The sequence below is a fragment of the Culex quinquefasciatus genome, chromosome 1 (assembly GCF_015732765.1).
Source record: "Culex quinquefasciatus strain JHB chromosome 1, VPISU_Cqui_1.0_pri_paternal, whole genome shotgun sequence".
NCBI classification, from domain to species: domain Eukaryota; kingdom Metazoa; phylum Arthropoda; class Insecta; order Diptera; family Culicidae; genus Culex; species Culex quinquefasciatus.
In genome coordinates, this window is record NC_051861.1 from 26578644 (window position 1) to 26867001 (window position 288358).

Sequence of the window (288358 nt, forward strand, 5' to 3'; positions counted from 1 at the left end):
CAAGATGTGACGAGGGGGGGGAGGTTTGCAGGACTGTGACGTCACACTAGGTTTTTTTATGATTGCATAATATTTATTCGAAATGTACACAATTAAATTGAATCCTCTTTTCTAAAATTGTTTGCTTACTTTTATTCAGAAGTATCACATAATAATTTATTATATAGGAGCAGTTCTCTAGGATTTCGGTCATTCGATTTTTTTGTATTTTTTAATCCGACTGAAACTTTTTTGGTGCGTTCGGTATGCCTAAAGAAGCCATTTTGCATCATTAGTTTGTCCATAAAATTTTCCATACAAATTTGGCAGCTGTCCATACAAAAATGATGTATGAAAATTCAAAAATCTGTATCTTTTGAAGGAATTTTTTGATCGATTTGGTGTCTTCGGCAAAGTTGTAGGTGTGAATACAGACTACACTGAAAAAAAATGATACACTGTAAAAAAAAATTGGTGATTTTTTTATTTAACTTTTTATCAATAAAACTTGATTTGCAAAAAAACACTATTTTTATTTTTTTTATTTTTTGATATGTTTTAGAGGACATAAAATGCCAACTTTTCAGAAATTTCCAGGTTGTGCAAAAAATCTTTGACCGAGTTATGATTTTTTTAATAAATACTGATTTTTTCAAAAAATCAAAATATTGGTCGCAAAAAAATTTCAAATTCATTTTTCGATGTAAAATCAAATTTGCAATCAAAAAGTACTTTAGTGAAATTTTGATAAAGTGCACCGTTTTCAAGTTATAGCCATTTTTAGGTAACTTTTTTGAAAATAGTCGCAGTCTTTCATTTTTTTTAAATAGTGCACATGTTTGCACACTTTTGGAAAAAATATTTTTGAAAAGCTGAGAAAATTCTCTATATTTTGCTTCTTCGGACTTTGTTGATACGACCTTTAGTTGCTGAGATATTGCAATGCAAAGGTTTAAAAACAGGAAAATTGATGTTTTCTAAGTATCTCCCAAACAACCCACCATTTTTTACTGTCGATATCTCAGCAAGTAATGGTCCGATTTTCAATGTTAATATATGAAACATTTGTTAAATTTTCCGATCTTTTCGAAAACATTTTTTTTCAAATTTTCTAAACCGAGACTAACATTTTTAAAGGGCGTAATATTGAATGTTTGGCCCTTTTGAAATGTTAGTCTTGATTTGAAAATTTTGAAAATATTTTTTTTCAAAAAGATCGGAAAATTTCACAAATGGGTCATTCCATCTCAACTGTGCACGAAAAAGTGCAAATTTGAAAATTACCCTCTCCGATCCTGCTCAAATTTGGCAGAGCTGTTGATACTATCAAAACATGCAAGAATCCCGAATTTCATCCAAATCGGACCACCCCCTCCATTTTTGTACCTCCCCAAAAATCGACTTTTTGGCGATTTTTGGCCAAACCTCCTAGTTTCAAACGGCGATAGCTCAGGAACCACAAATCTCAGAAGGTCGGTCTTAGACACAATTTTGAAGGAAATTGGACGTAGAATCCATTTCCGTGATCAAAATGTTGATTTATTTATTTTTTCTACCTGTATTGCGCAATTGAAACCTTTAAACGGCCGTATCTCAAAACACCCCAACTTATTTTTTTTATTTGACCTCACCATCGTGTTCCCCGGCCAATTTTACATAAGAATCACCTATCGACAGAAATGAATATGTTTCGTTCCAGAGATATAGAATTTTAAATTTTTGTGTTTTCGAGATTACCTGCATCAGCTTCATTCGCCGCATCTGCTAGAAGCACACAGGCGGGCTGATCAATAACTGCTACCTGGTGTTCTGAGAGATGAATAATTTAATTTATATTTTTACAATTTTACGCAAATATTTGTTCAAATGGCTAATAGGGGAAATTCTCGTATGTTTGGCAGGTTAAGTCCTCGCTCCTAGTTTCGTCTAATTTGCTAATTTTCACTATTTAAAAAAACACATTTTTCAAAACTTTTGATAGAAACTTGATTGTTCACTTCTTATTGAGCTATTTATCACTCGATTTCAGTTGAAAACGCTTTTAATCAGCTGTAAGTGAATGCCAAATCGCTGATATGGCAACATTAGAGGAACGCTGGAATGAGATGCTGTTCCCCTACCTTGATCAATCTATTTTTGTGAAAGGAATATTTATTGGGTTAATTTGAATGCACCGTTTATTTATTCCTCAACAGGCACTTTTTGCCCAAATGAACCTAATACTAAAACTACCAACTAATACAATCGTCTCAACACTGATAAAAACTTAGACTTTAACACATCGCGGGACAAACTAACATCAAAAACAGTGGACACTTTATTGAAGGCTCGCTTCAGTCCGACTACAGCTCCATTGGCGCTGTAGTTTGTACGTCGAAAAGGGATCTGCACGATTGGCGTATGGCGTAGCTGGCGGGCAGGTGTTGTTACGTTGATCTTTTCGCGAAGAGAGGGCAGTCAATTCTATCAGTTAGTACATCTGAGGCAGTCAATGCACGGGCCAGGTCACGACGCAGCTGAAGTGAGTCGAGGTGCATGAGCTGACAGCGGTCTTCGTATGGCGGAAGCTGCTGGGGATTTCTCCAGGGCAGTGATCTCAGGGCGTAGCGGACGAACCTTCTCTGGATACTCTCGAGCCGGTAAACAGCGTTGTTGTAGTGCGGAGTCCAGACCGCGGAACAGTATTCCAGCGGGGAGCGAACTATGGAGCAAAAAAGAGTTTTAAGGCAGTGGATGTCTGTAAAGTGGCGTGTCATGCGGATCACCAAACCGAGCTGACGCGATGCTTTGGCGGTGATGAGAGAGATGTGTTGCTTGAATGTCAGTTTTGAGTCCAGGATGACACCAAGATCCTTAATGTGATCAACTCTTTGCACCAGTGTGTCACCCAGATGGTAGTCGAACGGAATCGGGATGTGTTTCCGGCTAAACGTAATCACTTGGCATTTCCCGGGGTTGAGAACCATGTGGTTCACCGCACACCAGTCAGCGAATTTATCGAGTTCACGTTGTAAGGCTTTGGCGTCGTCTAAACAGTCGACCTTGGCGAATTTTGAATGCACCGTTATTTACGTGTTGCTAACCGTTTTAGAGTACCTCCGAGGTCATGACTAGGGCCTTTATCATGGGCGGTAGCAAAATAGTGCCATTCAGCAAAAACAGCAGCCGTATTGTGTTCCAAGAATACAAGAATGAAAGAAGAAAAAAAAAACATTGTTGATCGGACGGTATCGAAATCATTGCAACTATATTTTGGGGAATTAGCCGCTTTGCAGCAGATCAAACTTTGCAATTTTCTTACATTTTCAGTTTTATACTTTCCAGAAATCCTTTTCCTTTGTGATCGTGCTTTACTAGAGTACAACGTATCAACAAATTTTATTCATTTTAATTCATATTTTTTACTAAATAATGCGCTGCTCGCTCCGTCGGAATCCAATTCTGCCCTTTACTGTGTGTCGTTATTGCTCTGTCCTGTGGGTTAGCACAGAAATTCACTTCATTCAGATAAACGGATAAAGCAGATAAACATTCGTGATTAAACTCCAGTTTCCTACAGTGTTATACAATTAATGTTTGCCCAATTTGATAAAGATTATTTATGATGAAATATTATTTCAATAAATGGCCAGGTAGCAGTTATTGATCAGCCCGCCTGTGTGCTTCTAGCAGATGCGGCGAATGAAGCTGATGTAGGTAATCTCGAAAACACAAAACTTTAAAATTCGATATCTCTGGAACGAAACATATTCATTTCTGTCGATAGGTGGCCGGGGAACACGATGGTGAGGTCAAATAAAAAAAATAAGTTGGGGTGTTTCGAGATACGGCCGTTTAAAGTTTTCAATTGCGCAATACAGGTAGAAAAAATAAATTAATCAACATTTTGATCACGGAAATGGATTCTACGTCCAATTTCCTTCAAAATTGAGCCTAAGACCGACCTTCTATGATTTGTGGTTCCAGAGCTATCGCCGTTTGAAACTAGGAGGTTTGGTCAAAAATTGCCAAAAAGTCGATTTTTGGGGAGGTACAAAAATGGAGGGAGTGGTCCGATTTGGATGAAATTCGGGATTCTTGCATGTTTTGATAGTATCAACAGCCCTGCCAAATTTGAGCAGGATCGGAGAGGGTAATTTTCAAATGCTGTTCCGCTTCAGATGGAATGACCCAAATGTTTCATATATTAACATTGAAAAACGGACCATTACTTGCTGAGATATCGACAATAAAAAATGGTGGGTTGTTTGGGTGAGACTTAGAAAACATCAATTTTCCTGTTTTTAAACCTTTGCATTAGCACTCTGTGGCGCGTTGCGAGGGCCATGCGTAGAGGTTCCGTTCCGAACGAGAGTGTGGAAAAATCGGACAAGTGGATATTGGATTTCGCCAAGAAGGTGTGCCCGGACTCGGTGCCGACACAACCATCATTCGACGTTGTTGATGGGAGTGATTCTAATCCTCCCTTCTCGATGGTAGAGCTCTCCATAGCACTATTGACGGGCAACAACACTGCTCCTGGTCCGGACAAGATCAAGTTCAGCTTGCTGAAGAATCTTCCGGACGTCGCCAAGCAGCGTCTGTTGAAACTGTTCAACACGTTGGTGGAGCAGAACGTAATTCCACACGAATGGCGACAGGTCCGGGTGGTTGCCATTCAAAAGCCCGGTAAGCCGGCGTCCGACCACAACTCGTATCGTCCAATCAGCTTGCTGTCGTGTCTACGCAAGTTGCTGGAGAAGATGATCCTCGACCGCCTCGAACCATGGATGGAACGAGAGCACTTGCTGTCTGACACGCAGTATGGCTTCCGGAGAGGCAAGGGAACAAGCGACTGTCTAGCCTTGCTGGCCACAGGGATCGACATAGCCCGTGGTAAGAAACAGCAAATGGCTTCTGTCTTTCTAGACATCAAGGGTGCATTCGATTCAGTCTCCATCGATGTGTTGGGAGTAAAGCTGCGGCGGAGCGGTCTCAATCCGACGATGTGCAACTTCCTCATCAACCTGTTGTCAGAAAAACACATGCACTTTGTGCAAGGTGATCTGGCAATCACCCGGATAAGTTACATGGGTTTGGCACAAGGCTCACGCCTTAGTCCATCCATGTATAACTTCTACGTCAGCGATATCGATGATTGCTTGACCGGAGACTGCTCCCTTATACAGTACGCAGATGACGCAGTGGTTTCAATCGCTGCCAAGAAGGAAGTCGATCTGCTAGAACCCTTGCAAGATACCCTGAACAACTTGGCCCATTGGGCAGTTGAAAAGGGTATTGAATTCTCTCCGGCGAAGACGGAACTGGTCGTTTTTACGGGGAAGCATGAACCGGCACAGCTCAATCTTTCTCTCTCGGGAAAGACTATCGAGCAGTCGGATCACTTCATGTACATGGGTACCAAAAGGGAACATGGGGGAAGCACATTAACTACCTGAAGCAAAAGTGCCTGCAAAGAACTAATTTTCTGCGCAGTGTCTCTGGCAACCGGTGGGGTGCTCATCCTTCTGACCTGCTCCGACTGTACAAGACAACGATACTCTCGGTGCTGGAATATGGCAGTTTCTGCTTCCAGTCAGCTGCGAAATCACGCTTGTTGGTTCTCCAGCGGATACAGTACCGAAGTCTTCGCATTGTCTTGGGATGCATGCACTCAACTCACAACATGACCCTCGAGGTCTTGGCGGGAGTGTTGCCTATGCGAACTCGTTACTACGAACTGTCTTACCGGTTCCTGATCCGGTGTGATTACAGGAATAAACTGGTAATTGACAACTTTGAAACGTTGCTGAACCTGCACGTTGAGTCTCGGCGCATGCTTCTATATTATGACTTTATGTCATCGTGGGAGTGGAGCCCGAGCACAACGGTACAGCGCACGCCTCCGTTAACCAGCAGCACCCTGATTGGTTTCGACACGTCCATGAAAGCCGATACTCGCGGTATCCCAAACCATCTTCTGCGGGGGGGTTGTACCGTCGATCTTCGCATCAAAGTACAACCATGTTCCTCCAAACAACAGATTCTTCACCGATGGCTCCAAGCTCGACGGCTGTACGGGCTTCGGTGTTTATCATGAATCTTATCAGCTGTTCTTTAAGCTGAAGGACCCGAGTTCGGTTTACGTCGCAGAGTTAGCCGCGGTTTACTGCGCACTGCGAATCATCGAGACCATGCCACCTGACCACTACTTCATCTTCACCGATAGCTTTAGCTCTGTTGAGGCTATCCGGTCTCTGAAGCCGACCAGGGGAGTCTGCGTTTTTCCTCACGGAAATACGCAAGACTTTAAACAACCTGGCGGCTCAGTCCTTCAGCATCACGGTGGTGTGGGTCCGCGCTCATTGCTCGATTCCGGGTAATGAGAAAGCGGACTTGCTCGCCAAGAAGGGTGCTGAGAGTGGAGACATTTTTGAAAGGCCAATTAGCCTACAAGAATGCTACGGTTTGCCGAGGCAGCGTGCGCTTCTGGATTGGCAAAAACAATGGGACGACGACACCAAGGGACGTTGGATGTATTCCATACGACCTAAGGTGCAAAGAAAAGCCTGGTTCAAGGGAATGGACTTGACGCGTGGATTCATCAGAACGATGTCCCGCCTTATGTCGAACCATTACTCATCCAAGGCTCATCTGTACCGTATCAACATGAGTGATACAAACTTATGCGACTGTGGGCAGGGTTATCAGGACATCGACCATCTCGTATGGGCGTGTCCAGATCACCAGGCTCACAGAATTAAGTTGAAAGATACCCTCAGGGCCCGAGGAAGACCACCAGAAATCCCGATGCGAGACGCGTTATCTCAACTAGACCTTGATGTTCTCTATCCGATCTATCAATTCCTCGTAGATTCCAAAATATCCATTTAGTTTTCTTCCAGTTATTTTTCCTTCAGTTAGTTTTCCTTTTGTCAGTATAACTCGCCTTCGCACAAAGCCGTCGTTTCTGGATTGCACCGGAAGCAAAGCAAGAACGCCCCAGCAGCTGGACACCGAGTTGCGGCTGAGGACACAAGCAAAGGCCAGCAGAGCCATCCAAGACCCCTACACAATCCCCCTTCCCATCCCACGCCTTGTCTTTAACATCAATCCCTTCCCTACTAACCCCGAGTAGGCCGCGGGTAATCGGCTCCCCTCCCACTAACATTTACACACAAGATCCTCTGTAATTATTAAGTTTTTTGTAATTACAAAAGCCGACTCGGTCCTAACCAGGTCCCAGTACCGAAAAGGACCTAATAAAAATAATTTTATGAAAAAAAAACCTTTGCATTGCAATATCTCAGCAACAGGTCAGGTCGTATCAACAAAGTCCGAAGAAGCAAAATATAGAGAATTTTCTCAGCTTTTCAAAAATATTTTTTCCAAAAGTGTGCAAACAAGTGCACAATTTTAAAAAAATGAAAAACTGCGACAATTTTCAAAAAAGTTACCTGAAAATTATACGGTGCACTTTATCAAAATTTCACTAAAGTACTTTTTGATTGCAAATTTGATTTTACATCGAAAAATGAAGTTGAAATTTTTTTGCGACCAATATTTCGGTTTTTTGAAAAAATCAGTATTGATTAAAAAATTCATAACTTGGTCAAAGATTTTTTGCACAACTTGGAAATTTCTGAAAAGTTGGCATTTTATGTCCTCTAAAACATATCAAAAAATAAAAAAAATTAAAAATAGTGTTTTTTTTTTGCAAATCAAGTTTTAGTGATAAAAAGTTAAATAAAAAAATCACCAAATTTATTTACAGTGTATCATTTTTTTTAGTGTAGTCTGTATTCATACCTACAACTTTGCCAAAGACACCAAATCGATCAAAAAATTCCTTCAAAAGATACAGATTTTTGAATTTTCATACATCATTTTTGTATGGACAGCTGCCAAATTTGTATGGAAAATTTTATGGACAAACTAATGATGCAAAATGGCTTCTTTAGGCATACCGAAGGCACCAAAAAAGTTTCAGTCGGATTAAAAAATACAAAAATCAAAATTGAAGAAAAAAAAACCGATTTCGTAGAGAACTGCTCATAGTCTATTTTTTTATTCAGCTGGAACTTCAATATTTTGCAAATTTTAGCTCGATAAAAATAAATGCTTTGAAAGCAGGGTGTTCATAAGAAAACTGCTATAAATGGTTTGAACTTATTCAAGATTTTTTAATACTTGAATTTATACCAGGTCTTCTAATTTTTAAAAGATACAAAACTGTTTTTATATCGCAATGTTTGTTGTTTATTTGAATTAGACAATTTTTTTTTTTCCTATTAAAATTGGCAAAAATACCAAAATTTTGAGAGTTTAAGGGGTTATATACATGTATATCACCAAAAAAGTCAGAGGTTAATATGAGCACACACATCAACTTATTTTTAATTCTTTTTTCATGGCATTAAAATATACCTTTTCACCTACTTTCAAAACAAATTTGAAGATATTTGGTTGCATCGATGCCGGGATATAACAATTTCAAGTGAGCAGTTTCAAAAAACGGGTGCCACGATATCTTAATATTGTCTTAACTAAATCGGCTCAAAATTTTGGTGAAGACTCGTTAAACCGACTCAGTATGCATGACGAAGCCCGATTTTCAAAAAGTTTATTTTAAAAAAAGATAAAAATATTTTTGTGTTTTTCATATAAAAAACCGTTAGTTTTTGATTTTTGTAATTTTTAAAAAAGCTAGTTTTAAAAATTGAGCTTCGTCATGCACACGGGATACATCTTGAGAGTCTTCCCCTCAAATTTCAGCCAATTTGGTTCATCCCATCTCGAGATATTGTGGCACCCGTAAATCAACTCGGGGTTTAGAGAAAAAACGCCAACAAAGTTTGACAGCCCGCTTTGCGCATGGCAAAATTTTGAACTTAAATCGTCTCTTACTCAGTTTAATCATGAAATATCTTCATAAAACTTTCAGGAGTGATTAATAATCATCTTCTGAGTGGATTTATCAAATATTCTGTAATATATAATTTTGTGATTTTCTACATGTATGTAACCCTTTAAAGAAATAAAAACTATAAAAACCCCATATAAAAGGAGAGGGGGGGGGGGGGTCTGGCATAATGTGACGTACTTTTGAGGGGGTTCAACTTTGTGTGACAAAGTGTGACATAGGGGGGAGGGGGGTTAGGGTTAATTTTGGCCGATTTTTGCGTGACATACTTTATGGATGACGCCTAATTAGACAACTTATAATTATTTTTCATCTTAAAATTGGCATACATACCAAAATTATGAGAGTTTAAAGAAATAAAAACTATAAAAAAAATCCCGTCGAAAACAAGGGAGGAGTATGGCAAAATGTGACGTACTTTTTTGGGGAGGGTTCAACCTTGCGTGACAAAGTGTCAGGGGGAGGGGGGGTTAATTTTGGCCGTTTTTTGCGTGACATACTTTATGGATGACGCCTAACCTAGAAACTTATTTTCCGTTTTGTGATTCGAACTGATTTTCCTTCAGAAAAATATGATTCTTAGAAAGTATTTAAATACCGTCATTTTGGGCGAATCGGGACACATGGGGCGAAATGGGACAGCAGTTTAAGCAATGTTGCAGTCTAATTTTTTGCTTTTTTGAAGTGGTTCTGGTTAGACCAGATTCAGAGTAACAAAATTTGTTCATTCATTCCCAAATTTCAGGTTTTTAAGTGCTCTAAAACACAGCCTATTCAAACTGTAGTCCCGATTTGCTCCAGGTGACGGTAATCCTATTTATAAATGTTTTAAAAAAATAGTCTAGTTGAAACTTTTGAAATATTTCATAATATGTGGGGTCGGAGTGAGAGTCGGAGCAAACCATTTGTTGAAAGCTTAAGTCGGAGTCGGAGTCGGAGTCGGCTAGAGTTGGAAGGCCGGAATTGCAGTCGGAGTCGGAGTTGGTTGGAGCAGAAAGCCGGAGCCGGAGTCGTAGTCGGAGTCGTTTGAAATATGACCCGACTCCACAGCCCTGGTTTAAACCTTCAAAGAAAAATTTATTTAAACCACCTAACGCGTTCTGACTAAAATCCTTTTGGCCAGTTGTCAAAATGCAACAATTTGCAGAGTGTGTCTAAATAGTACGATCAAATCAAAACTTCGTTCATATCAACAGTGACAACATTTCACGGAGTTTTTCTTGTATTTGTTAAATATCCAGGAATAAAATCGAATTTTGGTTTTCTGAGAAGATCAAGAGGAGACGTGATTCACAAAATGGCATTCTTAACTAAACTTGGCCTAAAATCGAACAGATAGCACGATCACGACAACTTTATAAAGGTTTATCACAACGCACCCGAACCGCCAGTTGACTCAAAAATGTGACTATTCGAAGGCACTTCACCGCACGGTTAAACATCCTAAATTTGTAATCCTCTAACGTTCGCTCAACACAAAACTCACCTTGTAGCGAAACCCATGTTCGGACGTCCGTTCCAAGATTCCCATCAGGACAGGCTCCACCCATCCAAAGCATCCATCGTCCTGCAGTGCGGTACGGCGATGGTCAGCCGAGCGGACTTTGTGTAGCCACGGCTTAAGCTACAAGTGACTTTGTCGATGTCCATCTAGGTGGCCGGATCCGGTCCATCGTGGTCACGTTCCCCTTTTGCGGACTGCCTTAGCGCGCCGGGAATGTTTGCGTTCGGTTTTACCCGACGCTGACTGGTTTGCATTAATGAGCACCATCATCTCAGCCGACCGTTCAGGACTCGTTTCGAGCGAGATGAGCCGCCAGGATGCAACTGGCAGTTAGTGTGGGAAGTGTGTGTGTGTGTGTGTGTGTACTTAGTTGTTAAATCTTGACTCACTCCTAGGACCACTGTTACCCCGAAAGTGGTTCCAGAAGAGTACATGCCGTCTTAGGAATCCGTTGAGTCCTATGCAAACAGTAAATCTGCTGCTCGTAGGAGAGTTTAATCACTTAGCATGTGAAGAGCATTAGTCTGGAGCTGCAGTGTTGCCAGCAAAATAGCAGTTTTACAAATTGATGGTTTGACAGCCATAATGCTAAATATACAGCTTGATAGATTGACATATTGACTGAATGATAGATGGACAGATGGACAGATTGAAAAAAATCCAGAGTATTTTTATTTATTCAGCTCGTAGATCGAGATGGCCTAACCACACAAAGTTAAACCGATTCTAATAATCTGCTAACACTGACCACCTCCCAAAAGATAGAGCATTGTCTTGTCAACGAGTGTATCGAGACTGTTTGCCAATGTTCTCAACATACTGGAAAACACATGTCTTTCCATCAAGTGCTTGCCCACCCACACACTTCAATGCTCAGAAACACACAGCCTGCCATGATCTGATTGCCAAACAGATTTCGTCGTCGTTCGAAGCAACAGTAGTCAGTCCGACGTTAGCGTGCTCTGTTTAAAAATGTACCCACCTTCGACTAGACCTAACCTCAACCGGCCTACTGCGTGATTGAGTTGTCTCCTTCTCTGATGAATGTTTCATTACAGTTCCGATACGGCATCGGTTGCTTCGTCATCGAGAACCGGGGCTGCCAAAATTGTCGAACGTCCCACGCTCGTTCGTTATTTAACGTTAATTAATGCAAAATTCTCGATGTTTCACAATCACTGCTCCGTGCACCAGGATGGCAGCACGACAACGAATGACAATTAGCTCGCAGGAGTCACTCGCCGCAAGGCGACCTCTTTCGGTTCACTTGCACAATATTGACGACCGACGCCGCGGCAAGATGATGTCCCCGGAACGCGCCATTATAATAATGATTGGTCACAGAACACTGGAGCGCGAACTCCTCGCTGCGCGACGCGCCACTAGTGGCACGTTTTCGCAACTACCAACTGTCACTCCGCTTGTCCGTGGCCTACTCGTTGTGGCGGGCCGGCCAGAGAAGATAACTTTGCCTCGGGAGGAATAAATATGCTCGCGTGATTCATTTGCCCGCACGTGGGCCAGCTCCCGGAACGATTTCGGGGCTTTTGGCAGAATTTTCGATGACACAAGCAAACACACGCAAGCGGTTGAGCTTCGCCGTCGTTGACGTTGTGGCTCTTGCTTGCGGCTTCTAGTCTGGGGCTTCGATTTGGTTATTGTTTCAAATTTCTCGCTAATTGATAGGAAAATATGTTTCGTCGTAGAGCGTTGATGGCAGCACGGTTCGTGGGAAAACGATGACGAGATAGAGTGGTTTCCCTTTTAAACCGTGTTTGGGCATTAAAAACTTCCGTTTCAGTTCAGTTCCGTACTTGGCGACTAACGGCATTTTGGCCTTGAGCAAAAGATAAAAATAAATCAATCTTATCAAAGTTATGAGGCCGCGGAAATTGGTAGCTCTTGAAGCAAATCCGACTACAGCTCCGAAAAAATTAATCCACTGACTCCAACTACAACAATAACTCCGACTTCAGCTACTGTGAATTCGCCGACACCGACTCCGGCATTTCAAAACTTTTGAACTTTAAAGTGCACTGGTTTTTGGGAACCTTAAACTTCATGCTTCCCCTAAAGTTGAGCCCGCGGAGAAATTTTGTTGGTCGCTGTTATCATACTGACAGGTTCACAAATTGACAGATTGGTATATTATTACATCACTCATTTGTATCATTCCCTAAATAGAACGTCAACAGACATTTTACGCTGAAACATTGACCTTACGTTTCCGTTCCCCGTTTTACTCGTCCCGGCAAACATTTCAAAAATAGACACAGATACATCAATCCAAGCCAGCATTTTTTCTCCCCCGGCCAGACTTCCGCCACGCCGGAAACGGAATCATATCCATTACTCACCATTTGTCGCACCGCAAGCCGTAGCTAGAACACTCCTTGCTCGCGGTGGCTTGACTGTCCCTCGATCGGGGGTCCGGAACCGAGACAAACCACCCGCTTTTTTGATGAATATTCATGCCGAAAACCGCACCACGGTGAGGCTCCTCACGGTGCGATTTTAGAGAAGCCGTCATGAGCGATAAGGGTTGCTTGCAGGGACCCGGTTTAGGGACAGTGTACCTAGTTTGGTCCTATTTCCGTCTCAACAAAACAAACCATTAACAACTGTCGATGCGACACGCCGTTCGGGTCGGTTTGAAACTTAGTAGGCCAAACATAACCTCACCGTCATTAGGTCGGAGTTTGTCAGAAAACAGCCTATCGTCGCCATCGTGCTAACTTGTCGTACGTGCATTTTGGGCCAAATTGAGTTAAGAACGCCATTTTGTGCAGCTCACAATGCCTCACCTTTTGACCTTCACGAATCCCCAAAATTCGATTTCAATCCTGAGATATTCAACAAAAACCGAAAAAACTCCGTGCATGTTTGTCACTTTACATATGAAAGTAGTTTCAATCTTGTCGTGCTATCTTGTCACTCTATGAAAATTGATGTAAGTGCGACAAAAGGCCAAAGGGATTTCAGGCCAGGAAAGTCAGGATGCGTTTGTCGCACGTACAAGCTAGACTACCGTAAACATTTGTAATTATAACTCGGAACTCCAGCAACCAACTTCAACCAAACTTTGGGACAATGCACAGAATGGTCAGCCAAACAAAACGTGTTTGTTATTGTTTACATTGCGTGCTCTCGTTTTTGTATATTCAAGGTCAAACATTAAAATGCGTTTTTCTCGGAACGTCAAAATGGCGGGTGCGACATGATAGCACGACGACGTCGCTATGTAGATTATGAAAAAAAACGGAAGAAAAATGGAATAACACTTTCCAGTACGTCAAAATTTGCTGCAGGGATGACATTCATCCCCTTCTTTCCCCCTAACCCTACTCCTCCCGTGGTCCTTTCATCTTGCTTTCTGACAGTTCTTTTTTTTTCATCTCCAGCGGTCGTTGCTACCGGGGATCCGTATTCCGTGTCCCTTCTTAAAACTCCTGATGGTAATCTGGGCTGGTTTGTTTGTTGTTTTTGATGTTTTTTTTTCTTCACCCTGCGAGTGTAGGTATCTATGTCAGCAAGCGTAAGGTGATTTTTTAACTTTTCTGCGGTGGAGGCGTGTGTGTGTGTCATTGTTTATTTTTTACGGTGTCGACGTCGTTGAAAATTAAAAACCCTTCTCACCGCAGAAAGGTGCGAAACTTTGCTGAGGATGGGAGATTTTCGTAAATCTTTTTCATAATATTTGATCAGACAAATAATTTATTTAAAATAAAAACATTTGTAAATACAATAACAGTATGTAAAAAAAGTATTTACACCCCTTGGGCACTATGCACATTTTGTGATGAAACATGTAAAAAAATTAAAGTTTGACAGGAACCTAGTACTACGTTTTGTTCAAAAACTCATGCCAAACATTTTGCTACAAAGCTCTTGAAAGATGATTTCTATAAAAGTTATATAACAAATACTATTACGAAAAAAAGGTGCAAAAAAGTTTGTACACTTTTCGAAAAATTAACATAAATAATGTTATTTGTTGACAAATCACCATAAATCCAGTCTCCCAACTCCAAATAGGCATCCTTGACTGATTGAAAAAAGAATTTGGATTGAATATAAAGTTTACTAACTACTTAGTATAAAAGTTTATATAACTCTGGAAATTCTATATAAAACTTATCTAAACTTAATTTTGCAAACTTTTAATTCAACTAAATGTCAATATATTACCATATAATTGCTAAATAAACATTTTGGAGTGGGTATAACACCGTTTTGGGGTATTTGTATCGATAGAATAGATTTTTCGTTGGAATTTCGTACCAACCCGGAATTACGTCGTAGGAAAATCCGCCGGCATCCGAACCGGTCCACGATTCATAAGTCAACCTATGTGGAATCGGAAAGGGCATAAAATTTCCGATCTTTTGATACCCAAACATCTAGGTTTTCTTTAAAACCTACGTTTTTAAATACCTAAGCAAAAACGTTGTTATGGTTTCGTCTGAGCAACCTGCCAAAAATGTATGGAATTTCGTAATTTTTGTTCTCGTGGATCAAACTTACTTTTGCCCAGGTATTTAAAAACGTAGGTTTTAAAGAAAACCTAGATGTTTGGGTATCAAAAGATCGGAAATTTTATGCCCTTTCCGATTCCACATAGGTTGACTTGTGAATCGTGGACCGGTTCGGATGCCGGCGGATTTTCCTACGACGTAATTCCGGGTTGGTACGAAATTCCAACAAAAAATCTATTCTATCGATACAAATACCCCCAAAACGGTGTTATACTCACTCCAAAATGTTTATTTAGCAATTATATGGTAATATATTGACAATTAGTTGAATTAAAAGTTTGCAAAATTAAGTTTAGCTAAGTTTTATATAGAATTTCCAGAGTTATATAAACTTTTATACTAAGTAGTTAGTAAACTTTATATTCAATCCAAATTCTTTTTTCAATCAGTCAAGGATGCCTATTTGGAGTTGGGAGACTGGATTTATGGTGATTTGTCAACAAATAACATTATTTATGTTAATTTTTCGAAAAGTGTACAAACTTTTTTTGCACCTTTTTTATTTTCGTAATAGTATTTGTTATATAACTTTTTATAGAAATCATCTTTTCAAGAGCTTTTTGTAGCAAAATGTTTGGCATGAGTTTCTGAACAAAACGTAGTATTAGGTTCCTGTCAAACTTTAATTTTTTTACATGTTTCATCACAAAATGTGCATAGTGCCCAAGGGGGGTAAATACTTTTTTTACATACTGTAACTATGAGTAAAATAACAACCATTTATGTTATTTTTTAAGCGAAAAAAAATACAATTTCAATCTTTTTAAAAAAAGTTAAGGTGAACCGAATGATACGCCCAAATTGGGTATTAAAGCCCTGTGTCAATTTTTATGTACAACGGTAAAAAATAGGATTAACAACCATTTCTGATCACTTTTTTTCATTTTAATGCAAAAAAATAAATAACAACACAACATTTTTTCAAAGGATAAACTATGGTCCCCTTGGAACGAGCTGTCAAGTTGGAGCATTTCTGTCAAAAAAGACCGCGAGGATAATTTTTCAAAATTGATTTAAAAATCCATTTCTTTTTTTAAATTTTGTGGTCATCGGGTCATTGTTCTCAGAAAAATAAGCTTTATTGCTGTAAACAATAACATCAGCAATCTAAGCTTCATTTTAGGACCCAGTTGATTTTTCTGATCATTGAGTTTTTTTGTTAATCCTCTACTGTTCAATTTTTTTTCGAACATTTTTATTGTTCCCGTGTTCAGGTGATCATTTTGAGCCCCTTTTAACCTACGAAAAACTTTGCTTTTCATGTTTTATATTTTTCTTGTTTCATTTTTAGTACCTAAGTTTGCATTTGCACTTTTTCATTTTTTTGCATGTTTTTTACATTTTTTACTCTAGAATAATGAAACCGTTATCATTTAAATTCTTAAAAATGCTTAGAAGCATAGTTTGGGATAATATTTAAAAAAACACAGCTAAAGATGACCCAAGAAAAATTGTCATTTTTTAAAACATAGGAAAAGTCACATACAACTAGTCACACTTCCAACTCTTTTTTGTGTTTAAAAAAAATCCTTTTTCCAATTCATTTTAGAGATCGAAAATTGATTTATGGCGAATTATTATTATACAGCAATTCCATTTGAAAAGAGCCTAAACCGAAAAAAAGTTGCCGATCGGGCTAAAAAAATTTCTGGGGGTTCCTTGGCCAAAATAATTAGACCCGTATTTTTGTTTGTTTGGCCATTAGGGTGACCTACATCGTGCTAGGGTGGTTCAAAAAATGGCAGTTTTCGTCATTTTTCGCAAAAACCTCTTTTTTCAAAAAAAAATCATATCTCCGCGCCATTTCATCCGATTTTAGCTGTCTTAGACGCATAAGAAAGGTGACGAGTTTGGCTATTTGGAAAAAAATAGTAAGAAGTTTCAAAAATCCAGCTCAACATTTGAAAAAGTCGCATGAAAACTTAAAATGGCGTTTTGACCGTGTCTGGACCAAAGAGCCTATGTCTAAACATATTTTTATCGGATTCCTCGGAAAATTTCACGAAAAAAACGAAACTATTGGCACTACGCCCCCCGGGGCATGGCCTTCCTCTAACGTGGGATTTCTGCTCCAGCGCCTCTGACGAGACAGGAGAAACCGGGACCGACGTTTTACTTCACCATCCGATAGAAGCTCAGTGGATAAAGCGGGAATCGAACCCGCGTCTCATAGCATCATCGGGATCGGCAGCCGAAGCCGCTACCCCTGCGCCACGAGACCGGAAAATTTCACTTACTTACTTTACTTTTACTGCTCGTACAACCTCCGGGTCATGAGCTGTCTCCAGATGCGCTGCCACTGGACTCGGTCCTGGGCTGCTACTCTCCAATTCCGCTGCGGAACTCCTACACTTTCCAGATCTTCCTCCACTTGGTTCAACCACCGTGCACGTTGCGCCCCCCTCCGCCGCGTTCCAGCCGGCTCCGAATTAAACACCAACTTCACCGGATTGATAGTCTGGTTCGGTTGGCGCGCATCCAGCGCGTCCGGCATTCTTGCGACGTGTCCGGCCCACCGGATTCGGCCAGCCTTGGCGACCTTCCGAATACTTGGCTTGCCGTAGAGTGGCGCCAGCTCGTGGTTCATCCTTCTCCTCCATACAGTGTTCTCACGCACGCCGCCAAAGATCGTCCTAAGCACTCTTCGCTCAAAAACTTCAAGCGCTTGCAGGTCCTCCTCGAGCATCGTCCACGTCTCGTGCCCGTAGAGGACGACGGGTCTTATCAGCGTTTCGTACATGGTACACTTTGTACGCCGGGAAAGGTGACCAGACCGTAAGGTCTTGTGGAGTCCGTAGTAGGCACGACTACCGGTGATGATGCGCCTCCGAATTTCTCGGGGTCGGGTCAATCGGCAGAAAACCGATCGGCAGAATGCCGAATGGCAGAATGCCAAATGGCAGAAAATCACATGGCAGAAAGGTCAAATAGCAGAATAGGTCAAATGGCAGAATATTAAATGGCAGAAAAGGTCAATCAGCAGAAAATTAAAAGGCAGAAAATTAATTGGCAGAATAAGTCAAAGAGCCGAATAATCAAAAGGCAGAAAAATTAAAAGGCAGAAAAATCAAAAAGCAGAAAAGTTAAATGGCAGAATGTTAATAAGCAGAAAAATTAATTAGCAGAAAATTAATTAGCAGAAAATTAAATGGCAGAAAGTTGATCAGCAGAAAAAATAAATAGCAGAAAATTAAACGGCAGAAAATTAAACGGCAGAATAGTTAGTTGGCAGAATAGTTAGTTGGCAGAATAGTCAAATGGCAGAATAGTCAAATGGCAGAATAGTCAAATGGCAGAATAATTAATTAGCAGAAGAGTTGAATGGCAGAATAGTTAAATGGCAGAATGTCAAATGGCAGAATAATTAATTAACAGGAGAGTTGAATGGCAGAATAATTAATTAGCAGCAGAACAGCAGAATAGTCAAACGGCAGAATAGTCAAATGACAGAAATCAGACCAAATAAAAACCATCAAAGGCAATGGTGAGGGGGACCGTAAAAAAAATCTCAGAAAATAACAAATAATTGTGCCTGCATTTCTTATAAGAGTTAAAACGTTTACAATTATAGTACTTAGAGTTCTCACTTATATATTATGTTATTTTCCACGGACTTGATTTAATATTAAGAGTAAATCTTGTAACTTCAGTGTTTTTTCAACATAAACAGTTTATCAAGTTTATCAAACAGTTCATGCAATAAAAGTAATCATTTTTAATAAATTGTACACCCAACCGGCGGTCGCATGATTGTGATGCTTGGCGGCATGAAAGTATATCAGAATCTGCATGAAATCTGTCCTCATGCATTTTTTTGCGATATAGGGGTATGACATTTTTGCCCGTTACCGACAATTATCGACATTACCGACGGCTGATTGATTGTATTGCAGAAAAAAATCTTAACAGAACGAGGATTGAACCATCAACTTCTAGGTTGCTGATCCGACACGCTACCACCGCGCCATGGACGCTTGATGAATTGTGAGGGACAGAGCGCGAACATATTGTTCTCTCTGGAGTGTTGCGCGGGGACGCGCCAGCATTCTATGTGTTGGTGAGAACTGCGTTGACATGTTTACAAGCGGGCAAAATTGAGCTATGAGCTTGCTGCAAAAACTGTTATAAAATGTAACATTTTCTGTAGCAAATCCCCTGCTGCAGATTTTAAGCTATATATTTTCTTTGGGTGTACTGTTTAACATTTAGTGTCTTTTTGAATAGGTTCTTTAAACATATGAAACACAATAGCTTATAGGACCTTTTTTTTAAAAAAATAAAAAAACAAAAAAAAGAGCACGCAATGTAAACAAATCTCCCATAAACATATGAAACACAATAGCTTAGAGGACCATTTAAAAAAACTGGAAATAACAAACATTTTAAATTTGTCTAATCGTTCTGTGCACTGAAGTTTGGTTACTGGAGTCCCGAGTTACCTACGGGACCATCCATAAACCACGTGGACACTTTGGGGGTATGGCGATTGTCCACGACCCATACAAAAAGTTTTTTTGTATGGACAATTGTCCACGAGGGGGTAACAGATTCCCAAAAAGTGTCCACGTGGTTTATGGATGGTCCCTACACGGAAAGAAGGTTTATCGTGAATCTTACTAAAATTTAGTTAAAAATCCTAAAAATTGTTTTTTCAACCACAATTTTTTTGAGTTAGAAATCATAAAAAAAATCCTGGTCCAAAATATAGTAAATCTAGCTAAATAAATTTTACTAATTTGTAAGCTGGAAAAATGCTGTCAGTCTCAAAAGCTGTTTGCTTTCAGAAAGTCTGTTAGCTATTTTAGCTAGATTTTAAGGTATTCTTGTGAGCTTCATGACTAGCCCAGCGAGTTTTAGACTATTTTAACGAGTTTTTTAGGAATAATTTTCAAAATTTTCCATTGATGGCTGCGAATCAACATATTTTCACAAATCTTTTAGCTAGTTTAGCTAACTTTGCCACTATTCTTGGTATAGGCTATGGTTAGAATAGCTACTTTTTATGCTATTTCTACAAGTTTTTATTTCATAAGCCTCCATTGCTGCCTGCAAAGCTTGCTCTATTCACCCAGCCTTTTGGCTGATTTAGTTCGTTTTTTTTATCTTGCCACGTTTCTCGGTACATTCAGCTAATTTTTCGACTGTTTTAACTAGTAATTTTGAAATCACGTTACAAAAAGTCCGTTGCTGCCTGCAAAGCTGTTTTTTTAACAAGAGTTTTTGCTGGTGTAGCATGATTTTCCGCTATTCTTGGTACGGTTTTGGTAGTCCAGAAAATTATTTGAATGTTTCAATAGATTCCAGGCTTTTTGAACTTTGTTATAATTGACCATCCTAATTGCACGGCTCTGTTGAGATATTCTATTGACAAAATAAAAAAATACAAAAAAACTTAATTTAGCTTAATTTAACTTAATTTATTTTAATTTACCTAATTTTAACTTAATTCAACTTAATTTAACTTAATTTTACTTAATTCAACTTAGTTTATCTTAATTTTACTTAATTTAATTCAATTTAACTAAATTCAACTTAATTTAACTGAATTTAACTGAATTAAACTTAATTTATCTTAAGTTAACTTAATTTAACTTAAGAGCGAGTCCACGAGCAAAGCATACCCATCTCGCATCGACCTCACCAATCTGCCTGAAATTTTCAGGGGTTGTTTGTACATATAAAACTAGCATCTGGCCAAAATATGAGCACTCTAGGTCAACGGGAAGTGGGGCAAATCGGGACACAAAGTTTGAAGGTTCAAAAACGTCAAAAATCGTAAAAAGGCTGTAACTTGGGCAAAATTCAATTTAATTTAAAAATTCAAAATGCATCTGAAAGAGCTTAAAAAATGCAACAAAATGCAGGATAGAGCACCCCAATTGGTTAAATCTAAAGGGAGTTATTGACATTTTAGTGAAAAAATAGCATAATTTTCAAACTCAAATAAAAAAGTGTTCCATCCAGATATCAACTCGGTTCGACCTGCAGCTTATAGGGGACATCTGGGACTACCATCTGAGACTGAGAACGCTTTGGGTAAGGCAGTTTAACATATTAAATAGACACTTTTACTTTTAGTGAATTTTTTGGTTGTAAATTTTTGCTCGGGGGACCCCTTAGATCCCATTTTCTGATGATAATTTTATCATATTCGTGTTCCTGAGACAATTTCACAATAGAAACATGCATAAAAATGTTTATTTTCATCCATTTCAACCCTTTGAAAAATGAAAGTTAAAAAAAATTGAGATGCTGCTTTTTTTCTGGTGTCATCTAGTATCCTTGGAAACGAACTTGAATTTCAATAAATGTGAATCGAAGATTTTTTTTAACTTTCATTTTTTAAAGGGTTAAAATGGATGAAAATAAACATTTTTATGCATGTTTCTATTGTGAAATTGTCTCAGGAACACGAATATGATAAAATTATCATCAGAAAATGGGATCTAAGGGGTCCCCCGAGCAAAAATTTACAACCAAAAAATTCACTAAAAGTAAAAGTGTCTATTTAATATGTTAAACTGCCTTACCCAAAGCGTTCTCAGTCTCAGATGGTAGTCCCAGATGTCCCCTATAAGCTGCAGGTCGAACCGAGTTGATATCTGGATGGAACACTTTTTTATTTAAGTTTGAAAATTATGCTATTTTTTCACTAAAATGTCATTAACTCCCTTTAGATTTAACCAATTGGGGTGCTCTATCCTGCATTTTGTTGCATTTTTTTAAGTTCTTTCAGATGCATTTTGAATTTTTAAATTAAATTGAATTTTGCCCAAGTTACAGCCTTTTTACGATTTTTGACGTTTTTGAACCTTCAAACTTTGTGTCCCGATTTGCCCCACTTCCCGTTGACCTAGAGTGCTCATATTTTGGCCAGATGCTAGTTTTATATGTACAAACAACCCCTGAAAATTTCAGGCAGATTGGCGAGGTCCAAACGACGTCCCATACAAAGGGGTATGCCCTGTTCGTGGACTCGCTCTTAATTTAACTTAACTTAACTTAATTTAACTTAATTTAACTCAATTTAACTTAATTTAACTTAACTTAATTTAACTTAATTTAATTTAACTTAATTTAACTTAATTTAACTTAATTTAACTTAACTTAAATTTAACTTATTTTAACTTAATTTAATTTATTTTAACTTAATTTAACTTAATTTAACTTAATTTAACTTAATTTAACTTAATTTAACTTAATTTAACTTAATTTAACTTAATTTAACTTAATTTAACTTAATTTAATTTAATTTAACTTAATTTAACTTAATTTAACTTAATTTAACTAAATCTAACTTAATTTAACTTAACACAACATAATTTAACCATATTACGTCAAATTCTATTAAATTATGGGTTTTCCACCTGAAGTGTGCAAGAAAAAATGCAAATTTGAGAATTACCATCTCCGATTCTGCTCAAATTTGGCAGAACTGTTGAGACTATCAAAACATGCAAAAAAAACCCGGATTTCATCCAAATAGGACCACCCCCTCCATTTTTGTACCCTCCCAAAAATCGACTTTTTGTCGAGTTATTGATCAGCACGACTAAGTGCTTCAGCATATGCGGCGAGTGTAGCTAATTTAGGTAATTTCAAATACTTAAAACTTTAAAATTCGATATCTCTGGATCGAAGCATATTCCTTTCTGTCGATAAGTGATTCTTATGTAAAATTGGACGGGGAATACGATGGTGAGGTCAAATTTAAAAAAATAAATAGGGCTGTTTTGAGATGCGGCCATTTAAAGTTTTCAATTGCGCAATACAAGTAGAAAAAATAATTTAATCCAAAATGTTATCACGGAAATGGATTCTACGTCCAATTTCCTTCAAAATTGAGTTTAAGACCGACTCTCTAAGATTTGTGGTTCCTGAGTTATCGTCGTTTGAAGATAGGGGTTTCGCTCAAAAATCGCCAAAAAGTCGATTTTTTGGGAGGGTACAAAAATTGAGGGGGTGGTCTGATTTGGATGAAATTCGGGATTTTTGCATGTTTTGATAGTCTCAACAGCTCTGCCAAATTTGAGCAGAATCGGAGATGGTAATTTTCAAATGCTGTTCCGCTTCAGATGGAATGATCCTTATACAAAAAGGAACTAATTTCAACTAAATTTATCTGAGTTTGACTAAATTTAACCAAGTTCAACTTATTTTAACTAAATTTTATCAATTTAACATAATTTAACTAAATTTAATCAATTTAACATAATTTAATTTTATTTTGCAATTTAACATCAATTTAACTCAATAATTTATAAATTTGATCAAATAATTTGATTTAATTTAACAATGTAACATCAATTTAACTTAATAATTTAACTAAATTTAATCAATTAAACTGAATTTTACTGAATTCTACTTTTTTCTAAATTCAATTTGACTCAAATTAACTTATTAAATTTAAATTAAACTTCAATTTACTTAATAAAACTTGATTAACTTTATTTTATTTATTAAAACTTGATTGAACTTAATTTCACTTAATTTAAATTAATTAAACATTATTTAACTCTATTTTTTTATGTGCTTCAAAGGCATAAGGGGCCCTGCTCGTTCGGATCTGTCAAACATTGGCCACGTAGACAATAAAGTGGAGTGTGGACAATCGCCAGCCTCCACCTCCTCGGCCAAAGGGTTCACGACAAAAGGATGCCCCCACTTTTTACCTACGCATCGTCCAAACAAAAATTAGAGGCTCAACTTCTAACTTCTTTCCCTAAACAAAAAAAAATTCTCACCTAATCAACTGAAGATCTCGGCCCGCAGAAAGTCTTCCTGCCTTTTAATTAATTCACTCACGCACTATCACCACCTTTTGCACTTGCACTTTCAACTTTCAAACTCCGCGAACTGAGCGGCTCAAACAGGATCAAACACGATACGAGACGTTCCCTTGCTTTGTTTTGGTCTCGATCTGTCAAAAATCCATGCTGTCGGTTCGAGCTAGTTTTTCGGTAAAAATACGCAAAATTGTGCTGAAACACCGTTATTTTTGGTGAAATCTCTCCTGTCATTTTGATTTGGGCTGTCAGTTTTGGATAGCAAATCAGCAATCAGGGTTATCTGTTTCACCAATCCCAAGTTGGTAAATTTACCTGTAATTTTAGCTAATTTAACCAAAAAAAATCACTGTTTCACCAATTTGAAGCCAGCTAATTTGAATTGTTAAATTTTCGATGGAACTCCTTTCCGTGAATAATTATAAATGTTTATAGAAGTTGGGAATGTACATTTCACAAAACGTCCAATAGAGTTATCTATGTGCGCATGTATTGCGTGTACGTACACGAAAAAGATTGTGGTTAAAAACAAAACAAATGGCGTGCTAGTGTGCGTGAGATCGGGCTTAGATAACTCGTTAGATAACGCGTTCGCACACTAGGGTACCTTTTCATTTTGCTGGCCTATCCCACTCTTACACAACGATAACTGTCACCAGAGCAAGTGGGCAAGAACAACGGAGCGATTTTTTGGGGGATTTTCTACACCATCTCTGGCTTGCTTTCACTGCTGTTGTTGTCCATTTGAAATTTTCCTTGACTGGTTTCTTACCAAGTGCATACACTGCTTCAAGTGGCAGAAATCTCCCAGTTACGACGATCTAGCACAGTTCTAACAAAGCTAGAAATTTTTACAGCATTCTAGCAGAAATGCTCTACCGTTCTTAGCAGGGTTCTAGCAGAACCAGCTCTGCTAGAATATTTCGTGACTGGGCTGAAGCAACATTTGAAAGGGGCGGTACTACATTGCGGTATTTCTCCCCATTTGAACACTCTTATAAGAAATGCAGGCACAATTATTTGTTATTTTCTGAGATTTTTTTACGGTCCCCCTCACCATTGCCTTTGGTGGTTTTTTTTTCGGTCTGATTTCTGCCATTTGACTATTCTGCCGTTTGACTATTCCGCTGTTCTGCTGCTAATTAATTATTCTGCCATTTGACTATTCTGCCATTCAACTCTCCTGTTAATTAATTATTCTGCCATTTGACATTCTGCCATTTAACTATTCTGCCATTCAACTCTTCTGCTAATTAATTATTCTGCCATTTGACTATTCTGCCATTTGACTGTTCTGCCATTTGACTATTCTGCCAACTATCTATTCTGCCAACTAACTATTCTGCCGTTTAATTTTCTGCCATTTAATTTTCTGCTATTAATTTTTTCTACTGATCAACTTTCTGCCATTTAATTTTCTGCTAATTAATTTTCTGCTAATTAATTTTTCTGCTTATTAACATTCTGCCATTTAACTTTTCTGCTTTTTAATTTTTCTGCCTTTTGATTTTTCTGCTTTTTGATTATTCGGCTTTTTAATTTTCTGCTCATTGACCCTTTCTGCCGATTGACCTTTTCTGCCATATTATATTCTGCCATTTGACCTTTTCTGCCATTTAACATTCGACCATTTTTTTTGCCGATTGAAATTTCTGCCATTTGGCATTCTGCCATTCGGCATTCTGCCATTCGGTTTTCTGCCGATTGATCCGACCCCGAATTTCTCTGCTGCAGTTGTTGTCCGACGTAACCAACGATCCGAGGTACACAAACTCCTCCACAACCTCGAACTCGTCACCGTCGATCGTCACGCTCGGTCCTATGCGAGTCCTAAGGGACTCGGTTCCTCCTGCCAGCAGATACTTCGTCTTCGCAACATTCACCTTCAATCCAACCTTCTCTGCTTCCCGCTTCAATTCGGTGTACCGCCTGGCCACCTCCTCGAACGTTCTGCCGACAATGTCCATGTCGTCGGCATAGCAGATGAACTGGCTGGATCGATTGATAATCGTGCCCCGCATGTTGAAGCCCACCCGCCTCATAACACCTTCAAGCCCAATGTTGAAACAGAAAATTTCACATGTCATATAAAAAAACAACTAGGGGAACTATACCCTTTCTCAGCCTATTTCTATTATCGGCCTATCAGCACTTTGATCATGAATTACAGCTTATATAAAGTGTTTTTGACTGTGCCAAAGTAATAAATAGCTCAAATAAAAGTGAGCAAGCAACTCTCCATTGTTGAAACATCTGAAAATGTTGATTTAATAGCAGAAACGGCAAAAGTGATGAGAATTGGTCGAACGGCTTAGTGTGATTAAAATGGGTAGATTTCCCCTAACTGCTCTAAAACAACAAATATTCTTTGTCATCCATGTGAAGAAAAAAGTCTTGAACACCCTCAAAATTCAATGCATTGAGGTTTTGCAGCGCGATTGTGTTTCAAATGTAGGTGGCGCCAAAATAAGGTTACTTGCCAAAAATCGCATTCGTTTCTGCTGGATTAAAGAACAAAATCTCTTATTTCTCATGATTCCCTGCATCAATCATAATAAAACTGGTTGCAAAAGACGAGAAAAATTTTTTGCTTTTAAATAATGGACATCAATTTTTGGGCGTGCAAAAAATTGTGACCTTTTTCTTTAAAAAACATGTTTTGGAACACGAAAAAATTAGTTACCCCATATATATCAATGAAATAAACAGTGATATAGTTGATAACAGATGTGTTAACGTATATTCAACCATTTTTAATGATTTTTGACAAATTTCTTGCCAAATAGTCCAAATTACTATCTTTTTATAAATTTACAGTTTTCTCATAGAAAAATCAAACAAATTTTGGAAAGTTGTACACCAAATTGTTGGAAAAAATTTTTCTCATCCGAATCCGGCATGAGTTTTTTTTTATATATGCGGGGAAACTCATTTTTCGTGTTCCAAAACATGTTTTTTGAAGAAAAAGTTAACAAATTTTTGAGCGCCCAAAAATTGATGTACATTATTTTAAAGCAAAAATTTTTTCTCGTCTTTTGCAACCAGTTTTATTAGGATTGATGCAGGGAATCATGAGAAATAAGCGATTTTGTTCTTCAATCCAGCAGAAAGGAATTCGATTTTTGACAGGTAACCTCATTTTGGCGCCACCTACATTTGAAACACAGGCGCGCTACAAAACCTCAATACTTTTTTAATGTTTTGGACGCATCTATCTATAGAATAATGAAAATTATGGCTTTTCATATGGTCCAAAAATCATATTGAAAGTGCAATGAATATTAAATCAAAACACAACATTTTGAAGTTTTGCAAATAACTTTGGCTGTTATTACCCTACGATGCGCAATTTTTTCCACCATGGTTTAGCAAAGTTTAGCTTCCAATTAGCGAGAAAAGTAGGGGGTGCTTTTTGCCCTGGGGGTGCATATTACCCCCTTTCCCCTTTTTTAAATAGATTTTTCTGCAATAAGCGTCATCAGCACCACTGTGAATCTCCTTTTTTAAAAATCCTTTGAAATCCGCTATTAAAAAAATGTTTTTTTTTTCAGGACTTTTTTTACGTGGGTGACGTAGAAGTAATTGTTTTAGAACATCTCACAAAATTTTTGACAAAAATACTGAAATGGTTGAGAAATTACAATTTTCACTGCATATTATCGCCTCTTCCCTGTATCAGGCAAAACGATGAAAATAAATAAAATGTTCTGAATAAAAAAATGACTCAACTGGGTTACTGCAGATTCAAATGAATGTTAAATTCACAAACCATCACCATTTCAGTAGGCAAATTATTGAAAAACAAGTCTTTTTTCGTATTTTCAAAAAAAGAAGGGGTCGTAACGAGATATCGAAAAAAGAATCCCCGAACCTGACTTGGTCACAGTACTTAAATGAATCTAAAAAATGAGAATTCTTATTCTAAACATTTGTTTGTTTTTTCTCTTATAGATATTTTTAGATTTTCTCTGAATCAACAATAAACTGAAACTCCTCTAAATGAACAAGCAAGATATCTTGTCATATTGAGCCCCAATAATGCAAACATATTGATATTAATATTCACAAAAAGGAAAGATTTTTTTGATTTATATCAACTTACTCATTATTTCAATCAATTTTCATAATGAAATTTGCTCGATGGTTAAACCACCATTGAGGATATTTTTTCATCTAATATCGTCACAACCTTTTAAAACCAATTTCCCGAATGACTCAGCTGCGACATAACGCGAGCGACTCATAAATATGCATGCATCAAACCATCAGTCAAAACAGCTACCACCCAGCTTCACCCTTATATTCGTCACACTCAAATCTTCCGCTCCAGGATGGCCGTGCAGTAATCCTGTTTCGCCTAAAAGTCTGCAATTTAGATAAATCCCTCCATAACACCCTCCCCTTTATCATATCAATCGCTAACGCGACATCATTTCAATTGCAAACCATTTGATTTTGTCCCCTCGTCTCTTATTTTTTTCGTGCTTGCAGTAAACCGAGGGGTCGAACAGGCCGGAAGTGTGTGACGTTGCATTTTGTCGATTAGTAACACTTGACGGAAATTCCGAGGCAGAGAGGAGGGTTGTTGATGGTTGGTCTGCGGTTGTCACCCACGATGCGACGGGACCGGCTGTTTCCGATTTGATTGTTTGATTTCTTTTGACGACGACGACGACGAGGGGTGACTCAACGGAGGGTGAATCCTTCCGAAGGATGATGAGGTGGAATGTTGGTAAGTGAGCCCGCTTGGAATTGAATTATTTCCGAGTCGTGACTCTAATCCACTTAGCAACGACTTGGGAGGGAGTCGCAGGGGAGAGGCAAACACAATCATGATACCAATCGCGACGAGGGGAGATTGACTAGCGAAAAAGAAGAAGAAGACTTCCGAGGGGTAAGCCACCAGTCGTTATTGTTATTGTGGTCGCCGCCGCTGCCCAGTAACCAATTATGGCAGCGATTTAATTTTGATCGAGATCTGCTGATGCATCGCAAACGACATTTATTGTATTGGCGCGCTCGGCGTAATGACGTTATGCCTTGAGTGGTGATTACAACATGAGGACAGGGGAGCAGATAAGACGCCACGTGGCCCCGGAAAGAAACTTGTTATGTTCGGAGGACCATGACGATGGCGATTTTATGACAGGTCGTTACAGCGCGGACAGTGTTCTTTGTGTTTTGTTACTTTAATTAATGCGAAAATTGATGCCTAATTGAAATGGTGCTGTGGTGTTGGAAAAATATAATGAGTCATTCCCTACAGAAATATATTAAAATACAAGGTGAAATTATGCGTTTAAATAATCTGTAGAATTCAGTATTAATTCATTTGCTTTTGCTTTTGCTTTTGCTTTTGCTTTTGCTTTTGCTTTTGCTTTTGCTTTTGCTTTTGCTTTTGCTTTTGCTTTTGCTTTTGCTTTTGCTTTTGCTTTTGCTTTTGCTTTTGCTTTTGCTTTTGCTTTTGCTTTGCTTTTGCTTTTGCTTTGCTTTTGCTTTGCTTTGCTTTTGCTTTTGCTTTTGCTTTTGCTTTGCTTTGCTTTGCTTTTGCTTTTGCTTTTGCTTTTGCTTTTGCTTTGCTTTGCTTTTGCTTTGCTTTGCTTTTGCTTTGCTTTGCTTTGCTTTTGCTTTGCTTTGCTTGCTTTTGCTTTTGCTTTTTGCTTTGCTTTTGCTTGCTTGCTTTGCTTTGCTTTGCTTTGCTTTTGCTTTGCTTTTGCTTTTGCTTTGCTTTGCTTTGCTTTTGCTTTGCTTTTGCTTTTGCTTGCTTTGCTTTTGCTTTGCTTTTGCTTTTGCTTTGCTTTGCTTTTGCTTTGCTTTTGCTTTTGCTTTGCTTTTGCTTTGCTTTTGCTTTTGCTTTTGCTTTGCTTTTGCTTTTGCTTTGCTTTTGCTTTTGCTTTGCTTTGCTTTTGCTTTGCTTTGCTTTGCTTTTGCTTTTTTGCTTTTGCTTTGCTTTGCTTTGCTTTTGCTTTTGCTTTTGCTTTGCTTTTGCTTTTGCTTTTTGCTTTTGCTTTTGCTTTTGCTTTTGCTTTTGCTTTTGCTTTTGCTTTTGCTTTTGCTTTTGCTTTTGCTTTGTTAGATATTATTTTTCTTAAAAATAGTTTCGATTTTTGTTATAAGATCATCCATAGTTCTGATTCGATGCCACCATCATGCAACAACGTGCTCCTTTATGGTCAACAAAGCTGCAGCTGGAGGGTGGGACGAAGGTAGAGGTGAGAGGTTTTGACATTTGCAATTCCGCATCTGGCCCGTCGCCTATTTCGACGGTTGTTGGGCTGACGGCCGTTTCCTTCGACCGAGTCCAGTAAGGAACTGACCGTACAATAGTAAAACAATAAGACTTCTTTTATTAAAAGTATCGTCAAGACAGTTAAGATCAGCGCTTGACGACTCATGTTTAAAAAATTGTCTTTCCATTCTGCAACACTCAATGAACAACATTCTTCAAAAGCTCTGTATAACTCCATCGCTCTTCTTTCCCCACCATCCACCCACCACCGCCCAAGCTTATTACGTAATTCCGTCACCCGATAAGGATCAAAACAAAAGAGGGAAAAACACCCCACGTGGTAAAAAAAGCTCCCCCATTCATACTCTCATTGACAAACTGCGAACAGAACTCAACCTGGGTGAGTTCCCCGCCTTTGTTACCGCGTGAACACCTCACAGTTTGACAGTTCGAGCAGTGTTCCCATGTGACACCACTTCAGGCGAGTGGGGCAGCTCCTGCGCACAAGGGCTCGCACTCGCGAGCGCGAGCATATTCGAGCAGTTGAGCTCGCTCTCTCACGGGAGAGCGCCAGGACCCGAGAGCGTGGCGCCGGAAGACGAGGTCGGGATTCCTAAAAAATCACGGCCAGCCACCGGACACATCTCAGTTCCGCGTTATCCTCGGTTCGTGTTCGGTGTGTACTGCCGGGCCAGCGCTGGAGAGGTAACACACTTTTGCACTCTGTGCTGCTGGTGGCCTACCTTCAAGGCGGAGTCGCGTTTGACGTTTGAAGAAGTTTTTTTTTCGACACGGGAAAAAAGTGAGGATTTTGTGTGCTTTAACGAGATTATTGTGAAAGATCCGATCACAGGATGTCACGAGTTGTGCTGGAGTGCTAGATCCGGCGTGTGAGTGTGCCAGTGGGTCACACTGCAGGAGCGAACAAGGTCACCGGAGCAATCTGACAGCAGCAGTCTACTATTGTGTGCGAGACGCCCGCTAGATCCATACTGTTTGTTTGTGTGCCGGAAGCTGTGACAGATTCGCCTCGTCCAACCTTGGTGGGGAACAGTGAATAAAGCAATTACACCCACCCCCGGACCGGTTCCAGGATCTGATGGGTTGAGTGAGTGATTGTACGTGTGTGTACGCCACACTCACACTGAGCGCATAAAAAATTAATGATGATGATGTGTGACGTGATTTAAAACACTGTTTTACGGCGACGACGGTCCAGTGGGTTGTTCTGACCGACCAACGAGAGAGTGTGGGGAAGGGTGGGGGTTTGTAATTGCATTTCCCGTCATTTAAATTCCACCGAGAGCCCACCACCGCAACAGCGCACCGGAAGTCTACATTTGGGCGAAAGCAGGGAAATATTTACATAATTGTGGCATGTGTGTTTGTGTGTAATTACGTGAAAAAAAAACCAACAAAAGAATTTCACAGAAAAGCGATTTACACGCCACACACACACTGACCGTGCAGCAGAGAACAAAAGAAGAGGAACGAGCGCGCAAACAATAGAAGCCCGAGATTGGCCGACCGATCGAAGCAGGCGAAAAACACACACAATCGAAATTCATTAGTGTGAGCGCGGGAGAAAGTGTGCGGGGTGTGTTCTATTGTGTTTGAAACGCGAAGAAGAGCCGGTTCGTGAAATTCACAATCGAAGCAGGCCAGCAAAGGAAGAGATAAAGAATAAAAGAGGCGAAAAGTTTCTCAACCGAAGAAATCGTGTTTGTAGCTCTGTGTGTGTTGGTGAATAGTGCATTGGAGTGCGGTAGAGTAGTTGGTGAAAAGAAGTAGAGAGAAGAGCAAAAAAGCAGCAACAATGAGCTTTTGTCGGGAGTCGCTGTTGGCGTCGTCGGGGGTAAGGTGGGCTGTGGGTGGCAGCAGTGGCGCTAATCTAGGATTCATTTTCTGTGGATTAATTTTCGTCCTGCTCGACGGTTACTCGGCGACGAGGATTTTCGGTAAGTGGGGGAGTAATGAGTTTTTTTTTTTTTGTTCTGGTTCTGATTCTGTTTCCGACTGGCTTTAGCCGTCTTTGAGTACTTGTATGGCGGAGTGGTTTTGCGATGGAGTAAAACACGAAAATTGGCTGAACTTAGGCTGTGTTTACTACAGCTTTAAGGAAATGTTGTTGTTGTTTTTTTTTTTAACTGTTATAACTTATTCCAGTAACGGTGAAACCGTCCAATATTTTCAACTAATTGAACATCACTTTAAAATGCTCTGTATTTTGTTCAATAATTAATACCCCTGACTCGAGGCGGTTTCAAAAACACCCATAAAGCAAAAACTGGAAATTTGGTTTATTGGACCTTTTCAAAAAAAAAACTCCAGAATTTAACAAATATTTCACAAAAACTAATAAAAATACACGGAAAAAATCAATTTTCGAAATCGTCAATTAAATTCACGAACCCGAGAACCACGAGGGAATATATTCACGTTCATAGTGCAAATGCACCATACTCATGAATAAATTCCTTCGCGGTTCTCACATTCGTGAACTTAAATCACGATTACGAGGATTGATTTTTTTCTGTGTATGCCGGTTAAACCCTTATTGAAGGCACTGAAGAAATTCTTGTTCAACAAAAACTAAATTTTCACTCGATTTTACTCCAAAAATAGACATTTTATTCATTTTCTTAGCTGTCAAAACTCAAAAAGGCCCCAAAAACTTTGAGCCAAATTAAAAAATAAAAATGCACAAAATCATTCATAAGCTTTTTTGTCTTGTATATACATACATTTTAGAGAAAATGTTTTTTTATTAACTAAGCATAAATTGCTTAAAGTGAAGGTCTTTGATCATTTTTGAAGAAAATTGATCATCACTCTAAAAATTTCTGAATTGAATTCAATTTAACGAATTTCTGCAACAAAATGAATCAGCATGTGCCGGTTGTTGCCTTTTTGAAGCCACTGAAGGAATTTTTGATCTAAATCAATTGCGTTTCAAAATTTATATAATTTTGTGGTACAATCATCGACGTCCTAGTTGGCAATCATTGTTTAATGACGTTTTCCATAACTTAACAAGGAATGGGATAATCGTTACCAAAAACTATCAGCATGTGTAAGGCGCTCTTCTAAACAATACGGAGAAAATTGCAAAAATGGGGAAAACATTGTATCAGTATTTTTCTGATAGGTGGCGCAAATCTCGCCTAAAATTGTCCAAGTGTGAACTGAGATTTTCCAAAAATTTCAATTTTTCTTGTCACTGAGCATTGGATGTTCGATGTTCAAGTTTGAATAAACCAATGCTTCTATAATGTTCTTATTCAGAAAATGAAAATTTTAACTTGTCAAAAATTCCAATATCTATATTTAAGAGTAGGAAAAAATGAAAAACTTGAGTTTTTTGTATTATTTTTATTTTTTATTTCTAAGAGGAAAAAGCCTTGGCTTGAAATTGTATGAAAAAATTTCAAAATTGACTAAATCAATCAGAACAGGCATTTTCCGGTCCCATTTGGGCCTCCGAACAACCCTCTAAAATTTGGGAGCGATTGGATTTGACCCGGCTTTCCGCAAAACGATTCAAATGTGTATGGGAAAACTCTCATTTTTACATTTTAATTTTTATCATTTTCATTTTTCACTCAATTTAAAAACTTAAACCATAGAATATACTTCTGAATGTCCTCTAAAACTTTCCCCAAGAAAGTATGGTCCTATCTTGCTTCTGGAAAAGATACAGAGTTTTTAAAAGAGGCATTTAAAAAAAGTGTTGAAAATTATATTTCTTGCCAACACTGCCAGTACTTCGGTAGATATTTCGAAATCTTATTTTTTAACGTAATAAGGAAGCAACCTAGCAAAATGGTGTCTTAAGAAAAGTTGTTGTATATGAATGTGGCTTTTATTTAAAATTTTTGACATGCAGAGTGACACACCTACAGGGTGTCAACCAAGCCCTAACTTCTACTGGTGACCTTTAAAAGCGTTGGTGTCTTAGGAAAAGTTGTTAAGCTACTTATTTCAAGAAATTTTGACATGGTTGGAAAACAGGGTGGCACATCTACAGGGTGTCAACCCATTTCTAGCTTCTATTTAAGACCTTTTTGATCACTGTAAAGTGGGCGAGAAAGAGTACAAATCGCAAATGGAGGCTGAACAACAATTTCCTGGGGAATCGATTGCACATGATTAAAAAAACGGTAAAAAAGTTAAGATGCTAGTTTAGCAACTTACCGATTAAGCATACAAGATAATCATAGCAAACCATAAAATTCATTTTTTTTTCCTATTTTCCTTTTTTATGTCAATAAGTCGTTTTCTGCCCATGTTCGCATAAATGTCCCATATGCAAAAACAGCAAGCTGAAAAAAACACATTTAAAGTTTGTCCCATACATAAGGCTACGTGTTAAGTTTTCGCGAAAAAAACTGGATTTCCTCCTGATTTCTAGAACAAAGTATTCGATGTTATAGGCTCTTTTGAAAGAGCACACGATTTTGAACCAAACTGGATCAATAACTCGAAATTGATGAAAATGCATATGGGACATTTATGCGATCAGGGGCAGTTTTGTGTTCCGCATTAACCTGAATTTTAATTAAGTATGAAAAAACTCTAGCATTCTTCGTAAAGCTATGGTGTGCCAATTGTGAACATTTGGGTTTTCCGGATAGCTTCAATAAACGGTTGACCTTAAGAAAATTACCAAATGCAAATAATTTTTTTAAACATTTTAAAAGTAAATATTTCCTCAAAATGATGAGGCTACTCAAATTAACATATCATTGAATAAGTAGAAATTAATTGTAACTGAATTCGTTGAAAAGAAACAAATTGATTACTTAGCATTTTATTTTTTTGGCACTATCAAAAAGTAAAAAAAAAAACTTTCGTGTCCCAAGAATTGTCAAGTTTTCTTTTACGGGTACTGTCGCACTTTGTTTTTATACAGGTTTTCCCAATCTTTTGAAAGCTGTAGCTCGTTTTTAAACTAGGCCAATCATTTGTTTTGTTTTTGATAGAACATAAAACAATTGATTAAATGTTTCAATATAAAATTTTAGCTTTAAGCTACAAAACAATATTCTCAAGCTAACTTTTCGTACTTAGACTGCCTAAAACGACCTTATTAATCACTCGCAATGGGTTGCTGAACAGTCCAAGTAGTTTTAGAAACCAATTATATTTGTTTTAATGTTTTTATCTCTTTAAAAAAGGTTTTGCCTTCCTCACCTTACTGAGGAAAGGCTATAAAATCACTCGAAAAATGAACTTCTCAATTCGACCTCGTAGACCCACCTTCACGTATACATATCGACTCAGAATCATGTTCTGAGCAAATGTCTGTGTGGATGTGTGTAGGTGGGTGGACAAAAACATTGTCATTCGATTATCTCCGGACTGGATGAACGGATTTTGACCGTATTAGTCTCATTCGATCCGTCTTGGGGTCCCATAGGTCTCTATTTAAAATCAGCAAGTTTAGTTAAGTACTTCAAAAGTTATGCTAAAAAAACGATTCTGGCGTATGTCCGGAAGATTGTAAAAAGGGTGGTTTTTGCAAGAAACCCTATCATGTTATACATTTTCAGAAAGGTATTAAAAAGACCTTTCCAATAAGCCCAAAACATTGAAGATCTGACAACCCTATCAAAATTTATTAGCACTAAAGTGTTATTTATACACTTTTTGGAGGCCGGATCTCAGATATTTCAGTAAAAATTAGGTCCGGGTCCATCATGCGACCCATCGTCAGTTAGATAATCGAAAGACCTTTCAAATGAGCCTAACATCAAGGATCTGACAACCCTCTCAAAAGTTATTGGCACTTAAGTGTTATTTATATACTTTCTGGAGGCCGGATCTGAGATATTGTGATAAAAATATTGTCTGAATCTTCCATGTGAACTTTCGTTGGATAGGTTTTTTTTTATCAGACCTTGCCGATGAGCCAGAAAAATTGAAGGTCTGCGAACCCTATCAAAAGAAATCAGTAATAAAATTGATTTGTACATGTTAAGGGAATGTTGCTATTTTTACTGAATGTATTGACTTTATGAATGTTAGGAAGGCACCAACCATCTAAAGGTGGATTATGTATCGTTTAAAAAAAAACACAAATTTAATGCATAAAACACAAAATCCATTAAATTCTCACAAGCCTGCTTCCCCCCTCAGCTTCCGGAGCCAATTAAACTGCGATTAGCTGTCTGTTACACACCGTTTAGGGCAAACCCGACAACCCTGTGCGCAGCTTTAATTAAATATTATCTCTAAAATTTAAACACTAATGATTCCTAAACCCTCAAACCCCACACGGAGAAAAAAGAGTTCCCAAAATCGTGAACAAGCGTTCATGAAATTCGGAACCACGAACAAAGTGTTCAAATTCCATGGTACGATTTTGAAAAACGTACCATGAAATTTGAACACTTTGTTCGTGGTTCCGAATTTCATGAACGCTTGTTCACGATTTTGAGAACTCTTTTTTCTCCGTGCAGTCCCCTCCAGCATCCCAGGAGAGCTTCGTTCGGCAGAAATTTATTAAACAAAAAGCGACCCCCCAAACGAAGCTCCGATTCCATTCTACCATGGCGATTATCATCGTGATGCAGTGTTGCCAGAGCACTGAGGGCAACCAATAGAAAAAAATGGAACGCTGCTGGCAACTTTGACCCCGAGCCTCATTAGTTTTCATTCAGAACCATTTTAGAAAACGCTCCGCTGACCGGGGCGAAATTCCACGACGAAACAACGACAAATGTTGATTTTTTTGAAAAACACTGAAATAATTTTTTTCATGGAATAATTTGGACTTTGCTACAAAAAATGCATTTTTGATTTTGTTTATTTTTTCACACTTTGAAATTTGGCATGGAATTCCTCAGCCGCCGAATCCGCAGAGCCCGAATTGACCAGTCCTGAACGCCGGAAACCAACGATATCCATTGTCAAAGCGTGATAAAAATTAATGAGAGCAATGAGTTTTGAGCTCTCATGCATGTATTTGAATGTGTGTTTGTGTACGTGTGCGGTGCACACTCTCGGGAGCGCCATTTTAAATTGGAGGATGGTCCAAACGTAGTATGGTGAGGAGGGAGGTACTGGAGAGAAGTGGGCCGAGCTCTTAATCGACTGTGCTTATGCTAGCAATTTCCACGTGCTTAAATTACGCTGAATGACACTGGCCAGAGTAATTCGCCAACCGGAGTGTGAATATTTTAGAGCGTCAACAACTAAACAACAACCAAGCTTTGGACGAACCATGTTACTGGAGTCCTGGAAGTGGACTCATTTGCATAAATTTCAGCAGAAACATTTTTTTAAAGAAAAAACTATAACGATAAAATTAGCAGTTTTTAAAGCTGACATCTCTTAAAAAGGTCAAACTTTTGTAAACAGCCATCAGGAACGAAAGTGACAAAGCAAATAAAAAAATAAATCATTTTGAACGGAGTGTCCACCGGAAGACAATCCGCGCAGATGGACCGCTGATTAATCTTAAAAGCTATCGTGCGACGTGTCAATCATCGTGGAATTAAAATTCCAGCTCAACCGTCGGGATGCCGAGCAGGGATAAATAACACGGGAATACCAAATTTCGGTATTACTTGGGCTAATAACAGGGACCAAAATGTGCCCTTGGTTGCCCAGTAATAGATGGTAAAATACCATGAAATCATACCCAATTCTTGTATGTGGAAGGGCACAATAATACCAAAACATGTTATTCCAAGGATAAAATAATTCCCTAAAAATAAAATCATTTTAATACCAAGTTGAGGTCTTCTGGATTTTTGAACATTGCTTGAATACCAAAACTTGGTATTACCATGGTTTTATTTTTAGGTATTCCCGCGCCCTTGGAAAATCAGGTTTTGGTATTCCTGTGGTTTTCCACATGCATGATTTCATGGTATTTTACCATCTATTATTGGGCAACCAAAAGCTCATTTTGGTCGCTGTTTTTTGCACAAGTAATACCAAAATTTGGTATTTTCTTAAATTTTTTATGTGCACCAGTTGAAGTTAGTGAAAAAACAGAAATGATCCATATGCAACAGCCAAATCTACTCACCTGCTGATTCCAAGTTGTTCTTAGTGATATTCATCACCACATCGAATGCATTTGTCATTGATGAACGGCCAGGATTGTGTCACGTTCCCCAGAAAACCATTCCCCCGAATACGATTCCCCAGAAATCAATTCCCCAGAATGAACCGTTCCCCAGAATGAACCGTTCCCCAGAAAAACATTCCCCAGAATGTACCGTTCCCCAGAAATATTTATCGTGGTGATTATAATTATTTCCAAAATTTCAAAAAAAAATCCAAAATTTTCAAAATTTCTGCATGTTTTCAAAATTTTCCAAATTTCCAATATTCCCAAAATTTTCAAAATTTCCAAAATTTCCAAAATTTTCAAAATTTCCAAAATCTCCAAAATTTCCAAATTTTTTTAAGTTTCCAAAATTTCCAAAAATTTAAAAAAAAATCAAAATTTCTAGAATTTAAATTTTTTAAAAAACTAAAAAAAATAAAATTCATAATCTTTGATTTATTTTAAATTTTAAAATTTCTTTTCTCTTTAATTTTGATTTTTGAATTTCAAACTTTTTGATTTTTTTTTTGAGAATTTTGAATATGTTTTTAATTTATGACATTTTTGAAGCTTTGGTTTTTTTGACTTACCATTAACAAATTATGATCGTAATATTTAGATCGAAAAATCTCGATCGTGATGCGAGAAATAAAGATTGAAATATTACGCTCGAGTGCAATAATCACCACGTTAACTTGTGTCAGCAGTTATTACAAGGCTAGAAAGTTAACTGCGACACGGGTTTAATTTTCCCTTTTTAAGTAAGAGAAAAAATACTTGACCACTTACACAACTTTTTAAATTTGTTATCACTAGTCAAGAGAGTTTTTCCTTATGGAAACAAGAAAGAATACAAGAAAAAAAACTTTAAAGCGAAAATTCAACTTCTGTTAGCAGATATCACAAGTCAAGACAGTTTTCCCTTCTTTAAAGAAGGTGAAATTCAACTTGTGTCAGGAGACCTTAAAAGAAGGAAAAAATAATCAGTTATTGTAAGTCAAGAGAGTTTTCTTCTTCCAAAAATGATAAATTAAATTTTGTCACCTTAAATCAAATTAAGAAAATTAAAATAATCATGCAAAGGTCCAATATGTCAAATGGTATTATACCAATGACACCCATAATCATATTTTAATTTTAACAAACATTTTTCTTCTTTGCAAAATAAAAATAGCATTCACGGAAAACAAGAAATAAAAAGAAACTGCAATTTATTCGGCATTTGTATAACAAATTTAACATGACTGAAAAAGAAGGGAAAATTTCTTAGAATAATAGAACGAGTCATAAGCCGAATTAACATTTTCTGTTATTTTCTCAAGAATTGTTGTCAAAAAAAAAGAAAAATTTCTTGGCATGGATAAAATAACCTTGTCAAATTTTTATATTTTCTAAGAAATTTAAAACAAACTAATATTTGAAACTACTTTGATTTTTCGAGAAAGAAACTTTTCTGGGGAATAGTTTTCTGGGAAATGGTACATTCTGGAGAATGGTTTTCTGGGGAATGGTTTTCGGGGGAATGGTTTTCTGGGGAACGTGACACAATCACGGCCTGTGCTTGAAATTCTTGAAGCTTCTGAAAAATAACAAGATTGAAAAATAAGCGTTATTAAAATGAAACTGGATTGAAATTAACCAAAATTCAATAATCTGTCGATTGCCTCGTTTTTCAAAGGATTTGGTTATCCCTACTTAGAGAAATTTCAACGATTTAAAAAAAAAACTTTGTGGGTAAATAACAAAAATGGAAAATTTTTAAAGTTTCAAGTAATTTTAGCACAAAATTATTTCTCTCGTCAAAGTTTGTAAAAAAATCCCATAGTTTCAGAGGAATTTGATGAAACACTTCAATTCCAAAATAATACCAAAATGTGGCATCCTGACTTGGAAAATTGTCCACAATTTCAAGTCATTTCTTTAGAGGGTATATCAAAAATGTTTAAAATCAAGTTTTAAATTTCCGGTTTTCGCTTTGAGACATCATTTTAGCGCAAAATTAATTATATTGTAAAAATTGGTCAACATTTTCCCATAGTTTCAGAAGAATTTGATATAATACTGTAATACCAAAAGAATACTAAAATGTGGTACTCGACCATTGACTAATTCCGCAATTTTGCAATATCAAAACAATACCTTTAATTGGTTTGATACCACATTTTGCTCTTGCATAATCCTTAAGACAAATTTTATAGGGTCCAGGAATACCAAAATTTGGTATTGATACCACAAAAAGGTATTATTACGCATCTCCTTTGTTATTTACCCATGCTCGGGTAGTTTTTCATTCCAACGAATTCCCCAAACACTAGCAACTGCCCGGTCAGTTACAACCTCATAGAGCAACGTGTTGTGCATGTTTACTTGCAAATTAGATTTGACTTTGATTTGACCAAAAAGTATTTTTCACGTCAGTTACAATTTTGGAAAATGGTCAGAGTCCTAGAAACGATTACTAAGTGAACGGAATGTTCACCAATCTTTGTTGAAAAAGTTACTTATCAATTCTCTGAGATTTCGGTTATTCGATTTTTTGTAGTTTTTAATCCGGCTGAAACTTTTTTGGTGCCTTCGGTATGCCCTAAGAAGCCATTTGGCATCATTAGTTTGCCCATATGATGTTCCATACAAATTTGACAGCTGTCCATACAAAAATGATTTATGGAATTTCAAAAATCTGTATCTTTGAAGGAATTTCTTGATCAATTTGGTGTCTTCAGCAAAGTTGTAGGTATGGATAAGGATTACACTAAAAAAAAAATTATACACGGTAAAAAAATATTTGGTGATTTTTGATTTCTCTTTTTGTTACTAAAACTAGATTTGCAAAAAAACCTGTTTTTTTTAGTTTCTGTTATGTTTTAGAGGCCATCAAATGCCAACTTTTCAGAAATTTCAAAATCAAATTCATGGTTTTTGATACTGTACATGAAAATTGACATTCCGACAGCAGTGTCCACACCATGTAGTGGCCGGTGATCTCAAAGCCGGTTCCCCCGTGGCCTGGGAGGACATTTACAGAATCATACGAGTTGTTGCAATATGGGTATCAAAATTCATGGTTTTTGATACTGAACATGAAAATTGAGCCAGATTTCACTAGCAATCCAAAAACTCATTCAAATTGTTTGGTCCTATGTCTTTCGGTTATGTCTCTGACATACCATCTTGAACTTTTTGATTGCAAATTTGATTTTACATTGAAAAATGAAGTTGAAAGATTAAATCAGTATTGATTTCCAAATTCATAACACGTTCAAAATATTGTCAAAAAAATTCCTGAAAAGTTGGCATTGAATGTAAAAAAAAAGTGTTTTTTTGCTGATCAAGTTTTAGTGACAAAAAAATTAAATTAAAAATCTCCAATTTTTTTAAACCGTATTATTTTTTTTCAGTGTAGTCCTTATCCATACCTACAATTTTGCCGAAGACACCAAATCGACCAAAAATTTCCTCCAAAAGATACAGAATTTCTGAAATTTAATATATATCATTTTTGTATGGACAGCTGCCAACTTTGCATGGAAAATTATATGAACAAACTAATGATGCAAAATGACTTATTTGGGCACAGCAAAGGCATCAACAAAGTTTCAGCTGGATAAAAAATATGCAACAACCGATTCCGCATAGAATTGCTCTTCTCCAAAGCACAATGATTCCAACACATTTTCATTTTTCAAAAACGGGCATCAGGAGTGAAAGTTACAGCCGCCAAAACTGAGCGCACAGCGCTCGGAGTGTCCACCGGGGGACAACCCACGCGCCCCGGACCGGGTGGCCAACAGCAAACCCCGTCAAAGCCGTACTGTGCGACACATCAAACTTCATGAAATTCAATTCTCTGCCCAACTATTAGGTCGGCCTGCACACTACTAATCGTACCATTTGTCGACCCCGGCCGAGCCCGAGCTGGCCAAGATCCAAAGCCGCCCCCCATAAACACCTTCATTATGGGTGTGGCTCAACCCGGAGAGCTTTCCTCGGACCATCATGGCCGGATTAAAACAGCCGGGTGTCTCAAGAGAGACATTTTTCACAACGTGGTCGGGGTTGCTTCCTCTCAAATTGGCTCATCGAAAGGATGCCGGGCGTCGTGACGCCCAAGGTAAAAGCATCATCAGAGAGCAGTTAGGTCCAATTAAGCCTGACCAAGCTGTTGATAATATGTGGAATATCAATTAGATTGCGGGCTGGCTGGCCGGCAGTCGGGGCCCGCAGGGGGCGATGAGCCAAAAGTGAATTAATTATGTTTTCTCTGATTAAAACAGAGATTCCAATTTTCCCGGGTCGATCTCGGTTCGCTCAATGCGAGCGCCGGCGGTAGCTTGATTTGGGCAGTCAGCACTGGCATAAAACCAATTAGTGGAAGAGAAGTTTCGGTTTTTTCCTCCACCCCACCGTCGGAAAATCGATCCGACGGCGTGGCAGCTGTCGACCGTCAATTATCGTAGCTTTTATCTCTGAACCTTTCACTCGGACAAAGGGGGTTTGTGGCGTTCAGTGATACTGCCAAATTAATGCATTGATAGACAGCTGGTTTTTACTGGACGCCGAGTCAAAAGGTTTTGGAAATGATATTTAATCATAAAGCTTTGCTTCAAATCTCGGTCAAAGACAAAGTTTTTCTTGTTGAGGCCAAATTCACCCCCGCGTCCGGTGTCCCTCCCCGAACCAAAACGGGTTAATCGAGGTTGGAATTATTCATGTGGTCACATGTTTATTCACATAAAACTATCAAAATTGTTCCCAGTTTGGCTCACATAGTAGTAGCGGAAGTTTTGATCCGTCCATCGCACGGAGGGCCGACCTGCCGATGGGATTGCAAAAATGACCCAGTAGCCCCGGACATCCGGAGGATGATGGGTGCCGGAGGGGTAGCCTGTTTAATAAAACATAAGAGGGAAAACACATCGAGGCAGCTCCAATCAACCGGTTGGCGTTTTCTGGGGACTAGCCGGCGCCATCGATCGGCCGAAGATGAGTGCGTCCTTGCTTTTCAAGCAAAATTTGATAAAGAGATGGAAAAGCGCAGAGAGCTGAGACTATTTGGTTCATTGTAATAATCGATCAAAGATGATTTTAATACATTTATACAGTTAAAAATTAAAGTCTTCACCAGGTCTATCAATTCTTAGTTCTGCAAAAATGAGTATTTCTTCTAATAAAAAAGAACATATTAACAGGTTTACATAGCAAATAACTCTATCTAGTTTGGGGTCCTCAGAAACACGTGAACAACTCTCTACGAAATCGTCCGATTTCGACCATTTTTATTTTTTGTATTTTTTTATTTGGCTCAAACTTTGTGGGGGCCTTTCCTATGACCAAATAAGCTATTTGGTGTAATTGGTTCACCCATACATCCATACAATTTCGGCAGCTGTCCATATTGAATTTTCTGATCAATTTGGAGTCTTCGGCAAAGTTGTAGGTATTGTTAAGGACTATTGAGAAAAAAATAGGTACACGGAAAAAATGCGGATTTTTTAATCAACTTTTTTTCACAAGAGCTCAATTTCCCAATTTTTTTGATTTTCGAGATTTTTTGATATGTTTTAGGGGACAAAACCCGCAACTTTTGAGCCATAGAGAAAAATGGTCGAAAAATATGCCACCGAGCTATGAATTTTTGAAAAAATAGTGATTTTTGGAAAAAATCTAAATTTTATGCAAAAACTAATTTGACGTGATTTTTTTTAAGTAAAATTTAATTTGCAATCGAAAAGTACTTTACAGATTTTTTGATAAATGGCTCTGTTTTCAAGATATAGCCACCGAAAGTTTGATTTTAGCGAAATATTTGCAGTTTTTTCGACATTTATAAAAAAAAAATTTTGGTTAGGTTCAGAAAATTTGGGCTTTTTTAATTAAATAGGCAATTAACTATTTAAACAATGGGGTCGCAAAATGTAAATTTCACGTTAAATAAGAAATTTAAAAAAAGTTAATTATTAAATTAACCGAAGTCTCATATAAACCTTTGAATAATCGAACATTGGATATTCAAAACTTTGCATAATTGAGGCTTCGGATCAGGGTTGCCAGGTTGCTAGATTTTTCATGTGTCTGGCAGAATAAATATTTACCATTATCAGTGTTTGACATTCAGACAGAATTTTAATTTTTTGACAATTTCGAACATCTTTTTGATTTAAATGAACGCGTTTAGTTAAACATTGAAAATTTAGCAAATTTGAATTTTAATGTATATGTATATTATTAAAAATTCCTATTTTGTTTAGGCATAAATTTCACGAATACGAAAATTGTCTAGACAAATGTCCGATTTTTTTTTAAATCTGTCAGTACAGATAACGTTTAAAATTGCATTTTTTCGCTCAATTGGAAATAAACGTTAAAAAAGTTTTAAAAACCTCAAAACTGTTCGAAAATATCAAATTTCTTAAAAACATTTCTGATTCATTCCAAACAACCATGCGGGGCAATATGCACCGCAACATTTGTAGATAATTGAATTAAAAATGCATTTTTTGATGTTTTTTGACCCATCTATCTACAGAATAATGAAGATTATGGCAAAAACTATATACCTAAACTCTTACAATATCAATAAATGATTTTTATATTGTCCAAAAATTATAATGAAAGTTCAATAAAAATTAGATGAAAACACAAAATATTAATGTTTTGCAAATAACTTAAGCTGGTTTTATACTGCGAGTTTTACAGCTGTGGTATGTTCTACAAAATTGTAGAGTATTAAATTTCCAATGAGAATCTCACTTTTGGGAGTATTCGGTTGTAAGTAGCGCATCGTGCAGACCAAACCGTAAGAACATTGGGTTTTCCATACATTTTTGAGATTTTTCCCATACAAACTTCACCTTTGAGTATCAATGGGTAAATGTTGACCGATTTTGTTCATATTTGACAAAGAGTCCTAAAATAGCTCAAGTAACAATATTCAGCTTGTGGAGCGAGGTTTAAAAAAATAAGTCCCATATTCTGGGCACCTTAGTTAGAAAGCAATTATGTTTTCTTTTAAAACAATTTTTAAGTGTTATACTGCCCATGTTCGCATAAATGTCCCATATGCAAAAACAGCAAGCTGAGAAAAATGCATTTGAAGTTTGTCCCATACATAAGGCTACGTGTTAAGTTTTCGCGAAAAAACTGGATTTTCTCCTTATTTCTAGAACAAAGTACTGGATGTTGTAGACTCTTTTGAAAGTGCACACGATTTTGAACCAAACTGCATCAACAACTCAAAATCGATGAAAATGCATATGGGACATTTATGCGATCAGGGGCAGTATAGTTTCGTTTGAAAAAGGTTAAAAAACAAAATTGATCATAGATAAAATGTAGATTGCCGAAAATATTTTCAAACAGTTAAGAAATCGCATAATGATTCAAGAAATCAGGGAGCAACACTGTATCCTTTTCATAAATTTCTAAATTCAAGGAATAACGAATTAAAAACTATTCAATGTATGAATAATTTTATTTTTATTTTATTTAAATCATCGTGTGTTTTAAGGTAACTTTAAAATATTTTGTAAAATATTTGAGTAAAGATGCACAACAACGCATAACTGTGTTTTTCTTAAGAAGATTTGCATCCTAATTTCGCCTAAATATTTTTTTCATTAATTTTTTTTTACATTTTTGTGTTAAGGAAATTAAACTTTAAAAAACTTGCAACGACCAATTGAATTTGAATATTTCTGAAAAATTAATGGTATCAGGGTATTTAATTAAATTTTAAACACATAAAAAAAAAAATAAACCAACACCAATTTTTTAAAGTTATCTTTTATTTCTTTCAATAAATCAAAATATATTGATCATATTTGGACCACTGTTTATTAATTTGTTAGCTCCACAAAATGGCGTTATTAACTCAATTTGGCCCAAAATGCACGTACGACAAGTTAGCACGACGGCGACGACATGGGTTTCTTCCCTGTGACTAGAGGGTGACGATTCTCGAGATTTTCAATTTCCCGGGAATCGAGAGATGAATTTGGCCATTTCCCGGGAATTCCCGGGACCCGGGAGTTTTTTTACTATGCATTTATTTAAAAGGAAAAGTAATTATCGTTTTGCTCTTCAATGAATTTAGTTACAATAAGTTCATAATTATTCTATGCAACTTTAGTTTCAGTATCCTCATTGTTTTGAGGAACTATATCTACCTTTTGGTTTAGTTTTCTGAATCTGGAAATACAAGATCAATTCTAATCTGACAAATACAAGATCGATTATTGAGCTTTTTGGGACTCAAACTTGTAGTTAAAAATGTTTACAAATTTTAATTCGCACTGAGTGGTTTTTAAAAAAAATCAAAACTTTTTGCAAAAACATCTTATCAGATTTTTGTGAATTAAAAAATAGCTTATATTTAATTTTCCAGTATCAGGATTTTTGCAACATGATTAATAACGACTCAAAACAACATTTTAAACCGTTTTTTTTTTATTTTAATGTAAGCTGTTAAAAATCATTGAAGGAATATTTACAGTTATCAGCAAAACCAAAATGTTCACAATTTTGCACCTTAACTTCACTAAGATTACCAAGTTTTTTTTTAATATTGAAGTTGTGTTTCATTCCCGTTTGTGTGGTTCAATCATGCCGCGCACTGGACTCACAATTCAGAGGCTGCTGGTTCGAATTCCGTGGCGGGCGCTCTCAAATTCTAAGTGTAAATATGGGAATCAGGCGCCGTCGCTCCGTGGCGTACTCAAACACTTAGGAGCCCAGGGCGGCGAAGTCCTTGTAGATAAAAGGAAGACACTAGTGGTTGGTACTAGCAATGGTGGCCGACAGCTATAATGTCAACTTTGTTTTTTAGTTGTGTTTCATTACAAAATGACATATTGACATCAAAACAGGAAATTACCTTGATACAGCGAAATTAACATAGGAAATTTTAAAAAACAGATTCTGAGGATAGATATGCTTGAGAGAAGATATGGAAATTGAACTTATTTTGAATTAGCTTTTCCCTCTTAGAGATAATAAATAAACACTTCTGATTTCATTTCTGGGGTATGACTGCTATGTATGCTTTAAGATAAATCTTAGGGTCCACATTTTTTTGGCTTCTCTCAATCATAGTTATTAGATTTTTTGACAAGTGAAATTTTATACTTTCTTAATAAGAACCATCCAATGTTCTAAACAATTTAGAATTATTCAAATAATTTTCTGATCCAGGTATATATAATTTCGATGGTTTTGTTCGAACGCGAATCAGTTCATTCCGGAGTGTCGGTTCGAGGTGCTCTTTGTTGCGTTGGGTTCGTATAAGCCCAAGGAAGGGGCACTTTGGAACCAATTCCGGAACATCGGCAAATGTTATGGAAAAAGTTACGTAAAATTAAATATTAATCACATGAGGCTGAATAAGCAGAAAAATCGTAAACAAACGTAAAAAAAAGGCAGAACGAAGTTTGTCGGGTTAGGCTTGTTAGTTTATATAATTTTGATAATTATATGTTTAAAATTTCTCGGGAGTCTCGACCCAATTTCCCGGGAATCGAGAGGTCCAAAAATGGTCGATTTCTCGGGAAATTTTTCCCGGGAATTCCCGCTCGTCACCCTCTACCTGTGACCAAAAATCCACCCAACTTCACCGCTTCAATTGCCTCCCAAATCCGCAACTCATCCTAAAATCCACAAAAATCCCGAACCTTAAGTACAGAAAAAAATAACGCCCTCATAACTCTTTCCTCTCACCGTAACACGAAGCAACGCTGTCTGCCTAATTTGTCTTTCACTTGGCACCGAGCAACGCCGCCCAACTCTCCGCCAGGTTGGCGCCTCACCTTAACACACTGAACGCCGCCGGAATCCGACACCAACAAATTACGCCCTCCGCAGAGCACACTTCTTTGCTAAACCCATTAAAGGCCACCCTGTGGGAAGGCGGCCGGTATTGGTTAAGGAGTGGACCGGGGGTGAGGCAGTTTCTTCCCACGGCTTAACTTCACGTGTATACTTTCAGGCGTCGTCTGGCTTTCGCTCATTCACCAAGTCTAAAGATAAAAACATTTCCACATCCCCGCTTCACCGGGAGGGGGGGGGGAAACCGGAAGCAAGGTTGGCCAACTTTGCGCTAAAGTTGTAATGAAAATTTAACGAGTACGCGAATTTTTATTAATTTCATTAAACATTCTGGCTAAAGTTGGGGGGCGGCTTCGTGTGTTCTCTCGCCGTGCACCACCCACCCTCCACAAGGGCTCTTGGGGTTGGTGGTAGCAACGACGCAGACACTCGAAGGTGGTGACGCATTTTTCTTTCGGGAAAGAATGGAAAGCTTTCGAAGTGAACGTGAGAAAAGCGATATTTTCTCGCGAAGCTGTCAGTTTACTTTTGTTTGTGCTGTGAGATGGAAAATTTGTAAGAGTTTGATTGAAAGGATTGCAAATAAATTCTTGTTGTTGATTTAAGTAAAATTTATGATAAAAAGTTCACTTGTAGTCCTGGGAAATAATTTCATAGGTTTTCCATTTTTTTTAGAAAAGTGTTTAGAAAAAAAAAACAATTACTGAAATAGAAAAACCTTTGTTAAATTGGCTCAGGAACACGATGGTGAGAATAAGACTTAAATTAAAATATCAACCTTCTTCGTTTTTTGTTTCCTGAGATTTCGCGGTTTTAAAATCGAGATTTTCCACAGATTGATGAAAATTGGTATTGTGGGATTGGGATAGCTCTGATTGTAACAAAATATTGTCCAAATTTTGATTTGTCCAAAAAATATTGCTTTTTATTTGTTTTTGAGGTAGAGTGGAATTTTGTGACAGTATTTGCTTGAATATTTCAAAAATTAGGCTTGAAAGTAAAGCAGTTTTTTATTTAGCAATTCATTAATAGATCAATATTTCCAAGGATTAGCAATACCCTGCTTGGGGGGAATGCGGATGCCATAAGAATCAAATGATCAAATGTTTTAAATTGTTTTCGTAAAAATTTAAATGTTACAAGAAAGTACCAGATTCTTTGAATGACTTATTACAAAACCTTTGGAATATCTTTGATATCTCATATTTCATATTTTAAGGGGTTAAAAACAGGTAAATCGGCAAAAATGTAGGAGGTTGAGCACAAACTTAAACTTTTTTTAAATCTGCTTTCAGTTTATAAAAATATGCATTTTCTACTTTCATCAAAATAAATTTGAAGACATTTGGTTGTATCTTTGCCGAGATACAGCGATATAAAGCATTTTCAAAAAAAAAAAACGAGTGCCTCGATATCTCAACACCGCCTTGACCAAATCGGCTCAAAATTTTGCTAAAGACTCGTTAGACTGGTCCTGTGTGCATGACGAAGGCTGATTTTCAAAAAACCTTTTTTTTTTAAGTTAAAAATATTTTTGTGTTTCTCATATAAAAAATCGTCAGTTTTTGATTTTTGTATTATTTTTAAAAAAGCAAAATTTCATAATCGGGCATCATCATGCACACGGGATATGTCTTGAGAGTCTTCACCCAGAATTTCAGTCAATTTGGTCAATCCCATCTCGAGATATCGTGGCTCCCGTAAATCAACTTGGTGTTTCGAGAAAAACGCTCAGAGAGTTTGACAGTCCGCTTTGTGCACGGCAAAATTTTCAGTTTTAATCGTCTCTTACTTAGTTTAATCATGAAATATTTTCATGAAACTTTCAGGAGTGATTGAAAATCATCTTTTAAGTTGTTTTAATAAATTTTCCGTAATATGAAATTTTGTAATTTTCTACATGTATGTAACTCCTAAATTTGTTTATAAATATAGCTGCCAAAAACTATAGATAAAAATAAAATATTGAAACAAAATAAGAATTTAAGATGAATTTGAAATGGATACAAGTTTGTTTTATTATTAACAAAAACAGTTCTATAAAAACAAACATGTTTTAAATATTGTTTCCGAAATAGAGCAATTCCATGTCAAAGATGGAATCGGTTGTACCCGACACTCTCCGATTTCAATGAAACTTTGTAGACATGTTATCCTACGCTTATATAAGCCATTTTTGTGTATATGGAGCCAGTTTCACTCGATAATGACATTTGAGGAGGGCGTAAATGTTTTAAATATTTTTGTATTTCGTGATATAAATATTGCTGTATCTCGAAGCCGTTGCATCGTATCAAAAAGTGGTCAAAGACAAACTTGTAGGAAATTTGACGGGCTTTCCGAAAAAAAATACACTGAAAGAAAAAAACACTCCACTTTTATGAGATTTTTTGATTTGTAAGTTTAAAGGTCAAATTTGAAGGTGAGCCCACGATTTTTTTCGTTCAAAATTTATGAGAAAATGGCCTAAGATGTTACAAAAAGACTCATGAAAAATGCAGAATGGAGCAGCTCACCCAAAAAAGTACAAAAATCATTCACTGAAACTGTTTTTTTTTCAAAAGTGCTCTAAACATCAAAATTTTCAAAAACCGAACACGAGAGTCGATTTTCCAGACAATTTTACATAAAAGTCTCCATATTGACCATTGTCCTAAGTCCAATCCTTGTGAAGTAACAGCGGTAAAGCGGTTTTAAAAATAAAAATGTTGAGAAAAAAGCGTTTTTGATGGTTTTTGGGAATTTCTATATGACAGACTTGATTTTTCAATCTCGAAAACATTTTTACCGTAAAGCTCGTCCAATTTCCCGTAAGTTTATCTTTGACCACATTTTTCAAAAAAGAAAATATTTTCCATTCCATTACGGCAGGTCATAAAAATAGGTCAAAAGAATTTGATTATTTGTAAATAGATGCGAAAGTACAAAAAACTTCTACAAACAGTACAGTTTTAATTTTGACATGTGTGATACCAATGTGTTGAAAATGCAAAGGGGGGAATAAGGTTCTTGAAAACTAGCCAAGGGGGAATGAATCGAATAAGGTTGATAATCACTGGCAGTGTTGTGATCCGAGAGTATAGCGATCAACACTATCGAGAAATTAAAGGTGAGAGTGTGTGCAACATGGAGTTAAACTTTCTGTGAAGTTGCTGTGAAGATTACCACGGCACTTTGAAAAGTTTAACTCCGTGTTGCACGCACACACTCTCACTTTTAATTTCTCGATAGCTTGTGAGATCTCTTCTTGTGTCTCGTGATTCCCAGCGATGGCATTCTCTCTCTTTCACTGCTTCCCTTTTCCTCAACTCTGCGCTCTTACCGCTGAGTCTCTCAATCTCTCCGAAAACTGCAATGAGAGAACGCGGGACGGCGATTAGGAGCTGACCGCGCAAGACGTCCCGGTAAATTGCGTTTGCGAAATTGGTTTTGTGGCGGCTTTTGTGGTTAAACGCTGTTTCGGTAGGATGATCGTGGAAGCGGGAATGAGAGAGAAAAGGAAAAATGTCAATCGCGAGTGTGTAAACATGAACACGTGTTCGATTGCTGAGAGTTTCAATAAGGAGAGAAGAGCAGTTGTAGTTGAGGCATGAATATTCAGGCGGGATAATAGAGTTATCTACGTGCGCATGTATTGCGTGTACATACACGAAAAAGATTGAGGTTAAATTTTGTCCGGCCAGCAAAATCAAATGGTGCGCTAGTGTGTGTACGCGAAACGTCATAAAGCTCTATAGAGGAGAAAAGCAAAACGAAACTATTGGCACTACGCCCCCCGGGGCATGGCCTTCCTCTAACGTGGGATTTCTGCTCCAGCGCCTCTGACGAGACAGGAGAAACCGGGACCGACGTTTTACTTCACCATCCGATAGAAGCTCAGTGGATAAGGCGGGAATCGAACCCGCGTCTCATAGCATCATCGGGATCGGCAGCCGAAGCCGCTACCCCTGCGCCACCCAGAGGAGAAAAGCAACTCGCGACAAAATTTTGAGGCTAGGAATTTTGACAGGTATGATTTTCATAAAGTATTCGCCTCCTTTTCTCTCCCACAGAAAACTGGGGACAAGGTAGCTGTCAAACTAGGCCAAAATGTTAAAGTCACTCACAAAATAAACTTTGAGTGATTTGAGTTCATTTCTGACGTCACAATTTTCTCCTCTATTGTAGTTGCTGAGAGCTGATCACTGGGCTAGGTTACCACATTTAATATTTAAATAATAAACATTTAAAATGAATGGGATTCTTTGTTTTTATCAGCTTTTATGTAATTAAACAAGTAATTAGTTTTCACGTTTGTATTTTCAAGATCTTTATTTTAAATTTTTGATAAAGAAAATATCACAAATTTCACATAAGCTTCTCACTTCTAATTGAACGAAGATTCGTCTGGTCCCAGCTTTTTTCTCGCGCTTCTCACTTTTCTCTCAAGATGCCGTGTAAATTTGCTGCCAACCTTTTTCTTTCCAACACCCACGCATCCGTGAACTTTTCCAAAGCTTCTCGAGACACTTCGTAACCGGAAGACGGGGGGAAAAGTTCGAAATACTTATTCTTCTTCTTGATCTGCCTTCTTCTTTTCCATCGGTCCCCGTTGGCTGGAGAGCCCCCCTCTTAAACTTTCGGCGTCGTAAACAGTGCATGTTTGTGGCGCAATCGATAAGCAAATTTAGTGGGACTTTAAGGCCCTAGTTGTTTTTATTGTACAGAAACAACAGGGTCGTTTCTCGGCTGTTGCTGAATTGCGACAACAGGCTGGAGAAATTTGGTGAGCAACCTACGTAGTGATCGGTGGAAAACGGGTCTTAGTTTGGACTTTGGAAACTAATTTCGCCCGAAAATTTATGCTCGGCCACCTTCGATCGATTTTCAAACATTTTGAAATGGCTCGAAAGTTCACTTGGTTCCATGATTTTAGGTGTTGTATTTTCCTGTAACAAATCAAACTACATTTCAATTAACTTTCAAATATTACACACATTTCAAGCCAAATTTGATTTATTTTGATGAAAATGTTTTTCATGAAAATTTGTCTCTATAACTTGAACATAAGAAAAATGTCAAAAATTGGAAAATGGGAACTTTGATTTTTTTATGAAATAAAATTCATTTTAAAACCGTCAAGCATTTTTTTCTCCGTACTTTTTTCAAGATTCTTATCAGCATCTACAACTTTGCCAAAGATACCAAATTGACCAGAAGATTCCTCCACAAGATAAAGATTTTCAAATGATTACGTACTATTTTTGCATGGACAGCTGCCAAAACTGTTTGTTGAGTTTGAAACTATAAGTTTTGAACCAAAAGGAGCTTTTGTATTGCTCCACTTTTTAAAGGGATAAGGGAAATTCTCCAAAGCATCCAAGAGTTAGTTTCGCTTGGAGTTGGATAACGCCTTGTTTTATCAGTTATTTTGGTATAAGTTCGCATAATTATTGTCAAAACTGCGTTTTCATTTCGAGTATGTTTGGAAGCTGCAGGTAATGCTAAAACAATTTAATCAAATTAAAAACATGAGTTTAACAAAACTGTGAAACATTTCAGTGAAATATTTCATAGGCGTTCGAAGCACCGGGAAGGCAAAGCAGAAATTTATGGTTTTGATTTCCTTAAATTCTGGCATTTTTTTATTAAAATATCGATTGTTTTGATGTTAACAGCTTATTTGAGATTTAACGAATGCCATTCACTCAGGTTTCAGTTTTTGGGAAGGTGAATGGACCAAGGAGCAACTTTAAGCATGGGGTAACGACCGTTTGCATAGTTGTTCAAATTCTTCGTGTGGTGTTCTAGATTCGTGTAGGCATATTCCGCGTGGTCATGAAGATTCATTACAATGCACTTTAAAGTTATACGATCTTGCTCTCTTATTATTTAATTGCATTTAACTTGTATGCTAGAACGCCACAGACGCTAATCAATCCCATGACCATTTAAGTCTCTGATTTGACATAGCTTATTTGGAACAAAGTTGAAAACGTCTCTAAATTACCTTAAAGACCATCTATTCTTAAAAGCCCCTTTCGCGCTAAAAGCATTCAACTACATGACCACACTTTAGCTAATCCGGTAAATTCCCACACACTCCCAAAAGCTCCACCTCAAATCACCCCGAAATACTTTTCTCAATTGCGACACGTGCCACCTTTTATTATCTCTACTAATGCCCATTTCCCAAAAAGCACAGCGGACTCTCAGAAATTGAACGGACCTCTCGCCGTTTCAGCCCACGTACGTCCTGTCGAGTCGCGTCTTGTATCGAAACCAAGCATTGCATACATTGGGGCGCGCTGTGGTCTCCGCGCGCCATCTGTTGGTCTGTTGGATTTAGTTCTGTCCAAAACATGTTCACTAATGTCTTGCCCAAGATCCGGCGATCCGTCTGCTTGGTTCGGTAATTTTCCTTGAAGGATGCTTCTTCTTGAAGTTATTTTTCCTTTCTTCATGAGTGACAAGTTTGCTGGCCAAACTCCCCGGTGTGTGTCCTTCCCGGGAGATGCCGCCACACCCAGTGTGGCTTGGAACTGTCCCGGACACATTAAGCCGACCTTGCGGAATGACGAAAACGAGCACAGACAAACATGAAGGCTCGAATTTTGTTTGTGGATTTTCTAGATGAGTGAGTGAGTGGGTGAGTGAGTGAGTGAGTGAGTGAGTGAGTGAGAAAAAAGTGAGTGAGTGAGTGAGTGAGTAGGTGAGTGAGTGAGTGAATGAATGAATGAGTGAATGAAAGGTGAGTGAGTGAGTGAGTGAGTGAGTGAGTGAGTGAGTGAGTGAGTAAATGAATGATTGAGTGAGTGAGTGAATGAATGAATAAATGAATGAATGAGTGAATGAATTAATGAGTGATTGAGTGAAGTGAGTTTGATAGTTTTATGATTTGAACTATTTTTTTCTTCTACTGGACCAGCCTACACGAGCATATCTGTTTATCTCTGACCCATAATTCGTTTCCACGGAAGACACCAATCTCCGTGCGTGGGCGTGACACGCCACACAAACACATTGACACATCACCCGTCGTGTGAGCGCACACTGTCACGTATCGTTTTGAGGGCACAGAACGAATGATACGTGGCAAAGTTTTGCTCGGCAAATAAATAGAAAAGTAGCGAGAAAACTTTCGTTTCTAGACGAGCTGTTCTTGAGAGGATCTTGGGCTCGGGCGCAAAAAGGTGGGAAGACATGCGTGTGACAGAACGAGATTAAGTTGTGTTGTGGGGGCGTATGTGTGTGTGTGAGTGTCCTTTTGATTCAGACTTGGCGACGAGTTTATTACATCCGAATGAGTTTGTTGGCCGAGTTTGCAGATTCCGAGAATTTAATCATTCCTCATTAAAGGTATCGGAAAAGTTGAAGATGAAGTGAGCAAATCATTGTTGAGCGTATTTTGAAGCATTGTCATCAAACGAAGTTTAACTTCGACATCACCACGTAAAAAACGATAAAAATAAAAAAAAGAAGACAAACAAAATGTACCAACCTTACATTTTAGCAACCTTGTCCATAGAAAGCACGAACATATCCTCCGACAGTTTGGCCGAACTTGTTTTGGCGAGAGATTTGCTTTGATGGCCAATTGATTGAGTTGTCGGCAGTTTTTTTTTTTCGTGTACGTTGCTGTTGCGGGACGTGTATTTACAGCCTCGCTGCTGTGAGTGGTAATTGGTATCATTTTTTTTCTGCTGATGTCACTTTTGTACCAAATCGGTCACGCGTTGAAGACGTTTTGCTAACACAGTATTTGTTTTTGACAGTTTGGCAGCTTAAAAGAAAACCCGGCAGATTGGGCATTGGGCAATTGTCACGAAGGCAGATTTGTAGATTGTCAAATTGACAGATAGACGGACTGGCAGTTAGACAGATTTTAAAATAGGGCACACTTCCGAATTGGCAGATTCAAAATTGACAAATTGCAGATGGCTGACCGCAGATTGACATGTCAATCTGGCAGTCAGCTAATATGTTAATCTGCCGGACGGACTGACGGACTGGCAGTTAGGCAGATTTTTAAATAGGGCAGACTTCCGAATTGGCCGATTCAAAATTGTCAATTGGCAGAAGGCAGATTAGCATTAGCAGACTGGCAAATTGGCAGACGACACATTGGCTAGTTGGCAGCTTAACATATTCTAGAGTTTTTTTAAAGGTCCAATAACAAAAATATGTTTTGCTTTCTGGGTGTTTTTGAATACAGCAACAGGTCTATCGACCCAACGCTGAACTAATCGAAGATTTCCAGGATGCTCGATCTTGGGCCGCTCGTCTCCAGTCGCCCACAATGTTGGCCGCTCTTGCATCTTCGTCGACTGCACACAGCCAACGCGTACGAGGCCTTCCACGAAGCCGACGACCCCGTCCGGTTCGCTGCTGAATATCGTTTTAGCCGCCCGCTCGTCCGACATTCTGGCTACATGTCCAGCCCACTTCAGCCTGTCGTGCTTGATGACTTTTACGATATCAGCATGTTTGTAGTCTTGGTACAGCTCGAAGTTCATGCGCCTGCGCCACCGGTCTCCTACTTGCTTGCCGCCGAAGATAGTACGCAGGATTCTCCGCTCGAAGACCCCAAGTGCTCTCTGGTCAGCCTCCTTTAGCGTCCACGACTCGTGACCGTAAAGAGCTACAGGGAGTATCAAGGTCCTGTACAGCGTGATTTTCGTAGGCGTCCTTAGGCTGCGGGACCTTAGCTGGCTACGAAGACCGTAGAAGGCCCTGTTTGCAGCACTAATCCGCCGTTTCACTTCGCAGCTCACATCGTTGTCGCACGTCACAAGTGTACCAAGATATACAAATTCATCCCCCACCTCATATCTTTCTTTATCTATTTCCACCTCCGAAACACCATCACCTGCACTGCCACGCGCTCTGCCAGCAACCAGATACTTGGTCTTGGCAGTGTTGATGGTCAGTCCGATCTTCGCAGCTTCCCGCTTGAAAGGGACGAACGCCTCCTCCACTGACCGACGGTCGATACCAATGATGTCGATGTCGTCAGCGTATCCAAGCAGCATGTGCGATTTAGTGATGAGTGTTCCGTTTCTTTGCACGCCTGCCCTTCGAGCAGCACCCTCCAACGCTATGATGAACAGTAAGTTCGAGAGAGCATCGCCCTGCTTCAATCCATCCAACGTAACGAAAGCTCCGTCGAGCGTTGCACGAATCAGTCTAATTAGCTTCGCCGGAAAGCCGTGTTCTAGCATAATTTTCCAAAGTTCGTTTCTTTTGACTGAATCGTACGCCGCCTTGAAGTCGATGAACAAATGGTGTGTTTGCAGGTTGTACTCCCGGAACTTGTCGAGGATTTGTCGCAGAGTGAACATCTGATCCGTCGTTGACCGACCCGCTCGAAAACCGCACTGGTATTCGCCGACAAAGGTCTCGGTCAAGGGTCTCAGCTTGCTCCACAGGATTCAGGATAGTACTTTGTACGCTGAGTTGAGGATTGTGATGCCTCGATAGTTGGCACAATCGAGTCTTTGCCCTTTCTTGTAGATTGGGGTGATGAGTCCGTCTAACCAGTCGGTCGGAAGCTGTTCTTCGCACCAAATTCGCTGGACGATTTGGTGTAGAATCTCGATCATCCGCGCGCTCCCGTGCTTGAAAAGTTCGGCCGGAAGTCCGTCCTTTCCCGCGGATTTCGCGTTCTTGAGCTCCTTTACGGCTTTTTCCACGTCCTCCAACGTAGGCGGGTCCACAGCTATTCCATCATCCTCAACGTTCATCCTGTCCTCGACGATTCCTCTCGCGTCTCACCGTTCAACAGCTGTTGGGAGTGCTCCTTCCACCTGGCCGCTACCGCTGTCTTATCTGTCAACAGGTTACCTTCCTGTCGTTGCACATAACAGGGGAAGGCGTCGCTTTCTTTCTTACACCGTTGACAGTTGCATAAAACCTCCGCTTATCATTCGCGTTGTACTGTGCTTGAGCTTCGGCAAGTACTCTCTCGTCGTACTCCCGTTCTTTTCGGCGGTGGGTTCGTTTCTCAGCTCTTCGCAGCTCACTGTATCGCTCACAGTTTCGGCGCGTACCCTTAACGAGCATACGCTTTCTGGCCTCGTTCTTCTCGTCCGTCACTCGCTGGCACTCCGCATCGAACCACCCTTTGGGTTTGCGTCCTCTGGTCGTGTCGATCACTTCGGTAGCCGTTGTGTTGACGATGCTCTGGAGGGCTCCCATTGCTCATCCAGGTTACCTGTAGGCGCGTCCTCGTTGATCCGCTCGTCGAGCTTCCGACTGTACTCTGCAGCAACGTCGCTGCTCGCGAGGCGCTGGACGTTCAACCGCGCTATCCTCGCAGTCCGCGGGGTCAACACGTTCGACAGCCTAGCTCGGATCTTGCACGCTACCAGGAAGTGATCAGAGTCGATGTTCGGTCCTCTGTACGATCGGACGTCCATCACGTCCGAGAAGTGTCGACCATCCACCAAAACGTGATCGATTTGAGTGCACGATTCGCCATTTGGGTGGCGCCAGGTGTGCTTCCGAATGTTCTTGCGCGCAAAGAAGGTGCTACAGATAGCCATTCCTCTGGCTCCGGCGAAATTGACCAAACGTAGGCCGTTGTCATTCGTGCGAGGATGAAGGCTCTCCTTGCCGATGACCGGATGGAAGAAGGCTTCCCTTCCGACCTGCGCGTTTGCGTCTCCGATAACTATCTTCACGTCGTGTCTTGGGCACTCTCCATAGGTCTTGTCGAGACGCTCGTAGAAAGCGTCTTTATCGTCATCGGGCTTGTCGTTTGTCGGCGCGTAGATGTTGATCAGGCTGTAGTTGAAGAATTTGCCCTTTATTCTCAACACGCAGATCCGGTCATTCACCACCTTCCACTTGATGACTCGGTTCTTCTGATCCCCAATCACTACGAAACCGACTCCATGCATCGCCTTTTCGCCGCCACTGTAGTAGATGTGGTACTTGAAAGAGGTGTTGGCGATGGGGTCCACCGCCGTGAATTCTCGCTCTCCATGACCGGGCCATCGAACTTCCTGGATGGCGGCCACATGCACGTTCAGCTTGTGCAGCTCCCGGGCAAGAAGGCAGGATCTTGGAGAGTTCGAACGTTCCAAGTACCGCGTTTCCAATCGTTGTCCTTTTTACATCGCCTGGTCTGATGCCGATTTATCCGTCCTGAATTTCTTCTTTTGTTTTTCTGAGTTGGTGTTTCGCTTCGGTATGCCGCCTAACCAGGGCTGCGAATACCTAGTCTCGGGGTGGGGCTGCCACCTTGCAGCTTCCGGGACCCAGCTGCGGTTTTCTCTCGACACCGTAACGGGGATTTTTGTCTCGAAGCCTAACGGTACAGCTACATCCTCCGAAGAGGGTGGAGCCCCCCTTACCCTGTCAGCATACTACCAAAGTTCCCACCGGGGTTGGTTACCCGATCTCTCCAATGGTTACTAGTATCCCGGCCAGCGCCGCGGGGAGGCCAGGGTATCGGAGTTACTGAACAAGAGGCTAAAGGACCACTTGGTGGGTCTATTTTATACCTACGGTACTTGAAGTACCTATGGTACGCGTTGTTAAGTCGTTTTGTTTATAGGACCTTTAAAAAAACTCGAGAATTGATGGACTGGTAGTTTGGCAAATTGATTGAAAAATCGGCAGATTGGGTAGTTGACAAGTTGGTGAAAGTTCAAATTAAAAACAGGCAGATTGGCAGATAAAATAAAATAAATGGCAGATTAGCAGTTCAGCAATTTTATAAATTGGAAAACAGATTGACATTTTTACATTGGCAGATAACAAACTTTCAAATGGCAGATGTTAGATTGGCAAATTAAAATACGGCAGATTGGCAGATTTGAGGAAAGGCAAATCATCTGATGGGCAGCTTGTCGGTTGGTTGATAGATTTGCTGTTTTTTTTTGGCAGATAGGCAGACTGGTTGAGTGTCAGTCTGCAGTATTGGCAGATTGCAAAATTGGCAGAATGGCAGATTGGATGATGGACAAATGACAAGCCCTAAACAAATCATTAATAAATTGACAGGAATATAAATTAATAAATAGCAGATTGGCAGATAACAAAATTTCAAATGCCGAGCTATCGTGGCCGAGATGTTACGGATTTCGTCTTGTAAGCGGAAAGTGATGGGTTCGATTCCTGTCTGGCTAGGCAAGTCAGATCCTTTCAGATTACTTCGAGCATCGAGCTTGTGCTAAAAAATCTGCAAATCTGGCATGCCTGCTTGAAAGAGTAAATCTGCCGCCTGGGAATACTGACCGGTAGGGGATGAGGTCGTGAGTTCGATTCTCATACCGGGATGATGAGATTGACAAACTGGCACACGGTAGATAAGAAAGTTGCCAGATAGGTTGATTTGAGAATAGGCAGAATGGATGATTGTCAGTTTGGGATATTTCCAGAGAGAGCGAGATTGGCAGAATGGCAGATTTGTAAATAGGATGGCAGATTGGCTAATTTTCAGCTTAATAAATCATGGATAAATTGACAGAAACATAAATTAATAATTAGCAGATTGGCAAATAACAAATTTTCTGATCGCAGACGGCAGTTAGACAAACTGGCAGATGGTAGATTAGAAAGTTTCCAGTTGGTAGATTTGAGAATAGGCAGATCAAATGATTATCGGTTTGGGATATTTACAAATTGACATATTGGCAGATTGCGAGATAGGCAGAATGGCTGATTTGTAGATAGGCAGAATGACATATTTTTAGATAGATAAATGGCAGGTTAAGTAGCCAGCTTAATAAATCGTTGATAAATTGACAGGTACATAAATTTATAAATAGCAGATTCGTAGATAAATTTTCAAATCGCAGACGGCAGATTGAAAAATTGATAAACGGCAATTTAATAAATTGATGATGATTGTCAGTTTGGAATATTGGCAGATTGGCATATTGGTAGATTGCGAAATTGGCAGAATGGCAGATTGGCAGACTTGCAGATAGGCAGAATGGCAGATTAGGTAATTGGGTGCTTGAGAAATTATTGATGAATTGACATTGTGATAGATGATTAAATGAATGAATGGCAGATTGGCAGATAGCAAATTTTCAAATGGCAGACAGCAGATTGACAAGGATATGCAGAAACTAAGATTCGCACTTTAGGGTATTGGCAGATTGGCAGATAGGTAGATAAGATTTTTTATGTGATCAGGTTGGCAGTTTGGCAGATCGACAGATAAATAAATTGCCAGGTTGTCATATGGGCAGTTTGGAAGAACAACAGGTAGGCAGGTACGCGGATTGGCTGTTTGGTTGATAGGTAGACTCGTTGATTGGACAATTGGTTAATCTAAAAATTGAGGACTGATAACAATTTGACAAACAGTAATCAGAAAATTGTTGGAATGGCAGATGGGCAGAATGGCAAGCTGGCAGATTTTCAGATTATCAAAATTGGCAAAAGAACTGCAATGGAGACAATTTAGGCACAAAATATCATGCCAATCCCATAATTTACGCAAATGCCATTCCCGATACCAACCTTCAGGGGCCACCGTCGTATGGTGTCAGTCAAAAACAGGAAAAAAAGGATCTGCCTTGAATTTGCGTTTCTTTTTTTGCGCCCAGTTTACCGTCACCGACCATGTGGCACCATTCACTGTCAGTCAGTCATTGGGTAAAGAACCAGGCCGGGTTTTCCGAGTGGCTTCCCGCAGCGTGAATCTTAGCCGGGCGGAAAAAAAACTCCATCATTTCTGAGAGGATAAAGCGAGTAAAGGCTTGCAGAACAGCTTAACACCCTTTGGTTTTAACAGTTATCCCTTGACTAGACAGTGTTTTTGCAGATTTTTCAAAACACCACTTTTAAAATTCAAGAAAAACAAGATGAAATAATTTTAAAATGCTTGAAAAATACTTTCTGGGAAAAATCAAACCAACTCCACTAAGGGTTAACCAAGCGTTCTCCAAGGGGATGAAAATGCTTCATCGAGCATTGCATTGGCGTGGCAGCTAGGGCGTTCTGGCGCTGACATCTGATGGAATTTGCTGGTGGAGCCACCATTTGTTCCCCCCTTTTTTTACTTCTTCGACGTTTGTCCGCTATTTAACTAGGTTTTCCGGTTTGGCGGGTCCAACATCCAATGCTGCCCCGGATGGTGCAGCTTTCGAAAGAAGACCAACGGTTTGCTGGGTCCCGAAAGCACACAGTGAATGAATAGTTGATGAAATGTTAATTTTTTACAGACTACCAGAGACTGTAAGAGGGGCCTCTTTTCCACTTTTTTTTACGGAAACGCAACGAGAATAGACTGTTGGTTTTTGCAGGATTTTTTTAGAGCAGTTATCAAATTGGAAGAAATGCAATTGTTGATAATATAGAAAATAAGTGATTTTAGATATTAAACATGAGCTTTTTTTGGTGTTCCCAAGGTGCCAAAGATGTTTAAGTTTATTTTAGAGACAATGCCTTATAAATAATCATTTTTCATTTTTGAGAAATAAAATTGCAATAACCATAGGAAAAGGATTGTGACATTTTATTATTTCTTTCTGGCAATTTTATTTTAAAAATTTACGACGTTTTCACAAAGAATACAAAAATATCAGACAGATTTTAATCAATAATTTGAATGATTGCAAAAATGTGATAAACCTGTTAAAAGTTACAAGCATTGCGTGATATTAACATGCATCAATTCATGACCAGATGTTGTTAATCTCGATTTAATAAAATAAGTTTTCTTGAGTCCTTTAAGTTGAGTTGAGTCTTTTGAGTGAAATTTATTTAATTCTTCAAAGTTGGTTGCAGAAAATGGGATTATCAAAACTAACATTTCAAAATGGCTTAACAGTTAATATTATGTCCTTTTGAAATGTTAGTCTTGATAAAAAATTAAAATATTGTTTTCGGAAAGATCGAAAAGTTTCTAGAAAATTCCATATTTTAACATTGAAAATCCGACCATTAATTGCTGAGATATCGACATTAGAAAATTGTAGAATGTTTGAGTGAGACTAAGAAAATATCAATTTTTCTGTTTTGAAACCTTTGCATGGCAAAATCTCACAAACTGAGGGTCGTGTCACCAAAGTTAAAAAATGAGAATTTTCTCAGCTTTTCAATTTTTTTTTTCTTCAAATGTGGGCAAACATGGGCACTAATCTAATCTAATCTAATCTAATCTAATCAGACCCTAGCGCAGCCAATCTTTCGAAGGGATCCTGGAGAGTGCCTTAGGTTAGATGACGCCTAGCACTCTTCTTGTCATTTATTAACATTTGTAGTGCGCCATTGCATTGAAATGCATTGAAACATCACAAGCGTTAAAGCGGCCAGGCCTACTGCGTAAAGCCGTATCGCAAAGATGACTCGTAATTGGGTTGAGTTTGAGCACTGAGTGTTCGAACAACAACACAATTCTGAATCGACAGGGGAGGAAGAAGCGTGGGGACACACCACCATACGCTCCGAGATTTTGGTTGTATTCGTTGGGAGCACCATGCTAAGAAGGTTTGGTACTCCGGGACCCTCTGGGATGGGACATTGTATTTCCACGAATGCCCTGGACACTATTTGCCGTAGTTATAGCGCCACAACTCGCTCTCTGTAACAGTATTCCTAATTCCAGTCCACGCTCACCAGTCGTCATGGCCTAGTGGTTAGCATTTTTGCTTACCAATCCAAAAGACGGGGGATCAAACCCCCGCCTCGAGCGACTTTGATTTTTCGTTCATATTCATCATTTCAAATTTATGTGTTCTTAACTTTCTCGTTGGGAGCAGATGGGCATCGAACCCAGAACCATTCGCTTACAAAGCGAACACCGTAACCAGTCAGCCACGGCCGCTCCTGTGGGCAAACATGGGCACTAATTTAAAAAAAAAAAAAAATAACTATGACTATTTTCAAAAAAGTTACCTAAACATGACTATAACTTGAAAACGGTGCACTTTATCAATATTTCAATAGATTACTTTTTGGTTTCAAATTCAATTTTACATCGAAAAATGAAGAAGCAAATCCAGCTCAAATCGGGATTTCAATTAAACTTTGTAGACAAGTTATCCTAGGCCTTTATAAGCCATTTTTGTGTACATGGAGCTAATTGTACTAGGAAATAACATTTGAGAAGGGTTTAAGTTATTTAAACATTTTTTTTTTGTAATTTAAAAATTTCTGTACCTCGAAGCCGTTGCATCGTATCAAAAAGTAGTCAAAGACAAACTTGTAGAAAATTGGACGGGCTTTCTGAAAAAAAAAATACACTGAAATAAAAATACATGCCTTTTCTGCGAGATTTTTTCATTTTTATGTTTAAAAATTAAATTTAACGGTGATGTTACGATTTTATTTTCGTTCAAAATTTTTGAGGAAATAGCCTAAGATGTTACAAAAAGATTTACGAAAAATGCAGAATGGTTTGTCTCTCCTGAAAAAATACAAAAATCATATACTAAAACTGGTTTATTTTTTTAAAGTGGTCTAAATGTCAACTTATTGACCTTTGCCCTATGTCCAATCCTTGGAAGATACAGCGGTTTTAAAAATGAAAATGTTGAAAAAATAGGTTTTTTGATGGTTTTCGGCAATTTCTAAATGACAGGCTTGATTTTTTAAGTCTCGTAGGTATTTTTAACGGAAAGCTCGTCCATTTTTGTAGGAGAGGCATACCATCCTGCATTTTTCATGATTCTTTTTGTAACATCTTAGGCTGTTTCCTCAAAAATTATGAACGAAAAAAAATCGTGACATCACCTTAAAATTTAACTTTTAAACTTAAAAAAACTGGAAAAATCTCGTAAAAGTTTTGTGTATTTTTACTTGAGTGTTTTTTTTTCAGAAAGCCTATTCAATTTTCTACAAGTTTGTCATTGACTACTTTTTGATACGATGCAACGGCTTCAAAATACAGAAACTTTTTAATTTCAAAGTACAAAAAAAAAATAACTTATACCCTTCTCAAATGTTATTTTCGAGTACAATTTGCTCCATATACACAAAAATTGCTTATACAGGTATCCTAGACCTGTCTACAAAGATTCATTGAAATCGGAGAGGGCGGGTACAAAAGTACCAAAAATCCCGATTTGAGCTGGAATTGCTCGAAGTAGAATGTTGAGACCAATATTTCGATTTTATGAAAAATCAGTATTTTTTCAAAAAATCATAACTTGGTCAAACATTTTTTGCACATAAATAAAATTTCTGAAAAGTTGATTTGATGTCCCCTAACACATAAAAAAAAATGAAATAATGTTTTTTGCTAAAAAAGTTTTATTGTCAAAAAGGGAAACTAAAAATCACCTTTTTTGACCGTGAATCATTTTTTTTCAGTGTAATCCTTTTCCTTAAAAAAAAATCCTTCAAAAGATACTGGTATTTGAATTTTCATATTTCATTTTTGTATGTACAGCTGCCAAATTTGCACAGAAAATTATATGAACAAACTAATGATGCAAAATGGCTTCTTTGGGCATACCAAAAAAGTTTCAACCGGATTAAAAAATATAAAAAAAAATCAAATCATCTCAGAGAATTGCTCCAGTGATGAAAGCCACAACACTTTATGTGATTCGCTCACTGTTGCGTCCACTTTGTTTCACGAAAAGCCATTTCTCGCCAATTCCCGCTGAAAATAAAACCATTGGAAATCAACGGAAGGTTCCCGGAGGTTCCATCAAACAGCGAGACGATCGTTCATTTTTGGAAGCTTTTTTGTTCCACCGTGGCCGCCACCAGTTAAGCCTGACCATTTTTTTTTTGACTTTTGTAAAGCCTTGTTACCGCAGAAGGGGGATGGAGGGAGTTGGTGGTCCAATTTTTCCAAGCCAGCTTTGACCTTTTTTTGCCTGTCATCTTTTTTTTCTCCCCGCAGACTTCCTTTGTTTACACGTGTGAGCTTTTGTGGGGAGCGGGTGGAGGTAGGAGGAGGCGTTTTTCACGAACAAAGGCACCAGAGAACGGGCCCGGTTGTCACGGGAGAATAAACTGTTATTGAACTTGATGGAAAGCTGGCTTTCCCGCCTGGGAAGGCGAGGGGCTTAACTTTTGAGCCCGATGAAATCGATGAGGGATTTGCGCTGTCGGGCGCCGTTTCAATAAAGTTATGAAACAGAGACCCGCGGAGACCGGATCATTTGCGATGCGAACAAAGTGAAGCTTATTGAAAAGTTTAAGTTTACTGATTTCAGAGCTGTTTCAATTAAAAAATAATTAATATGTCGTAAAAGTTCATGGAGGAAACACTTTTCTTTTTAAAGTTAGTCTGGTTTGCATTTCTTTGGAATTTATATATTTTATCAACACCCACGGTGCACAAAACTGCAAAACTTTCTGGCTTCGCTAATTGGGTTGAGCTTAGAATACAACGATAAACCATGAAAAACTTTGTTTCGTGTTGTGCTGCAGCCATTTGGATAAACCGTTTACGTAGCGAAAATTCAATTCAAATTGGGTTCTCTGGTCATTTTCATCCGCAAAGTCCTAAGTTATAATTAGGCCTACTTAGAAAAATCAGTAATTTCTGAATGATGAATCACTCTAATCAAAATTCGAAAATCTCATGTTCACGTTTTCAAAACTTCGCCACACTTTCCACCCTTCTTGATTGTTCATCAAACAGTCAAAACCATAGCTTCCAGCGTAGTCCAATTTCACTCATTTCCGGTTTACTCACATGTGCTACAGTGTCTGTACTTCATGGAGCTTCACAAAGTTCCAGCGCACTGCAGCATTGGATCCACTTCCAGTTTTCTAAACATGTGTTCTCTCCTCAAGATTGCACAAACACAAAAACTCCCACTCTGGAAGATTTTCCTCCAACTCAAGAGCTCACTTGTGCCTGAACAACAACAACGGCAACCTCTTTTTTTCTCTCGTAGATTGTAGATCTCGTCGTCGACTTTGTCAACGATGCTGTTGTTGTCGTCCACGAAGAAGCACCATATACAAGGTACTTCCTTCCACCAGTGTGGAATAGCCGGAAGCTCCAACCCCCCTCTCGTGGGAGATTCGTTTGATCTGATCTTATCTAAACTTGCGCTTGCAAAGCTGCTTTCGTCGGTTGAGTTGTGTACTACGGCTGATGGTATCACAACCCTGGAGCAGCAGCAGCAGCAGCAGCGAGGCTTCCAGGCATCGTTTCCTTAAACAAAGACAGCGGCATCTCTGCGACGAGAGGAGTTGTGGGGAGAAAAAAAAAGGTTTTTGAAGTAACCACCAGTCCCACCAAGGATAAGTGATTTCCTCAAGTTGTTACGGAAAGAAAAAAAATGAAAATTTGAAACATAGATCATCTTTCGATCACTAACGAAATACGAAAGCGAAAATTTTAACCAGGGCTGTGGAGTCGGAGTCGGAGCCGGAGTCGGTGGAGTCGGGTCTTTTTGGGAAGCCTGGAGTCGGAGTCGTAAAAACTCGAACAGCTGGTGTCGGAGTCGGAGCCGGAGTCGGCTAAATTTTATTAGCTGGAGTCGGAGTCGGAGTCGGAGCCGATAATTTCTGATTACCCGGAGTTAGAGTCGGAGTCGGAGTTATCTTAAATTCAACAGAAATTATGTTTATTTTTTATTTTTTAGTATTTGCTACACAGAAAAAAAATAATGTTAATTTGGAAGTTGTAATTTTGGAAGGTTGAATATTACCTCTTTTATGTTGTAATTTTACCTCAATTTAGACTGAAAAAGTGACATTACACCAGAATAGTGGTAAAATTGCACATTTCCAGCGGTAAAATTACACCTTTTTTCTAACATAAAAGATGTACCCCTTCCCAGATGTAATATTACCATGATTTTGTTTTTCTGTGTATAAAACAGATTAATTTACAAAACTTCTTATATATATATTTTTTTCAATTTGCATGCGCTGTGTTGCCATTTTTATTCTTTAAAGTCAAATTTGACCAAATTTAATCTAGTTCTTTCTGAAAAAGTACACACACAGTCATCTCATACCCCGATAGCGAATGTCTTGGTGGTTTTAAGTAAATTAATGTTCAGGAAAAAAGTTACGAGGTACATCTTAAAATATGAATAATAATCATTATTTATGGAAATCGAAAACAAAAAAATCACTGACAGGATAACTCTTCCAACAAATATTCAACGATTATAACAATCTATTACATGGAACTCAACATGCGCATTTTGTTTATAATTTTGTACAAAAAATTAAAAGTGTCTGAGAATGTTGATCCTTAAGCAAACTATTTTGATATTGTTGCAGATTATCGTTGAACAAATCTCAAGATTTCAGGATAGGACAGGATTTCAAGATTAAAAAAATATCCGTGGCTTAGAAAATATTTATTCTGTGGATTTTTGTTTTTTATCCAATTCTAATTTTTTTCATATATTTTCATGGAGGCGCACGACCATTCATAAAGCTTTGTTTTAGTTGAATATGCAAGAAGTATCGCGCGCCTTCTTTTAAATATATAAAAAAATAAAAATTCAAATAAATCCAAAATTTCGAGGTAAATTATTTTCTAGGTCACGGATATTTGAAAAGGACCCCTTAAGCGTTCTTACCACGAAATTTTTTAGACAAATTGATTTGTAATAATAAACTTCATCAGCCTTGGCGTGATGTCCTTGTACGTCTTAAAAAATTCTATGGAGCTTTAAAAAATAGTTTCGTTTAAAATTGTTATTTAAAAATACAAAGTGACTATGATAGTCACTGTGCTTCTTATAAAAGTCAACTGAAAAGTGAGCAAATTTAATTTTTATGCTAAATCAATCATTAAGGCCAGCTTTCTTTTAATGATCATTAAAAAATAACAATTTAATATTTTTAAATCAATTTAAAGAAAATTTGAAGTTAAGTAAATAAATAAAAATTCACTTACCAAACTGTTCTTCTGAAAATGCCTTCAAAACTGGCGTTTTTTATTTCTGTTTCAATAACGTCTAAAACTTGTAAAACTAGAAACTTTTTTCCGGTTTTTTTCCACTTAAAGAGTTTTTAAATAATCGAAAACGAAACTAAACGAAACTATTGGCACTACGCCCCCCGGGGCATGGCCTTCCTCTAACGTGGGATTTCTGCTCCAGCGCCTCTGACGAGACAGGAGAAACCGGGACCGACGTTTTACTTCACCATCCGATAGAAGCTCAGTGGATAAGGCGGGAATCGAACCCGCGTCTCATAGCATCATCGGGATCGGCAGCCGAAGCCGCTACCCCTGCGCCACGAGACCCACTGAAAAAAATATAAATAATCATATTTATCAATGTTTTCGAAATAAAAGTAAACTAACTTTTGAAATATTTAAAAATATGTGGAGTCGGAGTCGGAGTCGGAGTCGGAGCCAACCATTTTTTGAAAGCTGGAGTCGAAGTCGGAGTCGGAGTCGGCTAGAGTTGGTGGGCCGGAGTTGGAGTCGGAGTCGGAGTCGGCTGGATCTGAAAGCCGGAGCCGGAGTCGGAGTCGGAGTCGGAGTCGCTTGAAATATGACTAGACTCCGCAGCCCTGTTTTAACCAAAGCAAATTGAATTAAATAATATATTAGGATGTAAAAATCACAAATGTTTAGTTCTCTTGTCGATTTTTTTTTTATTTTTCCAAAATCTTTTACATTCCAAGCAACAACCCCCTACCTCTACAGCTAATTTTAAAACATTTTAATATTCTCGTGTTTATGGGTCATTTATTGGCAACAGTTGTTCCGTGACGAAAAAAAATAGTTTACATTTATCTGGTTTAGTTTGGAACTAGGTATGAATCATAAACGGAATGCTTTAGTAAAAAGTTATCGATTATAATTATAGATAATTATATCGATAATAGTTTACTCAATATGACCAAATCAAATTCCTGAATTCTCAAAGCAAAAACATTTAAAACAAGCACAAAAAATCAATGAAAAATTATAAAAATCGCAAAATAGGCAAAGATGTGCACAGTGGTCCAGATCGCAAAATTAAGTGGAAAATGGATCTTCCGAAAAATGGTGACGCTTTGAAGTTTTGGTGTCTTCAGAAGAGTTGTTGCAAATAGAAAGGGGCAACTTTTGGTTTGGTTGAAAGTTAGGGTGGTTCACGATTAGGGTGATTTTGAAAATCTAAATTTATTGGAATATTGTTGGGATTTTTTTTGGTCTTCTAGAAAGTCGTTGTGCTTGCCAATTCAAGCAACTTTGTCCAAGATACCAAAATTTTATCTCGTAACCTACGCCTTCTATGACCAAATTTATGTCAATGTGGACTTTGGGGCCAAAAGTTACAGCCATTTTAATGTCAAAAAGATGCAAATTTAAAACTTAAATATCTCGATAAGGCGCAAGCTAAATTTTAAGCAGGCTTTTTTTTAATTTTAAAGGCTGAAAAATCTCAGGAGTGTTTTTTTTAACTTGAGATATCTTCAAAAAAAAAGTCTAATTTTCAAGGGAAAACCATATGGGACCACCCTAATGAAATTCGAAAATTTGCCAATTTTTTTTTTGTGTAATTTTGCCCGCTGAATCTGAATCTGCCCTCAGAATTGAACCAAAGTATAGAAAATCGTTTTTTTGTCATATTTTGGGTATCCATGTAAAATTATCATTTAAACTCAAATTATGACAAAAAATCGATTTTTCGATTGCCATTGTTAAAAAAATGACCAAGTTCAAAAAACTGATTTTTGAAGGTTTACTCAGATGCTTTCTACACCCAACTGGCAGTCGCATGATTGTGATGCATGGTGGCATGAAAGTATATCAGAATCTGCATGAAATCTGTCCTCATGCATTTTTTGCGATATAGGAGTATGACATTTTTGGCCGTTATCGACAATTATCGACATTACCGACGGCTTTTTGGTTGTATTTCACCAAAAAAAAACACTTAGCAGAACGAGGATTGAACCACCAACTTCTTGGTTATTGATCCGACACGCTACCACCGCGCCATGGACGCTTGATGAAAAGTGAGTGAAAGAGCACCAACATATGCTTCTCTTTGGAGTGTTGCTCGGGGACGGGCCAGCTTTATATGTGTTGGTGAGAACTGCAGATCGCTGAAATTTTTACACGCGGGCAAAAATGATCTACGGGCTTGCTGCAAAAAATGTTATAAAATATGACATTTTCTGCAGCAAATCCAATGTTGCAGATTTTGAGATATATTTTTCCTTTGGGTGTATAAATTTGATCATAGAAGGCGTAGATTACGAGATAAAATTTTGGTGTCTTCGACAAAGTTGCTTGAATTCGCAAGCCCCACAACTATCTAGAAGACCAAAAAAATAAAAAATAAATCCTGTAAAGTTAGATTTTCAAAATCACCCTAATTGTGAACCACCCTAATTTTCAACCAAACCCTTTCCATTTGCAACAGCTCTTCTGAAGACACCAAAGCTTCAAAACGTCACATTTTTTTTGAAAATCAATTTTCCACTTAATTTTGCGATCTGGACCACTGTGGAGTGGTTGTTAAACTAGCTAAATTTAAACATGAATAAAATCGAGATAAATGCATATAAAAAATCTTTCAAAACGCTTCTTTTAATTTTTTTTTTAGTTTTTTAGACTTCTTTTTCATAAAATTTTGAATTATTTTGGGATTTTTTTTTGCTTCAGTATATTTCTGGCAGATTTTTAAGGGTACCGTTATGAATTTTGAAAAAAAAAAAAATATTTGCAGAGTCCTTAATGCGTCCAAATAAAAGTAAAAAATATAATGAACATTTAAATTAGTTATCCACCATAAGGGGTTACATGCATGTAAAAAATCACAAATTTTCTTATTACAGCAAATTTATTGAATCCACTAAAAACATGATTTTCAATCAGTCCTGAAAGTTTCATGAAGAAATTACATGATTAAACTGAAATAGAGACGATTTTAAGCTCAGAATTTTGCCGTGAGCAAAACGGACTGTCAAACTTTCTGAAAGTTTTTCTCGAAACACCGAGTTGATTTGCGGGTGCCACGATATCTCGAGATAGGATGGACCAAATTGGCTGAGTGAAGACTCTCAAGACATATCCCGTGTGCATGACAAAGCCCGATTTTGAAATTTTGCTTTTTAAAGAATACAAAAATCAAAAACTTACGTTTTTTTAAATGAAAAACACAAAAATATTTTTATCATTTTTTTAATGAGTTTTTTTGAAAATCGGTCATCGTCATGCAAAAAAGACCGGTTGCATTTTACAGATAATGGTCCAAAGAATTCGATTGTAAATAAAATTTTAACCCTTAAATGCCGCCTAATATTATATTTTTACGTCTTAAAATTCACTTTTGACCTTTATTTTTTTTTTTAGCACCATCGCGTTCTCGGTCAATTTTTCATAATAATTAATGTCAATCTCATACTAAAATGAACTATTGGCGAGAAACAGCGATTTTACTGAAAAAAGTTTGAATTTGCGCAGCACTCGGAAGTACATGGTGTACTTTTCAACAAAAAGGGTGGAATTTTTCCGGGGAACACGATGGTGATAAAAAAATACAAGGAATTGATCATAAGTGATTTTTAAACTTAAAACGTTTAAATATAATATTATTGAGCATTCAAGGGTTAAAATTTTATTTTTATCGAGTTCCTTGGACAATTTTCTATAAAAATACAATCTATGGAATGACCCACATAGATTATTAACCAAAAGAAAAATTTACTATTTTATATTTTAAACTGCCTTACCCAAACTTTTGTTACCGTCATCAGGGGTGACATTGGGTCTGGGGGTTGAGAAAGGGTCATACAAATTTCAGCATTTTTGAATGATCCAATTTCACCCCCCAGACCCAATGTTTAAGATGTCCACTTCAAGCTTCAGGTCAAATCGTGTTGATATCCAGATGGACACATTTTATTTGATGCCTTTAAAGTGCTTTTTGAATTTTGTAATTTATATAAATTGGCTGTTGTTACGCAGTGTTTGAGCTGTAAGAAACACAGTGTTTTTAAAAATCATCCGGTTTTTTAAATAACAATTTTCAACAAAACAATTTTTAAGGGCTCTATTAAAAAACTGTATTGAAAATACTCACATGGAAACGCAATATCATTTTATAAACTTCCTCAGCTTAAAACCATTCTCCTAACTCCTTAAAAATAATGAGACTGTTCTCCTTATCCAGTGCTCAGCTTAAGAACTGCTTTACGATTTGCTTCAAGACATACTTTCGCTAAACTTCTTCAAGTACATTTCCCTCTCCCCTTAAGAAACCCATTGAAGTAGTGTTCCTAACAGCTCAATTTCGCAGCAAATCTTCCTCTCTCTCTCTCTCCCACTGTCTGATCCACTCAGATGTGTAACCTTGAGCTGTTGATCCTTCCACTTGAGAGAGCTGCAAACGTGGAAAACTCGGAAAACTCCTCTAAAGTGCCTTATTTGGCCACGTGTGCCGAGCCATGGCTGACAGACCCTCGTTATATGTTTGTGTCATTATCATTTCACGTATCACGACGACGACGACGACGATGTTTGCCTGCCTTGAAGCCATCACAAGGGTCAAAAAAGAGGCGCTTTCGACGAAACTTCTGTCAAGCCCCCACCACTTTTTTTGCGAGCTTTTGATTGTTCAGTCGTTCGTGTAATCGCAACCCCGTCCGTAAGATGGCGACCCTCCTCCAAAATTTGACTTTTTTTTCAGTGTGTGACGAAGACAGCCCATGCAAATATGTGCTTTTTGCTGGAAAATTCTCATTTTCCCACCGTACATTTTTGGACGGCGAAATTTTCGCTTACAAAAAAAAAAGAAGGAAAGGGGAATGAAATGTGAACAAATTTCGACAAATTTAACCTTCTTTCGTTGCACACATAAGACACTCACAACTCGCTGTGATGGTAATGATACTGCGGGTTTTGTGTCAGGAAGAAATACGAGCGACAAAAAGTGAGGAAACAAAAGGAAAAATCGCTACGTTTTGTGTTTGATCCTCTCTCTGCTTATTAAAGTCAGCATTTAAAGCCACCGGGATTTTCCCCCCGGGGGAGGGAGAGGGAAGATGCTGAATAAAAAAGTTGGAAAAACAACCGAGCCAACTGTTACCACCTAAGGAAAAACAACAGAAAAAAAACAGTGGATCCCGACTTGACCTATTTTTTGGATTCTGCCGTGGTAATCTGGAAGAGGGGGAAAAAGACAGGGTGCCCAACATAAACAATTTGTAGAGTGGATCGAATTTGAACTTTTGCTGACTGTTACAGGACGGAATGGAGTGGTTGTAAACGAAGTTTACTTTATAGCTGTGAGTGTAACAATAATCTACAAAATTGTAAGAGCAGACTATTACAAAAATTTTGATAAATAAACATAAGGGTTTGCTTTAAAACATCACGAGTTATCACGATTTTAAGAAAACAAAGTTATAGAATTGTTACTTTTTCGTCTCTCTTCGTTTCGTTGTCCGTGTCTGTCGCGACCTCTGACGAGCGGGAATTCCCGGGAAATTTTTTTCGGGAAATCGACCATTTTTGGAACTCTTGATTCCCGGGAGATTTGATCGAGATTCCCGGGAAATTTTATGCTTATAAATATCTAAGCAAAATTTTACAACTAATCAGAAAAACATTTGAAAAATGCGAAATTGTTTAAAACATTGGTTGTTCAATGTTCAATAATAAAGTTCGAATAAACCAATGCTCCTCGAATCTTCATATTCAAAAAGCGTAAATTTTAACTTGTAAAAGATTCCAATAACTATAATTGAGAGAAGCCAAAAATAATTGGAGGTCCATATTACGTTAAAGCGTACTTAGCAGTTGCACCCTAGAAATGAAATCTTAAGTTTTGTAAATATTATTATCATTCATTATTTCTAAAAATCGTTCGGAACTGCCAAGGGTCAGGAACACGAAAAGCAAGTGGAAGGGCTTAACCAAGCCTTTTTAAGAGACTGTGGTAGGGTCTATTCAATCATCCTGGATGTGCAATTTGAACCAGCGAAACATCCAGAAATATATTATTTGAAATATTTTCCACTTCATCCGGCCGGCCTGTGTCCTGTCAAGATCCTAGGGTCAGACTATCGGGAAACCAACTTGCTATGTTTTTGAAGATTTGCTTTTTCTTGGTGAGAGCTTTCCATCATTATTTGATTATATTCCCCTATATTATAATATTATAAATTAAATAAACCTTCCTCTCCATTTCCCACTTTTCCATTCCCCAATCCCGATTTTTCAACCCGAATTTTTCCATTTCCCTTTCCCCCATAAAAATATGATAATTAACCAATTTACACTTACACACCACACCTAACTGATTCGGAGCGTTTGGTACGGTATGTCCACGCATCCTTCCTCCCCTGATTATTCTGTGAAATGTGATCCGTTCACAGAATCTGTCTCTACGGTTAATGCAACACAGTAGGCCTGGCCGCTTTAATTTTTGCTATGCATTTTCGGGGGTAACTCGGATGTACTGCAATTATTAATATTGACAAGAAAGGACTTGGGGCCTAATCTAACCGCAAGTTCTTCCAGGATGCTTTCTTCGGACTGGCTGCGCTTGTGTTCGATTAGATTAGATAAGATTATTATTCTCATTCATTATTTCTAAGAGGGAAAGCCTTTTCAAGATAAGTTCAATTTTTGTATCCTCTCTCAAGCAAAGCAATCCTCATAGAGAATTTGCAGCAAAGCTAAAAGACACATGTCGCCACCTATGAACAAATAGCGTAGACCTATGATTTTTTTGAAAAAATGTGTTTTTATCCTTCATAATCAACATTTTTATAAAACTTATGCCGGATTCGGATGAGAAAAAATATTTCCAACAATTTGGTGTACAACTTTCCAATATTTTTTTGATTTTTCTATGAGAAAACTGTAAATTTAGAAAAAGATAGTAACTTGGACTGTTTGGCAAGAAAGTCTGTCAAAAATCAATAAAAATTGTTGAATATACGTTAACACATCTGTTATCAATTATATAACTGTTTATTTCATTGATATATACGTGGAAACTATTTTTTTCGTGTTCTAAAACATGTTTTTTCAAGAAAAAGGTCACAAATTTTTGCGCGCCCCAAAAATGATGTTCATTATTTTAAAGCAAAAAAAAATTCTCGTCTTTTGCAACCAGTTTCATTAAGATTGATGCAGGGAATAATGACAAATAAGCGATTTTGTTCTTCAATCCAGCAGAAAGGAATACAATTTTTGGCAAGTAACCTCATTTTGGCGCCACCTACATTTGAAACGCAGGCGCGCTGCAAAACCTCAATGAGAAAACTGTTAATTTAGAAAAAGATAGTAATTTGGACTATTTGGCAAGAAAGTCTATAAAAAATCAATAAAAGTTGTTGAATATACGTTAACACATCTGTTATCAACTACAGTCAAACCTCTTTTTACGCGAATTTTGGTTCTCGCGTAAAAAAAAATCGCGTAAAAAAAGTTCGCGCTATTTTGAATTTTTCGCGTAAAAAGAGTTCGCGCTATTTTGAATTGCTCGCGTAAAAGAGTTTTCAGATTTTTAGTTTTATAAAGTATTATATATTTTTAATAATAATAATGTAATTCCAGGTTATTCAAAATAGCTTCAGTGACCTGCGCTGTATATTCTACAGCAGGTTGGGATGTTCTGGGTTATCCAAGAACTTCCGGAAGTAATGAACTGATTATCTATCTGTTCAACAAGGGTCTGTACCAGTGTATCCACCATCGTAATAATTGCAGGTAGCTTCCGTGACCTACGATGGTTACCTTGTGATCTGTTAGAATGTACTAGGTCATCCAAGAACTCCCGGAAGTTATGGCCTGGATATCTACCGGATCAACGGGGGTCTATATGGGTGAATTAACCATCGGTATAGCTTCAGATAGATTCAGTGGAACACGATGGACATCCTGTGGCATGTTGGATTGTTTTGGGTCATCCAGGAACTTCCGGAAGTCATGGCCAGGATATCTGCCTGATCAACGGGGGTCTATATGACTATATTATCCATCGGTATAGCTTCAGGTAGCTTCAGTGGACCACAATGGACATTCTGTGGCATGTTGGATTGTTTTGGGTCATCCAGGAACTCCCGGAAGTCATGACCAGGATATCTACCGGATCAACGGGGGTCTATATGGGTGAATTAACCATCGGTATAGCTTCAGATGGCTTCAGTGGAACACGATGGGCATTCTGTGGCATGTTGGATTGTTTTGGGCCATTCAGGAACTCCCGGAAGTCCTGGCCTGGATATTTTCCTGATCAACGCATAAATGTCCCATTAGAATTAGCATTCGCATTTGAGGACGAGTTCCTAGATGTCTCAACATAATCTAACATGTCACAAATTGTCCATCGTGGTCCACTGAAGCTACCTAAAGCTATACCGTTGGTCAATATATCCATACAGACCCCCGTTGATCAGATAGATATCCAGGCCATGACTTCCGGGAGTTCCTAGATGACCGGGAGTTCCTGGATGATCTAAAACAATCCAGCATGTCGCAGAGTGTCCATCGTGGTCCACTGAAGCTATCTGAAGCTACACCGATGGTTGATATAACCATACAGACCCTCGTTGATCAGGTAGATATCCAGGCCATGACTTCCGGGAGTTCCTGGATGACCCAAAACAATCCAACATGCCGCAGAGTGTCCATCGTGGTCCACTGAAGCTACCTAAAGCTATACCGTTGGTTAATATATCCATACAGACCCCCGTTGATCCTGTAGATATCCAGGCCATGACATCCGGGAGTTCCTGGATGACCTCGTACATTCTAACAGATCGCAGAGAGTCCATCGTGGCTCACTGAAGCTACCTGAAGCTATACCGATGGTTAATTCACCCATATAGACTCCCGTTGATCAGGTAGATATCCAGGCCATGACTTGGGGTGTTCCTGGATGACCCAAAACAATCCAACATGCCGCAGAGAGTCCATCGTGGCTCACTGAAGCTACCTGAAGCTATACCGATGGTTAATTCACCCATATAGACCCCCGTTGATCAGGTAGATATCCTGGCCATGACTTCCGGGAGTTCCTGGATGACCTCGTACATTCTAACAGATCGCAGAGAGTATACCGAACCTACTGATGGTAAAAAACCCTGATTGTGGTCACCGTTGAACAGGAATATATGACCATAATGGTTAAGACTTCCGACAGTTTAAAATCGGACCGCGTTATTTTGAATTCTTCGCGTAAAAAAAACCGCGTAAAAAAAATTTCGCGCAAAAGGAGGTCGCGTAAAAAGAGGTTTGACTGTATATAACTGTTGATATCATTGATATATGGGGAACTAATTTTTTCGTGTTCCAAAACATGTTTTTTAAAGAAAAAGTTCACAAATGTTTGCGCGCCCAAAAAATGATGTTCATTATTTTAAAGCAAAAAAAAAATGCTCGTCTTTTACAACCAGTTTCATTAAGATTGATACAGGGAATCATGAGAAACAAGCAATTTTGTTCTTCAATTCAGCAGAAAGGAATACGATTTTAGCGTAACCTCATTTTTGCGCCACCTACATTTGAAACACAGTCGCGCTGCAAAACCTCAATAATCTAGTTTTTTTTTTTAATTTTAAGTAAGTTAATTTCGCTGTATCAAAAAAAATAATATATTGATGACAGTAAGTAATTTTTCCTCAACCTAAATATTAAATTAAATTTTGGAAAAAAAACTCTGACAATCTTTGTAAAGTTATGGTTCGCCAATTGTGAACATTCGGATTTTCCTGATAACTGTAAATATTTCTTCATTAAATATGTACAGTTCGCTTGAAGGAGTAAAAAACAATTTTAAATAATTCTGATTAGTTTTTATCTTATTACAAAAAATCCGAGACTAGGAAATTATATATTAGCTATTTTTTTTTACTTCAAAAAAATCTAATAACAAATTTGTGCCACTTTCAAAAAATCACTCATTATGAATACAGATTCGTAAACATTTTAAACTTCAATTAAAAGTCCCAAAAAGCTTAAGAAACCATATTTTCTTTGCAGATTTAGGCCGATGCAAATATTTAAAAAAGTTTTTGTCCTTCGGCCCTGGCCAAGGTCAAGGGGGGAGGGGGGGGGGGGGGCAAAAAAATAAAAAAATATAAAATTTAAATAACAAGCCATAGTCTTCACATTTAAATGAAAAAAGTGTTTTAAAATGCATTTTACACTAGTTCAGTTGTTTTGCAATCATTAGTTTTCAAAAAATCTAAGATCTGACAAAAACAAAAATTGTATCGAAAAAAAGATTTTGCATCGAAAATTTTCAAAAAAATCTTAAGATTTTTTAATAAACCCAAACATGCTAAAAATGATTTTAAACGCAGGAGAATGTATTTTAATTGGATTTCAGCTGGTTGCACTTGAATTTTCATTGAAATTTTGAAGTTTATTGTAAAAATATTTGTTTTGCCCACTGATTTTTCGGGCCAATTTTGAAGGGGGGGTGACAAATTTTTTTTAAAAAATATTTGTACCAGCCTTAGAAAAAAATCTAGAAAAAGTAGAATAGAAAGTAGAAAAAGTTATTTAAAATAATCAGGCTACTTAAATTAACGTTTCATTGAATAAGTATGAATTAATTGGAACTAAATTCATTGAAAAGGAACACATTTATTCCTTTCCATTCAGATTATTAGCACTATTAGCACAGTAAAAAAATCCCGGGTCCCGGGAAATTGTCAAATTCAACTCTCGATTGTCGGAAATAAGAAAATCTCGAGAATCGTCACCCTCTAGTCGCGACTGACCATGAACGGCCATGACCAAAGACGACGAACTTTTTCAAAGTTTGTTTTTTTTTCTGTAAAAACGCGATAACTAGTGATGTTTAAAAGCAAAACCCTTATGTTTGTATATTTTTTTTCTAATTGTCTGCTTTATAATTTTGTAAAACATTGTTACACTCTTAAAAAAACCCTTCAAATTTAGAAAAAAATACGAAATTTTGAAATGTAATATTTTGTTCTAAATGAAAAAATTACCCTTTTGGGTGATAAAGATTCGAAAAGAACCTTGAATTTCTTTTTTTTTCGACGAAAAATACTCTTTTTTCGGAATTCTTAGTACGCTATTAAATCGGGCGTCTAATTTTACATAAAAGTCCCTTTGACACCAAATTTCTATCTCATCACCGTTTCAGACTGCAAATTATTGAAAAACACCTCTTTTTCGCATTTTCAAAAATTGAAGGGGTCGTATCGCCCCTCCGTCACGAGATATAAAAAACGGACCTCTAATTCGTGAAAATAAAGTTACCACTTAAGACAAAGTTTCACGAAAATCGAAGAGGGGTCGGGCAACTTTTCCCGATTTCGTTTGAGTTGGTATAGAATTACCCGTACTCTATATTAATAAATCTGGAGTTTTTTTTGAAAAGGTTCAATAAACCAAATTTTCAGTTTTTGCTTTTTGGGTGTTTTTTAATACCCCTGACTCAAGGCGGTTTCAAAAACACCCAAAAAGCAAAAACTGAAAATTTATTTTATTGGACCTTTTAGAAAAAAAAACTCCACAAATGTACTTTGTAAACATCATTTTTGTTTTCCCCTTCTTTCTGTGGTCACATTTTTTTCATGAGTAGATCAAAAATGATTTTCAAATTGTTGCTTTACAAAAGAATATTTTTATCACAATGTTTTCCAACGGACCACCCTAGCAATCCCAATCGCCTCCCTAGGCACCTACTTTTCTTCAATCATCGTGACGAGGGAGGACAGCACCTAAAGGTAAAAATAACCCTCACCCACACTGGACTGGACCCAAAAGCTCAGCCGGGAATCAGTGTCAACCAACAACAACACAAAAAAACACGCTTAAAAGAGGAAGAAGAAAGCATCCAATCTCATTACCACCCTTGACAACGGCAGCGGTGTGACCCCTCGGAGGAACGCTTAGACGAGGGTTCCGACGATCACGGTTGTCAACCGGGGGGGTCACGCGACGACACGAAAAAGCTCTCGTTCATCTTTCCCGTATATTTGTGGTTTCTCTGCTTGGGTGGTGGCGTTTGTTACCTGGGACCAGATTTAATAACACCTGGATGACTTCTGAAGTTTGCTCTCGAGATAGTTGGGAAACTTTGGTCACTTAGCAGTGTCACAAGGAATATTTTTGAAATCTTTAAGAACAAAGACAACCCAGGATTGACATTTTCTCCCCCAACAAACAACGCAAGCTTTTGCTCACTTGGCTCAAACTTTCGAAGGAGTTCGTCAAACTTTTACTCCTTGAACACAGTGACGTGCAAGTAACGTTGAGAGGTTATGAATATGGTGATGAAAGTCTGCAGCACACTGTCTTGGGATCTTCTTCAGGACCTGGTTACATCGGCACGCTATCCTGTGGGAATCTCTCAACGAGTCGAGGTGCTGATTGAATTTTGAAACCAAGCTACTACCGATTCCGATCTTGTGCTCGCTCGGAATCGAGGGGAGCCAGAGATTGATTTTTTCATCACTCATTCTGGTGGGAGAAAATGTGATTTTTATGTCACTCTGACATGACATGCGTTCATAAAATGTTGTCACAAAAAAGAACGTGGGCGAACGAAAGACACAGCTGGAGATTGTTCATCGTGTGTGAGAATGATGACACCTGCATAAATTAAGTCAACCAGGCAGAACGTCATGAAGCTTGGATGTGTGTTTCGAGATTAAAGCTGTTGCATAATGTTTTATGAAGTTTAGTTCCAAAATCTAAAATTTTAGTTGTTTCACCATTTTTGGTATGTTCAAGGGAACTGAGAACCTGCCATTAAAGAGTACAAGCAAAAATGTATTATCAGGTTTTGGGTTTTGACAATAAAGTGAAAATCCGAATTCTACATCCAACTTTTTTTAAATCAAAACTGAATTTTATATGTCTTGCTGGGTAACAAGTAATTAAGCATTGAAATATTTATTACTGAATAAGTTTAAAATTTCAAATATTTTTAAACATGCAATGCAAACTTCACTGCGGAACGCATCAACTGCATCCGGCGCATTCTGCGACACGAACTTTCCCCCTATGCCATGTAACACAGCGCTACTCCCCACTAATTGGATCACGTTCCGGTGGAAAAACGCATTTTGGCCACTCCTCCGTGATGGGACTGGCCCAAAAGTGCACAAATTTGTGCACTCCACGGGGGCTAAGAACAAACGGGCAAAAAAAAACGTTGCTTTCCATCAAAAAACTGTATACACAGTAGGGTGCCCATAATATGGGACTTTTCCTCAAAACCTCGCTCCACAAGCTGAATACACTGAAAATACGCCACTCGTTTTATTCAAGTGCCCAAACACTTGAATGATTGAATAAAGAAACATCATAGATTTAATTGGTTTGTGTTTCAACATCATTCCAAACCATTATCAAATGCAAGTGTTTGGGCGATTGAATTTTTGGTATTTTTTGACATGTTCTTGTCATTTGGGTATCTCAAGCTTTTCAAGTGTTTTGCTCATGAATTTGTCCCACTACCTTTAACTATTCAAAGTGAAGAGCAAAACACTTGAAATTGATCTTAAGATCTACCTAAAACAGGCACTATTCAAAGTCAACGTGAAGTCCACATGAATTTAATGTGTTTCACTGATTGATTTTAGAGCGACTTTCATCGAAGGCTGGAAGCAAGGTTAGGACGAATAGCGCAAAAAACTCACCCGTCTTCAACTGGCCAGCCGGCGCAGTGGTAGCGTGCACGACTAGCAAGCGAGAACCTGTATATCGCTTGTACGTACTTTTATTTTTCAACCCCATTTAAAATTCAAGTGTTTGGCTGTTGACATTATTTCATGGCCAATCACCGAAATTTCAAGTGTTTTGCGATTGATATTTGAGTGCTCTGTACAGCAGGGCCAGATCATGTGTAGAACACTTCGTTGAGCTATGTAAGTTTTGCTCAGTGTGGGCTATTTTAGAACTCTGGGCAAAATATGAGCTAAATCGGTCAACATTTACCCATTGATTCTCGAAGGTGAAGTTTGTTTGGCCTGCACGATGCGCGACTTCCATCCAAATATTCCAAAACGTGAGATTCTTATTGAAAATTTGATGCTTTACAACTTTGTAGAACACACCAAACCTGTAAAACTCGATTCTGAAAAGTTATTAGCGATTTGAAAAAGTCATTTTTGTATGAAAAACATTTTTTTCACCAACTGTAGGCTCGATACTAACTCATTGATACGGGTTAATCTCAACCAATTTTGCTCAAAATTTGCACAGATGCTTAAAATAACCCAAAAAAAAACAATTTTGACTTGTGGAGCAAGGGGTCATTTTTTCTGGGCACCCTAATACACAGTGGTACATGTCAACCTAACTTTGACTGCCAGTCTGCAGCAGGTATGACAGATCTGTTTTATCTTTTTTTGTTGGTTTTCACGATGCCAAGTAAAACAACAACAAAAAAAAACGAGTTCCGTTCGGAATATGGACAGCGTCATGGCCCCACGGGGCTTTCACGTTTACTGGGAAAATGCGTTTCGGTTTTTTTTTGTGCTGTAAAACAGTGGAGTGTACCGGGAAATTTATATGACTAGCGTTGGAACTGCAGTGGAGGGTGTTGCGGATTGTTGTTCTAATTAACTGCAACATGAGCAGATTAATGAATATGCTAACGAGGGTTTTGCATAGTTGTGCTGGTCATTTGCACTTAATTGAAACATGAGCTGTTAATTGATTTTCTGAATTGGCACTTGCCGTAGTTTACGAGTTTCTGATTTCAAGCATTATGGGTGATGGATGATTTTACTGTAATTTTTATAAAGGAAGATGTTTTTTTTTACAAAATTTCAACAACAATATAGTTTTTGAAAAATACAAAAATACAAAAATACAAAAATACAAAAATACAAAAATACAAAAATACAAAAATACAAAAATACAAAAATACAAAAATACAAAAATACAAAAATACAAAAATACAAAAATACAAAAATACAAAAATACAAAATACAAAAATACAAAAATACAAAATACAAAAATACAAAAAATACAAAAATACAAAAATACAAAAATACAAAAATACAAAAATACAAAAATACAAAAATACAAAAATACAAAAATACAAAAATACAAAAATACAAAAATACAAAAATACAAAAATACAAAAATACAAAAATACAAAAATACAAAACCCGATTTAATCCCACCTGGGGTGAGATAGAGCCTTTCTTACTAAAGAATATAACGATGGTACTTCTTTCAATTCATAACATTGACTTTGTTTAGAAGAAGAAGAAAGTCTTATGATGAAAGCAAAGTATTATAAATGATATGATTTCCAAAAGAAACAAAAAACGCCATTTTCTCCAAAAGAATATTTTAAATCGTACATATTCTTAATCAAACAAGCGTTTATGACAAACGCGAGCATAGCAAGCTTCACATGCGCCAGTGACAACGCACACCGCGGTAGGCGCAAAGAAAACCCGAGGTATAAGTGAACCGCGTGTGCCGCACGGTGCAGGAAGATAGCCATTCAGCTTCTACGAATGTGGCAGAGTCAGAGATAGCTATTTTTACAACCGCACTACTACACACTCAATCACGAGTACCTTAGGTAGAAAGCCATTGGCGTCGCCAGCATTGAAAACTTTGAAAACGATGAAAAGCTTAGAGCTCCTATTGGAATCAAATGAACCCTGTTAAATAAACTTACGAAATCACGAAAAAATTGAGTCTACTTTTAGGCGATTTTCGGAGCCCACGGAAAACAAATAGATTGTAGCCGGATGAATGTCCTATGTCACAAAAGTTTTTAAATAAACATTGGACAGTTATGCAAAAACAAACAGGGCAAAAGAAACCGAAAAGCTACGATATCTTACATGTTGTAGGAAACATCGGTAGACAAGCTACTACAAACGAGTATAAGTCGAGCCAGCAAATAAATGCGCCAGCATTCTCGCGCCAGCATTCGAAGCTCAACTTGACAACTTGTCGACTTGGCGACGAAGCGTCGAAAATCGATGCAGTGTGATTTTTTGACGATTTTTCCGATTAAAATTCATGCTGAATCGACATATTTACGAAGATGGAAATGACGTCCTGGCTTAAAGTAAAACCTATACCTTTCTTTAGTAAGAAAGGCAAAAGTAAATCGGTCTAAAAATTGATCGGGATTGCCGATCGATGTCGAATTTGTTTCAGGTGCTCACTCATGGTTTGTACTATGAATGTAGCAAGAAATTTTGAATAAAATCAGAAATGAAAAATGTTGGCGAAGGTCACCAGGTGGGCTTTTACCTTTTTTTAGGGATTTTTTTTCTTTTGGTAGGTTAATCAAACGGCTCTAACTCCAGAACCAGATTATGGATCTGGATGAAAATTTGGGAGGTTGTAGAGCTCGAAAAATGCAATTTTTGAGATAAATAAAAATATGAAAATGATAAAAATTGACCATATTTTCATTTGAAAACTGTGTATTTTGTTGAAAAGTCTGGCCGCATCCGAAAACAGATGGATATTTCGAAATTTGCGAGACAACTCGCCCAGGTTCAGCACACTAGCTTTCATCTGCATTTAGAAGAATCGAAATCGGATATATGGGAGCTGAGAACGGCGCGACACAAAATTTAGCAAAATTTTACCACATACGAACATCACTCGACCTCCACGGAATTTATTTTCTCAAAATTCGAGGGTGTGAGATAGACGAGTTCTGTCAAGGTGAATCGATAGAGCGTCGAAAATCGATGCAGTGTGATTTTTGACGATTTTTCCGATTAAAATTCATGCTGAATCGACATATTTACGAAGATGGAAATGACGTCCTGGCTTAAAGTAAAACCTATACCTTTCTTTAGTAAGAAAGGCAAAATACAAAAATACAAAAATACAAAAATACAAAAATACAAAAATACAAAAATACAAAAATACAAAAATACAAAAATACAAAAATACAAAAATACAAAAATACAAAAATACAAAAATACAAAATACAAAAATACAAAAATACAAAAATACAAAAATACAAAAATACAAAAATACAAAAATACAAAAATACAAAAATACAAAAATACAAAAATACAAAAATACAAAAATACAAAAATACAAAAATACAAAAATACAAAAATACAAAAATACAAAAATATAAAATTTCTGTTTTATAAGTATAAGTTTCAATATTCTTTTGAAGTCTGTACTTGAAGCATCGTTTATCACAAAAGTAACATTATTCAAAATGTATAGACTTGCCCTTACCACCTGACCTCGTGTCACTTGCCCTGCCACTTAATCCATTAGAAAGTCAATCCAGCAAGGCATCACTCACAGCCTTCGCCCAGCTAAAACCGTCCTAATTTTAACATCACAAGATGATGATAAAGATCCCACCTCTCCGTAGCTCCGTCCCTCGGAATGTGGTCCCGACAAAATGAAATTCCTCCGCTCGCACCCAGCATCCGCTGTGTTGCGTCAATTTTTGACATTTATTTTTAGAGCCGTCTTGAGCTCGAGAGGGTGTCAAGCCCATATCACTTACGACACATCAAATTGCATTGTACCACCCCTCGGTTGGAGCAAATCATCTTTGTTTCAAACAAAATTTGCTCTTTTTTGTTTGCAACAAGCAGCGTTCTATTACGGTTGCTCGTGTTGGTTCCAAATCGGTCCCGACGAGTTTAATCAACTTTTGTGCTGCCCGCCCTCGTGGTGCTTGCTTAGGAGTCGTGACAAATATCGTGACGAGTGAAAGGAGCGCACACGTGGCTGCCTCCACCACGAAACGGTTTCATCACGCATCCAATTGAAGTTTGGTTTTGTTTGATGGCGCACGACGGCGGCGTTGAAATTTGCGTGAATTTCTATTCCTATCCGTGTCGAATTGAACCCAGTCACGTGGGATTTACTCGTTAGGACGATGCCGGCATCAACAGTGGCGCGTGTGCGGTGTTGGTGCCGATTATGCAATCACATTTGCAGTTTGTCGAATTTCGATGCTAGAAGAATTGCTTTTTGTTGCCTGCAATAGACCGAGGGAGCCAGGGGTGTGGCGTGATACAATCAAACCTAACAGATTTTTTTTCTCTTTTTTTTCCAGGTACGTACAACCACAGGAAGCTAAATCCTATCATAAGCCAAGTTAAGTGAATCTTCGAAATCAAACATCAAATCGCTATACTTCAACCCTGTCCAAACGGAAGCACCCGAGCTTTGCCAAGTGTGTCGTAAAATCAATTCAATACTCACGGCGAGGCTTCACCCGGCTTCTATGGAGGACTACCGGAACGATCTACCTAGCTCTATCCTGCGATACTACAGGAACCGTGTGGCAACAGCCGGCGAAAATGGCAGCTCGATGTGGCCATTACCAAGTCAAACCACGATCCGAACGCACCGGCGGGTGCCATAGAGAGCCCATCCATTCACACTGCGAGAGCGATATTTTGTACCGTTCTATCGTGGGCTCGTGGCACGTGAACGGACGAGCACGGGAAAAAAATTGGAGCAATCAGCAGAGTTCAGCGAAACTGGCTAAATTCTAGAGATTTTCAGCTCTAGTTTGACAGAACTGACAGAAACTGCTTCGCAGGAACCACTTCTTAAGATGGACTGGAACTCTGGAACTTACTTACCTTATTCATTGCTTTTTACTAATTATTTCATTTACAATCTACAACACACACTTACCTGCGTTCGAAGTTTACCACGACCGTGATTTTATGATTTACTTTTTGAAGTCCGTACTTGAAGGCTCATCCACTAACACATTTCAATGTTTGTTTGAAATCTTCGCTTTGAAGTCCGTATTTGAAATCAGCAAACTTCCCATGGACCTTTAAGTGTTGCCAATCCGCAGTACACGCTACAGTTTTCCACCGGGTTCTGCGTGCGATGTTTTCTATGTTTCCCACCTTCACCACCATCGACGGCACTTCTCTAGTTTGGCGCCCCTAAAAAAAGAGGCGTAAAATGCTTTCGCCAATAAACACGCACACGCAATCGTTGCTCGGGAAAGCTCACAGAAAGTTAGCTTTTTTTAGCTGTTTCGTTCGTTCGCTCTCTCTCTCTCTCTCGAAAAACCATTTCTTTGAGTGCATAAACACGCGGCGGCACTGAAGTTCACTGTACTGTTAGTGCTAGTGGTAGTGTGGTGTTGTTTTTATTGTTATTATTTTTAGCAGAACATAAAATGAAACAAAATGGTCGTTGACGTTGTGGTTCTCGCGGCGGTGAAAATCCAACCCAAGGGTTTGGAGGGTTGGAGTTGAAGATGAAATATTTTCTCTTTTTTTAAATAGTTTGAAAGTTTTTTTTTTGAAAAATGGATTTTTCTCGCTAGCTTTGTTTCTTGTTCAAAGAAAATCTCCTAATTATATTTGATGTTGATTGTAATTTGCAAAATTTGGCAATCACATGACATCCAACTTCAATTTATTATTGTTTTAAGACTTGTGAAAAAGTGTTCATTTGTACGTTAACACATTTACGTCCATGGTAACATCAGTGCTTTACGTAAAAAATACATCAAATTGAAATTTATCGAAAACTATTAAATGAATTGAACTTATTTATCTAGCCCAGTTCTATTAAGGGGTCACATGTACATGTAAATTGGCTAAAATGTCAGAGGTTGGTATGAGCAGACATTTCAACTTTAAACAAAAAAAATCTGTTTTCAGGGCATTAAAAAACATTTTTATCTATTAACAAAATAAATATGAAGACATTTGGATCTACCATTGCCGACATATAGCTATTTTCAGTTAGCAGTTTCAAAAAACGGGTGCCACGATATCTCAACACTGCGTTGACCAAATTGGCTCAAAATTTTGGTGAAGACTCACTAATCGGGTCCCGTGTGCATGACGAAGGCTGATTCTCAAAAAGTTTATTTTAAAAAAAGATAAAAATATTTTTCTTTTTTTCATATCAAAAAATTAACAGTTTTGATTTTTGTAATTTTTAAAAAACTTAAATTTCAAAATCGGGCTTCGTCATGCACGCGACATATGTCTTGAGGGTCCTCACTTCAAACATTAAGCCATGTTGGTCCATCCCATCTCGAGATATCGTGGCACCCGCAAATCAACTCGGTGTTTTGAGAAAAACGCTCACTAAGTTTGACAGTTCGCTTTGCGCATGGCAAAACTTTAAACGTTAATCGTCTTCGACTCACTTAAATCATGAAATATCTTTATGAAACTTTTAGGAGTGATTGGAAATCATCTTTGGAAAGGATTTGAGCAATTCCAGCTCAAATCAGGAATGTTTCTGGTACTTTTGTACCCGACCCTCTCCGATTTCAATGAAACTTTGTAGACGTGTTATCCTAGACCTATATAAGCCATTTTGTGTGTATATGGAGCCAATAGTACTCGAAAACAACATTTGAGAAGGCTGTAAGGTATTTAAAAAAAAAATTGTATTTTGCAATTTAAAAATTACTGTATCTCAAAGCAGTTGCGTCGTATCAAAAAAAAGGTCTAAGACAAACTTGAAGGAAATTGGACGAGCTTTCTGAAAAAAAACACTGAAACAAAAATACACGCCACTTATATGTGAATTTTTGATTTTTTAGTGTAAAACTTAAATTTAATGGTGATGTCACGATTTTTTTTCGTTCAAGATTTTTGAGGAAATAGCCTAAGATGTTACCAAAAGACTGACGAAAAATGCAGGATGGTATGTCTCTCCTAAAAAATACAAAAATCATTTACTAAAACTGTTTTTTTTTTTTAAAGTGCACACTTCGAAAAAAACGTGTAATTTTCGGTCAAATTAGATGCACATAACTGGAGCATCAAATTAGACGCAAAGTTGGATCAAATTAAACGTAATATTACACGTTCCAAAGGGCTTTGACGATCGTGTAAAATTACATTAATCGTAATGTTGGTCGGAAATAATTCTTATACGAATCGTATCATTCCTATTGGACGAGGAAAAACACGTGTTTACATTTTCTTAAAACAATACGTTTTTATTGCACACATCACTCTTCACATCTCAGAAAATTACAATAAATGTTTACTCATGGCCCAATCCTTGTGTTTTCAACTTCGATTAATCGCCAGAATTGCTCCATTTTAATCACTGCTTTTGTTTTTTTTTCCACTACCCATTTGTAGTGTGTTGGCCAACCCTCAAGCAGGTGACAGTTTCGGTTCACTTCGGGAACATCTTTGTATGAGGGAACGTTTTCAGAAAGTGTCCAGGCATCTGTAGCGGAACAGCGGCATAAACTTGGCTTGAACTGTAATTTCCCTTTATGTTCCATGATGTTCGCGATCTAAAAAAAATAAGGGGAAATCAACAAAACATGTTACCAATCTATTGCATATCACTTCAAGATCGATTAAACTCACCTTTATTAGCGATTTGCTTGTTTTATCTTAAACTGTAGTAAGTTCCGGCAATAAAGGACACAATTGCAAAAAAAAAACTGAACGAAAAATTGTTTCCCGCTGCGACGTGAACCCTTGCTGACGTTTTGACGTTTCAACATTCTGACAAACGTGTAGTGGATAATGTGCGTGATATTGGGTTTTATTAGATGTAACATTACATCAAATTTGATGCTCCAGATATGTGCATCTTATTAGGCGTGCAGTTAGTTTAGTTTTGATGTAATTTTAGGGTTCGCACGATGTAAAGGAATCCCAATGGGAATTTTATCGAGTTACATTAAAACGAAACTATTGGCACTACGCCCCCCGGGGCATGGCCTTCCTCTAACGTGGAATTTCTGCTCCAGCGCCTCTGATGAGACAGGAGAAACCGAGACCAACGTTTTACTTCACCATCCGATAGAAGCTCAGTGGATAAGGCGGGAATCGAACCCGCGTCTCATAGCATCATCGGGATCGGCAGCCGAAGCCGCTACCCCTGCGCAACGAGACCCACCGAGTTACATTAAAATAAACCTAATCTTACATCGAAAAGACGTTTACATGATTTGATAACCGGTTTGAATAAAGATTACATCAAATGTAAAATTCCAAATTTTTAGTGTGTGGTCTAAACGTCGAAATTTTCAAAAACCGGTAGTGGGAATCGATTCCCCAGACAATTTTACATAAAAGTGTCCATATTGACCAATGTCCTATGTCCAATTCTTGGGAAGATACAGCGGTTTTAAATATAAAAATGTTTTTTTGTGGTTTTTGCCAATTTCTATATGACAGACTTTGATTTTCAGTCTGGTAAATATTTTTACCGGAAAGCTCGTCCAATTTCCCATAAGTTTGTCTTTGACAGCATTTCAATTGAATGTAAGAGCTTACAGATATAAGCTTCATTACATTGCTCATAACTGAAAATAGAATATTTTTTTCAGTGTGGTAGAAACCTGGATAGTAAATTAGCTTATAGAGCTTACAGATACAGCTTACATCCAATTGAAATGCTGTCAAAGACAAACTTATGGGAAATTGGACGAGCTTTCCGGTAAAAATATTTACCAGACTGAAAAACCCAGTTTGTCGTATAGAAATTGTTAAAAACCACAAAAAAACCCATTTTTTCAACGTTTTCATTCTTAAAACCGCTGTATTTTCCCAAGAATTGGACATAGGACAATGGTCAATATGGAGACTTTTATGTAAAATTGTCTGGGGAATCGATTCCCACTACTGGTTTTTGAAAATTTCGACGTTTAGACCACTTAAAAAAAAAAACAGTTTTATTAAATGATTTTTGTATTTTTTTAGGAGAGACATACCATCCTGCATTTTTCGTCAATATTTTGGTAACATCTAAGGTTATTTCCTCAAAAATTTTGAACGAAAAAAATCGTGACACCTTTAAATTTAAGTTTTAGACTTAAAAATCAAAAAATCTCATATAAGTGGCGTGTATTTTTGTTTCAGTGTATTTTTTCAGAAAGCTCGTTCAATTTCCTACAAGTTTGTCTTTGACCACTTTTTGATACGACGCAACTGTTCGAGATACAGTAATTTTTAAATTGCAAAATACAAAAAATATGTAAATACTTTACACCCTTCTCAAATGTTGTTTTCGAGAACTATTGGCTCCATATACACAAAAATGGCTTATATAGGCCTAGGATAACATGTCTATAAAGTTTCATTGAAATCGGAGAGGGTCGGGTACAAAAGTACCAGAAAAATTCCTGATTTGAGCTGGAATTGCTCATTTAATAAATAATCGGAAATATGATTTTTTTTAAAGATTTTTTAACCCCTTTAGAATGTTTACTGCACATATAAAAAAATGCATGCAAATATTATTTTTTGGAATATGGAATATTGCACGATCAGTACCTTGCTGGACTCGGTCGTTGGAAACGACCGTCGGCTCAACGGCCGACAAAATAAGCGGCGAGCCAGATGCGGGCATATAAATGTCAAAACCTCTCCCCTTCTCAATTCGTCTCACCATCCAGCTGCAGCTTTGTTAACAAACAAACAGAGCACGCGGTCGCGTGATGGCAGCATCGAGCCAGAATTAGGGGTGAGCATGTGGTTTAAAATGAAACTTTTTTCGACAAAAATAATATTTTTCCGTCTGTTTGAAAAATTTGCAAGCATGTTCAAACAATTATTCTTAATGTCGGAGAAGTGGTTGAAAATCAAAATTTTAATCCATATTTTTTCTATAACTTGAACTTTTTCACTCTAATTGAGAACCCCTAGGTCTATCCACGACCGTTTCCAATGACCGTGAGAAGATGCCAGAAAATCCAGCTACCAACTAAATCCACAATATTTATTTGTCAGGATGAGACACAATAAGACAGTTCAATAAGTCTGGCTGTAGATGTAAGATCGATCTCATATGTTTGTCAAAGTTAGAACACATAAAAATGTATAAAATGCAGCAAAAAAAACATGATGGTAAAAAAATACAATTTCGTTGAAAGTTATAAACCAAAAGTGTCTCATTGATGACTACTCTACCCTACCGCACAAGAGTATAACTACCTGTCTCTTAACGATTTGTTCCCCAGTGAAAACAAACAAGTGTTCATTCTCAATTTAGACGCCATAATCAAATAGTGCTCCCAGAGATCTGCAAACAAAGTGCCACTTCTCCTGGCTCTATCTACCTTTCTTTGCCAATCAAAACCAGTCAATTTGTCAACTTCATCTTCTCTCAAATCTCCGAATCTCAATTCCGCAGGAATTCCCGGGGCTAAATTTCGGATTAACGGAGGTAGGCAAAACTGCTTCAATCCTCAAAAGGAGTCATCGTCGCCGTGCAGTAGAACTCTGAAGAAGGTGCTCCTCTGCCTGGATTGCTCCGAGCATTTCAATTTTAATTGAACGATATCCAATCGCTCGCAAACAGCTTGCTGCTTAAGCTGGCAACACTGACTGCTGCTACGATTACCCGGTGGTGGTGCTGGAAGAACTGGAGAGGGGCCTAAAAATAATTGTAATTGGATTGGCTGCCGGAACAACTACTACTGCTGCCGCTGCTGGTTCGATCGGTGGTGGTTCTGGACGGCCATTAGACTTGGCCAAATATTCCCTGCTCGGCAATAAAAAGTCGTAAAGTGCTCTCTGACGGCTCACTGGCTGTACAGTGCTGGCTTTGGGCCACAATTTCGTAAGTCGAACGACCGATGGCCATCAAAAGCCGCTCCGAAGCGAGGTTCCGGGAGGAATCGAATCGTTTATTGCATTTTGCAGCACAGAAAAGTGTAGGACACACTGTACGTACAGAGACATGGAGCACCACAAGTACCTGCTCTTCTACAACTAGTGCCGGAATAAACTGCTTGCGGCCACCGGGAGTGCGCCCGGAGCAAATTGTCTTTGGATGGAAGGATTTGGCCTAGCAGGGTGGCTACCCTGCACGGAGAAAAGTCGATTCGTTAAACCGTAAACAAACGTGAGCAATTCTCTATCAAAACCGAAAATGGATTTTATTTCTATTTTTGGATTTGGCTCAAACTTTGTGGGGGCCTTCTATATGGCCAATGAAGCTATTTTGTGTCATTGATTCACCCATTCAAGTCAACATGCAATTTTGGCAGCTGTCCATACAAAAATAGTACGTAAAACTTCTAACAGTTGTAACTTTTGAGAAAATTTTCTGATCAATGTCTTCGGCAAAGTTGTAGGTTTTGTTGAGGACTATTGAGAAACTTTTTTTTTCAAAAAGTTCAGAAAATTGGCTATAAAATTGTCTAAGAGACATTGGAGATTGGATCTTGGGTTGCTGAGATACAGCCGCTTTAAGGAAAAGAAACTCGAAAATTCTGAAGTTTTTTTTTGAAAAGGTCCAATAAACCAAATTTTCAGTTTTTGCCTTTTGGGTGTTTTTAACACCCCTGACTCAAGGCGGTTTAAAAAACACAAAAAAAGCAATAACTGGAAATTTGGTTTATTGGACCTTTTCAAAAATAACTTCAGAATTGAAGTTTTCTAAGTCTGACCAAAATAACCCACCATTTTCACAAGATCCTCTGTAATTACTCTTAGCTTTAAGAAAAATGTAATTACAAAAGCCGACTCGGTCCTCACCAGGTCCCAGTACCGAAAAGGACCTAATAAAAATAATTTCATGGAAAAAAACACCATTTTCTAACGTCGACATCTCAGCAACTAATGGTCCGATTTTCAATGTTAAAACATGAAACATTCGTGAAATTTTGCGATCTTTTCGAGAAAAAAAATATCTTGGAAAAATTTAAATCAAGACTAGAATTTGAAATGGGCGTAATATTCAATGTTTGGCTCTTTTAAAATGTTAGTCTAGATTTAAAATATTACAAAATATTTATTTCGAAAAGATCGAAAAATTTCACGAATGTATTAGCTAAAATATTGAAAATCGGACCATTATTTGCTAAGATATCGATATTAGAAAATGGTGGGTTGTTTTGGTGAGACTTAGAAATCTTCAATTTTCGTGTTTCTTTTTCTTTAAGCCGCTGTATCTCAGCAACCAGAGGTCCAATCTTCAATGTCTCTTTGACAATTTTTTAGCAAATTTTCTGAACTTTTCAAAAAAAATATTTTTAGAAATGGTCACTCATGGTCACTATTTTTTTTTTCAATTCAATTCAATTAGTTTTTATTAGTAAATAATCAATTCACAATTTTGTAATTCTTATAACCTAATAGAGTTTTGGAGTACCTTTCAACTATGATTTGTACTTTAGTTCATTTTGATGCAATTTGATATTCTAACAATGGATTTGTCAACAGAAGGAAAAATTATTTAAAAAAAAAACCTTCGAAATTTGCTAAGGAAAAGGATAGAAATAGAAAAGCTTAAAACTAGATCACAGTTTGTTTTGTCTTTTGACGTCGAAAAAGTTCGCTGCACACGGCAGCTTATCCGTTGTAGATGTACTTCATCATCAGCTCACTAAGAGCTTGGAATTTTTCTGCCTTGTTCCGGCAGGCACGAAAGCGCGTGAGCATCTCTCCAGCAAAAGCGAAAAACTCGGGAAGCGTGAAGAGGTCATCTCCGGTAACGTCTGCTTGTCCCGGTGAAGTATCGCTCCCAGAAGCGGCTACTCTAGCGTACGAACCTCCCCAACCGGGAGGGAACGCTGGGTTGGTCGATGGAACCGCTCCGCCGCCAGCTGCTGCAGCGTTCGTGCTCGAAATCTTTGGAGGTTGGCGGGACGCTGGCGCTTTCTTCTTCTTGTCCTGCTCCTCGAGATACTTTTTCCGCGCGGCACAGCCACGGAAATTCGCCGTGTGGTTTCCACCACAGTTCGCACACTTGACGCGCGCTTTGTGCTGCTGGGCGTTTTCCCCCAGCTGGTCTTTCCGCGGAAGATTGCACCTTTCGGTAAAGTGGGTCTCACCGCACTTTACGCACCGGGGTGGAAGATTACAATTTCTAGAACCGTGTCCGAATTTTTGACAGCGGTGGCATTGCGCTGCGTCGGCCGGATTCTTCGTGTAGAATCGCCACGTCACGAAGAAGCCGTCCAGTGCTTTGATCCGCCGTAGGTCCTGGATTTTGACGGACCCGCGATCGAAGTACAGGAGGTACAAGGTGTACGTACCTGTCACCGTTGTCGATTTCGAGAGCACCTTTATTTCTCGAGGCTTAACCTTGACGCCCGTCAGGTGTTATTCCAGGTCGGAGATCGGGCGGTCCGGATATCCCTGAAGGACGATCTTCACTGGGACCTTCTCTGCAGGATCAAATGTAAAGAATTTGAAGTTTCGCAACTTCAACTTCTTCACCACCAGGTCGAAATTCTGTTTATTGTGCGTAATAACTTGCACTGAAGTTTTACTAATTTTGAGACAATATTGGAGTCCCTCAAGCAACTCGTCAATATCGTCTGCCAACGTTTCCAAAACAAAAATTGGAGGTGGACGTCGTTCCTTCGGAGAGTTGCATTTTTTTCTTCTTTTCTTGCTTGCGCGCAAGTTCATCATAGTCATCGTCGTCGCTAGCACTACTGCTGTCACTGGCGGTGTTGTTTTCTTCTCCACTCAGCATCTCAAATTCGTTGCTGGTGGGAACGTTGGAAGTGGTTGTTGTCGTAGTGCTGGTGGACTGCTGCTGCTGCTGCTGGCCGGAAGTGCTTCCGGATGCCCGGGTCGATTGTCTCGTCCGTACTGGGGACTCACGTGGGTGGTATGACACGTGTAAAAACGATGGATCGGTGACGTCACTGGGCACGCTCCCGTGCGCGATGGCGGTCGATGCGGCGTTGGTGTGTTTACCCTTCTGCACTCTGCCGGTAGATGAACTTCGCGGGTTTTTCGAGGCCGCACTCGAACTGCCACGGCCACGGCTGGCCCTTGGCATGCTGGAGCAGCAAACTCGCGGGTAAACACTGTTTATTACGGCGAAAAAATCGAAAAGTTTGAGGAGCACCGAACAGTTGACTGTTGCTGGCTGGTGTTGCCAGTCCCGATGGTCACTATTTTTAAAAATCGAAAAACTGCAAATATTTCGCTAAAATCAATCTTTCGGTGGCTATATCTTGAAAACGCAACCCTTTATCAAAAAATCTGTAAGGTACTTTTCGATTTCAAATTTAATTTTTTATAACAAAATTAGTTATTTTTAAGTGAAATATCGTTTTTTTCCAAAAATCGCTTTTATTTCAAAAATTCAAAAATAACTCGGTGGCAGATTTTTCGACCATAGTTTCCTATGGCTCAAAAGTTGCAGATTTTCGTTCTCTAAAACATATAAAAAATCTAGAAAATAAAAAAATACGTATATTGGGAACGTACGTATATTTGACTTTTTCTCAAAACTTCGATCCACAAGCTAAATATTGTTCCTTGAGCTATTTAAGGACTCTGGGCCAAATATGAGCAAAACCGGTCAACATTCACCCATTGATACTCGAAGATCAAGTTTGTATGGGAAAAAATCTAAAAAATGTATGGAAAACCCAATTTTCTACGGTTTGGCCTGCACGGAGCGCTTCTTCCATCAAAATGTTCCCAAAAGTGAGATTCTCATTTTAAATTCAATGCTCTACTACTTTGTAAAACATACCAAAGCTGTAAATCTCGATCCTGCAAGTTATTAGTGATTCCAAAAAGTCATTTTTGTATGAAAAACATTTATCTTTAGTCTCGGGTATTGATGGGTTAATCTCTACCAATTTCGCTCAAAATTTGCACAGATGCTTAAAATAACCCAAAAAACTGTTTTTTGCTTGTGGAGCAGGGGGTCATATTTTCTGTGCACCTTAGTCTCCATACAAATTAGGCAGCTGTGTATACAATGGAGGAATTTCTTGATCAATTTTATGTCTACAGTAAAGTTGTAGGTATTGATAAGGACTTGAACAGAATGGCACACGAAAAAACAAATCAGATTCTTATTTTTTTACAATTTGTTTTTCTTTATTTTGATTTTTTTATATGTTTTAGTGAACAAAACAGGCATCTTTCGAGCCATAGAAAAGCACTGGCAATTTTTTTTAGTTGGAAACAAATTAGAGCTTTTCGAAAAATATGCTTTTACAAATAGTCACCCTGTACGCAACCCACACCGGCACTGCTCAATATTCTCAAAACGTTCCGGTACGTTTCGCACTATAGTTTTGATTCTCGAGAAAGTGCCGTGCCACGGTTATACTGCTGGGGCTGCTATCGTGCAAATCTGTCAACCCCTGGAGCTGATTTATGGCTCCGGGACCTGCTGCGCTGTTTCGACCGAACTTTCGACTTTGTGACCAAAGTGAGACAAACTAGTTTTCAATTTGTCCTGCTGCTATTTCTCTCTCTCTCTCTCTGCACTCGCAAAACAATCCGCGATAAACCCGGTTATCGCCCCTACGCTTATGCAATCTGCAAAGCTCCTACTCATCCCGAAAGGTAGGCAAGCCCCCTTGCTCACACTCTGTGTTTGTGTTCCGAGGTTTGCCTACCTTTCGGGGGCAATAAAATTTAAAACGACTCACACATAACGGCTTCGGGTTTATCGAGAGCAGTGAAAGAAGGAAAGTTTTGTGGCGGCGTGTGACCGAAAAGGGGCGACAAATTTTCGGAGCGGAAAAGTAACGGCGACGTCGATTTGAAATAAGGAAACAACCACGAAAATGGTGACGGTCACGTCCTGCAGAATGGCTTTTCGTCGTTGTCGTCGTCGTCCCCGAAATTGGAACTGCCGGAATGGGCCTGGTGTGACTGGAATTAGAATTTTTTTTTTGCAATCGTGAAGACTTGAGTGTGCAACTTTCGTGCGATAAATTTTTAATTTGTATCGTGCTTTATTTTGGCAAAGTGTCAAATAAAAGTAAATTGAAGAAAAGCAACAGTTCTGTGGGGAGAAATTTCAACTGACTGGGAAGTGGATCGTGGTTCATTCAGGAGAAAATGTCGAAGAAGTTAATACAATCTTCTTTGAAAGGGTAAGAAGATTCCACAAATATTTCTTTCTGTTCAATTTTGATCTCGCAGTTATATTCGATTTCCCCTCAAAGACAAATATGGTACATTATAACATTAACTTTGGTCCTAAATTTCCCTTGCAGCAAAACGCAGGATGGTTCAATATTTAAAAATCAATTACTTGCCTAAAAATCTCTATCCAACCTTTGAAAAATTTGTATCTTGAGAAGAGACTTTCTGATCGAACTGACGGCTGCTGCAAACTTGTAGGTGGAAAAAAAATCTTGGTTTTTATTGACTTTTTATTACTCAATGTTGAATTCCCAAGATACTTATTTTCATTTTAATTTTTTTTTGCTTTTTTTGTTTTAAGGGAACTAAAAAAGACGCTGGTGTTAAGGCGCAAAATCTGGTACCGGAGATATGAATTTTTATTTTTTTTAATTTTCAAAAATCATTGCAATATGTACATTTTCGTTTAAGTGCATGGTATTCAAATGATTTCCTTTTAAAGGTATTTTTTTGCTATTTTAAAATACTTGATGAACAAAAGCACCCCGGCAAAACATGTTTTCGAAGAGCTGAGAAAATTTCCTACAATTTTCCTTTGTTTTTATTGTTGATTGGACTGCTAGTGGCACCATCGTACAACTAATGGTTTGTTTTAAAATGTTAAAAATACAAATGTTGTGGAATTTTCGGATCTTTTCGATTACAATGATTTTATGTCATAGATCTAGGGTTTTTCTCTTAAAATTTATTTTCCCTAAAAGAGCACTCAACTAGCAAAATCTAAACTTCGAAACATGGCACCCTTCACGTAAAGGCTTATGATTTGGTCTCAGTTGAAAGGATCTGCAAATCTCTGAATTGCAAATGTAACATCCTGGAGCAGAACTGTTGAATTCTCATGAACACTAATTGAATTGAAAGAAAAAAATGATTTGAAAAAAAAAGTAAAATGAAGAAAAACTTGAAAGAGCTTAATATATTAGTTTATGCAACAAGTTGCGAAAACAAGATTTTTCAGCATAAGTCATACATACACAGAAAAAAATATTTCTGTAAATTTACATTATTTATCATGTACCAAAAGGTATCATGATAAATGATGTATATTTACATTAGGTTCATTGGAAATTTACATTATATTCATTGGAAATTTACATTACTTTTGAAAATTTACATTAGTTTTGGAATTTACATTAGATTTGAATTTACATTAGTTCAAATCAACTAATTCTGATTGGCCAATGGGAATGAGAAGCTCGACTTGGATTGCAGTAGGAAAAGGGCGTGGCCTATGTTCTATTTTAAAATGAGTGAAACGGGCAGCAAAAGGAAATAATGATTTTAAAAAGTTGTTTCACAGGTAGGGGACGCTTTCTCGTCGACGGCCAAGTGGAATAACGCTGGACTGGAATCGAACGGACGCCGGGTAGAATGTTCGGTGTTACTGCTGCTACCCGCTGCCGACTGAGCCATCTTCGCATTTTATAAACGAGCGGCTAAAGCATCAACTTGTTCAGGGCGAGGCTCAGGCAGTGGGCCAGCGAAGTATGAGAGCGATAGAAAGAGAACCAAATATTACTATTTTTAGTTCGGGTAGTTTTGAAGTCAACGTTTGGCAGAAATACATTGGATATATGATTTACATTAAATAGGAATTTACAGGAAGCCGAACACGGGTAGAAATTCATCAGATTTGAGTTTCCATGCTCAACGTTTCCATTAGATTCATGATTTACATTAGATTTAGATTTACATTGGAGTAATTTCCATGACTTTTTACTCTTTACATCATATTTCAACATTACATTGAGTGAGTTTACATAAGAAACAGTAATTACGTGCTGTGTAAATTTACATATTTTTTTCTGTGTACGACGAGTGCTGAAAAAAACAAATTTTGCAACGAGTTGCTCACAATATGTTTTGCAATTCCGAAAGACACCTTTTGAATGGAATTTTATGTCAAACATTCATGTGTTAGGTAAATTTACCGTTCAAAACAAAACAATATTGAAAAATGTTACTTTTCGACACGAGTGTTGAAAAGTTCAACTTTTCAGAACACATTTCGATGCTGAAAAGTAGGACTTTTCGGCACTGTTACTAGATATTAATTTTCAAATCTGTTTTTTTTGTAGTTAAAAGTTAGCCGTATCGTTTCTCCAGAAGGACAGCAAAATTTTCAGTTTCACAGCGGGATTGGCAAAATATCGTTGTTGACATTTCCGGATGCTGTGCTGGATTATAGAAATTTGAAATATTTTTTATTGAGATTAGCAAAAACTAATACACACACAAATGTTTCATTCGTTTACAATGGTACAAATTTGAAAATTAAGTGGGTTGGTTGAATTTTTTTCACATTAAGTTTAATAGACAACATACCTCATAAAATCAATAATTTCGCATTAAATTTGAGAAATTGGTTAAATTTTAAATGCGATTTATCGCTTTCCAAGTGAATGAAGTTTTACTCTCAATTAGCTTAATAAACCTGAATATTACCTCTTTTTGCCTTCCTCACCTCAATGAGGAAAGGCTATAAAATCACTCGAAAAATGAACTTCTTTATTCGACCTCGTAGACTCACCTGTATGTGCGTGTGTGTGGGGGGGGGGGTTGTGGAATATGTTATTTGGGTTTAATACCAACTACGTCAATACATTTTAAAAACCTTTTGATATGCAATATTCCAACCGGATCTATTCGACTGTCATTTTTTGCACCTCTATAAATCTTCTAGTCGGATATTTCATTTTCATACAATAATTATTCATTTGAAATACACATTATTGTACCTATGAAGAAAATGTAGTGCGACGGGACAACATCGTAATACTAGACATTACAAAAAAAGAAAATATTCGCTCAAATTAAGCAGTTTTCTAAAGTATTTTACAATTATAATGAAATCTTACTCAAATATAAATCTAGCATTTTTTTAATTACATTGAAAATGGTATCAAGTTAAAATTAATGTACCGCCAATTTGGAGACTAAGGGTCAAAATACGATACATTTCTCATTACTTCTAAAGAAACAAAAAAAAAAATGATAGAGAAAAACATTTAACGAAGGATGTTCCTTAGATAGTTAACCATCATTTTCCAAAATTATGTTGGAATTTGATGAATCGGTTGAAAAATAGAAACTAAAATAATGCTCAAATACACCCAACCGGCGGTCGTATGATTGTGATGCATGGTGGCATGAAAGTATATCAGAATCTGCATGAAATCTGTCCTCATGCATTTTTTGCGATATAGGTAGAGTGTCCAATTTCCCGGGGTTACCAATTTCCCGGGAAACGGGAAGTTTTCAACCAATTTCCCGGGAAATTTTTAAATTCATTGAAAAACGCTCTAATCTTTATTCTGAATCATATTTTGCATCAAAATGGAATAGGACAGCGACTTTGATGGTTAAAATAAGTATAATGATCAACTAATAGCTTGACTGCATGCAAAAATTCATACAACTACAATAAAATGTTTGCGGCGCAACTTGAAAACTTAGCAAATTTGCAAAATGCAAAGTTTCTCTTGGGCCCTTCTGAGGGCGCCAAATTGTTTAAGGAGGGCGACATTTTTAGTAAAGAACTTATTAGTCGACGACTAACCTCGACTAACCTACAGCTCAGCCCTGATCTCCCTTAGGCTCTTTTTTTTTAATTTGCAAAAATGGCATTTTTGACGCCCTGGGGCTACCTGAGGGGGCGCTCTATCTTTTTCAAGAAGGCGCAGCACAAATCGGAAACTTGGCAAATTTGCAAAATGCAAAGTTTCTCTTGGGCCCTGCTGAGGGCGCCAAATTGTTTAAGGAGGGCGACATTTTTTGTAAAGAACTTGTTAGTCGACGACTAACCTACAGCTCAGCCCTGATCTCCGGACTGACTTAACCGATTTGGATTGTTTTGGTCTCATTCGATCCGTCTTGGGGTCCCACAAGACTCTAGTTAATATTATGAAGTTTAGTGAAGTACTTCAAAAGTTATGCTAAAAAAACGAGCTAAGAATTTGCAGATTGTAAAAAGGGTGGTTTTTGTAATGCTATATATTGTTAGAAAGGTATTTGAAAGACCTTTCCAATGCATTCAAAAGATTGAAGATCTGACAACCCCATCAAAAGTTATGAGCACTTAAGTGTTATTTATAATTTTTTTGAGGCCGGATCTCAAATATTTTGATGAAAAAGCTGTCCGGATCTATCATGCGATCCATCGTTGGATAGGTAATCAAAAGACCTTTCCAATAAGCCCAAGAGATTGAGGATCTGGCAACCCTATCATAAGTTATAAGTACTTTAGTGTTTTATATACACTTTTTTAGGCCGGATCTCAGATATTTTGATAAAAATAAGTGTTATTTTTACACTTTTTTGAGGCTGTGTAGGGTATTCACTTTTATGAATGCACGGAAGGCACCAACCACCTAAAGGTGGATTAAGTAACGTTTTTTTATAAGAACACCCCCCCCCCCCCCTTCACCCCTTTCAAAGTCGACCGAAAAATCAGGGGGCAATTTTTTATCAAAATAAATCAAATTTGAATACAAATTCAAGTGCCAACAACTGATATCAATTAAAAATGCATTCCCCTTGTTTTTTAAATCAATTTTAGCATGTTTTGGTTAGTTAAAAAATCTTTTGATTTTTTGTGATTTGTCGATGCACAGTACCGGAAAAAGTTTTTTCTTCAGCTGAAATTTATGTTTTTCTCAATTATTACATATTTGGAACACTTATGACTGTTTATCGATGGAACTAGTATTCAATTATTACATATTTGGAAAACTTATGACTGTTTATTAATGGAACTAATATTCAATATATTTGATACATTTTTTCATGCAAATATTTTCTTTTTTGAGTAATTTTACCTAACCAAAAAATGATATGTGAGCAGGTACAAATTTTATATTACATTTTAGAATATGGCCAGAATTCGTGTCAGAAAAAAAGAAAAAAAAAGAATTTTCTGATCGATTCGATATTTTTAGCAAGTTGTTAGTGATATTTTTGAAATAATATTTTTGTGAAGAAAATCGATATTGATGAATTAGATCTTAAATCATTTTTTTATGAATAATTTTCAAAGCATAACCAATTTTGCCAAATAAACATGTCATATAATAGCCATATTTTGTATATTTCGTTTTTTTAATACTGTTTTTGTGTGCCCGTTTTTGCAAAAAATAAGGCAACAAAAATTCAGCTATATACCTAGTTGCTTCGATTTTGAATGCTGGAATATTAACTCTTTGTCGATTTTTATGATATTTCAAATAAAAATATTTTTCAAATTTCAAAATCATGTTTGATGACGGTGCTTAATTTGAATGAAAAGCCTAAACAATGCCAAATTCATTTTTTCCATAAAATGTCAGTCCTCTAAAGTTGTTGAAAGCTTGAATCCAAATATTGATCGAAAATATTTTCCTTTTATTCACGGTAAAGGTTTAACAAATCAGTCACGCAAGATTTGATCAAAATATCGATACGATATCGAAAGCGATTCAATAAATTCTAAACAAAATTTAACCAAGCTTACAATCTGCCTCCCTTTTCTAGGTCAAGCGATCAAATCATCGTTTCAATCAATCCATTTCAAATCCTTATATAAATTTCCCCTCTCAAAAGCACGCGTATTCGGACGCGCAAGTCGGACAAATTGCAACACTCCAAATCAATCCAGAGACGAAATGGCGCGATGCGCTTTTCACGACCAGTGGTTGAAACATCCTCTGGGGCAATATATTTTCGATCCATGGCCATCAATCTTGCCGCTAGATTCTTCATTTAACCCTTTTTCAGCGATACAAATGTGTTTTGAAATATAATTTGCATGTCCTTTTTTCATTTTTGATGAAACGAAGTTTATTATTTTAAACAACTCTACACATGAAACAGAACCTCAAAAACATCAAAAACTATAATTTGGACAGTAAAGGGTTAAAATGACGCCAGTTTGCATTGCTAACGTAAATCCCATCCAAAATTGATGTCCTTCAGAAAGCGCCAACCCCGGACAACCGGACGGATTGATTACCCGGAAAGACTGTGCTGGATTGTGCCATAAAACTCATTACCGGGGGCACGTTTTTGCGGAGGACACTGGACGAGTCTGTGGCAGGAACCTCCTGAAACGAGGTGCCAAGCCCATTTGCTCATTATTTCCGGAACGTGCCAGTGTCCGGGCCAGTTGGCAGGCTGGTCTGATCCGTACAACAATGACGTGCCGGACGACGGTCCGTTCTGGATGCCATGGTACAGGCTGGTTGGGGCTTAGTTCTTGTTGCGAGTCGTAATCGATGCACCAGCAGTGCACTGTTCGAAAATGTTCGAGACGATAATTTCAGCGGTTCGCATACTGGATTTCGTCATGTAATGATTATCCGAGTTGGCCAGGGATTGAGAATTGGTAGAGTCCCTTGATCCGTCCAACCTCCACCGGGACCAGGACTGGGGATTTGGAAGACGGAAATTGTTGATGCTCTTATGAATTTCAGTCATTTCAGAAAAAAAACTCAAATATTTTGTAACAGTGTCCTCCCAGTAGTCACTGTTACGACCTCGGCTAGTTCGCGGTAGCCAGTTCGTCAGAGAATAAGCGTGAATATGTAAATTGTTACCCGCGAGAGCCCATTCCAGTTTTAATCCGAGCACCGGGGCTGCGGTCGCTGGCCATGCAATTCCAGCAACGAGCCCATGCGTTCCGTTGCCTTGGCCTGCGTTCACAACGGTTAATCTACGCACTACGAGTGTACACCGAAAGCATGTGTGGACTCAAACTGGGCTAAACCAATATGTGAATTTGGTCAGGGGTTCCGCACCAAGTTATGAAGGCTCAAGCCTTTTCTTTTTTTCAATTTGAATTGACGATTTTTGAAGTTTCTCCCAAATTATACGCCCTTTGCAAAAATGTGTCTTTAAAATTTACCAAAAATCAAGGGGAAATACTGCAACTGAAACCACTGCCCCGAATCTCCCAGCCACTGCGCAGCTGGTCGAGCCTGGTGAACGAGCCCCGGAAGGACAGGGCTGCGTCCGCGTACGGAATGATATGTGTAACCCAAGTTTCAATTACTGAGCTGGGATTAGCGTGTTTGTGGCACGCACTCACACAATTCACAGCGGACGGAGGCACTGCTGGCCGGGTCTGGGCATTTGGCTGGGATATTTGCATAGATTGCATTTTGTGACAATAAGTTGCCCTCGGTCGGTCGATGGAGGGACGCGTGCATCGTTTCATCTTCCAGCGGAGGATTTCGCTCTACACCGGGAGCAGATTAGGAGGCACCAGGTTCGTCGTGGGTTTGGTTTAGGTTAGGTTTGGCGTTTTGCGATGGTTTGCGGAAGATTAGAGAGCCTGCGCCTCATGAATGCAAACCGGTGATGGATTCCGGGAAGGTTTAGCAGGACCTGGAGTGGATAACTGGCAACTTTACTGTGCCTTGTGGATCGAGGTGGAACATCAAAATATACACATTATAGTAAGATATCACGCAAAACAGGAGGAGAATCAACGTGGTTTGGTGGTTTTGTGGTCATGGATAAATAAACGAGCTTGGGATTGTTAATTACTGTTGTGGTCATTTCAGGGTAAACATACAGCACTTTAATTTGAACTTCAGCTGACTGATTCTGTATCGAAATAAAGCGTTTTTCAGAAAAAATATAATATAGACAATTAGAGCGAGTTTTGGTGCCATAACTACGGCTAATAGTATCAAGGGAATTAGAGTTTCAAATTATTTTTATAACTTCATCATCGCCGGAATAAAACCTGGCAAAAGACGTTTTTTTATTCATAACTTATTTTTATTAGGTCATTTTAGGTGCTGTTGGGACCGAGGATGAAACTGACGAGAGTTACTTGGTCCAAGCGGGTCTTGCAGGTCTTGAACCTGCAGATGAACTCGGAGAAAATGCCCCACAGCTCAGCCGAACTGAAGAGTACCTCCCCGGCTTCCTCCTCCGTTGCTCCACCGTCTCGGCATCGTTTCACCTTGGCTGCTTCCTGTGGCTCGAGGGCGATCCTTCGATTTTCCATCTGGAACTGAGCCCGGCATCGGAGGGGACTCCGCCAAAGGTGGTTCCTTTTGTTTACCTGCCGACTGGCCGGGTGCTAGAACCGCCGGGGCGTCTCCTCCTTCTGTTGGGCTGGCATTGTTGTTGTTGAGCAGATTCTGCTCCACTTTGCCTTCTCCAACGACAGCTCCGGTGACCTCAGGGGATTTCTTCCGCTTACGATTTCCGGGGATGAGTTGGAAATCATCCGTCTCGGAGGTCTCTTCTACCTCCATCCGTCAAACAACTCGAGGCAAGCAACGTTTCCTTTAGCGCGCACGTCACAACACGTCTACTCCCTCAAAGCTGTCGTAGCCAAGTGTGCTGGCAAAAGACGTTTGAAGACGTATGAAATGTCATTTTTCTATAAAGTTTTAATGTTGGTTTTTGGCTGATAGGTGCGGTTGTGACAGCTTTCATTAAACCTAAAAGGTTACTTGGGTAACTTGATCGACTGGCTCGTCGATATAAGAAAAAATTCAAAAATTAACAATTTTTTGTAGGAGCCTTTTGGGCTTGAAAATAACCTAAAACGCCCAATTTTCCGGGGTTGCAAAATTTTCGGGAAGCGGGATGTTTAGGGCAAATTTCCCGGGAAAATTGAAATCTTTCGAAAATTATCCAGATTTTGTGTCTGATTGATAATAAGGTCAAAATGAGTGTGAGGATCAATTAATGGCATGTCTGCTGAAAATATTTTACAACTTTTAGAAAATACATAATTTATCTCATTTTAAATGCTATCTCTCAAATGCTATCAAAGAGCAATTCCAGCTCAAATCAGGATTTTTTCTGGTAGATCGGTTGGCTGAATGTTTTGCTCCGCGTTTTTTCATGTTTTCTCGTTCGAAATTCTTTGCTTGTGGTGTGTTCCGGTACGCGTTATTTAAGAATGTTCCGGATGGGTCTATTTCGCGGGTCGATTATCCGGTTTACAGAATCCGTGTTGTACTTCACCCGTGACTTCACCAGAGTTTGGTGGGTTAAAGTGGAACCAGAATTCCGACGGTTTTTCGGAGGTGTTCACGTGGATTGGGCGTTGTGACATTTTGACGTGAAATCTCGGTCACCAAATAGTGTTTTTGAAGCCAAACTTTGGGTTTTAGTCTGGAAACAATGTTCGTCTCAAGTGACTGAAAATTGTGAAATTGCTCGATTTTTTCGAGTTTATTTTGTAAAATTGTGAAACTTAATTCTAAATTTCAAAATGGAGGTGTTAAAAACTGTGCCTGCTGCTGGTAAAAATTTTGGTGTAGGAAGTGAAGGGTGTGGGGGCGATTGTGGTTTGTGTTAAGTGGAATTTTCTCAGCCAAGGAAGAAGCAATTCGAGGTGGAGCATACTCCGGAGAAAATCGGGGCCAGGTGGCTGTGGAAGCTGGAAACCAGTTCAACGACGACGGAGGCAATCGTGTGGATCACTTGGCGGCCACATCCGGCAACGCAAGAGATGCAAAGGAAGCGGGGATTTACATAAGAGTTTACGGAGCTGGATGGGTGATCCCAGAATTTGGTGAGAGCGTTCTAGTATTGTCCCTATTATGGAGCAGCCGTGGCTGACTGGTCACGGTTTTCGCTTTGTTAGCGAATGATCCTGGGTTCGATTCCCATCTGCTCCCAACAAGAAAATTTAAGAAATATGAATTTTTTGAAACTCTAAACATGAATGAAAAATCAAATTCGTTCGAACCGGGGTTCGATCCCCCCGTCCTTTGGATTGGTTGAATTAGGAATACTATTACTACAAACTATATACATGCTGGGCCTTTGTCCATTTGACAAGGGCTCGGAAGTTCTAAATAACGTTTGAATCCGATTGATGCAATCGTTCTTTAGGGCGGGGCTTGTCGATTCAAGCTGAGGTACCTCGCGCATGGCTAGCCTGCGTAGAAATGGGTCACCGAAGCTCGGCAGAGCTAACACCGTCCAAATGCCTATGCGAGTTATTTGCATGTATAGAATACAAAATCTAAAATACATGGAAACAACTCAATTTGTAAGAAGTGACCGCGTGGTCCCGTTTGGTTGGTTGCACACACACACACACAAATCAGGATTTTTTCTGGTACTTTTATACCCGACCCTCTCCGATTTCAATGAAACTTTGTGGACATGTTATCCTAGACCTATATAAGCCATTTTTGTGCATATGGAGCCAATAGTATTCGTAAATAACATTTGAGAAGGGCGTAAGGTATTTAAATATTTTTGTATTTTGTAATTTAAAAATTACTGTATCTCGAAGCCGTTGTGTCGTATCAAAAAGTGGTCAAAGACAAATTTGTAGGAAATTGGACGGGCTTTCTGAAAAATACACTGAAATAAAAATACACGCCACATCTATGATTTTTTTTGATTTTTAAGTCTAAAACTTAAATTTAAAGGTGACTTCACGTTTTTTTTCGTTCAAAATTTTTGAGGAAATAGCCTAAAATATTACCAAAAGACTGACGAAAAATGCAGGATGGTATGTTTCTCCTAAAAAAATACAAAAATCATTTACTAAAACTGTTTTTTTGAAATGTGGTCTAAACGCCAAAATTTCTAAAAACCAGTAGTAGGGATCGATTTTCCAGACAATTTTACATAAAAGTCTCCGTATTGACCATTGTCCTATGTTCAATCCTTGGGAAGATACAGCGGTTTTAAAAATAAAAATGCTGAAAAAAACGTTTTTTTTTTTGTGGTTATTGGCAATTTCTATATGACAGACTTGGTTTTTCAGTCTCGTAAATATTTTTACCGGAAAGCTCGTCCAATTTCCCATAAATTTGCCTTTGACAGCATTTCAATTGGATGTAAGGGCTTACAGATATAAGCTTAATTGCATTGCTAATATTTTTTTCAGCTAATATTTTTTTCATTGTGGTAGAAACCAGGACAGTACATTTGCTTACGTAAATATAAAAACGATATAAATCAAAAAGCTGTCAAAGGCAAACTTATGGGAAATTGGACGAGCTTTCCGGTAAAAATATTTACGAGACTGAAAAACCAAGTCTGTCATATAGAAATTGCCAAAAACCACCAAAAACCGTTTTTTCAACATTTTTATTTTTAAAACCGCTGTATCTGCCCAAGGATTGGACATAGGACAATGGTCAATATGGAGACTTTTATTTAAAAATTGGCTGAAAAATCGATCCCCACTACTGGTTTTTAAAAATTTTGACGTTTAGACCACTTTAAAAAAAACAGTTTTAGTAAATGATTTTTGTATTTTTTTTAGGAGAGACATTCCATCCTACATTTTTCGTCAGTCTTTTGGTAACTTTTAAAAAAATTTTGAACGAAAAAAACGTTCTAAAAATAAGTGATGTGTATTTTTAGGTATTTTTCAGAAAGCCCGTCCAATTTCATTTGGCCACTCCAACGGCTTCGAGATACAGTTTTTAAATTACAAAATTCAAAATATGTAAATAGCGGATTTTCCAGTAATGTCCATAAAGCATAAGGACTAAAAATGTCACAAAATGAAATCGGAATATGTTAAAGCATAACATTGACACATAAAGTTCAAAGGAAAAAATAAATCCTGTAGACATTGTGTTTTTCAAGGCAAATCCAGAACAAGTCTTGGTGGTTTCAGCCTGTGAATAAAAAGATAATTATTAAATTTGCTGGGTTAAAATTTTTACATGAATCACTTTATCATGAAATCACAACACAAAGTTTCCATATATTTGAAGCGAGTTTTTTCGTTAGTTGTTAGTTCAATATGAACAGTAGATTGAAATAAAGTAAACAAAATTAGGCTCTCTAATTATTTTTTTCTAGCAGATTTTAAAATCATTGGTGCCAAAAAGTTATTAAAAACGTTTTCTTTCGCTTGAATTTTGGGAATTTCCGGGAAATTTACAAATTACGACTCCCGATAAAAATTGACAAAAATACCTTAAATCAATTGAGTGAAAAACAAAATTGATATGAATTTAATTGTTAAAAATAACAATTTTCCCTACAAAATTAATATGCAATGCGCAAAGTTTGGACGCAACCAATCGATCCCAAATTTTGTAAAGTTGTTTTGGGGCCTAAAAACAACCAAATCAACCTTGTTTTGAAAAATCGACCAGAATTAAAATTGTATTTATTGAATGTTCAATAATGTGAAATTCCGTCATTCAATGAACAAAAATAAATCGTTTCCAAATAACACTGCTCAAAGTATCAAAAGACAAAAATGATTGAAAATTTGATTGAAAAAAAAAGTTTGTGTTAAATACAACAATCATATTAAAAGTCATTGTCTAAAAATAATCTGAAGTCATCCAGGACCGTGGTGTAGGAGTAAGCGTGATTGCCTCTCACCCAGTCGGCTTTTGTTCGATCCCAGACGGTCTCGGTGGTATTTTTCGAGAAGAGATTTGTCTAACCACGCCTTCCGTTGGACGGGGAAGTAAATGTTGGCCCCGGTCTAACCTAGAGGTTTAGGTCGATAGCTCAGTCCAGGTGTAGGAGTCGACTACCTGAGTCATGCCTCGGTGGAGTCGCTGGTAGGCAATTGGACTAACAATCCAAAGGTCGTCAGTTCGAATCCCGGGGTAGATGGGAGCTTAGGTGTAAAAAGAGGTTTGCAATTGCCTCAACAATCAAGCCTTTGGACACCTAGTTTCGAGTAGGAATCTGGCAATCGAGAACGCCAAGGCAATGCTGTAGAGTGAACAATTTGTTTTTTTGTTTTAACACACGGAGAAAAAAGAGTTCCCAAAATCGTGAACACCCGTTCATGATTGGGAACCACGAACAAAGTGTTCAAATTCCATGGTACGTTTTTGAAAATCGTACCATGGCATTTGAACACTTTGTTCGTGGTTCCCAATTTCATGAACGGGTGTTCACGATTTTGGGAACTCTTTTTTCTCCTTGCATAAAATAAATAATATAACATTAAAAACAACTGCTTTGCTCCGCATGATCCAAAGGAACGTCACCTTTCATGGCAGTCACATAAACACGCTTTCAATGAAAACTTTCGGCAAACGACCTTCAGCCCCGGAACAAAGCTCCCGAAACTAAAACAAACAAAACTCACTCACTCGGCGTCAACGTCTGCGCGAGGGTTTTGTGTGCTGAGAGTCTCAACGGACAATCAACGGTCTACACTCTGACAGCAGCAAAAGACAGAGGAGGTCTTTCCCTTCCAAAGGTGGTGGCGGTGGCAGTACACTCTAATTGAAACTTGGCATTAATTTAAGTTTATTTCTATTTGCCTTTAGATAAAGTTTTTCGGCATGCCGTTCCTGAAAACTTGGGCTTTTCCCTTAAAAGAGAGCCGAGCCGTGAGTTTGTGTGGGTGAGATGTTGTCGTGCTGCCGAAAGTTTTTCTTGCATTTTTTTTCTTCTCTTACATTTTTGCAGAGAAACTTTCAATGAGTACAGAAAGCCCCCTTCAACAACAGCAACAACAAAAAAGAAGGACTATTTTCGAGTGCATTAATTTTTGTTGACATTGCCGAAATGGCGCCTTGGCCTCGGCTTTTCATGCGGCATGTTTTGAGCAATTGTGATTTTTAGTGGACTTTGTTGGCGAAAGTTTGGAGCTGTTAATGGGAGGGAGAGTGGTTTTTCCTTATAGTGCTTTGTCCAAATCGTTGGAAGTGGGCCTTTTGATGGAATAGAAAGTTGAGCAACCAGTAAGCAGTTTCTGAGTTTGAGGGAAAGCGATTATGGGAAAAGTTTCCCAAGAGTCGTTACAAAGTGTTTTGTTTTGCAGTTAGAACGGTTTATAAAAAGAATAACAACTTTGGCACGTTGGTCGACATTTTAGCGCATTGTATGTTTATGTCTTCGAAAACATTTTTTTTTTTTTTTTTTGCATGGCAGCTTTCCCACTTTTTTTTTAAATTGGAAAAAAACTGGACATTTTTGGAAAAACTCAACCTTCTAATACCTTGAATTATGAAACAAAGCACACGTAAATTATATTTTTAGCGATATTCCAGATGTTTTCCGAAAATCACCATTTGTTCAAAAATGAATAGCATTGGTACCAGATTTTGCATCATTCTTGACCGTAACGCAAAAAAAATGCTTGTTTTGAGAATTCAACTTTAAATGATATAAAGTAAAATAAAAAAGAAGGGGTTTGCAATTCCTGCAATTATTATCACTTAAACTCAATTCAATGTCCGATAATTTTAAAAGCTTTTCAATGTTGAGGAACGTTTTTGGCCAAAAACTACCAAATACCAACAATATTGGCCGATTTTATCATGACGGATGAATGGATGGATGAATTCTTACACGATGTCCATATCCTTTTTTTCATAAAATGTGTTTTTAATGTTACTTTAAAAAATTGTTAAGCTTAAATTTTAAATTTTGGGCCACTGTGTTACTGACTAATTGAAAACTAATAAAAACCTGTTAAAATTTAATTGATTACGTCAACCCGAGCAGACGGAAATAACTTGGGAATAACATTTTTTGATATTTGAAAATACTTTTCCAATAACATTTTATGTTAATTTTAACAAGATTTGTTAGTCGTCGTTATGATTTTTTTGTTATTGGATAGTTTTTTTATTAACAGACTAATAATATTTTTAGTTATTCTTCCAACAAATCTTTGTTATAAGTTTTTGTTATTTTGACAACTTATTCGATCATCCCAACAACAGTTGGAGGTATTGTTCCATAACAAAAAATGTTCTTGCAAAGTTGTTTGGATTTCAACCAATATCAGACTAACAACAAATTTTGTTATGATAACCTTATCTGTTATTAAACTCTTATGCAAAAATTGATTTTCCTAGAAGATCCCAAAACAGTTTCTGTTATTTTAACAGAATTTGTTATTGAAATGGTATAAATTTTGTTATTACCGTCTGCCCGGGAAATGAACCATTGTCAAGGCTGCTCATTTGATCCATCTAATAAAATTCTTTTAAGCTGAAATAGTTCAGTTTATTTTGAATCCGAATAAATTTGAATTAGGTAAATAAACAGTCAAAACATTCAAGAAAAACATTTAAAAACATATTTTTCCTGAAAGTATCGCCACAAAAAATTGAGATTTCTATTATTTTGGATTGTTGATCGAATATGGCCCGTAAAATGCTGTTGAATGCTTTGAAAATTCTAATAAAATATGAAAATGATAGTAAAATTACCCACGCAGACAAAATTCATGCCATTTCAATAACAAATTCTGTTAAATTAACAAAAACTGTTATGGAATCTTCCTGAAAAGTCCATTTTTGCCTAATGGTTTAAAAACAGTTTATTTTATCATAACAAAATTTGTTATTGGTTTGATATTGGTTGAAAGCCAAAACTCCTTTGGACTAACATTTTTTGTAATGGAAGAATACCTCCAACTGTTATTGGGATGATCGAATTAGTTGTTAAAATAACAAAAAATAATAACAAAGATTTTTCGAAGAATAACTTAAAATTTTATTAGTCTGTTATTATAAAAACAATTCAATAACAAAAAAATCATAACGACGAATAACAAATATTGTTATAAATAACACAAAATGTTATTGGCCTAGTATTTTCAAATATCAAAAAATGTTATTCCGTCTGCTCGGGTAAGAACAAAAAATCCCTTGATTCGATGGATCATCAAAGCTTGGATAATTGAAACTTCGGATAATGAGGGGTGGAATAAGCCACGGCTGAAAATTTCAAATTTAAAGGCCACGTAGTAAATGCTGAATCCCACGATATCTCGCGATTTGGCTGAAATTTGGAGTAAAGACTCTCAAGACATATCTGGTGTGCATAGCGAAGGTCAATTTTGAATTATTTCTTTTGGAATAAAATACATGAATCTAAAAACAGACGACTTTTTTTAAGGTAAATATTAAAATATGCTTATCTTTATTTTCAAATGAACATTTTTTTAAATCTGCTTTTGTCATGCACAAGGGACGGGTTTAACGAATCTTCACTAATTTTTGAGCCGATTTTGTCAAAGCAGTGTTGAGAAATCTTGGCCCCCATTTTTTTAAATTTCTATCTTCAAATAACTTTATCTCTGCAAGCATAAAATTAAATGTCTTCTGTTTTGTTTATTTTATTTTTTGAAAATGTATATTTTATTGTCCTGAAACAGATGAAAAAAGTAAGTGTGTGCTCTTGGCATTTTTGCCGATTTGCATGTAATTATATTTAAATTTAGAGGTTTACAAGTTTCATTTGAAAATTACTTGAAAACTCTTTAAATTGGAGAAAAGTATTATTTTGAAGAATTTAATTTTGAATTGGCTTCAATGTTCGAAAAAATAACATGATCACTTAGGCTGATGCAAATGTTTATCGAAGTTTTTGTCCCTGGAGGCGAGGGGGAGAGGCTACAAAAATTTAAATAACAAGCCAGAATTTCAACATTTCAATGAAAACACTGTTGTAAAATGCATTTTACACTCGTACAGTTGATATGCAATCCTTTATTTTCAAAAAATGAAAGAATAATCGAAAATTTGTTAAAATTCAAAATATTTTTGAATTTTTGAACTAACCCAAAGATTTCCATTAAAAATTTTACATTTTTTAGGAAAAACACTTTATTTCTGTCCCCTACTTTTTTGGACAAAAACTTTAAATAAATGTTTTACCAGCCTTATCGTTTATTGAAAATAAAACATTGTTTTGTAAATTATTCGCCTAATTCTTGAATTGATTCACAAAAATATGCTAACTGAACTTATTTTTTTTTCAGGTAAGACGAATAGCCCAACACAGCATTAAGGTGACTTAGATTTAAGAATAACAAAAATAAAAAATAAAAACTATGTGAAAAATCTTCATATTACAGGTACCCTACAATTTATGAAAGTTTTGAAAAAATAAAAGATATAGGTATCTACGGCCAAAAACGATATAATCGTCAATGTGTTAGACAAGTTATATAAGATAAGCTTCTTAACCACACATTCTTCTGCTCTTTAAGTGCCACTTCCAAATCCTTCTATTTCACCGTTTTGATTGAATTCCCCTCTCCCTTACCTTTTCCACTTCACGCAGCAACACCTCTCTATTTCCGTTCTGCCTTTCTAAACGAACCTGGGCTTCCACTTCCGCTCCGAAACCTGTCAGTGTCATCAATTCGTAACGAGGTTGTGTGGGTGTGACACATACAGTCACACGCACACACACACGCCGAAGACAACGTGTCATCCGCACACATTTGGGACGCAATCTATGACGCGGGGAGGGTGGTGTGACATAACTTCCTGTTCCTGTTTTCTCTGTTTCTCTCTTTTTGTGGGCTTTCTTTATCACCACTTTGTCACACTGCAAAAAAAAAAAGACTTTGGGTGCGGATTTTTTGGTTTCAATTTGGGTTCTATCTTCGACAAAACTTAAAAAATTTAAAATTTAAAATTTCTACATTAAATTATAATTTCACTTGAAAATTCATGAAAACTTCCATAAACATGTGTCAAGATTCAAGTTCTACTGTTTTAAAACAGCAATCTTTGGACTTTTTTAGCGTTTACACCCTTTAACCGAGAATTTATGAAGGAAAATTGATAAAATTTTATTACCTCGTTTGGTCCCCTCACCAACCATGCATAGCGCCATCTTCCCCTCAAAGTCTCAAAGCATGCATTCAGGCGCAACTTGTCTTGTCTCGCCCTGGTTGACGTTTTCGGTCCCACACAAACACACACGACAGATCGTCACTGGAGCGTGTGTGTGTGTGTGTGTGTGTGTGTTGCTTGGGGATGCCATCAGCCGGCAGCGCCTAAAAGTAGACATGCACTCGATGGACTGGAAGACGTTGGATGGCAATATGTATTTCGCATAGATGGTGCTCAACATTTTTGCACGGGGAAACAGAACGGAACCGAAGCAGGGTGTCAAATTGGTTCGTATTTCCGGTTATTTGCTTCTAAAAGTGGGGTTTGGATCGATAAACTGCAATGTATGAAAGTTTGTGGCGAATGTTGCAAATAGTTTGCCAGTGATGTATGATCAGGTTTTGAAAAAGAAAAGACTTTCACTTTTTCCACTCTTGGAAATTACGTAATTTGCAATCAAACAAATTGAACGAATTAAAAAAATCACTGTTCAAATAGTTATGTTTCAAACAAAACTTATATGACAAAGAACTTTGATTGTATGGTAATAGTATAAATATTCTTTAATCAAAAATACTTAAAATCAGAACTGTGACAAACTTTTTCGAAAATAACCTGCAATAACCTGCAAGTAGCACATATTTTTAGGGCCTTGATTGATTGATCTGAATTTAAATAAAATAGTTTTTTTTTTTTTTCAGAAACAAATATAACCACCCGGTGAACGCCAGTACCAGGGATGCCATATGATTTTTTTAAATGTCTGTGAAAAAGTCTGTGTATGTCTGTGCCTTAGTCTAAAATTCAGATAAATCAATTTACACTCATAGAAATCTATCAAAAATTGTGTTTTTAAGCATTTGAAGACTAACCAAATAAGTTTCAATTGATATTTTTACAAAATAACAATTTAATGACGTTTTTAAAAAGTCTGTGCACCTCAAAAAATGTCTGAAACGAGCTCAAATGTCTGTGAAACACAGACAAATCTGTGTATCTGGCATCCCTGGCCCAGTATAGTCTTATTTTTTTATAATTATTGTGAACTAATTTGATGATATTTTTACTGCCTAATTTTCATGTTCTATGGGAACAGCATCTAATGCCTCTAATGTTAGCAGGTCAGAACTTTGACATTCAAATAAAGCCAATTAAAAGCGCTTTCAACTGAACTCGAGTGATAAATAGCTCAATAAGAAGTGAGCAAGTAAGTTTCCATCAAACGTTTTCCAAATTAGTTGTTTAAATTAGTTGTTTAAATCAGCAAATTGGATGGAGTAAGGAGCAAGGGCTTAACCTGCAAAACATACGAGAATTTCCCCTATATTTTGTCCTCTTCGACGTGACGGAGGGGCGGTACGACCCCTTCAATTTTTGAACATGCGAAAAAAGAGATGTTTTTCAATAATTTGCAGCCTGAAACGATGATGAGATAGAAATTTGGTGTCAAAGGGACTTTTTGATGGCGTATTCAGAATTCCGAAAAAAAATCTTCATCGAAAAAAAACTTAAAAAGTTGTAAGACTCCGCCTTTTTTTTGGTTTCTCATTTGAATCATGAATTTAGATTTAATTTTGAGACTTTCTTCATGTATGTGACCCCCTGAGCTATAAACTGTAATCTTCTATTTTAATCTCTGTTTAAAAAAATACATTTAAATTAACCTAACTGCCCATAATCGGAAAACAAATTTCTAAAACAAAGTGTTTAAAGTTTTACTCACAATCTCCGCCAACTTACACAAAATCGGAAAAAGTTGCGCCGACCCCTCTTCGATTTTGGTGAAACGTTGCTCTGCTCCCCGAGCAGACGGAAATAACGTGGGAATAACATTTTTTGTTTTTTGAAAATACTTGGCCAATAACATTTTATGTTATTTATAACAATATTTGTTATTCGCCGTTATGATTTTTTTGTTATTGGATTGTTATTGTAATAACAGACTAATAACATTTTGCGTTATTCTTCGAACAAATCTTTGTTATTATTTTTTGTTATTTTAACAACTAATCCGAACATCCCAATAACAGTTGCAATTATTCTTCCATAACAAAAAATGTTATTCCAAAGTTGTTTTGACTTTTAACCAATATCAGACCAATAACAAATTTGGTTATGATAACATAAACTGTTATTAAGCTCTTATGCAAAAATGGATTTTGTAAGAATATTCCATAACATTTTTTGTTATTTTAGCAGTATTTGTTATTGAAATGGCATGAATTTTGTTATTACCGTCTGCCCAGGTTCTGAATAAAAGGAGCGGCAGTTGCTGACTGGTTACGGTGTTCGCGTTGTAAGCGAATGGTCCTGGGTTCGATGCACATCTATTTCCAACGAGAAAGTATAGGAAACATAAATCTTGAAACTCTGAACATGAACGAAAAATCAAAGTCGCTCGGAGTCGGGGTTCGATCCCCCGTCCTTTGGATCGGTAAGCAAAAATGCTAACCATTAGGCCATCGGGACTTGGTGAGTTATATTCGGAATTAGGAATACTGTTACTATCAACTCCATTTGACAAGGGTTCGGAAGTTCTAAATAACGTTTGTATCCGATTGATGCAAACGTTCTTCAGGGCGGGGCTTGTCGATAAAGCTGAAATAACTCGCGCTCAGCTAGCCAGCGTTGAAATGGGTCACCGAAGCTCGGCAGAGCTTTCACCTTCCACATGCCTATGCGAGTTATTTGAATGCATAGAATGTAGATCTAAAAAATACATGAAAACAACTCAATTTGTTAGAAGCGGCCCCGTGGTCCCGTTTGGTTGGATGCACACACAGACACACACACACACTTTGCTCTGCATCCGAAAAAAACGTATTTTTCATCAAAAAATGTTCAAAAATTGTTTAAAAATGCTTCCATTTTCCGTTAGTTGACTGTCAAAAATAGAGAGACATGTTGGTACAAATTTTATTTAAAGTTATTGTCACCCCCTTCCCTCTCACCCACCTTCAAAGTTGGCCTGAAAAATCAGGAGACAAAAAAAAATATTTTTTCCGAAAACTTTAAATTTCAATGGAAATTTAAGTGCAATCAGCTTTAATTGATTTTCAATAAATTCCCCTGCGTTTCAAATAATTTTTAGCATGTTTGGGTTGATTTGAACATCTTTTGAATTTTTGAAATTTTCAATTATTTTTTGTTTTCGTCAAATCTTACCTTTTTTTTAAATTGCAAAACAACTGAACTAGTTTAAAATGCATTTTAATACGCTTTTTGCATTCAAGTGTTGAAACTCACATTAAAAAAAAACATGGTAAAATTACATCTTAAAAGGGATACATCTTTTATGACAGAAAAAAGCTTTAATTTTACCTCTAATAATGTGTAAATTTACATCTGGCAGACGCTAGGAGAAAATATCTGTAATCCTAAAAACATATCAAACCGGCGAAAGTTATATCTGGCTTATTTCTTACTCTTGTCTATTCCATAGTTATAAGCAATAATTTTTCGATTGAATTACGATGTAAATCACAGCTGAAAGGAACACCAAAACTCTGTTGTGTACCTAAATGAACTCATTGTAAATTGATTATTCACAAATAAAACCGAATTGAATTGAATTGAATTGAATATCTGGCTTACTAGTCCACGCCCCAACCCGCACGGCCAACTCGTCGCTGTGAAAACTTTATGATCAAAGCCGATGTAGCTCTATGTACCGTATATGCAGTAAATACAGTATACAAGTATACAGGCACATTGGCTTTGATCGCCTAGTTTTGATGAAAAAAAAAATAAAATGCCGGGAAATGCCGGAAATGATAATTTTTATTGCCACAGTGGAATTATTAGAAGATTTAAAAAAAAAAATATTTATGAATAAATAATCAGCTAAGATAAAAAAATAAATTATGTTAAATTTTCTAGAGATTAGCTTTGTTTTTACTTTTTCAAGGGTTTTCTGATGTATAACCCTTTTTTGTCGGTTAACGCAACTTTTGTAGTCATTTACCATTTTTATAACTTTTGAAAAGGATCGAATGACTTTGAATCGGACAAGCTAGGTCAAACTAGTTTCGAGACACACACACAGACAATGGCTCAGAATTTTATTCGGAGTCGATAAGTATACGTGAAGGGTGATAGATATTTTTTTTAGTAGTTCCTTTGAAAGTGTAACATTAAAGCTCCTTTGTTTTCGCTCTCGTTGAATGCGACGCATAATTTACTCCTCCCAAAATGACTGCTGTCAAAAGTGTCAAACCCCGACCATTGTGGCGGGCCTGAACAATCTAAGATGATTATCGTTTATTAATTTTCCAGCAATTGTGTAAAACTCCGTTTCAAAAGCGGCTTTTAAAAGCCTTAACCAACTTCCTGCAAGCTGTTCATCACGCAGCTTTTCATCGATCGTGCCCTGGGAGCTGTTGTCCCCCCTGAAAAACCCGAGACCACCTCGGATCTGGAACAAAACAACCGCACAGCATGTTTCGTTTGCGTTAGAAAGAGAGCTTTGGGCAAATGGTCGCTCTCTCGGTGTGAATGCCATTAGCCATTAACATCTGGTGCGGGAACCATTAATAAATCGTTTAGATCGCCGTCTTTCATCGCCGCAAGGTTTTTCATGGTCGAAATTCAAGGAAAAGCGGAGGGGGGTGGGGGGTGTTACCCATTATTCATCAAAGTCAGGTTCAGCCCCCAGCTCGGAACAGTGGCCAAAAGTAACACTCCCCCACTCACACATCCGTTCCGACGGCGACTTTTGTTCTCGAAGATTTTTTCCGGACTCAAGGGCACCGGGGCCTTTTCCACATCCGTCGCAGGATGGTTTCCCGAATAACAATTGATACTTTATGTTCTAAAAAGAGATTGCTCGGGAACCATTTGTTGGCTTTTCAATGTTAAAAAAAGAAAAAAATGTGAAATTTTAAAATCATTCTCAGACAAAAAAAAACGATTTTTTTAACTAGGGGAAATTCTCGTATGTTTGGCAGGTTAAACACTCGCTCCTAACTCCATCCAAATTGCTGATTTTCACTATTACAACAACTAATTTTGCAAAACTTTTGATAGAAACTTGCTTGCTCACTTCTTCTTGAGCTATTTATCACTCGATTTCAGTTGAAAACACTTTTAATTAGCTTTAATTGAATGTCAAAGTTCTGACCTGCCAACATTAGAGGCACGCTGGAATTAGATGCTGTTCCCCTAACTAGTTATCGTACCCACTTAAACCACAATTTCAAAATAATTAACTTATTTGTAGTCAAACAATTCAAAAAGTCTTTTAAAATTAAACAGTAGCAGGATTTAAAAACCTTGAAATATCTTTTTAAAGGTCCGGAAAACTAAACTCTCATTCGATTTTTTTTTTTGTATTTTTTAATCCGGCTGAAACTTTTTTGGTGCCTTCGGTATGCCCAAAGAAGCCATTTTGCATCATAAGTTTGTCCATATAATATTCCATACAAATTTGGCAGCTATCCATGCAAATATGATATGTGGATATTCAAAAATCTGTATCTTTTGAAGGAATTTTTTGATCGATTTGAAGTCTTCGGCAAAGTTGTAGGTATGGATAAGGACTATACTGAAAAAAAATGATACACGGTTAAAAAAAAATGGTGATTTTAAATTTAAATTTTTGTCACTAAAACTTGATTTGCAAAGACAACATTTTTATTTTTTTTATTTTGTTTTAGGGGACATCAAATTCCAACTTTTAAGAAATTTCCAGGACGTGCAAAAAATCTTTGACCGAGTTATGAATTTTTGAACCAATACTGATTTTTTCAAAAAAATCGAAATATTGGTCGCAAAAATTTGTCGATGTAAAGTGCACCGTTTTCAATTTAAATCCATTTTTCGGTAACTTTCTTGAAAATAGTCGCAGTTTTTCATTTTTTTTTAATTAGTACACATGTTTAACCACTTTTGAACAAAAGTATTTTTGAAAAGCTGAGAAAATATCTATATTTTGCTTTTTTGAACATTGTTGATACGACCTTTAGTTGATGAGATATCGCCATGCAAATGTTTAAACACAGAAAAATTGATGTTATTTAAGTCTCACCCAAACAACTCGCCATTTTCTAACGTCGATATCTCTGCAACTGATTTACAATATTAAAATATGAAACATTTGTGAAATTTTCTGATCTTTTCAAAAACATTATTTTCAAATCAAAACTAACGTTTTAAAAGGGCCGAACATTCAATATTACACCCTTTTGAAATTTTATTCTTGATTTTTGTTTCAATTTGTTCAAAAATTGCAATTTTCTATTCAATTCAATTCGGTTTTATTGGTGAAAAATTAAGTTACATATGTACTTTTGAAATACAAAACAGAGTTTTGAAGTTCCTTTTAACTGTGTTTAACATCATAATCTTTTTGAAACAATTATTACTGCTAACTAAGGTAATTTTCCAATAGTACGAAAAAATGTTTTAAAAAACGTGCTAAAACTGCAAAAAATAGAGATAGGAAAAGAGAAAGCTTCAAATAAATTGTGTTTTTTTTTTTTGTACTCTAACCTATCGATATTTGTTTTTCAATTAAGTAATGTGTACCGTAAACCGGGGTGACTTTGACAGGATTTCATTTTGTTTTTAGAATATTTTCCAACAGGTAAGGTTTTTCTCAAGATTATTATTTTTAAAACATGTACTGGGGTAGACCACACAAAGTCCATGCACTATTGCGGAAAAAAGTTTTTTCAATAATGTTTAGAAAAATAGTTACGTTAAAAATTCTTAGTTTTAATTCCGGGGTGACTTTGATAGTCATAGTTTTTCTTGTTAAAATCATATTTAAGATGTTCAAACTTCATTTGTACGCTAAATGTACCATCACTAAGGTAGCTGATATAGTTTTTAAGAAAAAAAAATCAATGTTTATATTTAGTTTACTAAGTGTATAAGCTTTTTAGCAAAATACATATAAACTTTAGGTAAAATATTTAAATAGTTGGAATTTTGCCTAAAATTTGTTAAAACTAGTTTTGTTTATAAAATTATCCATTTATATTGCATTTTAAAATGAATTCGAAGCACGAATCACAAGTTTTCACATTTTACATGAAATTTGTTCAACTGAAATTGCCTATAAATTTGGAGAATTTTTTTAATTGTGTTTCAAAAACACATATTATTTATTATTTACAAACTTTTTTAACCTTCTCCTAGTGGAAAATTGTCCAAAGAATCCGAAAATGCATTCCGTTTTCCGATTAAAAATCATGTTCATTGAGAAAATCATGACACTTTGAGAAGTTTAAAATAATGACTTTTATCAACATTTTCTTAACTATAGTTAACTAACTTTTTAAACTTGTCAAAATTTTATGAAAAGTTCTTCTTGAGGTACTTTGAACACTTCTCTACCATGGTCAGTATGTTTCTAAGCCATTCCTTGCGTATTTTAATTGTACTCTTCATTTTGCGGAAAAATCGCAAACCTATCAAAGTCACCCCGGCTATCAAAGTCACCCCGTTTTACGGTACTTTGAGAAAATAATATTTTGTGAAAAAATAATTTTTGAAAAATGGGCAATTGATTTGTTAGAATACTTACAACTTTGCCGAAGACACCAAATCGATCAGAAAAATCTTTCTTAAGGTACAAATTCTCGAATATTTACGTACCAATTTGAATGGACAGCTGTCAAAACTGTATGGAGACTTGTATGAGTGAATCAATGACACAAAATGGCTTCTTTGGTCATAGGGAGGACCCCTACACAGTTTGAGCCAAATAAATGAATAGTTTGTTGAAATTTTACGAAACAATTTTTCAAAGTTGTAAATATCTGAAATCAACAACTTTTTTTTCTCTGCCGAAACCTTCATCCTTTTCCGTCAAAAACCTACCCAACTTTTGCAAAGGCATATTGGTTCAGGGTGCGAGGGGGCTCCGCAAAAAAGGGTCTCTCCCCTTTCGTGGCAAAAAAAGAAGAAATAACCCGGTTATGGCACCCGCAAATATTCGTGTTATTTATGTTACGTGCCTCGCCCGCCAAATCCCCACCGACTTGCACCCATTCAAATCATCACCGGCCACCATTATTCGGGCCCGGTTTGTTTTCCGTAACTTTGAGGGGGGTCTTTTTTGCTGCTGTTAAGATTTCAAAGCATTGTTTTGGGAATTTTTTGAGGGTCAAATAGGGTTTTGGTTGTTTTATTTTTAAATTTATTCAAGGACGCTTCTCTTAAAAAAAGTCCTTTCTACACGTTGAGACGTTTGCTTTTCTTGTAACACATAATTTTTACAGAGATTTATGGCATATTTTAAATATTTTCGAAAAAAGAAGGACTTTTTTTTCGAAAATATTTAAAATATGCCATAAATCTCTGTAAAAAATATGTGTTACAAGAAATGCAAACGTCTCAACGTGTAGAAAGGACTTCATTACGGTTTGCGGCCAGGTATTGCCCCGTAATAAAGAAATTTATGACTTGCACAAAAGAAATGTTTCTGACTGGCTGATATGTTTTTTCTCTTTCAGTAGGAATAACCTTAGTAGATCGTTATGTGTTATGACTGCGTTCTGGATTTATGGCTGACCTTTGGTGGGAGTGTCAGGCTTGATGTTGTGCTTTTGAACTAGGGTTGTAGTGAACTAACCAAATATTCCAAAATATATTCTATCAGACTCATTTCCTTTAAAAAAAAACTAATAAATTACTCATTCATTTATACAATATTTTGAGAATAAATGTTATAATTTGCTGTGTGTGTGACAGTAGACTCGCCCGTTACCAAAACCTAACTAGCCAACGCAGTTGTATTCGTGAGTAGCCCCTGTCGAAATTTTCTGGTGTTTAGTAAATTGGTAATGTTTTTACATAAATTTTTGCCCGTTACCGACAATTATCGACAATACAGACTGCTGTTAGCAGATAGTTATTGAGAAAAAAATCTTAACAGAAGAGCTATTCTCTCAGATTTCGGTCATTCGATTTTTTTTGTATTTTTTAATCCGACTGAATCTTTTTTGGTGCCTTCGGTATGCCCAAAGAAGCCATTTTACATCATTAGTTTGTCCATATAATTTTCCATACAAATTTGGCAGCTGGCCATACAAAAATGATGTATGAAAATTCAAAAATCAGTATCTTTTGAAGGATTTTTTATCGATTTGGTGTCTTCGGCAAAGTTGTAGGTATGGATACGGACTACACAAAAAAAATGAAACACGATAAAAAATTTTTTGATAATTTTTAATTTAACTTTTTGTCACTAAAACTTGATTTGCAAAAAAAACACTATTTTTATTTTTTTTATTTTTTTATATGTTTTAGAATTTTCCTGTTTTTAAATCTTTGCATGGCAATATCTCAGCAACTAAGGGTCGTATCAGCAAAGTTCAAAAATGCAAAATATAGAGAATTTTCTCAGCTTTTCAAAAATATTTTTTTCAATGATGGGCAAACATGTGCACTTATTTTAAAAATTGAAAAACTTCGACTATTTTCAAAAAAAGTCATTTAAAAACGGATTTAACCTGAAAACGGTACACTTTATCAAAATTTCACTGGAGTACTTTTTGATTGCAAATTTGATTTTACATCGAAAAATGAAGTTGAAAAATGTTTGCGACCGATTTTTCGATTTTTTAAAAAAATCAGTATTGATTCAAAAATTCATAACTCGCTCAAAGATTTTTGCACAACCTGGAAATTTCTGAAAAGTTGGCATTTGATGTCCTCTAAAACATATCAAAAAATTAAAAAAAATTGAAAATAGTGTTTTTTTTGCAAATCAAGTTTTAGTGACAAAAAGTTAAATAAAAAATCACCAAAAAAATTTTTACCGTTTATCTTTTTTTTAGTGTAGTCCATATCCATACCTACAACTTTGCCAAAGACACCAAATCGATCAAAAAATTCCTTCAAAAGATACAGATTTTTAAATTTTTTCATACATCATTTTTGTATGGCCAGCTGCCAAACTTGTATGGAAAATTATATGGACAAACTAATGATGCAAAATCGTTTCTTTGGGCATACCGAGGCACCAAAAAAGTTTCAGTCGGATTAAAAAATACAAAAATTAAAATTTAAGAAAAAAGATCGATTTCGTAGAGAATTGCTCAAAACGAGGATTGACCCATTAAGTTTTAGGTTATTGTTCCGTCACGTTACCACTGCGCCATGGACGCTTAATGAATTACCAGTGACTGAGCACCAACATATCCTTCTCTCTGAAGTGACGCGCCAGCATAGGGACGTGGCGTTACATCGTGCTGCCATCTGTTTTTTTAAGTGCAAGAGTGGAAAAGTGCTGAGTCATCGTCTAAAAATAGATGGCGTCCTATCTCGCCCAGCAAAATAAAGTCGATAAAGTAGTCGGATTCGATGGAGAAAAAGTGGAAAACGTGGTCTAAAAAAAGCAACGCCATCTCCCTATGTTAACACACGGGCAAAAAATGTTACAAAATGTAACGTTTTCTGCAGCAAATCCACTGCTGCAGATTTTGATATATATATTTCTCCTTTGGGTGTTGGGTGTAGGGGAAATATACCCATTTTAAGCCTAATAAGCGGTCGTGTTTGAATGATGCTGGATAATCTGGAGTGTTACTTGAAATTTACTAAAACCAAGTACACCAACGAGTAGAGCAACTTTTTGTGAACATTTTTGTTTATTTTCACTTTTATTAAAACTTATGCTATTCCTTTTACAAGCATTTGAAAAAAATATTTCCCAAATGCATTCTAATCAGTCGAGTGCATTGGGCCACGCCCATTTTCCTATTTTCAGCTTAGTTCTTTTTTCTTCCAGCGCTTTTTTGAGTCTGCTTAGTGCAGCCAATTATGATGAAATTTTAAGTGAAAAGCATTTGTGGAGAATGTTTCCTGGCATCACTGGCTCACTCCAACAGGCGCTGCTGGTGGTGTTGGTGGCCACCCTTTGTTCTTTATTTGCTTTCGCTTCGCGCTCGGGTTTCTTCATCCTTCGATTGGAATGGGTTGTCAAAAGTCAAACGTCAAAAGACTTGGCGCGTTTGTTTTTTTGATGGCGCTTGCTAATTTTTTACATGTTTCGGAAATATTTTTCAAGTGAGTGACTAACTAATGTGCATAAGAACATGTTGCGGGTAGTTGGGAGCAATTTTATACCTAAACGCTTTGAAATCGTTAGCGCAAGTGAAAAGATATTGATGGTGACTTTCGTTTAGCAGTTAAGCTCTCATCTTGCGTGTGGATGTGTGTGCCATTAAATTGATGAGAAATGGTTTCGCAAAATAGAAATTATGATCAAAAGTGCATTAAATTTGATCTATTTGGCCAGTAAGTGGCATACATTTCCGTGCTTACTGGTAAGTTTATAGCCTAATTTTTTTTTGAGCTTTAATCGAGCATCAAACTCTCCATATGACGAAGATAGGTGTTTGATTGGAAAGGGTATATTTCCCCTAGAAATCCCCATTTCGAAATTTCCCATTCACAATGACAATGAAGTCGTAACTCACTTGTTCGAAAGAGTTGTTTTCAATCTGACTTGTAAAAATTACGAATTAGTTTATATTTCCAGGGAATTGATATCTGTTTTTGCTTAAAAGCTTTTAGTATCGAGACGATTCAATTATGGAACCAATGTTGCCCTCCATTCTTGATTGGCCAAACAATAGAATTCCATCAAGCCATTTACTACTGCACCATTCTTCTGTGTTCTGAAGTTGCAGCAGGTATTGGAATTCATTGCTTCTTGGATTCCATCATCCATCCAACCATTAACAACAACCAATTGAGTTTGAGTCAGTATCCCGCTAGCAATTCAATTTGAATCGGATAGAGTGGTCTTCCCCGCCATAACCACATATTTCATGCATACTTGAGCTTGCCCAAGCCTCAACCAATCTCGACCATCGCCGAGACGAGAAATCGAAGATTTTGCCCTTTCGTTCAACAGGCGACTCAAGAAAGTCTGTCCGATGTCAACTCTGCCCCCACCCCACATTTCCAATGGTAAGAAAGGATGTAACTTCAACCTGGGAAAAAGATACAAAAGCATCCAAGAAAGAAATGCAGTACAGTAAGTCTCATAAATCTGAACCCCAGAGCCGAGGGCCAGACTGGTTTGAATGTAAAACAGTACCGAGAACGAGGACCTATTGCTCGAACTGGCCTCAGCACCAGAGTGCAGGACAAGATTTGCATTTTCTTTCTGCGAAATCCTTACCTGATGGCACGTGCACCCTTTTCAAGGTGGATTGCAAATGTATCGGATTACGAGGTTTGTTTTGCAGGGAAATGGATTGCAGAGCAGAAATGAATGATGTTTAAAAAAAATGAACTTGTTGAATCATTTCAATTGGTTCAAATTCTAATACTGTTCTGATTCTGAGCTCAAACGTAGCAAGAGGTATTGTTTCAATGACTACTTTAGTCGGAGAAATCGCAACATCTGGACCTTTTACAAATTGCATCCCATGAATAAAACAATCAACATGCTTTAGCATAACCTCTTTTGTTGACATTCGATTTGCAAGCACAACTCGTTCACAAATCAAAGATGGCCCTTCTCCCTAGAAACGGATCACAAACTACAATTAATTTTCAAATTGGCCTTCCAGAGTTTGGAGCTCACTTTTGAAGGATTCGATTTCCAATCAATACGGACTGTGCCAATTTGTGGCAACAAAAAAACCTCAAAGAAGGGTCATTCATCAATCACAATCTCCCAGCCAGTAACTTCACTGCCCTGTTAAGGTCAAAATCTCAAAAGAGTAGCCCCTTTCCCTGTTGCGGCAAAAAAGTGTCTGCCAAAGTCACCATCTGGCAGAGTTGAGATACAATTTCAAACATGTATCTCAATTAAAGAAAATGGAATAAATTTCCCCTCCCATTCCACTGTTTTTCCCCTGACACCCCAACTGGTGCGGTGGGTACCCTTATTTCATCGTGCTCTCGAAAGGAAACGGAAATTTATGGAAATATCTGCCGTGTTCCATGTCCTTGCCGAATGGCAGTTTCCATTTGGCTTTCAAAAACCAGCATGACATTCCCCCACAGTCGTGTGGTGACATATGGGGCGAAATGCACTTTTCATCTCTCCAGCTGGGAGGTGGTTTGCAAAAGTGGAATTGTTTATAAGAGTGCTGAAATGAAAAAAAAAAAACAATTTATCAATTTGTTCAAGTCAATCGTATGAAAAATGATAATCTAAACAGGGTTTCCATTGAGTTCTACAATAGATAAATCAAGCACCCGTTTGGTTAATTCTATATAGAGCAATTCCAGCTCAGGAATTTTTCTGGTACTTTTGTACCCGATCCTCTCTGATTTCAATGAAACTTTGTAGACATGTTATCCTGGGCCTATATAAGCCATTTTTGTGTAAATGGAGCCAATAGTACTCGAAAATAACATTTGAGAAGGGCGTAAGGTGTTGAAATATTTTTGTATTTCGTAATTTAAATATTGCTGTATCTCGAAGCCGTTGCGTCGTATCAAAAAGTGGTCAACTTGTAGGAAATTGGACGGGCTTTCTGAAAAAAAATACACTGAAACAAAAATACACGCCACATCAATGAGATTTTTTAATTTTTAAGTCTTAAATTTAAATTTAAAAGTGATGTCATGATTTTTTTCGTTCAAAATTGGGAAATAGCCCAAAATGTTACCAAAAGACTGAAGAAAAATGCAGGATGGTATGTCTCCCCTAAAAAAATACAAAAATCATTTACTAAAACTGTTTTTTTGAAAAGTGGTCTAAACGTCAAAATTTTTAAAGACCAGTAGTGGGGATCAATTCTTCAGACAATTTTACATAAAAGTCTACATATTGACCATTGTCCTATGTCCAATCCTTGGGAAGATACAGCAGTTTTAAAAATAAAAATGTTGAAAAAACCGGTTTTTTGGTGGTTTTTGGCCATTTCTATACGACAGACTTGGTTTTTCAGTCTCGTGAATATTTTTACCGGAAAGCTCGTCCAATTTCCCATTAGTTTGCCTTTGACAGCATTTCAATTGGATGTAAAGGCTTACAGACATAAGCTTAATTGCATTGCTAATAACTGAAAATAGAATATTTTTTTCAGTGTGGTAGAAACCAGGACAGCAAATTTGCTTACGTAAATATAAAAACGATATAAATCAAAAAGCAATATGGAGACTTTTATGTAAAATTGTCTGGAAAATCGATCCCCACTGCTGGTTTTTAAAATTTTTACGTTTAGAACATTTTTCAAAAAAAAAAAAACAGTTTTAGTAAATGATTTTTGTATTTTTTAGGAGAGACATACTGGGGGTTCCTTGGCCGAAATTATTAGACCAGTATTTTTTTGTTTGGCTATTAGGGTGACCTACGCCGTGTTAGGGTGGTCCGAAAAATGGCAATTTTCGTCGATGTTCGCAAAAACCACATTTTTCAAAAATCATAACCATTTCATCCTATTTTAGCTGTCTTAGTCGCAAAAGAAAGGTGATTTGTTTGGCTATTTGAGAAAAATAGTAAAAAGTTTCAAAAATCTAGCTTAACATTTGAAAAGGTCGTATGAAAACTTAAAATGCTGTTTTGAAAGTCTCGGGACCAAAGAGCCTATGTCTGAAAATATTTTTATCGGATTCCTCGGAAAATTATACATAATATATCAAAAAATTGGTGAAGTTATGTTTTCGATACTCTGAGATACGATTTTTTGAAAATAAAATCTGGGTTTTTCGACGCGCCACGCGCAAAAATGGGAAAATGACGAAAACGGGAAAAAATCGACTTTTTTCACTAAAACTGCGATTAATTGAACATTTCAGCGATGACCTATACATTTTTGTAATTGAAATACGCAACCATTAGGCCATTAGGGTTCCCAGGAAAAATGACCCCCTGCTCCACAAGCGGAAAACGGTTTGTTGGGTTATTTTAAGCATCTGTGCAAATTTTGAGCGAAATTGGTTAAGATTAACCCATTGATACCTGAGCCTAAGTTGGCGAAAAAAATGATTTTCATACAAAAATGACTTTTTTAAATCGCTTATAACTTTTTACGATCAAATTTTCCGGCTTTGGTATGTTATACAAAGTTGCATTGCATTAAATTTCCAATGAGAATCTCATTTTTGGAAATATTTGGATGAAAGTAGCGCAACGTGCAGAACAAATCGTAAGAAAATTGGGTTTTCCATACATTTTTTTCGATTTTCCCCATACAAACTTCACCTTCGAGTATCAATGGGTAAATGTTGACCGATTTTGCTCATATTTGGCCCAGAGCCCTGAAATAGCCCAAGGAACAATATTCCTTGGGCTATGTGGAGCAAGGTTTTGAGAAAAAATCCATATTCTGGGCACCCTAATGGGCCATTCACAAATTCTGTCACTTTAGTTTGTATGCATGCAACTGTTTCAGGTTTTAACTGTGGAGGTTGAAATTGCCGTTCAAGTTTTATAAATCCTCGGATGTAGGACCTTCATTAAATTTAGAACAACTTTTCCGAATACATACTATTTTTAAGGATATATGCCTTCCTCACCTCAATGAGGAAAGGCTATAAAATCACTCGAAAATTGAACTTCATAATTTGACCTCGTAGACCCAGCTTCACGTATGCGAATTGCATACATATTGAAAAGCTGGTAGGGAAAGTGTTTTGAACGGGTTTCCTTAGGAGCATCCATAAACCACGTGGACACCTTAGGGGGTATGGCGATTGTCCACGATCCATACAAAAGTTTTTTTTATATGGACAATTGTCCACGAAGGGGGGGGGGGGGGGTAACAGATTCCCAAAAAAGTGTCCACGTGGTTTATGGATGGTCCCTTAGTTTCACTCCTATATTCTTGAAAATTCGGTGGTCTTCTAAATAAAAACTTGCCTCCAGATTGTTGGAAACTTTTTAAAAAGGGAGGACGAGGGGAGTTATCTTAAAAAATAAAAATAAGTACGATTTTTTTTATACATACAGCAATATTTTGAAAGTCAGATTTTTCTAGGATATAATTTGAACTTAAAGGATAGATTGTGCGCATTTGAAGAATTGAATTGAAAAATTACTTAAAGATTCCAACAATTTTTTTTATGAATAAAATAAAAAGCTTATAAAATATATTCTGGAATTTGTATTTCAAAAAACTGCTAATATTTATAAAAAATCACAGATACATTAAGAAAAACTAGAATTAGTTGTTTTTAGAATAAAATAAAAACTTGTAGATGAATTTTTATTGAATAACTCCTCATATTTGAAAGAATGAAAAAACTCACAAAACATAACGACATTCACGGAAAGGTTGCTTAATAAAAATAAACTTAGAACATATTATAGAAGTCAACCTTTTTCAAAGAACTGTAATAATATTTCGTAATAATGGAATTTATCCTGTTTATTTGAAAAAAAAAAAAACGATCTTATTAAAAGGATGGATAAGCTCTCACAAAAAAAAAGCAAATTTGCAGGTAAGACAATATTTTTGTAAGAACATTTCAGAAGTTTATAATTATTAATATAAGTTTAATTTTTCACATTAAACCTTTTGTTTTCAACGTTTTGTCCATTCGACCTTTTGTCCAGTTTCTACCTTTGTGTCCATTCGACCTTATGTCTTTCAACTTTTTGGCATTCGACCTTTTGTCTTTCGACCTTTTGCGATTCGACCTAATGTCTTTCGACCTTTTGTCGCACATCCCACTTATACATGTCTGGAGTTTTTTTTTGAAAAGGTTCAATAAACCAAATTTCCAGTTTTTTGCTTTTTGGGTGTTTTTAGAACCGCCTTGAGTCAGGGGTATTGAAAAACACCCAAAAAGCAAAACCTGAAAATTTGGTTTATTGGTCCTTTTCAAAAAAAAAACTCCAGATGTCGTCTCAGTATCAAAATACGAGCAAAAGTCTGTGTGTGTGGTGGGATGTTGATCAAAAAATTGTAACTCGATTATCTCCGCACTGGCTGAACTGATTTGGACCGTCTTGGTCTCATTCGATCCGTCTTGGGGTTCCATAAGTCTTTATTAAAAATTACGCAGTTTAGTTAAGAACATCAACAGTTATGCTAAAAAACGATTTTGACTAAAGTTTGGAAGATAGGCTGGATCTCAAATATTTTGATGAATGAATGTCAGGAAGGCATCAACCACCTAAAGCTGGACTAAGTAACGTTTTTGACAAAAAGTTATTAGCTTCCGAAAAAGTCCGTTTTTGCACTATTTGAAAATACTAGGCTAGTAACATTTTATGTTATTTGTAACAATATTTGTTATTCGTCGTTATGATTTTTTTGTTATTGGATTGTTATTGTAATAACAGATTAATAACACTTTTAGTTATTCTTCGAACAAAACTTTGTTATTATTTTTTTTATTTTAACCCGGGCAGACGGTAATAACAAAATTCATGCCATTTCAATAACAAATACTGTTAAAATAACAGAAAATGTTATGGAATCTTCGTGAAAAATCCATTTTTGCATAAGAATTTAATAACAGTTTATGTTATCATAACAAAATTTGTTATTGGTTTGATATTGGTTGAAAGCCAAAATAACTTTGGAATAATATTTCTTGTTATGGAAGAATACCTTCAACTGTTATTGGGATGATCGGATTAGTTGTTAAAATAACAAAAAATAATAACAAAGATTTGTTCGAAGATTAACTAAAAATGTTATTAGCCTGCTCTTACACTAACAATCCAATAACATAAAATTCATAACGAAGAATAACAAATCTTGTTATAAATAACATAAAATGTTATTGGCTTAGTATTTTCAAATATCAAAAAATGTTATTCCCAAGTTAATTCCGTCTGTTCGGGTTCGGAAAAGTTTTTCTAAATTTAATGAAGTTCCTACATCTGAGAGTTGATAAAGTTTGATCAAAAATTGCGCCCTCCACAGGTAAAAAGCTGAATCAGATGCTTTTCCCCATACATTTTTTCGATTTTTCCCATACAAACTTCAAGCGATTAGAGGAAGAGGGTAGGGTAGAGTAGTCATCAATGAGACACGGGGAACAATGATAAAATGGCTCTCACAAGTCGTAGTTTCAACCAATCATATTTTGGGGAAAGGTGTATGCACTGGATACACGTCTGCCATAATAGTGGCTTTGGTTATGGACGCTCCCTTGCAAAGTTAATCATAAATGTTTGATTTTGGGGTGTAAATGTAAATTATGACTGAAAATTACATGTTCGCTTATATTCTGCCAATAAAACAAAAACTAAAATTTCTCCAAACTTCTTTCGTCATTTCATAGGGTATGAGTTGGGCTACAATGGCCTTTCATTAGAATTGACCAAAATTAAGAATATACCCAGAATCCAGGGCTGTCTCATTGTTCCCCACTCTTTTCAGCCTATAGGTAACAATGAGACACTTTGATTTTTCTTCATTAAACTTTTCAAAATCTAGGAAATCCTTCAAAACATGAATCAGAAGTGATTTTTGGCATATTTATTGAGTTTTGACTTCATTTAGCCAAACATATTTAAATACTTTTTAGTATAACTTTTGTTAATGAAAGCTTCAAGTTGGCAAAATTGCTTTGAAATGTTCAAATCACCTGCAATGGAACAATACAAAAACATGATGTTTTACTAGAAAAGTATTGATTTTTGTAAAGTGTCTCATTGTTCCCCACCTGCCTCATTGTTCCTGCCAAGTGCGTCTACAATGAGACAGTTGGATAACTCTGACTGTAGAGGTCGGATCGATCTCATATTTTGGTCAATGTTAGAACACATTAAAAGAAAGAAAATGCAACAAAAAGCTCATTAAGACATGCTGATGAAAAAATTAGAAAAATTGTTGAAAGTTAAAAACCAAAAGTGTCTCATTGATGACTACCCTACCCTATCCCCGAGAAAACCCAAATTTGGACCACCCTAATCACACACTTCCGAAAAGTTATGGCTAAACATAACTTAAGTCTAAGCTGCAGATTATCTCAATTTGCCATTGAAATTCAAAAATCAACTTAAGTCGAAGAATGATAATTCTGACCTATACTCAACAGGACAATTCAACACAACACCAACAGTTCAACACATAAGCTTTAGTGTGGACACAAACATTACACAGAATCATCAAACGATTTGCAAAGGTCCTTTCAAACCGATAGATTTCTGTTAGACGTTACCTTCCCAACAACAGTATCTTGTTTTCCCCAGAACACGCGCACGCAACAAAATGCAACAACTTTCCATCCGATGAGTCCCTTCTCCCCATATCGTAATGGAAAACGAGACGAGGCGCCAAGTGACAAATAATTCAATGAACCGGAAATCCAATCGATTGATCATCGTTCCAAGTCTTCTGACGGCGTCGTCGTCACCGTCCTAGGTCGCCTTCGTCCTGTTCTGCCTGACTAGGTCTGGACCTAACCTCGTACAGTGCCCTCCTCTGCTCTAAGTAAGTAGGAAAATACCCTGAAGAACGTCGTCGAAGAAGAGGACACGACATGCCTAGACCTTAGACACAGCTTTTGGTCTTCTCCAGTTCAATTGGAAAGAGTGTCGTCCTGTGTCGTCTTCTGGTTTTTAGTGTGTGTGTGAGTGAATGTAAAATGGCGAAGGTCTTTCTAGGTTGTTTAAACGTAAGGTTGGTACAATTTTTGAAGAAATTTTCCTTAAAACTGTTCAAAAATTGCAAAAAAGATCTTATTCATTTCTGCAAAGATGTTCAACAGAAGGTTGGCATATCATCTTTTCCAAAGATGTTTTCTTATTTCATCAACAAAAAACGTTCCTTCCAACCTTCCTAAAGTCCAAGCTCCTAGAAGATTCCGAACGCAAACCCGGATGTCGACGGCACGTCGATGATGCCGCCAAGTCGTCCCAGCGTGGATGGCTGGCCCGTAGAGTTGGAATAATTGATTTTTACGGTCTATCGGCAACGATTTTCAAGCGGTTTAGCTGACGGTTGGCCCTGGTCCTGGTCCAGGGTTCTCGTTCCACCGGGTTGAGACCAAACTGGCGTGTTTACTTTTCACAGCACAACCAACGAACCAACGGGGAGGTGGAACACTGAGTGAGTGTTGACCCGGTTCACCTCTGATGCCGTTCAGCTATACGGCGGCGGATGTCACTGTTGATTGGAACGTGATTCTTTCTTTTTTTTTTGTTGTGACGAGGTTTGTGTGTGTGTGTGTGTGAGTGGTTGGGTTAGATTGGGTCTTTAAAGCCATTAAGCAGATACTTTCGTGGAATTGAGGTTAGGTTAGGTCGAAGTAAGCTTTTCAAGGGGAAAAAAGAAATTTTTTGATATTTTTGCTTGTTTTCCCCAAAAAACTTGCCAGCACTCGGACGAGAGAACAATGGCCTCGAGTCGAAAAAATGGTGATACCCTTCACGGTTATTCCCTCGAGGTTCAGTTTATTGCAAAAAAAGTTCATCTGTCAAGACAAAACAAAAAACCAAAAGTGTCTACTACGGGAATCAAACCAAAGACCTTTGACAGTCTAACCCAATGACTTAACCGCCTCGGCCACCACAGCTTCCCGAAATATAAGTGGCAGTTTACATTTTTTCAACTTTTTGGTATCAATTTTTGAAGATGCTTTGAAAAAAATCAATAAATTCAACATAATTTTGAACAATTCAATGTATTTTTAAGTTTCAGGTGCTCAGAAAATTTGATATCAAGATTTATTTCTGATAATATAAATTTCTGAAGCATCAGGAAATAGATCTAGCCTTATGAAAACAAACAATTTCAAATAAGGTTAGCTTTCTAAAGAATAACTGAAAATCATTTTTTGATCTATAACGATTTAAGCTTATATAATTAACAAAAATATACATTTACTTGTGGTTGTATGATTTTAAACATGTAGTCAAGCTATTAATTGTTCTTCACACTTCGAAGCCGCTATCCTATACAGTTATGTTGCATCGGAGCTAAGATCAGAACAATTATAATTATCAATAAATTTGATTCGCTTAAAACCAGCGAATGAAGGAAAAAAAACGAGAAAATTTGACTTTGATCTGTCATCTCGCGCAGCATAATCGATATACAGTCGTGCCTCGGTTAAGCACCGCATATGGGGGATGCAAAACTGAGGCGTGCATAACCGAGGCACAGAGCTTATGGGATGTTGGCTATATGGAAGACATTGGTTTTAATCGTACGAAAAATCATGCAAACATTAAAAAATTATTGTGTTTTGGAATCGGGATGATGTCAGCAATCCATTAAAATTATTATTTCATGAAAGTTTTAACAAAAATACGTATTTTTCCTGTATTTCGAAAATGCATATTTTTTCTATAAAGAAACCAAAAATATATTATTATTGCAATATGGGTATCAAATGATCAGGTTTTTTCATACATTTTGGATGTAACAATAACATTTTTAGAAAATACTCCAAATTTTAACAAAACTACGTATTTTCGAAAAAAATACTCATAATTTCATTTTTTATAAAATGGGTATCAAACGATCGGGATTTTTTTATACATTTCGAATATAATAATAACATTTCTAGAAAATACTCAAAATTTTCACAAATCTACGTATTTTCGAAAAAAATACTCAAAATTTCAATTTTTACAATATGGGTATCAAACGAACGGGATTTTTCATTCATTTCGAATGTAATAACAACTTTTTTTTAAAATACTCGAAATATTCACAAAACTACGTATTTAAAAAAAATACTCAAAACTTCCGTTTTTACAATGTGGGTATCAAACGATCGGGATTTTTTATACATTTCGAATATAATATAACAAAATTTTCATAAAATACTACAAATTTTCACAAAACTACGTTTTTTTGAAAAATACTCAAAATTTCCGTTTTTACAATGTGGGTATCCAACGATCGGGATATTTTCATACATTTCGAAAGTTATTAAAAAAATGAAAATACTCAAAGTTTTCACAAAACGACGTATTTAAAAAAAATACTCAAAATTTCCGTTGTTCACAAGAGGTATCAAATGTTCAGGATTTTCTATACATTTCAAAAGTTATAAAACAAATTTGTGGAAATATCCAAATTTTCACAAAACTACGTATTTTTCGAAAAAAATACCCCAAATTTCGGTATTTAACAATATGAGTATCACATGATTATGAACACATGAATTGTTACTTTGTATCGACATGTGTCCGATTTTTCTAAGGGACGATGGGACTTGAACCCGCAACCACCTCATTAGTACTGAGACGCACCGCCAATTATACCACTGAGGCCCTTGAGATTTTAGATGTCTCAAACCACCGTAGTGCTACGTGTGACAGTTTGTTATCTATTCAAGCCTGAAAACAGTATATTTAGATCGCTTTGTGTTCATTTGGTATCGTGATCATCGACGTCTCCTTCTGGCGAAATCCGCTGAGCAGGAAGATTGAATTTTGAATTAAATTTTGAGTATTTTCTAAAAATGTTGTTATTACATTCGAAATGTATGAAAAAATCCCGATGATACCCATATAGTAAAAATTGAAATTTTGAGTATTTTTTTCGAAAATATGTAGTTTTGTGATTTTTTTAGGATTTTCTAAAAATATTGTTATTACATTCGAAATGTATAAACAAATGCCGACTTTTTGATACCCATATTGTAAAAAATTAAATTTTGAGTTTTTTTTTTCGAAAATACGTAGTTTTGTTAAAATTTTGAGTAATTTCTAAAAATGTTGTTATTACATTCGAAATGTATGGAAAAATCCCGATCGTTTGATAACCATATTGTAAAAATTGAAATTTTGAGTATTTTTTTTTTTGAAAATAGGTAGTTTTGTGAAAATTTTGAGTATTTAAAAAAAAGTTATTATTACATTCAAAATGTATGAAAAAATCCCGTTCGTTTGATACCCATATTGTAAAAATTTAAATTTTGAGTATTTTTTTCGAAAAAACGTAGTTTTGTGAAAATTTGGAGTATTTTCTTAAATGTTGTTATTACATCCAAAATGTGTGAAAAAAACTGATTATTTGATACCCATATTGCAATAGCAATATATTTTTGGATTTTTTAGAGAAAAAAAATGCATTTTCATAATACAGGAAAAATACGTATTTTTGTGAAAATTTTCATGAAATAATAATTTTAATGGATAACTGACATCATCCCGATTCCAAAACACTATAACTTTTTGATGTTTGCATGATTATTCATAGAATTATAGCCAATGTCTCCCATATAGCTAAAAACCCATAAGCACTGTGCTTCAGTTAAGCACTGGGCCGTGCTTAACCGAGGCAGCTGAACGGTGCAAAACCGGGGCAGTGCAACACCGAGGCGTGCAAAACCGAGGCATGACTGTAAACAATAGCATAACAAGAATAAACTCAAGTCTAATACGAACCATCGCGAGATTCAGTTCGCGTTACAGACTAACATTTCAAAAGGGTGTTATATTGAATGATTGGCTCTTTTAAAATGTTAGTCTTGATTTGAAAAAAATATCGTTTTCGAAAAGATTGAAAAATTTTAATGTAAGACAATAGGTCGAAAGACACAAAGTCGAATGGACAAAGGTCGAATGCCAAAATGTCGAATTTGAACAAAAGGTCGAATGGACAAATCGTCGAAAGGTTCAAAGGTCGATTGTAAAAATTACGAACTTTTTTTTGGAAGAACTGCTCATGTTTGAAAGAATGGAAAAACTCACAAAAATATGTTGACAATCAAGAATAGGTTTGTTATTAAAAATAAAAATAAAATTTCAAAATATATCAGAAGTCGAACATTTTTTATAAAACTGTTCATGTTTGAAAGAATGAAAATCTTCTCAAAAACTGGTTTGGAAATTATTCCGTTTATTAAAAAAGATCATTACTAAAATAAAGGATAAACCAAGGATTCAATCACAAAAAAAATCAGACTTGTTTGCGAGAACATATTTTTTTCAAGTTTTTTTTAGAAGTTTATAATTATTATTAATTTGTTTCATTTTTTAACATTCGACCTTTTGTCCACTTTTGACCTTTTGTCCATTCGACCTTATGTCTTTCGACCTTTTGGCATTCGACCTTATGTCTTTCGACCTTTTGTCGTATATCCGAAAAAAATCACGAACGTTTCGTGTTTTAATATTGAAAATCGGACCCCATTAGTCGCTTAGAAAACATCAGTTTTCTTGTTTTTAAATCTTTGCATGACAATATTTCAGGTACTAATGGTCGTATCAACAAAGTTCTTAAAAGCAAAATATTTAAAATTTTCTCAGTTTTTCAAAAATATTGTTTTCAAAAGTGGGCAAACATGGACACTTATTTAAAAAAATGAAAAACTGCGACTATTTTCGAAAAATACCTAAATAAAGCTTTAACTTGAAAACGGTGCACGTTATTAACATTCCACTTAGGTAAATTTTGATTGCAAATTTGATTTTACATCAAAAAATGAAGTGAAAAAATAAAAAAATCAGAAAACTGAAAAAATGTGTTTTTTTGCAAATCAAATTTTAGTGACAAAAAGTGAAATTAAAAACCACCAAAAAATTACCGTGTATCATTCTTTCTCAGTGTAGACCTTATCCATACTTACAACTTTGCCGAAGACATTGAATCGATCAAATAAAGCCTTCAAAATGGGCATACCGAAGGCACGAAAAAAGTTTCGGCCGGATTAAAAAATACAAACAAATCGAATGGCCGAAATCTTAGAGAATTGCACAGTGCCAGTTTTTCAACTTGTACACAATTGAAAATAACCAAAGGGTGATTTCATCATTCAAATTCCCATAAAAAAATTAAATGCATTGCGGAAAGCCACGTCTACACCGAATGCTCTCAAATTTTAGGGGGTTGATTTGAGGCTAATTTACGATCTGAAAATAGCTGTTCTGATTGAATAGGAAGATTTTTGAAGATTTTCCATACAATATAAATTTTCTAGTGTTATCATTTGTTCATTTATTTCCGAAAATTCAAAAGTGCTTTAGATGTGCTACAAATTGCTACTAATTCGTTTGCTATATTTTTTTCAAATAACATTTTAATAATTTCGTAATAGTTTTTTGCTTGTTTTTCATAATTAGTTCATGCTTTTTTAGAGCTGGGAAAAAACTCAAAAACTTAATGCTATTTCTAAAAGGCATATTATCCTGCATCCTGGCTTATTCTTCTCAACTCACCAAAGAGCACAGACGTTCCTAGCATGTACTCACTATCGGCCATGTTTGTCACACAATTAAAACTCTCCGCTTGAGCAAACTTGTTCGTTCCGAGGTCTGGTTGGTGGTCACCAGGCGAGCGTGAATGCGTGAAGGTTAAACGGGTCGGAACTTTTACCTGTTTGAGGGAAAACTCCTCCTCCTCCACCAGTTTTTTCCCCTGAACTCGTTTAAAGTTCGATGCAGCAATCAATTGGTGAGGGAGAGGAAGGTGGTGCAGCGGGGTCAGAGGCGGAGGTACTTGAGGGTGAGAACTTGGTTGGTTGTGTTTGCAATCAACCAGCGTGAAACGAGTTGAGAATTTTTCTTCTATTGAACTTTACGATTAGCAAACAAGCGTGGAAAAATCCAAGAAGAGAGGAAATAGGGTGAGTGAGGGGGAAAATCGGAACATTTAGCCATCGGGAAGCAGGGATGGATCTAACCAAAAAACGAAAAAAAATGTAAATTTATGAACTTGCCGATTTTAAATTAAAACGACTAATTTTAATTTGGAACGTAACGTTAAATTCGTCTCAAAACAACCCTTTTAAATATTAAGAATATTCGCTTCAACCCTGCACAAAACCTTATCCCTCCAATCGCCAATCTTCGCCACCGTATCGACGACACGCTTCGGTTTAAGTTCCACAATCACGAGTTCTTCTACTCTTTTTTCTTTTCTTTGCTCGCCCTGCATTCCCTGACACCACTCGCAGGATTTGCTTTGAAATGAGAAAAAAAATACGGAGTGCACTTCAGGTCCTGCCTGTTTTACCTGGACCCCGAATCCAACGGGGACTCCGCTTCAGAATGTAATCAGTGGCACAAAATGGCGCTGGCCCCACCACTACGAAGAAAAGTGGCAAGAGTTCTGATATACGGGGTTTGAAAGTTTTTCACCTAGCGAAAATCTCCTTATGCTTGATCTGAAGTTTGCCTGGTGAAAAAAAAAATACGAATCCCAATCAAGAACTTTCGCGAAAGAAAAAAGTTTAAATTTGCTTCGACAAGAAGATCTTTGAAGTTGCGCAGACAAATTAACACGTATGACCAAGAGGTAGGGAAAAAGTTATAAATTGGAAACGGCAAGTGATCGGCATACTGATTTGGCACTTTTTCAACGATGGATGAATTTATTTGATCTTGGGTGCAAACCCTTTTATCCCACAAAAGCAGTAAGGAATTTTCATTTTATTTTTATGTTTCAATAAGTTAAATTTCTATAAGCCCATTTTCCTTTCATCAATCAATCAAAGCTGTTTCATGTTTCATGTTTCATGTTTCATGTTTCATGTTTCATGTTTCATGTTTCATGTTTCATGTTTCATGTTTCATGTTTCATGTTTCATGTTTCATGTTTCATGTTTCATGTTTCATGTTTCATGTTTCATGTTTCATGTTTCATGTTTCATGTTTCATGTTTCATGTTTCATGTTTCATGTTTCATGTTTCATGTTTCATGTTTCATGTTTCATGTTTCATGTTTCATGTTTCATGTTTCATGTTTCATGTTTCATGTTTCATGTTTCATGTTTCATGTTTCATGTTTTTTGTTTTTTGTTTTTTGTTTTTTGTTTTTTGTTTTTTGTTTTTTGTTTTTTGTTTTTTGTTTTTTGTTTTTTGTTTTTTGTTTTTTGTTTTTTGTTTTTTGTTTTTTGTTTTTTGTTTTTTGTTTTTTGTTTTTTGTTTTTTGTTTTTTGTTTTTTGTTTTTTGTTTTTTGTTTTTTGTTTTTTGTTTTTGTTTTTGTTTTTGTTTTTGTTTTTGTTTTTGTTTTTGTTTTTGTTTTTGTTTTTGTTTTTGTTTTTGTTTTTTGTTTTTTGTTTTTTGTTTTTGTTTTTTGTTTTTGTTTTTGTTTTTTGTTTTTGTTTTTGTTTTTGTTTTTGTTTTTTGTTTTTGTTTTTGTTTTTGTTTTTGTTTTTGTTTTTGTTTTTGTTTTTTGTTTTTTGTTTTTTGTTTTTTGTTTTTTGTTTTTTGTTTTTTGTTTTTTGTTTTTTGTTTTTTGTTTTTTGTTTTTTGTTTTTTGTTTTTGTTTTTTGTTTTGTCGATTTTAGTTCAAACCCAAATCAATATGTTCCCTTCGAAGTCATTGCTGGCGCAGCTGTTTGCCAGAATTACGGCCCAATCCGTCACCAAAAGTACTCAAAGGCCAACCAAATGGGAGTACCTTTTCCCTCAGTTTTGTCCTGCCAACTCCACAAAATGGCCTATTACGCACGACCATGTGACCTGCAGAAAAAAACACCCTCTGACGCCATAAAGCCATAAAAATCAACGCAACAAAACAAAAACTTTGGTAAGTATATTTGCCAGTGCTTTCATCATTTCCGGAGGGAGGTGATTGACTTATCCACCACCCCCAGGTTTTGGGATGGTCAAGGAAGGAAGAAACGCCTGAGGTTCGGAAAATAAATAAAACTTCCATTTTCTTTTATGCCGTCGTTGAAATGCGCAACGTTTGGATTTTTCAGGACAAAGAATTTCAGATCTATCCACTTATCTGATTTAAGATTTTCTGAACTTAAAAAATTTATATGTTTTGTACATGTTTCATGAAACTTACTAAAATTATAGCTTTTTCGTTTATTTTTATCTTTTGCTGAAACAAGAAAAAAAAATCCCATCAAAATCATCTGAAAAAAAAACACACAATCGTAAAAATTGAGCCCGTTAGCAAGGACACATTGCCACGGGGGACACATCACCACACACTGCGCCCCCTTTCCCGAACGACAATCAACGTCATCACCATCATCATCGGTGTGCGGTGTCGTCGTCATCAGGAAAATTGCTTCGAGGAAGAAGATTCGCTTTTGACACCTCGTAATGTGTTCACTTTGGCAGTCTGGGAGAGTCTCTTTTTTTATCTTCCGAGAAGACAAAAAAAACACAAGAGGAAAGTAATGTGCAATTTTCGGTTGAATTTAGGTTATGTTTGGGAGTCCCTAAATGCAATAACCGTCCGTGTTAGGGGCAGCAGGGCATCTTTTGGGGGAGGGGAGCCATTATGGCCGACTTCTCATCTTTCGACAGACGGACGGACAGTTTTCCTGACAGTGTGTATGTGCTCATAGATCAGTTTGGGGTCGTAACAAATAACTGAAAAGCAACTTTGCTAAAAGTCTCTGGACATTACGGCGAAGGGGAGTGTCGTCCATGATTTTTAAGTTTTATAACTTTTAAGTTTCACAAGTTTCTTTTAAACGTAGAAAAATAAGCTAACAAAAAGGCAAAGCAATCCACTTTTACAACCCCCGGGTCTTTTGTGGTATCTTTTGCAAGTTTCTGCTCATTTCTATGCGTCCGAAGGTGATGTGTGGTGAGTTACCCAAAACCTCTTTTATTCAAATGGACCGACGTTTGACTTCCCCATCCAGGAGGATAAGGCAGGAATCATATTGCATATGTTGCTAAGGCCAAAACATTGTTCGAGATTTTTTTGTCTTGATCATTCAAGAACAAAGTTTTTCATTTAAAAAATTAGTGTTTTTCTTAATTTGCAGGGTTTTTTTAAGATTGTCACTATGTTCTCCAAAGTTGTAGAGCAGATGATAACAAAAAATATATATATATATATTAACTTAAGGGGTGTGCTCGATTTTACAAAAAAAAAGTTTTGAAACTTTTTCAAACATTTTTTTTTTTTTTGTAAAACTGTGATAAGTCGTGATGATTTCAAGCAAACCCCTTACGTTTTTTTATATTTTTTTGTAATTGTCTGCTCTACAACTTTGTAGAACATTGTTACACTCTACAAAGTAATGCTGCAAAGTTAGAAAAAACACGAAATCTTGAAATGATTTTTTTTTTGTTCTAAATGAAAAAAAAACTACCCCTCTGGGTTAATGTAGATTCAAAAAGTACATTCAATTTCCCTTAAAATGCTTTGTTCCATTTTTTTTAGCTTTGTAACGAATAATGTACGATTTTTTTAAACTAAACGTTTGTGTGTGTGTGTGTGTTTTTTATGGAAAATATATCTTTTTTTTTAATTTTGAGCATGCTATCTAATCAGGCGCCCAATTTATTTTTTTTAAATAAAATATATCTTTATTTAACATTTTTATAATAATGATATTAAATTTACATTCTAAGTTGTATAGCAAAATGCTATTCAATTTTCCCGGGTTTTGAATTTGCAGGGAAATGGGAAAAATATTTTTGGAATCCCGGGAATTCCCGGAATCCAGGGAAATTTTTAAAACAGTTATAAAATCTATGTTTTCATTATATTTATTATTTTTAAAAAGCTTACAATAATAGAATTAGCTCAATAATATTATTTGGTGATAATCTTCATTTCAATCTCATGTAGGATGACAATTTTTAAATAACTTAAAATAAATTAAAAATTGATTTTTTTTAATGTGAACTACAATTTTGTACCCAATAAGATTAAAATTAAATAAGTATTTTATAAATATATTTATGATATATATTTTGAAATTACTAGAAAAGCTTGAAAAATTTCTTTAAAAATGTCAAAAATAAACAAGAAGCGAAAAAGTTAAAACGATATTAGTCAATGTATTTTTTTAAATATTTTTTGAATTTGATGTATTATATAAAACATATTTTAAAAATTATCCATAAAATAAAATTGTCAACTGGGAAAATTGGGATTACAGTCTGAATAGGTACAGGAGATTTTAAAGCAATAAATTTGGAAATTGATGTAATAATTGTTTTGTTCTGTTCCTGTTTTAACCGAAGACGTTCAAAACATTATGCAAAAAATGGCTTAAATAGCTGTCTTAATTCACTATATTTGTCTTGATTTGCCCCATAACTTAATAATTTAATGTGATATTTTTTTACAAATTTCAAATTATAAATATACGTAAATATAATACCCAATCTTTAAAAAAAAATAAAATAAATTGGTAACATTAGGCATTTTGTTGAACTGTACACAAACATTTTAACTATATTCCCTGATTAGCCAAATTAATTAATTGATACCTTGAATTTCCTATAAACAAAATGTTTTATGTTTGATGGGTGTTTTTAAAACCGCCTTGAGTTAAAAATTGAAAAAAAAACACTCACAAAACATTTTTATTAATTTTGTTCGAAGAAACTTTAAAAAAAAGCTCCAGATAAATACCGAATACAAATTGTAATGTTTAAACATTCTTATTGTTTACTAAATATTCAACTTGGCATCTTTTTCCACAACCAAATCTAAATTTGCAAAACAATTTTTTTTCAAGTTCGGGAATTCCCGGGACAAATTATTCAAAATCCCGGGATTCGGGAATTCCCGGTTTCGGAAAAATCCCGGAAATTTTGTCCTGGGAATTCCCGGGATGGACGCACAACTTTTTATATTTTTTTTCATAAAATTATTTTTATTAGGTCGTTTTCGGTACTGAAACCTGGTTAGGACCGAGTCGGCTTACTATTTATCTTTGTTTTACTTTTCGTTTTATTATTAGAGAACTTTTTTCTCGACCCTCTCCGATTTCAATTAAACTTTTTATGCATGCTATCCTAGGTCTATATAAGCCATTTTTGTGTATATGGAGCCAATTGTACTCGAAAATAATATTTGAAAAGTGCGTAAGGGTTTTAAATATTTTTGTATTTCGTAATTTAAATATTGTTGCATCTCAAAGCCGTTGCATCGTATCAAAAAGTGGTCAAAAACAAACTTGTAGGAACTTTGACGGGCTTTTCGAAAAAAATACACTGAAAGCAAAAAACACGCCATTTTCATGGATGGCATGAGCATGGTTGACTGCCAATGAGCTGCTACTCCGTTATTGACAGATCAGCTGAAGTTAAACAATGAATCAAAAATGATCAGTGGGAGCCAACCATCCGTTCACTGTTTAACCTCTGAAGATCCCTATTTTATTAGTCAATACCGGCGCCCTCCCAAGAAGCCTGCAGTTCAACGAAAGGAAGGAATGTTAGTCCGATAGTTGAAGTTGCAGACTCATCAAGCACATAGTTTTTCGCTATATACTTGTTGATACCGCTTGAGACCGTTGAATCCACAGCATCTCCTTCAAGCATCACGTGATTATTTTTTTTGGGTTAGTAGGATAAGGTATTGGCTTTTCGATGCCTCCCGAGCTACGACGCTATAGAGAGGACTTTCATAACAGAAGGTCTTTCTGGTTAAGTTTGTGTACTCACTCACACACAGTTATTTTGCTCCACTATTAACTCAACGATCCAACTTGTCAGTGCGTCTTTCGTTCATTATATAGAAATGGCTTTTTCACCTAAAAAAAATAAAACCTTATTCGAAAAATGTAAACACAATCCACCCGACGCCGTGCCTTCCGATCAACGATGATAAAGGAAGGGCTTTGAAAATCACAAAAGAAATCACTTTTTACTCCGAATTTTTTTTACGACCACGCGCTCCCTTTGCCAATTATGCACTGATGACGCTGCATTTTCAGAGGGCAATCTTCTCCTCGCAGCACACAATACACGACAAAAAAGCGAAACAAAAGGCACACACAAAAAAAAATCACTTTTCACTCCGAATATTTTTTACGACCACGCGCTCCCTTTGTCAATTATGCACTCTTTCAAATTGTTTTTTTCGTTCAAAATTTTTGTGAAAATAGCCTAAGATGCTACAAAAAGACTCACGAAAATTCAGAAATCATTTACTGAAAAAAAAATCATTTACTGAAACTGTTTTTTTCAAAAGTACTCTAAACATCAAAATTTCCATAAACTGAACACGAGAGTCAATTCTTCAGACAATTTTACATAAAAGTCTCCATATTTACCATTGTCCTAAGTCCAATCCTTGTGAAGTTGCAGCGGTTTTAAATTAAAAGTGTTGAAAAAATTGGGTTTTTGATGGTTTTTGACAATTTTTATAAGACAAACTTGATTTTTCATTCTCGAAAATATTTTTACCGGAAAGCTCGTCCAATTTCCCATAAGTTTGTCTTTGACCACATTTCAGCTTCATTCAGGAGCTTATATCGAAGAGTAGGTACCTCCCTCGTTGTTTTTTTTATTCATAACTTATTTTTATTAGGTCCTTTTAGGTGCTGTGACCAGGTTGGGACCGAGGATCGTTAAATAACTAATATATAACAAAAAAAAACAACTCCTTAAACTCCATACTTGGAGATCATGTAACTGACGGGGGTTACTTGGTCCAAGCGGGTCTTGCAGGTCTTGAAACTGCCGAAAATCTCTCATTGTTGGTTCCCAAAGGAATTTTCTTCCATTTGCATTGGAGTTTACTCAAAATAGTACTGTTTCTGCCCCCTAATTTTTCAAGCCAATATTGATTAGTAACCTTCACTTTTTTGATGCAATGATTTATTCAGAATGAAAAAGTATGTTTTATTTTGTAAAACAGGGAAATTTTCTAACCTCTTAAAATTCAATATCAAACCAATCATTTCAAAAGAAACGAAATTATTGGCAAGCTACAAAATTACAACTTTCTATGAAATGGAATGGAATGCTTAGTTTGCGTGGTGCGTTGCGAATTCTTTACGAAGTAGTTTTACTTTTTCTAAAACTTTACATTTTATTGACCACTTTCCCCTATAAAATTCCAAAACCATAACCAAACCGTTCAACCACAAAACCGGAAGGTCCGGTCCCCGGGTCCCATGTTCCGACATTTCGGATACGATAGATGTCACTACCAGCAGCAGCAGCGGTCCTCTCCAGTGCACATCAACTCTAAGCCAGCCAGCGAAAAGAGGATAAAGATTTTGGCCTGGGACAGAACTTCCGGTGGGATCTAATCTGGACGGGGATTTGATATTTCCACCTGGTTGGATGACGGACGACGACTACGAGCTGAAACGACGACGTCCGGACAGTTTTCGAGATTTGTGCCGGGTTTCTCTGGAGGGAAACCCAGTTTTGTGAGAGCCTCGTTGACCAAGGGGCTGGTTCGGAGGGTTGAAAACTTTGAGCCTCTTCGGTGATGACACCAGCAAAAGGACGACCCAGGCCAGGTGGATGGGAAAACTTTTGACAGTCGTGTGTCCCTTTCTTGGGTCGGTCGTCGTCTTCGATTGCATCCTCATCTAATGGGCACCCGGGGATCCGAGATCGTGCCCGAGAGTTGGACATTTTTCAAGAGTGATTTTCCTGGGGACCAACTTTTGGTAAATGTTGTCGGTAGTTTAACGACAGTTTGCGTCATTTGCACGTAGCTGCTGGGTGGAGGTGGCGACCAGGTTGGGGAGAACAGCTTGAGTTTGTGGGTGCTTTAATGTTCTCGAGTTGTAAATTTGGATGATTTAAAACGTGAAGTTATGGCTGGGGATTGGTCAAAATTAAAGAACATTACATTTTTTTTTAACAAATCTACGAATAGACTCTCCTTCAGGTCTTTTTGGAAAGCTTTAGTCGGATTCAGAGTTGAAGTCTCCGGGAGAAGTAACTCGACTCAACAGCCCTTAGGAATAATAGCTTAAACTTAAAAGTTCCGTCAAAGGTGAAACCGTTCCAAAACTTTAGCAATTACTGGTCATTCAACCAGTCGACTGACAAATTACAGACAAACTACCTGGTTGAATCCTCCTCTTTCGTAGCTCCTTCAACTTGTGAAAGTCGCTTCCGAACCACCGCCAACCACGGCCACCAAATTATCCGTGTTGGGAAAACTACTATCCGGACACGAAAAGTTCAAGTTCCGTTCATGTTCGAAGCCATTCGAACATGCCCTCCTCCTCCTCCTTCTTAATCTTTGGCGAGTTGGTAATTTTCTTCCACCACTCAAGACTTTGGTAAACGAGTTTCAGCGCGCCGACATTCAGACAGACAAATCGGCTGGTCGGAACACGTGGCATTAGTGACCTAATAAGGTCTCTTTTCCTTTTCTTGTTTTGATCTTCAGGATAATTTATGGCTGCGGTGGCCTGGATAAAGAAGAAGCCAACTCGGAGAAGAAAATATAATAAAACGAGGGCGGATCCATAAATTTTTGGGCCGACCCTGAGGGAGGTCGGTGGCGAGCGGTGGTTGACCAGGGGAATTCCAGAACGAAAGGGGGACGGGGCCTGCTACGGGCTTTTGCAAACCCAAGACCGTGTAACCAATCGATTTGGCCGTAACCAAGGTTGGCCGATGAGTTGAGTAAGTGGGTTTTGGGGATTTTTTTTCAAGAGATGTTTTGTGGTTGAATCCGGGATTTCTTGGAGCAAAATAAAAAGAAAATAATAGTATATAAAAAATACTAAGCAAATGGATAGAGATATAAGCGAGAAGAAACGGAAAATGAAAGAAGTCATTTGATTTTTTTTGTATTTTTTAATCTGGCTGAAACTTTTTTGGTGCATTTGTCCATATAATTTTCCATACAAATTTGACAGCTGTCCATACAAAAATGATGAAACAGCAATTCCATTTGAAAAGTGCCTAAACCGAAAAAAAAGTTCTCCGATCGGGCTCAAATTTTTTCTGGGGCTTCCTTGGCCAAAATAATTAGACTCGGTTTTTATTTGTTTTGCCATTGTCGTGCTAGGGTGGTTAAAAAAATGTAAATTTTCATAATTTTTCGCAAAAAAACACTTTTCATATCTCTGAGTGCGGTGCTTGTGGGGACGCGAAGTCCTGTTTTTTCGTGTTATTTTCCGTCTCTTTTTGTCGCTGTTCGAGTGCAGAGTGCATAATTGGCAAAGGGAGCGCGTGGTCGTAAAAAATATGCGGAGTGAAAAGTGATTTCTTTTGTGATTTTCAAAGCCCTTCCTATATCATCGTTGATCGCAAGGCACGGCGTCGGGTGGATTGTGTTTAAATTTTTCGAATAAGGTTTAATTTTTTGCGGTGAAAAAGCCAATTCTATATAATGAACGAAAGACGCACTAACAATTTGGATCGTTGAGTTAATAATGGAGCAAAATAACTGTATGTGAGTGATTTTGTGTGTTAATCAGAAAGACCTTCCCATAGCATCGTTGCTCGGAAGGCTCGCCGACGGGTCTGTTATGAAAGTCCTCCCCATAGCATCGTAGCTCGGGAGGCATCGAAAAGCCAATACCTTATCCTACTAACCCAAAAAAATAATAATCACGTGATGCTTGAAGGAGATGCTGTGGATTCAACGGTCTCAAGCGGTATCAACAAGTATATAGCGAAAAACTGTGTGCTTGATGAGTCTGCAACTTTAACTATCGGACTAACATTCCTCCCTTTCGTTGAACTGCAGGCTTCTTGGGAGGGCGCCGGTATTGACTAATAAAGTCGGGGTCTTCAGGGGTTAAACAGTGAACGGATGGTTGGCTCCCACTGATCATTTTTGATTCATTGTTTAACTTCAGCTGATCTGTCAATAACGGAGTAGCAGCTCATTGGCAGTCAACCATGCTCATGCTCATGCTCATGCAAAAACACTTTTCATATCTCCACGTCATTTCATCCGATTTTAGTTGTCTTAGACGCAAGAGAAAGGTGATTAGTTTGGCTATTTGAAAAAAATAGTAAGTAGTTTCAAAAATCTAGCTTAACATTTGCAAAAGTCGTATGAAAACTTAAAATGGCGTTTTGACCGTGTCTGGACAAAAGAGCCTATGTCTGAAAATATTTTTATCGGATTTTTCGGAAAATTTCACATAACATATACAAAAATTGGCAATGTCGAACCGTACGTTTCCGAGGTATGATTTTTTGAAAATAAAAACTGAGTTTTTCGACGCGACACGCGGAAAAACAGGAAAATGCCGAAATCGGCAAAAAATCAACTTTTTTCACTTAAACTGCGATAACTTAAAAAATTCAGCAATGACTTATACATGTTAGGGTACTAACAGTTGCGTATTTTAATTAATCACCTTTCTTTTGCGTTTAAGACAGCTAAAATCGGATAAAATGACGCGGAGATATGATTTTTTGAAAAAAAGTGGTTTTTGCGAAAAATGACGAAAATTGTCATTTTTTGAACAACCCTAGCACGATTTGGTCACCCTTATGGCCAAACAAAAAAAAATTCGGGTCTAATTATTTTAACCAAGGAACCCCCAGAAAAATGTTGAGCCCGATCGGAGAACTTTTTTTTCGGTTTTGGCTCTTTTCAAATGGAATTGCTGAAAATTCAAAAATCTGTATCTTTTGAAGGAATTTTCTGATCGATTTGCTGTCTTCTACAAAGCTGTATTTATGGATGAGGACACTGAAAAAAATGATACACGGTATTAAAAAATTTGTGATTTTTTATTTAACATTTTATTACTGAAAATTGATTTGCAAAAAAACTATTTTTATTTTTTTATATTTTGATATGTTTTAGCCAACTTTTTAGAAATTTGCAGGTTGTGCAAAAAATCATCGACCGAGTTATGAATTTTTGAATCAATACTGTTTTTTTTTTCAAAAACCGAAATATTTGTCGCAATTTTTTTTTTTCAAATTTGCAATCAAAAGTACTTTAGACCGTTGCAAATATTTTTTGAAGTTTATGTCTCTCGGCTCTGACCAAAGTCGAGGGGGGAGGGGGGGCAAAAAAAATAAAAAAAATATAAAAATTGAAATTACAAGCCTAGAATTCAACATTTGGATGAAAAAGTGTTTTAAAATGCATTTTACAGGCGTACAGTTGCTTTCCAATCATTAGTTTTGAAAATATCGAGGTATTGACGGATTTTTTTTTTTCGCAAAAAAAAACTTTTCGTGGGACTGTACATTCGTATTTCATGAAAATTTAAAATGTTTGCTGAATATGATTATAAACGCGGGAAAATGCATTTTAGCTGGTTTTCAGTTGATTAAACTTAATTTTTTATCAACATTTTGTAGTTTTTCGAAAAAATATTTTTTTTTGCCCCCTGATTATTCAGGCCAACTTTGTAGGGAGGGGAGACATAAACTTTGAAAAATATTTGCAACGGCCTTAGTGAAATTAAAATAAAGTGCATCGTTTTCAGGTAACCTTTTTGAAAATATTAGCTGTTTTGCCTTCCTCACTGAGGTAAGGCTATAATCCTGCTCCAAAATTGAACTTTTTATTTTAAGCTCGAAAACCCACCTTGATGTATACATATCGACTCAGAATTGAAAACTGAACAAATGTATGTGTGTATGTGTGTGTGTATGTGTGTGTGTATGTGTGTGTGTATGTGTGTGTGTATGTGACCAATAATGTCACGCAGTTTTCTCAGCACTGGCTGAACCGAGTTTGACCAAACCAGCCGCATTCGACTTGGTTTAGGGTCCCATACGGGGTTTAGGGTCCCATATTGAATTGTTTGAAGTTTCGATAAGTAGTTCAAAAGTTATGAATAAAAATGTGTTTTCGCATATTTTCAGAAGTTGAATAAATGGCAGTAAACTGAACCAAACATCATCATGCTATACATCGTTAGTTAGGTAATTGAAAGACCTTCCCAACGTGTCCAAAACATTGATAATCTGGCAACCCTGTCTCGAGTTATTACCACTTAAGTGATAATTATGTACTTTTTTGTAGCCGGATCTCACTTAAATGTATGTAAACAATGTCCAAATCCATCGAGAGACCTTTCCAACGAGTCTACAACATTGATAATCTGGCAACCCTGTCTCGAGTTCTGACCACTTAAGTGATATTTATGCACTATTTTTGTAGCCGGATCTCGCTTAAATGTATGTAAACAATGTCCGGATCCATCATCCAACCCATCGTTGGTTAGGTAATCAAAAGACCTTTCCAACAAGTATAAAACATTGAAGATCTGGCAACCCTGTCTCGAGTTCTGACCACTTAAGTGATATTTATGCACTTTTTTTGTAGCCGGATCTCACTTAAATGTATGTAAACAATGTTCGGATCCATCATCCGACCCATCGTTGGTTAGGTAGTCAAAAGACCTTTCCAACGAGCCTAAAACATTGAAGATCTGGCAACCCTGTCTCGAGTTCTGACCACTTAAGTGATATTTATGCACTTTTTTTGTAGCCGGATTTCACTTAAATGTATGTAAACAATGTCCGGATCCATCATCTGACCCATCGTTGGTTGGGTAATCGAAAGACCTTTTCAAGGAGTCTCAAATATTGAAGATCTGGCAACCTTGTCTCGAGTTCTGACCACTTAAGTGAGATTTATGCACTTTTTTTGTAGCCGGATCTCACTTAAATGTATGTAAACAATGTCCGGATCCATCATCCGACCCATCGTTGGTTAGGTAGTCAAAAGACCTTTCCAACGAGCCTAAAACATTGAAGATCTGGCAACCCTGTCTCGAGTTCTGACCACTTAAGTGATATTTATGCACTATTTTGTAGCCGGATCTCGCCCAAATGATGTAAACCAAATCCCCCATAGGTAATCAAAAGACCTTTCCAACAAGTATAAAACATTGAAGATCTGGCAACCCTGTCTCGAGTTCTGAACAATGTCCGGATCCATCATCCAACCCATCGTTGGTTGGGTAATCGAAAGACCTTTTCAAGGAGTCTCAAATATTGAAGATCTGGCAACCTTGTCTCGAGTTCTGACCACTTAAGTGAGATTTATCTACTTTTTTTGTAGCCGGATCTCACTTAAATGTATGTAAACAATGTTCGGATCCATCATCCGACCCATCGTTGGTTAGGTAGTCAAAAGACCTTTCCAACGAGCCTAAAACATTGAAGATCTGGCAACCCTGTCTCGAGTTCTGACCACTTAAGTGATATTTATGCACTTTTTTTGTAGCCGGATTTCACTTAAATGTATGTAAACAATGTCCGGATCCATCATCTGACCCATCGTTGGTTGGGTAATCGAAAGACCTTTTCAAGGAGTCTCAAATATTGAAGATCTGGCAACCTTGTCTCGAGTTCTGACCACTTAAGTGATATTTATGCACTTTTTTTGTAGCTGGATCTCACTTAAATGTATGTAAACAATGTCCGGATCCATCATCCGACCCATCGTTGGTAAGGTAATTGAAAGGCCGAGTCTAAAACATTGAAGATCTGGCAACCCTATCTCGAGTTCTGACCACTTATGATGCAACTTATGAGCCCTTGAGTGATATGTGTGTGTTTTTTTGTATTCCGGAACTTAACGAAATTAGACGAAATTTGTGTCCAAACCCATCATATCACATATCACCCATTGTTGGAAAAGAGTGAGGAAGGCACCAACCACATAGGTGGATTAAGTTAGTTTTTCATTTTTTTTTTAAATAAGTGCACATGTTTGGCCACTTTTGAAAAAAAAAAATGAAAAGCTGAGAAAAATTTTCTATATTTTGCTTTTTTCAACTTTGTTGATTTGACCATTAGTTGCTGAGCCATGCAATACAGGAAAATTGATGTTTTCTAAGTCTCACCCAAACAACCCACAATTTTCAAACATCGATATCTCAGCAACTAATGGTCCGATTTACAATGTTGAAATATGAAACAATCGTAAAAATTTTCGATTTTTTCGAAAAACTATCATTTTAAAAGGGTGTAATATTGAATTTTTAATAATTTTGAAATTTTTGTCTTGATTTAAATTTTTTGAAAATATTATTTTTGATAAGATCGGCAATATCTCAGCAACTAATGGTCGTATTATCAATGTTCGAAAAAGCAATATATAGAGAATTTTCTTAGCTTTTCAAAAAAAACATTTCCAAATGTGGGCAAATTATGATTTAAAACAAATGAAAAACTGCTTATATTTTCAAAAAAAGTTACCAAAAAATGGCTTTAACTTGAAAACGATGAATATATCTTAGTTACACTATAGCACTTTTTGATTGCAAATTTAATTTTACAGCGAAAAATGAAGTTGAAAAAATTTTGCGACCAATATTTCGATTTTTTGAAAAAATCGGTGTTGATTTAAAAATTCAAACTCGGTTAAAGATTTTTTGAACAACCTGGAAATTCCTGAAAAGTTGGCATTTATGTAATAGTTTTTTTTTCTAATCAAGTTTTAGCGACAAAAAGTTTAATAAAAAATCCCCGATTTTGTTTAGCGTGAATGATTTTTTCAGTGTAGTTCTTTTCCAAATCTACAACTTTGCCGAAGACACCAAATCGATTAAAAAAATCATTCAAAAGATACAGATTTTTTTGAATTTTCATACATCACTTTTTGTACGGACAGCTGCAAAATTTGTATGGATATATAGACAAACTAATAATGCAGAATGGCTTCTTTGGGCATACCGAAGGCAGCAAAAAGTTTCAGCCGGATTTAAAAAAATCAAGAGTTCAAATTTAAAAAAAAGAACGATTTCGTGGAGAATTGCTCAGATGAAAGATGAAAGATGAAAGATGAAAGATGAGAAATGAAAAACATTAAAAGTAAACAAAACAATTAAATTAAAGTCACCCTCAACTGAAAGGATAGTAAAAATCTTTTTTCCCTAGCAGGACAAAGACCATTAGAAAGCTTAAAACAAGAAAAGTCCAAATTGGAAAAAGAAACGAAAAAAAACAAACAAACAAAATAGCACGTTCCCCAGCCAATAAGAGACCCCACTTGTGCTCGCTGAAGGAAGCGAAAGTCCGTGAAGTTGCAAACAGCGGCAAAGTGAACTGTTTAAAGTTATTAGCTCGCAAGACCAACTGGCCGGCCAGCCCAGCTGCCAGAAGTGGACACTCTGGAGCGCCGGCGAACGGAAGTGGAGCGCAATTTATTGCCGGCGATGGGTTCGGCTCTGCCTCTCTCAAGTGGTGGACACTGCAAAAGCCAGCTGCCAGCTCATTTGGGGCGGAAGAGCACAAGCAGCTTCTGGCGATGGAATTATATCGATTTTTGACTTCCTGCAGGAGGTTTTACACTTGAGAGATCTGCTTTTCTTTTCGTAAACACATGTAGGCCGTTGCATATATTGTTTTGAAGTTAATGTTCCTCAACATTGGCCAAGTTCGATCACTCGTTATGGTTGCGAGCAAATCCCTCATGTTTAAACATTAAAAATTTAGAAATTATCTGCTCTACAACTTTGTAGATAATTGTAATTCTCTAAAAAGGGGGTCGTACCGCCCAAAAATATTCCTTAGAACAACTCAAATCGAAGAAGGGCCGGGACAACTTCTTCCGATTATTTGTTAGTTGGCAGAGAATCACCCATTTGTTTTGTACTGATAAAACCACATGTTTACATTATTCAAATATTAATTAAAGTATTTCAGAAACTACGTGGCCAACCAACAAAGTAAAAAAAGAATTGTACAAAGAATTGTACTCGTCATCTTGTTTTATCAATTATTTAAATGTAAGTTCGCATTTTGAATGTCAAAACTGTGTTATTTGATGAATTCTTACATCAACTTTCATTATTAAAGTTTGTTCGAATGCTGTAGTTAATGTCAAAACAATTAAATAAAATAAAAATTGTGAAACATTTCACTGAAATATTTCATAGGCGTCCAAAGCACCGGGAAGGCAAAGCAGTAATTTATGGGTGTATCCCATTTGGCATAATGGACATTTGGCATAACGGGTTTTTAAGAAGGACGTTTGGCATAATTGGTCCAATACATCAGGGACGTTTGGCATAATGGACATTTGGCATAATGGACGTTTGGCATAACTCGTTCAAAAATTATCAAGGACGTTTGGCATAATGGACATTTGGCATAATGGACGTTTGGCATATTTATAACTAGATTTTATTTTTGTTTTATTTTATAAGTACTTCTCATTTTCACGAATGAAAATGTATTGTTTATTTGCCTTTTTTATTCAACTTTCAGAGATTACTGTTAGTTTTTTCGAAAAACTAGGTATCTCTTTATTTTTCCCCAACAGTAAATTGTTTCCTTTTTGAATAATTCACAATAAATCTTTTTAATGAAATTTTGATATTTTTATTGAAAATTTAGTTTAAAGAAAGAAAATATCTCTTGTTAGCTTTACATTTCCCCTTTCAATATAATAAGCAATAATATTTTTTGAATAAAATTTTCCCTTTTATATGAAATTCAACTTAATGATGAAAAAACCTCTTCAAATTTTCGACAATTGAGCTGTTATAATGCAATTTTCCCTTCTTTTGATCATAATTTAACTTGAAGAAGGAAAAATCTCTAAAAAAAATCCACAGTTCTAGATGACCGAGAGAATTATGCCCTCGAGTCAATTTCAAGAAAAAGTTAATTCTTCAAAACAAAAAGTGTTGTCTACGGGAATTGAACCAAGAACCTTTAATAGAATAACTCAATAACTAAACTGCCTTGGCCACAACAGCTTGGTGACACAAGAGTAGTCAGATGTCGATGTATGACCCATGTTGAAGATTTACTGTTTTAATTAATTCATGAAATTAATTGTTTTGCAGATTTCGATTTTACTTTTCATTAAATATTTTGCAATTTAGTTGTTTTATGAAATTTTACCATATTTCATATACAACTTAAGAAGGAAATTCTCTAATAGATGTTCTCTTTAAACATTTCTATCATTTTTGCACATTTTTCTCTGTTGCTTTATTTTTGCAATAAAGTTGTGTATGCAATTTTCTCTTCTTGTATTTATTTAAAACTAATCTTAAAGAAGAGAAAACTGTTTAAAAAATTAATTGCTAATTAAATTGATTTTTTGAATAGAGGTTGGTGAAAAACATAAAAATAATGCGATTGTCAAATATTTGAAGAGTGGCAAAATGTGAATCTTTAAAGAGACTTTTCCTTCTATAAGTTTAATTTTATATAAATGAAGGGAAAATTTCATAAACTAAACAAAGGCAATTGTCAAGTATTCAAAACGTATTTTTTATGAGATTTTCCCTTCTAAACGTTGAATTTAAACTAAAAGAAGGGAAAATTTCATAACAACTCATTTGTCAAATATTTAAAGAATGAAAAATGAACATCCCTTATTAAGGTTGAATATTAAAGAAGGGAAAATTGCATAAAAAAAACAATAATTGCAAAATATTAAAAAAAAAACTGCACATCTTTTGAGAGATTTTACCTTCTTTTAGTTTTAAAATTAAAGAAGAGAAAATTGCTTTAACAATATTAATTGCATTTCTTTAATGAAGAGCAAATGTACATACATTCTTCAGGTTGAATTCAAAAAAGGAGGGAAAAGGGAAAATAGTGTAAAATCTTTATTGCAAAATATTTAAGGACTGGCAAAACTTACATCTCTTTGTTAGTTGAATTTAAAATAAAAGAAAGAAAAAAATAATACAAAAAATTAGCTGCTATTTCAAAAGGAGAAAAATCTTAATTTTATATAGACACATTCTAAAAAAGAATTTTAAATAATTTTATGAAAAAAATGCATTATAAAGCTTTTAAAGTAAAACTATCTGTTTAGAAAATAGGAAAAAAGCTATAAGTTATTATTCTTTACAAAAAATTATACTAATTTAACAAAACAAAAAAAAAGCTAGCAAACGTCCATTATGCCAAATGTCCATTATGCCAAACGTCCTTGATAGTTTTTGAACGAGTTATGACAAACGTCCATTATGCCAAATGTCCATTATGCCAAACGTTCCTGATGTCTTGGACCAATTATGCCAAACGTCCATTATGCCAAATTTCTTGAAAACCCGTTATGCCAAATGTCCATTATGCCAAATGGGGTACACTCGTAATTTATGGCTTTGATTTCCTTAAATTATAGCAATTTTTATTTGAAATTTCGACTGTTTTGATGTCATCAGCTTATTTGAGACCTAAATAATGCCATTCACTACCATTTCAGTCCAAATTTGTGCAATTCATAAGCAAAATCGAGTGTCCGGATTTCGAATCGGCTTTTATCAGTGTCCTGGATTCTCAGCTCAACAAGTCATTTAAATTTTAAGATTATGATGAAACTAACTGTTTATACTACATCCTGATGATATTTCTACATTTCCAACTTATTAGGGGAACTATACCCATTTCAATCACTCTAAGCCGCTCGACCAATTCTCATCACTTTTGCCGTTTTCCGCTAGTGAATCAACATTTTCAGATGTATCAACGATGTGGAGTTGCTTGCTTACTTTTACTTGACTTACTTTGTGAAAACTGTAATTCATGATCAAAGTGTTGATAGGCCGATAATAGAAATAGGCTGAGAAAGGGTATAGTTCCCCTACATGACTTTTTGCCAGCTATAACAGAAATGAGATGCTACTAAGTGTCCGGATTTCGAATCATGACGTTAAAACATAATTTAAAACATCTCTGAATTCCCCGTGGATCAAATTTTAAGTGGTTTTGATTTGATTTGATGTGATAACCAAAAGGACCACAAGGATGAGCTATGTAGCGTTTGTCTAGAATTAAAAATAAAAGCATTTTCATGCATCATAATTTTTTTCTGCCATTTGAATTGAAAATTTAAAAGCCTTGTTCATATGGGCAATATTAAGAAATACCTTTTTGAAAAAATAGTTTATGAACGAACGATGAAGAAACTACAATTCGTAAAAAGCCATTTGCGCCAAAGGTGTGCAAAAACAATAAATGAACATGCAAGAACTGAAACATTTTATATTTATTTTGTAATGTTTTTGCTTTTTACAACAATACATACTTATTCCGAGTTTTCCTTTTAATACAACTAAAAAAATGTGCCCAACCACCATTCCCGACAATATTTTCTATTCATAGAATGTATCAATGGAAAATATTTCAAAGAAATTCAACTGCAACGGCATTCGAACCTGTTGTAACAATAATGCATTGTTCAATAATGCAGAAACAATGAAATGAAATACTTAAATTGCGTGAAATTGCACAACTCACCACAAACCAAATTAAAGCAAATTTCTGGAAAATTTAACCCACACTTCAAAAGGTTCTCCGCCCATATTGGCGCATATTTATACATCGGTGGTGCCAGCCAACAGTCATTACGAGCGTGCGAACATCAATTTTCCGCACAATTCCCGAGGGCTGGAATTGATCTCCACGGATGGGTGGGCCGGTTTCCAATTTCGTTTGATGACACTTGGGCGTTCTGTGGCTGTGTAAATCGCACATCAAATGCAGTGTGGAAAATTTGCAATGGAATTTGCCGGCGCGAAAATCCAATAGATGGTGCTGGGGAATTGTCTGGTTCATTAAGAATTTCGCGAACTAGAAACAAAGAGATCCTCCAGCGAAGAAGATTTTTTATAGAATTTTGAGCTTTCAGCTAGACGAGTTTGAAACATTTCTCTCAACAGTGTTGCCAGTATTTGGTAAACCATGAAAATGTGCCAATATGTGGCAATTTCCCTCTAACCAAGACTTGTAATTTTCCCACGGGTCCTAGTCGTAAACCTGTCTCGAACGACTCAATTTAATAGCAATTTTCTGAAACAAACCCCTGATGAAAGAATTAAGGCAGCGGCAGCAGCATCCAAAATGCCAACCCTCCCCCGCGAGACCCTAAATGACTCGGCAATATTTCTTAATGTCCAACTCCCGGGGGAGGGAGCCACGTGGTCATTAATAAGCCGTTTTAAAGCCCCATAAAACACCCCATTTGGCACGCTCCACTATCGGCACGAAATGGCTTTGAAAACGCCCCTGAGCTCGTTTGGGAGCCCTGCGCGGATGGTTGGATGAATTTTATTTTACAGTGTAGTAATTGTCATTGGTTGTTTCGTTCGTAAAGCAGCACGCCAAATCAACTTTTATTAGCATGGAAAGTTAAACACCCTGTTTTTTTCGCCTAATGGCCATATAATGGCTGTTATTTTAATTAAATATAATTTTCTTATAAAAAAAATAGTCAACAGTCAACAGTGAAACAGCGCTTAAGAAATTTCAACGTTGTTTGTGATAGGTGACAGAAAACTCCAGTCGTCTTCACCACGACACACAAACGAATGAGTGTCACGCAAAATCACTCACACAGTTCCCTCTAGAAATACATTCGCTCAGAGAGCGGTCGTTTGACATTCTCTCCCATGATTGCATTCAAATGACATCTATCACCACGCAGCAAACACAACGAAGAGAGAGGGAGAGAGAGAGTGAGACGAAAACGAGAGGAAGAGAAAGAGCGCGTTGTCTTGTTCGGGCGGCTGCTTGAGTGGTGCTCATTTTTTGTTCGTTTCGCCTATCCGCTGCCAAGCTATGACGATCATGGTAGGTGCTGTGACAGATCCCTTTTCAAGCATTGCAGTCAAAAGTCAATAGTCAACAGTCAACATGTAAACGGTGAACAGTAACAGCTGGGTGCTGCATAGTGGTTCGCAAAGTGGCCTCAAGACTTTTTACAGGTTGCATTTCATGGAAAATTGTCCAAGGAATTCGATAAAAATGAAATATCAACCCTTAAATGCCCACTAATATTATATTTTAACGTTTTATGTATTAAAATTCAGTTTTGACCGATTCCTTATATTTTTATTTGTTTTATTTTACCACCATCGTGTTCTCCGGACAATTTTACATAATAATCAATGTAGACCTCAAACTAAAATGAACTATTGGCGAGATACAGCGATTTTACTGAAAAAAGTTTGATTTCACGCAGCATACTTCGGTTTTTATATGTTTGAAATTCATTTCGGATTTGAATTCATAGGATAGAGTGCAGCGCAAAATAAAACTTTTTTCAGTAAAATCGCTGTATCTCGTCAATAGTTCATTTTAGTTTGAGGTCAATATTATGTAAAATTGTTCTGGGAACACAATGTTGATAAAATAAAACAAAAAAAGAATAAGGAATTGTTCAAAACTGAATTTTAATACTTTAAAGGTTGCAATATAATATAAGTGTTAAAATTTAAATTTTATCAAATTCCTTAGACAATTTTCTATGGAATGCAACCTGTAGAAAGTCTTTTGCTCAAATAGTTGCAAAGTTATGATTAAAAGAAAAAAAAGTTTTTAAGAAAATCGTCAAAAAAGAGGGCAGTGCCAAAAGTAAAGAAATGGTCCAATCAGCACCAAACTTGGGATTTCTATTAACTATCGATAGATGAACGTTCCCTCCAAGTTTAGTCCTAATCGGTGAAGGTCGAGTCCAAAAGTGTACTCAGTTGACCCATATGTTTTGCTATAGAATTGAGATATTTACAGGAATATTTTTTTAAACAGTTTGTTCACTATTCCATTTCACGTAGGTTAACTTTTCCGAAATTTTGCTCCAGTTTTTCATCGCATTTGAAACGTTCAACAGTGCATTCCAACAACAAAAAAACATCAAGCATTTTATCTCCTCAACTTCAGTACCACAGTTCATAGAGCTACAAAACTAGTTTGGCAAACTATTCATCAAAAAAAAAAAATAACTCCCCAACTGTGGTGGTGACCGCATTTTCGCTCTGTTTTCGCATAAAGTGTTAAATGCAAATGATGAAGTTAAACATTTTACGACGAATGGAAAAAGCATAACATGGATTAAGGGTTTTTATTTTACAGGCAGTTTAGTTGTAGAACTAGGTTGGATGGTAGTTTGAAAAACTCTTCAAAAAGAACTTTGTTGGTAAATTCAAATCTATTCAAATCCAGAGTTAAAACTTTTTCTAGAGTTTGCATTATATAAACCACATACTCTGATACAACAACTACAATTTCATGCTCTGCTCAAGTCAATCCAAAATAATCAACTCTAATTTGATTCCAATCGAGATTTCGCCAAACCCTAACAGCAATAAGAAAGGGTAAATGAACTCTACCCAAAACGAAATTCCCCCAATTCTGGCTGGCCTTCGGCAATAAACTGGTCGGTTTTTTTTTCCCCCAGCTAGACTGGCCAAAAAACAACACACGTGAGAGTATGTTGGACCCAGGTTCGTGTCCGGCAATATTCCACCCAAATTTTGGGGCAGGGTAGAAAACAAGAAAACTGACGATCCTTTTTATCGTCTTTTTCCCGGACCACTTTTGCAACGTAGTCGAGAGAAAAACAAAACCCCTCCAAGAAGTAAGGCAAACAATGGTCAAATGAATTCATGTCATGATTTAACGTCAGCTTAAGTCATCCCTTTCAAAACGTGGGGAGCAGAACAGTAAAGTTTTTTTTTAAGGTTTGTTAATAAAATGTGGCTTGAAAAAAAAAGATTTAAAAAAGCTTAATCGATTGTCATTTAGAATCTTCAAACTTCAAATAAAGCTCGAAATTAAAGAAGAAAAAGAATTGCGTGAAATGAGCCAAAAACAGGTCCAGCAACCTTAAACATTCTTGATTTGGGTCAGCACAGTTGTGTGTCCCTAGTAATAATAGCAAAAATGGAACCATAGGAGGGGTCGTTTCCGGCAAAAAAAAAAAGATATTTTCGTGTGAAAAGTCCAACATTTCAAATGTCATTTGACCTTGATAAAAAGAGGGTAAGAACAAATAAGAGCCGGATTTTCCTGGAAGATCTTGTTGTTGGTTTGTAAAATGAATTGGTTCAAGGCTGTCCGTCAATTTCGATGTATCGCGACAGCAGTCCGAAAAAGGACATGCTATTTTTTTAAGTGTTTTCTTTTCTGGAAATCATTTTTTTCCTTTATTGATCATCTATCATCATCTTTATATATTCTTTTATTATTTTTTGTACTTTTGATTCTCGGTCCTAACCTGGTCGCAACACCTAAAAGAACCTAATAAAAATAAGCTATGAAAAAAAACTTTTCCTATAATTTTTATTTTATTTTGATGAAACATTGTTGGTGTATTTCATCTGTCAAAAAAAAAGCACTTTTGAATCATAAGTTTTCCAAATATTGAGTCTTCTGTCCCTTGAAAAGGGGGTTTCCAATTCCGAAATTACTTCATGTTTTTAAAGTTTAATAATACCAAACCCGCTACAAACCAAAATATAAAACTTCGAAAAATATTTGGGCAGCAGAGGGTTAGCCTTTTTTTGACAACATTTATTGCGGTTGAAATATTTTTTGACTATTTTTTAAGTAAACTTAAGACAATGGCTAAATTTCATTATTGAAAAAAAAAACTGTAGAACCCGAACACTGCCCACCATTGAAAAAACGGCTAATATCCACTTTTGGCAAAAACGAGATATTGGCACCAGGTGGTAGAGAATGTTCCAACGCATCTTCTGGAACTTGAATTTCACTGAAATAGTGTTTAAACTTGGCTGCCGATGCGAAAAACCAAACGGCTAATATGCCACTCTTATGGGAAATTGCCTTGACGGAGATTTTGTGACAAACACTAAAACGCGTTTCTCTCGGAATACTTGATTTGGCATAATAGCCGAATTTTCAATTATGGGCAGAACAGACGGTATTGACTGAATTCATGCCATTTCAATAACAACTACTGTTAAAATAACAAAAAATGTTATGGATTCTTCATGAAAAATTCATTTTTGCATAAGAGTTTAATAACAGTTTACGTTATCATAACAAAATTTGTTATTGGTCTGATATTTATTGAAAGCCAAAACAACTTTGGAATAACATTTTTTGTTATGGAACAATACCTCCAACTGTTGTTGGGATGATTGGATTAGTTGGTAAAATAACAAAAAATAATAACAAAGATTTGTTCGAAGAATAGCTTAAAATGTTATTAGCCTGTTATTACACTAACAATTCAATAACAAAAAAATCATAACGACTGCTAACAAATCTTGTTATAAATAACATAAAATGTTATTGGCCTAGTATTTTAAAATGACAAAAAATGTTATTCTCAAGTTATTTCCGTCTGCTAGGGAATCCTGTTCTGCCTGGATACAACTATTACAAAATCAAGATTTGCGATAAAAAAAAATCGCTGAAGAAAATCGTTCTTGGAAGAGTTTTTCCTACCATCAGGATATTAAACGTTAGCATTCGTCCTGTTTCACGAACGTGGCACTCAAAATTGAAATTTACCAAAGCCTTCAGGCAAGACCCGGTTCCAGTACGGTTGATTCAGTGGAGTCGTTCTTTAAACAAAAAAAAAACATAAGCAGCACTCGTGGAGTTTTTTTTCGCTCATGTCGATATGGTTTAGTACTTTCGCAGCTCAAATTTCCCCCCTCAATTTCCCAGCAAGCACGAAAAACAAACCCAAACATGTTTTGTACACGTGCGGAGGGAAAAATCAATGTTTGCATTGTGAAGAGAAAAAAAAATAAGCGGCGAGTAAATCAAGCAGACGAAAAAAAAACCGTTTAAACTGGTTTGCCCTCCTCTCGAAAATGTCGATGCTAATTTATTTGGCCCCAATTTGAATAATTTATTTAATTTCCCCCTCTCTCCCACTGTTCTCTAATCAACAGATATCGAGAGCATCCCGATGGTGCGGTACACGGCGGTCGCCGGCCGGAACGTCACCCTCAACTGCCCGGGCGTGAACGAGCACTCGCTGGTGGACGCCCTCGTCTGGAAGACGTCCCAGACGGTGGCCGAGTTCGTCAACGGGCTGCCCATCGTGCGGAACCCGCGGGTGAGTTATTTGATCGCAAAGGTTTATCAGTTTTCAAGTGAATTATGGTTATTACAATATTTGTTTGTAGGTTATTTCAACTAATTTTTATCACAAAAATAATAGTTTGGAAGACATTGAATTTCGACTTAGCATTTCCAAAAACTTTCTTGAAGAGAAAAATTATCCCAAAAATATCCCTGAGACTTACATTTAAAATTATTCTCATTCACCCTAATTTGCCAAACCAAAAGTTGTACCTTTAAATTTGCATCAACTCTTCCAGAGACACTAAAGCTCCAACGCTTCACCATTTTTAGGAAAATTAAATTTCCCCTAAATTTACGCTCCGGACCACTGCATGACAAAGTTGACCCAAATAAAATATTAGTTTTAGGCAATGGTAAAGTCACGCGATAAAATGAAGACAACAATTTTCTCAGTATTCTTCAATTTGGTTTTTCATCATTATTTAGGAATGTATTTATTTTAAAAATGATTCAATACCATTGCTTATATTTTGAAAAAAGCAATGGTATTCAATCATTTTTATAATAAATACATTACTAAATAAATTCTCTTTTTTGTTGTGTGCAAGGTCTCTTTGTTTCTTTTTTTTTGTAAAAAAAATATCTTAGGCCGATGCTAATATTTTTTTTTTGAAGTTTTTGTCACACGGTTCTGGCTGTGGGAGGGAGGGCATAAAAATTAAAAAAAAAATGTATATATAAAAATTGAAATAACAAGCCATAGTCTCAACATTTGAATGCAAAAAGTGCTTTAAAATGCATTTTACACTACACAGAAAAAAATATGTAAATTTACACAGCACGTAATTACTGTTTCTTATGTAAACTCACTCAATGTAATGTGGAAATATGATGTAAAGAGTAAAAAGTCATGGAAATTACTATTAATTACTATTTAATGTAAATCACACATCCAATGAATTTCTGCCAAACGTTGACTTCAAAACTACCCGAACTAAAAATAGTAATATATGGTTCTATTTCTATCGCTCTCATACTTCGCTGGCCCACTGCCTGAGCCTCGCCCTGAACAAGTTGATGCTGTAGCCGCTCGATTATAAAATGCGAAGATGGCTCAGTCGGCAGCGGGTAGCAGCAGTAACACCGAACATTCTACCCGCCGTCCGTTCGATTCCAGTCCAGCGTTGTTCCACTTGGCCGTCGACGAGAAAGCTCCCCTACCTGTGAAACAACTTTTGTAAATTATAATTTCCTTTTGCTGCCCGCTTCACTCATTTTAAAATAGAACATAGGCCACACCCTTTTCCTACTGAAATCCAAGTTGAGCTTCTCATTCCCATTGGCCAATCAGAATTAGTTGATTTGAACTAATGTAAATTTCAAAACTAATGTAAATTTTCAAAACTAATGTAAATTTCCAGTGAATCTAATGTAAATTTCCAATGAACCTAATGTAAATATACATCAATTATCATGGTACTTTTTGGTACATGATAAATAATGTAAATTTACAGAAATATTTTTTTCTGTGTAGGGAGTATGCTCTCTCTCTCTCTCTCTCTCTCTCTCTCTCTCTCTCTCTCTCTCTCTCTTACTTTTTGCGTTTCTCTTTGTTTCGTCGTCTGTGTCTGTCGCGGGTGACGATGGACGGCAATGATCGATGACGACCAACTTTTTCAAAACTTTTTTTCGTAAAATTGCGATTACTCGTGATGTTTATAAGTAAACCCTTTATGTCTATATATCAAAATTTTTGAAGTTGTTTGTTCAACAACTTTGTAGAACATTGTTACACTCTAAAGAATAACCCTGCAAAGTTAGAAAAAACACGAAATTTTAAAATGAAAATTTTTGTTCTAAATAAAAAAATGACCCTTCTGGGTCAATGTAGATTCGAAAAGTACTTTAAATTTCCCATAAAATGACATGTTCCAAAATTTTTTACAGTCGAGTAACGGAAAATGGGAGAATTTTAAAACTTTTTTATTGTTTTTATCGATGAAAAATACGTTTTTTTTTCGGAATTCTGAGTACGCCATCAAATCGGGCGTCTAATTTTACATAAAAGTCCCTTTGACACCAAATTTCTATCTCATCACCGTTTCAGACTGCAAATTATTGAAAAACACCTCTTTTTTCGCATGTTCAAAAACGGAAGGGGTCGTACCGCCCCTCCGTCACGAGATATCAAAAAACGAACCTCGGATTCGTGATCAGGGACAAAAGTTACCCCTGAGGACAAAGTTTCACGCAAATCGAAGAGGGGTCGGGGCAACTGCTGTGTGAGTTGGTGGAGAATTACCCGTTTCGAATTATTTTTAATAAATCTGGCAAAAACAAGCGTACATTTTTATTAGCCTCGTCGTTGATTAAAATTCTAATAAGAAATGTTTGTTTACATGTTAGTCAGTCAAAGGTTAGACAGCCGTTTTCAATCTTTTAAACTTTCCTTTTCAGTGTGCGCTTTGATTTGACAGCACAGCCGTACACCACGCCCCCTTTTTTCGTTAAATCTCTTGTTAGCTAGCATAGTGTTGTCAAATACAATTGTACAACTTACTCTGATAACTTGGATCTTTTTCTGGCAAGTTATACAACAACAAAAAGTGCACTTTTTCCAGTTCACAGGAGTTGTAGAACAAGTTGTGACAACGAGGCGGATTGGTTATACAACCAGTTAGGAAATACGTTTATCTGACAAATTGTGTTGCTTGGGACCCCTTCCAATTGATTCCCAGGACTTATTTTTACATATTGTGTATGCCACTGTGCATTACATTGGTTGTTTTGAAAAAAATATCTATTTAAAAATTGTAAATAGGGTGTAAATTTTATTCCACACATTTGTGTGTCTCAAAAGTTGCAGGTTTTGTTCTTCAACACATTAACATTATTTATATGACAAATTGGGATTTTTAGTAAACAAAAAATTAATAAAAAAAATCAGCAATTTTATAAACAACTTTGTCGAAGACACCAAATATCCAAGAGATACAGTTTTTCTAATATTTATGGGCAAACCAATGAAACCAAATGACTTGTTTATTCATAATGAAGGCGCCACAAAAAATTAGCCAAATAACAAAAAATACAAATAAAATCCATTTGCGGACTGCTGGGAGAACTTCATGAATACTTTATTTTACATATTGCAAAAATAATTTTAGGGGAGCGGTCGTGGTTGAATGGTTACGATGTTCGCTTTATAAGCGAATGGTTCTGGGTTCGATACCCATCTGCTTCCAACGAATAGAATTTGGAATTAATGAAAAAACTTCAAGCTCACGGCGGGGTTCGATCCCCTGTCCTTAGGATTGGCAAGCAAAATGCTTTCCACTTAACCGTGGAGCATTGGTAGCTTGAGGAGGAATTAGACTGGTATAGTTGAATCCAAGAATCGGACAAAGAGTCAAATTGAATGCAAGTTGAACATCAGAACTCAAACAAGATTGCATGCAAGATTGCTAGCGCAGTTGAAATTGAATCTAAACATACCTCGCTATAAATAGCCTGGGCGACTGATATAATTCATCCAATAAGAGATGAGAAGAATTGAAAGCATTCCCATTAGAAGTGAGAACACAAGAAGAATTCGAACAACAATGCCAAAGGTCGTTACCACTCGCCTAGGGTGGCTCCTCAGACCATTCACCTTCCCAAAAACCGTCCAACTCCAAGCGAAACTTACTTGAGGATACCGTGGAGATTTTCCCTTAATACTCTTAAAAAAGTGGAGTATCAACACTTCCCGTCTTCCAATTCCCTTACCTTGTCCCTGGTGCGCGGTGGAGATGGGAGCGGCCGGCAATGGACGGCTGCCATGGTGGTGAGAATCTGGTTCGGGTGGAATTGGTTTTATTCCCAATTATCGATTCCCAGGCAACTTGGGCTTAGACAATCATCACATCACATGGCGAAAATCCAGTCTGCAATCCGCTAAAATCACCGTCTCCTAGCGAAGCGAAGCATATTTGCAAAAATAATTTCTAGATTTTGGTGACTGATGTTTTTAATGTGTTATTAAAAAATATTGTTTAAATTCAAAGAATTTAATAAGAGTTGTTTTTAATTTCCTGTTTGTAATCACAGGTTTCCTCGCTTCGACGACAGAACAAATTAAAAAAAAGTGCAGAATTCTATTCGCAACAGTGTCGTGCCAGCACGTGTTCCAGTTATTATGTGAAACCCGTCATAAATTATAATTATTGTAGCACCATAACCAGCAGCATCGTCATCGTCCAAGTCCACCACTAATTACTAACCCCGGTTTCTTCATCATTTTTTTCGCTGCAGGTTACACTGCTACCTGATAATTTTAGTCTCCACATCCGGCCAACGGTGGCCTCGGACACGGCCGAGTACAGCTGCCTGGTGAACGACCGCCACAGCCCGGAAGCCATCGTGGACTTGCTGGTACAAGGTGAGGTCCCTGTCCCTCCAAAGAAGCTCCAAGTTTAGCTAATGCATGTGTTTTGTGTCTTTTTTTTTCTTTGCGGTAGACGTTCCAGATCCACCGGGACGACCGCTGGTGGTCAGCTTCACGTCACGTTCGGTCCATCTATCGTGGGCCCACTCGCAGGACTCCCGGAACGCACCGGTGTCCTATTTCATCATCGAAACCAGGTAAGCGAATGTGGGTTTTTTTTTTGTTTAAGGGGAGTGTAACATCCAATGAGATTGAGCGACAGCTAAACCTATAACAAGAATGGCCGTCGGACCCAACGTTAGACGCAGAAGTTTGATGTTTCCTAGATCTGTCAGCCCGACAATCTATTGGTAGCTTTGTTCAAAAGTCGCTCGTCAGCGAATCTTTCAGACAAAAATCAAGATCAATATGTATTGAGTCTGATGTATATTTTATAATTTCCATCGAATAAAACACTGATTCAACAATAAATCTCAGATGCGTCAAGGAGCCTCTTACAACTGCTGATGAAAGTATGCCAAAGACAAACTACAGCAATTCCCGGTACGAAAATATCCCAGCAATTCGCAACCATGCATAATACATTCCGGTTTGTTTTGTCTGTCAATTTACAAATAACCTCAGGCTTTTCCATGCATTGCGAATGATTCTGTGACGATGCTGCTTGGGAAAGTTCAGGAGATGAAAGACTTTCCCACGAATCGTCTCATCATGAGAAAGATTACGTGTCCGAGCTGGTCATTGTGTAATTACAAACCTCTGCTCAAAGTGTGTTTGAAGAGCCACTCTATATGCAGGTTGACAGATAATGTTATCATGATGAGTACCCCTTCTCACTCCTTTCTTGAAGAATAAATACCTGTCCTTCAAAGGAAGGGAGTCAGTATTTATCTACTGAACCGATAATGGATGACAGGCATCATAAGTTCTTGTTAGCTCAGGTGACTCTCTTAGACTTTTTGTTATTTGATCAACCCTGACCCGATCAGGGGTAAATAACAAGGGAATACCAAATTTTGGTATTACTTGGGCAAATACCAGCGACCAAAGTGTGCCCTTGGTTGCCCAGTAATAGATGGTAAAATATCATGAAATCATACCAAAGTCTTGTAAGTGGAAGGGCACAACAATACCAAACCATGTTATTCCAAGTGTTAAATTGAGGTATTAAAAAAGGTATTAAACAATTTCAATACCAAGTTGAGGTCATCTGGATTTTTGAACATTGCTTGAATACCAAAACTTAGTATTGCCATAGTTTTTTTTCCCGCGCCCTTGGAAAATTATATTTTGGTATTCCTGTGGTCTACCACATACATGATTTTGGTATGATTTCATGGTATTTTACCATCTATTACTGGGCAATCAAGGGCACATTTTGGTCGCTGGCTTTTGCCAAAGTAATACCAAAATTCGGGTTTTCATGCCATTTTTTAGTACAGCAGTTGCAGTTGGTGAAAAAACGGAAATGATCCATATGCAACAGCCATATTCTTCACCACATCGAATACATTTATCATTCATTAACGGCTTAGGCTTAAAGTTCTTCAAGCTTCTGAAAAATAACAAGATTGAAAAATAAGTGTTATTAAAATGAAACTGGATTGAAATTCACAAAAATTCAATAATCTGTCGATTGACTCGTTTTTCAAAGTAATTGGTTATCCCAACTAAAAGAAATTTCCACGATTTAAAAAAAAAATCTTAGTGGGTATATCAAAAAAATTAAAATCAGCTTTAACATTTTTGGGATTCAAGCCATGTTAAGGAAAATTAAGTATCTAGTCAAAATTGGTAAAATTTTCCCATAGTTTCAGAGGAATTTGAAAAAAAAAAACACTTTAATACCAAAATGACTTACAAAATTTTCAACACTTGAGCAGTTCTCTAGGATTTCAGTCATTCGATTTTTTTTTTGTATTTTTTAATCCGACTGAAACTTTTTTGGTAGTTATTATTTTGCATCATTAGCAGTTGTCCATAATGATGTATGAAAATTCAAAAATCTGTATCTTTTGAAGGTGATGTCTTGTTGTAGGTATATGGACTACACTGGAAAATGATACACGGTAAATTGTGATTTTTTATCACTAAAATTTGATTTAAAACACTATTTTTATTTTTGATATGTTTTAGAGGAATCAGAGCATTTTTTAATCATCGTCGATTTTTGTCGCTTTTTCTTCAAATTTCGATAAAATCAATTTGCAATCGTGCAAATTTTGATAAAGTACCGTTTTCGCCGAATTTGAAAATCGTTGCCATTTTTAAATTGCATGTTTGCACACTTTTGGAAAAATATTTTGAAAAGCTGAGAATATTCTCTATATTTTGCTTTTTCGACTTTGTTTGATAGTTTGTTAATGCAAAGGTTTAAAATACTAAATAGCCCACCATTTAATCGTCAGCAACTACGATCCGATTATCATGCACATGATCTTCGAAAACATTATTTTCAAAATTTTCAAATCAAGACTAACATTTCAAAAGGGCCAAAAATTCAATATTACGCCCTTTTAAAATGTTAGTCTTGATTTGAAAATTTTGAAAATATTTTTTTCGAAAAGATCGGAAAATTTCACAAATGTTTCATATATATACATTGAAAATCGGACCATTAGTTGCTGAGATATCGACATTAAAAAATGGTGGGCTGTTTGGGTGAGACTTAGAAAACATCAATTTTCCTGTTTTTAAACCTTTGCATTGCAATATCTCAGCAACTAAAGGTCGTATCAACAAAGTCCGGAAAAGCAAAATATAGAGAATTTTCTCAGCTTTTTAAAAATATTTTTTCCAAAAGTGTGCAAATATGTGCACTAATTTAAAGAAATGAAAAACTGCGACTATTTTCAAAAAAGTCACCTAAAAATGGATTTAACTTGAAAACGGTGCCCTTTATCAAAATTTTACAGAAGTACTTTTTGATTGCAAATTTGATTTTACATCGAAATATGAAGTTGAAAAAATTTTGCGGCCAATATTTCGATTTTTTGAAAAAATCAGTATTGATTAAAACATTAATAACTCGGTCAATGATTTTTTGCACAACCTGGAAATTTCTGAAAAGTTGGCATTTTATGTCCTCTAAAACATATCAAAAAATAAAAAAAATAAAAATAGTGTTTTTTTGCAAATCAAATTTTAGTGATAAAAAGTTAAATAAAAAAAATCACAAATTTTTTTTACCGTGTATCATTTTTTTCCAGTGTAGTCCGTATCCATACCTACAACTTTGCGGAAGATACCAAATCGATCAAAAAATTCCTTCAAAAGATACAGATTTTTGAATTTTCATACATCATTTTTGTATGGACAGCTGCGAAATTTGTATGGAAAATGATATGGACAAACTAATGATGCAAAATGGCTTCTTTGGGCATACCGAAGGCACCAAAAAAGTTTCAGCCGGATTAAAAAATACAAAAATTAAAATTGAAGAAAAAAGACCGATTTCGTAGAGAATTGCTCACTTTCAAGTAATTTCTTTAGGGGGTATATCAACAATGTTTGAAATCAACTTTTGAATTTCCCGTTTACATGATAACATTCGCATTGAGACATCATTTTAGCGCAAAATTAATTATTTTGTCAAAATTGGTCAAAACTTTCCCATAGTTTCAGAGGAATTCGATAAAATACTGTGATACCAAAAGAATACCAAAATGTGGTGTTCGACCATTAACAAATTCTGCAATTTTGCAATATCAAATCAATACCATAAATTGGTATGATACCACATTTTTCTCTTGCATAATCCTTAAGACAAATTTTAAAGGGTCCAGGAATACCAAAATTTGGTATTGATACCAGAGAAAAGTATTATTACGCATTTCCCTTGTTATTTACCCATGCTCGGGTCGACAGATGTAGGATGCTCAATCTTTATTTAGAGATATTTTCCTTTCCAGAGGTTGTAATTAATTGAATGATACTCTCTACTCAATTGGAAATGCAATTTGTGAAGTAGTTTTAATTTCAGTTTAATTCAAAATAATTTATTCAAAAATTCAAATACAGATTCATTAACAATTTTCAAAAGGGCCAAATTTCGTCAACTGACAATGCCTATACATGATTTGAACTAATGCAAAAAAATGCGTTTCAAATTTATTTGTTGACTTTAAGAGTTTTACGTCCAAGGTACTTTTACCTAGTTTGCAACTATAGTTTTAGAAAAAATCTATTTCATTATTCAATTAACTAGGTTTATAAGCATTTAAGCAAGGCTGGTACAAATTTTATTTCGAACTTTGTCACCCCTTCAATGTTGGTCCGAAAAATCAGGGGGCAATTTTTTTTCAAAAAAGTTCATACTTTCAATGGAAATTAAAGTGCAATCAACTGAAATCAATTTCAAATTCATTGGCCTACATTTGGAATAATATTTGCATGTTTGGGTTGATTTTTTTTATTTATTTTTTTTTATTTAAAATGTACAGTACCCCAATTTTTTTTGCTAAATTTCATGTTTTCGTCAAATCTTTTTTTTAACTTATAATTGCATATTCACTGTACGGGTGCATAATGCATTTACCAATTCCTTTCGAGCCTGAATTTTCAAAAAAATATTTTAAAATCTAATGATGGGAAAATGATTCTTAAGACCATACGAAAATTATAGGCCAGTTTAGAAAATTTTCATTGTTGGGTTATATATGACCCATCAGGCTTGAAAGGGTTAAAGTGCAATCAACTGAAATCAATTTCAAATGCATTCCCCTACGTTTGGAATATTTTTTTGCATGTTTGGGTTGATTTAAATGTTTTATAATTTAAAATGTACAGTACCGCAATATTTTTGCTTAATTTTATGTTTTCGTCAAATCTTTTTTTAAAACTTATTATTGCATAACAACTGTACGGGTGCATAATGCATTTACCAATTGTTTTCTATTGAATGGTTGAAATTTTGGCTTGTAATTTCAATTATAATATTTTTTAACAGTAGGCCCCCACCCTCTCCCCCCTTTGAAAACATGCATCGGCCTAAATTCAATAAAAATTTAGATGAAATTGAACTGAAGTTATAATGTTGTCTAGGGACCATTCAGATCTTCACTGCTTGAAACCCGTTGGAAAGGTCCTTCGATTACCTAACCAACTATGGGTCGGATGATGGATCCGGACATAGTTTACATACCGTAAAACGGGGTGACTTTGATAGGTTTGAGATTTTCTCGCAAAATGAAGAGTTCAAATAAAATACGTACGGAATTGTATGGAATCATACTGACCGGAGTAGAGAATGGTTCAAGGTACTTCTAGAAGAGGTTTTCATTAAATTTTGAAAAGTTTTGAAAGTTAGTTAACTTTAATAAGGAAAACGTTTATGAAAAGCATGATTTTCACATTCAAAGTGTCACTATTTTATCAATGAACATGTTTTAAAATCGGAAAACGGAATGCATTTTCGGATTCTGCGGACAATTTTCCACTTGGATAAGGCAAATAAATCTAGTAAATATTCAAAATGTTGTGTTTTTGGAACATAATTAAATAAAATTTCCAAATTTGAAGGCATTTTCAGTATAACAAATTTTAAACAATATGTGAAAATTTTTGATTTGTGCTTGGAATTCAGTTTAAAATGCAATATAAATCGATAGTTTTACAAACAAAACAATTTTTAACAAATTTCAGGCAAAATTCTGACTTTTTAACCATTCTACCTAAAATTCTTATGTATTTTGTTTAAAAGCTTTAAACTAAGTTAACTTAATATAAACATTGTTTTTTTTTTGTTAAAAAATATATCAGCAACCTAAGCAATGGTACACAGTAAAAAATATGTAAATTTGGATGTTGTTATTTTGGAAAGTTTAATATTACCTCATTTATGATGTAATTTTACAAATATCGCTTAAGTGGTCACAACATGAGACAGGGTTGCCAGATCTTCAATAGTTTGGACTCTTTTGATAATGGATCTGGACATAGTTTACATGCATATTAGCGAGAAACGAATGTATGTGGAAACACATTTTTATACATAACTTATCGAAACTTCAAACAATTCAATAGCGATGTGTGGGTCCATTAACCAAGTCGAATGCAACCGGTTTAATCAAATTCGGATCAGCCAGTGCTGAGAAAACTTAGTGAGAATTTGGGTCACATACATACCTACACAGATACACACACACACACACACATACGAACATTTGTTCAGCTTTCTTTTCTGAGTCGATAGGTATACATAATGGTGGGTGTATGAGCTTTCTGTGAAAAGTTAATTTTTTGTGCAGGATTAAAGCCTTACCTCAGTGAGGAAGGCAAAAAAACACACACATTTAAATATTTTAAACTTATTTTTCCTTCTCTTAGTAGTCAAAACAATCAGAAAATACATTCCGTTTGACGATTCAAGCTTATTTTCTTTGATAAAATATTCCTGTTAATTATCAATTTATTCCTGAAAGTTAACTAACTATACAAAGTATTCAAAAAAATGTTAAAGCTTCTTCTAGAAGAACTTTGAACATCAAAGTGGAAAAATCTCAAACCTATCAAAGTCACTGGAAATCATAAGACATTCAGACTTACTTGAAACTCCTGAATAATTGAAGGTCGTATCGCCCTCAAGTCACGAAATATCGGATGCCTTTATCACTGTCCAAAAATACCCCTTAAAGCATTTCGATTTTCGTGAAACTACAATCAAATGTCGATGTCGGGATAGCTGCTGTGTGAGTTGGCAAAGAATGACCGCTTTTTAAATCAGCCGTTACATTTATCAGGGACAAAAACACAAATTAAAGACATTTGAATGTAAGTTATCCCGTGGCAAATACTTTACAAAGTTTGTCTTGCCAGGTTAAAAAAATCATGATTCATCAAAACTTCCTTTAAGATACTGATCCAAAAAAAGCAATTGTCAACAAAATGTTCAAAATTTATCTTGTATAATAAGCTTTGTCCCACAATTGTGGCGATATTTAATGACCGGAAATTGTTCACAAAAGGGGAGGCAGGGGTTTGAAATTTCAAAAAAAAAGTGTTCACGTCGTTTATGGATGGATGACATTTTTTCATTTCAAGGTCACAAATTCCAAAACATTGAAGTTCTACTCGTTAAGCTCCTGTTTGCAGCCATGTCCGACATGCTGTAGCCAACCTGCAAAATTTACAACATCAAACCGGCAGCTTCCAGTGCCTTCAGGCATTTGCAAGTGCAACGGGAGTCAACCTCGAAATTCCCCAAGCTCACCAGATTTCCCATTTGGAATGCCATTGCCAGCACCGTCATCATCCCTTAGCAGACGAAGCGCTGCGGTCAAGGCAAATATGAAACTTTCTGCCTGCGGCCAGGCAACGATGCTTCTGCATTTGTGCCACGTTTCTAATCGATGACTTTTCCTTCGATTCCAGGGCAAACCCCTGTAAGCTTACACTCTCCCTCTTGCCTCCGCATCACAGACTGAGAGCGAGGGAGGGTACTTTCAGATTGATGGCTTTGTGCTTCCGACCTTCAGGCAAATAAATGTAATGGTTACAGTGGATTTTGGGAAATATTTTCATGAACATTATTTAAAATGACTAATTGTCAATGCAACATTGCTGTCGCGAGTTCATTAACAAATAAAAAAAACTCTGAAGAATAAAACATTAGCCTTAATTTTGTGACCTAGTGTAACCCAGTGTGTAACTGACTACCGCAATTTACTACATCGAGAGTAGAGAGCCTAACCTAAGTGCATCGGTCCTGCAATGCTCCTGGTGATCTGGTTTTGAAATCCAAACCACTCTGCACCAGAAACAGAAAGAGAGAGAGATATATATTGGAGCTGGGATGCCGAGAGGCCTTGTGTGGGGTCACGTGGGTGGTGCCAAAGATAAACAGGAGATTGTCTCGCAGAGGGCTTTTTTTGGGGGATGGAAAGCGGGCAGGAGGTTGGGGTTTGAATCGGTTCAGGTACTCTCGACCCAGGAAATGGGGTTGGAATGTCGGACGTACTTCCAGTGTGTGTGTGTGTGTGTGTGTGTGTGTGTGTGTGTGTTTGAACATTTGTCCCTATTGTCAGTACTGGGAGTTTGTATTTATGGGGTTATAAATTTAATATTGAGCTTTGTGCCCGAACTCTGGAACGGGTTGTGGGAGCTTTTGATAAATATCAAACAAACCATCAATGAAACTTGCATCGTTCCAGCAAAGTGTGGTTTCATTGATTCTTGACCATCAGCTAACTTGTGGCAAAGCTACCAAAAATTTACGATCTGATAAAGTATCACCACAGTTTTGCTTAAAAGCAGGGAGTGGCTCACAATTCGAAGCTCCAAACCGGAAAGGCGGAAATAAATTTCCACAATTTTTTCACACGTCGCACTGCTGCACCCAAAAGCGCTCAGAAATTTTCCTCCCGCCTTTTGGGTAGTAGATAATAGCTAAAAGCTCCGTTTTTAAGCTTCTGTAATCAAACACACAGATATTTTCCCGGAACGACCACCAGCCAGCACTGTTTCGGACGAAGCAACTAGAAAGCACCGAACAGTTAATCCCTTCTCGAACATTGGTCCGAAGAGTGCCTCCGGGTGTTGGCTGGGAACGTTGCCTTGCGACGGAAAAACCAACTGCCACAGCTGGGAAAATTTATTCATTTCACTGCTGATTCATGCCGAGAGGGCTGAATCAAGCTGAGCAGGGTTGCCAGTTTTGCCCTGTGGTTAGATTACCAATTTTTTTGACAGTGACTGATTGAAAGAGTTTGACAGTGCTACTAACCCATGATGATGAAGATTTATTTAAACTAAAAACTAAAAACTAAAAACTAAAAACTAAAAACTATAAACTAAAAACTAAAAACTAAAAACTAAAAACTAAAAACTAAAAACTAAAAACTAAAAACTAAAAACTAAAAACTAAAAACTAAAAACTAAAAACTAAAAACTAAAAACTAAAAACTAAAAACTAAAAACTAAAAACTAAAAACTAAAAACTAAAAACTAAAAACTAAAAACTAAAAACTAAAAACTAAAAACTAAAAACTAAAAACTAAAACTAAAAACTAAAAACTAAAACTAAAACTAAAAACTAAAACTAAAAACTAAAAACTAAAACTAAAAACTAAAAACTAAAACTAAAACTAAAAACTAAAACTAAAAACTAAAACTAAAAACTAAAAACTAAAAACTAAAACTAAAACTAAAAACTAAAAACTAAAAACTAAAACTAAAAACTAAAAACTAAAAACTAAAAACTAAAACTAAAAACTAAAACTAAAACTAAAACTAAAAACTAAAAACTAAAAACTAAAAACTAAAAACAAAAACTAAAAACTAAAAACTAAAAACTAAAACTAAAAACTAAAAACTAAAACTAAAAACTAAAAACTAAAAACTAAAAACTAAACACTAAAAACTAAAACTAAAAACTAAAAACTAAAAACTAAAACTAAAACTAAAACTAAAAACTAAAACTAAAAACTAAAACTAAAACTAAAACTAAAAACTAAAAACTAAAAACTAAAAACTAAAAACTAAAACTAAAAACTAAAACTAAAACTAAAAACTAAAAACTAAAAACTAAAAACTAAAAACTAAAAACTAAAACTAAAACTAAAAACTAAAAACTAAAAACTAAAACTAAAAACTAAAAACTAAAAACTAAAACTAAAAACTAAAAACTAAAAACTAAAAACTAAAAACTAAAAACTAAAAACTAAAAACTAAAAACTAAAACTAAAAACTAAAAACTAAAAACTAAAACTAAAAACTAAAAACTAAAAACTAAAAACTAAAACTAAAAACTAAAAACTAAAAACTAAAAACTAAAAACTAAGAACTAAAAACTAAAAACTAAAAACTAAAAACTAAAAACTAAAAACTAAAAACTAAAAACTAAAAACTAAAAACTAAAACTAAAAACTAAAACTAAAACTAAAACTAAAACTAAAAACTAAAAACTAAAACTAAAAACTAAAACTAAAACTAAAACTAAAAACTAAAACTAAAAACTAAAAACTAAAACTAAAACTAAAAACTAAAAACTAAAAACTAAAAACTAAAACTAAAAACTAAAAACTAAAACTAAAAACTAAAACTAAAAACTAAAAACTAAAACTAAAAACTAAAAACTAAAACTAAAACTAAAAACTAAAAACTAAAAACTAAAAACTAAAAACTAAAAACTAAAAACTAAAACTAAAAACTAAAAACTAAAAACTAAAAACTAAAAACTAAAAACTAAAAACTAAAACTAAAAACTAAAACTAAAAACTAAAAACTAAAAACTAAAAACTAAAAACTAAAAACTAAAAACTAAAACTAAAAACTAAAACTAAAAACTAAAAACTAAAAACTAAAAACTAAAAACTAAAAACTAAAAACTAAAAACTAAAAACTAAAAACTAAAAACTAAAAACTAAAAACTAAAAACTAAAAACAAAAAACTAAAAACTACTAACACTGCCAAATGATTAGTTGATAAATGATAAATTGATAAGTTGATAAATTGATAAATTGATAAATTGATAAAATGATAAATTGATAAATTGATTAATTGATAAATTGATAAATTGATAAATTGATAAAATGATAAATTGATAAATTGATAAATTGATAAATTGATAAATTGATAAATTGATTAATTGATAAATTGATAAATTGATAAATTGATAAAATGATAAATTGATAAATTGATAAATTGATAAATTGATAAATTGATAAATTGATAAATTGATAAATTGATAAATTGATGAATTGATAAATTGATAAATTGATAAATTGATAAATTGATAAATTGATAAATTGATAAATTGATAAATTGATAAATTGATAAATTGATAAATTGATAAATTGATAAATTGATAAATTGATAAATTGATAAATTGATAAATTGATAAATTGATAAATTGATAAATTGATAAATTGATAAATTGATAAATTGATAAATTGATAAATTGATAAATTGATAAATTGATAAATTGATAAATTGATAAATTGATAAATTGATAAATTGATAAATTGATAAATTGATAAATTGATAAATTGATAAATTGATAAGGGACCATCCATAAACCACGTGGACACTTTAGGGGGTATGGCGATTGTCCACGCTCCATATTAAAAGTTTTTTTGTATGGACAATTGTCCACGAGGGGGGGGGAGGGTTTGAGATTCCCGAAAAAGTGTCCACGTGGTTTGTGGATGGTCCCTAAATTGAAAAATTGATAAATTGATAAATTGATAAATTGATAAATTGATAAATTGATAAATTGATAAATTGATAAATTGATAAATTGATAAATTGATAAATTGATAAATTGATAAATTGATAAATTGATAAATTGATAAATTGATAAATTGATAAATTGATAAATTGATAAATTGATAAATTGATGAATTGATAATGAGATAAATTGATAAAATTGTGTTGTTTTTTTATTAGTTTATTGTTTTATGCTTGAAATATTTGATGTATTCATATTTTTTCTTAACAAATAACTTGTTTTTGAAACTTAAACTTTTTTCTTTTAAGATTCAAGTTGTACTGAAACCAATCTGATTCGTTAAAGAGTCAAAACGTCATACTTTAAAATTTCACTTCAATATTTCTAGTACCCACTCGAAGTCTATAATAGAAACCCACTTTTCTCCGATTTCAAAGCTCAAACTTAATCCTGACTTTCCTCAACAATTCTGACAACCCTTCCCATAAGCAAAATTGCTCAACATTTGCTCCGAGTGGAGAGCACTCCTTCAGGGAACGAGCTGAGAAATGCACACGTGATAAAAACATTCAATTTAATGTGTTTGGTTTTCCTTTTCCGGTGCTAACCCCCCATCTTGCACTTGCACTAGCTGGCAGTAACTGTGCTGGGACGGAATGAGTGAGTTCAAGTGTTCGTCGTGTGCATGCATCATAAACAATACGGGCATTGTTGAAAAGTGAGCTCAACCAGACGACCATGTCTTGTTCTGGAATACAATGGGAGTTTGGGGTCGTATTCTTGTGCCGTGTAGATGTGTAATTAATTGCATTCATCGTGACAATTCTTCCCAGGGGGGGTGATTTGGGCAAGAATCAAGCAAGCTGGGGATCTTCCCAGAGTTTATCAGATAATTGACCCAGGCAGCTCCATTGTTGTTTGTCGACATGAGTTATTAATGTGTAATAATCAATTCTGGCCGGGCACAAAGGATTCGCTAGGATCGATTGGATTTGAATTACTTGAGCCGGGTCTCTTTAATCAATAATTCTCGTGTTTGCTTGCAGGGTTGGTGAAAACGGCGGCTGGGACCAGGCGGCGACCATCCGGACCAAGGACAACGCGACCACGTTTCAGGTCAGCAATCTGTTGCCGTTCACGGTGTACAGCTTCCGGGTGATTGCGATCAACGAGTTAGGCCGCAGCCCGCCGTCGAAGGAGTCGTACTACTTTGTGACGCTGCGGGAAGGTGAGTTGTAGACTTGTAGACTTGTAGACTTGTAGACTTGTAGACTTGTAGACTTGTAGACTTGTAGACTTGTAGACTTGTAGACTTGTAGACTTGTAGACTTGTAGACTTGTAGACTTGTAGACTTGTAGACTTGTAGACTTGTAGACTTGTAGACTTGTAGACTTGTAGACTTGTAGACTTGTAGACTTGTAGACTTGTAGACTTGTAGACTTGTAGACTTGTAGACTTGTAGACTTGTAGACTTGTAGACTTGTAGACTTGTAGACTTGTAGACTTGTAGACTTGTAGACTTGTAGACTTGTAGACTTGTAGACTTGTAGACTTGTAGACTTGTAGACTTGTAGACTTGTAGACTTGTAGACTTGTAGACTTGTAGACTTGTAGACTTGTAGACTTGTAGACTTGTAGACTTGTAGACTTGTAGACTTGTAGACTTGTAGACTTGTAGACTTGTAGACTTGTAGACTTGTAGACTTGTAGACTTGTAGACTTGTAGACTTGTAGACTTGTAGACTTGTAGACTTGTAGACTTGTAGACTTGTAGACTTGTAGACTTGTAGACTTGTAGACTTGTAGACTTGTAGACTTGTAGACTTGTAGACTTGTAGACTTGTAGACTTGTAGACTTGTAGATTTGTAGACTGGTTAATCAACTCTACCACCATTCACTTGACGTCCGTAATTGAAAAGCTATTTTCCAAAGGCATTAGAAATGCGGTCAAAAAACTTGTTCAACAATTAACAGCAAAATGGCTCAGTGGCGTTCCACACCCTCAAAATTTACCCCCCATAAACCGAAACATTATTATCTCGTGAGCATACGCACATAAATTTCCCAATTTCCCACTTGGAAACTTGTGCTTTCCTTCCCCTCGACTTTTTCGTAGCCGCCACACCGAACAATGAAGAAAATTATCTAATCGTAATTGCTGACTTCATTTGCATTTCATTTGCGAACGAAAAGAGCAACCCAGCTCGTGCGAACTGTTGCTGTGTCGTTTTCAAATAAATTATGGCAACAGTTCATTTTGTTGGGGTGTTGCGTGTAATTGTCCATTTTTTTATGTTGAATTTTTGATTTTGAATAGATTTTATTTTAATTTAAAACTAGTAATAAAGAAAGCAAGCCTCACATTTCCCCACCCCTCTAAAAGGCAACTTCACTAATGTAATTTGTTGGGTCGCCTTTTGGCAAGAAAGCTTAAAAGGAGGAATCTGGAGCAATTTTGATCGAGTGCATTTTCTACAGCCTGAAGTGAACGGTAGCAAGCGAAGCCGTTGATGGAAACTGTAGAAATGTTGCACTATTTACTGATGGAAAGGAATTTGCTACAAAGTATGCCATCGGTGTGGTTCGCTTCGAGAACGGTTAAGTGGTTTCCTAGTTGGTACGATTTTTTTAAGATTGTGGAGTTTTGATGAATATAAGCCTTTTGAAGACTTAAAATTTTGAAGACTTGATGACTTGACGAAATCTGAAGACACTGGAAGACGGGTAAATACACTTTTAGACATAAATACATAAAAATAACATTCAACAGGACTTTGATAGATTTTTGAAGAAATTCTAAGGCAGTTTAAATCATGACAAATGTTTAGTTCGAATAAATTTTAAGACGCATTACAAATTTGCTTTGAGGATCTCCAAACGTCAATTTGAAGATAATTGAAGTTGAAAAAAGTCGAAGACAGTTGGAGACATTTGAAGATATTTGAAGTCAATAGGATACAACTAAAGTCATTAGAAGACAGTTGAAGTCGTTTGAGGATAAAAGGAAGAAAAGAAAGACACTTGAGGATGTTTGGATACATTTGAAAACATTTGAAGACAATTTAAGTCATTCAAAGACAAGAAGACACATCTAAAACCTGAATCTGAAGACAGTTGAAGACAATTGAAAACAATTGAAGACAACAGAAAAAAGTTGAAGTCATTTGAAGACACTTGAAGACAGTTGAAGACATTTAAGTCATATTTAAATTCATTTGAAGACATTTGAAGACATTTGAAAAAAGTTGAAGCTGAAAAGAATCAAAGACAATTGGAGACACTTGAAGACTTTTGAAGTCAATAGGATACAACTAAAGTCATTTGAAGACAGTTGAAGTCGTTTGAGGACAAAAGGAAGGAAAGGAAGACAATTAAGGTAATTTGAAAATATTTGAAGAAATTTGGAGACATTTTAAGACAATTTAAGTCATTCGAAGACAAGAAGACTCATCGAAAGACTGAATCTGAAGACAGTTGAAGACAATTGAAGACAACAGGAAAAAGTTGAAGTCATTTGAAGACACTTGAAGACAGTTGAAGACATTGAAGACAATAGGTCACAGCTAAAATCATTTCATAAAAGTTGAAGACATTTGAAGACAATAAGAAGACAATAAAAAATAAAAATAAAATAAAAAATAAAATAAAAAAGACTCATCTAAAATTATGTGAGGACATTTGAAGAAAGTTGAAGACATTTGAAGACAATAGGACACATCTAAAAACATGTGAAGACAGTTGGAGACAATTGAAGGCATTTGAAGACAATAGGTCACATCTAAAGACATTTGAAGACAGTTAAAGACATTTGAAGGCATTGGGACACATCTTAAGTCATTTGAAGACAGTTGAAGAAATTTAAACTGTTGGACAATTGGAGAAAATTGAGGACATTTGCGGAGATAAGACACATCTAAAGACATTTGAAGACAATAAGACTATCCAAAGTTATCTGAAGACATTTCGATGCCTCTTATGCATAGCATAATAGGAAAACCAGCAAGCTTAATACAAGATAGCACAGAAGCATCGATTTGAAGACACTTGAAGACAATAACACAAATATACAGTCATTTAAAGACATTTGAAGACAACAGAATACATCGGAAGTCATTCGAAAACATTTGAACACACTTGAAGAAACTAAAAATAATAGAAAGAATAACAACCACAAATTTCCTCTTTTCATTTCAGCACCCACCGGCAAACCGGTCACCACGATCGCCCACAACACGTCCGCCACGTCGCTGTACATCTCGTGGAAGCCACCGCCGCCGGACACGATCCTCGGCGAGTTCCTCGGCTATCGGATCACGTACCGGACGCGGGACCGCAACCCGGACGACGTCAAGGAGATCTACATCCGGGACAGCTCCGTTGAGGTAGGACTTTTATATCAAATTTGAGTTTTGCCACCCTCGTGAAGACATTTAGGACGTCTAAACGTCAATTTTTTTTCTCAAAATCAAATTTTAATTAAGAAAATCATAGAAAAAAAGCTGAAAAGTTCGCCATCATTACCCAGATCGGGTTGAAACCCCAACCAGGGCATGATAAATCTAGTTCCACCGATTTGTACAAACAAATCAGTTCCGATTCTAGCGGCGGAAATCCGACAGGACGCCAGGTTTGAAGTATATACCAAGGGGGAAGCAGTCCATTAACTGGCACACATCTGACTGTTCGGGTTGTACGTGCGGAAAGGTGAATCAATTTCGATTAATGGGAGGTCATTTATTCCCGGGGCGGAAAGTTTCCCGACTCTTTTTTTCTCTCTCTCTTCCTCAAATTTGGTGGAATTTGCCTTTCAAAGTGGTGGCGCGCGAAGAAGGTGGGTGGGAAATGTTTCGGGGATTTGATAGATATCCCAAATTGAGGTTATTTACGATACAGCCGGCGGGCTAACTGCCTCGTGAGATTGGTGCCATGTGCCCGGTAGGCCGCTCGGAATGACTTTATCGTCGCGGGGTGAAGGCTACCAATTTGAATTTAAAGCAATTTCGCCCCCCCCCCTTCCCCGCCCCCTCCGTGGAAGGAAAATGTGGTGGAGCAATTTATTACCAAACGAGTGAATTGACTTGAAAGGGCAAGAATGTCGAAAAAAGCTTGATTAGTGACAGTTTACTCGTAAATTATAAGGTGACTTTTAAAATACTCGTTTTTCGAAATTATTAAAAACTATGGTAATTATAATGAAGTACCTAGTTCACCGCCAACTCCAAAAATTTTCCAAAACTTTTTTTTCGTAAAATCGTGATGGTTATAAGCAAATCCCTTAAGTTTATGAACCAAAATTTATGTAATTGTCTGCTCTACAACTTTGTAGAACATTGTTACACTCTTAAAAAGCATGTAAAATTATAAAATCACGAAATTTTGAAATTAAAATTTTTGTTCTAATTAAGAAAATTACCCTTGTGCAGATTAGAAAAGTACATTAAATTTCCCTTAAAATGACATGTTCAATTTTACATAAAAGCAAGCTTCCCATGCGCCAGTGCCAACGCACACCGCGGGTTTGGTTTTCTAGCTTCGGTACGTGCCTGAACCCATTTTTGTATTGGTATCTTGGTACATCGTACCAGCGCACCACGACACTCTCGGCTCGCCCCATCGGTTTTGTGTCTGGCACTCACCCATGGCATGAACACAGCGTGCCGTGGTACGTGTCGTGGTATTGAACCCGTTTTGTACCGCCAGCGCGTACCACGGCACGTCCTCGGCTCGTAACGAGTGAAGCACCTTGGCTCATATACCGGGTTCATGCCATGGGTGAGTGCCAGACACAAAACCGACGCGGCAAACCGAGAGTGTCGTGGTGTGCTGGTACGATGAACCAAAATACCCTCGGTTCGTGTGAGTCGGGTACGGGTGTAAACCGAACAAAGCAGGCGCAAAGCAAACCCGAGGTACAGTTGAACCGCGTGTACCGCACGGTGCAGGGAAGCTTGCATAAAAGTCTCTTTGACACCAATTTTCTATCTCATCACCGTTTCAGACTGCAAATTATTGAAAAGCATGTATTTTTTCGCCTGTTCAAAAATGAAAAGGGTCGTACCGCCCCTTCGTCACGAGATATCAATAAACGGACCTCGGATTCGTGATCAGTAGGGCTAGTGATTTTTCACGGCAAAAAATCGAAATTTCGCGGCATGCCGATTACAAAATATTGGAATTTCACGGCAATTTCACGGTACTCTAAAAACTGCTCAAAATAAATGTAAAAATGAACTCTTTTAGCGTAATTATGAACAGAAAATTGTTTTAAAAGTAAGTGGCAGATAGAATCTCCTGACATAAATGATTATTTAAAAAAATATATAATGGATTTATTTTGAAATTTTTTGGGAAAATTTCCGTCACTTTAATTTATGGTTCAGCAAATTTAATTTAATTTCATTGAAATAATAAGTAGTAAAACAACACAGAAAAAAATAATGTAAATTTGGAAGCTGTAATTTTGGAAGGTTGAATATTACCTCTTTTATGATGTAATTTTACCTCAATTTAGACTGGAAAAGTGACATTACACCAGAAAAGTGGTAAAATTACACATTTCCAGAGGTAAAATTACACCTTTTTTCTGACATAAAAGATGTACCCCTTCCCAGATGTAATATTACCATCATTTTTTTCTGTGAGGTGTTATAAAACTAAAAATATATGAAACATTATTTCTTTTCCTAGGTTCAACAATAGAGGAATTCGAGTATTTGAATAACTTTTAGGCAAAACTCATAAAAGCAGTTGATAATTGCAGAATACTATAAAACATTGCAAATGCTCAACAAATACCTTTTTTGTGTTCTTTCATTGTAGTGTTAAATAATGTTTTTTTACAATCTTTTTGGAATTTTAAGGAATAAATAAATTTTGCTGGAAATGTAAAATCAATTTTTGCGTTTCATACAATATTTTAATGAACAATATATTTAAATAATAGTTCTAAATCTGACAAGCAATATTTGTTTGGTTTGGAAACTACATCCAAAATGCTTGTTAAAAATCTTGTAAAGTATTTGAAATAAAATAAATAATGCTTAAATGTACTGAGGAGCGATTTATCAATGAAATACATAAAATTTCGTGGCATTTCACGGTACTTACAAAATTTCACGGCCAGGGAAAAATTTCACGGATTACGCAGCTTCCGCGAAATCGCGTAAAATCACTAGTCCTAGCAATCAGGATATGGAATAATATAATTGAACAGAATTGATTTTAAATATCAGGCCATTTTAGAATATAAATTTTTTTTCAGAATCCCGTGAAATTTTCACTTGATGACATGATGATTTGGTTGATTGTTTTCTGTGGAAATTTTAAATTTCAAGGCCTATTTTGTATGTATTTTGTAACAGATTATATTTATGGTTTGAATTGAGAAAAATAATGATATAAAATATCGTATAAAATGAATTTTCTGTAAATTTAACACAACATTTTCTAGGTTTTTAACATTTTTTCACATTCGGATTGATGAACAGAACAATGCTCCTCGTGGAAATTGCAAGTTTTAGCGTGTAAAATCACGTTGCAAAAATTTAACAGTTTTTGCAAATAAAAAAAGCTTAAATTACGTCAGTGAATGATGGTTTCTTCACAAAGTCAATTGCAAAAGCAACCTGTTTATATTTGAAAGCGCCCGAATGCTTGCAAAAAAGCCTTCCAAAAAATCTTTGCAAAGATTTTTTTTTTCATTTTTAGTCGCAACTGGTCAAAAGTTGATTTTTTTTTGTAGAGCCTTGTACCACTGCGACCAAATTATAGGTATAAGTTGATTAACGGAACTGTTGAGATCAGGGTTGTTAAAATATCAAAATACAGAGAAACCTCTTTTTACGCTGTGGCGTTACGCTATTTGTTTCGTCGATTTCTCTTAACGTGAAGACTTCCATCATTGTCATGATTTTTCCTTCAAAGATATAAATTTTGCGTCGCTTTCAATATTTTGACAAAATTCCATACATTATTTTTGCTAGCTTCAAAAAGCGTTTTGTAGTTCTGAACAAAACCTACAAATTGCTTTTAAAAGATTGTGACAATATTGTGTCGTTCCAGAGAAATCGACAAATTAGAAAAACGTAACGCATCGCGTAAAAAGAGGTTTCTCTGTATCAGCTCTCAGCAACTACAATTATCCCGCCTGAATAATCATTGAAAATCTCACAGCGCCGAACATAGCCGAACACGTGTTCGTGTTTACACTCTCGCGATTGACATTTTCCTTTTTCTCTCTCATTCCCGCTTGCACGCTCATGCTAACGCAACAGCGTTTAACCACAAAAGTCGCCACAAAACCAATTTCACAAACGCAGTTTAACGGGACGTCATGCGTGGTCGGCTCGTAATCGCCATCTCGCGTTCTCTTTGCAGCTTTCGGAGAGACTGAGAGACTCAGCGGTGAGAGCGCAGAGTCGAGGAGGAGTGATAGAGAGAGAATGCCATCGCTGGGAACCACGAGACCAGTGCCGTACCTAGGGGTTGGCGCCGAAAACGATGATTGTACAAATTTGTCATGTTATTATAAAATCCTAGAAAGGTATTCAGAACAAAAGGGGCGCCAAATTTTAAAGTTGGACTACAAAATAACTCGATAATCTTGGTCGGAATATTACAAATATTACTTATAACACTTGGGGCGCCAAAATCAACTATTTCAATAATTGTACCAGAATTAAATTTAAAATTAAATTCTCTCAATTCATTTATCAAAGGGGGCGCTCAAGTGGCAAAAATTTCAGGGTTTTATAACAATTCTTTGAAATAGCTAGAGATTTTATATTTCAACTACAGTATATAAAATTCAATTTAAATTTCACCATTTTTTCCAGCATCAGGAACCATCAAGCTTTTTTATGTTTTGAAGTATTTTTTTTTGTATAATCAGCTATTTAATTGAAATTTACACATTTCTATTGAAAATCTGAAATAAAAAGAATAAGATATTTCATGTTTAAAGAAAATGGCATTTGAGATATTTTTATCGTTTTAAATGCAAACTTGTGCGTTGAGATTGGCCTACGTTTTCGAAATACTGAAGTGTTTAAATTGAATATTTCTAACACAAAAAATGCTTTGACTTTTGTTAAATTTCTAGCAAAATATGTTTTTTTTCAACATAAAAATGTTGGTTTTTTAAGAGCACATAAATTGCTCTAAATATATTATATTCTGCTGCTTGTATTCAATTGCTTGTAGCAAGAGTGAAAAAGTAAAATTTTAGTGTCTTCGACAAAGTTGCATAGATTGGCATGCCTACCAACTTTTTGGTCGTAAAAGTAAAATATTATACAATTTCTTGTATAATTTTGATTTGCAGAAACACCATTATCGCGGACCCATTAGATTTTAAACCAAAGAAAATTCCAACTCCAAAAACAGCAATATTTTTGGGAAAACACAAAGTTCCACTTAATTTTGCTTCTAGGGTCAATAATTTGAAGAATGTTAGTAACATTTTCCTTGAAAATTTTTGTTTTGTTATGTTTTAATGGAATGGATAAAGTTGCTTATCTTTCACATACTTTTTTTTTATTTCATGGATTCCATGTGTTGGGCTATCCAGTGTAATTTCGCCTAAATTTTCACATTTACACAAACGGTTCTAAAAGCTTTGTGTGTAGAGGGTGACTATTCTCGAGATTTTCAATTTCCCGGGAATCGCGAGATGAATTCGGAAATTTCCCGGGAATTCCCGGGACCTGGTAGTGTTTATAACTATGTCAATAGTGCCAGTAATGTATAAAGAAAAGTTATAAATGTGTTTCTTTTCAATGAATTCAGTTACGATTTATTCATGCTTATTTAATGAAACGTTAATTAGTAGCCTCATTATTTTTGGGAACTATGATCTACTTCTTGATTTTTTTCTGAATCTGCAATACAACTTGTTGTATGAACTTGTTATTAGATTTTTGTGAAATAACAAAATAGCTAATATATAATTTCCCAGTATCGGGATTTTTACAATATAATAAATAGCGACTCAAAACAACAATTTTAATATTTTTTTTCTTTTTTAAAACTGTAAATATGCATTGAAGAAATAGTGATCCGGAAAACCCGATTGTTCACATTTGGCGGACTTTACAAAGATTTCCAGAGTTTTTTTTCTAAGATAAAATTTAATATTGAGGTTTAAGCGAAACACAAAATTACTCCATGACATCAAAAAAGGAAATTACCTTGATACAGCGAAATTAAAATAATAAGAATAAAAAAAATGGATTATAAGAATTGCTATGCTTGAAAGAGGATATGAAAATTTTACTCTTAGAAATAATAAACAAAAATATAAAAAAATAGACTTTCTTCTTGTGGCTAACTGCTAAGTATGCTTTAAGGTTAATTTTGGGGTCCACATTATTTTAAGTTTTCCCAATTATAGTTATTGGAATTTTTAATAAGTTAAAATTTACACTTTCTGAATTCGAAGATAATAGAAGCATTGGTTCATTCGAACTTGAACATCTTACATTGAACACCCAATGTTCTGAACAATTTCGAATTTTCAATTTTTTTTTATTTGTTTATATAATTTTGCTTCGACCAAATTTCCCGGGAATCGAGTGGTCCAAAAATGGTCGATTTCCCGGGAATTCCCGCTTGTCACCCTCTATTTAAGTGTAATGGTTTTTATACAAAATTTTAAGAAACTTTAGATGTCGAAAAATAAACACAAAAAATTTCAATGTGTTAAAAAGGTAAAAACTAATTGCCTTTGTTTGAAGCTATGAATTTTCAAAAAACAAATTTTAAGAATTTTACATCAATCAAAAAACACAGTCACAGAGAAGAGAAATATTGTTTTCAAAAATAAATTGAAAAAAATAGTTTCAAAAGGAAACCATCCAAAAACAAGTTTGAAAAGGAGTCCATTTTCTAATCAGTTAAACAATTTTTCAGGAGTGCAGGAAAATGCTGATACAATGAAATTTAAGCTAGGTCTGATCAAATTCTGTTTAAAACGATAAAACAACACTCTGCTATTTTCAGTCAACATTAATCCTAAAGCACCTTTTCGTTACAACCTATCTGTATTGGAAAGATATAAATCGATTGAAATGGTTTAAAAATAATAAAACATTAATTTGAATATTCTTCAAAGAATTAAATTGTGTTTGGATTTTTAGCTGTTATATTTATTCAATCAATTACCATTATATTATTAAAACTCTTCGAAGCAATCGCTGAAAATTTAAGTAAACATATCAAAATGATGAAAAATTTGGAGGGGCGCCAAATTGATGCTTCGCCAAGGGCGCCGTGGACCCTAAGTACGGCTCTGCACGAGACTCAAGAAGAGATCTCACAAGCTATTGTGACGGCCGCTATACTCTCGGATATAATCTACCAAAATTATTTGTTTGCATAACTATTGATCAATTAATTCAAACATTACCATTTTTAATACCAAGGTATGAGATCCAACACTAGACCGAAAGAAACAAATCTGGACTATATTCGTTCAACTAAAGCCGAAGCTTATTTGAGAAGTTAATTTTTTGAGTGATTTTATAACCTTTCCTCAGTGAAAAATCCGAATATATTCATTAGCCAACGGCTCTGTGCTGGTTTGGTGATGGAGAGATCTATGTAGAGGTGGGTAAAAAAAGAGCGAGCCGCTCAAAGAGCCGGTTCACTAAAAAGAGCAAACGAACCATGGCTCACAAAAAAAGAACCGCGGTTCTTTTTTAAACTCCGGTCTTTTGAAAGAACCGTTCCAAGATGGAATGATTTTAAAACTTGTTATAAGTATAATTATTTGAGTTTCGAACAAATTGTAGCATCAAATTTGTAATAAGAATTGTAAATGCAATTCCATATTAAACAATGATTGCATATTAGGGTGGGTACGCTTTTCAAAAAGTTCTCCGATCAAGTTTAAGTATGGTTCCCCTTGTAGGGCATGCCTATATGGACTTTCATGCCAAATATCAGCTCATTTGGTTGTAAACTGGCTGGCGCAATTACTATGGGAAATTGGAACTTTTGTTCAAACGCTCCTACAGGTCTGGGAAAATCACGCGCCAACTTCTGGTATGGTCAGGCCTGGTCTGGAGAACACTTTTCCCGAAGAGAGCATATGGATTCGTTGTCCCTAGACCTGGCGCATCGGCAAACAATCCGATGTCTCCGGAATCAACGGTTTTCCCCCAAAAAGCATCAAATTTTCCTTAGCATGCTATGAAAGTTTGATGAACACCGCGACGCCATATGTCAGACAGCTACCACGTGGTTGAAATATTAGCAATAAAACACAAATTTGCTATGCAAAGATTCTGAATTCAACTAAATAATATCAGGATTGCTCGAAATGTTCATTTTCTAGTAAAAAGAAAAATTGGAATTGAATATTCCAGCAATTTCTAACCCACGTGGTAGCTACCTGACATATGGCGTCGCGGTGTGCATCGAACTTTCACAGCATGCTAAAGAAAATTTGATGCTTTTTCAGGGAAACTCGTTGATTCCGGAGACATCGGATTTTTTGCCGATGCGCCAGGTCTAGGGACAACGAATCCATATGCTCTCTTCGGGAAAAGTGTTCTCCAGACCATTCCCCTTAGGCCTGACTATACCAGAAGTTGGCGCGTGATTTTCCCAGATCTGTAGAAGCGTTTGAACAAAAAGTTCCAATTTCCCATAGTAATTCCCATTTAAACTTTAACCCTGATGCGCGCAGCCAGTTTACAACCAAATGAGCTGATATTTGGCATGAAAGTCCCTATGGGCATGCCCTACAAGGGGAACCATACAAAAACTTGATCGGAGAACTTTTTGAAAAACGTACCCACCCTATTGCATATAAAAATAAATTTTCATTAAACAACTGATCGCACGTTAAAGTATTACTCAAATACAAATTTGAGCATTTAAAATTGCTTAGCATTTAAAATTGCTTAGCATTGTAAAATATTAATAAAAAACCTACTAAATGGTTGAGGAATTTGGAAAAAAAACTCTCTTGCCCGATTAAACTTTAGCGTTTATGGACATTATCGATTAAATCAAAGTGTAGAAAAGAGTTCGCAGAATATTTTCTCCAAATAAAATGTCAGCAAAATTTAATTTTGGCAAAAATAAACGCAATTTTAAAATTGATATCAATTTCTTCAATATCCTAGATTAATGTTTGGATGCCATTCAATTTTTTGAAAGTTTAGGTTTGAGTAGAAATCTTGATATAGAGACCGTCAAAACCTTTGGATTTCAAGGGCATTTACTTGGTTTTGGATTTTTTTTCAGATGATTTATAAAAGTCCAAAGTGAAATAACTTTAAAACTCAAACCATTCTTAAAAATAACATTTTTATAAAAAGAATGAAAAAGAGCGAAAGAGCCGTTCAAAAGAGCGGCTCTTGCCCACCTCTAGATCTATGAAAAAATGAAAACTCATCGATGTTTCTTGAGAGAGCTAAACCCACAAAAACGTACCAGAGTCCATGTCCTTATTTTGTTTTCTTTTCTTGTTTGGATAATTCGGCCGGTTTGTTGCTACTGCTACTGTAGTAGTCAAACTTTTAACGGTACTATATATTTAAATTTTACAAACATTGAAAATACAATAAAATGAGCTTAAATATGACTTAAATTAAAATCAATTCAAGAAATTTGAAATGTTTTTAATTCAAATAACAGTTTTAATCGATAACACTATTAAACTTTCAAATTTTCAAAGGGAGGTTTAGTTTTTCAAACTTTTCAACCAGAAAATAATTGCGGTAAAGTTTTAACCATCGTTAACTCCATCAAACTAACGATCGCACGTTAAAACTCTCAGCCGGAGACCGAATTAAACTTACCAGCCCTCAATTGAGGGGAAATTTTCTATTAATTTTGATGACGGCACCCTGCTGTGGTGGGGTTGTTTGAGTGGAAGAACGATGTTCGGCAACGTAGCCCAAATTGAATGAGTCGTTGACATGAAAACGCGACTTCCCACCGTGACGGGTCGGTGGTTGATATGTCTGCCCTATTTTGGCGCTCACAGTTTACCTCCGGTGTCAACGGGGTTTTTTCCAGCTCATTTTATTTTATTTCTTTTGTTTTCATTTGATTGTTTGCCCATTTTACACTCAGTTGCATTAATTTGACGAATTTGTCATTTTTGGAATCATTGATTAATCTCGTTTCTAACAAAACATAAATCAATTCATTAGAAATAGCATCAAGAATATGAAATTCATTTTTTATTTTCTCGCAACAAAGTGTACGGTATTTTGAGAATGGCTTAACGGATCGTTACATTGCTACATTGCGATAGCGATCGATGTAATTTATTGGCTTTCGACCGCCACACCGAAACCGTTGGGTAGAAATAGAGAGTTGGTTGAATGAGACAGAAGAGTCGAGTTGTGATGGGTACCTGTAGATATCGGATGACCTCGTTGGCGGAAGTGAGCAAGGGAGAGAGAGATAGGGTGCCGCGGTTTGGCGGATAGGTTGGAGGTGAACTCCAGGACGAGATTTTATCTTTCGTGGTTAGTGGTTGTAATTGTAATTGTGTACGTGATAGTGTGCTACCGAGTCAGGACAACATGTTTGTGATGGGAACAACCCCTCCCCCTTCCCCTCCCCCTTTGTTTTGGCAGTGGTTTTTGGGCCATGATTTTGAGCCAGGACTGCGAACTTTTTTGGACGAGTTGTCGAGCAGTTTGTAATTGAGTTGGAGTTGTTGTCACTTATGTGTCTAATCAACATTGAATGAATGTAAATTGTGCGACAAAACTTTTTCAATTATTTACGGATAAATTTTATGTGAAGCAATTTTGACTTAACCAACTTCAGTAGTGCAGTCCAGAGAAAATTTAAAGGCAAACTTGCCTTCCTCAATAAAGCTATAAAGCTGCTCTGAAAATGAACTTTTTATAAAAAGCTCGGAGACCCACATTCATGTATACCAGGGGAATGCATTTTCAATTGATTTCATCTGATTGCACTTGAACTTCCAAAGAAATTTTGAAGTTTCTTGAACAAATATTTATTTTTGACAAATCCTTTTAAAAATTTATGTAATAGCCTGAATAGTCAAAAATTTATATATAAAAATGAATTTGCGAAAATATCCGGATGACCAAAAAACAACTCAAGTCCCAGTGTATTATACATCGACGGTTAGGTCATCTGGCAACCCTGTCTTAAGTTTTGAACACTTTAGTGATGTTTGTGTTACTTTTTTTGTACTGATTCCGAATTAAAAAAAATAAATAAATCAAGTTTGTGTCCAAAATGGGTCTAGCTCATTTCCCCGAATGACATTTCCCCGAATGCCATTTCCCCAAAAATCATTTCCCCTAATTGGTCACATCCCCGAATACCACTTCCCCTAATCATCCACATCCCCGAATACCATTTCCCCGAATATCATTTCCCCTAATCGGCTATATCCCCGAATGCCATTTCCCCTAATCGGCCATTTCCCCGAATGCCATTTCCCCGAAGTGACACTTACGCCAATTGCCGTTAATTTAAATTTAAAATTACCCGAATTTGCATATCCCCTAATCATCATTTTCGCTAAAGCCTTTTTCCATGACTAACAGTTATTTTCTTTCTCAATTTTCCGAACAAACAGCTTTTTCGGGTATGCTGTTGATTAAATGTTGTAAATTGGGTAGTAAAGCCCTTTGTCAATTTTTATGAACAACGGTAAGAAACACGATTAAAAACAATTTCTGATAACTTTTTTTTCTTCATTTTTATGCAAAAAAAAAGTTATTGACAAGACAACATTTTTTCGATGGATCAACTATGGCCCCCCTGGATCGAGCTGTCAAGTAGGAGCTTTTCTGCCAAGAAGGGCCGTGAAGTGAATTTTTAGAAATTGAATTAAAAATCCATTTTAAATCCTTTGCGATCGTTCAAAGGGTCATTGTACTTAGTAAAGCTTATTTTTCTTGTGAACAATAATATCACAAATTTAAGCTTAATTTTAGGACCCAATTACTAAATTTTTTGTTGTTCAATTAACATTTGTGTTCAACCGCATGATTAGATGTTGTTTTTGAGAAATTTGCAAGGATTTTTTTTTTCGAATTTTGTTCAAAAATGCAAAAAATCGAACAAATAGTTACATAAGGCTGGTACAAATTTTTGTTGATTATACTTTTCGCCAAATCCCAAACCAGCAATGTGAATAAAATGATCAGTGTGAACTGGGTTCTACTGATACGGGGTACTACGAAAATCGCACGGTATGTTGTTGAATCATAAAAAATAACAAAACTTCTATTGCATTATTATTATCATGTCTATAAGAAAAAGGTATTTGTTTTGAGAATATATAAAAAAACTGTAACAATATTCATTGTATTTGAATGAATAGTACCAAACCTTCTAACACCACTTCCCCCCTAAAATGCTACGTCTATTCTGAGTGAAGCCAAAAAGAAAGTTGATCATTCAAGGCCAATACGAACCTTTCAAGAAATATTATATGTAGTTTGATGTGATAAAAAGTGCCATCATTTTTTTTTTTCTTATAGAGCTGTCGATCTTCTAGATATCAATAATTCTCCATCTATCGATGAATTCTTCAGTCCCTGTTTGCTTTAAAAATCTCTTCCGGTTGTCAATAATTTCAGTTTTCATGGTTTGCACAGACATTTTGCTTGGCGAAACGAAGCTTTAAAGGGTGTTTGAAATTTGTGTGTTTTTGTTTGATGGACGTTGCCATGATTCTCTCCCATAGCTGGGTATCAAGAAAAAAATATTTTCAATCGAGTCTTCATTTTGCATCGTTCTGTAATCTGATGATTCTCTTCCTCGACGGTCCCTTGGATATTGACAAGCAGAGAGTCGACTGTAAAATGCGATTTCCCCGAACGCGGTCAAGCCGAAATGCCCGGTGCCCAGGAGCGCGCGCGCTCCGGGGCACCGGGCATTTCGGCTTGACCGCGTTCGGGGAAATGGCGTTCAGGGAAATGACTATTCAGGGATATGACTAATCGGGTAAGTGGCATTCGGGATTGTGGCCCATTCGGGAAAATGGAATTCGGGAATGTGGACGATTAGGGGAAATGGGAAATTCGGGTAAATAGAATTCGGGGAAATGACTATTAGGGGAAGTGTCTTTTCGGGGAAGTGGCATTCGGGGAAATGTCCCTTCGGTAATATGGGTTTCGGGGAAATGTCATAGATTCGTCCAAAATCAGCAATTCTCTACCAAAACCGAAAATGGATTTTATTCGTATTTTTTTATTTGGCCCAAACTTTGTGGGGGCCTTCCTTATGATTAAGGTAGCTTTTTTGTGTCATTGGTTCACCCATACAATTTTGGCAGCTGTCCATACAAAAATGGTACGTAAATATTCAAACAGCTGTAACTTTTGTTTGAATTTTCTAATCAATTTGGTGTCTTCGGCAAAGTTGTAGGTATTGTTGAGGAATATTGAGAAAAAAATAAGGCCACGAAATTTTTTTTTGCCTATGTTTTGGTTAACTTTTCTTTACATAAACTTAATTTCCCAAAATACGTATTTTTTTTTATTTTCGAAAAAATATACATTTTTTATGGGCCAAAACCCCGCAACTTTTGAGCTAAAGAGAAGTGTAGTCAAAAATTCTGCCACCTGGTATTTTTTTTTAAATAGTGATTTTTGGAAAAAAATCGCAATTTAGTGCAAAAAAAAAATTCCGATCTTTTCGAAAACAATATTTGCCTTTTTGAAACATCATTATTGATTTAAAAAAATAATATTGATTTTGAAAAGATAGGAAAGGTTTCATATTTTAACATTGGAAATCGAATCATTAGTTGCTTAGATATCGACTTTAGAAAATGGTGGGTTATTTGAGTGTGATTTAGAAAACTTCAATTTTCTCCGTTCTTTTTTTGTTGTTTTTTTTTTTAGCCGTTTTATCTCAGCAATCAGAAGTCCTTTTTGATTGCAATTTCAAATTTACATTTAAAATTAGGTTAATTTTTTTTGTATGTAATTATTTTGTTTCAAAAAATCACTATTTTTTCAAAAATATCATGACTCGGTGACAGAATTTTCGACTCTTCTTCTATATGGCTCAAAAGTTGCAAGTTTTTAAATGCCTAAAACATACAAAAAAAGTCGAAAATCAAAAAATACGTATTTTCGGAAATTGAATTTTACTTTATTTTTATAGTCAAAAAAAGGCATTTTTTTTCGTGTATTTTTTCAAATTTCTGGATAATACATACAACTTATCTGAATACACTAAATTTATCAGAAAATTCAGTCAAAAGATTCAGTTCTCTCAGATTTAGGTCTTTCGATTTTTTTGTATTTTTTAATCCGACTGAAACTTTTTTGGTGCCTTCGGTATACCTAAAGAAGCCATTTTGCATCATTAGTTTGTCCAAATAATTTTCCATACAAATTTGGCAGCTGGCCATACAAAAATGATGTATGAAAATTCAAAAATTTGTATCTTTTGAAGGATTTTTTTTATCGATTTGGTGTCTTCGGCAAAGATGTAGGTATGGATATGGACTACACTGGAAAAAAATGATACACGGTAAAAAAAATTTTGGTGATTTTTTTATTTAACTTTTTGTCACTAAAACTAAATTTGCAAAATAACACTATTTTTTTTATTTTTTGATATGTTTTAGAGGACATAAAATGCCAACTTTTCAGAAATTTCCAGGTTGTGCAAAAAATCTTTGAGTGAGTTATGAATTTTTGAATCAATACTATTTTTTTTTATCGAAAAATTGGTCGCAAAAATTTTTCAACTTCATTTTTCGATGTAAAATTAAATTTGCAATCAAAAAGTACTTTAGTGAAATTTTGATAAAGTGCACCGTTTTCAAGTTAAATCCATTTTTAGGTGACTTTTTTGAAAATAGTCGCAGTTTTTCATTTTTTTAAATTAGAAAGAGGTCCGGATGCTCTCCCCATTCAAGCCTTCAGCCATCAAAGTTCGAGCATAAACTTGCAATAGAGACCACAAAAAAACCTAAAGTTCGTTAAAGTGGGTGTTTTAAATATAAAAGCGGTCAAGTAAACCCCCTTTTTCACCCTTTTCCTCAATTTGATATGAATCTAAACGGAGCTCACCACCAAGCAAACAAGCTTGAAAATTTGCTCCACCGAGAAGCATGTCGAGCCCAAAGTCGCCCCCACGTCAACAGGCATCCCACTAAACTCTTGACGAAAATAGCTCACTTTTGGTGAATTTCCAGCTCACTCGACGTCGCTCTATTGCTCTGCCAAACTCCAACTTGTGGCAAAGAAACACGCCCTTTCTTGGGCAAAATTGATATTACTGGCAGCCACGCCACATTTTTCCGTGACTTTGGCACACTTTGCCTCTCGCGGTGAATAATGACGTTCTGGTTGGGATTGGGAGTGCTGTTTAGAGGGCACAGAACTAAAAATAAATTTAGGTATTCTATGCAAAATCCAGCATTGTGTATGAATGTTTTGGTAAAGTTTATCACACAAACGAAAGATTTGATAAACTTCATGCATCAGATTTGGATTGGAAGTTTATCATGTACGATTATTTATTGAATAATTTCCTCAAAAATGTATTATTTCATCAAATTTGAAAAAAAAAAATCTAACCACAGCTCCACATTTGAGCAAACACTTTTCCGACAGATTGACAGTTGACACGACGACACACTTCAAACAACCGCAACGCCTCACAGAAAAGTAGAAAAGCTCGTTTTTAGTTTCGCCCTGCTGCGTCGAGCCCGTGTCACACGATTGATGTACCGGAAAGAGAGAGAAAAGCTCAAATTAAGCTCTTGCTTCCGCGCTCCCTTGAGCACATCATCTCCCCGTGTGTATGTGATTTCTTCAAACAAAGTTCTTCAACAGAAGTTTCGCTCTGCTACGCCGTTAATTAGATTTGGCCCAAAAGTACACGCGGATAATACGTTTTAATTGAACCACGCGGAAGGCGGCTCAGAGATACGTCAAAAGCAGCAGCACTCACGTGGCAGGATGCTGCTGCTGTCATCGTCGTTGATCTTGTCGTTCCGTTCCAATTCCGTCCATCAGCGGGAATTATGACGTTTCGAGCAAAGGAGAAACGTACCTCGTGCGCCCTTGGGAGACAGGCACACATCAAACAGCAGCTTCGAGGACGGAACTTTAGAGCAAAACAGCTACCCTCTTTCAGCTCGCAGGCGAAGGTGGGTTCTGATATAGGGTAGGGTAGTCATCAATGAGACACTTTTGGTTTTTAACTTTCAATGATTTTTGTATTTTTTTCATCAGCATGTTTTAATGAGCTTTTTGTTGCATTTTCTTTCTTGTAATGTGTTCTAACATTGACCAAAATATGAGATCGATCCGACCTCTACAGCCAGAGCTATCCAACTGTCTCATTGTAGACGCACTTGGCAGGAACAATGAGACAGGTGGGGAACAATGAGACACACTACGAAAATCAATACTTTTCTAGTAAAACATCATGTTTTTGTATTGTTCCATTGCAGGTGACTTACCTTAAACATTTTAAAGCAATTTTGCCAACTTGAAGCTTTCATTAACAAAAGTTATACTAAAAAGTATTTAAATTTAGTAAAATCCATTTATTTATACCAAATAACTTTATATGGGTAATTCTCTACCAACTCACACGAAATCGGGAAAAGTTGCCCCGACCCCTCTTCGATTTGCGTGAAACTTTGTCCTAAGGGGTAACTTTTGTCCCTGATCACGAATCCGAGGTCCGTTTTTTGATATCTCGTGACGGAGGGCGGTACGACCTTTTTTGAACATGCGAAAAAGAGGTGTTTTTCAATAATTTGCAGCCTGAAACGGTGATGAGATAGAAATTTGGTGTCAAAGGGACTTTTATGTAAAATTAGACGCCCGATTTGATGGCGTACTCAGAATTTATTTTCATCGAAAAAACTAAAAAGTTTTAAAATTCTCCCATTTTCCGTTACTCGTCTGTAAAAATTTTGGAACATGTCATTTTATGGGAAATTTAATGTACTTTTCGAATCTACATTGTCCCAGAAGGGTCATTTTTCATTTAGAACAAAATTTTTCATTTTAAAATTTCGTGTTTTTCTAACTTTGCAGGGTTATTTTTAGAGTGTAACAATGTTCTACAAAGTTGTAGAGCAGACAATTACAAAAATTTGATATATAGACATATGGGGTTGCTTATAAACATCACAAGTTATCGCGATTTTACGAAAAAAAGTTTTGAAAAAGTTACTTTTTGCGTTTCTCTTTGTTTCGTCGTCCGTGTCTGTCGCGGGTGACCATGAACGGCCATGATCGATGACGACCAACTTTTTCAAAACTTTTTTTCGTAAAATCGCGATAACTCGTGATGTTTATAAGCAAACCCCTTATGTTTATATATCAAAATTTTTGTAATTGTCTGCTCTACACCTTTGTAGAACATTGCTACACTCTAAAAAATAACCCTGCAAAATTAGAAAAAAACACGAAATTTTAAAATGAAAAATTTTGTTCAACATGAAAAAAAGACCCTTCTCGGTCAATGTAGATTCGAAAAGAACATTAAATTTCCCATAAAATTACATGTTCCAAAATTTTTTACAGTCGAGTAACGAAAAATGGGAGAATTTTTAAAATGTTTTTAGTGTTTTTTTTCGATGAAAAATACGTTTTTTTCGGAATTCTGAGTACGCCATCAAATCGGGCGTCTGATTTTACATAAAAGTCCTTTTGACACCAAATTTCTATCTCATCACCGTTTCAGGCTGCAAATTACTGAAAAAAAACCTCTTTTTTCACATGTTCAAAAATTGAAGGGGTCGTACCGCCCCTCCGTCACAGGAAATCAAAAAACGGACCTCGGATTCGTGATCAGGGACAAAAGTTATCCCTTAGGACAAAGTTTCACGCAAATCGAAGAGGGGTCAGGGCAACTTTTCCCGATTTCGTGTGAGTTGGTAGAGAATTACCCAAATAATAAAAAAAATCAAAGTTACCTTGCAAGACTTTTTTCATTTTTTTCCTGGCAAAATAAAACATTTTTTTAACTTTGAAAATAACGGTCGAAATTTGTTGTTTTTTTATATTTCAAAATTGGAAAACAAACTCAAACAGTACTTTACAGAAATTTAGAAATTTTGAAAGTTCACCGATTCCGAGACAAATTCACCTTAAGTCTTTTTGTTTTAATAATAAAAGTATTTCCACACTTGAGCAATTAGGCCGTTGCAAATTTTTTTTTAAAGTTTATGTCGCCCCCTTCCCCTCCACCCCTTCAAATTCAGCCCAATAAATCGAAAAACGAAGTTGACTTTATAGCTGTCGGCCACCATTGCTAGTACCAACCACTAGTGTTTTTCTTTTATCTACACAGCAAAAAATCCGATGGTAAAATCGCATGCAAAAGCATGCACATCACCTTCGTCAAAATAAACATTTAATATTACACACTGCATGTACATTTTATGCAAACACAAAAAAAGTTGCGACCAACGGGATTCAAACCCAGCACCAACAGTAAGGACTGGCGCCTTAGCCCACTCAGCCATCAGACCGATGAAAATCTGTAAAGATAAACGCATATATGAGCTTGACATTTCGGTCAAGTAGGTTTCCCATACTGATGGGCTACATATTTCTGGGTGTAAAATTACATAAAATTGCATAAAATAATGCAATTTTTATTTTACACCCAGCACTTTTACACGTAGCTGGATTACTATTTTTTTAGCTGTGTACAAGGACTTCGCCGCCCTGGGCTCCTAAGTGTATGAGAGTATGGCACGGAGCGACGGCGCCGAATACCCATTTTTACACAAAGAATTTTAGAGCGCCCGCCGCGGGATCCGAACCAGCAACCTCTGGATTGTGAGTCCAGTGCGCGGTCCGATTGATCCACACGGACGGGACAAAAAAAAAATCATGAAAATAAAAAAATCAAAAAACTTCAAAATTTTAATGGAAATTAAAGTCAAATCAATTGAAAACAGTCAAAATTGGATTTTCCTGCATTTAAATTATATTTAGCATGCCAGGGCTCGAACAGAAATTTTAATATTTTTTTTTAAATTCCGATGTACAGAGGGTTTTTTTTTAATTTGATTTGGTAAACCGCGGTGGATTTTCTTGAAATAATTCAAACTGTCAAAAATCCACCAAAGCATCTACCGGTGGATAACGTCATGATTCGAATTCCCGGACGATAATTCGAACGCCGGACACTTCATCTTGTTTTATCAATTATTAGGATATAAGCTCGCATTATGAATGTCAAAACTGTTTTATTTGATGAATTCCAACATGAACTTTCATTTAAAGTTTGTTTGAACGCTGTAGTTAATGCCAAAACAATTTAATACAATAAAATTATAAGTTTACCAAAAATGCGAAACATTTCACCTGAAATATTTCATAGGCGTCCGAAGCACCGGGAAGGCAAAGTAGAAATTTATGGTTTCGATTTCCTTAAATTCTAGCAAATTTTTATATAAGCTATCGATTGTTTTGATGATAACAGCTTATTGGAGACCTAAAGAATGCCATTCACTAACATTTCAATCCAAATTTGTGCGATTCATAAGTAAAATCGAGTGTCCGGAATTCGAAGCAAAAGTGTCCGGATTTCGTAACAGCTTTTATCAGTGTCCGGGATTCGAAGCACAACAAATCATTTTAATTTTAAAATTCTGATGAAAAATTGTTACAAAAGACATATTTTGCATGCATTTTCGTGAAACTGACTGTTTATACTACATCCTGATGATGTTTCTACATTTCCAACTTATTACATGATTTTTTGCCAGCTATAACAAAAATTATATGTTACTAAGTGTCCGGATTTCGAATCATGACGTTATTTTTCTACCACAGATTTTTGCGCGATCAATGTGGTAGATGCTTTGGTGGATTTTTGACAGTTCGAATTATTTCAAGAAAATCCACCGCGTTTTACCAAATCAAATTAACAAAAGCCCTCAGTTCTGCAAAACGTTTTATTTTCGCGAAAAAAAAAATTTCGTCGGTGCTTAGAGTTTTGAAAACTTGTGATTACAAAACAACTGGACTGGTATAAAATGCATTTCAAAACACTTTTTTCATTGAAATGTTGAAAGTATTGCTTATAGTTTTAATTTATATACACTTTTTTTTGCGCCCCCCTCCCTTCCCTTCCCTTCGACTTTGGTCAGAGTTGAGGGACATACATTTCCATAAATATTTGCAACGGCCTTACTAATGACAAAAAAAAGCTTTAAAATTTGCATTGTTTCGTAAAAATCAAACCAGTTGGATTCACCTCGAAAAATAAAACTTTATCGCAATATCAATAAAATAATTGTCGATTTCAAATCAGATTTTCATCTGTGAATAAAGGGTTTATTTTCGATCGTTTTTTTCAAAGTTTTTCGAGTCTCTCTGGCTATCGACCTTCAGGATACCAATATTGCTCCATCCGTCAATTAATTTTTCAGCCCCTTCAAGAGCATGCTTTGATGATTCGTTCTATAAATTGATACCTTTCGCTCTTGACGGTCCCTTCTATATCGACACATAGAGGGAGAGTCGACACTATGATCTTAAAAAAAAAAATCAAACTTCGCCAAATATGATCCCGAAGAAACATTTTTTTCCAGGAGTTCTACAAGAGCTCTTCAAGATAGCTACAGCATAGCAGTTTGGACTGCGGTAGGATAAAACTCTCTTCAAGTACTCTTCCAAACTCCTGAAGAAGTTTTGAAGAGAATTTTATCCTACCGCGGTCCAAACTGCTATGCTGTAGCTATCTTGAAGAGCTCTTGTAGAACTCCTGAAAAAATGTTACTTGGTGTTTGCTCTGGCGTTTAAAAGATACAGCGTTTTTGAATGAAAAAATTCCGGAGAATTGCTCATACAACATGAACATGAATTCTTCCCGTTATGCACGTCTCTTAATTTTACTTAGTCGAACTCTTAGTCGCCAATCTTTCTCGGTGCAAATATTTCCGGTCAACTTCTCTCTCGACTCAAGTTTCCATGGTGACGTCGCACACAATTCCAACCCGGGGTAACAAACACATGGCAAAGCTGCACTGTCGAGCTCGTTAGTAGCATTAAGTGGGACGATTCCAATTTTCCCTGTAACAGGTCTACCTGAAAGCTCGCCCTGATCGTGCTATCTTGTCGCAGGTTTTGACCTTCGCAGATCTAATAAAATCGATTTTAATCCTGAGATATTCAACAAAAAATCCCCGTGTAATGTTGTGTCTGCAGGTGCAACAAATTGCCACAGGGAATTTTAATCAGAGACCGATCTGCGACAAGATAGCACGAGCACGTCCTGCAGAGTATCCGACTGATGGAAAACAAACAGGTCAGCGGAAAGGGATCGATGCTAATCAATCAATTATGCAGCTAGCCAGGTTTGGTCCATTGAGTATGGCTCAACCATATGATGCGTGATTTTACAGGTAATGAAGGTTTTGTGTTGGTTTCTTTCTGGAAATTTGATCCTAGAGCATCCGCACACATTTTTTTATTTGGCAATTTTGCGCTGAAACTTGATCCAATTTTCAAGTGAACTATAATTAAATAATTTAATATTTTCCATCAGGATAATAAAAATAAATTTTAACATTCAGTTTAAAGCTGAGCAGCTTAAATTTCAGACTTTGTTTTAGTACTGGACTTTAATGCCAATTTTTTAAATGCCATTTTACGCCTATTTAAAGAGATTCCGTTTTTAAAGAATAACAGTGCAGACTCGATTATCAAAAGTCTCTTCGGATAATCCCCATATTCAGGCCACCCATCTTGTAAAATGTGTACAATCTATTACTATTAGTATTAAGAATAAATTGAATACTTGAAAATGGATTATTAAAAAATAATTACTTTCCGGACAAAAGTTGAAAATAACAAAAAAAAAAGTTTTTTTTTCTCTCAGGAATTCTTATATATTTTGACAACTGTAACAATGAACAAATTATTTGTGATTTTTTACTAGTCTTAGATCTTTGAAAACTAAAGGTGCTAAGAAAGGCGGACAGATGTATAATGCATTTTACAACTTTTTTTTATTGAAGTGTTGAAACCATGGTTTGTAATTTCTTTTTTCTACCACCAACCTCGATTTCAGCCAGATTCAAGGGACATAAACTTAACCAAATAGCCTAACTATTCCAAACAAAAATCTTTAAACACTTTCTTCGTTCCTTTCTCCCCCGCCACCATCACAGAGCCACGAGATTCACAACCTGGAAACGTACACCCAGTATCTGGTGTCGATCCAGGTGTTTAATCCGGAAGGGCTCGGCCCGCCCACCACCGTCCTGGTCATGACCGACGAAGGAGGTAAGTTCTGATTTATAGCGCCCCTTCCTCATCCAACTCTTCCCAACCCAGGGATGAACGACTACACCGCGCGGTGGAGTGAACCAAGATTTTATCAGACGCTCGTAGAAAATTAATTATCTGATAAGACTCGTTCATCATTGATGACCATCTTCGGGGTGTCTTTGCGCGGAGTAGAGTGAAACAGCAAGAATTAGAGCCCCTCTCCACGAGAGCTGGACTGAGGATCACATTGCGCTGTTTCCAGTGGAAATCAACATTGTTGCTTGTCATTTGTTGAGTTGTAATAGTAAAATTGTGAAAATTATAACAATTTAACACCAATTTCTAAACTTGCCATAACATATTTTGGTCTAGAATATCTTTTAAAACTTTAATTAAAAATTCAGCATGTTCGAAAAATTGATCATTAAGGGGTTATATACATGTAGAAAATCACAAAATTTCATTCTATAGAGAACATTTATTAAATCCACTTAAAAGATGATTTTCAATCACTCCTGAAAGTTTCATGAAGATATTTCGTGATTGACTGAGTTAGAGACGATTTAATTTCAAAATGTTGCCATGCGCAAAGCGAACTGTTAAACTCCTAGTTGATTTACGGGTGCCACGATATCCCGAGATGGACCAGATTAAATTGAAATTTTAAATTAATAGATGTAAATCTGTATTTTAATGCCCTGAAACAGAATTTAGAAAAAGCTTAAAATGTGGGATCCAATCAACATCTGACATTTTTGCCAATTCACATGTATGAAACCCCTTAATTTGTAAATAACTGTTTGTTGAATTAATAAACATAATTTATATCTGGAGTTTTTTTTTAAAAGGTCCAATAAACCAAATTTTCAGTATTTGCTTTTTGGGTGCTGGAAATTTGGTTTATTGGACCTTTAAAAAAAAACTCCAGATATGAGTTCTTTAAATTTTTTTTTCAAGAATAATAGTTTTTGTATTCTTTCGGATTTTACCAGTTCTTTGATATAAAAATTGCTTTGAAGAAATATTTTTTTATGACTTTGTTTCACGCGTAAAAATTCTATTAAAAAAGTTGGCGCAATTTTGAATTTTTCGTGTGAAAAACGTTTGCTCACGTCAAAAGAGTATTATTTTTTTTTTTAGTTTTACAAATAATTATTATTTTTTTCAATAAAAGTAATGTAATGCCAGGTTATTCAAAATATGATCATAATGGTTAAGATTCCCAGCCGCTTAAAATCGGTTCGCATTATTTTGATTTTTTCGCGTACAAAAAAAAACCGCGTAAAAAAAAATTCACAACAAAGAAGGTCGCGTAAAAAGAGGTTTGACTGTAATCATCAATCTTCAGCAGCTTCTCAAACGTAAGCTTTTCAAACATTAGCAGTTTTAGGAAACAACATAGATTTTCAAAAAAAAAGATTTCAATGAGTTTTTGCACTCTTTTTTTTCTCTGAACAATTAAAAAATATACTGCCCATGTTCGCATAAATTTCCCATGTGCATTTTTGTCGATTTTGACTTAGATATTGGAATAGCTTCAAATAAAATAAATATTGCAAAACAAAAGTTTTAAGAAAAATGTATGTAGCCCCTTAACATTCATGTAAATCGACAAAAAATTCATAGGTTGTTTGAGCACACACTTCAACTTTTTTTAAAAACTGTTTTCAGGCCATTAAAATATACATTTTCATCTATTAACAAAACAGGTTTGAAGACATTTGGTTGTATCATTAGCGAGATATAGCTATTTGAAGTTAGCAGTTTCAAAAAAACGGGTGCCACGATATCTCAACACTGCCTTGACCAAACCGGCTCAAAACTTTGGTGAAGACACGTTTAACCGGTCCCGTGTGCATGACGAAGGCCGATTTTCAAAAAGTTTATTTTAAAAAAAGAAAAAAATATTTTTGTGTTTTTCATATAAAAAATCGCTTATTTTTGTATTTTTTGAAAATCCAAAATTTCAAAATCGGGCTTCGTCATGCACACGGGATATGTCATGGGAGTCTTCACCCAAAATTTCAGCCAATTTGGTCCGTCCCATCTCGAGATATCGTGGCACCCGTAAATCAACTCAGTGTTAAAAGAAAAACGCTTACAAAGTTTGACAGTTTGCTTTGCGCATGGCAAAATTCTGAGCTTAAATCGTCTCTAACTCATTTAAATCATGAAATATCTTCATGAAACTTTCAGGAGTGATTGAAATTTATATTTTGATCTAAAAAAATTTCTGTAATATGAAATTTTGCAATTTTCTACATGTATGTAACCCCTTAAGAAAAATGTTTATACGTTTTGAAAAAACATTATCAGTTTCTTACTTAATGATCAGTAGTACACTGCAAAAAATTTGAGATTTTAAAATAAATTAATCAGCTCAGTTTCTGAGTACTTCAATTAGTTTCGACATAAATTCCTTAAATTTTGTTTAACTGAGCTGTTGCATTTTAAAAAATGCAACAAATTTTGAGAAAAAATGTTTTTCGACAAAAGTTTTTTTGATTCTTTGCATTATTTTAAGGCAATTCAAACATATTTCGGAAAAATAAATATTAATGAATAAATTAATTTAATGTTTAACACTATGTTAAACAATCAAAATTAATTAGAAAACTGCTCTTTTGAAGTGTAAAGCGAAAAAATCGGTCCATTTTGCTGCATTTTTTTTTGCAATTATCAATTGATGTTTTTCTGTACACAGCAAAAAATCCGATGGTAAAATCGCATGCACATCGCCTTTGTGAGCAAAAGCATGTAATATTGTATGAGAAAACGTGTTCACAAAAAGCATGTACAGCCATCCCACATATTCGGAACACCCACAAATTCGGAACACTTTTGTGGTAATTTGTCACTAGGATGCAAAATGCAACTTTTCTGTCGTCCCTGCTATTTTAAGGACCTTTATTTGGACATTCTCTTGCTATTTCACTAGTAAAAAAAGTACTTTTTGAGCAAAAAACCTCATTTCAAGACTATTTTATCCAGGTCAGCAAAACACTGCCTCCAAATTGCCTGTTCCATAATTGTGGGATGTTATTGTGCCTCCCACAATTGTGGAACACCTCAATTTATTTGATTTTTTCACTAATAAAAATATCAGACCATGTTTAAAACATCACTTAGCATGAGTTTTATTAGTTTCAGAGTGTGAAGTAATTATTTTGTAAAAAATATGTACTCCTGGAGGGAAAAAAAAGTTTGTTTACATCGTAAGAAAAAAGTGTTCCGAATTTGTGGATTTCAAGGGTCAATGTTTTTCTTTAAAAACTTGATATAAAACGTAAAAATGTACAGCAAGTCTATACATCAATCGAAAGATCGCAAGAAAAGCTTTCACATGAAGGAAAAAGCAAATCATTATGTTCATTTATCGATTTTCTATGATTTGTTGAACATTGGCAGATCTGTAAACTGTTCCGAATATGAGGGATGACTGTACCGAAGAAAAAATCAGGTCCGCTCATCCCAAAAATAACATCAATCCAACAAGAGAGAAATTCAGATTACCAAGTCCACGCACCAACTCTCTCGGCTATCTCTCCGCTATGTCAATGGTTGGATATTATTTATTTTATGTATTATTAAACCCTAAAATATGTAACCCATCAGCATAGGGACATGGCGTTACATCGTGCTGCCATCTGGTTTTTTTAAGTGCAAGAATGGAAAAGTGCTGAGTCACGTCTAAAAATAGACGGCGTCCTATCTCGCCCAGCAAAAGAAGCCGATAAAGTAGTCGGTTTCGATGGAGAAAAAGTGGAAAACGTGGTTTAAAAATAGCGACGCCATCCCCCTATGAAGTGTCTAATGGATGAACGCCTATATTAGCTCGACTTTTCGGTCAAGTAGGTTTTCCATAGGGGGGTGGCGTCGCTATTTTTAGACCACGTTTTCCACTTTTTTTCCATCGACACCGACTACTTTATCGACTTCATTTTGCTGGGCGAGATAGGAAGCCGTCTATTTTTAGATGAAGACTCAGCACTTTTCCACTCTTGCACTTTAAAAAAACCAGATGGCAGCACGATGTAACGCCATGTCCCTATTGGTCTAATGGCCGAGCGGGCTAAGGCACCAGTACTTACTGATTGTGCTGGGTTTTTGAATCCCGACGGATGCAACTTTTTTTGTGTTTGAAAAAATGTACATGCAATGTGCAATATTTAGTTTCTTTTTTTTTATGAAGGTGATGTGCATGCTTTTGAATGTCATTAAATGTGATAAAATAAATTTCCTTTATTGTATCCAATATGATTACTGTAATAGTTATGTTAAATCAATTTTAATAACTTGATCCTGAGCAATTCCAGCTCAAATCAGGATTTTTTCTGGTACTTTTGTACCCGACCCTCTCCGATTTCAATGAAACTTTGTAGACATGTTATCCTAGGCCTAAATAAGCCATTTTTGTGGATATGGAGCCAATAGTACTCGAAAATAACATTTGAGAAGGGCGTAAGGTATTTAAAAATGTTTGTATTTTGTAATTTAAATATTACTGTATCTCGAAGCCGTTGCGTCGTATCAAAAAGTGGTCAAAACCAAACTTGTAGGAAATTGGACGGACTTTCTGAAAAAAATATACTGAATCAAAATTAAACGCCACATCTATGAGATTTTTTGATTTTTATGTCTAAAACTTAAGTTTAAAGGTGATTTTTTTCGTTCAAAATTTTTGAGGAAATAACCTAAAATATAACCAAAAGACTGACGAAAAATGCAAGATGGTATGTCTCTCCTAAAAAACTACAAAAAATATTTACTAAAACTGTTTTTTTAAGTGGTCTGAATGTCAAAATTTTTGAAAAACGGTAGTGGAAATTGATTTTCCAGACAATTTTACAAAAATAATCTCCATATTGACCATTGTCTTATGTCCAATTCTTGGGAAGATACAGCGGTTTTGAAAATGAAAATGTTGAAAAAAAAACGGGTTTTTTGGTGGTTTTTGGCAATTTCTATATGACAGACTTGGTTTTTCAGTCTCGTAAATATTTTTATCGGAAAGCTCGTCCAATTTCCCATAAGTTTGACTTTGACAGCATTTCAATTGGATGTAAGGGCTTACAGATATAAGCTTAATTACATTGCTTACAACTAAAATAAAATATTTTTTTCAATGTGGTAGAAACCAGGATAGTAAATTTGATTACGTAAATATAAAAACGACATAAATCAAAAAGCTGTCAAACGCAAACTTATGGGAAATTGGATGAGCTTTCCGGTAAAAATATTTACGAAACTGAAAAACCAAGTCTGTCATATAGAAATTGCCAAAAACCACCAAAAAACCCGTTTTTTAACAATTTCATTTTTAAAACCGCTGTATCTTCCCAAGGATTGGACATAAGACAATGGTCAATATGGAGATTTTTTTGTAATATTGTCTGAAAAATCGATTCCCACTACCGGTTTTCAAAAATTTTGACGTTTAGACCACTTAAAAAAACAGTTTTAGTAAATATTTTTTGTAGTTTTTACGAGAGACATACCATCCTGCATTTTTCGCCAGTCTTTTGGTTATATTTTAGGTTATTTCCTCAAAAATTTTGAACGAAAAAAAATCGTGACATCACCTTTAAATTTAGGTTTTAGACCTAAAAATCAAAAAATCTCATAGATGTGGCGTGTATTTTTGTATCAGTGTATTTTTTTTCAGAAAGCCCATCCAAGTTCCTACAAGTTTGTCTTTGACCACTTTTTGATACGACGCAACGGCTTCGAGATACAGTAATTTTTAAATTACAAAATACAAAAATATTTAAATACCTTACGCCCTTCTCAAATGTTATTCTCGGGTACTATTTGTTCCATATGCAAAAAAATAGCTTATATAAGCCTAGGATAACATGTCTACAAAGTTTCATTGAAATCGGAGAGGGTCGGGTACAAAAGTACCAGAAAAAATCCTGATTTGAGCTAGAATTGCTCTCCTTAAAAAAAAAATAAAAATATTTTTTTAGGTTGGTTGTTAATCGCTCTGGGTTTCAAGAGGAAATTGTCTCTGTTCAAGTATCTTTTCCCTCTCATCCAGCTTGGCTGTAGTCTATATCGTGTTTGTAGGTAGAGCCCTAGAAATTATTCCTCCTCCTCATGCTCAGCAGTACAATTCCTCCAACAAAAACACCACGCCGGGGTGGACGCTTCACAACTAGTCAGTGATTACTCATATTTGCATAGATAAAAATCAATTCATGCCCTCCCACCTCGTTCTGGTCGTTCCATGCCCTGTTTGAATAATTTGAATATTCATTAACATTCATAACCTCCCCCAGTCAAGAACTACCGTAGTCGGTCGTTATCGCCAATTCAATTAACTTGTTCGCTACATCTTCCGGAGTTTTTCGGTTTTCTTCTTTTTTTCCAAAAGCGCAAAATTTACGACTCTAATCAATCTATCTTTCCCCAACCCCCACATGTTACAGTCCCGAGCCGGCCCCGCAACTTGAGCATCCTGGAGGTGACCTCGACGACGATCCGGATCAGCTGGCAGGAGCCGGAACGGAAGAACGGTGTAATCCACGGCTACCGGGTGTACTACGTGTACCAGAACCAGACGCTGCTCCACCTGCCAATACTGAAGAGCGATGCCATCCAGAACTCGATCTACTACTACACGCTGTCCAGCTTGAGTATGTTTCGCTTAATTTGTTTGAACTCATAATTCCTAATGAAAATAATATCCCCCAGAACCCTTCACCGACTACCGGCTAATCGTGGCGGCGTTCACGCTCCGCTACGACGGTGATGCGTCCGAGGCCGTCATCCGAACGGACATTGGTGGCCCGAGTGCGCCCAAGTTCGTCAACCTGACGTGCTACTCCGAGGACGCCCTGTACCTGGCGTGGCGAATTCCGGCCTACTACTACAACTCGGTCAACCACTACATCGTCAACTACCGCAACATGGACTACACGCGCTCGCGGAGATCCGAATCTCGGCGAACGCGTCCATCGTGGAGACCTCGGTCGTGCTGCAGAACCTGAGCATGGGCTCGAGTTACGAGCTGAAGGTGCGGGCCGCGTCCATCAGCGTGGTGAACCCGCACAAGGTCATCCTGGGGCCGTTTTCGGACGTTAGGAAGGTGGGTCCGATCCGAGAAGGCCGAAAGAAAATCGAATGACAGTCGAATTCTTTTGCTTTTCCATTTTACAGATTACACTGCTGGCCAACTGCGATCAGCACCAGCCACCGTCGCTGTACCATCACTACGCCGACTACGACCTGATCGTGCTGGCCGGAGCGGTCATCTGCTGCTTTGGTCTGCTGCTGGTCATTCTGGCGATCGTGCTGTGGAAGTGAGTACCATTTATGTAATTGTTGTGACAATTCTACCACGAAGTAGCCCAGAAAACAGTCCGAAGAAATGTCATTTTATTTCTTGGCTCCATAAAATTTGCTGGTACAGTCATGTCCCGGTTTTGATTCGTTCAGCTACCTCAGTTAAGCAAGGGGATGATATCAGCTATCGATTCCACTCATAAAAATTTTCACAAAAATACTTATTTTTTCTGTATTTTGAAAATGCAATGTTTCTCGAAAAAATACTCAAAAGTATTGTTATTGCAATATGGGTATCAACGAAACGAAGTTGACTTTATAGCTGTCGGCCACCATTGCTAGTACCAACCACTAGTGTCTTCCTTTTATCTACAAGGACTTCGCCGTCCTGGGCTCCTAAGTGTGTGAACGTATGGCACGGAGCGACGGCGCCGAATACCCATATTTTCACAAAGAATTTTAGAGCGCCCGCCGCGGGATTCGAACCGGCGACCTCTGGATTGTGAGTCCAGTGCGCGGTCCGATTGATCCACACGGGCGGGAAATTTTTCATTCGATTCGAATGTAAAATTTTTTTGAAAGTACTAAACATTTTCACAAAACTACGTATTTTTTTTACATTTTGGTAATCGAACGATCAGGATTTTTTTCATACATTTCGATAACTTTCGAAATGTATGAAAAAAATCCTGATCGTTCGTTCGAATCCCGCGGCGGGCGCTCTAAAATTCTTTGTGCAAATATGGGTATTCGGCGCACACATTTTTTTGAAAATACTGACAATTTTCACAAAACTACGTATATTTCAGAAAATACTCAAAATTTATTTTTTTCAAAATATTGGTATCAAATGATCGGATTTTTTAAACAATTCGAATGTAATACAACAATGCGTGATGTTGATGCTGATACATACAACACACGTCATAGTATATTGTTTTGAAAAAAAAAACTAAAAAATTTTTACGAAAATACATATTTTTGAAAAAAGGACACTCCAAACTTCAGTTTTTTACAATATGGCATCAAACGATAGAAATTTTAGCAAACATTTTAAAAGATTACAACTTTCAAAATGTATGAAAAATCCCAATAGTTTGAAAACCACATTGTTAAAAAAACTGAATTTTGTTTTTTTTGAAAATGCTTAAATTTTTCACCAAACTACATGTTCTCGAAAAAAATGCTCAAAAAATCAGTTTTTTACAATGTGTGTATCAAATGATCGATTAAATTTTGAGTATTTTTTCGAAAATACGTAGTTTCATGAAAATTTTGAGTATTTAAAAAAATGTTATTACATTCCAAAATTAATGAAAGAGTCCCGATCATTTGATACCCATATTGCAAAAAACTGAAATTTTAGGAATTTTTTTTTTCGAAAATACGTAGTTTGGTGGAAATTTTCAGTATTTTCAAAAAAAAAATGTACGACACTCGAAATGTATGACGGAAACACGATTAATTGATACCCATTTTGCAATAGGCAATATTTTGAAGTTTTTTAGAGTAAAAAATTGCATTTTCAAATTACAGGAAAAATACGTATTTTTGTAAATAAAAATTCATGTAACAATGATTACAATGAATAGCTGAAAAATTCTCTACCAAAACCGGAAATGGATTTTATTTGTATTTTTCGATTTGGCTTCAACTTTGTGGGTGCCTTCCCTATGACCAAAGAAGCTATTTTGTGTCATTGGTTCACCCATACAAGTCTCCATAAATTGTGGCAGCTGTCTATACAAAATAGTACGTAAATATTCAAAGTTTGACAGAATTTTCTGATCGATTTGGTGTCTTCGGCAAAGTTGTAGGTTTTGTTGAGAACTATTGAGAAAAAATAGGCATGGGAAAAAAATACCGATTTTTTATTACCCATTTTCCTTAAAAACTCAATTTTCCAAAATACGTATTTTTTGATTTTCTAGATTTTTTGAAATGCTTAAGGCGAAAAATATCCGCAACTTTAGAGCCATAGAGAAATATAGTCAAAAAATCTGCCGCCGAGTTATGATTTTTTGAAAAAATAGTGAGTTTTGAAAAAAATTAAATTTCATATAAAACAAAATTTGACGTAATTATTTTATGTTAAATTGAATTTTCAATCGAAAAGTTCTTTACTGATTTTTTAATAAAGGGCTCCATTTTTAAGATATTGCCACCGAATGTTTGATTTTAGCGAAATATTTGCAGTTTTGAGATTTTTAAAAAATGACCATGAGCGACCATTACTGAAAATATTTTTTTTAATAGCTCTGAAAATTTGCGGTAAAATTTACTAAGAAACATTGAAGATTGGACCATGATCAGAAAATTCATTCGAAAGTTACAGCTGTTTGAATATTTACATAGGGTATTTTAACCATTAGTGGACCCCCTAGTAGAGCCGAAGCGCATTTTTCACAATTTTTCAATATTTTAAGCACTTTTTCATAACCCTTTGTACAAAACAATGAAATCTGAAGTCTTTTGAACTATTTTGACTATTTGTTTCATCAGTTGTTTGTTTTTTAGCAGAAAAATAGCCATTTGAAAATAAAGTGTTTTTTGCCTGTTATTGACCCCCTTTTCCTATAGTGGACCCGGGTCCATAATCCGATAGTGGACCCGGGTCCACTATAGGAACACTGTTATTTTTATACCAAATTTCAACGATATTTGATGTTTTGATGCATGGTGTAGGTCTTATGATAGATATAATTAATAAATGATGAATACTGCTCACTTTTCCTGATAAACAAATATGTTTTGTTAACAATTTTAGCTTAAAACAACAAAAAACCTAACAGACATTTAAACACATTTATTTCCGTAAAGGATCAGAGAAAATGTTTCAAAAACTACTGTAAACATAAAAATGATTAAAAAAGTAATTTTGTTGCAATTTTTTTCATATTAATTACATATACAATTACAAATAGTTGACCGCAATAAAACAATAGATTTGTTTACAGTTACTGATAAAATCAGGCGTGCTTACTTTCCACATATGTTTTGTTATTGATTTATCATTATAAAATATCATTTCAAACTTCAATTTTGATGTTTCAGTTGAGTACAATAAAGTATAGTTTTGATTAATAATAAATTCTTACGGCTTCAGCATTTTTGATACTTTTAACATGAAAACAACTATATTTATACTCATAATTGAAAAAAGTTTGCAATCAGGTTGTTTACAATAAGCATTTATTGTATGATTAAGAGACACTTTTGCTTAAATACACAGTTTTCTTCATTTTTGAAGGTTAAATTAACAGGGGTCCACTATTGAAAAAGTTTGTATTTTCGTTGTCTTATATTGGACCCCCGAATTTTTGCTCGAAATTGAACAGTTCTTCGTTTTATTTTAGTAAAGTTACTTAAAATTACATTATTTCGACTTGCTGAAGTTAAATAATCAGTCAAAAAATGATTGGATAGCTAATTCAATCATAAAATATAAATGCAGTTTTGTTGTGAAAATGTTAGTGGCCTTGGCAGATTTCAGATGTCGAACTTAAAACATTAATTTTGGTGAAAAGGACAATTCAATGTTAGTCAACATTGTTTTGAATGATGCTGAACAGGCCAAATAAATGATTTGTACACAACAACATGCTTGAAATTGTGATTTTATTGAATTTTTCATCAAAAACCCTTCAGAGGGTCCACTATAGGAAAGGGGTCCACTAATGGATAACGTACCCTACCATTTTGCCTTCCTCACTGAGGTAAGGCTATAATCCTGCTCTAAAAATGAACTTTTTATTAAAAGCTTGAAGACCCACCTTCATATATACATATCGACTCAGAATCGAAAACTGAACAAATGTCTGTGTGTGTGTGTGTGTGTATGTGTGTGTGTATGTATGTATGTGTTCAAAAATCTTGCCAAGTTTTCTCAGCACTGGCTGAACCGATTTTGATCGAACCAGTTGCATTCGACTTGGTTTAGGGTCCCATATATCGCTATCGAATTGTTTGAAGTTTCGATAAGTAGTTCAAAAGTTATGTATAAAAATGTGTTTTCATAAATATCCGGATCTCAATTATATGCATGTAAACCAGGGGTGACCAAAGTATGGCCCGCGGGCCAAACGTGGCCAGCGAGGTGATTTTTAGTGGCCCGCCGACCCGTTTTGAATAATCATGTAAAATGGCCCATTGATCACTTGTGAAGCGATTTTAGACTTTTTCAAAATAATGGTTTATTTTAAACTATTTTATGCTAATCTTTTTTTTATAAAAAACTAATGATTTATTAATGTTTTGATCCTCACTCGTGAAACTGTGTCCTAATCACGAATTTCAATGAGAGTAAAACTAGTAATTATCGTCAAAAATTTCATCAAACATTTTTGGATATTTTGGCTTTCAGGATTATGGCAGACTAAATATTAAAATCGGAGGAATAAGACTGTTGCAAGTATTTTACAAAGCTTTTCTCGACAATCCTCCCCTCCTCCCATTCTTAAAAAAATCATGGTCAAAAATTTTAATCATAAAATTTCTAAATATCAATGGAAATTGATGTGCAATCAGCTGAAATCAATTAAAAATGCATTCCTCTGCGTTTAGAATCATTTTGAACATGTTCTGGTTTATTCAAGAATTATTTGAATTTCAGTAATTTTCCGATGAATAAATGTTTTTTCGCTATAATATTATTTATGGTCTAATCCTTCATTTTTTAAAATAATTGTTGCATTTCAACTTTACGGGTCTTTAACACATTTTCTAACATATTATTTCGTTGAAATGTTAAAACTCTGACTTTCAACGATTTTTTACAGTCACACTTAATTTAAAAATAAATTACGCCGTTATTGAATGACATCATTTTCGAAATATAAAAAAAATCATAATTTTATTGAAAACAAATAAATTTTTTCAAATACTAAAACAATGAAATCAACAACAACAATTATTTTTAATTAACAGAAATGTTGAAAAATAACAGGAATTAAAAAAAATCAGCTAATAGTTGTTTTTGCTGGTCTTTTTAATTAAAATATCGTAATTAATTTTTTACAAAAATCTTATTTTGTAGATTTGGCCCGCAAGCTCATTTGAGCTTCAAATTTTGCCCGGCCTCCAAAAACATTGAGCACCCCTGATGTAAACGATGTCCGGATCCATCATCCGACCCATCGTTGGTTAGATAATCAAGAGACCTTTCCAACGAGTCCACATAATTGAAGATCTGGCAATCCTGTCTCGAGTTATGACAACTTAAGTTATATCTGTGTACCACTCATATTTCCCATTGTTGGTAAAAAGTGAGGAAGGCATCAACCACATAGGTGGATTAAGTTTGTTTTTGTATGGACAGCTGCCAAAATTGTATGGAGACTTGTATGGGTGAACCAATGGCCCCGACAAAGTTTGGCTTAATCAAAAAATACAAAAAATAAAAATGGTCGAAATCAGGCGTGCGATTTACCGGCGATGTTAAACAAAAAATCATGAGGCAGTGTTAACTCTGTGTTGGTCTATGATGCTACTCTCTACAATAGACCTGCTCAAACTCCGGCCTGCTACGGCTTTTAAAAATAGTTCGATGACTGGCCCTTTAGGAAAAACGAAACTATTGGCACTACGCCCCCCGGGGCATGGCCTTCCTCTAACGTGGGATTTCTGCTCCAGCGCCTCTGACGAGACAGGAGAAACCGGGACCGACGTTTTACTTCACCATCCGATAGAAGCTCAGTGGATAAGGCGGGAATCGAACCCGCGTCTCAAAGCATCATCGGGATCGGCAGCCGAAGCCGCTACCCCTACGCCACGAGACCCACCACTGGCACTGGCCCTTTAGGCTGGTCATGAAATATCAATTAAATAAATTTCGAAACAAGGTGTCCGAAGTCTTGATTGTTGAGGCAATTGCAAACCTTTTTTTACACCTAAGCTTCCATCTACCCCAGGATTCGAACTGACGACCTTTGAATTGTGAGTCCAACTGCCTACCAGCGACTCCACCGAGACTCAGTGAGACGACTCCTACACCTGGATTGAGCTAACGGCCTAATCTCTAGGTTAGAAATCTAATCTCGAAAAATGCCACCGAACCTTCTGGGATCGAACCCAGGCGGACTGGGTGAGAGACAACCACGCTTACCCCCACACCACCGGTCCCGGCAAAGAGATTTATTTGAGCAACTCTCTACGAAATCGGCCGATTTCGACCATTTTTATTTTTGTATTTTTTTAACTCAAACTTTGTGGGGCCTTCCTATGACCAAATAAGCTATTTTGCGTCATTGGTTCACTCATACAAGTCTCCATACAATTTTGGCTGCTGTCCATACAAAATGGTATGTAAATATTCAAACAGCTGTAACTTTTGAGTGAATTTTCTGATCAATTTGGTGTCTTCGGCAAAGTTGTAGGTATTGTTGAGGACTTTTGAGAAAAAATAGGTACACGGAAAAAATTTTTGCAGATTTTTTTATCAACATTTTTTTTACTAAAACTCAATTTCCCAAAATACATATTTTTGATTTTCGAGATTTTTTGATATGTTTTAGGGGACAAAAATCCGCAACTTTTGAGCCATAGATAAACATGGTCAAAAAATCTGCCGCCGGGTTATGATTTTTTGAAAAATAGTGATTTTTGGAAAAAAAATTGAAGTTTCATGCAAAAACAAGTTTGACATTACTTTTTAATGCAAAATTGAATTTGCAATCGAAAAGTACTCTACAGATTTTTTGATAAAGGGCTCCGTTTTCAAGATATAGCCAACGAAAGTTTGATTTTAGCGAAATTTTTCCAGTTTTTTAATTTTTAAAAATAGTGACCATGAGTGACCATTTCTTAATTTTTTGTTTTGAAAAGTTCAGAAAATTTGCTATAAAATTGTCTAAGAGACATTGAAGATTGGACCTCGGGTTGCTGAGATAGAGCCGCTTTAAGAAAAAGAAACACGAAAATTGAAGTTTTCTAAATCTCACCAAAACAACACACCATTTTCTAATGACGATATCTCAGCAATTAATGGTCTGATTTGCAATGTTAATATATGAAACATTCGTGAAATTTTCCGATCTTATCGAAAAAAATATTTTGAAAATTTTTAAATCAAGACTAACATTTTAAAAGGGCCAAATATTGAATATTAGGGGAGTTTGGGGTAATATGGACAGTGGGGTTAATTTGGACACCCCTTTAAAAATCACGTTTTCTTCGGATATAAAGTGAAAACGGCAATTTAAGTGATAAGGCTAGTACTAGTAATGGCCTAGAAGTATGGACAAACCAAAAAAGTTGGAATAGGTTAAGTAGTTTTAGTATGATATGTAAAAGTTTCCAAAGGCCGGTTGGCACTGCCTTAAATTCTAATATTTGATGGTTAGGAAATAAGGTTTTGCAGGAGTTATATGGCAAAAAAGTGGACATTTTTTGTTTAAGGGGGATGCTTGGACGATGCCTGAGATACGTACGTATAAAAATTGTGCATTTTATCCATTTTTATCATCAAAAATCGCAATTTATGATAGAATATGCTATGGGGGTAATTTGGACATGGCTTGTGGGGTAATTTGGACATACCTGAAAGTCTACCTGTCAGGCAACAAAAAAGTAACTTTCATGGTTGGATGAGTTTTTAAAGGGATTTAGCCTAAATCATTTAGGTAAATTTAGAGGGATTTAATAAGTCAAAACAATCAAAAATGAATGTGAGCAATGAGAACTTTCACAAAACCCCTATTTTTTAATTTAGATAATTTTATTCCAATATTCGAATTGATGAAAATCTGATAACTCTACATTTGGCGTTCAACAAGACTCTAATGTTGATTGATTTTAATTAATTTCTTTGACATTTCTAATTTCTATGCTGGTTTACAATAATATTTAAATTTGAAGGGCTAAAGAATGTAAAATTAAAAGAAAATATGATATTTTCAGGCTAATAAATTCTATATAAAGATTGATTTGTGTAAACATAAACGATACCTTAATCACTAAAAACAAGTATAGTGTGCCTGGTCCAGAATCAATGTTTAAATCATTTCAGTATTAATGATTAAATTATGTATACTACACTGAACTATTTGTTATCTTCCTATTGAATTATAGTTCTATCACAAACTCATTATTTAAACCTTTGATGAAATATTGTGAGAAACACTTCAAAATATAAAGCAATTACAAAACCAGGTTGAAGGATAAAAAACATGCTCAAAAAATCAAATGTTAAACTTATTCTTCAACATGTGTCCAAATTACCCCATAAAAGGTGTTCATATTACCCCACAAGGTATGTCCATATTACCCCACAAAGCATGTCCAAATTACCCCACAAGGCATGTCCAAATTACCCCATAGGGGTGTTCATATTACTCCCACACAAGAATGTGGGGGTAATTTGGACACCTTTTAACTTTTGCGATAAAAATGGGGTTTTCATCAAAATTTATCGAAATGAATGACATTTTTCCATCAAATATGGTCTCTATTATCCTCTGGTGTCATCCACATTCCTTTAAAATATCCATACAGCCCGTAACAGAGCAATTTCCTTAGGGTGTCCAAATTACCCCACACTCCCCTACGCCCATTATTGCATTAAAAAGTAATGTCAAACTTGTTTTTGCATAAAACTTCGATTTTTTCTAAAAATCACTGTTTTTTCAAAAATTCATAACTCGGCGGCAGATTTTTGGACCATGTTTCTCTATGGCTCAAAAGTTGCGGATTTTTGTCCCCTAAAACATATAAAAAAATCTCGAAAATCAAAAAATACGTATTTTTTGAACTTGAGTTTTAGTGAAAAAAAAGTTGACAAAAAAATCTGCAAAAAAATTTTCCGTTTACCTATTTTTTTTTCTCAAAAGTCCTCAACAATACCTACAACTTTGCTGAAGACACCAAATTGATCAGAAAATTCACTCAAAAGTCACAGCTGTTTGAATATTTACATACCATTTTTGTATGGACAGCTGCCAAAATTGTATGGAGACTTGTATGGGTGATCCAATGACACAAAATAACATATTTGGTCATAGGGAAGGCCCCCACAAAGTTTGAGCCAAATCAAAAAATACAAATAAAATCCATTTCCGGTTTTGGTAGAGAATTGCTCATTTGTCCATTTTAATTTTTGATCGCGTTTGTTATGCTGATTTGTGATTCTCCTTGTTCTATCATTCCCTTGATAATCGATGGCCATAATTTTGGAGAATTGCTCTGAGGAACTATTTATCTTTTCAAATTTGTGACCTGCTGTCCTGAAGTTGAACCGCTGCACTATTTTGCCCAACTATATAAGTCTAATTTAGTCAGCCACGGCAGTCAAAAACTTTGCTCATTTATGAATTTTGATTGCGAGCTTCATCAGCTTGTTTCCCAAATTAATTATTCTAACAAAATTTCCCTCCGTTCTCCTTTCCCACCCAGAAAATGCTTCAACACGAGCTACACCCACGAGCCGGACGCCATCAACGGTCACCACCACGACCAGAAGCTCGCCCAGCAGCAACAACTGCAGCAACAACAGCAGGCCCAGCAGACCCAGATCGACTGGAAGCCGGACACGAACGGCGTCATCCAGACGACGGTGCCGGTGACGAAGCTGATGCAAAACGGCAACCATCGCCACATGGCCATCGACGGGGACTGATAAAGGGGCGTGCTGCCGGGTGGTCACCGGACCAGCGCCGCCACCGGAGGGGACACTGTCTTTGAGGAGGAGGAGGAGGAGGAGGAGGACGAGCAGCAGGTCCACCGGTGGCCAACCCGGATCGAGTGTCGCCACTCATCTCCCTACGGCGGCGGCGGCGGTGCTGCCGGTGAGCTTCCGCTGGAACTGGTCATCAATCCGGTGGCCTGAGGGAACGAAACCGGTCCGTTTTGGCTCAAATCTTGTACAGGTAGAACAATTAATTAACTCTAGAATGCAAAGTGGGCGCGGAGAATGGGGACAGCGAGAAGCCACGTGCCGTGTGTTTGCCGCGCCAAGGCTTGCTAGGATTAGCTTTGGGCGTCGTGTTTCCATAGAGAGTTGGTTGACTGGATGATGATTTTTTTTAAGCGGGTGAACGAAGCAAGCGACGAATGAGTGTGAGTACAAAAAAGCGGTCTGAATCGTGAGAACGTGGGCGCGGGTAGAAGGAATTGCTTCGAGCAGGCTTGTTGTGGTGACAAGTGTTTTAAAAAACAAATCTAGATGAATCGTGAAGAAAAAAGGAGAAAACTATGATCGGTTTAATGCCAATACTTTTGATTCTTATTTTTAAAAGAAATGTAATTAATTGCCCAAAAAGGGCAAATTATGAGTAAAGATAAAAAAACTGACTCCCATAGAGAAATAAAAATGACGAAAACAATGAGGGGAAGATGTGTGATATTTTTATACATATTTTCGGGATGTTCGAAAAAGTACTAAGTAAATTATGCAAATTAAGGTGGAAATAAATTTTAAACCAGCGAAAAAATTGCTGACTTGCTGATTGATCCGAAATGTCCATGCTGTCCAAAATATATACTTTGTAATTTGGCCTACATAAGGGTGTGCGATAAAAAATTCGTTGCGTTGTATTAAAATAAACCCTCACATAAATCAGTTTATCATAAAGGGGACTGGATGCCCCCCACGTGATTATTTTTTTGATAGTTTTAGAATTTTTTCCCATTGTGAACATCGGTCTATTTTGATTTACTCAACAAGTTTTATAAAATACCTACATTTTTCGAGTTGCCACAAACCTAAGTGACGGAATTTTTGAATGACTCATGTACAATTTTTCTGCAAATAGGCTCGGAAACATTATATAAAACATTTATAATATTTATTATCCTTTGATCTCCAACAACCGGTTCCAAGTACCCCAGCGGAACTCGGAATATGGCCAACCACGCAGTTATTCTAGAATTATTTTTGTTCGAGTAATATGGCCAGGTTCGGTCCAAAAATGATGTTGGACAATATAAATGATCTTCTTGTTAAAAATTGTGAACTTTGACACCCATATTACTTGAACAAAAATAATTCTGGAATAACTGCGTGGTTGGCCATATTCCGAGATCCGCTGGGGTACTTGGAACCGGTGCCAAATTGGCCAGGTCGGTCCGATATCGGTTCTGGTGATCATAAATGAAAATGATTTTGGATGCGCTGTAATTTGAATCCTGTTTGGCTGGTTTTTGTTTGATAAAGTATTGACCACTCTGCAGGTTCCCCGGAATTCTCCGGAACCGGTTCCGGGTTGGCCAGTGGCCACCAAAGCATTGCCAAAGACCAGTTTTGAGTTGGTGCTTCAAAATCATGAATTTTGATATCCATATTGTTAGGTTCATAACGGGAAACTTGCGTTACAAAAGCAAAATACTCTATTTTTCAAAACTACGTTGTTATTGGACCACTCAGTTTTCCTAAAAACTATCCAAATTGCATCAAACTTTCTCTAAATATTCACAAACATGTACACAACAAGCTTACATTCATGGATTTTTGATATCCATCGTTAAAAAAATCTAAAAAATCAAAGCGTAAAAAATACTGGCAGGGTTGCAAGAACCCCTTAAAACAAACCCTAAGCCTTATTTTATTTCATACTGGACATAACCAAAATTGTAAAAATTACGGACGTACGAACGATTGTTCTTCTTGCCCCATATGGTCGTCTTGCCCCACCTTGCCCTATTTATAGCCACTTTAAAATTTAATTTTCAGTTTGTTCTCATTCAAGTTTTTCCAACTTACATGCAAGTCAAATTCTGCTGGGATATCAATAGTCAAAATCAAAAATGCTATGCAGAACTTTAAACAAGTTTATCTCGGCAATCTTATTGATCAACTGATGTAATTTTATTCTGCTGAAGTCATTCCCATCAGAGCAATTCTCTACCAAAACCGGAAATGGATTTTATTTGTATTTTTTGATTTGACTCAAACTTTGTGGGGGCCTTACCTATACCCAAATATGCTATTTTGTGTCATTGGTTCACCCATACAAGTCTCCATACAATTTTGGCAGCTGTCCATACAAAAATGGTATGTAAATATTCAAACAGCTGTAACTTTTGAGTGAATTTTTTTTATCAATTTGGTGTCTTCAGCAAAGTTGTAGGTATTGTTGAGGACTTTTGAGAAAAAATAGGTACACGGAAAAAAAAAATTGAGGATTTTTTTATCAATTTTTTTTTTTACTAAAACTCAATTTCCCAAAATACGTATTTTTTGATTTTCGAGATTTTTTGATATGTTTGAGGGGACAAAAATCCGCAACTTTTGAGCCATAGAGAAACATGGTCAAAAAATCTGCCGCCGAGTTATAAATTTTTGAAAAAATAGTGATTTTTGGAAAAAATCGAAGTTTCATGCAAAAACAAGTTTGACATTATTTATTAATGCAAAATTGAATTTGCAATTGAAAAGTACTTTACATATTTTTTGATAAAGGGCTCCGTTTTCTAGATATAGCCACCGAAAGTTTGATTTTAGCGAAATATTTGCAGTTTTTCAATTTTTAAAAATAGTGACCATGAGTGACCATTTCTAAAAATATATTTTTTGAAAAGTTCAAAAAATTTGCTATAAAATTGTCTAAGAGAAATTGAAGATTGGACCTTTGGTTGCTGAGATACAGCGGCTTAAAAAAAACGAAACACGAAAATTGAAGTTTTCTAAGTCTCACCCAAACAGCCCACCATTTTCTAATGACGATATCTCAGCAATTAATGGTCCGATTTTCAATGTTAATACATGAAACAATCGTGAAATTTTCCGATCTCTTCGAAAAAAATATTTTGAAAATTTTAAAATCAAGACTAACATTTTAAAAGGGCCAAACATTGAATATTACGCCCATTTTAAATGCTAGTCATGATTTAAAAAATTTCATAATATTTTTTTTCGAAAAGATCGGAAAATTTCACGAATGTTTCATGTATTAACATTGAAAATTGAACCATTATTTGCTGAGATATCGTCATTAGAAAATCGTGGGCTGTTTGGGTGAGACTTAGAAAACTTCAATTTTCGTGTTTCTTTTTCTTTAAGCCGCTGTATTTCAACAACCAGAGGTCCAATCTTCGATGTCTCTTAGACAATTTTATAGCAAATTTTCTGAACTTTTCAAAAAAAATATTTTTAGAGATGGTCACTCATGGTCAATATTTCGCTGAAATCAAACTTTCGGTGGCTATATCTTGAAAACGGGGCCCTTTATCAAAAAATCTGTAAAGTAATTTTCGATTGCAAATTCAATTTTGCATAAAAAAATTAGGTCAAAAAAATTTTATGTATGAAATTTCGATTTTTTCCAAAAATCACCAGTTTTTCAAAAAAACATAACTCGGCGGCAAATTTTTTGACCATGTTTCTCTATAGCTCAAAAGTTGCGGTTTTTTGTCCCCTAAAACATATCAAAAAATCTCGAAAATCAAAAATACGTATTTTGGGAATTTGAGTTTTGTGAAAAAAGTTAATAAAAAATCGGGAAATTTTTTTTTCCGTGTACCTATTTTTTTCTAAATAGTCCTTAACAATACCTACAACTTTGCCGAAGACACCAAATTGATCAAAAAATTCCTTCAAAAGTTACAGATTTTCGAATATTTACGTACCATTTTTGTGGGTCTCGTGGCGCAGGGGTAGCGGCTTCGGCTGCCGATCCCGATGATGCTATGAGACGCGGGTTCGATTCCCGTCTTATCCACTGAGCTTCTATCGGATGGTGAAGTAAAATGTCGGTCCCGGTTTCTCCTGTCTCGTCAGAGGCGCTGGAGCAGAAATCCCACGTTAGAGGAAGGCCATGCCCCGGGGGGCGTAGTGCCAATAGTTTCGTTTTTTCGTTTTCGTACCATTTTTGTATGAACAGCTGCCAAATTTGTATGGAAATTTATATGGACAAACTAATGATGCAAAATGGCTTCTTTGGTCATAGGGAAGGCCCCCACAAAGTTTGAGCCAAATCAAAAAATACAAAAAATAAAAATGGTCGAAATCGGCCGGTTTTGTAGAGAATTGCTCACCTGCCAAGGTAAGGACCAGCGAGCGCCTGAGATAGAACTGATAGCATGGAATTAGAGGGAAAAAAAATCTGTTTTGAAATGCTTTTTTAACCATTTAAATCGATTTTTTTCTTGAAAATTCATAATGCGGAAATGTTTAAAATGAGTCAATGTTTGTACTGATGCTAATTTGCATCGTCGATCATACAGCATATGCTTTTTATTTGAACAAATTTGTGAGATGTTCGACAAACCTGCCAAACATACGAGCCTTTCTCGTAGGGGAAAGTGGGGCAAGTGTAACAAGCCAAGGAAATGCTCGTTAAAACCCAAGAAAAAAGTTAAAAAATCTGTCGGATTTCTTTTTTTAAGTTTCGACTAAGATTTTGATAGAGCATTTCCAGCTCAAATCAGGATTTTTTCTGGTACTTTTGTACCCGACCCTCTCCGATTTCAATGAAACTTTGTAGACATGTTATCCTAGGCCTATATAAGTCATTTTTGTGTATATGGAGCCAATAGTACTCGAAAATAACATTTGAGAAGGGCGTAATGTATTTAAATATTTTAGTATTTTGCAATTTTAAAAATTCTCATAAGTTTGCCTTTGACAGCTTTTTGATTTAAATCGTTTTTATAATTACGTAATCAAATTTACTATCCTGGTTTCTACCACACTGAAAAAAATATTCTACTTTCAGTTATAAGCAATGTAATTAAGCTTATATCTGTAAGCCCTTACATCCAATTAAAATGCTGTCAAAGGCAAACTTATGTGAAATTGGACGAGCTTTCCGTTAAAAATATTTACGAGACTGAAAAACCAAGTCTGTCATATAAAAATTGTCAAAAACCACCAAAAATCCCGGTTTTAAAACGTTTTTATTTTTAAAACCGCTGTATCTTCACAAGGATTGGATATAGGACAATGGTCAATACGGAGACTTTTATGTAAAATTGTCTGGAGAATCGATTCCAACTACCGGTTTTTAAAAATTTTGACGTTTAGACCACATTTAAAAAAAAAAACAGTTTTAGTAAATGATTTTTGTGTTTTTTAAGGAGAGACATACCATCCTGCATTTTTCGTCAGTCTGTTAGTAACATTTTAGGCTATTTTCTCAAAAATTTTGAACGAAAAAAATCGTGACATCACCTTCAAATTTAAGTTTTAGACTTAAAAATCAAAAAATCTCATAGATTTGGCGTCTATTTTTGTTTCAGTGTATTTTTTTCAGAAAGTCCGTTAAATTTCCTACAAGTTTGTCTGTGACCACTTTTTGATACGACGCAACGGCTTCGAGATACAGTAATTTTTAAATTACAGAATACAAAAATATTTAAATACCTTACGCCCTTCTCAAATGTTATTCTCGAGTACTATTTGCTCCATATGCACAAAAATTGCTTATATAGGCCTAGGATAACATGTCTACAAAGTTTCATTGAAATCGGAGAGGGTTGGGTACAAAAGTATCAGAAAAAATCCTGATTTGAGCTGGAATTGCTCGATAGAAAAAGTTTTTTTTAAATCTTTTTTTTTATGTAAAAATTTGATTTTAAAATTTTCGATTTTCTGTACGTTCTACTCAACTAGTGGGGCAAGACGAACAACCCGTTGGGGCAAGAGGAACAATGCATGAAAAAACATGTTAATTAGCTAACAATAAAACTGTTATCACTTAAATACATCAGATTTGAATGTTTTGGAACGTTTCTTTAAATTTAAGATTTAATAATAATATTTTACTAAAAATTTGATCGTTTTGACGAAAAAAATATTACCTGGATGATAAATAGTAAATTTTCATAATATCAGTATATTTTGTATGGATTTTTTTTAAACCGTTGATAATCAGTTTTTAAGTACTTTATGTATTTATTTCCCAATAAAATATGTTGTTGCAGCAATTCGTTTTTTTCCATACTTAAAATCCATATGGTACACTTGCCCCACCTGATCAAGATTTTTTAAAAGCTATTAATAAAAATTACCAAAAGATAAATCATGCTTTAAAATCGGTACAAGTCATTGGTAGGGACACTACTGATCTAGGAAAAATAGCATTTTGATAAAATGAGCCTTAAAACAAACCCTAAGCCTTATTTTGCACTTTCCAAATGTTATAAGTAAACGAAGGTTTTGAAAAAAAAACTTCATTTAATCTTATGCCCCGTGGCGTTTAAGTCGTTTTGGCGGTTATGTGGTAGTCGAATCAGCTAATTGCATTGCTAGCAACAATTCTTTATACTGGAAATAATCAAAATTGTAAAAATTACGGACGTACGAGCGATTGTTCCTCTTGCCCTATATGGTCGGTTTGCCCCACCTTGCCCTATTTATAGCCACTTTAAAATTTTATTTTCAGTTTGTTCTCATTCAAGTTTTTCTAACTTGCATGCAAATCAAATTCTGCTGAGATATCAATAAACAAAATCAAATAGAAGTTTATGCAACAAGTTGCAAAAAAAATTTTTCAGCACGAGTCGTTCATTTATCCAACGAGGTTCACCGAGTTGGATAAATACGACGAGTGCTGAAAAATTCAAGTTTTGCAACGAGTTCCATACAACATTTTTTGCAATACCGAAAAACACCCTTTGAGTGGAATTATAAGTCGAATGTTCATGTATTTTGTCAATTTACCGTTTAAATCAAAATAATGTTGAAAAGTATAACTTTTCGAAACAAGTGCTGAAAAGTTGAACTTTTCAGCATTCATTTCAGTGCTGAAAAGTAGGACTTTTCAGTATTTATTTTGAAAAGTGTTATTATTCGATACTGTTATTTTTGGTTCAGAAAAGTAGGCTTTTTCATCGTTCAAGAATGGCAGGAAAAGTATGTAGTTTCACGACGGAATTGCAAAAAATGTTTTTTGCAATTCCGTCGTGAAACTAACAAAGTTCTACTTTTCAGCACTGAAATGAGTGCTGAAAAGTTGAACTTTTCAGCACTTGTGTCGAAAAGTCATACTTTTTAACATTTGTTTTTTATTCAAACGGTTAATTGGCAAAATACATGAACATTTGATTTATAATTCCACTCATAGGGTGTTTTTCGAAATTGCAAAAATTGTTGTATGGAACTCGTTGCAAAACTAGATTTTTTCAGCACTCGTCGTATTTATCCAACTCGGTGAAATTCGTTGGATAAATGTACGACTCGTGCTGAAAAAATCTTCTTTTTGCAACTTGTTGCATAAACTACTATTTCAGAACGTTAAACAAGTTTATCTCGGCAATCTTAATGATCAATTGATGTAATTTTATTCTGCTTAAGCTTTCCCATCATTAGATTTTTTCCAAATAGGTCAGGTTTTTGAGTAAAAATAAAATTTAGATCGATCGTAGCACCTTCCGTTCGAAAACTCCAAGGGCACGTTCGTCCTCATGTTTGTTAGTTCTTTTTTAAGATTTTTTTTTTTTTGGCAAAATGACAAGACATTCAACAACTGCCAGCTTTAAAACCCGTTATCACAAGACATTTAAAAAAAGCGTTTGATACAATTCAGCAGAAATTCAAGATTCTTAGAATTTGAGCATGATCAGAAAAAAGCCGAATTCGAATTTGTTCTTTTCTGCCTACAGCTGAAGCGAAATGACCCATATGCCTTTTCAATATTGCTCATTTAATATTCCAAAATGCATTTTTGCGTTTGCTCACATATGAATGATTTAATTTTGTTTTCAAACCAAGCTTAAAATCCAATAAAAAAAATATTTAATCATCAATGTTCTTTTTTCCCAGTCAAGAGCAACTATTCCAGACTGTGAAATCTTCAGAAAAAAAGGAACAAATCAATAAGTTCCAGTTCTTCCCGTCGACCTTGCTCTCCTCAAACCGTCGCTGTCGTGTTATCTTGTCGTATGTCGATTTCGGGCCAAATCGAGTGAAGAACGCCACCTTCACATTTGATTTCAATCTTGAGACATTCTATAAAATCCGAAAAAAACTCCGTGCATTTTTTGTCACTTTTCACATGAAAGAAGCTTCAATCTTGTCTCAGCTATCTTGTCACAGCCTGAAAATTGATGTATGTAAGTGCGGCCAAAGGGATTTCAGGTCAGAACGCGTTTGACACAGGAAAGAGCTCGTTTTCAGTTATAACTCGGAACTCCAGCAATCAAATTCAACCAAACTTTGGCACAGAATGGTCAACCAAACAAAACGTGTTTGTTATTGTTTACATTGCGTGCTCTCGTTTTTGTTTATTCAAGGTCAAACATTGAAACGCGTTTTTCTCGGAACGTCAAAAAGCGACGCACGACATGATAGCACGACGGCGTCGAATTCGTTCGTTCATTGGAAATTAATTCCGACCTCTCGAGCATTCAATCTCGCAGTGTAAAATCTTTTATGCAATGTCGTGCGCTCCGTTCGATAAGCTGAAGCTGAGCTGACGCGCTTACTTCTTTAATTGGATTTCCCAGCCAGGCGATGCCTTTTCCGAAGACTTAGGGCACAATTACAGCGTGGTAATTTTTCCTTCGGAAATCATTGAATTGTTGTTTTCTTTACAGTGTCAGCGCTTGCCACGATAAATGAGCCCAAAACAGAGCGCAATAATTCACCGTTCGTTTTACCATTTTGCGATTCCTGACCTGGGTTGCTCATTTATTTTGGGACCACTTCCGGGGAGGTTTGAATTGTTCCGTTTGGATTACGGAGAGAAACTGTACATTTATGGAGTTTAATAAAAAAAATAATAAAGATCAGATTAATATAGTCACAAAATTTTAAATCAAACTATTGTGAAAATAATGTTGAAAAAAATAAAAGAATTTTTCACCGTGCACGTCGTTATTTGGGGCAAGTTCACGGGAAGAAGTTGTAAATTCTTGGCTTCCAAATCATGGGTGCTCTGTTCTGAAGGTGAAGGTGGTAGGTACATTCTATTGGTTGGGCTGGAATGCCAATAAAACAGGTGGAGGATTTGGCCCAACGAGATGGCATTCGGGAACACAAATAAAGATGTTTTTTTTTTCGTCTGGGTGCACAGTTATCGTGACCTTGAGGAAATAGCTGGCAATCAAAGTATGTAGATTAGTAAGGTAAGGTGGATTTTCCAGCTATCAAAGTAGCTAGTTAGCACGAAACCCGGATTTTATATGGAGATTTTCAGAAAAGTTGTTTTTTTTCGATTTGATAAGGCCGATGCAAATTTTTAAAAAAGTTTTTGTCCCTCGGCCCTGGCCGAGGTCAAGGGGGGGGGGCAAAAAAATAAAAAAATATAAAAATTTAAATAACAAGCCATAGTCTTCACATTTGAATGAAAAAAAGTGTTTTAAAATGCATTTTACACCAGTTCAGTTGTTTTGCAATCTCTAGTTTTCAAAAATCTAAGATCTGACAAAAATAAAAATTGTATCGAAAAAAAAGATTTTGCATCGAAAATTTTCAAAAAAAAAATAATTTTTTTATAAACCCAAACATGCTAAAAATGATTTTAAACGCAGAAGAATGTATTTTAATTTGATTTCAGCTGGTTGCACTTGAAATTTACTTGAAATTTTGAAGTTTATTGTAAAAATATTTTTTTTGCCCCCTGATTTTTCGGGCCAATTTTGAAGGGGGGGGGGGGGGTGACAAAAACTTTTTAAAATATTTGTACCAGCCTAACGTACTAATAAAAAACCGAAAAAAAAGTTTTTATTGCAAAACTATGAGACCTGATATTAGATAGTTTTGGAGTTACAGCTATTTTTAAAATAAATGAGTCAACAAAATTTATAATTTAAAAATAACTGTCCATCCTTGTTAATTTTTGAAAACAAAAAAAAAATACAGCATTTCCTCACGAAAACATCATAATTCGAAAAAGAAGTTTTCCAATCGGGCTCAAAATTGGACACGGGAGGTTGGGGTTTCTTGGCCAAAATAATTAGATCCGTTTTTTTGTTTGGCCCTTAGCGTGAACTATGCCGTGTTAGGGTGGTCCGAAATATTGCCATTTCATCTGAATTGACCTCTCTTAGACGGAAAAGAAAAGTAATTGATTGGAATTTTAAAGAAAAATAGTTCGGATTTTTAAAAATCGTTGTATGAAAGGTTCTATGAAAACTGAAAATGCTTAGAGCTTATGTATTTTTTTTTGTTTCCTCGGACAATGTTACATAACATTTAAAAAATGAGTAAAGATTTATTGTAAGGATCCCCAGACAAGATTTTTTAAAAATAAAAATTGGGATTTTCAACCAACTGCGCACAAAACCGGGGAAAAACGACTTTTTTACCAAAGCTGCGATATTTTAAATTTTCAGTGATGACCTAAAAATCGATATGGCACATTGACTCAATTTTGAGGGTAGATTCTGATTCAGCAGAAAAAGTTCCATGAAAAAAAATTATCCATATTTTTAACCGAAGATGGCGTTACAAATGGTGCACATCCAAAATGTCAAAATCGGGCAGTGGTACGAATCTATGACATTTCCCCGAAACACACATTCCCGAAAAGACATTTCCCCGAATGCCATATCTCCGAAAAGACACTTTCCCGAAATGTCATATTCCCGAAAATCATTTCCCCGAACAATCCATTTCTCCGAATGGCCACATCCCCGAATGGCGACTTCCCCTAAAAACCAGTTTCCCGAATTGCCACTTTCCCTAATTTTCCACATCCCCGAAAATCATTTTCCCGAATGACCATATCCCCGAACGGCCATTTCCCCGAACGCCACCTCCCCGAACCCGGTCAGGCGGGTATGCCCGTTGCCCAGAACCGCGCGCGCACAAGATATCAAAAAATGGACGCAAATCGAAGAGGGGTCGGGGCAACTTCTCCCGATTTCGTGTGAGTTGGTAGAGAATTACCCAAATACGAAGAGTGCTGAAAAAATCAAGTTTTGAGCAATTCTCTACGAAATCGATCTTTTTTCTTAAATTTTAATTTTTGTATTTTTTAATCCGACTGAAACTTTTTTGGTGCCTTCGGTATGCCCAAAGAAGCCATTTTGCATCATTAGTTTTTGTTGTTGTTGATTTTATTGGAGGAACTTTAACCCTATGGGTCATTCGCTCCCGTTGATAAAAATTAAATATCATTAGTTTGTCCATATAATTTTCCATACAAATTTGGCAGCTGTCCATACAAAAATGATGTATGAAAATTCAAAAATCTGTATCTTTTGAAGGATTTTTTTGATCGATTTGGTGTCTTCGGCAAAGTTGTAGGTATGGATACGGACTACACTGGAAAAAAATGATACACGGTAAATAAAATTTGGTGATTTTTTTATTTAACTTTTTATCACTAAAATTTTATTTGCAAAAAAACACTATTTTTAATTTTTTTTATTTTTTGATATGTTTTAGAGGACATAAAATGCCAACTTTTCAGAAATTTCCAGGTTGTGCAAAAAATCATTGACCGAGTTATGAATTTTTGAATCAAAACTGATTTTTTCAAAAAATCGAAATATTGGTCGCAAAATTTTTTCAACATCATTTTTCGATGTAAAATCAAATTTGCAATCAAAAAGTACTTTAGTAAAATTTTGATAACGGAATCAACGTAACACCTTATAATGTGGCCCTCTTAAACCTTGCGGTTTCGTCAACGGATCCACAGGCGTGTATCGTTCTTTTTGCGACAAGACTCCGCCTCCCGGGTCTCCTAAGTGTGAAGGTATGGGCACGGGGAGAGGGCACCGAATACCTATATTTACACTTAGAATTTTTTGCGTCTGCCCCGGGATTCGAACCGGCAACCTCTGGATTGTGAGTCCAGTGCGCGGTCCGATTGATCCACACAGGCAGACAAAAATTTTGATAAAGTGCACCGTTTTCAAGTTAAATCCATATTTAGGTGACTTTTTTGAAAATTGTGGCAGTTTTTCATTTTTTTAAATTAGTGCACATGTTTGCACACTTTTGGAAAAAATATTTTTGAAAAGCTGAGAAAATTCTCTATATTTTGCTTCTTCGGACCTTTAGTTGCTGAGATATTGCAATGCAAAGGTTTAAAAACAGGAAAATTGATGTTTTCTAAGTCTCACCCAAACAGCCCACCATTTTTTAATGTCGACATCTCAGCAACTAATGGTCCGATTTTCAATGTTAATATATGAAACATTTGTGAAATTTTCCGATCTTTTCGAAAACATTATTTTCAAAATTTTCAAATCAAGACTAACATTTTAAACGGGCGTAATATTTAATGTTTGGCCCTTTTGAAATGTTAGTCTTGATTTGAAAATTTTGAAAATAATGTTTTCGAAAAGATCGAAAAATTTCACAAATGTTTCATTTATTAACATTGAAAATCGGACCATTAGTTGCTGAGATATCGACATTAAAAAATGGTGGGCTGTTTGGGTGAGACTTAGAAAACATCAATTTTCCTGTTTTTAAACCTTTGCATTGCAATATCAAGCAAGGTCGTATCAACAAAGTCCGAAGAAGCAAAATATAGAGAGCCTTTCAAAATATTTTTTCCAAAGTGTGCAAACATGTGCACTAATTTAAAAATGAAAACTGCCACAATTTTCAAAAATCACCTAAATTGGATGCTTGAAAACGGTGCACTTTATCAACTACAGTACTTTTGATTGCAAATTTGATTTTACATCGAAAAATGATGTTGAAAAAATTTTGCGACCAATATTTCGATTTTTTGAAAAAATCAGTATTGATTCAAAAATTCATAACTCGGTCAATGATTTTTTCACAACCTGGAAATTTCTGGCATTTATGTCCTCTAAAACATATCAAAAAATAAAAAAAATAAAAATAATGTTTTTTTGCAAATCAAATTTTAGTGATAAAAAGTTAAATAAAAAAATCACCAAATTTTTTTTACCGTGTATCATTTTTTTCCAGTGTAGTCCGTATCCATACCTACAACTTTGCCGAAGACACCAAATCGATCAAAAAAATCCTTCAAAAGATACAGATTTTTGAATTTTCATACATCATTTTTGTATGGACAGCTGCCAAATTTGTATGGAAAATTATATGGACAAACTAATGATGCAAAATGGCTTCTTTGGGCATACCGAAGGCACCAAAAAAGTTTCAGTCGGATTAAAAAATATAAAAAAAAATCGAATGACCGAAATCCTAGAGAACTGCTCTTTTGCAACGAGTTCTATACAACATTTTTTGCAATTCCAAAAAACACACACTGAGTGAAATTTTCTGTTATTTTTGGTACAGAAAAGTAGGCTATTTCGTCGTTCAAGAATGACAGGAAAAGTAAAAAGTTTAACGACGGAATTGCAAAAAATACATTTTCGAGGTGTGATCGTAGTAGTCGTGGTGTGCGGGCGCGTTTATTTTTCGATCCGTCACGTATTTTTCCACTTTTTTTAAAGTTCTAAAGTTTTAAAAGTACTCCGGAGCAGGGATGGAATAATCGCAAAAAAATCAATTTTGCTTGCGAACTTTCTTCACCCGCGAAAGAGAAAGGAGGCAAATCACGCAAAAGAAAATCGCTTTCGAAAATCTCCAAGAAAATCAATCTACTGATGATTTTTTGTGGATTTCCTTGTCAGCACCACTTAATAGTATTTATTTCACTTTGTTTACACGCATTGCCCATCTACAAAATGTGACAGGTCATTTTTCGACGTGTGACGGTACACTTGCAAGTGTAGTAGTGAAATGGATATTCCACCGAAAAATCAAGATGATGATTTTTTAGATTCTTTTTACCGATCCTTCGTGCGCGAGAGAGGAGAGCCATGCTCCTTTTGGATTTTTTCTCTTGATGAACGTCCAGAGATTTTCTTTTGATGATGATTATTCCATCACTGCTCCGGAGGAAATCAAGGCCAGGTGGCTGTGGAAGCTGGAAACCAGTTCAATGGTGATGGAGGCAGTCGTGTCTGTGGTGGACCACTTGGCGGACACATCCGGAAACGCAAGAGATGCAAAGGAAGCGGGGATTTACATAAGAGTTTACGGAGATAGATGGATGATCCCAGAATTTGGTGAGAGCGTTCTAGTGTTGTCTCTATTAGGGAGCAGCCGTGGCTGACTGGTTACGGTTTTCGCTTTGTAAGCGAATGATGCTGGGTTCGATTCCCCTCTGCTCCTAACGAGAAAATTAAGGAAATATGAATTTTTGAAACTCTAAACATGAACGAAAACTCAAAGTCGCTCGGGTTCGATCCCTCGTCCTTTGGATTGGTAGAATTAGGAATACTATTACTACAAACTATATGCATGTTGGGCCTTTGTCCATTTGACAAGGGTTCGGAAGTTCTAAATAACGTTTGAATCCGAATGATGCAAATGTTCTTTAGGGCGGGGCTTGTCGGTTCAAGCTGAGGTACCTTGCGCATGGCTAGCCTGCGTAGAAATGGGTCACCGAAGCTCGGCAGAGCTAACACTGTCCAAATGCCTATATGCGAGTTATTTGCATGTATAGAATACAAAATCTAAAATGAAATTTGGACACATCAAGTTGTGTCTTCGCCAAGAAGTTTGTATTTGAAGTTTGCAGTTTAAAAAAACGGGTACCACGATATCTCAACACTGCTTTGACCAAATCGGCTCAAAATTTTGGTGAAGACTCGTTAAACTGGTTCCATGTGCATGACTAAAGCCGATTTTCAAAAAGTTTATTTTTAAAAAAGATAAGATTTTTTTTTCATATAAAAAATCGTTAGTTTTTAAGTTTTTGTATAAAAAAAAAAAAACAAAATTCCCAAATCGAGCTTCGTCATGCACACTGGATATGTCTTGAGAGTCTTCACCCGAAATTTCAGCCAATTTTGTTCATCTCATCTCGAGATATCGAGGCACCTGTAAATCAACTCGGTGTTTATAGAAAAAAAAAATCACAAAATTTGACACTTCGCTTTACCCATGGCAAAACTTTGAGCTTAAATCGTCTCTTACTCAGTTTAATCATGAAATATCATCATGAAACTTTCAGGAGTGTAAGAAATCACCATTTTAGTGGATTTAATACATTTTCTGTAAGATGAAATTTTGTGATTTTCTACATGTAACCCCTTAAAATGGCAGTAACTATTAAATTCATTAAGTCCAAAATGACTTGTCAAACAATAAAAAAAATTACTAATCTTATGAGGACACAAAAGCTCCAAAGTGTCTCAATTATTCGGTAATTTTTTTTCCACTAAATTTTCCTCTTTATCACTGCAGGTTTTCAAAATTCGGTTCGATTTTCAAAAATGTTAGAGTTTTGTATTTAAAACACAATTTTTTTTATCTAAGTATGCCATCAAATTGAACGTCCAATTATACAAAAAGTCCCTTTAAAACCATATATCCGAAGCATAACCATTTCAAGAAGAAGAAGAAGAACCATTTCAAGCTGCAAATTATTGGAAAACTCGTCTTTTCCAAATGTTCAAAATTGGAAAGGGTCGTACCGTCCCTCCGTCATGACAAATCGAAAAAAAAGAGCTCGGATTCGTGATCAGGAACAAAAGTCATCTCTTAGGACAAAGTTTCATAATTCAGTCACTGAATTGTTGAAATTTTTAAATAGAGGCATTAAAATAGATGATTTTACAGAATTTTTGTGATTTTTGGGAGCGAAAAATCTGTAAAATACTGATTTATCTGTACATCTGCTATGGATGCTCGGGTTAGATCCAAAGCGCCAGTTGTAAACGAAGCCATTTTCCGATTTGTTCTCGGTCAATTTACGAATCAACAAATTTAAAAATTCTTCGAATAAAAAACCACAGGCACCATTTTAACTAATTAAAAAAAACACTGTATAACGTAAATCGTTTTAGCACTCGATCAATGCGTGACTCCCAGCCAAAATCACGTTATCAAAATCGTAAAACACCCTTCGCACCGAAAAAAAATCATCATTCGTTAATCAAAACGGTCGGAATTGGCACGCAAAACGCGTTGTGGCAAGGAAAATTCAAATAAAATATTATTTCACCCTCGCCATACACACAGCCACTCATTCATCGATTGTCACTTGCAGGCGTCTGCCAGCTGCAGGCCACTTTTTGTCGTTGTTGTTGTTGTTGTTGTTGTGGGCTCGCAAATATGGCGAAAATCATTTTTGGCTTTGTTTTAATTTATTTATTTTTCGTTTTATAGTACGAAAAACCAGTGCCACATCTTCGTCAGCCAAGTGGTGGCGTGACACAGGTGGCAATTTGGCACAATTTGATAAAACTTTTTATTAGGATCTAGGAGAAAACGTGGCACGAGTGGCAAATTGGTTTGCAACGAAACCTCGTATGACGTGGGGCGTGTTGTTCAGATCGATGGTAAAGTTTCGCTTGAAAAAAGTGCCAAACAAAAAGAAGCGTGACGTGTGACAAGGTGGCACTACGGCGACGATATGAGCGAGGGCAATTAATTATTTTCAATCGATCACACTTTTGTGCACCCTTTCATCTCGGCCAGAATGTGCCGGCCAAATGATGCTCGCGTCAAAATCGCTCGAGGGCGTTTAAAAATTAATATTTTTTTCAAGGAATCCAATTAAAACAAGTTTTGTATTCATATATTGACTTGATAAATAGTTTGAAACAGTGAGAATAAAGTCTACAAATCTAATTTTTGTTAAACTTGATTTCAAAATTGCAAATCCGACACTGCTAGGTGAATCACTACCGACACGGTTTTTTTGTCACTTTCCAGCACGGGAATGATGATGAAAATGCAGTCGAGTGTTTTCAATTAATTTCGGCAATATTTTCTTTATTATTGGGCGCATATTTTCTCAGGAAGTGAGAATCAATCTCTTCACACCGTGACTTTTTGACGCGCGCGTTGGTTGTTGTTATTGAAAAAAAAAAAAAAAAATCACGCACCACCAATAATAGATTGATGGCACCGGGTACAAAAGGCTTGCTCTTTTTCCCCGGAAATGATGACTTATTTGTTATTGCAGGGCCCATTTTCCGGGGCCATGTTGAGCCAAGCTTCTCTGTGTGTGTGTGTGTGAACGCAGGATTGATTGTCAATAAAATGTGCTGATGCATTGTGTATGGAAAAGTGGCGTTTTATTTTTGAATGGCTCAATTTCATCGTGATGAGTTTTCATTTCCGGAATAGATCGAACAAACTTTTCGTTTTGAATGTATTGTTTTATAATTTTTACTATGAAATAATACAGCAAACAATGTAGACGGTCAATCTTGTCGTGCTATCTTGTCACTCCCTGAAAATTGATGTAAGTGCGACAACTGGCCAAAGGGAGTTCAGGTCAGAACGCACTTGACTGCTGGTAGCAGCCCAGAGCCGAATTAGATGGCAACGCATCTGGAGACAGCTTATGACCCGCAGGTTGTCCGAGCAGTAAAAGTAAGTAAGGAAAGCTCTAGCTAATTTTGAATTTAGAAACTTTCCGTCTCTAGATTTGAACTCATGACATTTGAATTATGAATCTAATTGACTAACATCTGATTCAAGTCGACATTTTTTTTAAATTTTATTAGAATCAGAGAAATGATTGTTGAAAAATCTTTTTGCAACGCTTTATAATTGTAGTTGCACCTTGTTTAAAAATAAAATAACACAGTTTTTCAAAGTAAGTGAGAACCCTCTCTTAAATATGTTTTTAAAATAATAATAGAAATTTTATCAAAAAAAAATTGCATTCCAATAATACCTTTTTTCATTTTCATTTTATTCGTGAACTAACAATTGTCTTCAGCCACAAAATGATCAACCAACCCTCAACATTGACCAGTCCGTGGTATAAAATAAATTATATCTTACACAATTCTTACACAATTATTTGAAGCTTCTTAACCAGATTTCAATGTTTGTTGAGATATGCAAATTGTAACAAAAAGCAGATAGATGTATATTGTTTTAAATTTGTTGGTGTTGTTGATTTTATTAAATTTGACCAATGATTCAAAGCATTTTTGAACAAAACTGCTATCATTTTTGTTCTCTAATATTTAAATGACAAAAATGTATTTAAAAAAAAGCAACTCTCTACGAAATCGGCCGATTTCGACCATTTTTATTTTTTTATTTAACTTCAACTTTGTGGGGGCCTTCCCTATGACCAAATATGCTTTTTTGCGTCATTGGTTCACCCATACAAGTCTCCATACAATTTTGGCTGCTGTCCATACAAAAATGGTATGTAAATATTCAAACAGCTGTAACTTTTGAGTGAATTTTCTTATTAATTTGGTGTCTTGGGCAAAGTTGTAGGTATTTATTTAGAAAACACGGAAAACACGGTACATGATAAAAAAATTGCAGATTTTTTAATCAACTTTTTTTTCACTAAAACTCAATATGTATTTTTTGATTTTAAAGATTTTTTTATATGTTTTAGGGGACAAAAATCCGCAACAGTTTAGCCATAGAGAAACATGGTCAAAAAATCTGCCGCCGAGTTATGAATTTTTGAAAAATAGTGATTTTTGGAAAAAATTCGAAGTTTCATGCAAAAACAAGTTTGACATTATTTTTTAATGCAAAATTAAATTGAAAGTACTCTACAGATTTTTTGATAAAGGGCTCCGTTTTCAAGATATAGCCACCGAATGTTTGATTTTAGCGAAATATTTGCAGTTTTCCAATTTTTAAAAATAGTGACCATGAGTGACCATTTCTAAAAATATTTTTTTATGAGAAGTTCAGAAAATTTTCTATACAATTGTCGAAGAGACATTGAAGATTGGACCTCGGGTTGCTGAGATAGAGCCGCTTTAAGAAAAAGAAACACAAAAATTGAAGTTTTCAAAATCTCACCAAAATAACCCACCATTTTCTAATGACTATATCTCAGCAACTAATGGTCCGATTATCAACGTTAAAACATGAAACATTCGTGAAATTTTCCAATCTTTTCGAAAAAAATATTTTGAAAATTTTTAAATTCAGAGCAATTTTCTACGGAATCGGTCTTTTTTCTTCAATTTTAACTTTTGTATTTTTTTAATCCGACTGAAACTTTTTTGGTGCCTTCGGTATGCCCAAAGAAGCCATTTTGCATCATTAGTTTGTCCATATAATTTTCCATACAAATTTGGCAGCTGTCCATACAAAAATGATGTATGAAAATTCAAAAATTTGTTTCTTTTGAAGGAATTTTTTGATCGATTTGGTGTCTTCGGCAAAGTTGTAGGTATGGATACGGACTACACTGGAAAAAAAATGATACACGGTAAAAAAATTGGTGATTTTTTTATTTAACTTTTTATCACTAAAACTTGATTTGCAAAAAAACACTATTTTTAATTTTTTTATTTTTTGATATGTTTTAGAGGACATAAAATGCCAACTTTTCCAAATTTCCAGGTTGTTCAAAAAATTATTGACCGAGTTATGATTTTTTTTACTAAATAGTATTTTTTTCTAAAAATTTAAATTTTGGTCGCAAAAAATTTTCAACTTCATTTTTCGATGTAAAATCAAATTTGCAATCAAAAAGTACTTTACTGAAATTTTGATAAGGTGCACCGTTTTCAAGTCATATTTAGGTGACTTTTTTTTAAATATAGTTGAAGTTTTTCCTTTTTTTAAATAGTGCACATGTTTGCCCACTATTGAAAAAAATATTTTTGAAAAGCTGAGAAAATTCTCTATATATTGCTTCTTCGGACTTTGTTGATACGACCTTTAGTTGCTGAGATATTGCAATGCAAAGGTTTAAAAACAGGAAAATTGATGTTTTCTAAGTCTCACCCAAACAGCCCACCATTTTTCAATGTCTATATCTCAGCAACTAATGGTCCGATTTTCAATGTAAAATTATGAAACATTAGTGAAATTTTCCAATCTTTTCGAGAACAATATTTTCAAAATTTTTAAATCAAGACTAACATTTTAAATGGGCGTAATATTGAATGTTTGGCCCTTTTGAAATTGAATTTTTTTTACCGTGTATAATTTTTTTCCAGTGTAGTCCATATCCATACCTACAACCAGAAATGCATTGGCACTGCACGCGGTTAGCACGCGTGCTATTTGAACGGATAGCACTGCGCTTTCAATCATAGCACTCGCCCTGGCACTCGAGCAAAAATGGTAACTAGGTTGATTTTTTATTTGTTGATTTGAAATTTACCGTCATCATTGTCTAGAATGTGATGAAACTAACAACAACCACTTTTATCTGTAAATTTGGTGCAGTGCTAGTGTTCAAGAAATGAAAGCAGAATATCCATGGTTCAGATCCCTTCAAAGTAAATTTTTTTTTGCTTGTCGCATAAAGCGTAACATTATTTTTTTATCAGCGCAGATTATTGTCCTGGAATCAAAATAATGAGTTGCAAAGAATAATGAAGTTTATCGGAGTGAAGGACCCGAAAATCAGTTCCAGGTGACCTGGAGACTTGACAGGGACGTGGCCTGGCTGGCAGTTGATAGGAACAGTAGGGGAACAGCATCTAATTCCAGCGTGCCTCTAATGTTGGCAGGTCAGAACTTTGACATTCAATTAAAGCTAATTAAAAGCGTTTTCAACTGAACTCGAGTGATAAATAGCTCAATAAAAAGTGAGCAAGCAAGTTTCTACCAAAAGTTTTGCAAAATTAGTTGTTTAAATAGTGAAAATCAGCAAATTGGATGGAGTTAGGAGCGAGTGCTTAACCTGCCAAACATACGAGAATTTCCCCTATTTGAATTTAAATTCTTTGAAGTTTCGCGAGCCCTGAGATTAATTTTTTATGGAAGAATCTAGAAAAAGGTATGCTACAGTTGTAATAGATTCCCGCCGTTGACCGATGATCAAATTTGCTTGAGAACTTTTATTAAAAAGACTCAATAAAAAAAGAAAAAAAAAATCCTATGAGTGCTAAATGAGAGTGCTAATTAATAGCACTAGCACTGGGCTGGAGTAGTATGCTTTGAACTTGGTGTGAGTGCTAAATTTGAAGTGCCAGTGCAGAGCGTGCCAATGCACGTCTGCCTACAACTTTGTCGAAGATTCCAAATCGATCAAAAAATTCCTTCAAAAGATTTAATTTTTGAAATTTCATACATCATTTTTATATGGACAGCTGCCAAATTTGTATGGAAAATTATATGGACAAACTAATGATGCAAAATGGCTTCTTTTGGCATACCGAAGGCACCAAAAAAGTTTCAGTCGGATTAAAAAATACAAAAATTAAAATTGAAGAAAAAAGACCGATATCGTAGAGAATTGCTCATTTAAAGTGGTCTAATTTCATTCTATGTAAAAAAGATCATTTTTTATCTCCCTTTAACGTTGCATTAGACCAGGCCTGCCCAACGTCCGGCCCGTGAAGCCATTTGATCCGGCCCGAAATATTCAATTAATAAATAAGTTGTCTGAATTAAAAAAAAGCCTCAGATCAAAATTTTCCCATTTTTGAAACCAACCAAAAGGGGCCACGCGTCCACTTCTTACAAATGGAGTTATTTTCTATACTTACAAATAAGTCGCATTGACATTTGGATGGTGATAGCTCTGCTGAGGTTCGATGACCCATTTCTACGCAGGCTAGCCGTGCGCAAGGTACCTCAGCTTGAATCGACAAGCCCCGCCCAGACGAACATTTGCATCAATCGGATTCAAACGTTATCGAACTCCAGCTTTGCTAATTCAACGTATTGTTTTAGTTTGGCTCTGTATTTTTTTAAATGTCTTCGTTTCAATATCATTTTTTTATGTTTGTCTTATCACTTCTATATTGATATTTTTTATCTGAAAAAACGAAACGATCCGTTTCGTAAAATAGTGAAATATATGAAATAAATTGCATTGTTGTCTAAAAATGTACAAAACGCCACTAAATTTAAATTTCTTACTGTGTTTACTTCAAATTGAATTTAATAAATATTTTTCAAAACAACTTTTCAGTGATAAAGTTTTATTAAAATCCAAATTTCGTTGGAATAAATTTTATCATGTCTCATTGATATTTTTCTATTGTTTTGTTGAGGAAATTAAACTTTTAAAAATGGCAACGACCAATGAAATATGAATATAAATTAAAATGATATCAGAGTACATATTTAATTTTAAACGAAAAATAAATAAAAATTAAAATAAACCAAACGAACACATTTTCGATAGTAATTTTCTTTTTTTTGCATTCTTTAAATCAAGATACGTGAATTTTATTTGCAATACCAGTACATTTATTTGTGTACGTAATAGAAATGAAAAAAATATTTGTGTATTTTTTCAATTTTTATCAAACATTAGTTCCAGCCCGCCACTGCTTCAGAAAAATCTGATCTGGCACGCAAGGCAAAAAGTTTGGGCGAAATGGCTTGTTTTCTAAGGTAACCCATTCTGAAACCTGGGAAAGAAGTCGAAAAAAGCACATTTTTAAAGAGGTTTGTGTGTGTGTGTGTGTGTGTGTGTGTGTGTGTGTGTGTGTGCGACCAACCGAACGGGCCCACCTGGTCGCTTCTAACAAATTGAGTTGTTTCCATGTTTTTTAGCTTTTACATTTCATACATGCAAATAACTCGCATATAGGCATTTGGCAAGTGTTAGCTCTGCCGAGCTTCAGTGACCCATTTCTACGCGAGGTACCTCAGCTTGAACCGACAAGCCCCGTCCTAAAGAACGTTTGCAGCGAATGGAATTTCGTAAAGCACCAGATTTGATAAACCCGGTCAGCCACTTTCGCACCGAATCCGATGACGATGTTTTCAAAAAAATGAGTGGCAACTTTTCCCGTCGTTCAAATTCTTCCTTCTCGCTCACGTCCACAGGTAGGGTAGCGAACTGGTTTCCAGACGAATTTTGAGCGTCCTTGCTCAAACTGCTTGGCTTTGCAGGTAGCGCTTCGGCATTCTTTAGCTTCTTCAAATCTGCCGATCCTGCTGGTGAGGACCGCCTCTTTATCTTGCCGTGAGGCATTTTTTGCACTTTTTAGCACTTTTTTGGTTTGTGAGGGACGCACGTCTGACTCGCAGACTCCAACCACCCAGTTTTTTTGTCATCTAGATGAAAATGTATAGAAGTTCCGTTGATGCTGTTTGGTTTTCCTTCGATTGTTGACTGAAGGTGTTGTGTTATCTGCAACTCTTTAACGCTGATTCAACGGCAATGGCTGCAGATTTGGAACCATTGGGGCAAATCCCGCTCCTGGTGACGCCAAAGCACAAAAATTCACGTCCATTAATGCTGGTTGTGTTTTGTCGCGATTTGGTTGGTGCCTCGTCGTCGCTTGCTGCCGATGTTTTACAAACTCAGCACATTTTGGGCAGCTCCGACTCTTGGTCGTACGGTCGCCACCGCAATTGAAGCATTTGGCTTCGATGTTCTCGTTGGTTGTGTTGCAAGCATGAGTTTTGTGCTTAACACCGCAGGTTGCACAATGACTCTTGATGAAACAGTTTCTTTCACCATGTCACGGTGCACTGCCTCACACCCCTGTCGTGCAGGCTACGCAGGACTTGGGGTAATTTTGGAAGGTTGAAAATTTCCTCTTTTATAATGTAATTTTGCTTCAAAAAAAGTGACATTACACTAGAAAAGCGGTAAAAAAACTTTTTTTTTCTGACATGAATGATGTACTCCATCCCAGATATCATATTACCATGACTTTTTTTTTACTGTGTGGGGATATACTCTACAGATGAGAAAAAGGCACCAACCACCTTAAGGTGGATTTAGTAACCCACCGAATCTGCATTACATTTTTTTTTTGCTGTGTTTAACTTGGAGATGACAACAAATTGAGCAGAATATTTAGGACACAGATTTATAAACATTTACATAGCATGTATGCAACACAAATTCTCAAATTTTAGTTATTTGTTTGTGTTAAATGGACTACTTAACTCACGAGTCATAAGTTTGTATGGAATTATGTAAGAGTGAATGAATGCTGAAATTGCATCTTTGATAATTGCCCTATCATCAGAAATTTAAATCGATATTGTGTACGTTCTCAACACAGAACTTAGTAACGATTTTTCGCATGTATAAAAAACGAATTTTAATAAAAGTTCTCAGACCCAAACACACAACACATTCCAATTATTGCAATATTAAATTCTTTTCCCTCTCTGCCCTAGTCAACAAAGGGAAAATAACAACAACACAACAAAAAAACACTCTCCAAAAAGGTGAACCATAGGCTAATTGGGAATGTTCCATTATTCCAGAACAAAACCACCGTTGCCATCAACGCGCCTGTAGCAACGCGACGCACCAAAAATTTATCGACAATTTCGCGGCCACCCAGGTGCGAGCTCAAGGGCTGGAGGCACTGGAGTGAAACACGTGGCTTTTGTAGGGCCCTTTTCCGGAATCCAAATGAGTGCTCCATAAAAAAAATGGCAGTACGGCCTTCATACGTGCAATCGAGAGATTAATTCACCTTAAAGAATTTCTAAGAGTTGGGTTCATTCGATAATTAAACTATGTCAATTTGTCTTTAATGTTAAAGAATAGAAAAAAATCTAAATCCAATATTTTTCGAAACTGTAAACTTTCTAAAATTGGCAAAACTCTGCCAAACTGGCAACCATCTCTTACATCTCTTTCCCACCAAACTTCGAAGGGTTCGTGGCTTCTTGGCGTTCGGCACATTTAAAGCATTTACCAGATTTTTATTTTATTTTCCATAATATGGTTTACGAGCTCCCCGGCGATGCGGCCAAATTCCACAAAAGAAAAAAAGAAAACATCATCCGCAGGAGATTGATGGCTTCTGCCATCGCTCGCTGGCACTTTTGGGCTTTAAAAATTAATTTAATTTTATCTGCGTGCGTCCGTTTAATTAAATAATTCATTATTGTGAATTGCTTATTAAACGACACACGGATGGGCCAAAAGCCGCATTCATTTTTGTGTCTGAAAGGGCATTCCAAATTTCGCAGACTGGCAGCGTGCCCGCCGGAAGCCATTATTATTATCTGGCGGTGGTTGCATACTTTTAGGGGTTGGGGGAGGGTAAGTGGCTCCATCGATGATTGATTTGTGATGGTTGACTTGGTTTGGAGGAGGGACGGGTCAGTAATTGATAAATCTTGTTTTGCTCGTCGTTTATGGTGTATGGATTACGGGGACATTTTTGTGCCAATTCTGCTGCCCTCACTCATTATTCATTTTAATGACACTTTTTTTTGTGTAGTGTGACTCAACGTCACCTTTTAGAGACGAATGCTTTTTGAACCATTCTGCCAATCATGTGTCACAGTGATATTTCAATTAATGGATAAAAATAAATGAAATAAGGCAGAGGATTGTTTAAATTTATGCTACAATACTCATGATGAAATTTTAAACTATGATTGAACATTTTTATCTTAAAATGAAAAAATATCGTCATATCGTAAATTCAAAACTGTTTCAATCAACTTGATATTTAATTAATTTAATTAATTTTTTAAAATTCCCAGAATTAAACAAATGAACGCGAACAAACGCTTTTTTTAAACTCAGCTGTCATCCATTGACAGCACCAACCAATAAACAATTAGCCAATTAGCAATCAACTCATCAAGGGTGCTTGTGCACAACCACTGCATCGGAACAAGGAATCAATTTGGAGCGTGACCTTTCCAACCAATTATTGAATCATTTATTGTCATTGCAGTTCTGAGAATATGCCCGCACAGCAATCCAATCAAGTTGGAACAAATTGACACTTCATGTCAACACACATGAGATTTTGTTGTTACCTGTTCTAAATGTTACTGCAATACAGCGATTCCCACGAAATCAGCATGATTCGAAAAAAAAAGTTGTTCGATTTGGCTCTAATTTTTTCTGAGGGTTTCTTTTTTTTTGTTTGGTCGGTTGTGACCTACGCCATGTTCGAGTGGTTAAAAAAAATGCTATTCTAGGTATTAAATAGGTTTTAAGGAAAAAAGTTAGAAGAGCATTTCTTTCAGATTTCGGTCATTTGATTTTTTTTTGTATTTTTTAATCCGACTGAAGCTTTTTTGGTGCCTTCAGTATGCCCAAAGAAGCCATTTTGCATCATTAGTTTGTCCATATAAATTTCCATACAAATTTGGCAGCTGTCCTTACAAAAATGATATATGAAAATTCAAAAATCTGTATCTTTTGAAGGAATTTTTTGTTCGATTTGGTGTCTTCGGCAAAGTTGTAGGTATGGATATGGACTACACTGAAAAAAATGACTCATAGTTATAAATTTTATGATTTTTAATTTAACTTTTTGTCACTTAAACTTGATTTGCAAAAAAATACTATTTATATTTATTTATTATTTTTTGATATGTTTTAGAGGACATAAAATGCCAACTTTTCAGAAATTTCCAGGTACCGTAAAACGGGGTGACTTTGATAGCCGGGGTGACTTTGATAGGTTTGCGATTTTTCCGCAAAATGAAGAGCACAATTAAAATACGTAAGGAATGGTTCAGAAACATACTGACCGTGGTAGAGAAGTGTTCAAAGTACCTCATGAAGAACTTTTCATAAATTTTTGAAAAGTTTATAAAGTTACTTAACTATAGTTAAGAAAATGTGGATGAAAGTCATTATTTTAAGCTTCTCAAAGAGTCATGATTTTCTCAAGGAACATGATTTTTAATCGGAAAACGGAATGAATTTTCGGATTCTTTGGACAATTTTCCACTATGAGAAGGTTAAATAAGTTTGTAAATAATAAATAATATGTGTTTTTGAAACACAATTAAAAAAAATCTCCAAATTTATAGGCAAATTCAGTTGAACAAATTTCATGTAAAGTGTGAAAACTTGTGATTCGTGCTTCGAATTCAGTATAAAATGCAATATAAATCGATAATTTTATAAACAAAACTATTTTTAACAAATTTCAGGCAAAGTTCCGACTTTTTAACAATTTTACCTAAAATTCATATGTATTTTGTTAAAAAGCTTATAAACTTAGTTAACTTAATAAAAACATTGATTTTTTTTTCTTACAAACTATATCAGCTACTTTAGTGATGGTACATTTAACGTACAAATAAAGTTTGAACATCTTAAATATGATTTTAACAAGAAAAACTATGACTATCAAAGTCACCTCGGAATTAAAACCAAGAATTTTCAACGTAACTATTTTTCTAAACACTATTGAAAAAAACTTTTTTTCCAAAATAGTGCATGGACTTTGTGTGGCCTACCCCAGTACATGTTTTAAAAATAATAATCTTGAGAAAAACCATACCTGTTGGAAAATATTCTAAAAACAAATTGAAATCCTATCAAAGTCACCCCGGTTTACGGTACTGCAAAAAATCTTTGACCGAGTAATGAGTTTTTTAATCAATACTGATTTTTTCAAAAAATCGAAATATTGGTTGCAAAAATTTTTCAACTTCATTTTTCAATGTAAAATCAAATTTGCAATCAAAAAGTACTTAAGTGAAGTTTTGATAAAGTGCACCGTTTTCTAGTTAAAGCCATTTTTAGTACCTTTTTTGAAAATAGTCGCAGTTTTTAATTTTTTTAAATTGGTGCACATGTTTGCCCACCTCTGAAAAAAATATTTTTGAAAAGCTGAGAAAATTCTCTATATTTTGCACTCTTGAACTTTGTTGATACGACCCTTAGTTGCTGAGATATTGCCATGCAAAGGTTTAAATACAGGAAAATTGATGTTTTCTAAGTCCCACCCAAACAACCCACCGTTTTCTAATGTCCATATCTCAAAAACTAATGGTCCGATTTACAATGTTAAAATATGAAACATTCGTAAAATTTTCCGATCCTTTCGAAAAAAAATAATTTTAAAATTTTTAAACCAAGACTAACATTTTTAAAGGGCGTAATATTCAATATTACGCCCTTTATAAATGTAAATCTTGATTTAAAAAATTGAAAATATTGTTTTTGGAAGAACGCAAAATTTCACGAATGTTTCATATTTTAACATTGTAAATCGGACCATTAGCTGCTGAGATATCGACGTTAGAAAATGGTGGGTCGTTTTAGTGATACTTGGAAAACATCAATTTACATGTTTTTAAACCTTTGCATGGCAATATCTCAGCAACTAAGGGTCGTATCAACAAAGTTCAAAATTGCAAAATAATGAAAATTTTCTTAGCTTTTCAAAAATATTTTTTTCAAAAGTGAGCAAACATTTGCACTTATTTAAAACAATGAAAAACTGCGACTATTTTCAAAAAAGTTACTTAAAAATGGCTTTAACTTGAAAAAGGTGCACTTTATCAAAATTTCACTAAAGAGCAACTATCTACAAAATCGGCCGATTTCGACCATTTTTATTTTTTATATATTGTTAATTGGCTCAAACTTTGTGGGGGCCTTCCCTGTGACCAAATAAGCTATTTTGCATCATTGGTTCACCCATACAAGTGTCCATACAATTTTGGCTGCTGTTCATACAAAAATGGTTTGTTAATATTCAAACAGCTATAACTTTTGAGTGAATTTTCTGATCAATTTGGTGTCTTCGGCAAATTTGTAGGTATTGTTGAGGACTATTTAGAAAACACGGAAAACACGGTACACGGAAAAAAATTGCAGATTTTTTAATCAACTTTTTTCACAAAACTCAATTTCCCAAAATACATATTTTTTGATTTTCGAGATTTTTTGATATTAGGGGATAAAAATCCGCAACTTTTGAGCCATAGAGAAACATGGTCAAAAAATCTGCCGCCGGGTTATAATTTTTTTTTTAAATTGTGATTTTTTGAAAAAAATCTTGACATATTTTTTAATGCAAAATTGAATTTGCAGTTAAAAACTTCACTACAGATTTTTTGATAAAGGGCTCCGTTTTCATAATATAGCCACCGAAAGTTTGATTTTAGCTAAATATTTGCAGTTTTTCGATTTTTTAAAATAGTGACCATGAGTGACCATTTCTGAACATATTTTTTTGAAAAGTTCAGAAAATTTGCTATAAAATTGTCTAAGAGACATTGAAGATTGGACCTCGGGTTGCTGAGATCGAGTTGTTTTAAGAAAAAGAAACACGAAATTCGAAGTTTTCTTAATCTCACCAAAACAACTCACCATTTTCTTATGTCGATATCTCAGCAACTAATGGTCCGATTTTCAATGTTAAAACATGAAACATTCGTGAAATTTTCCGATCTTTTGAGATTTTTGAGATTGAGTTTTTGTGAAAAAAAAGTTGATTAAAAAATCTGCAATTTTTTCCGTGAACCTATTTTGTTTTCAATAGTCCTTAACAATACCTACAACTTTGCCGAAGACACCAAATTGATCAGAAAATTTACTCAAAAGTTACAGCTGTTTGAATATTTACATACCATTTTTGTATGGACAGAAGCCAAAATTGTATGGAGACTTGTATGGGTGAACCAATGATGCAAAATAGCTTATTTGGTCACAGGGAAGGCCCCCACAAAGTTTGAGCCAAATCAAAAAATACAAAAAATAAAAATGGTCGAAATCGGCCGATTTCGTGAAGAGTTGCTCATTGGTCACCTGAAAAAAGCTCGAAATCGCCAGAAATCTCAATTCTAATTGGACACCATTTGAAGGGAAAACAACATAAGCAGAAAAAAACACAAAAAAAAACTTAGTCATCCGTGAACTGTCCCAATGCGATCCAAGAAACCCAGAAACAAACAAGGAAGGTTACGTTTTATGGCCACAAATTTCATTTCTTGCATGCAATTTGAGATTTCCCTCAGGAGACTCTGGTTACCCACCCACAGAATTGTCTATTTTAACAAGCTGTGTCGCCTGTTACAGTATTTAGAGGTTACTTTTCAATAGAACGTAACCCTGCTTTAAAACGCCCACCAAGGTCACGTTCTTTGTTTAAGTTAGCTTGAAAATCTGCTAAATAAATAAATAAACAAATGAAACCATGCACTTTGGCAAATTACCTTTGTTTAAGAATCTATTTCCAGACGCCCTTCTTCAGTGCTTATTTCCTGCCAAGCCAACTGTTAAGCCAACTCAGTTTGGTTTGGTGTGATGTTCCTTGTGGAGTCAACTTGAAACAGTAAGAAAGAAAAAAAAACTAAAGTAAACTTTATCATTTATGCTAATGAAGCGCTGCTGGTGCCACTGCAACGCAACAAACGCGCGCCCGCCCGAAGAAGCATTACTTTTATTCAAATATTTTACACACTTTTGCCATCTTCTTTCCATCTTTCCCCCTTCATTCAGTTCCCATTTCCGGTATCCATCGGGAAAGCTTCCCGCGGGGGGAGATGAAGGATGAAGTTTTTTTTGTGTCTTTTTCTTTCACTTTTTTCAAACGCCAAGCCATCTGTCATTGTTAAACGGGAAAAATATAGCGCGAGTTATCACGGCGACGCGGCCAACGGGAAGAACTCCATGAGTTATTGGTCCGATTCTGGGCAAGTTTCTCAGACTAGACTGACTGTACCAGAGAACGGGTGATTTTTTCAAACAATTGAATGTGCTTTTAAAGTTTGGTTTGGTTTTTTTCCAAGCATTTTCTTTCCATTTTTAATGTGAATCATAAACATTTCGATTCCTATTCGAGAAAAATAACAAAAATTATCTGCGAGATAATTTGCGTACTTTATCAAAAATGCCGAGAAACATGTTGTTTAGGTATTTTTTTAAAGAAAATTGAGGAGAGTTTGTATGAGATAAAAAACAAAAATGTTTCATAAATAGTCTCTTTGGAAAGCCAGCGTTGCACTCAATAATAAAAACACAGAAAAAATGATGGTAATATTCATCAGGAAATGGTGACAGATTTTGTGGCAGAAAAAATGATTAATTTTAGCCCAGAAAATGATGAATATTCATCAGTTTTCGATGAATATTCATCAGGTTCACATTTTTACACATTTTTTAATATTACTCAAAAAAGGTAATATTCAACCTACCAAATTTTCAACATTACAAAATTCTTCTTTTTTTTCTGTGAACAACGATTTAATAGAAAGTTGAGGCAAATTTAAATTAATATCTCAAAAATCTCGAAGGTACCTGGTTATTTTTTTCATCAGATTCAACTTCCTTTTCTGAGTCGAATCCAGAATTCCCAACCTACCTAAGTTTCAATAGAATTCTTTTATGCCTTGCAACTAATTTCTACTTATTCTTTGAATCCTATTTACGTACTCACTTACGAATTCAAATAAAAACATAAAAACCCACAACCATTACCATTCGGCATCACCACCCACTTAGGCTTTGCACGCCATTTAAATCCAGCGCGGTACTCAGCGTCTGCCTTTTAACGGTTCCATTTGACGTTTCTACTTGCGTTTAACGTCAGTGTCTGCTTGAGTGAGTATGGCGGGGAGCAATTATAATGCAAATTGCATCCATCCAACCAGTCCACGCGACCGAAATGTCGCATCCCAACGGTGGATAAATTAAGAAGCCAGTATGCAGGACTTCGCCTGAAAGGTTCAAATCTATTCAAATGTTTTTAACGAGTAAGCAAAATACCGTTCTCGTTTTTGAAAGAGCTTTAACAGTTTTATGTGTGATTTTTTTTATTATACAGTCATTGAGAAGATTTTTTGAAAATTCATTTCCTTTATTATCTCAATGGGTTTCAGTCTCAACCATAATTTGCCTCGTTATAACACACGTACGTGTATTTTGCACAGGAGGCTCATTATGGTGGGCTCCATAATTGAGTTTGCAGTCTTGTCGAACATCACTTAAAAGCCTGCTGTCCTCCGCTCAGCATCCCAAGGTTGCTGGCACTGACGAGATAATGACATTATTGTGTGCACGTGGTTTATTGCTTGAAGCCATTTTCATCATTGGACTTGGTTGAAAATAACCAGATGATAAAGATTTGTTTGTTGTTCACCATACATTTTCAACGTTAAACAATGTTCAGAACAACTTGAGGAGAAAAAAAAAGTGATTCGATTTCAACAATTAAATTTTTGACTGCGATTTTTTAATTAAATTTAAATATAAAAATTCTTCTTGAATCATTGATAATTGATTCCGAATACTTTGAGAAAAAACTCATTTTACATTGGTGTAATTCTCTGCCAACTCACACAGCAGTTGCCTCGACCCCTCTTCGATTTGCGTGAAACTTTGTCCTAAGGGGTAACTTTTGTCACGAATCCGAGGTTCGTTTTTTGATATCTCGTGACGGAGGGGCGGTACGACCCCTTCCATTTTTGAACATGCGAAAAAAGAGGTGTTTTTCAATAATTTGCAGCCTAAAACGGTGATGAGATAGAAATTTGGTGTCAAAGGGACTTTTATGTAAAATTAGGCGCCCGATTTGATGGCGTACTCAGAATTCCGAAAAAAACGTATTTTTCATCGAAAAAACACTAAAAAAGTTCTAAAAATTCTCCCATTTTCCGTTACTCGACTGTAAAAGTTTTTGGAACATGTAGTTTTAAGGGAAATTTAATGTACTTTTCGAATCTACATTGACCCAGAAAGGTCATTTTTTCATTTAGAACACAATTTTTCATTTTAAAATTTCGTGTTTTTTCTAACTTTGCTGGGTTATTTTTTAGAGTGTTACTTTTTTTATTATTGACCCTGAGTTAGGCCATGACTCTTTTTACTTGGAAGACGATATTCGAAGAAAAACGACAACTGGTAGTATCAAGTGGTTAAGAAGCGAAAAAAATCACCAGATCACAGACGGGATTCGAACCCGTACCACCCACGTCTCTAGCGGGGTACTCTACCCTTAAGCCACCGTGATCCTTGGGATTCTAGTTGTCCCAAGACACCAAAGTAGTGTTCAGCTGTAGATTTGATCGCACAACCACGCCTCTAATTTAGTTCTTCTTTTCGCTCTCTTAACCTTCTTGCTACCGTCGCTAGAGACGTGGGTGGTACGGGTTCGAATCCCGTCTGTGATCTGGTGATTTTTTTCGCTTCTTAACCACTTGATACTACCAGTTGTCGTTTTTCTTCGAATATCGTCTTCCAAGTAAAAAGAGTCATGGCCTAACTCAGGGTCAATAATAAAAAAGTAACAAACAATTCTGTATACCAAGATACAAGCCTGTACTGAGCAGGAACAGGAGTCCACGCTTTGAGAGGGCTCATGAGTAGCAATCCTTACTACCAACTACCCTCGATAAAGCAAATGGCCTATCAAACACTGCTCAGCGATGTTCACCAAGAAGAGAGCGACAATAACGACGGTAGCAAGAAGGTTAAGAGAGCGAAAAGAAGAACTAGATTAGAGGCGTGGTTGTGCGATCAAATCTACAGCTGAACACTACTTTGGTGTCTTGGGACAACTAGAATCCCAAGGATCACGGTGGCTTAAGGGTAGAGTACCCCGCTAGAGACGTGGGTGGTACGGGTTCGAATCCCGTCTGTGATCTGGTGATTTTTTTTTTCGCTTCTTAACCACTTGATACTACCAGTTGTCGTTTTTCTTCGAATATCGTCTTCCAAGTTGTAGAACAGACAATTACAAAAATTTTGATATAAAGACATAAGGGGTTTGCTTTTAAACATTACGAGTTATCACGATCTTACGAAAAAAAAAATTGAAAAAGTTGGTCGTCATCGATCATGGCCGGTCATGGTCACCCGCGACAGACACGGACGCCGAAACAAAGAGAAACGCAAAAAGTAACTTTTTCAAAACTTTTTTTCGTAAAATCGCGATAAATCGTGTTGTTTATGAGCAAACCCCTTATGTCTATATATCATTTTTTTGTAATTGTCTGCTCTACAACTTTGTAGAACATTGTTACACTCTAAAAAATAACTCTGCAAAGTAATAAAAAACACGAAATTTTAAAATGAAAAATTTTGTTCTAAATGAAAAAATGACCCTTCTGGGTCAATGTAGATTCGAAAAGAACATTAAATTTTCCATAAAATGACATGTTCCAATTTTTTTTTACAGTCGAGTAACGGAAAATGGGAGAATTTTTAAAACTTTTTTAGTGTTTTTTTTCGATGAAAAATACGTTTTTTCGGAATTCTGAGTACGCCATCAAATCGGGCGTCTAATTTTACATAAAAGTCCCTTTGACACCAAATTTCTATCTCATCACCGTTTCAGGCTGCAAATTATTGAAAAACACCTCTTTTTTCGCATGTTCAAAAATGGAAGGGGTCGTACCGCCCCTCCGTAACGAGATATCAAAAAACGGACCTCGGATTCGTGATCAGGGACAAAAGTTACCCCTTAGGACAAAGTTTCACGCAAATCGAAGAGGGGTCGGGGCAACTTTTCCCGATTTCGTGTGAGTTAGTAGAGAATTACCCATAATGATAGGTGTGATCCGGCTTCTTAAAAATTACTACTATGGCTTATTTGAGCATACCGAAGGTACCGAAAAAGTTTCAGTCGGATTAAAAAATACAAAAATTAAAATTGAAGAAAAAAGACTGATTTCGTAGAGAATTACACATATAAGCAAACCCCTTATGTTTATGCAGCAATTCCATTTGAAAAGAGCATAAACCTAAAAAAAAAAGTTCTCCGATAGGGCTCAAAATTTTTCTAGGGGTTCCTTGGCCAAAATAATTTGACCCGTATTTTTTTTTGTTTGGCCATTAGGGTGACCTACGCCGTGTTAGGGTGGTCTGAAAAATGGCAATTTTCGTCATTTTTCGCAAAAACCTCTTTTTTCGTAAAATCATATCTCTACACCATTTCATCCGATTTTAGCTGTCTTAGACGCAAAAGAAAGGTGATGAGTTTGGTCTTTCAATTACACAAATTTTGATACCCAAACATCTATAGGTTATCGCTGAAATTTTAAAGTTATCGCTGTTTTAGTGAAAAAAATAGTTTTTTGCCGATTTCGTCATTTTCCCGTTTTCGCGCGGGTCGTCGAAAACTCATTTTATATTTTCAAAAAATCATATCTGCAAAACGTACGGTTCGACATCGCCAATTTTTTAACATGCAGTGTGAAATTTTCCGAGTAATCCGATAAAAATATTTTCAGACATAGGCTCTTTGGTCCAGACACGGTCGAAACGCCATTTTAAGTTTTCATGCGACTTTTTGAAATGGTAAGCTAGATTTTTGAAACTTCTTACTATTTTTCCCAAATAGCCAAACTCATCACCTTTCTTTTGCGTCTAAGACAGCTAAAATCGGATGAAATGGCGTGGAGATATGATTTTTCGAAAAACGAGGTTTTTGCGAAAAATGACGAAAATTGCCAATTTTCAGACCACCCTAACATGGCGTAGGTCACCCTTATGGCCAAATAAAAAAATACGGCCAAGGAACCCCCAGAAAGCCATCTAACCTAAGGCACTCTCCAGGATCCCTTCGAAAGATTGGCTGATTAGATTAGATTAGACCAAGGAACCCCCAGAAAAATTTTGAGCCCGATCGGAGAACTTTTTTTTCGGTTTAGGCTCTTTTCAAATGGAATTGCTGTATGTATGTATTTTTTTGAAATCGTCTCCTCTAAAATTTTGTAAAACATTGTAACACTTTAAAAAAAATTATTCTGCAAGGTTAGAAAAAAAACGAAATTTTGAAATGAAAATTATGGTTCTGAATGAAAAAATGACCCTTCTGGGTTAATGTAGATACGAATAGTACCATAAATTTCCCTTGAAATAACAGTTTTGAATATTTTTAACAGTTAATGAACGGATAATGACTGAGTTTTTGTTGTGATTTTTTTTTTGAATACTTTCTTTTGGAATTCAGATTACGCCATAAAATCGGGCGTCCGATTTTACACAAAAGTCCCTTTGACACCAAATTTTAATCTCATCACCGTTTTAGGCAGCAAATTATTGAAAAACACCTCTTTTTTCGTTTGTTTAAAAATGAAAGGGTTCATAACGCCCCTCCGTCATGAGATATCAAAAAACGGACCTCGGATTCATGATCAGGAACAAAAATTACCCCTTAGCACAAAGCTTCACGCAAATCGAAGTCGGGGCAACTGCTGTGTGAGTTGGCGGAGAATTGCTTACAGATTTTTGAATACTTTAACAACCTTTTTTATTTTGAGCAAAATCGTGTGAAAGTTGGGGTTAACCGCCGTAGGTTTTTTTTTTGTTTTATAAACAACATACTGGGATTTAATTGGTGATATTCTATAAACAGAGCCTTGGTAAAAAAATAGCATAGCATAGCATTGGTGTCTACCCGTAGCTGCTACTTCGTTATTGACCAGGACCCCCAAACATTGCTCCGTGGACCACAGATGAAAAGTAGGAACCAATCATCACCCCTTCGCAATTTTCAAAGGTCCCTATCGTGCTGATCAATACCGACGCCGGCCACGACCAGTGATAAGACACGGGGAAGTGGATGGGAATGTTAGCCGATACTTGAGTGATGGGACCGCCAAATCGACTGCGTCTCCGACAAAGTATCACATGAGTTTTGAGGGGTTAGAGAGATGGGTATGAGGTCAGGATTCACTGTGGTAGGTGATGCGACCATGAGCAATTTGTTTATGGGTTGAAATTTTAAAAATCTTAGGCAGCCGGCTGCGGAAAGATACCTATCTAGGGATTTAAATATCAGCAATTCCATTTGAAAAGAGCCTAAACCAAAAAAAAGTTCTCCGATCGGGCTCAAAATTTTTCTGGGGGTTCCTTGGCCAAAATAATTAGACCCGTATTTTTTTGTTTGGCCATTAGGGTGACCTACGCCGTGTTAGGGTGGTTCGAAAAATGGCAATTTTCGTCGATTTTCGCAAAAACCACTTTTTTCTAAAAATCATATCTCCGCGCCATTTCATCCGATTTTAGCTGTCTTAGATGCAAAAGAAAGGTGATGAGTTTGGCTATTTGGGAAAAATAGTAGAAAGTCCCAAAAATCTAGCTTAACTATTGAAAAAGTCGTATGAAAACTTAAAATGGCGTTTTGACCGTGTCTGGACCAAAGAGCCTATGTCTGAAAATATTTTTATCGGATTCCTCGGAAAATTTCACATAACATATCAAAAAATTGGCGATGTCGAACCGTACGTTTTGGAGATACGATTTTTTGAAAATAAAAACTGCGTTTTCGACGCGCCACGCGCAAAAACGGGAAAATTACGAAATCGGCAAAAAATCAACTTTTTCCACTAAAACTGCGATAACTTTAAAATTTCAGCGATGACCTATAGATGTTATGGTACAAAAAGTTGCGTCTTTCAATTACAAAAATTTTGATACCCAAACATCTATAGGTCATCGCTGAAATTTTAAAGTTATCGCAGTTTTAGTGAAAAAAGTTGATTTTTTGCCGATTTCGTAATTTTCCCGTTTTTGCGCGTGGCGCGTCGAAAAACGCAGTTTTTATTTTCAAAAAATCGTATCTCCAAAACGTACGGTTCGACATCGCCAATTTTTTGATATGTTATGTGAAATTTTCCGAGGAATCCGATAAAAATATTTTCAGACATAGGCTCTTTGGTCCAGACACGGTCAAAACGCCATTTTAAGTTTTCATACGACTTTTTCAATAGTTAAGCTAGATTTTTGGGACTTTCTACTATTTTTCCCAAATAGCCAAACTCATCACCTTTCTTTTGCATCTAAGACAGCTAAAATCGGATGAAATGGCGCGGAGATATGATTTTTAGAAAAAAGTGGTTTTTGCGAAAATCGACGAAAATTGCCATTTTTCGAACCACCCTAACACGGCGTAGGTCACCCTAATGGCCAAACAAAAAAATACGGGTCTAATTATTTTGGCCAAGGAACCCCCAGAAAAATTTTGAGCCCGATCGGAGAACTTTTTTTTTGGTTTAGGCTCTTTTCAAATGGAATTGCTGATATAGTATTAATTCGACCGCGATTCTCCAGAAATTCTCCGTCGGCGTGCCTTCCGATCAACGGTGATGTAGGAAGGGCTTCATTCATTAAAATTATTTTATATCACAAGCCTAAAAACATATCCGTCGACGTGCCTTCCGATCCTCGATGATATGGAAAGGACTTAATCCAGCAATACGACTTGCTTGTCTCAAAAAACAAAAATCGGATCGTTTCTATCGAAAACTAGGGGAAATTCTCGTATGTTTGGCAGGTCAAGCACTCGCTCCTAACTCCATCCAATTTGCTGATTTTCACTATTTAAACAACTAATTTTGCAAAACTTTTGATAGAAACTTGCTTGCTCACTTCTTATTGAGCTATTTATCACTCGATTTCAGTTAAAAACGCTTTTAATTAGCTTTAATTGAATGTCAAAGTTCTGACCTGCCAACATTAGAGGCACGCTGAAATAAGATGCTGTTCCCCTATATAAAGAGAACAAAAATAAAATTCATCGGCCAACGAACGCGCGAACAAAAAATAAATGAAAAAAGAAGAAGAAGAAATCCAATCACCCCATGAACACAAATAGCGACACAAAAGAGACGGAAAATAACACGAAAAAACAGGACTGAGCGTCCACACAGGCACCGCACTACTGATCCTATAAACAGAGCCTTGGTAAAAAAATAACGATTTACTTTAAAAATTTAAATTCTTTAAGCATTGTTTTAACGTTATATTAGCGTCAAAATAACTCAAACTGACCTAAAGTCAGTACAAAATTTCAACACTCTTTTTCTCCTTAAAATACTCCCGATTCGCTGAAATTGATCAATTTAAACTCCAAAATCACTAAATCACGCAGCCGAGTGAATGATGCCACCCCTCCATCAACAAGTAAAAAGCTCAGCATTATGGTCCCCGTTTGGGTGATAAAACGAAACCCTTTTTCCGTACTTTTCACGAAATTGATACTGCCCGGGCGTTGCGTCAGGCTGAGATTTTTTTCCTCAATGATTTGTTTGTGCTGAAAAAAGGGAGGCATCGGGACATTCAAATAAAGATAAACATATTGTGAGACCCGAGCAGAAGAAAAAAAATTAAATAAGTTATTCTTAGGCTGATACAAAATTTTATTTAAAGTTTTTGAAATTACAAGTCAAGTTCTATCAATTTTCGACAAATTTAATAACGAATTAAAAACTTCTTGATACGTCACTTTCCACAGTCCACCGTCTCCGTACCGTACAAAAACATGGGAGGAGAAAAAGGGGATCCCAAAAAAAAGGAAAAATCGGCATAAATCTTAACGGCACGAATTAGAAGAACGATTCGTGCGCTCTTCTTTTTATGGTGATGAGAAATGTTTTATTTGCTGCCAGAGCCATTTTGAACAAAGACCCGGACAAACAAGAAAAGTCCCACCAAAATTGAGTCCTGCGCTCGCGAAAACAACTCTTCCAGAAATTTGATTCCAAATTGACGACGGTGGCATTGCCACGGATGGGATGGAAGTTGATGAATCGGAAAACAAGGGAGCCCTCCCAAAAAAGTACGCTGGAAAATACGTCAAACTGGGCGTGGGGCGGTAAAGCATTAGTTGGAATTGATGTCTTGCTTTTGTAATAGGTGTGTTCCAATTGCCAAATGAGACATTATAGATGATGCGACGGTTCGGAATGTATTTCAGAATATGACAATATTTTAGGAAGGGAACTTAAAGATGACGACACATTACAGAATATGTTACTTATTAGAAAATATCTCGATATAACAAAAAAAAACATTTATTCTGATAAATAATTGCCAAATTTGTAAATGTTTTCAAAATAGTTTCTTTACGATTGGTTGCCGAACATTCTTTATACATTTAAAAGGTTTATTTTTGAAATTGTGAGGCAGTTATTACGTAATTGAGGTTATAACACTAGAGAAAATTCGACAAATATCTATTACTCTTCTTATTGAAAAGTGCCAGCGACAAAATTGGGCGAAAAGTTCATCGCCCGGAGATTGCGAGTTGGCGCGAGCGAATGAACACCGCGAAAAAAGATTCGGGGGTGCACTGGGGTTAAACGATTATTTCGTCATTCGGTTTAATTAGAAAATAATTATTTTTTCGTAAATATGCCTACTTTGATGCGATGTAGGGTAGAGTAGTCATCAATGAGACACGGGGAACAATGATAAAATGGCTCTCACAAGTCGTAGTTTCAACCAATCAGGCTCATATTTGGGGGAAAGGTGTGTCTACTGGATACACGTCTGCCATTATAGTGGCTTTGGTTATGGAAGCTCCCTTGAAAAGTTATTCATAAATGTTTGATTATGGGGTGTAAAAGTAAATTATGGACAAAAAATACTTTTTCGCTCGTAGGCTGCCATTTACACCAAAACTAATATTTCTTCAAATTTCTTTCGACGTTCCATAGGGATTAAGTTGGGCTACATTAGATTTGGCCAAAATTTAGAATATATCCAGAATCCAGGGCTGTCTCATTGTTCCCCACTCATTTCAGCCCATGGGTAACAATGAGACACTTTGATTTTTCTTCAATAAACTTTTCAAAATCGATGGAAATCTTTCAAAACATGAATTAAAAGTGATTTTTGGCGTATCTATAGAGTTTAAACTTCACTTAACCAAAAATACTAAGTTATTTGGTATTAATATATGGATTTTACAACATTTCAATACTTTTTAGTGTAACTTTTGTTATTAAAAGTATCATGTTGACAAAATTGCTCTAAAATGTTCAAGTCACCTGCAATGGAACAATACAAAAATATGATGTTTTGCTAGAAAAATGTTGATTTTCGTAAAGTGTCTCATTGTTCCCCAGCTGTCTCATTGTTCCTGCCAAGTGCGTCTACAATGAGACAGTTGAATAACTCTGGCTGTAGATGTCGGATCGATCTCATATTTTGGTCAATGTTAGAACACATTAAAAGAAAGTTAATGCAACTAAAAGCTCATTAAAATATGCTAATGAAAAAATGAGAAAAATCGTTGAAAGTTGAAAACCAAAAGTGACTCATTGATGACTACCCTACCCTAATTAATTTTTACTGGAAATTAGGCATTGTTACATCAAATTTGACCTTTCAAACGCACTAGAATGGCCAAATTTTAAAACAACAATGTTTGCCAATTTGACCGTTTTACCCCCAAATCCCTTGTAGAACAAAAGAAAGGTTCATCCGCGGTCTGTCAGCAGCGCGCTGTTTTGTTTGCTAGATCAACATTTACCGGCGGGTTGCTTCCGGTTGCATTTGATTTGCGGAGAAGGTTTTTCAATCCACCAGGGGCTTATTTGGGGGCAGCAGTTTCGGTAACCCGGAACTTCTGGTAAGTTAACTAATCTTTCAAGTGTGCGCTCTTTTGACCCCCTTACCGCAAACCGAAGAAGAGCGCAACTCGGGGAGCGTTATTTCGTGGTTTGAGCGCAAATCGAAGGAGCGTTATTGCGGGGTTTTGACCTAAAACGGGATTTTCTTTTTTAACTTTTAAACTTAAATATCTCGAAAAGGCCAAGCCAAATTTTAAACACCATGTTGCATTTTAAAAAAGAGATCCAGCACTACAAATGCTGAAAAAATGTCAGGGGTATTTTTCTTTAAACTCGAGATATCTTCATTTGAAAAAGTCTAATTTTCAAGGGAAAACTATATGGAACCACCCTTATGAAATTCGATAATTTTCCATGTTTTTCCATGTAATTTTGCCCGCTGAGTCTGAATTTGTCTTCAGAATTGAGCAAAAGTGTCGAAAAATAGATTTTTGGTCATATTTTGGATTTAAATGATAATTTTACATTGAAACCTAAAATATGATCAAAAATCGATATTTCGATACTTTGGCTCAATTCTGAGGGCAGATGCAGACTCAGCGGGCAAAATTACATGGAAAAACATATATTTATAAAATTTTCTAATTTCGTTAGGGTTATCCCATATGGTTTTCCATTGAAAATTAGACTTTTCAAATGAAGATATCTCGAGTTTAAAGAAAAACACCCCTGAGATTTTTTCAGCGTTTGTAGTGCTGGATCTCCTCTTTAAAATGCAATCTGATGCTTAAAATTTGGCTTGTGCCTTTTCAAGATATTTAAGTTTTAAATGTGCATCTTTTTTTACCTTAAAATGGCTGTAACTTTTAACTCTTTAGTCAAAATTGACCTGTCAAAACATAAAATTTATTGTTTTTAAGTGCTCTTAAAGTCCCCGAATATCACTTCTCTCTTGAACTTAACTCTGAATTGCCATGTTCAAAAAACTGATTTTTAAAGGTTTGCTCAGATGCTTTCTATAAATTTGGTCGTAGAAGGCGTAGATTACAAGATAAGATTTTGATGTCTTTTACAATGTTGCTTGGATTGCCCAACAATTGTTTCGAAGACAGAAAAACTCCCAAAAATATTCCTGAAAAATTAAATTTTTAAATTCACCCTAATAGTGAACCACCCTAATTTTCAACCAAACCAAAAGTTGGCCCTTTTTATTTGCTACAACTCTTCTGAAGACACCAAAGTTCCAAAACTTCACCATTTTTTGAAAAATCCGTTTTCCACTTAATTTTGCGATCTGGTCCACTGTGCAATGTTGAAAGCGTGGCTTGTAATTTAAATTTTTTTTTCATCCCTTTTTTGGAGAAACTGAAATTTAAAGTATTCTTTTAAATACGTAGTTTTGTCCAAATTTTGAGCGTTTTCGAAAATTTGTGAGACTTTTAAAACTGGGGCATGACTGAATAGCCCTTTTGCAAAATATTCCAAGTTTCAAGAAAAAATAATTTGCAAAAAATTGCTCATTGTTGGCCGAATTTGCTCAATACATTAATTTAAACATTAAAAATCTTACCATTAAGTACTAAGATGTTTGGCGTTTGAAGTATAAATGCCGCTTGGATGAAACCTCAGTGTTCTGCTGTTTAGTTTTGAATATCTGTTCCCAGCAACGAGAAGACTAATTTTCAATTTTCTTAAACGATTTTTAATACTATGTTAGAATCGAAAATCTGATTAATTTCCCTTTTCCCAGTTACTTGGGATGAGCACATGCTTTTGCCATTCATTGATTATAATAACAACGGATAGTAAAAATAAACGAAAATCTGGTAAAGCCAATTAAGGTATCCTTGTAGGTGTATGGAGGAATCATTAATTTAAAGGCCTTCAGCTTGTTGCAATAACGATGTGTTTTTGGATGAATTTTTTTTTTAATAATTTCAAACATAGTTCAAACAATTAAATTGGTCAAATTGTCATATATATTTTCAAAATATTAATTATATTCCAAATTCAAACAAAAATAAGTGTTTAAATTACAGGCAAGTCTTCAAAATGTCTTCAAAAGATACGCCGTTTTCTTTGCAAAGCCGGGCAGACGATAATAACAAAATTAATAATATTTCAATAACAAATCCCGTTAAAATAACAAAAAGTGTTATTATTTTATCCTGAAGTTCAACTTCAAGAAGAAAAAATAATAACAGTTTCTGATAAAATAACAAAATTTGGTATTGAAGTGATATTATATTGAAAATGTTTAATAACACGCTAATAAGAGGAAATGTTATACATTTCAAAAACTCTCCTAATAACAAAATTTGTTATTCGTTCGGTATACTGACTTAGAAATAAAATTACCATAAATCGCACAAATGGAAAAGTTTCTAAGTGTCCATAACACAATCTGTTATTATTTTTTCTTTTGTTAAACATGTTAGATCTTTGGGATAATTTTGTCTTATTTCGTCGGGATCATTATTTTGGCCATGAAATGGGGTCCTTAAGCTAACATTATTCTAAAAAGTTGAAATTTTGAAAGTTGATTGTTTTAATTATTTGATATACCCTCTAAAGGATTTTGTTTAAAATGGTTAGAACGATGGGATAATTTTGACCCATTTCGTCAGGGTCATTATTTTGGCCATGAAATGGGGTCCTGCTAAAATTATTCTAAAAAGTTGAAATTTTGAAAGCTGATTTTTTTAAATTAATTGATATACCCCCTAAGGGACTTTGCTAAAATTGGCTAGAACTATGGGATAATTTTGACCAATTTCGTCGGTGTCATTATTTTGGCCATGAAATGGGGTCCTTAAGCTAAAATTATTCTAAAAAGTTGAAATTTTGAAAATTGATTTTTTAATTATTTGATATACCCTCTAAAGGATTTTACTTAAATTGGCTAGAACTATGAAATAATTTTGACCAATTTTATCGGGGTCATTTATTTTACCATGAAATGGGGTTTCAAGCTTAAATTAATCCGATAAAATTAACTTTTGAAAGTTCTTTTTTTTAATTTTGTTATATTCCCTAACGGAATTGATTTATTTATTGAGAATTTTTGAAGTGTGAATAACAAAAACTGTTATTATTTTCACAGAGCCAGGGAGTCGGAGTTGACGTTGAAGTTCAAGCTGGAGTGAGACCTCGGAGACTGCATCGGATTCAGCAAATTTTCAGCAACTTTTACTTGGAGTCGGAATCTGTGAAGTCGGGTATTTTTAGAGAGCTGAAGTCGTCGTTGACGTCAAATCCTGCATCCAGAGTTGGAGTTGGCTTCAAAGTATGGATTCAAAGTCGCTTGGAGGTACCCGACTCTGCAGCCCTGACTAGTACAGAGGAGTTATGGCAACTGCAGGTTTATTTGCAAATTACAAATAAACCAAAACAATAACTTTTTTTGTTATGGAGACATACCAGTTCAATAACATTTTTTGTTATTATGCTGCTCCACCTCTCCTCACAAAATAACAAATCTTGTTATTCCTTCATGATTCCTTCTGTGTTATTGGTTTGTTATTGCAATAACAACATAATAACAGTTTAAGTTATTCTTCGAACAAATCATTGTTATTGATTTTTGTTATTTTAACAACTAATCCGATCATCCCAATAACATATTTCGATCTTCTCACAATATCAAAAACTGACCTTCCCAAGTTATTTCCGTCTGCTCGGGAAGCTACACATGAATTGCTAAAAACATCACACTATTCAAAAGAACAATCATCGCTTTTGAATGAATTATTGACAGAAACTATTGAGTGGTTTGTTTTGACAATTTTCAAGGAGAAACAATCTTTTTTCAAACTCTACAAAATTATTGAACTTTTGATTTTTATCTTGTTTTAAACTTAACCTTCCTGAAAGAAAGGCAAACATAAAAATCACAAGCAGTTTATCTGTATCTGCTGCACATTCAGGTGTCGGGTTTTTCTTTCCCCTGAAGGATTTCACCTTGAACATAATGACTAAAAAGGGCTTCAGAGAAAAGCCAACATCTCGTTCCCTTCAGGCCCATGCACCCACAACATGTTTGCCGGCCCTCTGAACTCAACGGAAAATGCTCAAGAGTCTTTATCCGGAGGGGAAATAAGCTCATCACTTTTCAAACTATGAGCTGCTCTTCTCGTTCCTACAAATGATAAGCTCTCTAAGCAGCGCTGCTCAAGTTGACGACGACGATGATGACGACGACAGTGTTCTAACACAACTACAGTCAAGTGTTGGTTGTTTGATGGTTTGTTCATCTGGCTGTTTTATATTTGGTCTAAAAATCAATTATATTCAATTTTTAAATCAAGCTAACGCAGTTGCACTGTTCTGCGCCAGCCCCCGTCATCATCACTTTGACGAAGCTTTCAACAAAACTTGCTCATTTGCGGCAGCGACGACGAGCTTCAAATCGATGTCGATAGTTGGCGATATGTCGCCACGAGCGAGGGCTTTCTGCCCCATCTGAAGTTGATAATGGCCAGGATGATGAGAATGTGTGTGTTTGACCGGAAATGGGGAAAACTGCTAATTAAATTGACATGCAGAGAGAAAAGTGTGGTTTTTACGATCGTGACTGAACCTGATTACAAAAAGTGAAAAAAAAGACATGGATTGTCGTTTTTTAAATGAAATTTCTGAGTAATCTAAATCAATGTGTAATTTAACACTGATTTATACGACTCAGTTCCCAGTTGGTCCTCGAATTAGCCAGCATGACTCGGATTCCGAGCATTTCAAGTGCTTTGCACAACAATCACTTGACCTGTTTTGCTCACTTGATTCCTTTCACCCCTTTGTTGACGATGATTAAAAGGAGCTCTTATATTGATGATCAATCCCCTTAAAAATAATATTATACTTTAATGGATTTCCACAAAAAAATGTCCTAAAGTCGCTAGAAAAAGGAAATGTTATTGGAAACACTGAAGCCATTTGAACTGTACAAAAATTAGGTAGTTTTCCTAATTTACTACCAGTACCTGCTTTGAGTTGATTTGTGATTCAATCGAAAACTTGGCAAACGAGACTTGATTAGAAGTTGCTCTTCCAACAAATCTGCCCTCATGTTGCCATACTTCCCCTTAACCTTCGAGCTCTCGTTCAATTATCTAATTGAAAATCGCCCACTCCCGGCCACCGCCGTCGCTCCAGTGTGTCCTCATTTAGGATGGAGCCCTTCCCCAAAATGTTCCCCTATTTTCCCGGTGAATTGATTTTCATCCCCTCGAAATGACAGCCATTCAACGGGCGAGGAGAGCACAAAATATTAACGGCTTCCCGGCCGATCGGCAATAACGGCTAAAAAGTTCATTATTGGAGAGTGCAAAAAATGGAAGCTGGGGAAACGGGACGGGAGCGTAAAGAAAAGCCAAAAATTAAATTTAAAATGTCTCATCCCCCCTCCCCTCCTCTTGGATTACTCATGAATGCTCCCTTCCTTGCTTCCGATTTTTCAGTTATTGGAGTTTAAAAATATCCCAACGATAGGGAACCAAAAGGTAGAGTTGAGCCACCGTTGACCTAATGGCGGGAAGCGGGAACCGTCAGGGTGGTGCTGTTTATCTCTTGAAATTTACATTCAATTTTAAAACCTACTATTTTAAAATCAACACTATTACTATTGATGATTGTTCTTGTTCTTGTTCTTGTTCTTGTTCTTGTTCTTGTTCTTGTTCTTGTTCTTGTTCTTGTTCTTGTTCTTGTTCTTGTTCTTGTTCTTGTTCTTGTTCTTGTTCTTGTTCTTGTTCTTGTTCTTGTTCTTGTTCTTGTTCTTGTTCTTGTTCTTGTTCTTGTTCTTGTTCTTGTTCTTGTTCTTGTTCTTGTTCTTGTTCTTGTTCTTGTTCTTGTTCTTGTTCTTGTTCTTGTTCTTGTTCTTGTTCTTGTTCTTGTTCTTGTTCTTGTTCTTGTTCTTGTTCTTGTTCTTGTTCTTGTTCTTGTTCTTGTTCTTGTTCTTGTTCTTGTTCTTGTTCTTGTTCTTGTTCTTGTTCTTTTTCTTGTTCTTGTTCTTGTTCTTGTTCTTTTTTCACTTGAACTGTGAACTTCACAAAGATTTTTTTTTCAAGACTTGTAGATAGATTTAAAAAACGTTACTTAATCCACCTTTAGGTGGTTGGTGCCTTCCTCACATTCATAAAGTCAATACATTCAGTAAAAATAGCAACATTCCCTTAAAATGTTTGACAAATCAACTTTATTACTCATTTCATTTGATAGGGTTCGCAGACCTTCAATTTTTCTGGTTCATCGGCAAGGTCTGATAAAAAAAATACCTATCCAACGATAGTTCACATGGAAGATTCAGACAATATTTCTATCACAATATCTGAGATCCGGCCTTCGAAAAGTATATAAATAACACTTAAGTGCCAATAACTTTTGATAGGGTTGTCAGATTCTTGATGTTTTAGGCTCATTTGAAAGGTCTTTCGATTATCTAACTAACGATGGGTCGCATGATGGACCCGGACATCATTTTCATTGAAATATCTGAGATCCGGCCTTTGAAAAGTGTATAAATAACACTTAAGTGCTAATAACTTTTGATAGTGTTGTCACATCTTCAATGTTTTGGGCTCATTTTAAAGGTCTTTTTAATACCTTTCTGAAAATGTATAACATGATAGGGTTTCTTGCAAAAACCACCCTTTTTACGATCTTCCGGACATACGCCAAAATCGTTTTTTTAGCATTACTTTTGAAGTACTAAACTAAACTTGCTGGTTATAAATAGAGACCTATGGGACCCCAAGACGGATCGAATGAGACTAATACGGTCAAAATCCGTTCATCCAGTCCGGAGATAATCGAGTGACAATTTTTTGTCCACCCACCTACACACATCCACACAGACATTTGCTCAGAACATGATTCTGAGTCGATAGGTATACGTGAAGGTGGGTCTACGAGGTCGAATTAAGAAGTTTTTCGAGTGATTTTATAGCCTTTCCTCAGTAAGGTGAGGAAGGCAAAAAGGGTAATTTTTAAACAAACAGGAAATTCACCCTTCTTTTCCAATATTTGGAGTTGTGAGTTTAAGAAAATTTCAGGATTTGAAAATTTAAGTTTATCACAATGAAAAAAAAAACAACAAAGAACTTTTTTTAAGAAATAAAAATTTCAACTGAGGTTAACTATGTTTTTCGAGATTTTTTTTTTCTTTTGACCACCCTAACACTCCTTCAAGGTTAGTAAGGGCCTGCCTCCCCTCCCCAGAAATAAAGGCAAATTCTTAGCTCTCGTGTCACGTCGCTGTCATTTTCATCCTCATCGGCTGATCCACTACCTCGTACCGGCCGAGACGAATCGCGGCCAAATCCCTTTGATCCCGTTTTTCCTCCGGTTCCGTCCTTCGAGACGGAGGAAAATTTCGAGAAGGAGACAAGGAGCCGTTGTATTTGTATTTGCTTGCGTCCTATGTGTCGGGCGGTAATTTTCCATAGTCCGCCCGAGAGCGGGGTCCTTGACCCGTTCGATCCCTATTGCTCTGTCTCGGTGAGGGTATGTGTGTGTTGGATAAATTGAGAAACATTAATCATATTACTGCTAAGTGGGGGTTCGGGAAAGGGTTCAAAATCGAGGTTCAAGGCATTGTTCGGTTCAGTGGAGTTCTCCATTGAACAGATGAGTGTTGTCGATTGATGGTTCATTGAAGAAACACTTGGAAAGAGGACGTTATGGTTGAAATTTGAATTTTTGTTGTTATTTTTATTCGAGACAGAACAACAAAAAGAGCTCATTCACGAAAAAAAAACTCCTCCCATTGAAATTAGTGAGCCTATAGAGGTCCCTTATTGAAATCCCATTGGCATTTTGTGTCAACATTGTGGGCGAGGTAAGAAAACACAACTAAAAATATTGCATTTTTAAAAGCATTAAAAAAGGAATTTGAGGGAATTCCAAACTAATGATTACTATCAGTATAAACTAAACACTATGCAAATTTTCTAGTCGCTACTTTCCGCCACCAGGTCAAACTCAAAATGATCACCCGGTTCCCATAAACAGTCCATCAATTTAAAGTGTGAATATTCATGCAATCTCATTATGGTAATGTGTGGGGGGAAGGGGTGCGTTTAGCGATGCAAGTCCTCACAACCCCCAACGGTCGGTGCGCAGCAGGCCATGACTTGCTGTGACTGCCCACGTTGCTGATGGTGAATTAGGCAAAAACGAGTGATAAATTGTTGATTGATTTCAAAAGTAGTGGTGGTTTCTGAAAAGGACGATTATAAATTCTTCAGGCATATAGTGAGTTGTGAGGGTCTTTGTATACGCCATTTTCCAAATGATGACATATCTTCTAATATAATGGGCAGAGCAGAGCGGCGTTGCCAATTTGGCTAATTTGTTCAAAGTTACAGAACATTCTATGACCAAAAAACAGGCTAGAACAGCTAAATACGATCGATGGGTTCACTGCAGTGACGCATAGCGACTAACAGGCGATGCATCTTCTTTTGCGATGTCGTCTGTTGTGTGCTATCTTGTGATAACGAAAATGATACTAAATTTTGAATTTTTTAATTTCCATATTTAATTCCGTAGTATGACAATACTGTTTAAAACATTCTCTTCTTGCAATAGGCGTCATCCATAAATTATGTCAAGCTTTAGGAAGGGAAGGGGGGGGGTCTGAACAAGTGTGACATTGCATGTTATAAGTATAGGAAAAGTGTGACGATGGGGGGAATGAAACCAACTCCACCTGAACCAGATTTTCACCCCCATGACAGCCGTCCATTGCCGGCCGCTCCCATCTATACCGCGCACCAGGGACAATGATAGGGGATTTGGAAGACGGGAAGCGTTGATGCTCCACCTTTTTAAGGGGACAAGGGAAAAACTCCACGGTGTCTTCAAGTTAGTTTCGCTGGAGTTGGACGACTGTGTTAAAAGGTTATAGTTTTATTGTCAAGGCAAGCAATCGGATGCTGCTGTAGAAAAAATTCCCGTTTAATTAATTTGGATTTTAATTATTTTTCTCATGGCAAACATCTGAGGTTGCTGTCGAGACAATTCCCGTTTAGTTTTAAGTTTTAATTTAACAGTTCCAGCTTAGACAGCCGGCTGTGGAAAGCTTGAACTAAACGAAAAAAGAGCTTTATTACTACAAAAATTTACAATGTGTCCACGTGGTTTATGGATGCTCTCTAACATAAGCGAATAAAAATTCATGCAAGACGAACAGCGACACAAAAGAAATGAAAATTAACACATTGACACGCGCGGCTTACTGCAATCCTCAATTTGAAATTTGAATTTTCAATCAAAAATAAGGAAAATTTTGGAGAAGAAATAAATTTGCAAACGCGATATTTTTTTGAGAAAAGTACGAATTACAAATTAAAGTCGACGGTAAATTACGGAAAACTTATAAAAAAAACCAACGAAGCAAAAAGAAATCGAGGTACATATAAAAAGAACGCTCTCTCTCAGATTCAGCGTCCGTCCTGGCGGTCTTCAGGGTCCATCCTGGCCAGATATCTAGCGCTTACAAAGATCCAACTGATTGGCCATTCGAACCGATTACAGATTGCAGGTAGTTTGTGCTTCTTCGCTTTTCCACAGGATGAAACCACCACGTCAGTGCTAAAACTTAGATTTTCGGACCACTTAAAAAAAAAAAAACAAATATTTTCCGGTAGTTACGTCACAAAAACAAAATCCCACCGTCATCGCGACCTCACACACCCTTACCAAAAATCATGATTTTTTGAGTTCCAAATCCCACTTTTCATACGAATTTTTCAGTTCAACCCATATAACCATTTTTATGGTTGTAGTACCTGAACTCAAAAAATTTTATGAAAAGTGGGATTTGGAACTCAAAAAATCATGATTTTTGGTAAGGGTGCAATTCTCACGATCACAACAAACTTCGAACCCTTGCAGCAAATTTTTACAACGTCTGGTAACGTCCGATTCAATTTCGCGTTGTTTGGCACTCATTCTCTCGTTCTCTCCTTCTCTCCCATCAACCCAACTAAAATAAAATGATGAAAAATATGACCAACAAGACTTAAAATGCCCTAAATCAACCGATTTTGGTCAAATCACATTCCCCGTATAAAGCGTCTCAGCACGGTTTGGATTATATAACATCTACGCTCAATATCGATTATTCCGGAAAAACACTTTTTCTAATCCTGAAGATTTTGATCTGACCTAGTTTTAATTTGATTGCATTAGCAAAAAAGTCCTAAATTCTTGTAATTTAGGGCTGATTTTCGGTGGGTTAAACTAAAATATAGTTAGAAAAATAAATTCAAGATTTTCAACAAGCAGCGGAGCAAAAATTTTGTCAAAAATCAAAAATAAACATTATTTAAAAATCAGAGCAATTTTAAATTATACAAATTATTGTTTAAAAAAAGAGAAACATATTTAAAAAAAAACATATGAAGATAGAAAAATGTTATTATTTTTTGTGTGTTGATTTTCACAGCATTATTTTCGACAGGTCCTATATTTTATTTTTTTGGAGAATCATATTGGAAATGGAATCTGTAGTTACCTGTAGTTTTTTTTATGTTTTAATGTTGAGTTTTCAATTCGTAAAATTTGATAAAGGATTATTTAAAGTTTTTGAACAGAGTCATAAACTCTGAATAATTGTAAACCTTAAATAATCTGTGTTTAAAAAAACTCTTTTTTAAGTCAAATTTCAATTGAAAATTTAATGTATAGAGCAATAAGTGTGCTCGGAAAACATTTTTTAAATGATTTTTTTCTTTTTGGTTGAAAGTTACAGCCAATTCAATGTTTAAACAATCCAAATGCTATTTTTAAATGCGCAAGTATTAAGAAAAAAGGTAGGTCAATATCACTAACGAGGTTGCATATGGGAGTGGAAATCAAGCACTTAAAGTAAAGAGTATTGAGTTTTCTCTCTGTTTGAAGTGTAGAAAATGTATTAAATGAATTCTTGAAAATCGAGGTATCTTCATTTTTTTCAATAGAAAAGTACATGTTTCCATATTAAAGTCATTGTTTTATGAAAACACAAAATGTGAACATAAATTATTATTATGCAACTAGAATATTCTGAGGGCTGGTCCGGATTCAGCGGGCAAAATTACATTTAAAAAATCAGATATTCGTCTTGTTGAAAATTTAATGCTGTAGCAGCCTCAGTTCTTCTTGAACTCCTACATTTTTGCGGCACTTGGGAGATAAGAGAGAGAGAGAAATTAGTTTAGAGCCTTGCAAATCTACAACTGAACACTACTTTGGTGTCTTCAAGGAGAAAAACGTTACTTAATCCACCTTTAGGTGGTTGATGCCTTCCTCTCATTTATAGAGTGATTACAATCCCCTAAAGTGTCCACATGGTTTATGGATCTCGCCTAACGTGATCGCAGCACCTAAGAGGTGCTAATAAAAATAAGTGACGAGTAAAAAAATAGACTTCCTACAGACTTTTTGTCAAGATTATACAGACACCGCCTTTCAGGAAAATGGCATCCCTCTACAAGGCTTTTTACGTAGCGATCAGACGGGATCATTTGAGGTTATGTGAATTCAGACCATTGTTTAAACTGCTTGTAATTTTAGATAGGTAAGTCAGATCTTAAAAATTCTTAATCCACAAGAAAGGTCTTCTCATATGCTTTCTAAAAATATATAACATGTGAGGGTTTCATGAAAAAAAACACTTTTTTTAACATAATTTTAATTTAATATGAAACAGTTTTTTTAACATAGCTTTTTAAATACATGATAAAACTGCGTGAATTCAAATATCAACTTAGGGGACGTTAAGACGGATCGATTAAAACCATTCCGGCCAAAATTGGTTGAGCCTGTGACAAGATATTCCAGTGACATTGATTTGATACACATGTCTACATACAGCCAAACTCACAGACATTTGCTCAGCTGGTGATTCTGAGTCGATATGTACGAATGAAGGTAGGTCAAGGAGGTCTAACCAAAAAGTTCGTTTTTCGTGATTTGATTTTATAGCCTTTCCTCAGTAAAGTGAGGAAGGCAAAAACAGTTCCCAAAATCGTGAACAAGTGTTCATGAAAATGAGAACCTCGAACAAAGTGTTCAAATCCCACGGTGCGGTTTTGAAAAAAAAACGTACAATGAAATTTGAACACTTTGTTCGTAGTTCTCATTTTCATGAACGCTTGTTCACGATTTTGGGCACTCTTTTGTCTCCGTGTTGGGACAGATGGAATCCCAAGGATCACGGTGGCTTAAGGGTAGAGTACTCCACAAGAGACGAAGCTGGTACGAGTTCGAATCCTGTCTGTGATCTGGTGATTTATTTTTCGCTTCTTAACCACTTGTCTTTGAATGTCGTCTTCCAAGCTTGTTCATTTACTTTGGATTTTTACTGGCAAATGTGTGTCATCACGAACTCATTTTCGACCAAAATGGTCATTGTAACAAGATAGCACACAACACACGATGTGATGAATTTCGATTGGCAACGGTCACGCACAAGCTGTAATTTCCGAACAGGCCATCGGCACCATATTTTGGTCCGAGATCCGTTAAATTATAGCAACACCCGTAATTAGTACGCTATTGTGACTGAGTGGCAAGTGCGGTGCAATTCGACGTTTCTCGAACGCACCGAATTTCGCAGCGCACCGTCATAAATCGGTGAGCTGTCAGTGGAAGTGTTGCTAGGGAAAATTTACCAGCCCAAACGAACCCTCTCTCCCCACCGAATTAAAGCCCAACCAAGCGCATCAAAATGTCCTCGGAGAAAGTTGGATTGAGATCCTAGCGGAATAAATCACCACGACAAATCCAAAAATTCCAGGCCAAAAAAGTCTTTCTCCCAAAAGAAGAAGCAAATTCAATTCGACTTTCCTGTTTCGTCCAAACGGAAAATTAGTTCCATCTCTTAATCCGTCCGGTAGACTTTGGTGGGCCGCATCGACGGATTTAACTTTTTTTCTCGATCTGACCTTTTGTTGGTGGATTTGGTGGCACTCGTTGAAGTCACCCAAAATAACCTTGCAAACTTTTGGTATGGTGGGATTAGGAAAGAACAAACTGAGATACAGTCGACTCACTGGCTGTCAATCTTCTCGAATAAACTTTTTAGTCCTTTCTAAAGCATGCTTTGGTCCCTTTAATATCGACTCAGAGAGAGTCCACTGCATTAAAAAAACAGGGTGGTTCTTCACTGTTGCAACCAGGGGGCGACATCTATATCTCACTACAGGCAGCTCGCCCGCATCCAACACAAGCTGTCAACTTCGGCACCAGAACAAAAGGGAAAAGTCAACTTCGGCTCCAGCACAATAGAACAGCTGTTCGTTACGGAACCAAAACAAAGCAACTGCGCACTGTAAAAAAAGTACAAAAACTGCAGGCATAAAATGGAAATAAAATAATTATTGTTTTTATGTTAAATTTTACCGCAATGTACGTTTAAAAGTTAGTGTATGTTTGTGAGGTGATTTTTATCAATTTATTTGCAAAATAAACTACTAAAGTAGGGATTATTAAGCACACATCGAGCCGATGACCTCATTTAAAGTTGTACTTTTATTACATGAAACGTTTAACTTAACTACTGTGTAATTTGACTTTTACTACAGTAATTCTTATAAATAACAAAAATTGAATTATTAATAAAAGAAATATTCTTGTTTCACTGTGCGCAGTTTGCGCGCGTTATCAATCTCAATCACCCAATATGGCGGCCTTTAGCATCCCCCTGGTTGCAACTTGTGTAACCAACCAAACGAGGCCACGCGGCCACTTCTTACAAATTGAGTTTTTTCCATGTATTTTATATTTTACTATATACATGCAAATAAATCGCATAGGCATTTGGTGGGTGTTAGCTCTGCCGAGCTTCGGTGACCCATTTCTACGCTGGCTAGCCGAGTGCGAGGTACCTCAGCTTGAATCGGCAAGCCCCGCCCTGAAGAATGTCTGCATCAATCGGATTCAAACGTTATCTAGAACTTCCGAACCCTTGTCAAATTTTATGCATTTGTTTTGGATGGATCTCACCAAATATCAGCTGTTCTCTACTAGTTCGTCCTTATTCTCACTCAACGAACTGCGCCAGCGGCGCGATGATATTTTTCTCAAAGTGATGTTGATGGGGCTCGGGGCTCGGGGCAAACATCGAAATTGCATTTAGCTTGGATTATTTAAACTCGCCACTACTATTCCATTAAAACCCAGGGCCGGATATTCAGCCACGGTCCTTATGTAGGCGAAAAGTCTTCGAAACAACGCCAAAACACATTCAAGAAACGTACACACTATGAATGCCGGCGACGACGACGATGGTGAAATCTGCTCCCTACGACATCTCCAATACAAACCGCCTAACTTCACGCAACTTAACCCAACTCTTCCACAGATTTCACAAAATAAAAATAAAGCAATTTAACGGTACACATCAAGCAGAGCTTTTGCACCAAGATATTTGTCACAGAAATGTTAGTATCTCCAAAACTAAAGGAACTATCGATATGATTTTTGATTCATCCCTTTTTGTTTTCTGTATTTTTTTTTTTGTGAATCCCTTTTTAACTGATTTCAGTCATTTAAAGCTGATTTCTCTATATATGTTTAAATTTTTATACATTCATTTTCAATACGTTAAGGGTGAAAAACCAAATTCCCTAAAAAAATTGCGTCATTTCAACATCGTCGTGCTATTTTGTCGCACCCACCATTTTATTTTGACGTTCCGAGAAAGACGCGTTTCAATGTTTGACCTTGAATAAACAAAAACGAAAGCACGCAATGTAAACAATAACAAACACGTTTTGTTTGGCGTTGCCCCGAAGTTCGGATTTTGTTGAATATCTCAGGATTAAAAACGAATTTTGGGGAATCTGTGAAGGTCAAAAGGTGAGGCATTGTGAGCTGTACAAAATGGCGTTCTAAACTCAATTTGGCCCAAAATGCACGTACGACAAGTTAGCAGGACGGCGACGATTTATTAATGAAATTTGAATTGGCAATCGAAAAGTTATCTACAAGCTTAATGTATCACTTAAGAGTTTAAGCCACTTAGGTAACAATCCTTCAATTCTGCCATATGAGTCTATTTTATTTGAAATCTGTAATATTTTGTCAATAAAAAATTAAAATGTATATTTGCTTCTGAGATACAGGCACACACGAAGAAAAAGAGTTCCCAAAATCGTGAACAAGCGTTCATGAAAATGGGAACCACCAACAAAGTGTTAAAATCCCATGGTACGATTTTGAAAAACGTACCATGAAAATTGAACTCTTTTTTCGTGGTTCCCATTTTCATGAACGCTTGTTCACGATTTTGGGAACTCTTTTTTCTCCGTGCATAAACATAAAAAAACTTTAAGTTTTGTAAGTGTCATTTGCTTTCGGTTTGATAGCTGTATGTTTTGATAAATTTGTTCTAGAAGTATTTGTCTCGCATTTTTCAACTATCAGTTCAATTATTTGAATATTTATTCAGCACTCTTAAGCAAAACGATTGCAGCTATCAAAGCTTCAAATACATTTTCTCGCGAGATTTTCTCGAATATTATAATCTTTTTTCGATAAATTTAATACTTAACCATTTTCTTTCTTTGAAAGTGTGCAGTTTTGCCTTCCTCACTGAGGTAAGGCTATAATCCTGCTCTAAAAATGAACTTCGTATAAAAACATCGTAGACCCACCTTCATGTATACATATCGACTCAGAATCGAAAACTGAACAAATGTCTGTGTGTATGTGTGTGTGTATGTGTGTGTGTATGTGTGTGTGTATGTATGTATGTGACCAACAAACTAGCTCATGTTTCTCGGCACTGGCTGAACCGATTTGACCCGAACTTGTTGCATTCGACTTGGTTTAGGGTCCCATTGATCGAGTTTTATACAGATTGAAGTTTCGATAAGTAGTTCAAAAGTTATGTATAAAAATGTGTTTTCACATATATTTGGATCTCGCTTAACTGTATGTAAACTATGTCCGGGTCCATCATCCGACCCATCGTTGGTTAGGTTATCAAAAGACCTTTCCAACGAGTCCAAAACATTGAAGATCTGGCAACCCTGCCTCGAGATATGGCCACTTAAGTGACATTTATGTACTTTTCTGAAGTCGGATCTCACTTAAATGTATGTAAACTTTGTCCGGATCCATCATCCGGCCTATTGTTGGTTAGGTTATCAAAAAACCTTTCAAACGAATCCAAAACATTGAAGATCTGGCAACCCTGTCTCGAGATATGGCCACTTAAGTGATTGCGATGTACTTTTTGGAAGCCGGATCTAAAAAATAGATGAAACTTGTGTACAGCCATTGTTGTGAGGAAGGCTCCAACCACATAGGTGGATTAAGTTAGTTTTTTTAAACCTTTCGGAAGTCGCGTGTTATTGACGTTTCATACAAGTGCCCTTACAAGGTGTGTACAAAGTGGGGAAGTAGGGAAATTTTCAAGAAACAAACCTTGCAATGGCCTAATTGTGAGAAATATGGTATCATATCTCTTTTTTTTATATCTGAACAAATGCCATTTATGTGCAACTCTGTTAAATGCCGTTCTGTTCTTGCACGACAACAAAAAGAACCTTTTAATTAACTTTTGGAGTAGAAAATAATAATGTCAAAAGTCATGCTTTTTGTCACCATATTATTACACGTCATTAATATTAATAAGCGAACATTAAGTTTGAGTGTATAGTTTGTGTACACGTGATCAGTGTAGTAGAAAATTGCTACATGGAATATTGAAAGATTATAATTTTTAAGCTTCTTAAGAAGCACGAAGCACAAGCACACTTGCCCTCTTTCCCAGTTAATAATTTCTCCAGCTCTTAGAACAAAAACAACATTAAAAAACAAATGTCCAACCCCTTCACTTCGACACACGTCCACCACGGGGGAGAGTATCTAATTAGTCTGACGCTGTGTATACATAAGCATAAATACCCCGCTAGTAATTAACATTTTAATTACAGACATGGTACACATACTAAAGTGAGTGTGATACTCTCGCGTGGCGCCCAGAACAGCAAAAAAAAACAGAGTTTGCTTTGAAGTGTTTAATGGTCAACCATCGACGACGGTCGGGGTGGGGCTTTCCTTTTACGAGGAAATCACATTATGTGTACCGGACACACATAAACACACATGTAAATATTGGCAACCGATGAGTGAGTAAAGTTTGCGTCACGTGCCGGTACACATTGGAACCTTAAAAAAATCTCCTGGACCAGACTGGTAATTACTGGGCATTAACGCTGGTGCAAACAGATAGGGTGGTTAATTAAAAAAATTTAGCATTTAAAAATTATGAAATCATGAAAAAAAAAATCAATCATTATATGGTTGCAAACATTTTTTGTTGTTTTCACTTTTTTTCTACTTGAATTAAATGATCAACACCCTAATGACGGTGATTTTCACTTAGTCCATTTTAATGGCCATTAGTAACTAATCACCCCTCGGGATGGAAAACAATCAGTCGTGACGGCATGTCGATTGTCTGGGACTTGTTTTTGATCCACCCCATTAGTTTGTCCACGTAATTTTCCATATATATTTAGCAGCTGTCCATACAAAAACGATACATGAAAATTCAAAAATCTGTAACTTTTGAAGGATGTTTTTGATCGATTTGGTGTCCTCGGAAAAGTTGTAGGTATGGATAAGGACTGCACTGAAACAAAAATGACACACGGTAAAATATTTTTGATGATTTTTAATTTCACATTTTGTTACTAAAACTTACTTTTTTTAGATTGATTTCTAGTAGTGACATAAATAATATGATAATTTTACAATAAAACCCAAAATATGACCAAAAATAGATTTTTCGTCACCTTGGGTCAATACTGAGGGCAGATTCAGATTCAGCGGGCAAAATTATAAGGAAATCATATAGTTGGACAATTTTTGAATTTCGTTAGGGTGGTCCAATATGGGTTTCCCTTGAAAATTAGACTTTTCAAATGAAGATATCTCGAGTTTAAAGAAAAACACCCCTGAGATTTTTTCAGCGTTTGTAGTGCTAAATCACCTCTTCCAAATGCAAACTGGTGCTTAAAATTTGGCTATCACATTTTCGAGATATTTGAGTTTTAAATTTGCACATTTTTTACCTTTAAAAGGCTGGACCCTTAAGTCCAAATTGACATGTCGAAACATAAAAATGTTTGTTTTTTAGAGTTCTAAAAGTACTCGGAACATCACTTTTATCTAAAGCTTAACCCTGAAATGCCACGTTCAAAAAACTGTTCTTTGAAGGTTTGCTCAGATGCTTTCTATAAATTTGGTCATAGAAGGCGTAGATTACGAGATAAAATTTGGGTGTCTTGGACAAAGTTGCTTGGATTGGCAAGCTCAACATCTTTCTAGAAGACGAAAAAATTCCCAAAACATTCCTGTAGAGTTAGATTTTTAAAACCACCCCAATCGTGAACCACCCTAATTTTCAACCAGAACCAAAAAAAAGTTGCCATTTGAAACAACTCTTCTGAAGACACTAGAGCTCAAAAACGTCACCATTTTTTGGAAAATCCATTTTCCACTTAATTTTACGATCTGGACCACTGTGCAGTGTTGGCAAGAAATATAATTTTCAGCACTTATTTTGACATGCATTTTTTTAAACTCTGTATCTTTTTCCAGAAGCAAGATAGGACCATACTTTCTTCGGAAAAGTTTTAGAGAACATTCAGGACTATACTTTTACGGTGTTAGTTTTTAAAATCAGTGAAAAATGAAAATTTTAAAAATCAAAATGTAAAAAAAGGGTTTTCCCATACAAATTTGAATCGCTTTGTGGAAAGCCGGGTCAAATCCGGAAAATGCCTCTTCTGATTGAATTGGTCAATTTTGAAATTTTTCCATATAACTTCAAGCCACCATAATAAATTTGCAGATGAAAAAACCGAATGATATACACTTAAACATTTCACATTCAATTAGAGAACCAGTTTTTGATATCTCGAGGGTTGGAGAGATACGATCCCTTTCACATTTCTGGATTTTTACAAAGATACGATTTTTAGTGATTTCTAGCTCGAAACCGTGAAGAGATATTTTTTTTTGGTGCTTAAAGGACTTTTGTGTAAAATTGGATACCCGATTTGGTGACGCACTCAAAAATACAAAAATAAGTATTTTTCATCAAAAAAGTGAAAAAAATGTTTTAAAATCGATGGCATTGTTTGTCACTCAACTGTCTTAAATCGTGAGACATGGCTTTATATGGAAAATTTGTTATACTTTTCTTATCTGCAATGACCCAGGGAGCCCACACATTTTCATTTTAAAACAACCTTCCCTAAACCAACTTTGCAGGGTTTCTTTTAGAGTCTATAAATATTGTATAGAGATCTAGAGTAGACAAAAACAAAATTAAAATGTTGTATAAACGTAAGGGTTTGCATGCATTCCGCATGAGTTATCTGAATTTTATGATATTTTTTTTTTTATTTTGAGTAATACTTTTAATCATTTTTCAAACCCCTAGAACTCAATCATGTGCTTTTGAAAATATGTTTCTTGGAAAGATTAAAGCAAATTTTGTATAAGAATGACCTTTTTACGTTTTTGTGGAATATCATACAAAAAAAACGTATAAAAATTTGATTAAGACAATTTTTTAATGATTTAACATCGATTATTCTATTACAGCTCGTGAATTAAATCGTTTACATTCATTTTGTAATATCGTTATTTCGGTTGCCCATCAAATGAGCAAAAGCTATTCTCCGTTTCAGATGCTTCGGATATTAGGATTATCTTGAAAAAACCTAGAGATGAACTGTCAATAAGTCCAGTAAGAACCGTTTTTAGAAATAATTAAAATATTTTTTTCAGGGAAAACCCAGTGGCTTTTAAAATATAGCTTGTTGGTCCAGCACGAGTAATTAAAATTTCAAATCAGAAAAGCTGCTTGTCCAGCAAATTTCCTGCGCACGCCTTGTGCCACCGCTGCTCACTTCACCGGTAGCTTCCCCGTGTATAAATGGCTTAAATTTCATTATCCAAAGCACTTCCCTTCAGCGCAGTCATCCCGTCAGATTTCACAGCCGAAAACGAGATCAACCGTGCGGACCAAGAGGTTTTAAAAGTCATAAACTTCTCTACGAAATTACCATGATTTTATTTTGGTTTTTACGTCACTCCTGCATATTATACGCGGTGTTTGAGCAGCAGCGGAAACGCTTGATTTTCTGTTTGTCGATTTTTTTTTCTACAGGTTCAACTGTTGGTTTTTTGTTTTAGTTTTTTAGTTTTTTAGTTCCTAGCGCCAGGGATTAGTTGAGCGGCGTAGCCAACCAACCGTCCAACCAGAAGTAACGAAACGAGAAAAGTGGATTACTCAAACCAGAGAAGGCGGGTGCGGAAAACCGGTTGAAGCATTGCTGAAAAATTATGAATTAAATATCATAAAACCACCTCCGACCAAATTTGCCGGTTTTGGGAAACTCGCCAGTCGGACTTTTTTTCTTCCTGGGAAAGCGAGCATCAGAGCTTTGTGCACTGGTAGCTTTTTTTGTTGCAATTCTCAGGAATTTTAGTTAACGAAAATAGTTGGTGATGGAAATTTTGAAGTTTGAAGAAATAATTCGAAATTATTGCAATCTATCTAAGTTTCAAGGAATTCGTTTTTAGCGACGATCATGTAATTGAATGCTACATTAAAATTTAGCAGCCATTGAAATTTATTGCAAAGTCAAAAAGAAAGGTATGCTTTAAGCGGTCTACTGCCTGAAATATTCAGCAACAAAATGTATGGCTTCCATACCGAGCATTAAAATGATATTCGATCTCGATTCAGATTTGTTTGATTTCACTTCAACGAATTGTTATTTTCTATTTTTAACATTCAGCAGTAATTTTATCAAGCTTGTCATGTCTGTTACCTAATCAAAAGCATTTTGAAGTTCCCTTCCCTTCCCTGTACTCATCGACAAACAAACGCGTGAAAAAAATCAATGAAAAACATAAGAAGGAGAAAAAATAGAACTGCACGTCCCCACAGGCACCGCACTATTCGGCGGAGTCTAAAACATCTAGTACAAAAAAAAGTAATCCTGATCAATCAAGATGTTGAAAATTTTGCATTAATCACTAAAAACAATAATTTTGACTTTTGACCACCTTTGTAAGTAGTAAATTTGGAACGATGATGCACAGTAGAGTGACAAGAAAAATTGAAATTTTTTGAAAATCTTAAGAGACAACCGATTCTTATGTAAAACTATATGATTAACAACTGTGTCGAAGACCGCAAAATGATCCGAGCTAACCCTGACATGTTATTAGAGTTCTAAAACCCGATTTAATCCCACCTGGGGTGAGATAGAGCCTTTCTTACTAAAGAATATAGCAATAGTAGAACTTCTTCTTTAAATTCATAACAACGACTTTGTTTATTTAAAACGACAGTACAAAAGAAAGTCTAATGATGAAAGCAAAGTATTATAAATGATATGCTTTCCAAAAGAAATAAAAAACACAATTTTCACCAAAAGAATATTTGTAATCGTACATATTCTTAATCAAACAAGAGTTTATGACAAACGCGAGCATAGCAAGCTTCCCATGCGTCAGTGACAACGCACACCGCGGCATTGAAAACTTTGAAAACGATATAAACGATGAAAAGCTTAGAAAGCTCCTATTGGAATCCAATGAACCCTGTTAAATAAACTTACAAAATCGCGAAAAAGTGAAGTCTACTTTTAGGCGATTTAAGGAACACACGGGAAACAAATTGATTGTAGCCGGATGAATGTCCTATGTCACAAAAGTTTTGCCTTCCTCACTGAGGTAAGGCTATAATCCTGCTCTGAAAATGAACTTTTTATTAAAAGCTCCTAGACCCATTTTCATGTATACATATCGACTCAGGATCGAAAACTGAACAAATGTCTGTGTGTGTGTGTGTGTGTGTGTGTGTGTGTGTGTGTGTGTGTGTGTGTGTGTGTGTGTGTGCTTCGTCCCCAGCGCCGTCCACCATACCGGTCCGCCGTACCTAAGTATGGACGTCGCGACACTTGCCAAGAGGCGGCGCCTACTGCTCCTGGGTCCAGCGTTGTTCGGCATCATCCTCGACAGTGCCATGATCGCCTTAGCCGCCTTCTCGCAGGCGTAATCGACGTGGCTGTTGAAGTTCAGCCGGTCATCCACCATCACCCCGAGGTACTTGAGCGCTCTCTTCGAGTGCACGACGTGAATTTGGGCCTGCTGCACCTTCTTGTGGTTACTAACCAGCACCATCTCCGTCTTGTGGTGAGCGATCCGCAGCTTCACCTCGAGCATCCAGTTCTCGATCATTGCGATTGCCTCCATAGCCAGCACTTCGACCTCCTCGACATTTTCGCCGGTTACCGTCAGCACTATGTCGTCTGCAAAGCCCACAATCTCTACGCCGTTGGGTAGTCCCAGTGTCAACACTCCGTCATACATTCCATTCC

At 36.1% G+C, this 288358-nt stretch overlaps 1 protein-coding gene across 1 annotated transcript; it reads left to right on the forward strand.

Annotated features, from left to right (window-relative positions):
- Positions 1-30585: 30585 nt before the first annotated feature.
- Positions 30586-225666, forward strand: LOC6050504 (protein sidekick-2). Its single transcript, XM_038266625.1, is given in 12 exon segments — positions 30586-31893; positions 165999-166165; positions 170428-170554; positions 170634-170757; positions 182775-182956; positions 185925-186112; positions 207856-207970; positions 214387-214593; positions 214652-214882; positions 214885-215045; positions 215117-215259; positions 224630-225666. Coding segments are annotated over 12 exon segments (2010 nt in total). The 5' UTR covers positions 30586-31751; the 3' UTR covers positions 224853-225666.
- The last annotated feature ends 62692 nt before the right edge of the window (positions 225667-288358 follow it).